We start from the raw sequence: 236,008 nt of genomic DNA, 5'->3' as shown, positions 1-236,008 counted from the left end.
CAAACGCATCGGTGTTATTGCTACAATACTGGGAGACGTGAGTGGTCTCTTCATTCCCTTCTCATCGCACTAAACCATGACGAACGTGACTCGCACAATTGGATTACGCATCTGTGTATCAGAGAGAGACGAATATTAAAAATTCCGTAGTAGCTTATTTCAGGCACACGCCAAGACCGATGAAAACGAGTATACAATACTTTAACAGACTGACAAGTATAAACTTCAAAATCTTAATTACAACTGTTCCTCAAGCAAGCAAGCAATTTAATTAAACTCAGCCTATGAGACATGTTCTCCCCTAAGAATTACGTTCGTGTGTAACAATTCATTGGAGCGATGTTGGCGAGGCGATATTGACTTGAGTCAATATACCTCGCAACAGGAATCACTCCACCGCTATGCCCCAGACCATTCCTTTCCCCCTATAGCACTCTGATGCGCGACAGGGCCACAACTATCAGCCAAATGCTGTTCATTGTGAGAGTCCTGGCTAATAGAACTCCAACATGGTATCCTATCCGATTAAAAATTCAGGCCAGCGTTAGTCGCTTTATTCCTGTTACCTTCATGTGACTTATCAGCGAAACTAAAATTGCTTAAAAAAATTAATGGGAAAATCCCAGTAGTTGACTGTATACCATCGTTTAAAAAAACATACAGAAGTTAAAGTGTCGTCAAAATTTATACAGTAGCATAACGTTTTCGATCTAATCAGATCATCCTCAGTGCCTTATGTAGTTGAAGCTAACAATGAATTTGTTCCTATGACATCCATATATGGGTTTGCATCTTTCCAAAATTAAATTATATGGTGACTCTAGGTCGATGACATTGGATAAAATTTAATACTTGAGGAGCTACATGTCTCCCTGCTCGGTTTTTAACACGTGGTTCTTGTCCGGTAAAACGACACAGACCAACTGGCTGAGGTGACAGGAATATAATTTAAGAAGACAGCTAAACATGACGAGGTATGGATGTGTTCCTTGACTAATGTAATTTTTAAAAATTATAAAATTTTATTTTGTTGTAATAATACCTAATATCTTACTAATGAACCTTTAGTTAAAATTAAATTTGTTTAAATGATAAAATTTATTGCCTTAAATCTGCGAATCTTCATTATTGAAAAAACAACAAGTGAGTTATTAAATTAGTAGAATTAATGTTTGAGGTTGAATCTATGACATCATAAGTGGTATGAAAATTGATTGATGTAGAAAATGAAAGAAATTGATGTGGTATTATCCACATAATAGTGTAAGAAATTATATAAAAAATAAGTATATATAAAAAGATTAAGTTGAAATCCAATGAAATTGAAGTTAAAAATTTTTTTATTATTTTTAAACTTGGGTAATGGTGGTTGCCTAACAACGGTAAGAGACCTGGTGTGTAAATCTCTGAGAGTTTAAAAATTATTAATTAGAAAACTCAACATAGTCATAATAGTCTCTATTATTTCATTCTTTCTCTAATACATATTAACACACATATCATTTTGTCTGGTTTTCCATTTACATACTTAATTATCTAACTTTGTCCATGCAGTTCACAACAACATAGTATCAAATTTATTCTTGCTGCTGTATATTACTCAACCACCATTTTACATTTCCTCCTTCCTATATTAATACTTTCATTCATTCTTTCTCAGCTTCACTTATATTCATTTTAACATACTTCACAATATGGTAATATCAACACTATCAAAACTACAATATAATAATAGTTAGAATATCATATTTTGTTATATTATCTCATAAAATTTTTTAATAGGCTTATTCATTTTACTAATTAACTTACTCATCTAATTAGTCTTTACATGATGATGTATTAGGCTTTTTGGAGAGTAGGATAAATGTAGACTCCAACCATATTTGTGGCATTATTTCAGTTTCGTATATGTATATAGTTTTAAATGTTTGTTAGTTCTGAGACATTGTCATGTAGATGTTTGAGCCAGTCTAAGGTATTTGGTCATTTCCTGGAGATAGTTTTAAATGTTTGTTAATTCTGAGACATTGTCATGTAGATGTTTGAGCCAGTCTAAGGTATTTGGTCATTTCCTGGAGATTTCCCATTTTTGTTTTGTTTGATGGCTTTCTCTACTTTTAACATACTAGGACAGTATTCGTATATATTACGGTATTAAGTGGTGGCCTCTTATTCAGGAAGAGCTCCTTTATGTAATTAGTCCATTCTTCCTTTTTCGTTCAAGTCGATAATTATTTTACCTTTGGAGTTTCTCATGAAGTGAGGGGTTCTTTTTCTCTGAATGTAGGTAATTTCTCTAAGTTATTTGTGTATATTATACTCGTAATGTTACGTGAGTTCTTCCATTTCAAAATATTTTTCCATCCAGGCCTCTTTTGCTCGCTTAACTTTGTATCTTATTTGTCGATATATTTCTCTATATCGAGTCTCATCTTACATTTTTTCACTTGCTTCTTTGTTAAATGAGATCTAGTATTTTATCCAATCAATTTTATCATCCAATCCTGTTTCTTTATTGGGCCTTGTTTTGGTTTCAAAACTTCGTTTGCTGGTGACCAATGCGGAATTCATTATATCTAGATTTTGGTCAATATTTTCTTGTTCAGATCTTATATCTCTAATAAGATAAATCTTGAGATTAAAAAACATCTATTACTTCCCAACTCATCTGCTATTACGGCGTTTCTTAGAAGTCGATCATTAGGTTTCTTCCGAGTTGTCGAAGCTTTTATTCTTTTTAGTTTGAATCCAACACGGTTAGTTGTCTGCACTTAAATAGGTTTTCGTTGATGTAAAGATAGTGCAAACACTACTGACCATGGAGCTGCTCGAAGGCGGAGTCGAAATTCACGTAAAGGCAGAAAGGTTGTATTGTAAACCAAATTTCGTCTACTGCGCCGTGGTCAGGAGTGTTAGCACTATATCTAATACTGTTTCTAAACCTTCTATTAATAATAATGTAGTCAATTCGATTTCTGACTATATTTCCCTCTTGATCAACTGGAAATTTCCAGGTATATAGTCGTCTTTTAGGTTGCTGAAACAAAGTATTTGCTATAATGTATTTCTCTTCTTGGCAAAGTATTAGTCTGTAATACTGTTTCTAAACCTTCTATTAATAATAATGTAGTCAATTTGATTTCTGACTATATTTCCCTCTTAATCAACTGGAGATTTCCAGGTATATAGTCGTCTTTTAGGTTGCTGAAACAAAGTATTTGCTATAATGTATTTCTCTTCTTGACAGAGTAGTAGTCTTTCCCCACTTTTGTTCTTTTCTTAAAGTCCATAATTTTCGGTTATATCTTGTGTGCTTTCGGCACCAACTTTCGAGTCGAATTCTTCCTTACTAATAGTAGCTTCATGTTTTTTGTTTGACAATAATTGCGACTCCGTCCCTTCACTCCTTCTGTCTTTCTAGAGTGGTATACAATGTAACCATTACTCAAATATATTTGACCCTGGCCATTTCTAGATAGATATTTTATAATTTTGCAGCTTCAAACACAGTTGTTACGTTCCACGTAGCTATATTGTGGACTTCCACGATACGGGATTTTGTGGTTTGACGAGCTGAGAGGCTCCGTGGTCTGGTTGTTATCTTCCTCCATTGCCGATTGTGGATTCCGAAGTCCATGATAATTAAATGCATGTAGTTTCCTTTTCTGTTATGGAAAGTTGTACTACACATATCCACAAGGATCTTTAATGTAGTGATTTCTCCTGGCCTTCTACATCCTGATGCCGTTGACCATTTCTTGGTTCCCTTGCCTTTGAGATCGATTTCGCGGTATCAGGACAACAGAGTACCCTACCACTCACCAACTCATCTGCCAGAAGCCATTGGTCAGTAAGTGGGGAAGTGAGGGGATTGCTTATACCAGCAATCATTCGGTGAAAAAGTAGTGTGGACTACCTCTAATTATCTTCAGATTTCACAGAAATGCTCGAATAGGTTTAAGTTAGGTTAGGTTCAATTTGAGTGGGCGCTTAAACAACCTTCCACTGGACGTAAGAGGTCTATTGTGGCTCATCTCTAGGTTAAAGTTGTCCCTTCAGCCCAGCCTTTGTAACGAAGTCTCCTATTCAATCCTGAGAAGTTACACAAAAGGTGTTCCCGCCGTCTCATCAGCCTGACAGAATCTTTGTTCATGTGCCCCTTGAGGCGACAGTGTCCTGTCAGGAGACCCACGATGACTCTCAGGTCATTCACATTCATATCTAGTAGATCCCTGGATCTCTTCTCCGAAGGTTCATTGTAAAAGCCTTCGAATGTTTGAGACCCATTTGTTCATACTATTAGTTACTTTCCATCCGCTCCACCAAGTCCGATATTGTTCTTTTGGCTGTGCTTCTTCAAATGCCATCGACAGGTTCTGGGCCTATGAAAAATGTCCATGTCGAATAGGTTTATTTAGTTTTCATGGTCCCCATTCTGATAGAAGTTATTGTATTTATTAAGGCTGTTTTATCGGTGCACCAAAACCTAGGGACAGTGTTTTCTCTGTTATTTACCGACGAAATTTCTCGAAATTTGGACACGTTATTCGAAATTATGTTGCCTTCAAATTGATGGTCTTACTTTTTTTTATTTTTTTGAAACTTCTGTTGAAAAATTGGATTAGACTGTTTAACGTTCTATTATAACCAAACTTTTTACGCCCATCACTTGAAAGAGTTTTTTTTTCTGTAATCGTTGGTTTTTTTTTCACCTTTCTGTGTCCAGTAATAATCGAGAAAAGCGTGTTCCAACTTTGAAGAAAATTGCTAAAATATACTGAAATCTAATAGTGAAACGTGTTACTCATCATTGTCGCATAGTTTCATCGTTATCGCCTTCGTGACGTCAAATCTCATGAACGTACGGTCAGTTAGTTCGCTTGAATTAGAATCCATTATCAGTTATTCATTCTTGTATTTTCTTCATCAACTTGCTTAGTATTTACAGTTTACAATATTCTTAGTTATTTTGAAAACATTGAAATTCTTTAGTTTACGGGTATGTTAAGTAATATATTATTAGTTTAGTGGTATAAGTTATAAGTTCTTTAGTTTACGCGTATTTTTAAGTATTACATTAGTTTACTGATATAAGTTATCAGTGGCAAGATAAGAAATGAGTCCCAGTAAACGTCCTAGGCCAAGGAAAAGGAGAGCAATTGCACTACAGTAAGTATTTATTATTTATATATTTACAACCGTTTTTAAAAGCTTTTATTTAACTTGACTTATATGTACGTTTTTTACGTAGTCAATTTTGTTCGTCATATATATAAATTTTTATTTTTTAAGTTTGTCGGTCTTTTTAATAAAACACTTTATTTTGCTTAGACGTTTCGGCCACTTGAGGTTTTCAATACACTCTTTATTTATTAAAACATTACACTTCTAACATATTATTTTCACAATACACGTTATATTTCAAAATTCACAAAATGCATGTTTATTCCTTGAGATGTGAAGAAGGAATGGTAAATTTGAGCGTACACATCATATGGTAGATATTTCAAAGCAAAATAAAGTGTTTTATTAAAACGTGCCGATTGGTCAGCCTTTCAAGCATTTATTGAAAATGAAATCAGTTCAAATTTATCTCTAAATGATTCAGATAACTGTCAAATAACAAAAAAATTATTTGAAGTTATATCTTCAGCAGCATCTGCATCCATGCCCGTTAAAAAACCTTTCATTCCTTCTGTCCCAAGGCCCTATTGGTGGGACAAAGAATGTTCTGATATAGCTGAAAGTCGCTCCCACGCACTTAAATTGTTCAGAAGACAAGGAAATATTACAAATTATCTGAATTACCAAAATATCGCAGCAAAGGCTAAACTCATTTTCAAGTTAAAACAAAAAAATAGTTGGATAACCTTTCTTAATCAACTCAATAGATCTACACCCCTTTCAAACATTTGGAATTGTGTAAAAGCTATAAGAAACAAATATCATAAACAAAAGAAACCTCCATTGCACGAAGATTTAATTGAGGATGTTCTGAATCAGCTGGCCCCTCCTTCGGTCTCTAATGTCAATGTAGACAATCAAAAAAATTTTCATTTTTGTTCTACTTCAGATACTATGTCTAAAACTTTTACTTATTCAGAGTTAATTTTGGCATTAAACCAAACCAGAAGCACGGCTCCCGGTTTGGATGGTTTCACATATAAAATTTTACACAATCTTCCAGTTTCAGCTAAACAAATAATTTTAAAAATTTTTAACAACTGGTGGGTAAAACAAGATTATGCTGAGGATTTAAAAAATATTGTTATATGTTTAATTAAAAAACCATCTAAAGATCCAAAATTACCCTCATCATATCGACCTATATCGTTAATGTCTTGTCTGACCAAGACTTTTGAACGCATGATTAAGTTTCGCCTAGAACATTTTATTGAAAGCAATTCTCTCCTACCCACTACACAGTATGGATTTCGGAGAGGCCGTAGTACGATAGATGCATTGACCCATATGGTTACAGATGCACAAATATGCTTATCTGATAACAAATACATGTTATGCCTATTTGTGGATCTAAAAGGTGCATATGATGTGGTTGATTTGAGTATTTTAAAAACAAAATTGTGTAAAATGGGTATCAGCAAACAAGTATCAAATAACTTAATAAATTTGTTTCTAAACAGAAAAATTTATATTCGTGACCACAGAAATGTACTCCACGGGCCAAGAACAGTATATAACGGTTTGCCGCAGGGATCAATATTGAGTCCACTTTTATTTAATGTATACACAGCAGAGCTGCATAATTTGATGAATGACACTATAAAAGTTATACAGTACGCGGATGATATTTGTTTCTATACTATCCATAGTTCATATGAACGATGTATTACAGATTTAGAGTATATTTTTTGCTGCATGCGTGATTGGTTACATACTATGGGTTTTAGTGTTTCACAGCAAAAGACAGCGGTTATGTGTCTTACTAGGCATAGACTTAAAACACCCGATTTGTATACCATAGGTGATTTTACTATACCCGTAGTGAAAGAATATAAATATCTTGGCATCCATATAGATAATAAACTCCTATGGACCAGCCACATAAAACACGTAAAGCAAAAATGTGAGAAAGGGCTCAATCTTCTGCGTGTAGTTTCTAAATACAAATGGGGTGCAGATGTTAAAATATCTCTTACTTTTTACAAGTCATACATCCGCTCAATAATAGATTATGGATGTACTATTTATGCCTCAACTAGCAAATCAAACTTATTAATCTTAGACAGAATTCAATATAAGGCAATTAAAATAAGTCTAGGAATTATGATGTCGTCACCGAATTGTGCAGTTCTCGCTGAAGCACAAGAACCGCCTTTGTGCCTTCGAAGAGAGTACTTAGCTAATAAAGTATAGGACGTTTAGTACATTTATGGCCAAAAAAATATCAAATATAGTGGTCCAGAATCTTACAAACAAATATTGGAGAATTAAAACGTCTCCCCCTCTTGCTGGTGCTTTTATTGACACTGAGAGACATAAAGAACTAATACATAGTCAAAAAAAATATCCTATTTACGAAATCAATTTTGCAGCCTTAATATTTAAACCAACCATTATAATTCCAAACTATCCACATAATATATTTCTATCAAAATTAATTTTCAAATCTATACTCTGTAATTTAGGAGAGAATAAAATCATCATCTATACGGATGGATCAAAAAAAAGATTTAAAACAGGCTGTGCATTTTTAGTTTCTAATATTAACCATGTTGAGCAATATCAAGTCCCTTATTATTTATCGATTTTCAGTGCAGAGGCTATAGCTATTAGCAAAGCTTTAGATTGGTGCGAGATGAATTTACCTTTATCTGTGGTAATTGTAACAGACTCTCTCTCAGTTTTGAACGCCATTAAAAGCCCTCCTTTTAATCATTATAATAAAAATATTCTTCTATCTATAAAAAATAGTCTATATAAACTGCAGGAGTATGGTGTACGAGTTACACTAGTCTGGGTTAGAGGTCATTCAGGGATAACTGGGAATGAGGCAGTTGATATCGCAGCTAAAAAAGCACTTGACTCAGAATTGAAAGTAAACATGTGCAACCCATCAGATCTTATTAATTTATATAAGGCTGATGTAAGGGTTAGATGGGAAACTCAGTACAGTAAATTTTCAACTACATCAGAGAACCTCTATTTTAAACTTCAACCGGTTTTACCGACGAACATTGCTTACATCAACTCGTGGGATTATAATAGATATAAGTCATCAATTATATCACGTTTAAAACTTAATCATGGTCGCTTTCCAGCACATTTGTTTAGGATTGGTATCTTAGATTCTCCGTGTTGTCCTCACTGTCCAGAAAAACCTTTAGCCGATATAAATCACGTTTTCTTAGAGTGTCAAAAATATACTGCACATACAGATATGCTGTACCAAGAACTGAAAAAGTTTGTAAGTCTACCAACTAACATTCCTACTTTATTAGCACAACAAGAGAAAGAAATATACAACCTTTTAATCAAGTTTGTTTTAGAAGCAAAAATAGATATTTAGCTCATATATGGTTAAATATGTGTATATGTATATATGTGTATATAAATATGTGTTTACAAACATTATGTAATTAGAATACAAACCTCTGTTTTACCCCATTTGTTAATACCTCCTGCCCGTGACCTAGTCTAGTTTGTCTTAATAAAAATGTCTTGATGGGTCCCTAGACAAGAAACGAGTGGCCATGTTTTTATCCCTATCCTATCCTTAATAATAATAATAAAAAAAAAATACAAATATTCTGTGGCAAATAGACAAGTTCTAATGCCATCCACTATCTACACACACACACACACACACAAAATTATCCACGATTTGTGTTTTATTCATCAATTGGATACTTTTCTTATGTAACTGCAACCTATAAATATATTAAAATAATGTATATTCCATTCCGAGAACTTTTTCCTCACAGTGCGTCGCCTCGAAATACTTGCCAGATAAATACATTTACTATTATGATGGTTTTGCAGGTACCAATTTTTTATAGATAAATAAAAATATTTTTTGTTTAATTTTTACTAGGTTAATATCGGTTTTCTCTAACAAATAAATAACTTCATGGGATCATTTTTAAGCTATAACTGCGAAATTGTTTATTTGTTTGTGACAACAAGTTGGAATTTTTTCGATATTTTTATGTTATTTTAAATTTATTATAAATAAACACCACGATGTTTTTTGCAGTCACGTTTCACAAATTTTTATTCAATACTATATTTAGCTAAGACATATAAATTAAAAATGTGATAATTCTTTTTAAAACATTATCTACGATAATCAATCTGAAAAGGTATTCCCGACAAAACTTATTTGAATGGAGAATAATGCATTTGTTGTCATTAAACTACCCGTCGGCCGGCGCCACTGAGTAAAGATCGAAACAAGTTAACACTGTGTAGATTTCAAATTAGGGAGTTACGTAGGTCTGACGTAAGCAGTGTAGAGAAGTAAGTGATACGCCCATTTCAAATCGCAGTGTACTTCAACTGCTAAAACAGCCTTAATAGCTAGGGATTTATGATGATGATGACAGGGGTCTCAGTTAAATAACTCAAAATATATTCATTCATCAAGTTTTATGGTTCAGAAAATAGTTGGAGCGGACCTTACACAAGCACTGTATATGTTTATTAACTAAAATTTCGATCCTTTGAAGTTGATGTGCTCGCTGTTTAATTCTTTAATGACTCAATGTAACCCGAAAATACGTAACCATTCTTTGTGACGATACCCAAAACGAATGCCTTTATTTTCATAAGTAAATGATTACTCTGAACTTTGATATCTTGAACGACAATTTTAGTGAATATATTTGTCACATCCACACTGGCAAGAAATTACAGGGAGAGGTGCTATCGATACTAATTGACGAACAAATGAAACCTTCATGTTTTTTTTTGTAGAATATTACCCTGCTCTAAAAAGAGAAAAAGATTCTAAAGGTTTTATTTAATAAAAAGAAAATGCCAATTCATATGTCTGTTTTTATTTACACCATAATTATCAATTCCAATAAATATGTATTTATTAACTGAAATTTCGATTTATTTTTGAGACTGATGTGCTGGTGGTGAATTAGTTAGGTTCGTTACTCTGTCAGAATCTGCGGAACAGCGCAAAAGTATGAAAGTAGTATATATTCCGATCGACTGGTTCGTCAAGCCAGTACTCCTACTCAATCAGATTTTTTTCTGTAAAACCACCTGAGGAAAAGTAGTTATATATACGGATCTCACGCTAAACTAAACGAAACATACCAGAAAAACAAATAACGACATTACAAATTTCTTTAGCAGAAATGTATACAACACTAGCTAGTTGAAAGTATATATGATCGCACAAATTAGAACTAGTTATATTTTTGAAAGAAACACGCTGTACTTTTGTTTTACCTAATAAATTTACTTTATTTATAGGTTCTGTATCTATTTTTAAAGTGTATTTATTTAAATTCTTGTGCAAATAATAACAAAAACCGATCTCTCTCTACTCGTATATGAAACAATAATATTCTCGAAATTATTAGTTTCTAGTGAATCATCAAATCACTAATATAATAGAGCCCAAAACACCTGCTCCAACGAAAATGCATTTCAGGAAGAAGAAAAACGAAAGAAATGATTATCTATTGTCATTTATAAACAACGAATTTCATATGAGCTTAAAAAAAGGAACAACAAAACATCAAAAACGATCCAAAAATGCTCACAAGAAGGTATTTAAAAATAACAATTCCATATTTAATCCCATATAAATATCTTATCTTGCCTTTGTTTCTTCTTCTTTAAGTTCCCTCAAAGCACGCCCTCTAGTTCTTAAGCCAAGATATTCATCTTTCCACAATTCGCTTTCTTCGAATTTTGCCTTGCATAATAAGTTGTAATAATGAGTATTTTGTCCTAAGTACTCAAGTTTTGTCTTTTGATAGTTACTTCCATGTTTGGCATTCTTTGAGTCCATGATATTCGTAGGATTTTCCTGTAACACCAAAATTTAAAGGCGGCCAAATTATTCAGATGCACTTGTTTTAGTGTCCACTCTAAGCCATAAAGTGTAGAGAACACGTAACACCGAAGCACCCTTTAGCGTAGTTCTAACCGTATATCCCGACAACAACGAAACTTTTTAAGTTTAATGAATGATGTACGTGCTATTTCAATACGTTTCTTATTTTTTGGTCTGGTCTACATTTGATGTTATCCATATTCTTAAGTATTTGTAGGTATCCACACTCTTAATTACAGTATCTTCAATAATTAATTGGAAGTTTGCATCTGCTGATTTAGTCATGATCATGCATTTAATTTACTTCAAATTCATCTTCAGCCCGTATTTATTGTTATCTGCCAGTATTACTCTATCGTCTGCATAACGTAAGTTATTCAAAATTTCTCAATTGATAGATATACCCTCTATTGAATCTGAAAGCGCTTCTTTAAATACCGCTTCACTGTAGACATTTGAAGAGTAGAGGGGTCAGTACGCAACCTTCCTACGCAACGATTCCTATCTGTATTTTGATATCTCGGGTGTTCTGGTTGTCAACCCGTACCTTGGTAGTTTGATTCCAATATAGATTTGATATAATTTTTATATCACGACTGTCAATACTTTTGCTTTTTAATATATCTACAAGCTTTTTATATTGAATCTTATCAAATGCCTTTTCAAAGTCTACAAAACATAAGTACATGTCCATGTATCTCTGGGGCAGCACATTCAAGCTGAACAAAGCATCTCTTGTGGCCATATTATTTCTAAAGCCACTAAAGCCTGTACCACTAATTTCATATTCAAGAGCTTTAACAATTCTGCTTTGGGTTGAGTTTACCGAAAGTACAAGCTGAATATAGCCGCAAATGTCAACCAAGAATTAAAATATTTCGGTTTGGCAGTGTTGAAATGTTTTTAGAATGCATCTGTTGTATGCTTCAAATATAAAGAGAGAAAGCTTTTAAAAAGTACATTTTGATTATACCATTTTATGAATTCTGCAATTTTTAATTTATATGAAACAATAACGAGTAAATATTTATCTCTTTCGAGATTAATTGCAAACATCTGTTGCAATCTGGCAACTGCTGATTTGACGATTGCCAAATGTATCCCCTAATCTATCAAAGGGTAATTGCCAAAAAAAAAATGTCTAATGATTAACTGCAATTAATCTCCCAAAGAAACAAATATTTACTCATTCTTGTTTTATATAAATCAAAAATTGTAGAATTCATCACATAATATAAACAAAATGTACTTTTCTAAAGCTTTATCTTTTTATATTTTGAAACATACAGTATCTACATTATAAAAACATGCCAACACTGCCAAACCGAAATTTTTTTGTTCCATGCTTGACAGTTGTGGCTATAATCAGCTTGTACTTTCGGTAAACTCAACCCTGCTTTGTATTATTTTCAAAAATGTTTAAAATGTGTGACTTATAAGCTATTGTTCTGTAATCAGGTTGTTTAACTTTTTGGGAATTACTGCAAAGTTCGATTGCAGCCATTGTCTAGGGATTGTGGCAGTTTGATATATTAGATTAAAGAATTCAACCATTACACCAATGACATTTTCATAAATGAGTTTTAGTAATTCGATGGACACATCATCTGGTCCTGTAACTTCGCCCTCTTTTGATGACATAGATGACTTTTTCTCGTAATATTGGTGGTCCGGCATCCTCTGGTTTCTAACGACAGTTCTCTTTCATCATTAAATATTTGTTGGATGTAATTGGTCCAGTTATACAATATCTACTTTGCATCAGTAATATTATCCCCTTTATCATTTTTAAGGATATTAGTTCTGTGTTATTTCTAGAACCTGTCATTTCTTTGATTTTTGTGTGTAAATTAAAGCTATCATACTTTTTATCCAGATCTTTCATTTCATTGCATCTGTCGGAGAGCCACCTCTCTCTTGCCTCTCGAATTTTATTTCTGTTGTTACCCTGAATTTCTTTGAATTTATTCAGGTCTTTTGGTTTATTTTTTTATTCTTCCTAAGTCCAATAATTTCTATTGTCATCGGTTTTCTTTCTTTTCAAGTGGTTTGAAAGTTTCTTTTTTTCTCCAAATATCCCATTATAGGCCAGCGTTCTATTTATAGACCACTGAAATTTTTATTTTTTTTTAACCCTTAAAATTTGTTTAAATAAGAAAAATTTTTCAGATATTTTAGGACGTGGCCAACTGAATTATAATTCCAATATCATTTCAATAAAAAAATTAATAAACATTGGACAAATTTGCTGACTTCGTTTAGATTTACACATTAATAAGATTCATATCGGCCCCTTTACCGAATTATTCTTGTCTAGTAATGATGATTATAAACCATATTCATGAATAAATCTCGGAAATATAAATTGTTGAATCGTCATTACTTTTATTTTACTTTTCTATAAATAGAGCACTGATACTTAGCAATTACTATTTAAATGGGAATAAGCCACAATTAAAGGTTAAAGTATGTTTATTGACGTTTCAATTTCCACTTCGGAAATCGTTCTCAAAATACAAACATTAATAAATTAAACAAATTTTGTTTTTTTGTTATTTGGTGAAAAATTCTTCTAATTTAATTTTATCTGACTCATTTATATTGACAATTCAGACATACATTATACATTTTAAAGTGGACGACTTTAAAATGATATTGCCAATATTGTTGAGTTGCGTTCCTGGGACGACTTTACTTATTCCATATTCCATAGTAACTTTTTATTTAAAAAACATAAATGATGTATCCTCTATATGTTACTGACTTACTAAAACTGGTATTTTCCTTTTAATAACTTCCTCTTTTAATATGGGTAACCAGATCCTACTACCTTCTATCGAGGAATTTGCGACACAATTGGTCTCATTTAGCATAATTAGAGCCGCTTCTTTGATTTTTCTACCATCCGTTTCTTTTAGGACTATATTTGAATCATTCCATTGAACCCTATACTGATACTTAGCGTTATCAAACTGTGCAGCATTTCAGTACATATTCAGTTGAATGTAAATATGTGCACAAGTCGTAATTCTTTTTTTAATTTTACATTTGTTTATTGAGATTTGCATAAAAAATTTATATTGTATCATATTTTAACGAATATTATTTTGGATAATAAATATTAAAATATTAGTAGCAGTAAATGAAATTATTGCGAAATATTATGGACATAACTGCCTTATTATTTTATTTGGTATTTTATTCTCCTGTATCCGTTCGGCATGTCATATCCAGCGCAAACGTCCCATATTTATAAATTTTATGATGGTAAAGAAAATTATCAGCATATAATTTACACTTCCAATTAAAAAAAATGAAGTCGAACTCAAGAGTTAGAGCACATTCAGTTATAATATAAAAAAATTAAGTAATATACTAATTAACAACCAATTAGGGAAAAATCAAAATACGGAATAGCGCAACTAAGAACAAACTCTTCTCGAATCAGCCGATGGATAAAACGAAAACGTACCCGACTGCTCTAGTCAGTAGGAGTTTATGTTCAAAAGCATATCGGCCATCGGAGGATGGAACTCATTAGACGAGTAATGCGCAGCGTGAAAGACGGTTTTCGTAGGTGTTGGAAGATGAGAAGTTTTTCACGCATAACCATCAAATTACTTCTGACTACTTGCCTAAGAAATCCGTAAAATCGTTATTTGTTACCTACTGGGCCCATGCCGTCAAAAGGATAGTGATATAATATTAATTTATGTTATATGTAAAATTTAAATTAATAAATTGATACTAAAGTGTGAAAAGTCATTATTTATTATTTTAGAAACAAAAAGAATGCCAATGGTTACAAACTAACATATATTGAAGAATTTCCAAACCTGATTTATTACCTCATTAACAAAAAAAAGTAAATACAAAAAAATATTCTGTTCTAAATATATAAAAACAAATGAAAAAAAGAAGCCACTGTAGAAATACTGGTCTTTTTCACAATTACTTAATTATAAACACTTGCAATATACATACATAATTTTAACAATTAAATAATAAATATTGGTAAAGATTTTTGAGACAATATAATTTATACAAAGCACATGATCACTCTGATATTCTTGTAATATTATTTCCAAATCCACATTATTATATAATTTTCTTCAAAATGTTAAAGCCGACTTTCTTCAATTTTCAGTATATCAAATAGTTTGTGTTTTTTTTTATCAAATTACTAAACCAATCTGTGTGTGATCCAGCAACACTGGCAAGTAGCTTGGTTTTTCTTCTTTAAAATCCCTACAGCTCCGAGTAGGCTATGATTCTCAGTCTTGGCAATCTTCGACAATGGCACTCCGTCACTGTCCACGCCAGGTGTTCGAAAAACGTGCAAAAATGACACACTTTGACAAAATCGATGTGAAATTAGGGACAGTATTTATACAAATCAAAGAATGTAAGCTTTCGCGGCCGGTCTTTTGTAGTGGCACATTGGTTTCTGAGTGTGGTCTGGAATTATCTGTCTTGACGTTTCGTCTATAACCGCACTAGACATTATCAAATGGGTGTGAATTTAGTTTGTTGCTGTGCCAAACAATCCGGATAATTCTACATTTTCAGTCGGTGTAAAGGGTTATTCTAACTTAAGTTTATAAAATCTTTTATAAAAGGTATATAATTTAAAATCTCTTTCGGGCTACATTAATTATGGACTAAATTATATACCTTCTATAAAGGATTTTAAATAAACTTTTGTGATTGATGGTATAGAGCCAACTACAGGAATTTCATTTTCCTTGTGGATTATCCTAAACTGTTTTTATTTTTATGTTTTGTACGTTTTACTAACATACATAAATCAATCGGAGCGCAAACAAAAATTGGTAATAACAAATATTTATTAATTTAATGATATAGTTGAATCTTTTGATGAAATAAACTTTCAAGTTTGTAAAAATATAAATTTGGAAATAATATTACAAAAAAGCACATCATATTATATTCCTTTAGGATAAATTAGTATATTGCCATCATTTACTTTTTACACGTGTTTATTACATAACGGGCCCACATTGTTTTAAATGAAAATTTCTACAAATTTGTCTCTACATTTAATAATCATCTAGATCAAATTCTTCGGCGTTATCCATTTCGTCTAGTTGCAAACTTTGGAAGTCTACTTTGTACCGGAGCAAACCTGAAAAAATTTTTCATTAAAAAAAAATAAATGACCATAGATTTTTTATTATAACAAATGTTACATCATCAGTTATAAGATATCGTTGGCCTACTGCCAACCAAAATCTCTACTGTGCAAATTGACAGTTTCAAGAAAAACGTATTTCAGTATAAGTTTCAAAACAGTACCAAAAATTAGAAATTTTAGATTTGAGACTTATGTAGTAGCTCAAGGAGTCGCTAAAATGTTGTCTTACAGGTGGTAATACAACATAACATTTGGATTTTTCTTTACTTTACAAAAAGTAACGCACTTGTGGTTTTGGATTTGAAGTACTCAATGGACATTATATTTAAGACACTGCGAACTCAGATAGCATTTCAGTAAAATGGGCGAAGTGGCAGTTTCTGGGAAAATATCGGAGAAATGGCTGAAAATATTGTGTGAAAGCCATTTTGGAGTTCAGTTCTCCCCAGCTAAGTATAGAGCCCATCTGGTTTTCAGGACTTGACTACACAAGAGGCCAACATCCAGTTAATCTGCTTTCCAGCTCAAAGATTGTGAGTACTTTTTTCCTTATATACATTTGTCAGCCGATTCAAGTGGTGGCACTTTCAAGTTAAGAAAGTTACTAGAGAATATGAACTATAGCTAGTTAGATCACTAGCTATAGTGCATATTATATCGGGCTTTTTTTAAGGAATAACTAAACATACATGACTATAAAAAAATTCTAATGTTTTTCTAAGAAATATAATCATAACAAATTAATCAAGGAATATCATTAAAAACAAAGCTACTGAATATTTTTTGCGCTAACAAGACTAGGAAGACAGAAGCAATAAATATTTTAATGTGGTATGACTTTTTTCATGCAGTTTGCAATTTGTGTGCACATAATATAAAAAAAAACCACTTTATTTTGACAACATATACAAAATATTATATCTACTTTTTCTACACTCAACTACCTTTAATTTCGTAGAGACAGGACAAGATAGACCTTAATAATCATCGAGGTCTACATCATCCAGAGGTTCATCAGCTTGTAGAGATTGAAAATCCACTTTGTATCGTAGTATTCCTGAATACATCCAAGCAGCAAGAACAAGAGGCGAACAAATGTTAGTGTATTAGAATTAACGTTAAAGACTAACGGAAATTGTTTTAACTGTTGGTTACAAATAAAATGAACTGGATCATTTTTGGTTGAGGGGATGAATATTATTAACTCGTGCAATTTCAGTACTAGGCTTGATTATGTTCTGAAGATATTTTCTTGTGGCATTTTAATATTATTGACTATCTCTAAGTTTAAAATACATTTATTTTGACGTTTTTGATTTCCACTTCAAAAATTGTTTAATATGTTCAAAAATATCGAAGTTTCCAAGATACATGTGTCGAAATTGATCGACTTTAATTCACATTATAGAATGATTTTTGACTAGTTTCGTACTAAATTAATGTAATAATAAAAAATAACATCTCGTAAAACTGGATCAACATAAAAAAGTTGCCTGAAAAAAAAAAATGAATGTCAGGTTTCCCTGTATATAATGTATTAAAATTTTATATTGGAAGTATTCTTGAAATGAGCCTAATTTAAATGTGAAATAGTATGTAGAGTGTCCCAGAAGAAGATCAAGATGAGCTTAAAGAAAAACATAACCACTTCAACATAAAAATTTTTGTAAAGGAACAAACAGGCCGAATAAAGTCTTGTAGCCTGAACAAAATATTCAAGGACAATATATTATCTCCGGCCCTAAGACACTTCTGCACCACTAGAAAACGAATACCCAACAACTATATGCAGAGAATAACCAGCAAACTCTTTCAAACGAATATAAAGGTGAACCTTCTCCAAAAATACTTTTCCGGACGATCAGTCTATTAAGTTAGGTCTTTAAAATGTTCTTGAAGATAGTATATACAAGAATTTATAACAGATGTGAAATAGACATTGGTCCTACTCAGTTTGGATTCGGGCAAGGCTTCGACACACGTGAAACACTCTTCAGTTTGACTGTATTGCTTCAAAAATGTAGAAACCAGTGCAAAGATGTTTGCCTATGCTTCATTGATTACCAGACAGCGCTCGACTGTGTAAAACATACTTAAATCAAACAGCATTGGTGAAAGTGGGGGATGAAATTACACGCAGAACTTTCCAATAGAGAAAGGTGTAAGACAGGGTTGCATTTTGTCCATCTACTATTCAATATTGACTCTGAAGAATTTTTTGAAAGAGCCTTGAGAGATACTGAGGATGGCATAAGATTAATGAGCAGGTTGTTAATAATCTTCGTTATGCCCATGACGCAGTCATAATAGCCGACAGCCAGGAAACACTACAATATCTTATAAATAGATTAAATACAGAATGAGAAAAATTTGGTTTAAAAATTAACATAGATAAAACGAAAGTAATGGTGTTAAGCAGAATACCGAATATACATTTGTGTATAAATGTGAAAGGTAATAATATTCAAGACTCCAACTTCAGATATCACAGATATGAAGCAAAATTGAACAGTTTTGTAAAATGCTACATTTACTCAGTGCTGTGGCATGGGGTGAAGACTTGTGACAACAAAAGCTAACGTTATGAATCGCATTGAGACCTTTCGAGTATTCAGAAGATTCCTTAAAATTACCTGGATGGATCATATAACCAACACCGCCAATAGGAAGAGAAAGGAAACTTCTGCAAATAGTAGAGCGAGAAGCAGCCTACTTTGGTCACATATTAAGGAATTTCAATTTTAAAATTGTTTATGGGAAAAAGACTGAAGGAAAAAGAGGCACCAGAAGAAAAAAATACTCGTGGCTAAAGAATATTAGGGTATGGACCATCCTCGATGCCCATGCACTTTTCAGAGTCACACAAAATCGAAACGAGTATGCCATAATTGTCGTTAACATTCAGTGAATTAATAATGAAATTTTGGAATTAACTAACTTAATCCTGAACTTCAAAATCTACCCCATGCTGAAGTGTGTTTTTACCAGCGGTGTGGAATCCACCTCAACTCTAGGGTCATCATCATCATTGGCTCCACAACCCATGGTGGGTCTTGGCCTGCTCAAGGATAAGTCTCCATTCTCTCCTATTCTTCGCCTTGGCTTTCCAGTTTCGTACTCCCAACATTCTCAAGTCTTCCTCCACCTGATCCTTAAATCGTGCTCTGGGTCTGCCTCTCTTTCTCACTCCATCTTTTGGTTATAACTGTAGGGTTATATCCTATATATTGAAAATAAACTCAAGAATCCAATTTTCTGGTTCTGATATTATTAAGTTTTCTCTTAAAGTATCTTTCATTAAAGCATCTTATTGTAAATGCTTATAACGAAGAGAAATCTACAGAAAGTCAGTTGAATCCCAATGAACAAGCAATTAACCATTCAGTGTGTAAGAGTCAATATATTACAATTTTATTCTATTATAACATGCTATATAGACATAGATAACTGTTTTTGGCAAATATTCGTGAATTAATTTTAATTTTGTAACCATCAATAACCTTTTAACTAAAATGATCCAGCACATATTAAAAACCAAAACCAAAAATAGGCTTATTTCACTCACCTCCAATTCCACCAAACCCTCGAACAAATTGGGAGCCCTCTTGAGATTTGTCTGTAATAATTTCTAAAGTGGCACCGAAGTTCTTGTAATTATTCGCCAACCATTCCAGAAGAGGCTGACACTCTACCAATTCCAATTCTACACCAGTCTAAATAAATTATAAATGATTTTAATATTTGTAAAATATGTGTATGTGTTAATATGTGTAAAAATAAACTGAAGACATTTTTTAAGAATCTAGAACTTACACACATCACTTGTATATATATACAGGGTGACTGATTAGTGTGATAAAGTCCAGTAGATCCGCTATAATCACAGATAGCAATAAAAGTTAAGAAAATATTGTAGGCAACTTTGAGGTTCACATTACAAAATTAGTTAGAATATTAGAGTGTTTGATAACATAGTGGCAGACCAATCTTCTGTTTTTTTTTTTAATGGAACACATTGTATTTTATTTTATATTCGAAATCTTCTTCACTTCCCCATCACAACAACATAAAGTTTCATACAGAGTATTTACAAAGTTACAACCAATTTTCTGAGAAAATCTTAACAAGTTCAACTCCCTGTATAATTAAAATGAAACACAACAACAATGATCTATTGCTGCCATATTTTTTATTGATTGTCAAAATTTTCAAAAATAATTAATATTGCTAATTTTCTTTATATCGAATACAGGGTGAGTCAAAATGCAAGTGCATCATTTTCTCAGTAATTTTAAATAGATGTATTTTATGTCACTATTGAAAAGTACCATTACCATACTTTATTAAAAGTAGTTTTTAATTTTTCCATAAATGTTTTGTGTCCATTGTGTATGTTTTTTTTTTTGTAAAATTTATTAACATATTATTTTTCTTTCTTCTTCTTCTTCCTCTTTATAGGCAATTCTGCTTGTTCATTGGCGGATTAATACCTCTATGGAAGATTGTCAATCCATCTTTTGCGTGGTCGTCCGATATTTCTTCTGCCGATTGGTGACATCTCTTGCTATTTTGACGACACGGGTCTCCTCCATTCTGCTTATGTGGATATTTCATTCTTTTTTTTTTCTATTTTGTGTTCATTCATTTATACACTGTACATTACATTTTCTTCTGTCTTCACTTCTCTTTCGATCTCTCAGCATATTTCCTGTAATTCTTCTCAGTACTCTCATCTCTGCAGTTTCCAGTAGCCTTTGCGTTGTGGTTGTGTCAGGTCTTGTATCTGAGGCATATGTCATTATTGGTCTTACACTGGCTTTATAAATTCTTGACTTCATCTCAGTGTTAATGTGTCTGTTTTGCCATATAGTGTTATAAGGCATCCTGCCAGTCTATTTGCTTTTTGTACTTGATCTCTCACTTCTTTGTCCAGGTCTCCATAGCTAGACCGTGTTATTCCCAGGTATTTTATTTCCATTACTTCTTCAATACTGATGCCATCAATTTCTATTTTGCATCTGGTTGGTTCTTTGCTGACTACTAATGTTTTAGTTTTCTGAGATGAGATTGTCATATTAAATTCTTTTGCTCTTATGTTAAATCTGTGGACCAGTCTTTGTAGACTATCTTCATCCTGGGCTAGCAATATTGCATCGTCTGCGTAACAGAGTATTTTGATTTCTTTGTTTCTCATTATATATCCTCTTTCTTTGCTGATGCTTTTGATGATTTCATCCATGATCAAATTGAAGAGCATGGGGCCCAATGAATCCCCTTGTCTTATTCCGCTGCCTATTTCTATAGGTTCTGTAAGTTGTCCATCTATTCTGACTTCCATTTTGTTATTTTGGTAGATGTTTTCGATAGTTTTTATAATATTTAGGGGAACTTCTCTATTATACAGAAGATGGATTACATCTTTGAGTCTTACTCTGTCAAACGCTTTTTTTAAGTCAATCAGACACAGAAATGCTGGTCTATTATACTCTAGTGATTTCTCAGTAATTTGTTTTATAATGAATATTGCATCTGTAAACGATATTTCACTACAAAAACCCTGTTGTTCATCTGCTAAACTTATCCGCTGATTTATTAGCACTCATAAAATTTTAGTTGTAAATTTTAGCGTAGTATTTAACAAGTTTGTACCTCTGTAGTTTTCTGGCTGTTTTTATCTCCTTTTTTGAATAGTAGAATTAGTTCGCTCGTTCTCCATTCTTCCGGTATTTTATTGTGTTTTATAACTTTTTTAATTAATGTTGTTACTTGTTCTGTCACTGCTGCTCCACAATATTTCAGTAATTCGTTTGGTATCCCGTCTTTACCTGCTGCTTTTCTGTTCTTCAGGTTTTCAAGTATTTTCCGAACTTCCTGTACATTTGTATATTAAGTTCTTCATTTGTGGTAATTTCTGGCGTTTCCGGTTCTAGTGTCGTTTGTTCTTCCTCTGCATATAGCTTTTTTAGGTATTCAATCCACGTATCCTTTTCTATGTGTTTTGGTTTTATTAGTTCCTTTACTTCCATTCTTTGACCGCTTATGAAGCGCTATATTTCCTTTTGCAGACTGTAAAAATCATGTTCCATGTCTTTCGAAAAGCGTTGCCAGTGACCTTCTTACAGGTGCATGTGTTTCGTTTCTAATTGTCCTGTAATTATGGTATGCCTCTTGTGTTTTGGTTGACATTTATTTCAGGTAAGCTTATTTTCTTTTCTTTACATTTTTCCTTCACTTCTATACAAAACCATGGATTTCTTCGCCTTGGGAACAATTTATTTTTATTTATATTTCTTTCACAAAGAACTTCCTTGGCCGAGGCTAAGATATTAGACTTAATTTTTGCCCAGCTTTCTTCGACTCCATCACTTTCTGTGATATGTGTTTCTGCTTTTTTCGGTTATTCTTTTTTGGAATAGGTATCTTGTGGAGTCATCCTGTAAGCTTTCGACTTTTATCTTTGTGGTATATTCTGGTGTTTTGTTATCACATATATGTATTTTCATTCAGATTTTGCATAATACTAATTTATGATCGCTTTGTATTTCTGCTGATGTTAGTGCTCTTACATCCAAGATTTGAGAGGGCTATAACTCTCTATTCCTTCCGGGACTGTGGAATGACCTCGACGTGGTGGAAGGCCGAGTAATTGGTCTTGGTCTCTATTAATGTGAGGGGAGCACGACCAATGAAACCAAGAACAGTCCAAATTAGCGTCCGGCGTCGGTGCACCGGGTGGTCGCCGGACTCCGCCGCCGGACGCTGAAAGGCGCAGCAATCATTCCCAATTGCTGCGCCTTCTCCCCCCACCCAAAATCCTTCATCTGATTGTATCAATCCCTGACAAAAATTTGAAGGCCCTCAGGCCCTCACTGCCACCCTCCATGTCTACGGCATAAATCACAGTCACCAAATGGTCAACGACCAAAATATCCAAAATACATCAGACCTGAACTCCGAGTACAATCAGATAGCATCACCCACTCCTTATCCATCCATTATCCTTTCTCCCCACAGTGTAGGGTAAGCAGCTACACTGAGGAACACCAGGCGGTATACGAGCGTTGCTGCCACTGCTACCGGAGAAAACCGAGGCAAATCAAGAGGAGCGCACCTCGATAAAAAACCCGCAATCCCGGCTCGTGAGCCACCGTGACCAAGGGATGAATGGCTGCGCGGAAAGCAGTCGCAAACGGTGCCCCCGGGATACCTGGCACCCTCCCGGGGCGATAAATGCCTTAGCTGGATAAGGGAGCACTGTCCAGCTGGACCTTTATTCTTCCCGACACGTGGGAACATACATGGATACGAAACGAGAAAAACACAAGGAGAACGATGACGACCGGCACGAGGACACGGAGTGGAAACAGTTTGATGAACAGAGAGAATCGGAGATTTTGGGAAGAAGAGACTCCATAGGTGAATCACCTGCGAGGACTGATAGCTTGGGAGAGAACGGGATAATCGGAAAAAAGGCAGGGACCGAAGAGCAAAAGAGCAAGAATATGGACGACTTAAGAGAAGCTAAGGCCGTAGAAGAGAGGAGAGAAAGTGAAGAACTAAGCGCGATAAGAAAGGCGGTGGAAGAGGTCCTAAAGAAATCGAAGGCACTCCTCAACATGGCAAAGGAGCACGTAAAAACCAAGGTTGAAATTAAGACTGCGATAACGGCCCTACACAACATGTCTAAGTCGTTACAGACCAAAATGGAAAAATACCAAGAAAAACCTGAGATCCTCATAATGGAAACAATAGAGAAAAGGGACATGAGTGTCCAAGTGGAAATAGAGGACATAGAAAAGGACATGGAAAGGAGGAAAAAAAGAATGGAGGGGGAGATTGCCGCTTGTTTAGAGAGAGGTATGAGCGAGGAAGAATACGAGAAATATGTAAATGAAGAATGGCAGGAGGATGGCTTTAAAAGGACAAAAACAGCAGAGAGAAGGGAAATTGTCCCAACAGGAAACAAAGATGTGATAATTGCGTTGGATAAAAGAGAGAAAAACGAATTAGTAGACAACTACATCGCGGAGTGGACACAAAGCCACACGGGATTGGATCAACTAGTAAAAGAACAAGGTAAGGATCATACAAACTATGTCCTAAATTGGTTTACCTCTGAAATGAGGGGAGGAAGGAGCCGAAAAACCATAAATGCCGCTTACACGATCCCGATCGAACAGGGAGGATTAAACAGCTTGACAAGCGCCATGGATTTAGTAGAGGCCATAAAGGAGGTAGGGAACAAGGGAAAGAGCGAGCAACATCTCTATTGCGTAGTAGGAGAGAACATGCCCTGGGTAGAACTAAGAAAGGCGCTGGAATATAGCCTGCAGAATATTGAAGCGGAGATTACACTGGTGGTTCCAAATTGCAGGACAGAAAGAGGAAACATCACCATCAAAGGGGGCGAGAAGTTGTACGCGGATATGGTAAAAGAGGTCAGACAGAAAGTGGATGTAAAACACAGCGGGGTAGACATCAAAAAGATGAGAAAGACAGCACAAGGAGACCTACGTCTGGAGCTGATAGGACCCAGGGAAAAAATCACGGAGCTGTCGACTCAGATCGCGTCAAAAACAGGCCTGGATGTTAACTCGAAAGTTCAGGAAAAGCTGGTGCTAATACACGACGTTGACCAAACACTGGAAGATGGGGAAGTCATAAGGGCATTGGGAAACACTGTGGGACCAAGAGAGGGAGGAGCATCAATTGAAATCTGCAATAGGAAAGAGGGACGGTTTGGGGGAGATACGGTAGTAGTCAAAGCTAGTAGAACAGCAGCTGATGCACTGATACGGCAGAGAAAGGTACTGATAGGACTGGTGAATTGTAAGGTCATGGCACCCAGATACCGACCAATACGCTGCTACTCGTGTCTGCACTTCGGGCATACCAGAGACAAATGTAAAGAAAGGGCTGCAAGGGACAAATGTCTGAACTGTTGGGAGGAAGGGCACAGCGCCAGGGAATGCAACAATGCGCCACATTGTGGAATCTGCAGCGAGGACCACAGGACAGACTCGGAATACTGTCCTGAGTTCAGGAAGCTCGTAGCCGAAAGAGACTCTAGGGGAAGAGGCGCAAGTGCGCCGGCAGGAGGAAGATTAGGCCTTTAAATTCGACTCTACGGGGGATGAATTTAAAGGGTTGATAATAGTGCAGGTGAATTTGGGGAGATGTAGGGCGGCACATGATTTGCTCAGGATCAGGGGACAGGAATTAAAAGCGGACCTGCTGATAGTGTCCGAGCCAAATAAAAAGATTACAGCCCAAGGAGGCTGGATCACGGACAAAAGGCAAGATGTAGCAGTCTACATTAGAAATAGAGAGCTGGGGGTGAAAACCTGCCAGAGGAAAGCCGGATTTCTGATCCTGGATCTTGGGAACGTCACAATAGTGGCGACATATATCTCCCCTAATATCCCACTAGGAGATTATAAGAATCTGGTAGAGGAAATAGCAGAAACCATAGTAGGAAAAAAAGACTAATCGTTGCTGGGGATCTGAATGCAAAGTCTATTTCATGGGGGGCGCCAAGGAATGACGAGAGGGGAGAAATGTGGAATGAGATTATCCAGACTCTAAATTTGGTGGTACTCAACAACGGTAAGGCGACCTTCGTCAGAGGAGAAAGTCAGACACATATTGACGTCACAATGGCAACGACGCCGATAAGTAGAAAGGTGGCAGAGTGGGACGTTCTGGATGGAGAAATATTCACTCATCACAAATACATTTTGCTTAAAATTAGAGGAAACGTAACAAAACCAAGGGAGGGAGGCAGGTCGAAATATCTTGACAAAAGAAGAGTTAAAGAGGAAATCCAAGGAATGGAAGGTGAGGCCCGAAACTTCGAAGAGGGATACGAGAAAATAAAAGATATAGCAGAAAGGTGCAGTCCGCGGGGAAGGAGAGCAAACAGTCGTCCCTATTGGTGGACGGAGAGGATTGAAGAAATAAGAAGAGGCTACATCGAGCTAAGAAGAAAAGTCACGAGGGACAGAGGGAGGCATCGAGTGATGGAAGAGGAGGTAGAAAGATTAAAAGCCATGAAGAAAGAGCTGGTGCGAGAAATAAATGGCGAAAAAAGGAGATGTTGGAAAGAACTTTGCGAAAATCTTGAAAATGATATCTGGGGAGACGCCTACCGAATAGTTGTCAAGAGTTTTAAAGGGACAGGAGGCTTCTTTAAGATCGAGGAAAGTCGAAGGAAAGAACTGGCTGAGGCTCTTTTCCCACAGAGGGAAGAAGTAAGATTTATACCACTCCAATTAGAGACACCGGTGACTGAATTCACAAGGGAAGAGGTGACGGAAGCTGGCAAAACGCTCAAAGCAGGAAAAGCGCCTGGACCGGATAGAGTGGTACCCGAGATAATAAAAACCATCATTGAGGATAAAGTGCAATGGGTACAGGATATTATGAACAACCTGCTAAGAAGACAAGAGTTCCCAGGAGACCTGAAAACGGCAAATCTCATACTTATCCCTAAACCAGGAAAGGAATTAGAGGAGCCCGGGGCGTACAGACCTATATGCCTGTTAAATACCTTAGGCAAAGTCTTTGAGATTCTTGTGAAGACAAGGCTAGAGAGGGAAATAATGGAGAGGGGTGGCATATCCGACCGGCAGTATGGGTTCAGGAAAGGGAAATCTGCGGTAGAGGCTATAAGCAGGATCAAGAGGGAGATATCCATATGTAGGAGCAGATGGATGGTGGCTTTCTTCCTTGATATAAGAAATGCTTTTAATAGCGCTAGCTGGGAAATTATCGTCAGACTACTGGGCGACTTAAGGATATCTTCCTATTTGCAGAATTTGGTTAGGAACTACTTCACAGATAGATGCATCAACATTGCGAGAGGTAACTCTATGAGAACCACGACAGGAGTGCCGCAAGGCTCCGTACTGGGGCCATTGCTTTGGAATGTTCTTTACAACGAGATTTTGGAGACCGACCTGGGCACCGGCGTACAGGCAATAGCATATGCGGATGATCTGGTGGTGCTGGTGGAACACGATGAAAACTGGTCAATCATGCAGAGAGGGAATCGAGCCCTCAACAAAGTGAAGACGTGGATGGGAAGCAGAGATCTCATGTTAGCGGCCGAGAAAACTGAAGCTATGATTCTCAAGGGTCCGAGGGCCAGAGACCATATAGTTTTTGTCCTGGAGGGAGAAAGGATCGTACCTGCCAAAAAAGTGAAGTACTTGGGAGTAGTCCTAGATACGAGGCGAACTTTTGGCGAGCACGTGAAATATGTCGTTAGCAAGGCAGAGGTGAGGACTGCGGCGCTGACAAGGATTATGCCCAATGTGGGGGGTCCGGGGACCGCCAAAAGGAGAATTCTAATGGAAGTGGTCCACTCTACTATACTTTACGCGGCACCGGTATGGCAGCAAGTGCTTAACATCAAGAAATATAGACGAATGCTAGAGAACGCCCAAAGGAAAGCACTACTAAGGGTAGCACGTGCATACAGAACAACATCAACGGTGGCCATACAAGTGATCGCGGGTGTGTTACCCATCCACTTGATGGTGAAAGAAAGGGCAGAAACCTACGGGAAGGATGAGCAGGAGAAAATAATAGCCAGGAATAGGAGCATAACGGAATGGCAGGAAGAATGGACAAATGAGCATAGAGCGGCCTGGACGAGGGTATTAATTCCAAATATCGCAGACTGGATGAAGTGCGGGGACAGAGACACCAATTACTTTTTCACCCAGTTCCTAACAGGGCACGGCTCCTTCAGGGCCTATCTAGAAAGGATAGGGAAGGTTGCGGATGGAAATTGCACAGACTGTGGAGTGGCTGACACGGCCGAGCACTGTGTATTCGAGTGCAGAAGATTTGATGAGGACAGAAACGAATTGTACAGAAAGCTAGGTAGGGTAAGTACAAATACCATAATGCAGGTAGCAATGAGAGGAGAGACTGAGTACAAGGCAATATTGGAGGCAGTAACTCAAATTGTCAGAAAGAAGGAGATATTGGAGAGGAATCTACAGCAAAGGTAGGTAAGAGAGTGAGAGAGAGGGCGAAAGAGAGAGAGAGAGAGAGGGGATGGGCTATTCATGCGATGCACCGGTCTGAAGAGGACCTACCGCATGAGTAGCCTGTATAAAAGGGGGTGGACTTTAGTTGGCAGGCAGGGAGCTATGGGTGTATCTGTGAGCACGACTCCTCTGGGGGGACTGCGTGCGGATGGATCCTTCCACCCTGAATCCAACTCACGCCAGGTCATCCTTAACGGGGACACGGCCTGGTACGGTCTTTAGAAGATTTACCACCAAAAAAAAAAATAACTCTCTATTCAACAGAATATAGTCTACCATAGATCTTTATCCTCTACTGTTTTCAAAAGTGTATTTGTATTTTTCTTTGTGAGGGAAAAATGTATTATTAATATGTATCTCGTTTATGCTGCAGAGGTCCGTCAGAAGGTCTCCGTTTTCATTTCTGATATTTTCGTTATATTACTGTTTTATTTCTGGAACTATATCATTGCCAACACGGGCGTTAAAATCTCTGTTGTTTTCTGGTGCATAGATTGCTATCACATTCAGAGGTTTGACATCCAGTTTAATTTTTATACTTACTATTCTTTCAGAGGTATATTTACATTCTTGTACTTGGTGTAAACAATTTCTGTGTACTAACTTTAATATTTTAACTTTATTTTTCTTTCTTTAAAAATACAATACAGGGTGTTACATTAAAAAAAAAACAAGTTTGGTCTGCCACTATGTTTTCTGATGTCTCACGAATGTGATTATGAAAAAAATCTCAGAAATATTTTTCCCAACTCAGACTGAGGTTTTCACCTTGTCTAGTGTTTGATTGCACAGGGTAAGTAAATATTTTTAAGCTAATAACAAAATCATCAATCAGAGCTGCTAGGCTCTGTTAGTACTTTAAACTGATAAACCCGACTTAAGTTTCTATTTTTATATATACTATATTATCTCATCTGTTGTCTCAAAATCACTTTAACTTTTAGGGTTTATCAAACGTTGTGCTAAAGACTTTCTAAATATTCCATCCATAAAAATTTTGTATTGTTCACTTGTGAGACCCCACCTAGATTACTGTTCATGTGTTTGGTCTCCTCACTATAACACCCATATTCAAGCTATTGAGAGAGTTCAACACAAATGCTTAAAATTTGTTGCATTTAAACAAAATCAGAGGATTGAAGAAATTAACTAATCCGACGCATGCACAAAGATCTCACTATATTTTATAGTATACTGCACTCTATTATTTTTGGTACTCAACTATCGGAAAAAATTAATCTCCATGTTCCCAGTAGACAAACAAGGCTAAAATCTTATGTTAGACCCCATTGCACAAACTACAGATTTCCTTCACATCTAGAACACCAAGGTTTGCAAATCAATATTCCCAAAGGTTGGATTGTTATAGTATTCCAAAAGAATTTAAAGCTCAGCTTAAGACCTGTGTGTGATAGCTTGATGTCCTTGTGTTTTGTACATTATTTGTTAATGTTTGTTATTTACTGTTCCTATTTTTATTTTTTGTATGATTAAAATTTTTAAATTTAATTTAAGTAGGTTACGTTAAAAATCTTCTGTAATTTATCAATAACGCTTAAATTGTATTTTAGTTGGGCGATTGCCACTTGAAAAATAAAATAACATAAAATTATTTGTATAAATTAAATGACGGCGCATATACAGACCCGTTGGACCGGACTTATAAAGATATTTAAAATTTATATTTATTTTAATTTACCTCTTTATCTGTAAAATGTGATTTATCTTTTTCCTGTTCAGGAGTTAAATGCAGTATAGTTTCCGAACCCGTAGTATGGTTTTTCAATACATATCGTTGAATATCTAAATTCTCCCAACAGATTAGTGTTTCTACAGCACCTAATTCCAAGCCCCTAAGGGTATCTTCAACTCCAAAACAGTATTTCCCCGTATCTTGGCTAATTTCATCGAAATATCTGCCTATCAGTTTCTTTTCTTGGATAAACTTTACATTTTGAAGCGATTCAGCTGCTAATTCGATGGCCTGATTAAATCCATTCTCACCACCATACGAGACATCTACTAGTTTGATTACTTTAGCTTGTAACCTCTAAAAATCAGTAAATAATTAGTAATTAATTAAACCAGAGACAGAAAGTAAAAACTTACTGGATCAAACATATCAGATTGACTAAGTTCAGTCTTAAAATCGGCACTACCAGCCAAGATGAGTCCAGCTATGTTAGGTTTGTCATTTGTTATAAATAATTGCGTAGCTACTTCTGCTACTTTTCGAACATAGTTATGACGTTTTTCCATTCTCAGACGGGCAAAACGAAGTGCAGATTGACCTCCTCTACCGTGTTTCTTGGGTAAATCGACAGTAAATTTGTGAAGTACCTAAAAAGTAACAATAATTAGTAAGTTCATAAAAATATCTTAATTTCTTTAACCTAAATTACAAAGAAACTTAAAATTATTCACAGCCTAGTATTCTTTAAGACCATAACAATTTATTACATAAACATTAAGGTGTACAATCGCTAAATTGTTGTTTTTATTTAATTCTCAAATGAAGATTTACAATCTGTTCTGTTTGGACAACAACCAAATTTGGTAATTCAATCAAAGAGAAATTAACATGAGCGAAAATTACTTTCCTATTTTTTTTTAATTTACATGTATTTAAGTAACTCGAACCACTTCCAAGAGAAAAATCCACTACACTATATATCTAGACATTTTATCCGTAAAATCATTAATTTTACCCAAAAACACTTGAACTAATAAGATCGAAATCCATGAACCCAATAAGTACTTGATTTTATTACTGCTATTAAGTCTGTGTCTATCAATAGAATTCAGTCATATTCAGCTATGTATACACACTAATTGTTCTTTATGACAGTGAGAAGTACAGAGACCAGAATTATCCAGCAGCTCCTTTCCACATACATAATACACACATGCACATAATTTGTATGTGACTACTTTTATTGCTGTTATTGAAGTTATACTTCTATACGCGCGCTCCACGTTGGAAATTTGTATTGGGAGTGAAATCATTACATATGTAAGATAATGAGTAAAAGAGTGACAGAAGATATATTTTCTCTCTCTTCCTCTCTCGAATATAAAAATATTCCTTTTGTATATATAATTTAATACATTATATAAAGATATATATACATATAATATTATATATATAATAAAATATTTATTAATATTATTATTTATGTGATATGTTTTGTATTATTTATTAAATGTTCATAATTATATTAGTCTTTTGTATTTCAAAATAATAATCTCAATTAATCACTGTATGATCCAGAACTATCAATTTTGAAATTCGTTTGTGTCATGTCCTCGGTAGTATAGTAGTCAGTATCCCCGTCTGTCACGCGGGAGACCGAGGTTCGATTCCCAGTCGGGGAGGACTTTTTTATTAATATTATTACATGGTAAATTAAACATATATGCATAAGTAGAAAGTTATGTATATTATTGTCATTTTTAAATACTTATGAATATTGCATTTTAATTTGTATTGTATTATTATATTAATAACAAAATAAACAATGAATTTTACTGCAGTATGTGTAAAAAAATTTTTGCATTCAACTCTTTTCATATATAATATGAAAATAAAAATATACATTTTCATCAAAATATTGATTCAATCCTTCATTTACTATACTCCTATTACAGGTCAAAAGTTGTTTATTAATTGTTAGTAAATTGTTATTAATTCTCTTTCTGCTATGTCTTACCTATAGCATTACATATGTAATGATTGTGCAGATTGACTTCCAAATAAATTTGTAACGGCGAATGCGTGTATAGAAGTGTAACTTCCACCGGCAGTCCAACTGGACTGCCACACCCGTTTTTATTTCTAATAATTTTGGAGATGTGCTAATTGCTCGTAATCATATTTTCCGAACTATGAGAGAGTTATTGAAGAGGTGCTTTATGTCATCCTGTAATAAAAGCACCCTAATTTTGACATATATGCATGCGCAGTTTTGTGTCCTTTATTTTTGTCCTTTAATAAAATACATTTTTCTGGCCTGTATTTATACAGGCCAGAGAACTTTTATATTTTGATGTCAAAGAGGGAGACAGACATCTAACTTTACTTATATTTATGTAGATATTTAATCAAATTTGTTGTATGTTCTGTTTTATTTAATGACTATTGTTTTTAGTATTATTATTATTCTCAATTAGTAAATCTTCATTATTGTTTTACGTTAACCAATAATATTCTTAAGTAACAACTCTATTTCTTCATTTGCGCCAGCTAAACTAGCCATATCTAATGGTTCTTCAACATTATAAGAGGAGTATTATCGATTATCGAATTCTTTAAATAAGAATATGTATTTAATTAAATTAAATGTTTTACTCTTTTTAATGATCTTTATTAGACTGATTTATTATCTGATCTATATTATACAAAAATATTTATTTTCATTTGTCAAAATAAAAGATTTCTTCAACATGTTCAACAGCAATAACTCTCTTTTAGACATGAAGTATTTTGTACTTTATTAAAGGATCCTGCAATAAAGGCGGCTGTCATCTTATGGTTTCAATAACTCTTTATTCAATTTTTTTTTAATTTTTTCTATGAACCACTTTAATATTTCCCACTTAAATACATTTGAATGGGAGCTAGCTGAACAAAATCTAACATCAGCCTGTGTGAATAAATGTACACAACATAGTCAGAATCACTACTATTCCATTTCGAAGGTTTAACTTCAGGAAGGCCAGATGGGCTCAATTCTTTGATGACTTAAATAGCAAAGTGAATAAAAGCTACCCATCCATGAAGACCTACAGGAGAAATCACTGAGGTAGTTAAGAAGATATTTTGGAGTCATATACCAGAGGCTGCAATACAGCACAGGCATTACATGGGAAACAAATATTTATGAAATAATACAAAATATCTCTATGAAAACAATTCCTTTAGTGAAAGGATTATCGAATGTGGGACCACACTGTTTCAGATACTGAGCAAACAAGACAGAAATAATGGGAAGAGAGAATTGACCTGATTTACACAGCAGCAAAATAGCCTGGAATATCATAAACAGATTTAAGAGATCCTACAAAATAGCATGGTATAAGTAATATACCTGCAAAGTGGGTAGTCTATCAAATGTTTTTAAATGACAAAACTAAAAATAAAACACAAAAACTAATAAAAACTCCTCAATGCGAATCTAACTTTTTTGCACTGTTTAACATCAATGAAGGAATGCTTGAACAATGGCCAGTCAACAGGAATTGATGACCTATTTACTGAACAGATTAAATATTTTGATCTTAGAACCAAAAAGTAGCCACTGTGTTTATTTAATAATTGCAGTATATCTTATGGCGTAAAGCAAAAGTAGTTAGTATCTATACATAAATCAGGCAAAGATCATGAAACATCAAACAGCTACTGACCAATCTCATTGTTGTGCCACTTAACGGAAATATATTGAGCTCCAGTGTTTGTAGAGGAAGGTTGTGAAATTAATCAGATAACTGACGCTGTACTGATATGCTGATGACCTGCTATGACGATACAATCGCAGGGTTTCCATAACATCAAACGAAAGTTTGAAGTTGTCTAGACAATATGTCCAAACGCTCCAAGAAAAACTAACTTGAAGTGATAAAGGAAGAAAAAGACTTTCAACACACAGACAAACATAAATACCTCGGAACTTACTGACTAAGCACCAGTATAATAAGACAGAAAGTTGCCACCATAAATGCCTTCATAAGAAAACTGACCGCAAGTAGTAGGAGTGCATGTCCTGACAGTCTTGAGAATAACTCAAATTTTCAAATTCAAATTCATTTATTGATGTAATTTTGCCAGTAGCCTAACAAAAATTTTGCCGTCAAAATAGAAGCAGAACAATAGTTCTATTAAGAAATCTTAAATTCTAATTACTTAAAAACACACATTAGATTGAGTTAAAATAGTTTAAAATTGAAATTTCAGATATTCCTCACTACTATATAATACATTTTTTGTTAAAATTTCCTTAATTTTACTTTTAAACGGAGTTATGGGAAGATCATTTAAGTTATCAGGCAATTTGTTATAAAATTTAATTGCCCAATACCCTGATTCAGTTTGTTTGACACCTCTTGAGCCTCCAGTAGGCTGGACCAAGATCACACCTGTGTCTAGTGTTATGATCATGCAACTCTTCATGGGAAAGTGCCCCCCACTCCTCTTAACAAACATAAAGTTCTCATAGATATAAAACCCAAGGTCTGCAAGAACTCGTAAGCTCTTAGTATAGAACATAATAAGCTGTTAGTAAGATCTTGTGTGAAACACCTGATGCGATAGGTTTTTACTCAGACAGTAAATATGTGGACCCCATTGAAGCTTGGGGTCCAGGTGTACTCCAAGGAACTTCACACTTGTCACATCTGCATTTTCAGAATCAGTGTCCCTAGAGCAAAAACAGCCCAGTTGGTTTTTGCTTCATTAAGTAGAAGCCTGTTAACACAGAACCATTCTTTAGTATCCCACAGTGCAGACCTGGAACCTCTAAGAGAGCCCTCAAGTGTGTCAGCTGTGAAGGAGACTAGACAGGTAATGTGTTTTTCAATAGGAGGATCTGCCGGACCATTCTGGAAAGCCACCTATTAGACACTCTAGAACCCAAACACTTAACACTAAAACCTAGACAAACACTAATACTAATAGACTTGACTGGAAGACCTTAAATTATATCAGAACTGGCGTAGTTGCCATAAATATGAACACAATGAAATTGAAATTTTCATTATTCTTATTATGTGTAATAGTAATATTTATTAGAAATGCCTCACAATATTCAGGTAGATCACTCCATTATTACAGACAAACTATGTTCTACTGATGTATAGTTTTATCTTGAATGTACATATTATAATTTGGTGAGCTACTACAAGATTTTAGAATGGTAGTAAGCAAAATATGCTTCAGAAGCTACAAATTAAGCGATGTTAAAATATTAGCTATTGTATACACATATTGGAAAATCAGGAGGAATCCAAATAAAACATACTAAAATTAAGCAAATAATTTAAAAACATAAAAAACTTATTACGCTTGTGTACTTCATAATCTAGATAATAATCTACTTCTTTTTACTGGGAATAAGCCAATTTCGTAGAATAAACAAAGCATAAAACAAACTTTTCACTCACCTCCCTTGTGTTTCCTTGTAGCGTACCAAATAATGCACCATTACCATCCATAACTATAAAACCAAATTTATTATCATCAGCCAATAATGCCGTCAGAGCTTCTGTATGGAACTTATTGTCACATAAATACAATGAGGTATTAATTGGTTTGAATGGTTCAAAATCTATGTTAACTTTCTTTTCCTTTCCTTCATCAGTTACAATAGTTCCACAGTAAATGACTAATCCATTAGGAGGGACTGAAAAAAAAATCAATTAAAAAACTTTATTTTACAATGTTCAATACAACAGTGATACAAAATTCAATAAAAAATATGTAATGTATTAGTTTGTCAGTATGCAACTTTAAAATATTGGTGCTTTTACTCATAGTCAAACTAAGATATGATCTACCAACACAATAATTCAACTGGGTAAGGAATTATCAATCTATAAGCAATAAAAAATAATTTTGTCAACAGTATTATCTGTTCCTAAAAATAGGTATCACACTAATCCTAACACTAAACTACTTATTAACTGCATTTAATTATGCAGATACACAATAAATTAAAGATTCTTAAAGGCTTGTTTAAAATTACACAATTAGGTATAACTGTAACATGTTATAGATTCAGGGCCATTCAAGAATAAAAGGTAATGAAATTGTTGACAATGTTGCTAAATTAGCATGTATACTTGGAGAAAAAGTAAACAAAAGGTGGTTCCAGTGACTGATATTGATATCAGTATCTAGTATCAGATATCCAGTAGAAAAATAACTGGCAAATACATTATAGTGAATGTTACACAGGCTCAAACTTATATCATTGCGTGCCTAAGATACCTCCAGGAAGATGGTTTTACATACAGTCCAATTGACACTTTATAAAGACCATTAACCAATTAAGATTGGTCTACCCAAAACTGCACTTGTGGTAAAATTGGCAATCTAAAACATTACATTATAATGGGACCAAAAGAGGGCAATATAAACAAGTTTTATAACTTTCAGAAAATGTGAAACTGTATTATTGCATATATAGTCTTTAATAAGTGCTTCGTATGTTTAAATTTAAATAAATCAAAGTATGTGCATGAGATATCATCAAAGTTTTTTATTCATTTGAAAGGTCTCTCTATTGTATTATGTATGGACCATAAGATAGTTCAAAAGTCCACTGTGGCTTTGTTGGTTGGTAATCATTTGAAACATCCAATTTTCCATTACACTGATGCATAAATCAGCCTGAAGTTGACTGATGATGTGGGTTATGTTGGCTGTAGGGGTTTGTGGCTTATTTATTGGCATACATGCTTTCAACAGGACAACATTGTAAATTCTGCAAGAACAATTTGACTGAATTGTCATCTCATGTGGAGGTAATGTAAAATGGTCACTGAGATTGTGTGATTTGACCCCTTTACTCTTTCTTGTAGTAGGGTATTCTAAGTCACAGATCTATGCCTATAAACTGCAAACCACAGTGGCCCTCAATGCCAACATAATCCCAGCCAGATTCATAAACCAGAGTTATGAAAAATTGAACATTTTGGATGAGCCCTACCCAGCAAAGACTCAGCAGATATTAATTTGAATGATATCATGTTCCATGGCATCGAGAGGTGTACAATCACAAATTAGTCCATTAATTTGTAATCTTCCATTAATCTTAATTTCCTGAATTTGTATAGTTTCACAGTGTATAATTGTGAAATATATAAATTAATAGCTTAATTACAATTTGTTCAACTTCCTGCAAACTATTGCTTAATATTTTATTGAGGAAATGCCTGAAGTCATTGCAAAAGTCAAAGGTTTTGTTTTATGCAGACGACAATACACTATTTTGATGAATTGTAGCATTTTAGTGAGATTATAAATATAGCTCCGGGACTAGTTTGGGAAGCAGTTTATTATAAATTTTTACCTCAACAACAACTAGAGTGTAATTATTCAGTAGCTGTCAAAAAACTATTTTACTCCATGACTTCAACATTTTATTTATCATCAGCGATTGAGAAGAATCGAACAAAGAGAATTTAGAAACAATTCGAACTTATAACTACATTAGAATTTGTCCAAGGGGCATTTCAAATGAATAAAAAAAATATCAATATCTCACTAGTTCAATCCAGACAGACATCAGGTATTTTTCAATTTCCAATTTAACTGACCCACTGCCATGCTTTAGAGTGCATTTAAAGCCTTCGGTCCAAGCTATGTAAGTAGTCATTAATATTAAAACCTGAGACAGAAGGTTACATGAATGGAAGATCTACAGTAAGCCAGTTGGCTATTGTCAGTAAAAAATCTTGAATAAATCTTCTCATTTTCAATTAAATGTCTGATGTCAAGAATTTACAAACTTTTTCCAAACATTTTCAGTACCATCTCATAGTTCATCACAGTTTTTGATATATTTTTTACTTTGAAGTCCCATAGATTTTCAATGGGTTTCAAGTAAGGGTTTTTAAAAATCGGGCATATTTTAAATCGAAATTACATAAAAAAGAACGCTTTGCACCGAATAAAAATCATTGCACAATCATTAGTAAGTGAAGCAGAATTCATTGATATAAATTTCAGCTCCGTAGACATGGTTCCTTCCGGCTTATTACACTGGTACCGAAACGGTAGGTAATTAAAATGGAAAATAACCTTTGTATGTATCTACGGAAACAATAAAATAAATCTATAATTCATATAATCCACTATAAGACACTTCACATAAGAGATGGCCTTTCTAACTGTATTCATGAAGATTCATTATGTATTTCTTTAATGATAGTCAAAGAATTCATTTAATTAAACAAAATTAGAAACTGTTCAAAAAAATCTGCCAGCATCAAAAACATATGGAAATAAGAGTACTTAAAAAGAAACTAGTACTCACCAACAAGAATAATCATATATATGTACTGTTAAACACACACTAAATATGTAGTATTGTGACAAATGATAAACAAGTAAAATAAAAATTCTATAAAAATTTTCCTTGAGGAGTCAGAATAAGATGTAAGCTGTAAATTAAACCTTGGTTTTTTCCATAAGTTATAAATCATGTTGTCTTGTGTGTCATTTACAAACTGAAAAGAGATCATATTTATGCGATCATAATGGGTTGAAATACTTATTGTTTACATTAAATTTATGAATTATAATAAAAAAAAAGAATGCCCAACATTAAGATTGATTGTGGTGGTTATTAAATTTGTTAATAAACGTAACACTTACCCTTAGTATATAGTTTTAAACGGTGCTGGACTGATGTGATAGCACCAAGAACTGAAAGTCTATTTACTCGAGACTTAATATTAGAGGCTGTACCAAATTCATCGGCTAACATTTTGCTTACTCTAGATATTTGATCTTTTGGAGGAATTATAAGTGAGATCATACTTGTTCCATTCCTAAAATAATAAAAACATTTTAAATTGTAATTACAATATGGTTATTTTTCCTACATACCCTCTTGCTAGTTCCAAACTTTTTATAAGTTTCTTTATTTTCCATATTTCAACATTTCTATCGGCAGATGTTTCTTCTCCAGACATTTTGATAAATTAATAGACTAATTTACTGTATATAAAATCCAAAAACGTGTTCTTAAAGCAAAATGGCGTGGTGTCAGCCTCTTAGCTGATCAACAAGAGGATCCAGGAAAGTCACTTTTCACTAGTTATTAACTGAAACCAACTGGTTTTAACTGGATATACACGGCCTTAACTGTAAATTCAGGTGAAGAACAATATTCTGTTTAGGTGATTTGGCATATCCAATTGATAAATTCAGATATCTGTCATAAAAAACAAAAATTTGAAAATTGGTATTTTATTTTGTCCACCAAATTTTGATAAAATTTAATTTCAAATTCACCCTAAATTGTTTTTGGGTTGGCAATATTTTCTTAATTAATCAAAAAAATATCCTTAGTGGTATGTTCTACTCAAACCCAACTACACCACATGAACATTTCGAGAACGGTGAGTCGGTGAGAACGATGTAACTAATTTGTGTATCAGACAGAAATAAAATATGATTTAGTACACCCGTATAGACATAAAAAGAACAAAAGTACTGCCGACCTAACAGGATTCTTCAAAAATATGAGTGTCATTTCTTTAATGACCACCAGAGGGCACTATAAATATGACATATTAAAAGTTCAATATTCAAAACATGATTTCCTATAAATATATTTCTCCTTTAAAAGTTCAATTTAATCCGAAGAAGGCAGATTATAATATTTACTTCCTTTTTAAGCAATTTTTTAATGTATTTAAAAACAAATATACACATAAAAATTTCTAAATAAATCAAGAGTATAGATTACTGTTATGAATGACGGTTTTGACAGTCAACAGTCATCTGTGATTAAAATCATCGGATTAAAATACATAAACGTCAGTCAAATGACAGTGTAAAAGTTTTTATTTTGAATTTAATTTTAATTTTCAAAAATTATATTATACATTCCGCTTTCCCATCATAAATGAAACATATAATACTTTACAGAAAGTTTTGGAAATATGTAAGTTTAGTTTTCGTAGGAGCAAGGTAATTTAATATTTTATGACTAGATATGTTAATCATATTTATGTGTAATGCCCCAACTGAGACATAATTATCTTAATTATGACTATTATGAAGGGTACAGAAACTTTTGATGATTCCTTTCTTGTATGTTTTTCATCTTTGTTGTTGTGTTTTCTGTTAGAATATGTATTAACTACTAATTTGCAATTATTTGCTTTTGCTCAATGAAATCTAAGTTTATTGTAACTGTATACCTACATGTTATGCATTATAATTTTTATGATTGTATCGTCTTTAGTTGATTTAGTGAGTAATCCATTGTTTCATACTGCATTGTATATTTCAGAGAATATTCCTATAATGAGTCTTAATAACTTCAAACAAGTTGTGACCTTCTTAGAGAATATTTCTTTATAAAATGATATATTTCCTTGGAATTTATGCATAAAATGCATCTGTAGAATGTAAAAACATATTCACATCTACAATGACTGTTATCATTGATCAAGTTTATTTATTTTTAGCTCAGGATGGGCATACTATCAAGTAAGACAAACCAAAGATATTCTGGAGAATACTGTTGACACCTCAGTTTTGTATTTGAAAAATATACACAAAGAAGATGATATCCAAAGCACAGAATTTATTGATTTTAAGCAGAATAAGTTGGATACATTTAAATCCACCATTAGATCTACCATAGATTCTTTGAAATTTTCATATGCCAAAAGGTGTGCTACATTATATATATATTTTTGACCATACTGTGGTAAATATTGATTTATAGTATCAGCAATTGGTCTGATTATACTATAAATCAATATATATATATATATATATATATATATATATATATATATATATATATATATATATATATATATATATATATATAAAGTGATTATTCCAACCAAAAAATAATTTATAAATCTGTAAGAAATATCAGGTATAGTGGTCTATAATAAAAATCTTTGTTTTTTCTAAGACTCAATATTTTGCCATTTATTTTATAGCTTCATCAGGAGTAAAAGAAATTAAAATATTTCACAAATAAAACTAACATTGAAATCTGTAAACTTTTGAATCTCAAGATTAAACTGTCCTAAGCAGGTTCCCCACAGCATTACGATAAAAAAACGGGTGTGGCAGTCCAGTGGGACTGCCGGTAGAAGTTATACTTCTATACATGCGTTCGCCGTTACAAATTTATATGGGAGTCAATCTGCACAATCATTACATATGTGTAATGCTATAGTTTAGAGAGAGAGGAAAGAGAAACATAATTAGGTATATAGGTATATGGTGCATCGTTTGCTGTATATAAACAACATTTGACTTGTAATAGAAGGATTTCGTCAAAATATAATATTTTGATGAAAATAATATTTTGATGAAAATGTATATTTTTATTTTCATATATGTATGAAAGGAGTTGAATGCAAAAAAATTTTTTTATACATACTCTGCAGTAAAATTCATTGTTTATTTTGTTATTAATATAAAAATACAATACAATACACTGCTACATAATTCAATATAATAATACAATACAGATTAAAATGCAATAGTCATAAGTATTTAAAAATGAAAATATACATAACTTACTTACGCATATGTTTAATATACGCATATAACTTCAAAAACTGAGCAATGAATCGCTGTTATAAAATTTTTATTCTAAACTCCATTAAAAATTTGTAAAATCGTTATTTTTATATAGATAAACAAAAGTATTATTTTTAATCCTACCCTATTATCGAATTTTTCGTTTCCAACAATAATTTTTTCAAAACAATTTTTTTTGGAGCGGGTTAGAGTATTTTTTATATACACCTGTTTGTAAAAATTTGTTCAAAATACATTTTATTGTTTTAAACACAGTAATTAATATTTTAAAATATTTTTTAACAAAAAAAAAACAACAAATTGCCTCACCGTGACATGTTAGCACATTGCCGTGACCAGAATTCGAACCTTCTTTACCACGGCCACAACGTGGGATCCGAACAACTAGTCCACTAGACGATCACAGCTAATTAGGCGATGTGTATTACGATTATATTTCGAATATTTTAAAACTCTAACCTAAGATTCCATTAAAACAAATTTAGGTCAGTTGTTTACAAAAGAAACAATGTACTTAATATTAATTTAATATACCATTTTATATAAATAAGTACGCTAATAATTAAAAATAGAGTAATCGATCAGTGGAAATAATAACAAATAATGTTTCCGATTCTAAAAATGCTAAGATATTAAATAAATAATATTCATCGGTATTTAAAAATGACAATAGGTATACATTACGCATATGTTTAATTTACCATGATAACAATATTAATAAAAAAAATATTGTTTGGTGATACAACTGTCAATTTATCTGACAGTGATAAATACAATATTTAATTGTTGTTTGTTGTGTATATAAGTACACATTTGAATTTCTTGAGATATTTACAAGTTTTAATTTATAATTTAACATGCCTAACGAGGCTTGTTACTCCCGTGCAAATTTCCAAAGTCAAACGCGCGTCTAGAAGTATAACTTCAAAAACCAACAACTCGGATTATGTTGTAAATTTTCATTTTATTTTAAAATTTAGCATTTTTGCGTATATTACATATATTTAATAAATTTAACGATGGGTTTTTAAATATTTAAAAAATAAAAAAGGGAATTCATATTGGGATTCGAACTCACATACACCAGCGCAGCATATGAACCAAACACGTGAAATATTTGCCAATTAGACATGACACAAACGTATTTCAAAATTGACAGTTCTCGGTCATACAGTGATTTATTGAGATTATTATTTTGAAATACTAAAGTCTAAAATAATTATGAACATTTAATAAATAATACAAAACATATCACATAAATAATAATATTAATAAATATATCTTCTGTCTCTCTCTTACTCATTATCTCACATATATAATGATTTCACCGATTCACTCCCGTACAAATTTCCAACGTGGAGCGCGCGTATAGCAGTATAACTTCAAAAATTAAAATTACTTCAAATTTATTATGTATGTATGTTTTTATTTATACATTTGAAGTAATTTTAATATTTATTTATCGTAATGCTGTGGGGAACGTGCTTAGGACAGTTTAATCTTGACATTCAAAAGTTTACATATTTCAATGTTAGTTTTATTTGTGAAATCTTTTAATTTCTTTTACTCTTGATGAAGCTATAAAATAAATGGCGAAATATTCAGTCTTAGAAAAAACACAAAGATTTTTTTTATAGACCACTATACCTGACATTTCTTACAGATTTATGTATATATATATATATATATATATATATATATATATATATATATATATATATATATATATATATATCAAGTTCAAATGATATCGTTTTTGAGATGTTTATGTTTGAGTGAGATATAGATTAACTTAGGAAACAATATTGATTGAGATGCATCTCATGAAAAATTGTGAATACATATGTGAAAAGAGTGTATTTGTGGTGCTTTTTTTATTCAAAATTTTAAAAGTATTAATTCTAGAAGGAAGCTTAAAAAATGTTCTGTTATTAAATTTTACATAAGAGAGTATAGTCCGACAGTTTTCAATTAAAGGTGACTAATCTACAAATTGAACTAAGAGTTAACAGCAACCATGTTAAATATCAGGAGTAAATTCTTACCGGGGTCATTTTTATTGTGTATGATTCGCCCATGTAAATAAGTGAAAAAGTAAGATAGTCCCATAAAAGTTGCCCCCGTAACAATATAAATTGGTGCGATTCACAAGCGTATAGTTAGACAAGTTCATTGAATAGTTTGAAACATCGGTAAACTTATCAACATTTCGCTGGTCTATCTATATTTAGGTTCTTAGAAAGAATGGGAATGAGAGAAATATAATATTTTAGTTTATTCGTTCCACATTATATATTATGTGCATAGGCGTACTGTGTTCTATTTCTTGGGAATATATTTATTAAATAGACTTTATTATTAACTTTAAAATAGTTTTGAGGTAAGTAAAGTAAATTTGAGGTAAGTTTATTCTTTTTTATAGTATTAACCCATTAAGGGGCGATACAATAAACAAAGAGAAATTTGACAATTAATTTATTAGATTGGATTAAAAACACATAAATTAAGACTAATTTACAACCAAAAAGATTTTTTTTCTCATTTTTAAGGAAAAACAGTACAATTTTTAATAAAGAAACATATTGTATCTTAAATGTACATTAAATTTGAAGGTGAAAATTTTCAAAACATTCGGGGTGTAGATGCACTCTACACCTTTTACATAAATAAATAGTATTATTTTTGCACATCTGACATTCTTGCACTAGTGTCTCTTTTTGTAATGTAGCCAATATTGTCGAATCTGGTTTCATCTAGCAAAGCAAATTCAGATTGACGTCCATGTACTAAGTTTAACACTGATGTAGCGGTTTCTTCACTATTATAAATTATAAATATAAATCTATGTCGGCACATGCTTTCTCTTATAATGTGCACTTCTTTATCGTCATCCTTCGATCAATACATATTAACTTGAAGCAGAGTGTAAACCATACATATGCCAATAATTTTTTTTAAATCCATTTCATTCATTTCAAAATCGTGACGGTTATTCTGCGATGCATAAATATTTGTAAAATATAGAATGCTCTCAATTACTTGTTTATCAAAAAAGAGTGAAAAACTTCAATATAACTTGCCTCCATGGTTGGCTTTTATATTGTCTAACTAAATATCAATCAGACTTATGTTGAATTACTACTGAGTGTGAAGGGGTATCTGTTGTTGATAATAATAACTTGAGACAAATTTGTATTTGCTATTTTTGCCTAGTTTTTTCTTTGGACGTTTTATCTGTGGTTCAGAGAAATATCAAAATCAGAATCGTCAATCATTTGTATTTCATACGTACCTGCAATATCCGATTTTATTGATTCTTCACAAATAATATTATCATCAATGTCTTCTATATCGGAAACTTCATCCGATTCCGGCGGCAAATAAACCACATTCAGTGAGTCAGCATTTTCACAATCTGAGTCTTCTTCTAACAAAACTATTAACTCTTTAGTAGTTAGTGCCATCTGCATTTTATATTTCGAGAATTTACTGAAATAAACAAATGTACTACTATATACACGCTTTCACATGATAATAGTTTAGCTTACTTCATTTTAATTTATATGGAATATAAAACAAATAAACACAAGAAAAGTTTCAAATTATTATATTTCAAGTTAAAAAAAAAACAAATATAATGTTTACAGCACACAGCAATTCTATAAATAGAGAATAAAGTCTAATGACGAGATCCTATGTTAAGATTTCAGATTAGATAGTCATGAAAAAATAAGTATTTTCCAAAGTTTTCTGTTTTTTGAAGTTCTGTATTAAGTACTCTAAAATAACAATAAAATTTATTTTTTTAGACAACTATAAGATACCTGTTAAAAGACACATGATAATTTAACAATTATATCGGTCTTAGATTTAATTTTTACGTAATTACTTATGTGTTTAAATAAATAATTAAATTTTTTTTTCGTACGCCTCTGCAAAATTGATAAGTGGAATAGGATTTCTTTGCTAAGTTATCGTTATAAGTGCGATGTTGCCAATTAATCACCTTCAATTAAAAATTGTTTTAGTATAGTAAGGTACTTAGAAATGCAAGTAAAATTTTCTTGTGATACAACATTTTTTCCACATGTTATATTTCAATAAATAACAAAATTTTTAGACTAAATTAGTCTTAAAGTTATTTTTTAATTTAAAATCATAAATTTTTTTATATGTAGGAGAACACTAAATCTTTCAAACAATACGGGCTTTGTAATTGATTTATTTTTTAAAATTTATGTTAATATTTTATAAATCAATTTAAAAAATTTACATTTACATGTAATTTAATAATTTATATATTTTACACTTAAAATTTCTTTGGGAGCTATTTGTTCTTTCTGTGGTTGTCTGGGTTTGACTCCACATTGAATAATTGTGTTTCTGATAAAAAACAATGTTTTGACAAGGTCGCGCTTTCCATTGCCAAGTCAGGTAGTAACGCTTGCTGGCGCTTAAACTAAACTGGCTCTCCCGCTCAATGTGGTTACTTAAATAGTCAATCTTGGGATACTTCTCTCAACCAGTCCTTGACAGCGCTTCTGGTGATTATCCCTGTACATGTGTAGGTAGGTTAGGTCCTACTCATAGGTAATTGGTAATAGCAAATCTGTTTATGCAAGAAATAGAACAGCAATCAATAGGAACAGCAAAACACAAACCCAAACTTTGGCTTATGTAATTGTATGACACTTTATCATCTGTACACATGAAGAAGAAAAACTAAAGGTATTGTTAATACACATGAATAATATCCATCATAAAATTCAGTTTAATATGGATGTTTGGGAAAGTATTTAGTATTTATTTACATATTTTACATTTAATATTTTCATTACTGTACTATAATATGATCTTATTTAATGGTATATTCTAACTACTTATTTACTTTAAAAGATATCATTTTCTTCTATTCAGTAAAATCTCATTGTCAAACTGGCTAGCACATGTAGTCTGTTTTTAAGTTCAAAGAAACTGGCTTCTCTTTTGTTATTTGGAAATTATATTGCAAGCAAAGAAAACGCTGTAAAGTATCATATTTCTGCGATCATTTAGTTAGATTATCGCCATTCAAAAGCGCATTACAATAGCGCTGATTTATGGGGGTGCACTCATCTCATGGACCACCTAAGAACGGTCAGAGGGTTTTCTGACCATCTCGAGACACTACTTTAAGTCGAGACAGCGTACTGAAAACATCCAAGTTTATCGGGCACGTCCTTTTTTTGTGCCTTGGCGTCGCGACGCGCAGATGCTATTATTCTACTGCTTGCTGCCATTAAAACACCATATTTCAAAGGTAAGTGTTTTCTTTGTACAGATAACAGCAGTGAGTTAAGCCAGCTAATTTTCGTAATATTTAAATTAATTGCTAATTTATTCACAATCAAAGTATTGCATTTTTTCTTCGTTATTATTTCTAAATCATTTAACCAGCTACCTCTAGTTTTACACAAAACAATGGAACTGCAAATAAACAAACAACTAACATTTTTAGATGTGTTAATAATAAAGAAAGGATATAAAGTATATATAGCTTAGCACATAGCTAAGCACAGCAAGCAAGCTTTGAGTTAATTTGTAAACTGTATTTAGTTTCAATTAATTGTTTATACAACATAATCTTATAATGTCCATTGTCGTAAGCTTCTTTACATATTTAATATCATTGACTGCTACATGTATTTTTGAGGTAACACACTTATAATAACCTTTCTATGGATGTTTGATTTTTCATATTGTTCTTTTTAGATGAACTGATGATGCTTTCTGCTTAGAAAGCGAAACGTCTTCAATAAATAGATGAAGTAGCCACCTTCTTTGTCTTTTTTCTCTCCACCTTTTGACCGAAAAATCCACCATTCTTCGAGTGATCCTTAATTTATATTGGATTGACGGTCGTACTCAAATAACAATCTGTCATTGCTACAGCCTACTATTGTACAGCAGCTACCTATTTTAGATGTGGCCGCCGAAGCTCAGTGGCTGTGACACTTATCAAGTCCGAAGGTCCGGATTCGATCTGCGGCACTGACACCAACAATTTTTAATTTGACTGAGTCGTATTATAAGTAGTATACAAAGTATTATAAGTAGTATACAAATAATGGCATATGCTGATAATATCGTGATCATTGGAAGAATCCGAAATAAAGCAGTTGAAGCTTTCACACGTACCTATTAAAAACGCCGAAAAATATTGAACTTTTGATTAACACCCAGAAAACTAAATATATGTCGGCTATATCAAGAATGCAACAGAATATCTTTAATATAACGATAATAATAACAAGGTGCAACACCAAACTATAGAAACGGTGGAAGAGTTCTGCTACTTAGGGTCACTGTTTGACTGCAAAAATAACACATCCAAAGAAATAGGAAAACGAATATGCGTGGCTAACCCCTGTTATTTTGGCCTAGGCCCTCAACTAAGAGCGAGAAATATATCAAGAGCAAAAAAATGTGAACTTTATAAAACAATAATACGCCCAGTGCTCACTTACGGATCGGAAACATGGGCAAGGATGACCCGAGATGAATAGTTACTACGAATCTTTGAAAGAAAAATATTGAAGACCATATATGACGGATTTAACGAACATGATCTGTGGAGAAGGCGATATAATTTCGAACTCTGTAGACTTTTTGGGGATGCAGATATAAGATGGGTGGGTCACGTTGTGCGGATGGATGAAAGTGATCCTTCTAAAATAACCATGCTAAATATAGTAGGAAGAAGAAGAACACTGGAGTAAGGGGATTGAGAAGATATATACTCGACAGGGAAGGATGGGAGAATGTTTTGAGACGGGCCAGGGCTCACGAAGAGCTGTAGCGCCAACTGATGATGATTACAATAATCCAAGGCTGCAGTACGACTGGTGTAGAACAGATAACTTCCAGAGAAAAAACCATAGTTATGTGAGCAAATTCATTAATTTGACAAACTTTATTTTGGAGAAAATGCTGTTAAAAGTTAATATTTTTATTTATTGTTCAAAACATATTGTATTTTATTTATTAATTTATTTTTGCAATCAAGCATAAGGCTGTGATTTATACCAAAGTATACAATTATATTAAGAAAAATCGTATGTAATTGTATTAAAATAGGATTGCATATAAGAAATAAAGTACATAATTTTTTTTTCGTTAATACATTAATTATTTGTCACCTTTATATGCCCTCCAAATATTAAAACAATGTTACGTATGGTCTTTTTGGAATCAACTAGAGGTCCCATACATGGAATGAAATGGCCTTTTCGTTATTTAGGGCTAATCAGTAATGTAAATAATGTCATCGGATGCGATAGTCTGTGGACTAGTACGCATTTCGATGCGCATCGCCCCGTCTCGAATTTTCCCATTGGCTCTTGACCTGGAAATCCCTATTTATCGCTCGAACAGCGCATATAAATATTGGCGATTTTCAGGTCAAGCCAGGTCAGTCACTCACGGGCTCTCCGAGAGCTTAGTGCTCTCGGGGCTCTGCTTCCTGCATTTATTTTCCATACTCTGTGGCTGAGAATTGTTTCAACTTAACTTGGTGTTTTTATTTCGGAGAAGAAATTGTCATGTAAGAAATATCTTGCCTTTTTCAAGGCAAGACACCGAAGATAAATATTTACAAGTCCATATCCAGTAAATGGACTTGGGTAGAGGAGCTCTCGACTGCGATATTCGAAGCCCTCTACAGAGCACCCGGGGATATCAGAAGGTGGTTAGACCCTTATTTGTTCCCCCGAGGTGACAATAAACGGCAGCAATTGTAGACATGAATAAAAGCTGTAAACACTTAGTGTGTATAATGTGAATTGTGAAATAAATAAGTGGCAGAATAATATATAAATCGTTCACTAACTGATTGTTTTTGAGTAAAGGGAAATTAAGACTAAACCGAATTTACATCATGCACTTTGGGTGTACACTGTATCTTCGGGAAAAGGGAAAGCTAAATTTCGAAAACGTGTGTTCGATTTCGATCAATGGTGATTCTAAACATCTTACCGAGAAGTAAATGCGCTACAACAATAGGATCAGGATCAAGATTCCAATGGTTGCAAGAAAGTTCCTTCAATAATGAATGGAATCCGCATCAGTACCTATTGGAGATGATCCAGAGATATTTTAATTTCAGTCAGCAGACCAATCATGGAAATGACTAAAGAAACTTGTAGAAATACCGATGAGAAATTCAATGATCCTGCTGCAAGTGAAACCAAAAGTTGCACAGGAAAAACTTGTTACCATTCAGAAGATATTTCTGTAGCTCATTGTATAATCCAAGACCTCAGTATGATCAAATAAATCTCGTTTTGAATTAGGTAACAGAAAATTAGGTCTGTTGAATGAGTTGAAAAATCAGCACATTAGAGTTAGTATGTTATTAGACCTAAACCCTGACATCCAAAGTAAAAGTTATTCTCCAACACCAAATTGTATTATAGGGTTCACGTATAGTTCAGTAAAAATATACACTATTTCGAGCGTCTGGTTTGGTAGGGAGTGTTATATACAAAAATGTTCTACGTCAAATTTAAAACAAGAAAGGTCAGATGCATAATTGTTATAAAATTAACGATTCCGGAGTTACGGAGGGTGTAAAAGTGGAGGTTTTCCATATTTTTTATATTTTTTGGACAAATTATAATATTACTGAGGAAACTAATTTTTTTAACAGGATTGTGTTTTGTAAATGTAATTTACTATTTCAGTGGCCGGTGGTATGTTAGCGATAAGCCCTTGAAGGAACGTCAACCTCACCACCTTCTCAAGGGGCGCTACTTTTTAAGGGAAAAGAGGCTTCCACAGGGTTAGGCTTTATAAATCTGTGGTACGGAGAAACCTACTCTGAACTTTCTATGGACAATGTCGCATGAATATTTTTCCAATAGTAAATTCAAACAAAATAATTTTAAATACCTACTCAAAATATTTCTTGCAAAATAATGATGATTATAATGTAATGAGTTGCAAGTATGTAAACTCATTTATCAGTTCAAGTAAACTTATTCATCCGTTTCAGTCCTCTTCAAATACAACATCCTCCTCTTGTACATTTTCGTCTATGATGGTTGTGTCCCTATTATCATAACGTAGGCCTGAGCAATTGCTGCATATGCTTGAGCAGTTTAGACCACTCTTTCTTTACCCACAGTTACGGATGCATTCGTCTTTGCAAGTACACATTATGGGGAAGTAATTCCTCGGGAGCTGCAGCACGTACTGTCGTAATTGATGTTAGGTGTTCATTAATCTTATTTCAACACCACGGGCGGATTCTTCTTCTCATTCAGTCACTACTGTGCCTGGTGGTAGGTTCTGAACGAATTCTGGTTGGAAGCTGCCGAAGTGGGGGTAGTGCATCTAACTTGAGTAAAGAGTGTATAGGCTGCTTTGAAATAAAAAACAATCTAGATCTTTCATGTTCCTGGTACCAAACATCGCAAGAAGAAAATGCTTTCCGGCATCAGCTACTCTACTGTGGTCAGCTTTGGTGTCGTTGAAGACTAGAAGTTTTCTACGAAGAGAGTCATTAACTTGCACTTTCCTATAATGTGCAATTTTCCCCTTCTTATGTAGCTGATAGCTGATACTGTGTCACATCTTGTAAAGGCGTATATTGCAAGGATATCCCTCATATTCCCAATGCCTCGCTGACAGTCAACAATAATGTAGACTTTTTCCTTCTGATTGTATTTCTTTGGTACCACCATTTTCAATTTCTTCTCTGATGGTGGGTGATCAGTCAACAAAACTAGTAGGTCCGTGTCATCACCCATAACACAAGATTCAACGTCTTTCTTAGCTTCATCAATAGCTTTTAAAACTATTAAGTCAGCGTTACCCGATATCATCTTTGCAAGATGTCTGACTGTAAGAAATGAAATTACACCCATTTTGTTGTTAGCGTTACCTAAAAATTCACTTTTGTTTATATTTGCATGCGTAGGTGTTCTTCATCTTTTGTATTTCCTTGCTGGTATCCATCAAATACAACAGTTGCTGTTCCGTAATGAGGAATTACGTAGTCTCTGTATTGCTCGTAAATCTCCTTAAAGGTAACTGGGAGTCACCAGACAACACGATAAAGGAGGTGACCTCCATTAATGATATATCACATTTTCCCTGAATAGAGTAGTTGATAATTTTTTGTGTCTGGAACCAAAACAATTGCTTCTTTTTCTCATCAAGCCAGGTTCGTCGAAAAGAGGATACGCACGTAGTTAATAATGAAATATTTCTTTAAGCTTCTCATCACTTATTACTCTGCACACCATCCAATGTAAGAGAGTGTTTACGCATACGTTGGTGGTGTTAATTGTCATCGACCTGATTATAGTGGCTAGGAACTGAACAGCTAACTTTCTTTTGAATTGCATCTCATTAAATGTTTTGTTTTCAATGTCTTTCAAAGCCAGGGTTCCGAATTTCAAACGCTTTATCACAGTTCACGTTTTCATCTTCTATAACTCCTGTTGATAAGGAAGAGAGTTCAGGTGTTTTAATACTTTGTACTTATTTAATTTTTTACGGTTTGTAAATTTTAACATTCATATTTCGAGTTTACTTTTTCAATTGTCAATACTAGATAATTTGATTATTAATTTCTCGTAATCTTACGTATCATGGTCTACATGTACATCCTCCGTACCTTTGGAACCGTTCCTTTTAGAAGGATTATGCAGAGGATCTTTTTTGTTTCAAATTCAATGTATGTTCAACATTTTTGTATAGAACATTGTTCACGCTAAACCGCATAGTTTTAATATAGAACAGTTGGAGGAAAACTTTTAATTTGGATGTCCGGGTTAGGCCATTTTTTGGATGAAGTGTACCATACTAAGTAGGTAAAATATTGCATTTAAAAGGTGGCGATTGATAGTTGATTTACATGGTGATCAAGATATTCTCTACTGAAAGAATAAGTTACGAGAACATATAACGCACGTTATTAAAAATTTTTCATGAAATGCATCTCGATATTATTTTTCCTCAGTCATTCCGGATACTTTTCAGTAAAAATGTATTTATTATCACAAAGTGCAAACCCTCTACTATCTTTATAGACACCAACTGGAGTAGTAAGGAGAGAATAATTTAATAACTTTATTTTTATATAGATTGGTGCAATTAGCTAACATTGGAGAAAAAGAATACAGAATAAAAGCTGTAAAACAACTAGTAAAAATAAAAAAATTAGACGACTGGCATTTTTCTCAATTAGCTAATATGATAGATGCAAAAACGGCTATTGGATTGGCTAGAATAGGAGATGCCGACAAAAGATTATTTATGGAACCACCATTGAGATACCACAATTATGATAGAAACATGTTAATAAATGCTATGAGAGATTTTTTGATTGGCCTTTATGAAAAGTCACAGCATCCTTGCCTTGGATATTTTTTATCAGAAGTATTTGTTTATGAGCATGTAAGTATACATAGTCAATAAATATTTTTTAAACGGTGATGTTTGACCATAGGATTAAAAAATTAGTAGCATGATGCAGTCGTATTTATTGGTTAGAATAGAATTTAAGGAAATAGGGCAGCAGAAACATACTTTAAATAGTTGATCGATCTATATGTGGCTTAACATAGAAAAAAAAAATCGGTTGCCTGTAAAGTCGGTTTTACGGGCGAAGATTTTACGTGACAACGTCTTTTTCTCGGTAGAATATTTATTGATATGACTGAATCGACTGAATTACGATTGATTGCAGAGTGATTTAAACTAATAATTTACTTAACACTATCAACATTTGTCAATAGTATGACATAACCTATAAACTCAGTTTCTCAACTTTTGTGTCAATCTAACAATTAATCAATCAATCATAGTTTACGATAATGAAATATTAGTGTACAATTATTTACCTTTATTGTTGTAGTTGTTGTAAATGACGAATCTAAGCACTCCACATTTTCACCACAGACACAGCTGACGATACTTTAACCACACGTGTGAACTTGTATTATGACGCTTTCTCGGTTTTCCAACGCCAAGAACGCTCGAGAAAGACAGAGACACAAGCACGCACTGATTCAACGCGCCTAATTCTCTAGTGCTGCGCGCGCAGCGGACCGATCATGTTTGAGTGGGAGAGAGTGTCATCGAATGCCATAGTCTGTGGACTAGTACGCATTTCGATGCGCATCGCCCCGCCTCGAATTTTCCCATTGACCTGGAAATCCCTATTTATCGCTCGAACAGCGCATATAAATATTGGCGATTTTCGGGTCAGCCAAGTCAGTCCCTCACGGGCTTTCCGAGAGCTTAGTGCTCTCGGGGCCCTGCTTCCTGCATTTATTTTCCATACTCTGTGGCTGAGAATTGTTTCAACTTAACTCGGTGTTTTATTTCGACGAAGAAATTGTCATGTAAGAAATATCTTGCCTTTTTCAAGGCAAGACACCGAAATATTTACAAGTCCATAACCCGAAAATGGACTTAAAGTAGAGGAGCTCTCGACGTTAACTCCGAAGCCCTATACAGAGCACCCGGGGACAACAGAAGGTGGTTAGACCCTTAATTGTTCCCCCGAGGTGACATGGCGCCCGACAACGTGGTTAAAATCCGAACCCACGACTCAGCTCGAATTCACAGAAGGCAACACAACATTGACTTCAACCAGGGGCGGCTGGTCCTATGAGGCAGGTGAGGCAGTGCCTCACCAGTATCAATCGACTATTTACGTTCTTTAACTACAATTTAACTTTTTGGAATTTTCTAAATAACTTTATTTTCATTATGATAAAAAATTAAAATATGTACACCCCTGATGTCTTATCTTTGTATATTTCTTCATAATCTACGGGCCGGACAAGGGACAAGCTTAAACCACAAAATATTAAATAAACAACGGCTGCATTTTCCGCGCCAGCTTCTAATATAGGTATCATCTGTGCATCTCATTCTCTCTTTAAAAATTATAGCCGCCGAGGCAAGCCTCACGGCATTGCTCTGTCTGACATATTAGACATCACATTATCTAGCGAAATTCAACATGATTTATTTATTTTCTGCCCACGATTTCACCGAACAAGAGAGGCATGCCGCTCTGGTTTTTTTAATGAGCAGCGTTGCCGTTTGGGTACAAAGGTACCCAATTCGCTACATTTTTTCCCTCGGGGTATAAAAGTACATTTTAAATAAAACATAGATTTTTATTTGAAAATTGTAACAACATTGTTATGTTGTAGTAGAGTATTTTCCTTTAGTAGATGGTACTATACATATTGTTCTATTGTTTTCCGATTTAACAAAAAATATTTTTTTTTCTATGCATTTACCAGATTGGCAACATTGGTACATTTTGGAATATTTCTGCAAAATTGTTGTAGTAAGAGTAAGTAGTAGTTAAATTACTTCCTGTTGACCTCTTTGTGCGGCAGGATCACGTTTGACGTATCTCGTGTTGTTTTTCATTAAAAAAACAGTAAGATTACATGTTATATAATAAGTGCAATTCTAATTAAGTTTTTTTAATAATTTTGGTGGGTTTGTTTTTGTCTGCAGGATTTTCGATTTTAGTGAAAAATGGATTTAGCACCGAGCACTTCGTCACAACTTTCCCAGGTAAATGTAAATATTCGTAATACTTGTGATCTCGTAAATTTTTTAGTCAATCAGCAGAATTTTTCAAGTCATTCATATGAAGATAAATTATATATAGTTAAAGTCGTAAAACGACCTATTCCAGATTTAAGTAAACATCTTGTTTCTATCGGTGGCGTCGGAAAACCAAATCGGGGATTTCAAAATGCATGGTACGAAAAGTTTGACTGGCTTACGGGTAGTATAACATTAAATAAATTGTTTTGTTGGCCATGCATTTTATTTGCCACAGCTAATACTAGCGACAAAGTTTGGTTCAAAAGTGGTTATACTGATTTGAAAAATTTGTCTCGGAGTCTATTGTTACACAATAAAAGTTCTCAACATATTACATCGAATTGCAAGCTTACTCTTATGAGAAAACAAAAGCAAAATATCGCCACAGCACTAGACAATTCGCGTAAAATAGATATTGAAAATTTCAATGCTAGGGTTAAAGAAAATCGGCAAATTTTAAAAAGCCTTATAGATATTACGTTACACCTCTGTATGCAAGAGTTACCGTTTAGGGGGCATGATGAATCTAATGAATCTTTAAATCGCGGGAATTTCAAAGAGCTAGTTGTTCTTGTTAGTAAATTTGACACTAATTTAAAAACATTTTTAGAACATGATAATGACTCTAGATCAGTTTTTTCTGGGACATCTAAAACCATACAAAATGAATTAATCGATTCAATTGCTTTTGTTATAAATAAAAAAATTGAGGAAGAAATTTCAAAATCATTATTCTTTTCCTGGCAGGTGGATGAGACTACTGATATAAGCTGCCATTCACAACTATCCGTTATTTTTCGATACGTAATAAACGATAAACCAGTCGAACGATTCATGGGATTTTACGATGTAAGTTCCGGGCGTTCTGCTCAAGATTTATTTGAATTTTTATCTACCAAATTTCGAAAGTTCAACTTGCATAGTAAATTAGTGGCTCAGACATACGATGGAGCTTCTGTAATGTCGGGAGAAGTGAATGGTCTACAGGCAAAAATTAAATCTATAGCGCCTCAAGCCATGTTCATTCATTGCTATGCACATGTATTTAATTTAGTTTTAAGTAACGCATGCAGTTCAATTCAACAAGTTAAAGTTTTTTTCTCAACCTTATCCGGTTTTTCTTCATATTTTTCTAAATCTACAAAGCGTACCCAAGTGTTAGAACACATTGGAGGAAATCGTATACCTTCTAATGTAGCAACTCGCTGGAATTTTACTTCACGCGCAGTTCTCACAGTTAATAATAATAAGGATAAATTACTTGAGACCTTTGATTTTATTATTAATAGTCGCGATTTTGATGACAAAACAATAAGAGAAGCAGTAGGTTTAAAAGCTTTTTTAGAAGATCCTCAGAACATATTTTTTTTAGAAATATTTTCGTTGATTTTTCATCAAACTGATACTGTTTTTTCCATTCTACAAAATAGAAATACAGACATTGTTAAGGCCAGAAATTTACTTCAAAATACCCTAAGTAAAATACGTGAATTTAGGAGTAACAGTACTTATTTTGATACAATTTATGAAAAACTGGATACCGCTGCGTTACACTCGAAACGTCGTCGTAAGGGAGTTGAAATGACTGATAAAACTCAACAATTAAGGCAAATTTTTTTTGAAATTCTTGACATTATAGCAACCCAAATAGAGGTTAGGTTTTGCGACGTTGAAAAATTACATTTCTTTGATCTGTTGAATATATCAAAATTTCCCATTTTTGCTAAAGAATTTCCTCATGATCTATTAAAAAACTTGACAACGCAGTATAATATTTTTGATATAAATCAACTAAAAAGTGAGTTATCCGCTATGTACGGGAATGATATAATAGAAAATTGCGCAAGCCCTTATGAAATGTTAACTTTTTTTCACGATTATGATTTAAAACTTTGTATGCCAGAAGTTTTTAAATTATTATGCATTTGTGTTGTTTTGCCAGTGACAAGTGCTTCTGCAGAAAGAAGTTTCTCCGCGCTAAAAAGGATTAAAAATTACATCAGAAATACAACTGGACAGACACGATTGAGTAATATGGCAAAAATCTCAATTGAAAAATCATTTATAAAATCACAGGATGAGAACGTTTTTATAGACGATGTAATAGATCATTTTGCAGAACAGAAGTCTCGCAGAATTCCTTTAATTTATAAAAAACTTTAAATTTTAGAACTCAGTTTTCCTTTTAGAATTTATATTTTTTGAAGTTTTTCTAAAATAATTATAATTTTTAAAAATCGTGAAATAAAAAACCAAAAAACAAAATTTAACCCTTTGTTTAAGTTTATTTAACGTAAACGGCCTCACGTTATGATGTCACAAAATCGACCTTCCGACTAACATCTTACGACGAGAACGATCAATGGAGATATGCTAGACCGAAGCTTCAACTGAAGGGATATGTGAGAGCGTGAAGAAGATGGCACTAGATTAGCAGTCGCCATTTATAACACTTACTAACAAATCTCCCAGATAAAAAATACCTACTAACCCCCAAAAAAATATAAAAATCCCAAAAAAATTAATAAAAAATATAAAGATTAAAAAAAAATATAAAATAATAAAAAATTCACAAAAAAATTATAAAAATAAAAAAAGGCCACGGGAGAGGGCACCTAGATCCTCGTGCAGGCTCGAGGATTAGAGCTCCCTCGTTTTTCGTTCGCTTTTATCTCACGATACGAGATTTCATGATAAACCGGAGTAAGTCGCTTAACGACACCTTGGGTATCATTTAAGTTACATTTATGAGCACCCTATTACACATGGTGCTCATAAATACAGCTCAATCGCGGACTTTTTCAAAAAGCAGTCAGCCCTTATGTTGCACCTTCAGTGCACATAAGGGAGGGTGGAGGAGGGCTTAGGAGAGCTTTGAGGTGAGGATGACTTTTGTTGATCCGCGCGCGTATCGTCAGAAGTCCTTCTCACGCCAAGTCATTGTTTGCTGGCGCGAGCAATGCCTCCTTAGCCGGGTATGACTGGAGCAAAGAGAAGCTAACCATAATAATAATAATTTTCCTTAAGTGTAGTGTGCCTCACCATCTTGTACTATCACGAGCCGCCCCTGACTTCAACATAGGTTGAAGTCAAGAGAAGAATGGGGAGAACCACGTAGTGTTAGAAAGCAATACTCTAACACTCCGACATCGAGGCCTTCTGCAGACCTGACGCCTTCGACGTGCAGACACCGTTGACGAGCCAGGCTTATTCGAAGTTAGAAGCCCCAGATGCCGATGGAAGTCCAGGAGTAGACCCAGTCATCGCCCCCCTACCGAAAGTGGTTGGACGACCACGTAGGCTTCGGCACACTGGTACTCTACGAAACCCCGTTGGATATGGCAGATGGGATACGGACGACCGAGAAGAAGACGAGCCCGTTGGAGGAGTTGGCACACCGACCGAGGATGGACCTGTAGGAGCTTGAGATGCCGTCATCACCACCGATCTCCCCCTGTAAGTAGTGCAGTGTTGTGTGAATTTCTTTTTGAACATTTTACTTGTATTTTATGCATATTTTCTTGTGTATTTCATTTGTATTTTTTAATCAATAAATATTTTTTCCCAGCCGCAGAGTCTCCAGAGGAGGGGGGATGTCATCGAATGCCATAGTCTGTGGACTAGTACGCATTTCGATGCGCATCGCCCCGCCTCGAATTTTCCCATTGACCTGGAAATCCCTATTTATCGCTCGAACAGCGCATATAAATATTGGCGATTTTCAGGTCAGCCAAGTCAGTCCCTCACGGGCTTTCCGAGAGCTTAGTGCTCTCGGGGCCCTGCTTCCTGCATTTATTTTCCATACTCTGTGGCTGAGAATTGTTTCAACTTAACTCGGTGTTTTATTTCGACGAAGAAATTGTCATGTAAGAAATATCTTGCCTTTTTCAAGGCAAGACACCGAAATATTTACAAGTCCATAACCCGAAAATGGACTTAAAGTAGAGGAGCTCTCGACGTTAACTCCGAAGCCCTATACAGAGCACCCGGGGACAACAGAAGGTGGTTAGACCCTTAATTGTTCCCCCGAGGTGACAAGAGACGCAAGGCATTCGCCGGTCCGGCGGGCCTCTCTCTCGTTCGGTGACTCATCATAACAGACGTGAGCGGGCGTTACACTTTTTCATGAGTGACTCCGAGCCACAACCTAATTTAAGACGTTGTCACGTCAACAAATTTGTTTTCAACAAAAAAACGCTTATTTTTTAGTCGTCTTCTGTTCACTCAACATATTCATTTCAACCATATTCCAAACCTGAAATTCTTTTGCGAAGGCCAATAAATCTAAGTGCTTAAAGTAATTATTTACATAAGGGATTTCCTCAGAAGTTGACAAAATATTAAGTACAAACCAGCAATTTTTTTATATATGTTTCTATATTTCAAATAGGTGGAATTAGATATTCATTGAGTCGTCTTCTTTATAAAATTCATTCTGTCCAAAAAATAAAATAAGAAGTTCAATTATACATTTAGTACAATCACACCTTACATTCTCCTAAAATAGATCCAAAACTCAGTTTTGTAATAAATTTTTTTTGTAATAAAAGTTTTGTTATAGAATTCTAAATAGATATACTGGTTCTTTAAAAATTCATGTGCATGTGATAGCATAATGTACTCAATCAATAGTAATAGGGGTGTTCTTACGAGGATATATTGATATTAAACGAGCCTTTGATAGATGGCGCTACTTGATACCGGATTTGTTTCGGTGTTGACATTTGCCATTCATGACATGACGTCTGTCAAAATTTTAAGTTTTAAAAACAATTAGTTTGGTTTTTACCACGGTTCGTAGACTTACTACAGTTGCCTCTTCCAACTGGGGTGGGGATGCTTGAGTTACGTCACCAGAGTACACAAGAATACAAAATCCATTTTTTCGCGATTGAAACTGAATGTAGAGGGCAGGTCGATTGCAGTGTTGATTGGTTGAAGGGGAAGAATTACGTCACGAGAGTACAGTTTCGGGCTTAATGTTCATTGGTTAGGCGGAAGAGGCAACCGTAGTAAGTCTACGAACCGTGGGTTTTTACAGCCGTCAAAAGCAAGCAAATTTTGTGTTTTCGGAGAAATGGAAAAAGTCGAGTATCGTTCGGTGATTAAGTTCCTCCACAAAAAGGATAAAAATCATGTGCAAATCAAAGCCGACCTGGACGAAGTTTATGGTGAGGTTGCACCTTCGTTAGCAACAGTAAAATTTTGAAAAGCTGAATTTGTCCGTAGTCGTACGAGTGTTTTTAATGATGAGCGTCCCGTGAGGCCAAATGAAGTCACCACGCCGGAAATGATCAACAAAGTCCATGACATGATTATGGCAGATCGTCGAATTAAGCTCCGCGAGTTAATAGAGGTCCTAAACATTTCCTACGAACGCGTACACAACATCATTTGGACATGAAAAAGCTATCCGCGCGATGAGTGCCGCGTTTGCTGACAATCGATCAAATGCAAAAATGTGTGACCACTTCGGAGACGCTTTTGGCGATGATACGGCGCGATACAAAGGATTTTTTTCACAGATTTATCACCGTTGATGAAACCTGGGTGCATTATTACACACCGGAAACCAAAGAACAGTCGAAACAGTGGCGCAAACGCGACGAAGGGCCGCTTAAGAAGGCAAAGAGTGCACATTCGGCCGGAAAAGTGATGGCGACTGTTTTCTGGGACGAGAAGGGCATCATTCACATCGACTACTTGGAAAAAGGAAAAACAATCAATGGTGAGTACTACGCAGCATTATTGGATCGATTCGATGCCGAATTGCGTCGAAAACGCCCGTGTTGGAACGCAAAAATGTGCTCTTTCACCAAGACAATTCACCGGTTCACCGATCGGCCGTCGCCATGGCAAAATTACACGAATCGGGCTATGAATTGGTTGAACACCCACCGTATTCCCCAGATCTTGCCGCCAGCGATTTTTTCCGGTTTCCAAACCTAAAAAGATGGCTCGGAGGAAGCCGTTTCGCAACAAATGATGAAGTCGTCGCTGAAACTTCGGCCTATTTTGAAGAGCTCGAGCAAAAGTACTATTCGGATTAGTATTAGACTATTAGTGGTTTTATTTAACATGTATTAAATTCAAAAGAACCAATTTTTGCGATTTGGTAGAATTTTAGGTGTAGGTATGTTTTGTGAATCAGGTTAAAATATTTTAAAGTTAACTTTTGAAGTGAATACGTCTTATTGATCGGAATGGTGTTTTGCAAGTGCCCGAAATAATATTTAACGAGACGCGAAATATCGAGACGCGTGCAGCAACCTTGCGGTATACAGTAATATATATAATCTATATAAATAAAAATAAATCACCGAAATGTTTGATTCGCATAACTTCAAAACCACTGCACCAAATTGGATTCTTTCTTTTATGTGTTCATTATGGTCAGGAAGTTTTTATGGAAAAAAAATTAAAACATGGCGAATTTTAATAATTAGTAAAATTAAAGCTGGAATCGAACTCCAATCATCCAAAAGTAAAAAAAGTAAATAGACGCGAAGATAGCCTCTTTTTTAGTGATGTCAATCCAACTTAACTGTATGTGAAAATAAAATTATCGCTTTTACTATTCTCCTTACTGTTTCATCATATTTTCTCACCTTTTAAATCTTCCTTGGACTTCTATAAAGATTTCAAAATTAGAATCAGTAAAATCGCTCCAGTCGTTTTAGAGTTGTTATAAAAAAAGTTATAAAAAAATAAAATGAAGTTTGTTACACGTCATTTAATAAGTGAATATCTTCTATATATTATGTATGTAAAATTTTCGTGTCATAGTGTTATATTATCATACTCCTCCGAAACGGCTTGATCGAATTTTATGAAATTTTATTTGTATATTCGGTATTACATTCGGTATATTGCGAAGTCCTGACCCCAATTAAATTTTGATTATTTCCCTGGAGTATATTTGCGATATTTAAACCTTAGGCATATTTTAGTAATTAGGTATATTTTGTTTGTTACCCCCTTTAGTTGCAAACGAAAAGGTCTTTTGTATTTATAATAGTAATTTAAATTCATAAATGGTTTTTTAAAGTATTAGCCCAGGGAACTGCGCTTTTTTTCGTGACACTGATCCGGCCAGGCAAACGACAGTTGTTTATATATATTATGTAGATATATTTTCTCTCTCTCTTTCTCTATTGAGAATAAAAATATTGCTTTTGTATATATATTTATTATATATATATATATATATATATATATATATATATATATATATATATATATATCATATAATATAATTTTTTATATTAATATTATTATTAAATGTTCATAATTATTTTAGGTTTTGTATTTCAAAACAATAATTACAATAAATCACTGTATGACCAAGAACTGTCAATTTCGAAATACGTTAGTGTCATGTCTAATTGGCAAATTTCTTACGTGTTTGGTTTATACGCTGGTATATGTGAGTTCGAATCCCAATATGAATTTCCTTTTTTATTTTTGAAATATTTAAAAACCCTACGTTAATCTTATTAAATATATGTAATTTTCCACAAATTGCTAAATTTTAAAACAAAATGAAAATTTACAACATAATCCGAGTTGTTGGTTTTTTATTTTTATCTTTCACAAACATTTTTTGAAGTTATACTTCTATACGCGCGTTCATAGATTTGTGTGTATTTTTGTAAATATATTTAATATTTATTAATATTATTATTTTTTTGTTAATATTATCATGGTAAATTAAATATATGCGTAAGTAAGTTATGTATATTGTCATTTTTAAATACTTATGAATATTGCATTTTAATTTGTATTGTATTATTATATTGAATTATGTTGCAGTGTATTGTATTGTATTTTTATATTAATAACAAAATAAACAATGAATTTTACTGCAGAGTATGTGTAAAAAAATTTTTTTGCATTTAGCTCCTTTTATACATATATGAAAATAAAAATATATACTTTCATTAAAATATTGATTCAATCCTTCATTTACTATACTCCTATTACAGGTCAAATGTTTATATACAGCAAACGATGCACCATATACCTGTATACCTAATTATTTTTCTCTTTTTGCTCTCTCTTACCTATAGCATTACATATGTAATGATTGCAGATTGACTTCCATATAAATTTGTAACGACGAACGCGTGTATAGAAGTATAACTTCTACCGGCAGTCCCACTGGACTGCCACACCCGTTTTTTTTTGCGTTTTTACCCCCTTGCGAGGGTGGTTTTATTGGGAAACCCGGGGGTAAAAGTGGTAAACTTTGTTGCATCTTTCTTGGGGTCCCAAAGGCAATATGCTCCGCAAAATTCAGCTTGTTCGTATGATTTTTAGAGGCTCAATGGCATTTTGGTCTCTGACGACTGGAGTAATAATTTTCTGACTTATATTGTTGAAAAAAAATTTAATTTGGGATAAACAAATTAAATAACTTTTAAACTATTTGACCTATCCTTTTAAAATTTTGATCATATTTTAAGCACCATAAGACCCAATATTCCATGCGATATGAAGGTTATAAGTTTATTTTTAAAAAAGTTATTAACATTTATAAAAAACCGAAATTTTTAACTTATTTTTTAACTTTCTAAGCAACTAAGAAGGATAGAAACATTTAAAAAACGCTATTTTAAAGGTTTTTATATGACTTATAAGTCTATTACTCTCAAATTTTGGTTTACTTCACTTTTTGGTAATAGACGAAAATAGCGAAAATTTACCGTGTTTTGACATTAATTAGTTAATAACTAGTAAGTCCAAAAAATCGACTGCAGGAAACATAAGTTTATTGTTACAGAGGTCCATACAGGCTACTTTTTTTTTGCTTATTTCCCTGGCCTATATGTATTGCATTATTATGTACCTACGTATTTTAAAGAAATTTTGACAGATTTTTTTTGTACATGCTAACAGTGCATGGAGCACATGGAGCATAAGGTATGTTATTTATTTACCTACATGTAAGGTATAAGTGTTCAATTTTTTTTAATAATTACTCTATTTTCAATTTTACTTACGTGTTTATATTTTAGTAGTTATTGTTTTACCATATAGTATAATAAAGCATATTCAGTGAACTGATACGATTTAAGGATAAAGTAAATAAGCAACGATTCAACTGACCAACGAAAAAACAATAATGCTTCGCGCGGGTAGCGGCAATTGATTTGTAAGTTACTTAAATACTCTTGCGAAAAAAAAAAAACAATGGTAGTCCTTTAAAATCGGTAACGTTTGTACAACAACGCGTGTGTGATATTTCTTTAAAAATTATAAAAGATGTGGAATCCAATATTTCCAATGATAATTATTATATTCCAAATGGGAAAATAAAATTAGTAGAATTATTAGATAATTTCGACAGCGGCGGCTCGTGGCCTAAAAAAGTGGTGAAGATGAGGAAAGCTTGCCGGAGCCAAAAGGAGTTTTGGTACCTACTTCGCGCCCAAATCTCATTAAAAATTCGTTAAAAAAAATGAATAGAGTTTAGAGCCCTAATAACTTGAAAACAGTTTTTTAGGGCACTTATATAGGGCACTTATATACAATTCGTTCTGTTTGCCTGAGGTATTTTAGTTCTGAACCTTGACATTTCATTGAGGGTTTTTTGGCGTTTAAAACACCACGCCTGCTAAAACGGGTTGGTGAGTTTCGATTCAGCCGCCCACTCTGAGTCAGATGCTGATTGCAGCCCACCACTCTGAATCAGACGCAGATGTTTAAAATACTGGTTGGTCGACCATGTAAAAGAACATCCCTTTTATCTTCATTTTTCCAATGCTGAAACGGAGTCTCTAATATATTATTACACACCAAGTCATTAATTTAGCCACCATTTAATATAGTCTTCTGCAGGTCATCATGCAAGGTAGAGTCGATGGCAAAAAGGGAATAAGTAGAAAGAGGAAATCATGGCTGCGAAATATTCGAGACTGGACAAACATGACTGTAGACGAATTATTCCACATTGCAAAAGACAGAGAAACTTTTAGAAATGTGGAAAAAGAAGAAGAAGAAGTCATTAAAATTATTTTTGTCCAAACGAAATCCACGAGAACACTTTATATCCTAAATCCGAAACAAACCACAGAGAAATGTATTAATAAAGTGCACTAAACAAATAAAATTATTACTGTGACTAAACTAAACTAATACATACTATACTATGCACTATACTATATAAAAAATATCTATATAATAGACTAAATTTCAAAATGTTGTCGCTGAGGGAAATTTCCGAAAAATAGGAGTACCAAATACACATCCAACAGTGGGTGAAGACGGATAATATATTTTTAGACGGAACTGCAGTCACCAGTTTTCTCAGCTATCACTAAGGATAGGCTGACGTCACGTTGCCATGGCAACCGTGAACGTTTATGCAGATGGATTTCGCATTTCAAAAATGATATTCACCTATTCCTGAATCCTACACGGCTAGTGACACAGGTCAGGACTTGACCGTCAAGTACGTACCGCTAATAAAGCTAGTTGTCTTTTTTAATTTTTAGATTAATTAAAAGAGAATAAATAATTGATTTCAGAATTTAGATATAATAATGTTGCTTTCATTTTTTATTTATTTGTCACAATTTAATTATATTTTTTTGGTGATTTAGAGGAGGAAGCGTCTCAAAGAGATCAATTCGAAAGAGATTATTTCTCTATTATTGCAAAAACACGATCTCTATTATCAAAGTATAACTCCATTGAAGTTATGCATAATACCAATTTAGAAAACGATGCTCAATCCCAAGCAAGTTCGTCTAGTCAACTTAAACACATTTATTTTACTTCCTTTGATAATATGCACAAAAGATTTCTTTAGGTCGAAGTGCGGTGAGGCTGCATGGCCTTAACAACCTCACATAATCTAATCCTTTGACAATTCTTTAAAATTTGGTGAATAATTGGTGACAGCACTTCTCAGTAATTCTCTCATATGCTGGTTAGTTAATACTGAACGTTGTTTGGATTTCAAGAATTTTAAAGTGGAATAAAACGATTTACATAAGTACGTTGTCTCTAATATGGAAATAATTCGACAATCATCCTTCAGCAGCAAGCAGACAAAATTCAGTAATCGTCGTCGGCTTATATTTTTATTGTAGAGCTTGATCTTGCTTCTAACTCCGTTGAAGTTATGCATAATACCAGTTTAGAAAACGATGCTCAATCCCTAGTAAGTTCGTCTAATCAACTTAACGTTCATTGTAATATTAAATTGCCTACTATTCAACTTTCAAAATTTTAAGCGGAAACTATGAAAAATTGTTAGAGTTCCTAGATTCATTTCAGTCAATAATCTTTGATAATTCAAATATAAATCCTAGTAGTTTGCCAGTATCTTCGGACAATTTTTCAGTCTCGTGGCAAATGCTATGTGAATGATTTGCAAACAAATATTTAACATTATACAATCCCACCAAATGGATGTTTCTCTCCCAAAAATCACAAAGTCAATTGCATCAAACATCAGACAATTAATAGATAAACTGCAAAGTAATTTACGATCATCAAACCAACCAGTTGATACTTGGGATACACTACTTATATTTATTATAATAGAAAAACTTGATTCCTACACCACGCGGGAGTTGGAATGTAAGAAATGTCAAGACGCAACGTTAGAGGACCTTATTAATTTTCTAAAATGTAAGGTTGACGTTTTGGAAAAAATGGATGCTAGCCTTGGAAGGAATAATAACGAACGATCCAGTTTCGAAAAAGAATTCCTCGCGAACTTTAGTAACCCCCCAAAGTTTTTGGGTTTTATGCAAATCTACCAATCATAAAATAACTCTGTGCCTTAATTCCAATCATTTAAGTGATTCTGATCGGACCGAAAAGGTTAAAAGACTAAAATTATGTTTCAGTTGCTTACATTCAGGTCATATTAATGTAAATTGTAAGGACGGAAAATGTTCTAAATGCGGTAAAAAGCACCATTCTCTCTTACATATCAATACGAACAATTCTGATAATTTACCCAGATATTCAAATCCAGTGCAGTCATCTTTAAATATTCAATCTGACTCCACTATACACAACGCTCAAACACTATCTAATTATGTCGCAGAACACAAGTCTGTTCTCGTGACAGTTCTCGTCAATATTTTTGACAGCGCAGGAAATGCGTACAAATGTCGTGCCCTCCTGGATAGTGCTTCGCAATCAAATGATTAGATCATTTGATTCGATCCAGTTTCGAAAAAGAATTCCTCGCGAACTTTAGTAACCCCCCAAAGTTTTTGGGTTTTATGCAAATCTACCAATCATAAAATAACTCTGTGCCTTAATTCCAATCATTTAAGTGATTCTGATCGGACCGAAAAGGTTAAAAGACTAAAATTATGTTTCAGTTGCTTACATTCAGGTCATATTAATGTAAATTGTAAGGACGGAAAATATTCTTAATGCGGTAAAAAGCACCATTCTCTCTTGCATATCAATACGAACAATTCTGATAATTTACCCAGATATTCAAATCCAGTGCAGTCATCTTTAAATATTCAATCTGACTCCACTATACACAACACTCAAACACTATCTAATTATGTCGCAGAACACAAGTTTGTTCTCGTGACAGTTCTCGTCAATATTTTTGACAACGCAGGAAATGCGTACAAATGTCGTGCCCTCCTGGATAGTGCTTCGCAATCAAATGATCTAACTTTTTTGATAAATTGGGAATAGCAAAAAACTACTTTAATGTACCAGTGTCTGATTTTGGTCAAATATCATTGAATTTAAAACACAATTGTAATTTAACAATTGGTTCTTGCTACTCCTCCTTCAAAACTTCTCTTAATTGTCTAATTACTAACTCTATATGTGATCAGCTCCCTGGCTGTAATGTTGATGTATCTTCTTAACGAATTCCTTCTAATATTCAGTTATCAGACCTCAACTTTCATATTAACTCACCAGTAGATCTGTTAATTGGAGCAGGCCTATTTTATAACTTGCTCCATGTGAGACAGATAAAATTGAACCGCGTTGGTTCCGTCTTGCAGAAAACGAGACTAGGATGGGTTGTATCTGGTCCAATTACTCAAACTACGGACAATCTGTAATGTTTTCCGTTTATCTGAAATAAACGATCTATCTCGCTTCTGGGAAATAGAGGAAATTTTACTTCTCCCCGCGTTCGAAGGAAGAAATTTTTTGCGAGGAACATTTTCAGTCATTTCATAAGAGAGATAAAAATGGCAGGTTTATTGTAACAATTCCCTTTAAGGACTCTCTTGATCGACTAGGTGAGTCAAAATCAATTACTAAAAGTAAATATATGACTCTTGAGCGTAAGTTTAACAAGAATCCCATGTTAAAGGAAGAATATTCTGGTTTTATGAACGATTACTTATCTAAGGGTTACATGTCTCCATGTAATGAGCAGTCTGCGTTTAATTTCTTTTTTCTTTATCACGGAGTCGAAAAGGAGGATAGCCTAACTACTAAACTTCAAGTTGTATTCAATGGTTCCTCACCCACCACAGCTGGAGTTTCTTTTAATGACTTACAAATGGTAGGTCCAGTAGTTCAAAACGATTTAGTTACTATAATTCTGAGATTTCGACAAAATTCTTATGTGGCATCTGCTGATATTGCACAGATATATCTTCAACTTTTAATCGATCCTTCTCAAAGAAACCTTTAGCAAATAGTTTGGTAATCAGATCTTTCCCAACCTTTGCAAACCTTTTGTCTGAAAACTGTGACCTACTGTACTGCTTCGGCAAGTTTTTTAGCTACTCGATGTTTAATACAACTTTCTGAGGAATACTTAAATGATTATCCTGAAGCATCTAAAATTATAGCCAATGATTTCTATGTGCATGACCTGCTAACTGGTTCCAATTCCATTTCCGAACTTATTAATGCGTTTGGCAAAGTTAAAATCGAATTTCTCTGCGCCAAATCTAAGTTAGCACCTTTGAAAAGGTTGACAATGCCTCGTCTTGAGCTATGTTCTGCCCTGATTTTGAGCCGGCTATTGAATAAGGATCTTGAATCTTTATCCATTAATATTCATAATATTTTTCTTTGGTCGGACTCGACCGTAGCTCTCTAATGGATTCAAACGTCACCTCATTTATTACAAACATTCATAGCTAACAGGGTGTCAGGGATTCAATCTCTCAGCAATTTTTGTAAGCATGTAAGCACGAACAAAAATCTCGCAGATCTTATTTCTAGGGGAGTCAATCCCTCTAATCTTATATCCTGTAATTTTTGGTGGAATGGCTCTGAATTCCTTTTGAAATCCATTGAAGAATTGCCATTTACACACTTAGAATTTAAAACTAAACTTGGAATTAAGCAGCCAAAAATAATTTCAATGGTGTTTATGGAAAGTTTTAAATTTCTCTTTGATATATTCTACAATCGAGCATTTAAAGCGTTCGTTTGACTACTGTTCGATATTCATTCATAACTCATCTGCTTTACTAAAGGACCACCAGATAAAATCTGGAACTCTATCTGTGGAAGAGCTTGACTTAGCTTTAAGTGCTTTAAACAAATTCTTGCAACGTGAATCATTTTATTCTGAATATAGTAACTTGTTAAATGTCAAATATATCCTATCTAACAGTAAACTATTATCTTTGAAAAGAAGTTTTTATTTAAAATAATTCCTTTATAAAAGAAATATTAATATAAAAACAATATCGGCTACATCATAGAACGTTTTCTGAATAATTATTCCATAATCAGTGCTATCTGGAGTTAAGTATGGACCAGGTAAGGTATGGGCCGCTCTGTGAATAGAGGTAAAACAACAATGTTCACTTTGAACGGTCTAGCTATCTTTATCTATCATTCGCGCGTGATCTACCAAACTAATATAGGTGGGAAGTAATGGAACGCTGGACGTGGGAGGTGTATTTATTATGCTAGGTGCTAAAGAAAGGTAGATATACCACCGATCGAATGCTCCGCCTTTCACTATTTTGTACGCTGTACGCTGTACAGCGTACAGCGTTTTCTTTCTTTTTTTTTATATTTCCTCTCCAACTGCTGGGATTACCCGGAATCTTTTTATGTATGTAATTGGCGTTTATGCGCATGTGTAAAATGTATCAGATTCCCATGTTAATTATGATTTTCTTTCGCTTTTTCTTTGTTCTCAACGATTTTTAAAATATCTGTACAATTAACTGAACTACATACCGCTTTGTGATTGAACGGTGAGTCCTGATGCGTCTACGAAAGTTATCCAATCAAACGAATTTGCTATAGAGTTAATTAGGAATATGACTTGTTAATTGCATTTCTTGCATTGTATTTCTTCAAACTTATATTTTTCAGAACAATTCCCACATCGTGGATAACGATTCCTCTGCCTTAGAATTAAGCAAATTCATTCAGTCAGAAAGCGATATCTTACCGAAATGTTTAGAATCTTTAGTCCATCATTGTTGCATCGAAAAATATGCTAAACACATTATAGAGAGCAACGGCTTGCCACTGATGATGGAAATTTATCACAGATACCGAAACAATCCTGATATAATTATGAAGTTGTGTAGGATTATTTCTTACTTGTCTTTTGACAAAAGTGTATTAGATCCGCTCCACAGATCAGGTAAGTTATGTTTCTCAACTTAATATTTAATTTTAATGTTAAACTAGAGACCTATAAACAGAGAGTACAGGATAGATTCCGAAAAAGTTACGAACTAATGTTTATGTACTAAGTATAAAAATCCTAATAGAGAAGGTAGTGGATTACAATAAACTTCTATTTCTTATATTCATCGATTTTTATAAAGCCTTTGACAGAGTTGAGCTATGCAAAATACTACACGCGTTGAAGTGCAGGCTAAATTATAAGTATACAAAATTATTATACAATATATACCAACAAATAATAACTACCGTCAAATGGCATACTAACCGTAATCGTAAAAAATTAGAATGGGGGGTTAGACAAAGAGACCTAATGTCACCTTAACTTTGTAATACGGTACTAGAATATGATTTTACGACTGTTAATTGGCAGACAAAGGGAACCAAATTATATGGAGAATATTTAAACGACTTACGTTTCGCCGATGATGCAGTCGTAATAGATATAGGAATGGTAAGAGAGATACAGAACCTCGTTAGGAGTTCAGAAAATGTAGGTTTAAATATAAACATCTCGAAAACCAAAATAATAACAAACTTGGTAGGATATCAGTATTGGTGGACAAGAAATATAATTCGTAGTTAGAGACATGCCAGAGTTAACTTTGCATTAAAAAGACAAATTAGGATAATCGTTAGCAGTTCTTTCCTATTACAGTAATAAATGTGGGTTTATTATAGTTGCGGTACAAGGTATAGTGCGGCAGCTGATTGTTCTGGTTGTTAAATATTTCATTCATTTTCATTTTTTCATTTCATTTAATATCAGATGTCGCTATTTGCGTCTATAAGAAAGCCATGTTAGAGTTGCTTCCTAAGACAGAAAAGATTTATTTTCACGTTCAGAGCGACTGAAAGCCGTTCTGGGGAGGCCTATTAGGCCGAAATACGTATAAGTGGATGCACAGGCGGTCTGTACGTGAAATCAAATCTTAACTGTCTTTTCCTTTTTATTCCGATATACTCTGTACGAGTACTAGAAACCAATTCGCTAAAAATTTTGCTTGCCATTAAGTTGAAGAGATATGTTGTGGAATGCAATTTTTAGATTCCCCATGTCTCTAATAACATCTTTATCAACGTCTGTTTAGCCTTGCAATTCTTAGATGTCACAGATTAAAGCAAAATTCTGAATTTGGTTTCGAAAATTAATTTACGGATTTTAATATATATGTGTGTATATATATACTTATACATATATATATATATATATATATATATATATATATATATATATATATATATATATATATATATATATATATATCATTATCATCACTCTCAGCATGATTATGGTACAGTCTCTCTTACTTCTTCATTTCTGCCCACGATTGTCTAAAATTTGCTTTTCTATTCCATGTTGTACCGGCTTATTTTCCTATGTCATAGTCTCACCCTAAATTTGGACGTCTTCTTGGTCTCTTGGCGCCTCTTAGATACTCCAGTGCAATTCTAGTGGACTTCTTCTTCTTATAGTGCCATGCACCTATAGTGCGTTGGCGAATTATCTTAAGGCCAGATGTCTGTCTTTTGCGGCATGCAAAAGATCGCCAGTGTTATTTATGCTTGTCCAGTTCTTTATGTTCCGTAGCCACGACATTTGTTTGCGACCTACTCCTCTCTTGCCTTCAATCTTTCTTATGGATGATTAGTTGAGACCATACATAGCATTAGTCTAGTCTAGTCCACATCTAGTGGTCTACCTATTGCCAGTTCTTCTCGCTAAATGTCACTGCCATTTTAAAGATTTAATTCTGTGGATTACATCAGTGACCTTGGTTTTCTGTTTGATCCATTCTATTCTTTTTCGATCTCTCTCTGTTATACCTAGCATGCATCGCTCAATTGATCTAAGTGACTTTAAGTTTCTGTATTATCTCTTTCTTTAGTGTCCAAGTTTTGCAGCCGTATGTTATGATTGGTAGTATACACTAATAGAATGCTTTTTTGGCATCTTTGATTTGAATATAACTGCATTTCTGCCAAAAGATGCCCAAGCCAGTTTCATTCTTCTGTTGATATCGAAAGCCTTCTCGAAATCTAAGAAGGTTAATGCTAGTGGTATTTCATATTCTTTAGCTCTACTCATTAGTTCTCGAAGCGTATGGATATGATCCATGGTACTGAATTCACTTCTGAAGCCAGCTTACTCCCTTGCTATGCAGCATCTAATACATTTGTTAATATGTTGTTGATGATCTTTGTGAATATCTTGTATATGATTGGTAGTAGACTTATAGGTCTGTAGTTTTTGATATCCTCTTTGCTACTTTTCTTATGAATGAGAATTATGTTTGCTGTATTTCAGTGGTCTGGTACACATCTTGATCTTAGGCAGTTCGTAAATATGCCTGCTAAGATTTTCCAGGTTTTTTTGCCAGCGTATTTAAGCAGTTCCAGTATTATGCCATCTATTCCAGCTGCTTTAAAACTTTTCATTTTTGTAATTGTCGATTCTACTTCTTCCCGAAAGACTTCTGGTACATCTTCTTGGTTACTGATTGCTTCTTCAAGTGTTTTCGGGCTTTGTATAGTTCACTACAGAATTTAGTCACTAGTTATATTATTTCATTTCTGTCTGTAATTCTGGTGTTTTCGTTTGTTAGAGCAACGATTTGCTTCTTCCCAATGATTAATGCTTTTCTTGTTTTCTTATAGTTTTTCCTGTTTTCGATTGCATTTTCTACCAGACTTTCATTGTATTGTCTTATGTCTACCTTAATATTTTTCCTTATTGTCTTACAAAGTCCTGTGTATTGTATTCTTTGTATATTGCTACTTACTTTTAGTTCTTTTCTTTGTTTTAGCATTATTTTGGTTTTATTAGAAGTTCACTATGTTCATTTTGTTGTTGCGGACCTCCGGTTTCTTTGGCAATATCAAGGATGATTTCTATTAATTGAGAGCTGTCGATTTGGTCATATAATCTTTCATAAATTGTGATTGAGTAGTGATGTGAGTTTTCTTTTAGATTGTTAATATTTATACCGGTTACTCTTGGTTTTGTGATTTAAATTTTATTTTTTTATGTTTCTTTTTCCAGTTCTATAAGTCTGAATTGATTTGATAACGATCAGTAGTTATATCTCGCTATATAAATCGTTGTTGATTTATTTGGGTAGCGGTTTAGACTCCGAAGATTCTTAGCACCCTCTGCCATCCTGGCTTTATCCCGAAAGCTACTACCCATCTTAGGATTATTTGGGACTACGGAGAATGATTACCATGATTTGAATGCGTCATTCATGTTAGGGGTTTTAAGGCGTACCTTACCACGCTGCCTCAGTGCGGGTTGGTAAAGGTTCGCTGGTGTGTTCCGATTATATTTTGCAATTGTACAAAAGAATGTGGAACAACGTGCAGCTGTCGAAAGTTGTACTTTTCTGTAATGCAGCCTGTGGAACTTGCTCTGGTGATAATTGTCAAAACTGTCTTCCAAGTAAAGATCAAGAAGAGGAACTCCAAAATGTTAGTTTTTCTAATGAAAATGAAATTTTTACTATATAAAATATTGTTAAATATTTATTACATCGAAATACATCTTTTGTGTTTTACCTATATATACACTTTATAGTTTTTAATTGTAACACACAAAATATACATTTTTTAAATTTTATTTAATATTTAAAAATTTTTTCTACAATTTTTTTTTAAAAAGGGTGACTCTTAGGTGTTGATTTTAAATGATTGCAATCATAACATTGTTTAATTTGTAAATAGCAAAATAAATTTAATCTACCATAAATAGAGCATTTAAAAGTTTAAAGCATCGAAATTTTTTTTTATAAAATTCATCAAATTGATGTAAATTCACTATAAAATGCATTATTAGATAATTTTCTTCGCAAATTTTGTCTTAAAAGATAGTTTTTAAGGGTCGAATGCATGGTATATATAATACCATGCATACCCATATGATAAACAAATATTTATTTAACATTCTTAAACATTATTAACATTTAAATTACGCATATATCTGCAGTTTTTAATTGTTGGTAAAAAAGGGTAGTCTTCACCCCTTAAAAACAAAAAGCACACATTTTAATCATATAACTTTTGAAGAGGACGTTAAGTTATACTTACTTGCAAAATTTTATCAGAATCGGTGCGGTTGTTTAAAACTCTGAGGTTTTACAATATTTTACCGTGAAAAAATGGACTATAGGGTTCTTTGATATCGACAACATGAACGTTCAGCTACTCAGTTAATAATTTACCAAATCATTCAGGCGAAGTTCAAATGAAAGTGTATTGTTTTTTAAGGTTGGATCGGAATTTTATCCTCATGGATGCACCACTCCGACGTTAGAATAGCTATCCCCACAGCACGAGCTCTTGCCAATTTGGATCCAGATAATGACGCAACGTTTGCTCGTCGCTTATATTTGTTACATCCGGTTACTCGGAAGACCAAAGAACACGAAGTGGACGTCATTTTCGTGCATGGACTATTGGGAGGAGTTTTTTATACGTGGCGTCAAAGACTTAACAAGTCTTTTACTGCTAACATTATAAAAAATGAACGCCAATTGGAAAATGATAGTGAAAAAGGTAAGTTGTAATAATTTAAATATATACTTAAATCGTATTTATTTTGTAAAGCCACATTGTTATCGCGTTTGATACCTCGTGTTCCAGATTTGTTTGTTGCTGACGTTGGATTAAATATACGAGCCCTAACAACTAAATGTTCGGGCAAACGAAAATTTATTGAAAACGATCATCTTTACAACTTTGCTTATTAAACCAAAGATCGAGATCAACAATACATTAAACTCTATCATTAATAACAAAATATTGAAATGGTTTGGTCTCTATAAACTTCGAATTGCAGCTTTGGCGGTAAAATAAACGAAAATGTTTCATAACATGGTGAAAATTAAATGTTCGGACAATTCAAGAAATTACTCCTTTTATATGAGGTTACATCGCCACGCGTTATATACAGGGTCAAAACTATCCCATAATTCACTTAATTTTTTAATTAATTAATGCAGCAGAAGGCACAATAATTAATGAAGCAATTAAAGTATCAAGAAATTTTAAAAAATAGTCTTGTACCAAGTGCTCAAGATCTCTACCCGGATTTGAAATTTATATTCCAGCAGGACGGTGCTGCATGCCATACAGCTAAAACAAGTAAAGAAATTTGCGTAATGATCCCGAGAGAACCGTCGCCGATTTGAAGAGTAAATTAGGTGAATTATGGGATAGTTTCGACCCTGACTTGTGTAAATCCTTAGTACGAACAATGCCAGACAAGATTGTCGCTGTTGTAAAGTCGCGTGATGATCTAACCCCATATTAAAATAGTAATTTCTTGAATTGTCCAAACATTCAGTTGTCACGATGTTATGCAACATTTTCATTTATTTTGCCACCAACGCTGCAAATCGAGTTTATAGAGACCGAGTAATTTCAATATTTTGGTGTTAATCATAGAGTATTGTATTATTGATCCCGTTCTTTGGTTCAATAAGAAAGATCGTGAAGATGAACGTCTTCAATAAATTTTCGTTTGTCCCAACATTTAATTGTAAGGCCTCGTATTGCATTTTTAGATGTTCTGTTAGAACGAAAATCGAATAGAAAACTTGGATACAGAGTATATCGAAAACTAACGCTGGTTAGAAAAGTATTTATTGCTTATTTATGTAGACAAATATTTTGTTTTTATCATTCTTAACATTTTAAAATAATAATCGCTAAGTAACCCTCTAAATAAATTATAAAATTTTACAAAGACGTTTCACTTAAAATAATTAACGCGACAAGTGCTTTTAATTTATTATTGCGATAAGGCCTGTCTCTAGAGATATTGGACCTTTCTCACGTGTTATTTTTCAACTGAAAATCCCTACCCTTAACGCTAAAGTGAAGGTAGGCCTGTTTACATAAATACAGATTTACCCCCTATAAAAATGACCGCCTAACCCCCACAACTCGTCTGAGAGTATCTTGCTATACGCTGACGACACGGCCCGACCCTCGTCAGGTCCACCTAAGGCCTACGATAGAGGATGCTTTGTGTTCGATAGAGCACAAGCACAACTCGACCAAATAGTCGATTGGTGCAACACATGGAGAGTAACTTATAAATTCATCAAACACTCAACTCACCTTATTCAGAAACCCCAATGCTTCCGTCTAGAGCTGGAACTACGAAACCACATAATGCTCAACGGAGAAAGACTCGATTTCAGACCGTCAGTGTCCTACCTGGGTGTCGAATTTGCAAAGACAATCAATTGAAACGCTGACCTTATAAACACCCTAGACAGTGTAAGAAACAGAGCTAAGCTCCTAACAGCACCAAGTGGTAAATTCGAAAACACTAGTCAAGTTACTCTCCTACACACATATAAAACTTTCTTAAGATCAGCTATCGAGTACAGAGAAAATTTACACTCTAATAAATAAAAGACAACTCACTTAAGCCATGGCCACCAATACAAAAATCCTGAGGAGAATCATGGGTAAAAACCATGACTATCCGTCAGCGATAATCCATCAAATAGCAAACGTAGACTCAATTCATGATAGGATACTTGTCTTAACCTAAGTAAGAGATACGTTATATCCACAATAAATCGCTGAAACAACAGAGCAAAGGAGGTTCTCAAAAAAACTTGCCATCAACAAGGACAAGTACTCACCAGAATTACGAAAACAAAAGCTTCTTTGCCGCCTGCTAAGCTTCTAAACATAGCAGGCAACGAACTTCTTGTTGAGTATTGGAACATTTTAGAAACAATCCCAATAAAATATTGCAGGCAATAGCCTTCATTAGCCAAAAGCGTTAAGCAAAAAGTAACTCAACCTTCTCTAATAAACATACAAATCAAACAAATCATAAACTAATTGCAAAAAAATCACCTACCTGAGCAAGAACTGCTAGCAAACTATTAACCAAAAACCACATCTTTCAGCCCTAAACTACAATACTCTTAATCCCCTATCCAGACCCCTCGCAACAAAAAAAGGGCGGCAGCATACCAGAGTTGGTTATCAAAATATGTACCTGGAATGTAAAGACAATGTATCAGGCTAGAAAACTTCATAATACCATTCAAGAAATGACCAGACTTGGAGTAGACATAATGCGCATAAGCGAAATGAGGTGGCCAAATAGTGGTGCTTGTATTGTTGATAACCGTATGATATACTACTCGGGAAATGATGAACGGTCAACATGTGTATGGGGTTGGAGTAATCGTATCTCCTCAATTACGTCAATATGTTACAGATTCTTTTATAAAAGCTAAGTAACATGGAGCAAACATATGATCCAGATGAATCACTCCAGAATATATGTGAAACCTTTAACAAGATCAGAGAAGAACATCTAATAGAAAATAAAGAGAAGAAGAAAAGTTGAATGAATAACAATATACTGCAACTCATGGAAGAAAGAAGAAAATCAAAGAATAACAAAAGATTTACAAAAATATTCAGAGACAAATAAGGACTGAAATACGAAAGGCCAAAGAAAATTGGTTAAAAACACAGTGTGAAGAGATAGAGTTGTTAGAACGAAAACACGATACATTGAATATGCATAAAAAGGTAAAACAAGCAGCTGGTCTTCAAAAATCCAACACAAACTGCAAGATCAACAGGGGATCACATCATCAAAGATAAAAATCAGGAAATATGCATTTGAACCAAATACATACAAGAACTCTTTGATGATAATAGGTCCGAACAACCTCCGTACTATATATGTAATGACCACTTACCAATCACATCAGATGAAGTCGAAAAAGCAGTATTACAACTGAAAGATGGCAAAGCTCCTGGACCTGCCAATACATATGCTGAACTCATAAAGCTATTTAACACCGACGGTACTTAACGACTAACAAATATATTCAATGACATACATTTAAGCGGAGTAGTACCAAGATCATGGCTGAAGTCAACGTTTATTGCTCTACCAAAGAAAACAGAATCCGTATCGTGCAATGATTTTCGGACAATCAGCCTAACGAGCCAGCCACATTTTAAAGTTATTTCTAAAAATCATACATCAAAGGATATAGACTATGCGAAGAAAAAATCAGTCGTACACAGTTTGGTTTTCGGAACGCAGTGGGTACGAGAGAAGCTCTCTTTAGCATACAAGTGCTATTTCAACAATCACACAAGACAACCATTGAATTTTATTCAAAGGACACATGTGCTTAATAGTGCTAATACATGCGTTTATACATACTATACTCCATTCGCGTAGCTCGGGCATATTTTGACAGATTCATTGTCGGAAACCTACAACACAATAATTCCTACTTCTCAGTATTAATAGCTCAAGTATACTATAATTGTAGACTTCTTTCTTTAAAAAAAGAAGACCCATCAAATTTTGGGTAGTATATATTTAAAAAATATATTTTAGTTATTATAATTTAACATAACTATTTATTATATGGTGCAGATAAATAAATATTGATTGTCGGTAATTCGCAAAGTTCTATTTTATTTACTATTTAGTTTGTTTACTATTAATATTGGCTATGAGTACGTGTGCTTGGTTGTATAGTAATTTCCAGCCACTTTTAGTCTGTCAAAAAGTAACTAACTTCGCAAAAAAATAATTACTAAATTCACTAGACAGTTCGGACTGGGAATAGCGAACCGAGTATACTACACCTATGGGAGGGATGTGAGATATTTAGAGAGGCTATTGAAATTCAAAACACCCTATTAATTTTAATGGTCAAGAAAAGCATCTGCATCTAAGCAGTATGTGACAATCTACACCACGAAATAAAAAAATTCTTCTCAGACCAATAGTAATCGACAAACCCCTAGAGGTTAGTTCACGACGGCTACACGTAGCGCATGTCTGCCTGATAATGACTGTTGCAGTTGCAGACGAAACGTCAAAAAAACAATTTGAAAACACGGTCTATAAACTTCTATAACAACATACCTTTACAAAATACCGGCTGTGAAAGTCTATTCTCCTGTATTTATTTTATTTTTTTAGAACAGATAAATCCAGCTGGTGATAATTCTGTAACAAATAAATTATTTTTGCCATTTGATCTATTTAAGGATCTGAAAAATCTTATGACGGAAAATTCTAGAGATAAACACTGTGCAATGGTTTGTGACGATCTTCCAATAAACACTAATGATTGCGCAATGGGACCGTATTCAGTTTATTATGATGAATGTGATAATAAAGAAGGCAATGGCTGTAAACAATATACGCACTGTTGGCCGAGAGATTGGTTGCCTGAAGATATTGGCAATTTGAGAATTATAGGTAGGTACATTTCATGTTTTATTTTAGTTGGTAAGTGTGATCTGGTGGCAACAGTGTATGGGATTTTAGTGTAAAAATCCAATAGAGTATTATAGTTATAGTGTCTGTCGGTAAAAAGTTTATGATAGTCTCTCCAAACTTTGAGTATCGCTTCATTAGACCGAGGCTGACACGGTTTCCCGCTTGATCTTAATTTGGCCTAATAGTTTGTATAAGTTTTATTAAGTTTTAGAAAATTACTTTTACTTTTTTTTAATATTGTTAAAATTTTATGTATTCAGCGTTTTGTGTTTAATAAATTTCTTATATCTTATACTATTTTTTCCAATGTACTATAATAATCTCTCAGCTCGTACTATTCATTTTGCGTCGCACAAATAATTTTTCCTCCGAAAGCTAATAGATAATAGGTAAAAATATGTGAGTTCCAAGTATAACCTTGTACATCCGTACCCCAACGATTTTAAATGATTATTGACTGACTGGCTGGCTGCTGGGCCGATATCGCTCTCTGTTAAATATGATGTGGGAGAGGCAACCTATTTGCGTAGAAATAGTTTAGAATCCAGCAGTCCACTCGAGCATTTGATTTTTATAATATAATTTTTTGAAACCCTTTTGTTGGCCAACTGTCTGGGGCGGAGTTGACAAAGAATATATTTAATTTATATACTTCGTTTTATTTTGGCTTGATCTGTATATAATTTCCTTATTCTGTCCGTAACAGACATATTTTAGTTGCTACCACCCGTAAAGAAACGATGCCGACTGTTAGACCGAAGTCTGTTTCTTGCGTACTAAGTAGTGAACACGATACTATAGTTTATTTGTAGTGTACCGTTTTGTGCATCGTAAAACTTTTTATTTTGCATTTTTCATATTCATTCATAATATCAAAATAAATTTGCATAGGATATTTTTGGTGTGACCAAATAAAAGCAAACATTTTAAATCATGTAATGTACAACTTTTTCATAATGCACAAACGATGCGGAATTATCTAATATTGGCAAAATTAAAGAACAATTTAAATGTAAAATTCAAAATTGTTGACGTTTATTTGCAGTCACATACAAAGACGGGTACAAATTAAACCATGGTTTTTGGTACAGTAAATGTAAGAAGATGTATCCTACAAGCATCGGTACACTTTTTGTAGGACTGCGAGTAATATGTTCATAATAAAAACCTGGAAATTACACTATCTAGCTATGGAGACCTCGACAAAGAAGTGAGAGATCAAGTATAAAAAGCAAATTGACTGGCAGGTTGCCTTAATAACACTATATGGCGAAACAGGCACATTAACACAGATGAGTCAAGAATTTATAAAGCCAGTGTAAGAGCAATAATCACATATGCCTCAGAAACAAGACCGGACACAGTCACAACGCAAAGGCTACTGGAAACGGCAGAAATGAGAGTACGGAGAAAAATTAGGGAGGCTAAAGAAACCTACTTCTCTGAAAAATGTAAAGAAATAGAAGAACTGCAAAACAAATATGACAACTTTAATCTACATAAAAAAGTCAAAGAACTAGCCGGAGTAGGAAGTAGAAGAACCTCGAATATATTGCTCGACAAAAATGGTAAGATTATATTGGAGACAGAACAAAAACTACGACGATGGAAAGAGTATATCGAGGAATTATTTCATGACCAGAGAGAAGCTAGTACATCTGTAGATAGCCAAACGGGAGATGTAGGCCCAGAGATAACCAAATCAGAGGTTAGTCAGGCATTAAACTCAATGAAAACCAATAAATCTGCTGGTCCAGATGAATTATCAAGCGAGCTATTAAAGTTGGTGAATGAGAAAAACCTAGACATAATAGTAGAACTGTTCAACGCTATCTATACTAAGGGAATCATCCCTAGAGAAATGTTGACAACAGAAAGTGAATGCCAAAGAGTGCAGTGACTATCGAACCATAAGCTTAATGTCACATACCTTGAAAATTCTGTTGAAAATTATCCACGCCAGAATTCACTCTAACCTGGACCTGGATATTAGTGACACACAATATGGGTTCCGCAATGGTATGGGTACCAGAGAGGCACTATTCTCCTTCAACGTGCTGACGCAGAGATGTTTGGATGTTAACCGTCCTCTTTACGTCTGTTTTATAGACTACAATAAAGTGTTTGATAAAGTAAAACATGACCGGCTCATGGAAATCCTAAAAAAATAAAAACCTAGATGAAAGAGATTTAAGGCTAATAACAAACCTTTATTACAATCAGCGAGCAATAGTACGAATTGAAAAAGAGACATCTGAAGAAATGGAAATAAAGAGAGGAGTCAAGCAAGGCTGCATACTATCACCTCTATTATTTAACGCTTATTCTGAAGAGGTAATTCGAGAAACTCTGGAAGATGAAACAGTCGGCATAAGAGTAAATGGAGTCTTAGTTAACAACATCAGATATGCAGATGATACAGTAATAATAGCCGATAGTTTACAAGACCTGGAAAGACTCATAAGTAAAATAGTAAGGTGTAGTAGGGAGTACGGACTTTTGCTCAATATCAAAAAGACGAAGTTTATGAAAATTTGTAAAAACAACCATAATACTAACGAAATCTTGACAGTAGAAGGCCAGCAGATCGAAAGAGTAAAAAAGTACACTTACCTAGGAACACTTATAACAGAAAATAATGACTACACTGCAGAAATCAAAGTCAGAATCGAAAAAGCACGTTCTAATTTTATAAAAATGAAAAAGGTCCTATGTGGCAAAGATTTAACATTAGCTCTTAAAGTACGTTTTAACAAAATGTTACGTATACAGTGTACTATACTATGGAGTGGAATCATGGACATTAAATCTAGACACAATGAGACGACTTAACGCCTTTGAAATGTGGACCTATAGAAGAATTATGAGGGTTTCCTGGGTAGATAGAGTTACGAATAATGAAGTACTGAGAAGAATAGGTAAAGAGAAGGAAGTTGAACTTACAATTAAAGAAAGAAAGCTACAGTATCTCGGACATGTGATGCGGGGCGAGAAGTATGGCATCCTGCGACTCATAATGCAAGGAAAGATAGATGGCAGAAGAAGCATCGGAAGAAGACGAATTTAAATAAAAATAAAAATAGCAAAAATTAAAATAGCTATGATGATTGCCAACCTCCGTAGCGGAGATGGTACCTGAAGAAGAAGAAAAATTACAGGAAATACGCTGAGAGATCAAAAGAGAAGTGAAGACGTTAGAAGAAAATGTAACGTACAGTTACAGTGGAGGAGACCCGTGTCGTCAAAATAGCAAGAGATAAGTTACCAATCGGCAGAAGAAGTATCGCACGACCGCGCAAAAGATGGAGTGACAACCTTCCATAGAGGTATTAATCCGCCAATGAACAAGCTATTTATAAACACGTATAGAACCAGTTATTTAAATTTTAATGGACCAAGTTGGTTTTTTGGACTAATGGACTAAGTGTTTGAACACAGTTAGATGAAAAATACCTGAAAATGCTTTATAATTTCCACAAAGCAATTCTCTTTGTTATACAAAATTCACTTAAAAACAAGTTTTTTGTATGTAACGATTCATAAATATATTAAAACGAATAAAATGAAAAGATGATGGAAAGAATACATGCAAAAATTATTCGAAGATACAGTAAGAAGACCAACTGAAATAGACAATGTCTATTTCAGTCCAGTCGGCCCAGGAATAACAAATGAAGAAGTAACTATCGGCATTAAGCGATTTATATATGGGAAATCACTACGACCTGATGAAGTGGATGGTCAAATTTTACATATTAGAGGTGCAATAAATCACAGTTTTTACTAATCTCTTCAACAACATATATGAGACTGGTAATTTACCAAAAGACTGGCTACTATCAATATTCATTCCACTTCCCAAAAAAGCCAACGTTAGAAAATTTGAAGAACGTGTATTAATTAGTTTGATGAGCTATGTACTTAAAGTACTCCTTAATATTATTACTCTCCCATATACATCAAATTAATCATATTAAAAGAATACATAAGTAGTTCAATTTAGATTCAGAGTAGGTCTTGAAACGAAAGAAGCACTTTTTAGTTTGCAAATTCTAATATAGATAACCAGGAATGTCAGCTGCGATATGTTTGCATGTTTTATTGATTTTAAGAAGGCATTTGACAAAGTATCACGTGGGAAATTCTTACATATCCGAAAAACACCATAACTCGATGGAAAGGATATAAGATTAATTTCAAACTTATATCTCCAACAAAAAAGCAACAGTACGATACTAAAATGAACTGTTAGAGGTCTTCTCAGTCGAAAAAGGTGTTCGACAGGGTTACATACTGCCACCGGCACTATTTAACATATACTCTGAAAATATCTTTAGAGAAACCTTGGACAAATCAGAAGATGGTATTATAGTAAATGGCCAACTTATAAACAATATTAGATATGCAGACAATACCGTATTGCTGGCAGATTATGCGCAAAAGAATAAGATGGATCAATGTGGTCGCCAACATCACAAGGAGATAGGCACCTTTAGAAGAACTGTGGCATTGACGACACACTAATTTAGTAAATATACATGATTAAACATGTACTCCAAAGAAATAAGCAAATATTAAGCGTCTTCAGAAAAACTCGTCAAATACCTGGCATTGCGATGTCTTGAGAAGAACTCCTTTCCCTGGACTAATTTGGTAAAATACCCACGAACTTTTATTGTAACAACCTTTTAAACGCTTGAACTCTTCAATTAAAGTGCTACTTTATAGCTATGGGTAGTTGGAATGGTGTTAAAGATAACGAAATTCAATTTTTAGGTGTTAATTACGATACAAGCCTTTCCATGTGGACTCCTATTTGTCCTTCCTCCAAAGCTAAATTTACTCTAGATGAACGTAGTTTTGATTTAACTCAGAAACTTTTAGAAACAGGTGTTGGTAAAAAACCTATAGTATGGGTTACTCATTCGATGGGTGGTCTTATTGTTAAAAATATGTTATGGAAAAGTAAGTATATTCAAATGATAAAATTATTGTTTCGTTATTTTATTTTTAGTTTTTATTTAACAAACTGTTTAAAATTTTCCCTAAATGACAAATATTACCTCAGAGAATAAACCTTGACAGAAAATTCTGTCCTCCTGGTTGGGTGTTGGGCAATGGGCCAGTAACCCGTTACCGTAAAAAGTACAAAACCACGAAACCTTTAAATAAGCCTCAGATAGATCGCTCTTACCGACGATGACTTAAGGTAAGCGCGCGTTTGACCGAATCGGCCGGCAATAGAACGCACGGCTGCAGCTCAGAATTAAATGCAATAACGCGCATTTATCGGCAAAATCACGTGAGCTCATTCCATGGATTTACATATTTCATGGACGATTAATCTAAAAATTATTATTGTTAGTTTGTTGTGCAAAAAAGAGGAACAACAAAATAAATACCAATAATAATTTAATTACCGGAGATACCAACAATAAACTGTTTGACTAGTCTTTAAAAGCTTCCACACACCTTAAAAACAAAATCTTTTTTGAAAACTGATTTAAGTTCCACGAAAACTAATAATTTGGTCAAACAACTCTTTACCATAATACATTTTTACCTTTTTCTTAATACTGGTTTTTAGGTTTTGAAAGCAAAATTCCTGCAATAAGAAATATTTGTTTGAATACAAAAGCTGTGATTTTTTATAGCACGCCACATAATGGATCCACTTTAGCAAATTTAAGTCAAGCTACTGCGCTGTTACTGTGGCCATCGGTGGAGGTACAAGAATTGAGGGAAAGTAAGTTTTTGCAAATATATATGTTAACATACAACTCATTAGTCCGGCAGCTGGGTACCTTTCTGTATGCATGGAAGGGTGGATAGTTGAAAACTATTCTATCTTATTTAAAATTTTTCAGTGAATACGAATGTGTATGTCGTCCGTCTCAAAAATTGGTACCAATTTTTATAACCAATTTTTTTATAAACAAATTTTCAAATTAGAATATATTAATTTACAAACAGTCCCGTCGTAAAGTACGGCTAAGAATACGTAAAAAATACTATATACGTTATATATAAAAAGTTTATATTTTAAGTTATAAAAAATTTTACGTCGAGAAATAGAAGATTTATCCCAACTTTTATGCCGAATATCTTGTTACATGATGTATATTTCTCTAGAAGCTGCACATAAATAGAAAGTTTGAACCTATTTTGACAATTCACTATTGAAAAAAAAAAATGGAAGAAACTTTATTTTTCATCGAGTTAACAAGCAATAAACAAATAGCTTTCGCCATTGCAGAATCAAAAGCACACAGCGCGGCGGGCTAGTTCGTTGTCGACATTACGCTTGCTAAATAGTAGCTATTTTAAAATTTCAATAACCGTTCGAAGTAGGTATTTGAAAATTTATTTTTAAACAAGTTGTTTATAAAAATTGGTAAAACTTTTTTTAGATGGGGGACATACATATTCGTATTCAGCGAAAAATTTTACATAGAATAGTTTTCAACTATCCACCCTTCCATGCATACATAAAGGTACCCACATTATTGCTGCCGGTTTACATTAAAATAATTAGCTAATTTCACTAGCTTGACAACCGGATAATCGTAAATTATCAGAGGTTGAAATATATATATATATATATATATATATATATATATATATATATATAAGAATAAGAAAAAAGAAGTACTTGTGACTCGTTTGGAACAAATATATAACTGTTTTGGATGGGTTGGAGTCAATAATAGGGCTATTGGTTAACTATTTTTTTTTTTTATTCTCGAGCTTTCAATTGTGTTTACAATTATTATCAAGAGCTAAAAAAGACAAAATACTTACAAGGTTGAACTAAAAAGAAAAAACAATTTTTGTTAACTTACCAAATAAAAATTAGTTTGGTAAGTAAAAATCACTGCTTACATCTTCAAAATATTTAATACAAAAATGTTTTTATCTAATAAATGTTTCTCTGAAAAATTTTTTTATAATTTTGAAAACATTTTTTTAATATAAGAATAATTGAATTTATAAATAAGTTCAAATAGCAACCAATTACAAATAGCCTCAATGTCATAAATGCCAACATAAAATTTTTATTTTTGACAATTATATTGCCAAAAATAAAAATTTCGTTTAAACATTCTTTTTTGTTTAGTAACAAAAAAAAGAAGATTTATTCACCGTTGACAGATGTCTGAAAGAATGTGACAGATATATGGAGAATTAAATATGACATTTTACAAGTTTTATATATAAATCATAAAGAAAGAATATAATTATAAATTTTGCTTAAATTTTGAATTTCAGATCTTTTGTTTAAACTCTTATCATTTTTGCTAATACAAACCATTTCCAAAAAAGTCCTTTTAAATTTATTACTTTCACTACATAAAATTTTAATGTTATCAAAATCCATAATATGGTCTTTATCGATTACATGTTCTGCCAAAGCACAAGATGGTTTTTTAATTCTGCAATCACTTTTGTGAGAAATAATGCGATTTGAAAGATTTCTTCCGGTCTCACCAACATATTCAGCCTCACACTGAGTACAATTAATGCTGTATACTAAATTCGTTTTTTCAAATTTGTCTATAGGATATTTAGTTTTAGAATATAAAGATGAAATAGTTTTGATGTTCTTTGTTGCTATTTTTATATTGTCAATAACCTTTAGTGTTTGTATTAATTTAGGTGTTAATGATGGTATAAAAGGTAGTGAATGATAATAGATGTTCTGATTGTTAGATACAATGTTTTGAGATTGAGCAAAAAATGGTGTTAAATTATTTATATTAATATAAATTATATTAAATAAATTAAATTAAATTATTTATATTAATATAAATAATTTTAACACCATTTTTTGCTCAATCTCAAAACATTGTATCTAACAATCAGAACATCTATTATCATTCACTACCTTTTATACCATCATTAACACCTAAATTAATACAAACACTAAAGGTTATTGACAATATAAAAATAGCAACAAAGAACATCAAAACTATTTCATCTTTATATTCTAAAACTAAATATCCTATAGACAAATTTGAAAAAACGAATTTAGTATACAGCATTAATTGTACTCAGTGTGAGGCTGAATATGTTGGTGAGACCGGAAGAAATCTTTCAAATCGCATTATTTCTCACAAAAGTGATTGCAGAATTAAAAAAACCATCTTGTGCTTTGGCAGAACATGTAATCGATAAAGACCATATTATGGATTTTGATAACATTAAAATTTTATGTAGTGAAAGTAATAAATTTAAAAGGACTTTTTTGGAAATGGTTTGTATTAGCAAAAATGATAAGAGTTTAAACAAAAGATCTGAAATTCAAAATTTAAGCAAAATTTATAATTATATTCTTTCTTTATGATTTATATATAAAACTTGTAAAATGTCATATTTAATTCTCCATATATCTGTCACATTCTTTCAGACATCTGTCAACGGTGAATAAATCTTCTTTTTTTTGTTACTAAACAAAAAAGAATGTTTAAACGAAATTTTTATTTTTGGCAATATAATTGTCAAAAATAAAAATTTTATGTTGGCATTTATGACATTGAGGCTATTTGTAATTGGTTGCTATTTGAACTTATTTATAAATTCAATTATTCTTATATTAAAAAAATGTTTTCAAAATTATAAAAAAATTTTTCAGAGAAACATTTATTAGATAAGAACATTTTTGTATTAAATATTTTGAAGATGTAAGCAGTGATTTTTACTTACCAAACTAATTTTTATTTGGTAAGTTAACAAAAATTGTTTTTTCTTTTTAGTTCAACCTTGTAAGTATTTTGTCTTTTTTAGCTCTTGATAATAATTGTAAACACAATTGAAAGCTCGAGAATAAAAAAATAGTTAACCAATAGCCCTATTATTGACTCCAACCCATCCAAAACAGTTATATATTTATATATATATATATATATATATATATATATATATATATATATATATATATATATATATATATATATATATATATATATATATATATATATATATATATATATATATATATATATATATATATATATATATATATATATATATATATATATATATATATATATATGTTAGTACAATGAAACCTAAAGCTAAGATTAATACTATTACAAAAATTAACATTAACCTCACCAGTCTTCCGGGTTAAACCGCGTCGATTATTACTGCGCCGAGTTTTCGATATCCTCTCTAATGTCTTATTCAGGGCTTCTGAAGTCTCAGTCTCCCGATCCTCCAGACACTACTACACTGATCACTAATCAGTGCACTACTTCTACCGGGAACAGAGGACGGTTCATTTATACCGTCGATGGTGACGTGTTTGAGTAGATGCTGGAATGGAGGATGGCGCGCGAACATTTCTGACGGCGGGATTTTGATTGGAGGGTGGAGCAGACGATATTTTCTTTGAGAGGTATCCATGTCGAAGGTAACCGGATGCCGTCATCTCTTTTATTGAGACAATTTTGCCTTTTTTCAATTTCTATGGCTTCTCTGATAATTCTTGGTTTATAGAAGCGGATACGGGCTATGGAGCTTCTGGAGTTTTCAAAATCAATTTTATGATCTGTATAAAGATGGTGTTGGGACCTAGAGCTGAATTGCAAACAGAAATGGAATGCTCATACATTTTTTGGAGGGGAATAATATTTTGGATTCTACGATTTGTTTTTCCTACATAAGATCGGGAGCAGGCTGCACAAGTAATTTCATAAACTGCGTGTTTTTTATTTGGAATGTTGTGTTTGGTTGATCGGAAGAGAGATGAAAGTTTTTGTTGGGGGGTAAATATTGTCTTTATTTTCCTTTATTTAAGAATTTTATCAATTTTGTACCGCCTTAGAATTAAATAAGGTATCAAAGTTCAATAATTAAAAATTAACAGACGAACAAAAAAGAAGAAAGAAAGAAGAAAGAAAACTCAAAAAAATTCCGTATGAAAAATTTTTTAATCAATTTAATGCTTTCTTCTTTTTCCTCCTCTATATAAGCTATTCTGCTTGTTCATTGGTGGATTAATACCTCTATGGAAGGTTGTCACTTCATCTTTTGCGTGGTCGTCCGATACTTCTTCTGCCGATTGGTGACTTATCTCTTGTCATTTTGACGACACGGGTCTCCTCCATTCTGCTTATGTGCTTATTCCATTCTTTTTTTCTATTTTGTGTCCATTCATTTATACAGTGTACGTTATATTTTCTTCTAATGTCTTCACTTCTCTTTCGATCTCTCAACGTAGTTCCTGTAATTCTTTTCAGTACTCTCATCTCTGCAGTTTCCAGTAGCCTTTGCATTGTGGCTGTGTCGGGTCTTGTTTCTGAGGCATATGTCATTATTGCTCTTACACTTGCTTTATAAATTCTTGACTTCATCTCAGTGTTAATGTGTCTCTTTCGCCATATAGTATTATTAAGGCATCCTGTCAGTTTATTTGCTTTTTGTACTTGATCTCTCACTTCTTTGTCCAAGTCTCCATAGCTTCTTCTTCTTCTTCTTCGTGTGCCATATCAGAATTATCCGACGTTGGCGATCACCATTGCGAAGGCTTCTCGATCTTCTGCAATATGGAATAATTGTCCTGCATTTGTTATCTGTGTTCATTCACGAATGTTTTTTAACCAAGAAACTTGGTTTCTCCCTACACCTCTACCGCCCTCTATTTTACCTTTAAGGATCAGTTGTAATATTTTATATCGACTTCCCCTTACTATATGTCCCAGATAAGACATTTTTCGATGTTTAACGGTCTTTAGCAGTTCTCTATCTTTGTTGACGCTCCTTAGTACTTCTTCATTAGTTTTCCTTGCTTTTCCAAGGTATCTTCAGCATTCGTCTATGAACCCACATTTCCAATGCTTCAATTTTGTTCATGATCGATACTTTTAGCGTCCACACTTCTGCACTATACAAACGTACGGACCAAACATAACAATTAACCATTCTTTGTCTTAGTTCTAAACTGAGATGATTATTGCAAAGAAATGACTTCATTTTCATAAAAGTAGTTTTAGTCATTGCTATTCTACGTTTTATTTCTATGTCTGGATATACTTGGTCCGTTATCACAGTTCCCAAATATGTCATTTTGTCGACTCTCTCAACTTGGACTTCGTTTAATTGAAGCTTTGCATCGGGATGTGGGTCACGACTAAACACTAAAAATTTGGTTTTGTTTGAGTTTATTTTTATGCCCATTTCCTCTCCTACCTCGTGAATACGATCAAGCAGAATTTGGATACCTTCAATATTATCTGAAAGAATTACTGTATCGTCTGCATATCTAATCGCATTAAGTAGTTCCCCGTGGATTTTTATTCCATATGGTTGTCTCTCAAGTACCTTTTTAAATAACTGGTCCGAGTAAACATTAAACAACGTTGGCGACAAAATGCAACCTTGTCTGACTCCTCGTTGTATGGAGATTTCATCGGTGTAGTTATCTCCAACTTTTACGATAGCAGTTTGATTCCAGTACAAATTCTTAATGACACGAATATCCTTGTCATATATTCCGATATTTTTCAGTATCTGCATTAATTTTACATGCTGTATTTTATCGAATGCCTTTTCGAAGTTCACGAAACATGCAAATACATCTTTTCTTTGGTCACGGCATTTTTGTAATAGGATGTTAAGCGCAAAACTCCACAGTGTAATTCCCAGGTATTTTATTTCCATTACTTGTTCAATACTGATGCCATCAGTTTCTATTTTACATCTGGTTGGGTCTTTGCTGACTACTTAGTTTGTTTTAGTTTTCTGAGATGAGATTGTCATATTAAATTCTTTTGCTCTTATGTTAAATATATGGACCAATCTTTGCAGACTATCTTCATCTTGGGCTATCAATATTGCGTCGTCTGCGTAACAGATTATTTTTATTTCTTTCCCATTCTGTATCCTCTTCCTTTGTTAACGCTTTTGATGATTTCATCCATGATCAAATTGAAGAGCATTTGGCTCAGTGAATTCCATTGTCTTATTTCGCTCCCTATTTCTATAGGTTCTGTAAGTTGTCCGTCTATTCTGACTTCCATTTTGTTGTTTGGTAGATGTTTTCGATAGATTTTATAATATTTAGGGGAACTTCTATATTATAGAGAACATGGATTACATCTTTGAGACTCTGTCAAACGCTTTCTTTAGGTCAATCAGCACAGAAATGCTGGTCTATTATACTCTAGTGATTTCTCAGTAATTTGCTTTATAACGAATATTGCATCTGTACATGATCCTCCACTACGAAAACCCTGTTGTTCATCTGCTTAACTTATCCTCTGATTTATTAGCACATGTAAAATTGTACTGTAAGTTTTAGCGTAGTATTTAACAAGTTTATACCTCTGTCGTTTTCTGACTATTTTTATGTCCTTTTTTGAATAGTAGAATTAGTTCGCTCGTTCTCCATTCTTCCGATATTTTATTGTGTTTTATAATTTTATTAATTAATGTTGTTAATTCTTCTGCCATTGCTACTCCACAGTATTTTAGTAATTAGTGGTGAGTCCGTCGGAATCATCGGTATACGCGGGATCAAGAACTCCAATCCTTTGCATTTTTCTTAATGGATCGTTGCCTCGATGACATTATTTATCAACTTTTTCAGTCAGTCTCGTTCCATTGCACAGTCGAGGTTGATTCATGTTACGCAGCATAATGACTACTGATCCTACTTTTCATTACAAATTGTAAAGTGGGAGTCCAAGAAATTACAATCAATTCAAAAACTCTGTGGGATAGTTGACATTGGATTGTGTTCGATGTGCTCGAACTCGTTCAGTTCTAAGCGTATGAACTTCATTTTTTGTCATTTTAGAACGCAATTCTGACATGCTAATACTACTATCATTTTCTGTATCTCGTTAGTTTTTTTAAGACTTTTACGGTCTAGGTCAGTTCGTCATCTCCTTGGCATTGTTAGTGTGGACACTTGATTGATTGATAAAAATGGCAAACTAATAGGATTCACCAACTTTTTATTACATTTTTGACCTTATATTTTGGAAAGCCGTCTTTCCAAAAATAATTAAAATCCACTTCTAAGAGATCTAATTATCTCTCCTACTAGTAATTGATCACAGAACGTTTTCCTTCTTTATTACCTTATTCTATTACTTTATGTTTCTTATGTTATTCTTTGTGACATAGTTATTTTAATCTTAAGCTAATATAAATAGCATTTTCCATATTAATATTATCTGCAATAAATTATACGTATGTTCCACTTATTTTATTTTTACTTTAAAAGAGATTACAAATTATACTTTTTTGTTAACATTTTGATCTTCACTTGAGTAACAAGGGAGCTCTACCGGCTTCACCACGTCTCCAATGATTATTATTATCAAATGGATCGTAACAACACACAAATGCTGATTCCATGCATAGCTCGCTGAAATTGATACAAAAAATTTAGTAAATTGCAGGATAAATGTAAAAATAAAAAATTTAGTAAATATAAAAAGGGTAAATATAAATTAAATAAAGTGTTAAAATAAATTATATAAGAACTCATTTCGTCTCAATTAAATTGAAAGCTTTACTTGATTTTCCCGATATCACCTATACGTGAGCAGCTTTTCTGTACTCCAACGTTCAGACATGAAGAGTGAAAAGGGGGTAACCTCTCAAGACTCAAACATTAGAATCCAAAAAAACAGACACAGTTGAACATGTCGAATTATTTGGATATGCTAAAGTACAAAATTTGCTGGCATTTTTCGTATTGTGTTGTAGTTAGAATTTGCTTATAACTTGTTATTATTATAGATTACCGCTTTTTATATGTGATACTAATGACTATAACGTATACAACACGAGTTTTAAACAACGGGCTTTAACATTGTTATTTAATTTTAATAAAAATTAAGTGACTCTGTGAACGAAAGCAGATCATAATGGGTGCGTTCAAACGACCTCAGCGGCTGGACAGCTGACTAAGCGGTAGCGTTTAGACACCTCCAGCGCAAGTCGCTGGAAGTCAGCTGTTGTTAAATTTGATAAGCGTACTTTTATTTCCGCTGGATGAACTCAGCGGTTGCTTGGGCTTACGTGGTACGGAATAATGAGTTTTAATTTTTTGATTAAAAATTTCGATAGATCTAAAAAATGGATTTTCAAAGGAATAATGGAAGTTTATTATTATTATTAATTAGAACAGTTTTGTATCGAACGAAAATATTTATGTATAGAAATATTTATGTAAATATTGAGGTTAGATTTGTTAAAATGTCAAACGTTTGAAATGTTGAGACAAATCCGATCAGACGGTTTTTGTCTGCTGGATGTAAGCCGCTGGTTATAGCCACTTAGAGCTTTGTGCTCAAAGTCAGCTGCTGAGGTCCTCTGAACGCACCCAATATTTTTTTATTTCTTATATTTCATATTTATTAAAAATTAGGTTAGGTTAGAAACAAGACTTGACACAGCAACACAACACAAAGGAAACGATGCAGAGAATACTAAGAAATACGTCTAGGGACCGAAAGAGCAGTCATCGGAAGACAATGTAATATACATGGTATAAACGTGTCAATGCTAGACAAAAAAAAATAGAATGGAATAATCACATAAGTAGACTGGAGACGACCAGAGTGGTTAAAATAATATATATATATATATATATATCTATATATATATATATATATATATATATATATATATATATATATATATATATATATATAAAGTAGTTAGGTATTATTGACTGACACGTTATGTAAAATAAAGTTTTATTTTGGGGTTGCAGTCATTAATAGGGCAGGAAAGTGAAACTCTTTGTTCTTGATCAAGCTTTCGCAAAATTTATTTGCTTCTTCAGGATATGCTAAAATATGGTATCAGTAAATACAATGAAATTGAAATTAAATAGCATTGTTTAAATCTAGTATAAAAACTTACAACATGAGGTTAATCTATTAAATTTTAATAATAATAATAATAATAATAATAAATAATAACAACAACAACAAGAAGAACCACAAATGAGCCAAACAACAACAAGAGCTCCACCCGCTGAAGGTGCTGCGCTGGAACATCAGCCGGCGCTCACTCAAGCGGGACGACCGAGGCAGCGCATGAAATGGACTGTGTCCATAAACGAAAATATTTTGCGCTTTTATTATAAGGTGACAAACCTCGGTCAAGAAACGATCGGCTATCGACAACAACTGTATGCCGAATTTTGCAGGGAATACCCAGAAATTCAAGTATCTGAACAAAGAGTAGCAGACCAATACCGGGTAATTTTAAGAAACAATCTTATCCCAGAGACTAGACGCGACATTATCAGAAGCGAAATTGAACAGGAGATCCATAACCAAGAGCAAGTTGCAGACCAAGTCCCTAATGAAGTCCCCAACGAGCAGATTCCTGAGCTTCTCGTACAAGAAACTCAACCTAATAATACACAGCAGGACAATAACGAGTTGCACGATAGTCTGGTAAACGAGATGGCACGCGCTGTACAAGAGTTTAGTGAAACAAACCCACTTAGCAGACAACCGCTACCAAAAATAAACTCTTCTAAGAAACTAGGAGCGCTGTTACAAATTGTGAATACTGAAGTCCTACCCAATTATATCACAGAAGCCCACACATTAGAATATTTGCATATGCTGATTTACTGTGCAGCAACAGCAATTGCTAATGTTATGGGCATTAAGATCAGAACACGACGGGGTACCAACATCGGAAGGACTGGTAACAGAATAGCACCCTGGGAAAAACGACTGCTGGGGAAGATTGAATTACTGCGTAGGGACATTGGACAAATAACAGAATACATAAGAGGAGTAAGAAGTAGAAAAATCATCAAAAGAGCTGAAGAAATATTGTTTAACACTCTAAGACACTCACGACATGATCCAGAAAACAACACACCTCAACAATGCCTGGACACATTAAAACAAAAACTATCTGTTTACTCAGGCCGCCTGAGGAGGCACAAGGTTAGTAACCACCGGACATGCGACAACATACTTTTTGAGCAAGCAGAGAAGGCTTTCTATAGGAAACTTAATTCCACTGTAGAAAATGCAAATAATAAATCCTACTCAAGCCAAGAAGAAATTCATGAGTTTTGGGGAAACCAACTTTCGACGCCAGCTACTCATAATAACAATGCTGGATGGATTGAACAAACGACGAACAACTGTCAACACTACAGTAATATTCCTTATGAACCTTTCACCACTGAAGAAGTCTCGAACATTATCAAAGAGCTTCATAACTGGAAATCTCCTGGACCAGACGGAGTTCAAAACTTCTGGCTAAAGAAGTTTTGGAGTGTTCATGAGCTTTTAACAGTATTTATTAATAATATTATTTCTAATTCACAGGAAATACCATCATTTCTTACTCAGGGAACCACTTATCTAATACCGAAGGATCAAAGTAATACCCAAGATCCAGCAAAGTACCGCCCAATTACTTGTCTTCCAACTTTGTACAAATTGGTCACATCCTGTGTGGCCCGGCGTATCTACCAACATTGTGCTCTGAACAATATCATAGAGCCTCAACAGAAAGGATGCGCTAAGGGCTCCATGGGCTGCAAAGAACAACTTATTATCGACTCAGTCATTTCTAACCAGGCATACACCAAAAAAAGAAACCTTTTTACTGCCTTCATTGACTACAAGAAGGCTTTTGATTCAGTGCCGCATGAATGGCTTATAGATATATTGAAAATATATAAAGTCGATGATAATCTCGTGACCTTTTTGAAGAATATAATGGCAGAGTGGAAGACTAAAATTCACCTTCAACTACCGGGTGAAATTAATATCGAAACTGAAAATATCCCTATTAATCGGGGGCTTTTCCAGGGGGACTCGTTGAGTCCACTTTGGTTCTGCCTAGCAATGAACCCACTATCTCAGCTGCTGAACTCTACTGACTCAGGTTTTAGCATCAAAAATAACAACACTGTTGTAGCGAAGCTTAATCATCTGCTGTATATGGATGATTTAAAATTAATGGCTTCCACTCGAAACCACCTAGATGAGATGCTAAAAACTGTAGAAAATTTCTCAAATGATATCAGTATGAATTTTGGACTAGACAAGTGCCGTATACTAAATATAGTCAGAGGAAAGATTCAGCCCGGAGGTTTCGATATGCAAGATGGCCAAAACATCGAGGCAATGGGTGAAAATGATATGTACAAATATCTCGGAGTAAAACAAGCGCGGAAAATTGACCATAAACAAATGAAAACTGAACTAACTTCGGAGTTCGTACGAAGAGTAAGACAACTAAATCGGTCATATCTTAATAGTAAAAATTTGTTTAAGGCATTAAATACGTACGCCTGTTCCGCGCTGAGCTACTCATTTGGTATTATAAAGTGGTCAAAAACAGATATAGAGGGTCTTCAGCGGAAAGTAAGAACACTTCTCACAAAGGCGCAAAAACATCACCCACGCAGTGCAGTAGAGAGAACAACATTACCGCGGTATCAAGGGGGAAGAGGACTTATGGATATAGGTGAGCAATTGGATAAACAAATTGCTAATTTAAGAACTTATTTTCAGGTACAGGCTGAGACATCTACTTTACATCGAGCAATTTGCGCAGTAGATGATACGACGCCGCTTAAACTGAGGGAACAAGAAATGTGCATAAACCACCTGACTAAACAAGACAAAATGCGCACCTGGATGAGTAAACCTCTGCATGGGCGACATCTCAATGAGATCAGCCAAGAATATGTCGACAATACAGCGTCGAACTATTGGTTGACATCAGGAAAGATGTTTCCCGAGACTGAGGGTTTCCTACTTGCCATTCAGGATCAGGTTATTCCAACTAAAAATTACCTGAAATATATTGTTAAAGATCCTCAAGTCCAAAATGACAAATGCCGATATGGATGCCAAGCCCAAGAAACCATCCAACATCTTACCGGTGGCTGCCAGGCATTTGTCGGTACTGATTATAAAGAACGCCATGACTCAGTAGGAAAGATTATCCACCAAGAACTAGCTGACAAACTGGGACTTCTCCAAACCGACCATCTTCCTTATTATCAATACGTCCCTGATAGAATGCTTGAAAATGACAACTACAAGCTATACTGGGACCGCACTGTGCTTACAGACCAACCAGTGGCCCATAATAGACCCGATCTCATACTAGTTAATAAAATTACTAGGCAAACAACACTTATTGATGTGGCGATACCCAACACCAATAATTTACGTGTTAAATACAACGAAAAGATCGCCAAGTACAGAGATCTAGAAATACAAATCAGGAGACAATGGAGAATGGAAAGTACCCAGACGATACCCATTATTCTTTCTACCACTGGAGTCATCCCGAAGAGCCTCCTAGAAAACATAAAAAAGCTGGGTCTAAACGAACATCTATATAAGATTATGCAGAAAGCTGTGTTACTTTCGACGTCCAGATGCGTACGAAAATTTTTGGGAGATACACCGACATACCAAGTCACCTAGGACTCGATAACATGGAAAGAGTCCCACCAGAGCTCAATCCTTTTGATACCGTAGGTATCTGGGATGAGTGAATTTTCCCCTTAGAGGGAGTGTGAGCCGTATGGCTAAATCTGGATAAATAATAATAATACATAATAACAATCAAGGGCTAGTTATCAACAACAAAAAATATAATAAACAGAAACGAGTGTCTTTCTGACATAAATCAAACATCAACATAATCAATGTCATAATGAATTTGTACAAAATTAAATAAAATTAAAATATTGTACTTACATAACTAGATAATTTTAATAATTTAAGTTTTAATGTTTTGTAAATTTGAAAATTTAATGGATTAACCTCATGTTGTAAGTTTTTATACTAGTTTTATACAATGCTATTTAATTTCAATTTCATTGTATTTACTGATACCATATTTTAGCATATCCTGAAGAAGCAAATAAATTTTGCGAAAGCTTGATAAAAAACAAAGAGTTTCACTTTCCTGCCCTATTAATGACTGCAACCCCAAAATAGAACTTATATATATATATATATATATATATATATATATATATATATATATATATATATATATATATATATATATATATATTGTGACGATTAGGGTTTATAGAAAATAATTTATAAGTTATATACTACATAATATTAGATATTTGGTTGTTTTAAATAAGTTATATACTAGAGAATTTAATAAAAATATATTTATGTGAGGGCATTTTTAATAAATTAGCATATAATAATTGTAAAAAGTTGTATTTTAATATTGTAAATATATATAAGTGAGCCATGTGCTTAGGCAACCAAAAATACTCTCGGAGATTGACAGATATTTATACTCTGAAGTGACGTTTAAGAATATTTACGAATATAAAGTGGGTTATAATAATATATTGTTTGAAATGTGTATTTTATTAAATTAGAATGTTAAGTTACTAATTTAATTATATATTCTGATCTGAAAAGCCTAAATGTAAACAAAATTATTAATAGAAAAGAATGGAATTCTCTGGATCTCCGGAGATGGCCATGTTTGCGAAATGGTTTGTTCCAGAAAATTCATACAAGTATGAAATAGAACAAATTGGAACATGATCTCTTACGAGATGGTTCTAGAAAATCCAAAAACATATAAATACCCGTGATTTGGATTCAAGATGGCAGTTTTTGGCAGTTTTTAGAAGTTTTTAGTTAGAAGTCAAGCAGTTTATTATGAAAGTTAGTAGAAGATAGACACAATTAATTAGTGAAGTCAATTGTTCACAGTTTTAGTAAATCAGTCAAGCAGTTTTATAAGAAATATGAAAGTTAGTTGGAGATAGTCCAATTGTTTAATATAGTGAGTTAAATGAAGATTAAAAATTATGCATATAATTTAATGCACATTTATAATTATACACAAATAATTATTGAAGATTAAAAAAAGTATATTGGAAGAAATTAAATTATATTATGGTTGGAGATTAGTATAAATCAACTTATAATAATTGGATATTGGTATATTGAAAAGAAGAATAAATATAAATGGTGTTTGCTGGTTTGGTTGGTGGTATATAAATGCTGGTGAAGAAAAATATATCTTAAATTGGTAGAAGCTGATAATTAAAAAAAGAAATTTCACAAAAACAAGGATAACCGAAGTACAAAGACTTTCAGTGGTGATTAGAATATATATAGTGGAAAACAGTTCATTTAGGCATTCAGTGAAAGAAAGGTACAAAATTTTGTTAATATAATTTAGTTAGTGTCATAACAATTTCAATTTTGAAGATAGTTTTGTTTAAATTTTAGATTGTCTATAGAATTTAATTAGTTTTATAAGAGTATCAATTTAAAGATAGTTTATTTTAAATTTACATTGGCTAGGTTAGATATATATGTGTGTTTCATAATAGTTATAATAAAGATAATTTAAAAAAGTACTTACAAGCTAATTCTTTGAGAACCGCGATAAAAACCCTATATTATTAAAAATACTCATTGCTCATCATTCAAAACAAAAAACACATCATAACAATTTGGCGCCCAACGTGGGGCTCTCTATTTAAAAGAATTAGTTTGGGAAGATAAGTGCTCTCATATAATTAAATTAATTATCAGTAGAAAGGAAAAATAATAGATTTTATTATTAATTATATTTGAACAAGTAAAGTCTCAAAATGTCTCAAGGAAAGAAAGGTACAAGAAGCAAAAAGAATGAAGAAGATGTGGAAGTAGAAACACAACCTATACAAGAGGAGAGTTTAGTTCAAGTTCCACAAGATACTGCAGAAATGAATCCAGAAAGAGAGGAAAATGTCAATATGGCAGCTTTGATGTCATTAATGATGCAGATGAACAAGACAATAGAAGAGAATTCAAAAGAAATCAAAGAAGACATAAAAAAATTGGAAGAGAATTCAAAAGAAGTCAAAGAAGACATAAAAAAATTGGAAGAGAATTCAAAAGAAGTCAAAGAAGACATGAAAAAAATAGAACAAAAAATGGAACAGAATTCACAAGAAGTCAAAGAAGACATGAAAAAAATGGAACAGAAATTGGAAGAGAATTATAGAAAATTAGAAAAGAAAATAGAAGATAATAATAATAAAATTGTAAAACAAATGGAAAAACAAATGGATAAAAAACTTGAAGCTGCAGAGAAAAAAGTAGCAAATGAAATAAAAAGTATACGGAATGACTACAAGAAAAGGATAGACAATGAGAGGACAGAAGTAAAGAGGATTATTCAAGATAATAAAATAGATATAGAACAGAAAATAGAGTTACAGAAATGTAACTTAGAAGTAAAAATTAACGAAGACAGGAGAAACACAGAAGAAAAATTAGACGATATACAACAAAATATCCAAATAAATAGTAATCAAATAAGAAATGTGGAACAGAGAATAGATGATATTTCACAAATGAGAGACATAGGGAGACCTTACTTAAATTTAACAAATGAGACTGGGATTAAATTCTCTGGTAATATAAAAAATTTGCATCCTAGAGTATACATAAATAGTTTAAAACATAAATTAAGATTTGTGAATAATATTAATGATATTAAAGATTATATTAGAATGACATTAAATGACAATGCAGCAACTTGGTTTGCTAGTATTGAAAATGATTTAGATAACTTTCAAACATTTGAAAATAAATTTTTAAATTATTATTGGGGTGAATTAGAGCAAGCAAAGTTTAGAGAAATTCTATATTTTGGAAAGTATAATCAAAATTTAAAATCAAATATGGTAGATTATGCATTAAAATTGATAACAGTTGCAAAATATTTAGAACCACCACTTAGAGAGGATGAAACAGTCTTAAATGTATCTAGACATTTTGATGCTGATGTTGTGCAAACCGTAACTGTACAAAATATTCAAACAATAGATAGTTTTATTAATTTTATTCAAAGAATACAAAGAGGCAATATGACAAGTAATAATAACAACAGAAAAAACAATAATAACTTTCAATATAATAAAAATGATAATCAACAATATAGACAATCATATAATAGATATGGTAATAATTTACAAAATTTTAATAATAATAACAGTAATTATAATAGACAACATTTTAATAACAGTACTAATAATAATAGACAAGATTTTAATAATAGAAGAAATACAGAGCGACCTAACTATAACAGACAGGTAAATTGTGTTCGAAGGAATAGAAGCTGCGAAGACAGGGAACGAAGTAGTACAAGGCAGGAAAATGTGAGTAGAAGTCATAGTAGGGAAAGACATAGTACATCAGATCCAAGTGGTCAGATACAATCTGACAATTCTAATAATCAAAATTTTGTGCAGTAAACTTTCTGAATTACAAGTTAGGCCATTGCTATTATGAAAAACCTTCTGAATTTATTTCTTTAGATGAAGATAAAATTATTGAATCTATTAATTTAATTTATATAAATGCTTTGGCCAAAAATAAAATGATTAAAATTATGATAGATACTGGTTCAGAAAGTACTTTAGTCTCGGAGAATTTTATTTTTAATACATTAAAACTATCAGATATAATAAAGATTCCAAAAATTAAAATTGTTGGTGCAAATAATAAGAAGTTGGGTGAAATTGATAAACTAGCCAATTTTAAAATTAATATTCTTAATAAAGAAATTAATATGCAAGGATTTATTGTCAAGGATTTATGTGTTGATATATTAATGGGAAATGATGAATTGGAAAAGAAGAAAGTAAAGATAGATTTTGAAGAAAAAATGGTAACTTTGGAAGGGCAAATAATTAAATTTATGCAGAAAGATGAGGTAGAAGAAGGAATAAGAGTTGATAGGATATTATTAAAAGAAAATAATGATGTTTATGAAGAAGAAATGTATTTTGATGATAGGGAAATGTCCCAAAAGAATGTAAAGAATAATTATTGTAGTGAATATTTAAGGAATGGAAATTTTAAGCAGATGGATGCCTACGAGGCGGAGTGCGTAAAATTGGAAGCAAGGAATAATGAGTACATAATGAAGAATAATTTTATTTGTAAAGAAGAAGATATGATGAAAGTTTTAAATTGCCCTGAAGAATATAAATCAATAGTCATTTCCATATTGCAGCAACACAAGGGACTTGTCAATAAAGAAAATAGAATTGCACAAAATTATATCCATAGTATAAAAGTTAAAGAAGAAAAAGATTTTAAAACAAAATCATACCCAATACCATATAAATACAGAGAAGAAGTAAACAAAACAATTAATAATATGTTAGAAGATGGGATCATTGAGAAGGCAGACACACGTTTTATTAACCCCATAGTAGTAGTACGAAAAAGATCAGGTGAAATCAGGTTATGTTTGGATGCAAGGAATATTAACAAGATTACTGAAAAGCAATTTGAAGCACCAATGAGTATAGATGGAATATTAGGAAGAATTACAGGAATGTCATTTTTCACTAAAATCGATTTACAGCATAGTTTCTGGTTAATACCTCTAGAAAGAAAAAGTAGACAGTATACAGGATTTCAGATAGATGGAGTAGTATATCAATTCAAAGTAGTACCATTTGGACTTCAATCATCTTGCAGTGCTCTATGTAGATGTCTTCATGATATTTTGGATCAATATGAACATTTTGTAATTCACTACATTGATGATATATTAATTTTTTCTAAAACGGCTGAAGATCATGAGAAACACCTAAAAATTATAATAAATAGATTAGACAAAGTTGGACTAAAAATAAATCAAGAAAAATGTACATTTTTTCAAAAAGAAGTCATATATCTAGGTTATAAACTTAACACTAAGGGAATCGAAATGGATCCAGAACGGACACAAGTCATTCAGGAATATAAAACACCACACAATTTAAGAACTTTAAGAGGATTTATTGGAATAATTAATTATTATAAAAGGATGATACCAGATCTAAGTATAAAAGAAATTCCATTACTTGAACTACTGAGAAAAGGTGTAAAATGGAGATGGGATCAGAGAAGAGAACTAGCATTCCAAGAAATTAAAAACATTTTTCTGTCAAATTTGAAAATATACTATCCTGACTATACACAGCCATTCATATTAAGAACAGATGCATCAATAGAGAGATTATCAGGGGTATTATTACAAATACATGATGGGGTCGAATACCCAATACAATTCATTTCAAGAATAACAAAGCCACATGAAAAGGGTTACTCAGTTTCAGAATTAGAACTAGCAAGTATAATACACTGTGTCACAAAATTAAGATTTTATTTATTGGGTAATGAATTTACTATAGAAACAGATCACCAAGCTTTAACGTCTATATTAAATAACAAATATGGAAACAGTAGAATACATCGGTGGAGTCTAATACTTAGTGAATACTGCTTTGAAATCAAATACATTTCTGGAAAATCCAATATAGTGGCAGATGCTTTATCAAGGTTAGAAAATACACCACAAAAAGGGCAGCGAACAATAAAAATTGGATTAAATCAATTAGTAGAAAGTACTGGATTATATTCTAAAGAAGAAATTATAAGAGATCAGATCAATTTGAGTGAAAAACAAAAAGTCCTTAGGAAAGATGGGGTATATTATAAAATAATAAATGGCATAGAAGTATATGTAATAACTAGAACTTTAGCAAAGAAAATATTGAAAAATTTACATAACAATTATATGCATATTGGTTCAAGAAAGCTATGGATGCTATTTAGGGACAATTATTTTGCAAAGAATGACATAAGTATAGCAAAAGAAATTACTACCCAATGCCCAATATGTCAACTAAACAAAGAAAAGAATTTCAAAAACCAGAACACATATAAATCTAATGTTGTATATGAAAAACTAAATACAGTTTCCATGGATTTTATTTCAAATTTAGTTCTCAGTCCAACAGGAAAAAAGCATATACTAGTGATAGTTGATTTATATACAAAATTTATTAAACTATATCCCTGCTCTAGAACAAATGTTAAAACATTAAAATTATATATTAATCAATTTTTCGAAGAAATAGGACCATTTAGAAATTGCATAATAGATAATGCTACATATTTTAACAACCAAAAATTTCGGACATTTTGTGAGAAAAAGGGAATCAACATTCATTTTACAAGTATCAGACATCCTCAGGCAAATCCTGCAGAAAGATATATTAAAGAAGTTATAAAATATTTAAGGATACTGTGCCAAAACCAACATGAAACTTGGCAGCAACATATACCACAAGTAGAATATTTTTTAAATAATACACATAATTTGAATACAGAGGAAGTACCAGAATATTTAATGTTTGGCCATATAGGAAACAGAAAGTGGATTAGTGAATATAATCAGGATATGTTAGAACAAGTAATGCAGAAAGTGAATAACCGAATTAGGAGGAAAGCTGAAAAATATATCAGAAGACAAAATCGAAATATAAAAAAACCAATCACATTTCAAAAAGGAGACCAAGTGTTAATTCGTTCACTTAGAAAAAGTAATGTTAAAGAAAACCGTTGTAAGAAATTACAACCAATGTTTGAAGGTCCATATACAATTGAAAATCAGAATGGACTAAATAGTTATGTGTTAATAGATGCAGAGAACAGACTAAGAGGCATATTTCATATCAACGACATTTTTCAATATCATGAAGAGATTGAATAATATTTTCTATACCTTTAAAACAAATATAATAACACTAATAACTTAATGATATATCCATTTTATTCAATAGACTTGATTTGTTAAATGGTAGATGGTAGATTTCATTATTTTGAATCAATTTGACATCATACTTGTTGAATTTTGTATATATGGAAATTAATTTGTACCCTAAAAATCATAATTTGGGGTTAGACACAAAATTGATACTATAATTGCTATAAATATGTCTTTCTAATATAATAAAGTAAAAAAACTTACCAATTTATATTGATGAAAGTTAATTTGAATGGAAATAATTCCTAGATTTTGTCTATAAATAAACAGAACACAATATCCATTATATTTTTAATTAAGGTTATATTTTATTCTCTCCATTTGACATGACAGTTTGACCATAGAATAGCCGAACTGTGCTCCGTTGTTCTCTGTTTTGACATAGACAGCGAACAGGGATGTATTTAACACACTTTAAATAATAAAAAAAAATTGAATTATTAATTTATTAAATTTAATAAGGTATGAGAAAATTAATATTTAAAAAAATAATAAGTAAATTATTTATTTTAAATATTATTTTTGGGGTATTGTGACGATTAGGGTTTATAGAAAATAATTTATAAGTTATATACTACATAATATTAGATATTTGGTTGTTTTAAATAAGTTATATACTAGAGAATTTAATAAAAATATATTTATGTGAGGGCATTTTTAATAAATTAGCATATAATAATTGTAAAAAGTTGTATTTTAATATTGTAAATATATATAAGTGAGCCATGTGCTTAGGCAACCAAAAATACTCTCGGAGATTGACAGATATTTATACTCTGAAGTGACGTTTAAGAATATTTACGAATATAAAGTGGGTTATAATAATATATTGTTTGAAATGTGTATTTTATTAAATTAGAATGTTAAGTTACTAATTTAATTATATATTCTGATCTGAAAAGCCTAAATGTAAACAAAATTATTAATAGAAAAGAATGGAATTCTCTGGATCTCCGGAGATGGCCATGTTTGCGAAATGGTTTGTTCCAGAAAATTCATACAAGTATGAAATAGAACAAATTGGAACATGATCTCTTACGAGATGGTTCTAGAAAATCCAAAAACATATAAATACCCGTGATTTGGATTCAAGATGGCAGTTTTTGGCAGTTTTTAGAAGTTTTTAGTTAGAAGTCAAGCAGTTTATTATGAAAGTTAGTAGAAGATAGACACAATTAATTAGTGAAGTCAATTGTTCACAGTTTTAGTAAATCAGTCAAGCAGTTTTATAAGAAATATGAAAGTTAGTTGGAGATAGTCCAATTGTTTAATATAGTGAGTTAAATGAAGATTAAAAATTATGCATATAATTTAATGCACATTTATAATTATACACAAATAATTATTGAAGATTAAAAAAAGTATATTGGAAGAAATTAAATTATATTATGGTTGGAGATTAGTATAAATCAACTTATAATAATTGGATATTGGTATATTGAAAAGAAGAATAAATATAAATGGTGTTTGCTGGTTTGGTTGGTGGTATATAAATGCTGGTGAAGAAAAATATATCTTAAATTGGTAGAAGCTGATAATTAAAAAAAGAAATTTCACAAAAACAAGGATAACCGAAGTACAAAGACTTTCAGTGGTGATTAGAATATATATAGTGGAAAACAGTTCATTTAGGCATTCAGTGAAAGAAAGGTACAAAATTTTGTTAATATAATTTAGTTAGTGTCATAACAATTTCAATTTTGAAGATAGTTTTGTTTAAATTTTAGATTGTCTATAGAATTTAATTAGTTTTATAAGAGTATCAATTTAAAGATAGTTTATTTTAAATTTACATTGGCTAGGTTAGATATATATGTGTGTTTCATAATAGTTATAATAAAGATAATTTAAAAAAGTACTTACAAGCTAATTCTTTGAGAACCGCGATAAAAACCCTATATTATTAAAAATACTCATTGCTCATCATTCAAAACAAAAAACACATCATAACAATATATATATATATATATATATATATATATATATATATATATATATATATAATATTTCATTATTATATACTCACTGCTCATTTTTCTCTCCAGGGCAATAAGCTATCCACACGCAAGTACAGCTCCGCGTTAAGTTATTGTCATTGGAATGGTCTTGGAAATACGAAATACGAAAACTTTCAGTGGGCTCCATCATTAGGAGTACTGATAGTAAAAAACACACCGTCACTATTATTTTATAAACCATATTTACATGTATATTCAGGAATCAATAAAAACATTGTAACGGTTTCTATTTATACCTTAGCACTGTTGATAATTGCCTATTGTTGTTGATTTTATCAAGAAGAATTTTATAGTTTTTTTTTGTTACGTGATTTTATGTTAATTAATATACTTAAGTTTTCAGTCATTTATTAGTTTCACTATAAATTTTTTCCTATGATTTACTCAACACTAGAAAAGGTCCCCTATAGGAATAGACGATGATTATAACTAATTATACAACTAGTTGTAAAATTAGAACACTTGAATATGGTGACAGACCCGTCTGACCCTTCAAGCTAACACAATATTTTCTTGTTATCACCGTTTTAAATAGTCTTCTACAAAGTGGAACGCAACGTTCAAAATTACTAATTAGGGGAAGCTTATAAATACCTTCAAAATTTAAAAGACCAAGTATCCTGAAAAAGAGGCCGATTAAAGCAAATTTATAGAAGTAGAATCACTTTGAAAAAACCCATTTTTAAGCTCTGCTAGAAATTCAAGAAAATAACCAGTTTCTGGATCTGCATTCATGGTGATATTAACATAATATCTTGCAGAGCAGAGGACGACAGAAATACATTTACAATTGAAAAAATTAGCCAAGGAGGTTAGACTAGAAATAAATATATTAAAATCGCAAACACTAATGTAGAAAGGAAGTAGAGGACGATGTTGAAGCCAAAAAAGACTTGGCATATCTAGGAATGAAGCTAAATACAAAAATAACGGAATTAGCAGACATCCAACAAATAATAATCAAAGACAACATCGCCTATTCCCTGTTGTATGCAGGAGAATCCGAGACAGCCAATTTCATATTGCCCCCATGATCTCGGCGAATTTTACGTCGTGATTACGCCTGTACAAAATTCAAATAACCCAGTGTTATCGGCATATACTGGGCGCTCGGATAAGTACTTAGTCTACAAAAGAAACCAAAATTCTTTTTTGATGAGAATTATTTAAATATAGGAAATTTCTTTAAATAATTCCGGCCCACTGAAAAGAGGGTACGATGTGTAAGTCGAAATGTAAAACAAGATGATTTTATATTTGCGTTTTATTCCCAACTTATTATTATTTGATAACTCGTACCTGCTGGGAATGAGGGAATGAGATCCAGCAGATTTTTGCATCTAAAACACAATGTTTCACAATATCATATCAAATATTTCTGGTACGCTAGCTCAAAATAGTTAAAGTAATTATTAAGACATAAATTATATGTCGTGACCAAGTTACGGCGGAAGTACAATTTCCAACTTAAAAACGCAACAAAAATGGTAGGATATCTAAACAAGAACAAACAATATATCAAAACAAGAAGAATATTAAAGTTCAGACCACCGTTATCAACGAAAAATTAGGCAAAGAAATAAATGAAAGGAACTCTATAGGATATACCAGGAACCAGATATTGTAAAACACATAAAGATAGGACGTCTGAGGTGGGTAGGCCATGTAATGCGGATGGAGCAAACCGACCCAGCTAGAAAAACGCTCCTTGATAGACCTATTGGTCAAAGAAGAAGAGGAAGACCCAGAAGAAGATTCCTAGATAACATCGATGAAGACATGAGAAATATGGAAATACGTGCTTGGCGGAGGAAGGCGATGGATAGGGACGACTGGAGAAAAATTCTTGGGGAGGCTAGGACCCACACAGGGTTGTAAAGCCAAAATGATGATGAATAAATGAAAGAATCAAATACACACGTAAGGTCGAAGATATCATATAAAGAGGTGGAGGTATATCTAACGATAGTCAACACGTAGAAAAATAAAACGTAGAATAGGAAAGAAGAAGAAGTAGAGGTTGCGCCGGTTGGGACTGGGAAAATTTTACCGACCGTGGGAAAAAACGGCATCCTTTCTTTCATCTTCTTCTTTTCGGCAGGTTATCTGTTTTTTTTTTGTGTCACATTGTTTTTTCACTAATTAAACGTCCACTGCTTGGCATGGGAACCCTTTATTTTATACACTGCTACATATAAGCTTGCGTTCCTTAGCTCGACACAGATCTTTCGTCCAGTACTCTACATAGGTCTACGACTATTTTCTCCAGTGCTGTACATAGTTCTACGATTATTTCCTCCAGTGCTCTATATAGGCTACGATTTTTCGAGTAGATTTTGGTATTTAAACTTAACTTACGCCGACCCTGTTCGAAAGTCCATGGAAACGATACGTCAGTCGTGTAGCCGACACGTGCTGATTTCAGTTACCATGGAACAGTTACCATGGAACATGGAGCAGAGTTTTATTTTCTGATGGGGGTCAAATGTGCTTGTATAACAATGACAAAAGACGACGCGTCTATCGGAGGCCCGGAAAACGATTTGCTCAGTACTGCAGTGTTGAAACAGTGAGCTATGGAGGTGGTTCGTGTATGTTTTGGTGTGGTATATCTTTAGAAGGAAAAACAGAGCTTGTGTTCGTGTCCGATGGTGGTCACGGAGGGGGTTTGATAGCGGATAGTTACATTACGGATATTCTCCAAGACCATGTTGTTCCTGTATATTAATTAATTTTTAGATTCCTTAGATTATTTTAGACATTTTATGAATACAATGTACTATACCTATCTTTTACTATTTCGGAAATATTAAGTAAAATGCAAAATTTACATTTAGAAAAGAAAATTATCTATTTGCCGAAAGTCGCTACAACATATTCAAAAACTTCTAAATAATACAAATCTAAACAATAATGTCAATGTAGGAGATGTTCAAAATGCTCCCCACGAACATCTTGGCAACACCCTAACCGTGAATAGAAATTTCTTTTAACGTTACTTAACATCTCAGATGTGATCGATCTAATCGCAAGCGTTATTCGTCTTCGTAAGTCAGTTAAGTCAGTGAGTTTAGTTTTGTATACAATACTTTTCACATATCCCCATAAGAAAAAGTTTAATGGTGTCAAATCAAGGGATTCTGGTGGCCATTTCATCGATTATCGCCTCCCTATCCACCGATTTGGAAATATTTGGTTGAGGTACTGTCGGAGATGGATTTGGTAGTGGGGTGATGCTCCATCTTGTTGAAACCATATCATGTTCGCTGAAACTTGTGGGTTTCCTGGATCGGGATACAAGTTGGCCAACATTGTCACTACATTATTTTGGAGCAATACTAAATAATTGCCGCCATTACAATTGCCATCTATAAAAAAGGGACGTATGATCTGATCTTCAATGATTACTGCACACACGTTAACCTTCTCAGGGTATTGAGTATTGCCTTCTCTCATCCAGTGAGGATTTTCCCTAGACCAATAGCGCAATTTTGCCGATTAGCATGACCGTGGAGAATAAAGTTGCACTCATCAGAAAACAAAACACGTTTGGATCACATTGCTGTCTAACATTGCTATTATTTGTTCACAAAAATAGGTTCTCCTGTTAAAATCATCTTCAATGAGCTCCTGAGTGTGTATAATTTTATAGGGATGCATTTTGTTTTCTTGTAATATTCGAATAACCGATGAATAGCTAATATCGAGTACTGGGGCTGCTTTTCGAACCGATGTATGTGGGTGTTCCTCAAACTCAAGCATAACAGCCAATTTGGTATTCTTACTTATTGCATTGGCAGCTTCTTTTTTTACCTTCCTAACATGGCTCAGCTCGTGGAATTGCATCTCTATTTTACTAATTGTCTCTTGAGATATGTGCGGCAAATCAGGAAATGCTTCGTGAAATAAACGAGCTACTTCCATTTGCGTCCGTGTCTTATCTTCATAGTCAATCATCTGTATTATTGTAATTTTGTGCATTTCTGTAAATGAACCATTTTTCTGGCTTGCGGTTAATGAAATTCAAACGACTATAGCACTGACAACTACTTCTGTTACGGAACAATAAAACTTTGGCGTTTTAAACCAAAGTACCCAAACAATTTTTTGTTTCACGACCACCTATTTAAATTAGAGTTATTCGTTTTTTGTTGGTTTTATTGAGAATTATAATACATGATAATTTATCGGGAGTCACTAAAATTAAGAAATTTTAGATTTGCATATAAGCTTAATTAATTTGTATTGATAATTGTGGATGTATGATTTGATGGATGTTTGAGATTTTTATTGTAATCATTGTATATGGTATATTTATGTTTATTCAAAATTTTTACTTTTAATATTTGATTGGTTTTTTTAATATAACATTTACTTTGTAAGTCATAATTGTACTGTAATTTTATTTTCCTATTGCCTATCTTTTTTTGCTCAAAGGCAACTAGCAAAAAATACTTTGAAGCCACGTTTTGTTTTTAATAAGTAAAAGAGCCCTGAGGTATCATATTAATTTGTTAAAAAAATAAATATTATAAACATACAGTTTGAGCAACTCACAACAATATATATAGTATATATATATATATATATATATATATATATATATATATATATATGTATATATGTATATATATATATATATATATATATATTAAATTAAATGGCCAATTATATGGCCTAGGAGGACAAATTCGTTAAACTTCCCGTGCTCGAATCGGTATCAATAAAGTGTTATGATCATTTCGGCCTATCCCAGCCTCATCAGACACTTAGGCTGATACAAGTGTCTGATGAGGCTGGGATAGGCCGAAATGATCATAACACTTTATTGATACCGATTCGAGCACGGGAAGTTTAACGAATTTGTCCTCCTAGGCCATATAATTGGCCATTTAATTTAATAAAGCGATAGCGGCTTTCGCTAAAAGATTTTATCTTTTACATATTTATATATATATATATATATATATATATATATATATATATATAAAGTAGTCCAAAATATATATATATATATATATATATATATATATATATATATAGTATATATATTTATGTATATGTATATATATATGTATATATATATATATATATATATATATGTATATATATATACAGTATACTCCCTCTGTAACGAACACGGTTATTACGAGGTTTCGCTTATAACGAGATACTTTAGATGTCCCGTGAAATTTCTATTGAACTATAACCGTCTATAATGAGGCAAATTTGGTTATAACGAGAGAGAATAAGATCCAAAAACGTGTTTTTTACGTTTTTGGTCGGGTCGTGGCTATAAATAAATACCTTTTCAAACAGCCCCTCAATAAACTTAACTGCAGCCCGCAATAAACTTCTTTACAATGAATAAATACAACTGTTTCACATCTTTAGAAAATATGATAGAATGATACTGGACCATTTAAAGCAGTTAAAAATGACAGAGTTCTTAAAATTGCAGAAGCAATAGTTTATGTTATCCTTGAAAATACGCTTTATACATTATGTAGTTGGAAAAAAATATAAGTACAGATTTTTTGTTTTAACGTATATCATTGATAATAAAAGTAAACAACTCTTTTATGTTTTAATATATTTCATTGACAATAAAAGTAAATAACTTTTTTTCAAAAACGCCATTCAAACAATATTTATTAGCATCTTATATTGCTCCGAATGGCTTCACTATAGGAAGTTAATAGTTTAGAAAACTAAAGATTCATATGTATGCACAGTATTATTATTGTCTGATATAACGAGATCGGCTTATAACGAGGTAATTAGTTTGTCATTTCAGTTCTCGTTATAGAGGGAGTCTACTGTATATATATATATATATATATATATATATATATATATATATATATATATGTATATTTTATAAAAAGTGAGATGCCACAAGGAAACAAACACGCCTGAATGTTCTATTTCAAGTGAAAATTATAAGAATCCTATTCAATAGATCTAGGTTGAGCGAGCTACTGTTGCGTCTCATGAATTTTTTTATGAATTAATATTGTCGCTCCTATTTAATTAAGTCTTTTCCTCTTTTTTTCAACTTTTTTCGCATAATTTACTTTTTATGTACTATGTAGAAATCGTAATAAAAATGGTAGAATAGAATTAAATGTTACGGTTGATTTTCTTTATCACTGGTTTTACTTATAATAGCGTCTATTGTACTGTTATTTAATATAATAAAAATAATTTTAATTATTGTTGTTAAATTTTATATCTAATTTTCAATTTCTCATTTTATTACAAAATACTATGGATATTTCCTCAAAAAATGAGATCTGTCCGCACACTTCATTTTGAAGAAGAAGTTTATTGATTCAAAAATAGGGAAAACCCTAATACATACAAAATTAATCAATTTATAACATTCATATATGATAAAAATAACATTATTATTAATCAAATTGGCGATTTTTTGAAAAAAATGAAATTGTATGCTATACGTTGGACATTTTTTTCTAATTAAAAAGTTGCAGTGTTGCCAAAACTTTTAGGCGGGTGTTGCTACTAGACTGCCGATATACGAGTCATTCGAATCAGAGCCATATTCGGCACTGTGTAGATGTAGTTCACTTAATTTTACTAATAAGCGGATACGTATGAATACAGAATAATGCATTATAAATACTTGTTTCTTTAATAGACATAGGTATGTAATTATTAGAGGTCTGATAAAAATGGTTAAATTTTACTATTGTTTAACATTATATGTTTATTAATGCTTTATATAAGATTGAACTAAAAGATGAAAAAAATAAATGCAGCTTTTAGTTTATTTTCATGGAAATAATAACAGTAATTACTTACATAAAAATGTTTCCTTGTATATTACATGTATTCCTCTTAAAAAGGATGTTATATTATTTGAAATTTTTCGCACTATTGCCTAATGTTCTCTTTTTGCCGAACTATCGCTTTGTGTCCGTCGATTTTCACACTATGTATCATATAATTTACTCACTGCATAATCACATCATCCTTTCCTTGTCTATCATCGCTATTACTGTCATCGCTATTACTTTTATCGCTATTGATGTCATCGCTATTACTGTCATCGCTATCACTCTCATCGCTATCACTCAACCGTCACATTTATTACCACAAGATCAATATCGTTCATCAACCCGTCAATTACCCAAAATTTTTGCTCTTCTTTAATAGCAAGTTTACAATAGTTTTTCCAGTTGCCCACTGGTACTACACCAAATGTATTTCTTATTAATTGTTTCATTGCGGCGGTCTTAAACTTTGTGTTTTGTTGGGCAATATACCTTTTAACTTGAATACATACCTTTTCAATTGGATTCACTTCACAATGGAATAGAGGTTGTCTCAGAATGGCAACTTTTTTCTCTTTGCACATCTCGTCGATTTTGTAGTTTATGTATTCTTCTTTGAATGTGTTTCCGACTTCCATAAGCTCTGATTTTAAATAATCTTCTTCAAAAAAGAAATTTTTCTCCAGCAACCATGTTTCAATTTGTTCTTTATTAAACGCATGTGTTGAAATCACTTCTTCTCTCGTTGAACGGTACGAGGCGTTGTCCATCACCACAACAGTTTTCTCTGAGAGATTAGAAAGCAGCTTTTCCTTAAACCATTGTTCAAATATAGATATAAATATCCATCTCATCATGATAGTCCGCTGAGTTTTTTTTAGCTAAAAACCAAAAATCGGCACATTCCACAAAGCTCAATTCACTACTATAACAAATGGCAGGCCTTGTTGTGTCGGCTGTTTTATGCCTGTTGACAACCCCTTAACAAACGCATCTCTAGCTGAAGTCACTGAGAGGTCCTTTCATTCTTTGGAAACACTATGTCCGAGATTCACCCAAGTTTCATCCAAATAGTCGACGGCGCCTTCATTTCAGAAAATCGGACCGTTCCATCATGGCCGACTTTGTTTCTCGTTTGCAAAAAACAAAGTTCATTTCATCTAGTAATCTCCACATTGTTGTGCGTTACATGTTTGCTAAATCTTTGTCTTTTTTAAGCAGTGCAAATACTTTGTTCAATGTCGGCGGTAAATGTTTAAAGAAAAACTATGCACGATGACGCGGAACCTCATATGAACTACTGCGTTGTAAGTGAACTTTCTGCTGTTCACTCTATTTTTGGTACGTTTTCTTTTTTTACGTGTTTTAGTCCTCCTTCCGCAGCTCCTTTGCATATTTTAGAAGTAGTACTGGAACCTACTCCCGTCATAGCATTTACTTTATCGATTAAACTTCTAATATTTTCACCACTCTTTAAATTTAGATGATAATTAAATACATTTAAAATAATTTGTTTTACACGGATATTCAATATATTCCCTTGGCTTAATTTTTGAATTTCCATTTTCAATGAATATTAAACTGTGAAGTCAGAATAACTACTAAACAACCACAAAGCCCTGTTATCATTATAGGTACGAGGTACTTAGATAAGTTTGTAATGACCATGATTCTAATGGCGTGTTGTATTCTCGCAGAAAAACAATTAACCTGTCGTTTATATAATCGAAATAATATAAAATAAAATTATCTTTTGTAAATAATATTTATTTAATTAAAACCATTTTCCTAACTTTTCATCTTTTATTTCCGATGGGCACTTTTGGTCAATTACGTTAGAAAATAGTCATTTTAGTGCATTTCTGTGGAAAAGAAAATACAAATGTAACCCTGAATCTTGCTTGTATCGTCCATACGAAATACCTAGCCATTTCTACGTAACGTTCCATTCTTATTACATCCACCTTATTGCCACAGTTATTCCATCTCCTACATTAGGAGAAAATTTTGATGGAACTCCCCCTGATATAACAAGATATATATGTTTTCAAAGAAATGTCGCCCCATATCATTATACCTGCACCAACAAACTGTAGTCTACGGGAGAAGTAACATTAAGCATAGCGTTCTCCAGGTCTTCTCCACACTCTTTGGTGACAATCAGGTGAACATCTCATAAAATTAGACTCGTCTGTAAAGAAAACGTTACTGCAATCTTCCATATCCCAATTTTCATGAACACGAGTTAATTCCAAGCGTTGTCTTCGATGGGCTGCATCCAATAAATGGTTTTTGGACTTTTTCATAAATTATTTGAACGTTTTCAGCTTATTCAGCTGACTCCGTCTTATCTTCCTATGGCCTTACATCAACACTGTCTAGACAGTCGTCTACCGATAGTCCTAAATAGTGAGTATGTGCACATGTTTCATTTTGTTCAGGTAATGTAAAATTTAACTTTCGTAAAATTTTGCTTATCGCTATTGCTTTACGGAACTTTCTGTGTTAATTTATAAAGTGTACAAAAGTGTGATACGGGGTTGGTTGTAACAAAACCTTAAGGCTTATTATAACATGCTGCCCCTAACTTGCCCTGAATCTTTCGAAATTTATGATCTTTGATATAAAAGCGTATTATCTAATTTTTTTCTTCCAAAATAATAATATAATAGAAAATCAGAACGGGAAACTCAAGAAAAATGTTCTTGAGTTCTAATAAAAGTAGCTTATCACAATTCCGTGAAGACGTACAGCTGATTTTGCTCTTTTTTTAACGATCACAAAACTTGGAAAAATAATTTTTGGCCTATAAAATGTTTCTTATACATGTTAGAGAAAATTAGTTCAAATAAAAGTTGTAGATCTTAAAAAGCTCTTTTAACGCGAGCAAATTAAAATAAATAAACATAATTGACTGACATAATTGCAAACAACATTTATTTTTGCAGTAATTTAGTCTAAAGAAATATTCTATTAAACATATATGATATACATTTCACGTAACAGGGTTTTAGACCAGAGTTCTAAAGATTTTCACATGACCTTCGTTAATACAGGTATCTAACAACTGCTGTTGATAAATTTGATGATAACAATAATGTAATAATGAAAATATGCAACAGATTAAATGTCATTTTGTTCTTATAAACAATATATAAACAATGCAAGATCGATATTTATTATTAAATACTAAATGTGAAGACCGGTAAATTGTGTATATGGAAAAGTGACACTATTTTACTGAAAAAGCATAGAAAATTCTTTAAAATGGGGCTTTGTAAAGTTGTTTTTGTTAATTTGTTGTTTAAATATTGCAAAAATAGCTTCAGGGGTTTATTTTTTGAAGATTATTAATAACTTTTCTAAAAATGCACAAAAATCTTTGAGAGACTTTTCGCTTGAGAATATGGGCAACATCACAAATATTCAGCTTTAAAAATTTCAAGAAGTTTCACTTAGAGCAAGAAGAGTTATTGCAAAATTGAAATTGTTATCCTAAAAAGCTTTTTATTTCTGAAGCTATTTTCTTGTGGCATGTTAAACTAATTACTATTTAAATGGGAATAAGCTACAATTAAAGGTGAAAGTACGTTTATTGACGTTTCAATTTCCACTTCGGAAATCGTTCTCAAAATACAAACATTCGTAAATCAATTTACCAATTGTTTTTTATTCTTATAGTGTAGGTGCAAAACAGAATTATTGTAGGTCCATCTTTGGAAGCCTTACTTGCAGTGATCATTTCTTCTCTTAGGGTATAAGTTATGTTAGATAATGCTTTCGTCGAAATAAAAATAATCCCGACTCATCTGCATTAAAATATCGCGGTGAGTATCGCTTCAATAAATTGAGCAGTTTTTCCTTTCAATCAGATACCACTAAGTAATTTTCCGCAGCTGTTTCGTCATATATAAATTTGAAGCAACATTTTGTCGCTTTAAAAATTTCTCAAGCCCAGAAGAACTAGGAGCCTTCATATCAATGCTTAGTTCACTTAAAATTTCTACTGCTTTTCTTTATTATAATATAATTTTACCAGAAATTACCAGATTAATTATAATAATTTTACCAAAAACAATATTATTTTTTAACCCCAATTTACGAAGCAAATCGAAAATAATTTGATTTAATATAGCACCCGAGAAGAAATTACCGAAACATAAGTGAAATAATATATAAATAATTTATAAATAAAATGAAGATAATCGAAACATTCTAAAAGGAGAAAAAGAAATAATAAGGACATAGACGGAGTATTTCGTATTATGTATATAAAAATGCCATGGCCGGTCTGGCAAGACCAACCTGTCACTTCTGGAACAGCTTCATATAAACGACAGGCTAATAAAAAAAGTAAACCAAGAATACCTAAATTACTTTAGCCATAAGAACGGGAACTATGGAACTATTGAAACCTGTGAACCCGTCACTTCTGGAACAGCTTCATATAAACGACAGGCTAATAAAAAAAGTAAACCAAGAATACCTAAATTACTTTAGCCATAAGAACGGGAACTATGGAACTATTGAAAGTAGAAGGAAAGGTAGAAACTGTTTTTGAGAACAGCTTGATAAATAGGTTAACAGATAGCTTCCTCTACAAACTCTTCCAAAATGTAAATTTTTATACACAAGGGTATTTACGCTAGACAATACAAAACATATGTAGGTATCTTAAAAACTCACATGTGCGTCATCAGCAGATGACTGAGGCGATCTTGGCGCTGATAGGCGTGATTAGCATACAACGTGTTAAGTTCCGTAAATTGACAAAAGCCTATCTATCTGAAAGACCATATTATTCAGTGGAAGAGTTTCTTAGCGAATAACTAAGAAATTGCAGTACGTTTATTTGGGTATATATATATATATATATATATATATATATATATATATATATATATATATATATATATATTGATTTATAGTATTATATATATATATATATATATATATATATATATATATATATATATATTGATTTATAGTATCATATATATATATATATATATATATATATATATATATATATATATATATATATATATATATGTAGGTCTAATTAAGTTCTTTTATTATTTGAAGAGGTTAACGTTATAGTAAAATGCAGAGTGTGATCTCGTCTATATATCTCTTGTCCCCTTCGCCCCTGAATCGCGTCTCCCTTATATTGACTTAAGCATATTGTTTAAGTGGTTTCTTGCAGTGGCGTAACTAATGAATAAAACTATGCTAAATACTTATACTAAGAAATATTCCTACATATATATATATATATATATATATATATATATATATATATTTGGGTATCACATGCAGCAACTTAAACTTATTCGTAAACTAGTTCGTCAGGTTTTATTATGCAATTTGCAATTTAGTTAAATTTTGCAATGATTGTATATTTTATTATCTTTTATTTTGCAATATTGACGATTTATGTAATTTTTTTTAATTGTTATTGTTATTTTTTTGACTTTTTGTAAGTTTTGTCCATAAAATTATAGTCCATAAGTACAATTTTCAGTGACAATAAAACATATTTCTATTCTATAATAAGCTACTTAAATATTTATGTAATATAGTTTTAAATTTCCTTGAATCAAGAAATTCCAATATTCAAGAAAAATTAATTTTCTTGAATTATGCTTATTTTTACAATTACTTTTTCTCAAAATCCTAACAAATATTTTCCACTGATTAATTGGTATACACTTTGTATAATTGAATCGGTGAGTTGAAAAAAGTACACATTCCAAAATAGCTATTTTTTTAACAAAAAAAAACTGTTTATCTGTAAAACTAAATATGTTACAGAAAATGTTTCAATTATGTCAAATGAATTTGTGAAAGTAATTTTAAGTTTTTATTTTAAAAATGCAAGTGATCCGTTTTTCGTGCCGTTGAGTGTATATTGTTTATAAGTAAAAAATGACGTTTAATATTTTGCAATATTTTGTTTATTACATATCACCAAATTTATCAAAAGCAGTTGTTAGACACCTGTATCAAAGAGTGTTACGGAAAAGGCTTTTTATTTGCTTATTACTCTAGTCTAGTTGCCAGTTTTTAATATAATAAGTAATTGGATTAAATTATATAAATAAACTGTTAAAGATAACACTTAATCTGAGTTGCCGACTTATAAACATTTTTAGATTCACCACAACTGAAGAAGATTCATGAGAAATTCCTAGAAATTGTAAAAGCAGTACCCATGAAAATAGTAACCTTCGTGGAGACCAAAGCAACAGTTGTAACTGCCATGAAATTCAATTTTTTGTTAGTAAAACCGGATTCAGGTCATCCAGGTATAGGAGAATATTTCGAGATTCCTCAAGATCATCTTGGTATTTGCAAACCTTTAACAAAGTAAGTTTCTAGTGAGTTAAAATATTATTAAAGTATTACAAATACTGACTTGTTAAAGTTTAAGTATACTGTTAATTATACTATGTTATGCTCTACTACTTCTTCTGATGGTGGCATCCCATTGTGTAAGCCATGTATGGAGGTTCCGTAACTATGAGATTCTTCGTTTTCCTCTCGCTCTCTTTCCTATTTTATTTACCCTACACGTATTTTATCCTACACGATTGTAGCTGAAGTAGGGCATATCCTTCTCCTCTCCTCTCATTAGATGACTAAAATATTTTAACTTTCTTTCTGGATAGTAAATATCAGCTCATGTGGTTTCTGTATTTAGCTCAAGAAATGTCCAACAGCCGTCTATACGTCTATATTTCAAAATCTTTGTGCTTATCCTTCGTGACCCACTAATTTTTTTTCGTATCCAGGTGTGTGTGTACAAGAAAATTTATTTAAATATTTATTATAGTTTTATGTATTTTAATAAAGAATCATTAGCTCAAACAAAAAAAAAACTCAAATACTTTTTGAATGAGAAGTATGGAGTTGTTTTTGGTTAACGAAAAACTTCACGTTTCGAGGAAAATATATTAATTTTATCCTCAGGTCCGGTTCGACTTCCAAACGGTTCCTATATTTATTTTTGAGAAAAACCAGTGTTGAAAACCCTGCCTCACACTTATAGGTCGCAACAAAAGGAATTAGAAACTTTAACGCTTTTTCTGCTAAAACTGGGTACTTCTGGCGGTAAGACAGCCAAAAATCTATCAGCGGTATTTTGTCAAATCTGTCTTTGAGTGCCGTATCACACAACAGTTTAATTACTGACTCAATATCTAAATTCGGAAGTCCTTTCTCGGATTCTACGTCCATTGTAAATGGATTCCTTATCCATGATGTGTGGCTGTGGATGAAGGGAAAATATTCCTTCAAATTTGTCCCCAGTCCTAGCACTCCTAGCAAATGTTCCTTGAAAGCCGCTGAAATCTCATTCGGCAATGAATTCACGTTATACTCTTTTTGTATTTCTGTTAGCTTTGTAATTTCTTGCTTCCGCGCGACGTATCCACAAATTAAGTTTTTTTATTGCAGCTTCCACCTTCTCTTGTACTTTAAATACAGTTAAATTGCTACCCTGTAATGTCATATTTAATTTGTTCAAAAAGTCAAAAATATCACAAAGATGGGCTACCTTGATTAAACAATTGACATCTCCAGCCGTTGGTGGATGTTGTTCTAAGAATATTGAAATTTCTTCCTTCGATTCAATAAGTCTTTTTAAAACATTCCCTTTTGATAGCCAACGCACCACGCATTGTAAAAGAAGATGTTCCCATTTATTTGAACAAAGCAGAAAATACTCTTGAGTTCAGTGGGCGAGATTTTGTGAAGTTTATAAATTTTACACACTCTTGCAAAGATTCGGTTAAAAGCAGTGGCATTTTTTTGACAGCTAAAGCCTCTCTGTGGATGCTACAATGCACACAAACACATTCTGGTGCTAGGCTTTGATCCTCGGAAAATGTCCAGTACGAGCACCTGCCATTGCCCAGTCGAGTGCTCCATCGCTCCTTAGTCCCACACATTTATTTCATTTAATTCCATTGTCATTAATGTAGCTATTAATCAGATAAAACATTTCTTTAGCCGTTGTTCTTGTTGACAGAGATTTACAAAAAAAAATCTTCGAGAATAGTATTTTCAAAATCGTATCTTACAAAACACATTAGATTAGCATTGTCTGATATGTCTGTACTTTCATCAACTTGCAAGGAAAAATAGTTACACTCCTTTAAGTTAGTTTCTTCGGCAAAACTATTAATTTCTCGGCAATTGTGTGAGGATAACTGGTTTCAGCAGTTAATTTTGATATTTAATAAGAAGCCAGCACGAGGTTTTCAGATTATACGTTCTGAGAAAAATTCAAAGACAGAGTCTTTTTGCTTTATTTATAAAAGAATCCATTGGCTTACTTCTGTACTCCTGGTCCTTCAATTCCAAATGCCGCTTCAATTTTAAAGGTTTCATGGACTCATTTGAAAGTGCAGCATAACAAATAACACATAATGGTTTGTCATCAGTACCCTTTATAAAACGGAACTGCAAGTAATCTTCAGAATATTGTCGGGTCCAGGACTCCTTCTTCTTTTTTGTAACAGTTGTAGACTGCGCATCGAGCGGCCATTTGTAATTACCACTCGTACTTGCCTTTGGATGGGCAATACTCGACTGTCTATTATTATTGTCGCTCTTAGAACTTGTACTCGACTCCAGATCACTCGACGGTCTGTTTGTGCAAGTTTTGGAACTTGTACTTTGTTTTATAACAAATTTATCCATCGTCAAATTCAACGTAATCAACGTTGAAACAATGTCTCCTATTAATACAAGCCGAATAAGATCAAAAATGATATATGATTAAATTAACAATGTCAAAAAGTTATAAACCTAAGAAACAAAGCAAGATAAGATACACAGAACAAACTTTATAAAATAGTTGCTGTATTAACGCTGGTATGCAGATACGAGATCTGGACAACCACAAAAAGACAAAACAGTACAACATATACAGGGTGTCCCCAAAAATAGTGCGTTCCTTAAAGGTATAGGTGGAAGGCACCATTTAGAGCAAAAAAGTCTTATAACATTTTTTTCTAAATTCAACCGTTTGACCAAAAACGAAAAAACATTTTGGTATGCAAAAATAAATCTGTCAACTACGTGCAGTACGAAAATCTAAACGTAGACAGTCACAACTTTAGTAAACAGATATTTTGGAACAATCGTGTTTAGTGTCACCGCGAAAATGTTTTCGATTCGTGAGTACCATGATATGTGTAACAGTAATTTAGCTGTCCAAATTCATGTCGGGAAGTTATGTATATTGGAATGTCGAAAAACGTTGTTCATACAACATTTAGGGAACAACTGCTATATCCATACCACTATCAAAGAGTACAAGACTTACACCAAGGTGATCTTCCTCTAAGATTAACATTTTGTAGGTAATTTCAAGATAAACTCGTCAGAGAACCTGAATTTCCATATAAAGTGTTAAGGCTGATTTATAAACTTTACGTTGGCGTTGGCGCTGGCGTTCGCCGTTGACCTTGGCGCTGGCTTTATTATACTGCATTTATAAACTTTCGGTTGACGTTGGCGTTAAAGATCATTTCTAACCTTACATTTTTGATTTGGTATTATTAATTTTTGCTTAAAAATTAACACAATGGAAAATGAAAATGCTCAGACTTTGTTAGGTGCAGTGGCACTTATATACGATACTTTGTATTCGAGCAGCACTAAGCCTTCGAAATAAAAGACAACGTTAACACAAAAGGAGGCCCATTAGCAGAACAGAAAGACAAGAGATAATTTTAATTATTATACAAATATAAAAAACTGGGATACATAGCAGTTTTTTAAATATACCAGGCTGCAGGTTCCAGTATTTGAAAAATTACAACAAATGGTAAAACCAAAAATAAATGTAAACTATCGCTCTGATGGAATTTCTAATATATAGGGAATATAAATTAAATTATCTAAACTATTTCACTTTATAAATACAAACATAAACAAATAATTTAGTTTGATTTGTTTGACAAACCTTGTCACTTTTTCGGTATTGCTATTGGCTGCGATGACAAAGATACAGTTTTTTTTATGTTATGCCGGCGAAAGGCAAAAGATAAAGTTTTCATGAGTGACACTAATTTAAGACGTTGTCACGTCAACAAGACAAATGTATTACGTAACAGCTAGACAAATCGTAGTTTTTGTACCGAAAATCGTCCAACCTGAACGATCTTTACAGCTATCACGATACTTTATTAATATTATTTGTATACTACTTCTTGGTAACATTCAGAAATATAAAGCACGTACTACATTGTTTGTTTCATTAGCAATATGTTGATGTTGGTGTCACTTTCTTAATGACCTAAATAAAATTGAATTCAGACTAATCTTTTTCTCCAAACTTGTGTGCCGTACGATGCATTTGTGAGAAAGCAAGCTATAGTGGTCTTATGTACAATGGCTTTGACCTTTTCAAACTTTCTGCGCCATTCCGCTCTATCTCTTGCTTGGATTTTTCATTTGTTAACACCGATCTTCTCAGCATCCTGTATTACGCTATCTATCCACATTAGCTTTGGTATGCCCCGTTTTTGTTCTCAACGGCTGCATTGTTAAAATCCTTCTTATCGATTCCCCTACCTAGAAGTCCTATCCACTATATCTTTGTATAGTCACAGATAAATGGTTTAATTTTTTTCTTTTTTCTTTTCCAGACACTCATTTCTATACCAGAAAGTTGTACACACCTTGAAGGAAGTGATGAAAGAAACTGATCAGAAGCATTCAAATCCAAATACCGATAATGTATATATTAAAGAAAATAAAGATTATGGTATATGCGACATGTCTTAATAAACTATAAAGAATTTAACTGGTGATTTTTTAACAATGTTTTAAATGTAAGATTCATCATACCATTCATTCAAAATGCTTGGTTCGATTTATATACACTAGTTGTTTGCAGCAAAGATAAGAATGGAGAAGGAAGACCTGAACATCATTGGAGTATACGGCCCAGAAAATAACAAGCCTCAAACAACAAGGGAAGCGTTTTATGACCAATTACAACAAGTAGTAGATCAAGTCAGAGGGAAGATGATACTATTGGGGGATTTTAACGCTCGAATAGGCAATCAAGTAATACCCGGAATTAAGCAAAAACATAACGAAGATGACAAAAACGAAAATGGAGAACTGATGATAAACTAAGAATAAACAACACATTTTTTGACCACAAAGACCAACACAAATATACATTTAATATCACCCGTGGACAAAGATATATGATAGATTACGTTGTAACCAACCGAGATATACATCCATCGAAAGTAATCGACGTAAGATGCCTCAATTCAGCAAATGTAGTTAGCGATCATAGCCTACTATTATGTAAAATAAGAATCATCCTGAAATACTTCCCTTCCCCCTCCCCCCCAAGAGAGCGGCGACAATACAAACAAAAATCAAAGTCGAAGCACTAAATACGGAATCCACGGAATACCTATACACGAAAAGAATATCAGAGAAGATCGCTGGGAATGAAATATTAGAACACGATAACATCGAGGAAAGCTGGGAATAACTCAAAAATAACACAATTAATGCAGCAACAGAATTACTTGGAGAGGGGAAAGTAACGAACACTAACATATTAAAAAATAAAACACCATGATTTAGAGAAGAAGTGAAGACAAAATGTGAAGAAAATAAGAAAGCCTTTTTACAATACAGAACACAACAAACACAACCACATAAAACAACTATACATACAACCGCATACAACCACTATAAACGAATCAGAAATGAAACGAATACTTTAGTTAGACAAATAGAAAGGGAACACTGGCAGAACTTCCCAAAACAGATGGAACACGACTTCTACGGAACACAAAAATAAATATGGAGAATGATCAGAGGACAAAGAAAAGAGATGAACGAACTAATAAAAACGAAATACATTCAGAAGGAAACATGGGCAGACTACTTTCGATCCCTATTTGTTAAAGGTGACGATAATGAACCACCAACACCAGAGGTGACGACCAACGAAGAAATAAATATTGAGGAGGAAGAGGTAAAGGAAGCATTAAGGAAATTAAAAAATAGAAAATCACCAGGAAAGGACAGAATACCGAACGAACTCCTAAAGTACGGAGGACCAGATCTGACCAAACAACTATTAAAACTAATCCAAAAAATAATAGAAGAAAACAGAATTCCTCAAGAATGGAGATCAAGCATTCTAATACCTCTCTTCAAAAAGGGAGACAAATCGGAGCCGGAAAATTACAGAACACAACACTAAAATTAATAACCAAACTGATAACAAATAAACTGAATGAAATTATAACACTAGCAGAAGAACAAAAGGTTTTAAGTCGGGAAGATCATGCACTGACGCTATATTTATAATGAGGCAAGTGCAAGAGAAATCATTAGAATACAACAAACCGGCATATCTATGTTTCGTGGATCTTAAGAAGGCATTTGACCGGATCAAATTAAAAGACGTTATCCACTTACTGCACGCATGAGAGATACCTCTAGGAATAATCAAAACGATAGAAAATATCTACCAAAACAACACAATAAAACTGAGTCCTCTATTGTTCAACCTGATTATGGATGAAATAATAAAAAAAAAAGTAAACTATAAAATAACTAAAAAAGGATACCAAATGGGAGAAAACAACTTAAAATAATCTGCCATGCAGACGACGCAATACTACTCTCTCAAAGTGAAGATGATTTACAACGTATGCTGTACCAATTTAATAAAACCGCCAGAAAATTTAACATGTTAATTTCCCCAAAAAAGACAAAATGCCCCAAATCCCCAAAAGTTACAACAGCGAATTTACTAAGATGTAAATTGGAGCTGGAAGGTCAGATAATACAGCAAGTGATGGAGTTTAAATATCTAGGCATCACATTATCTAGCTACGGAAAGCTCGAAACGAAGTGGAAGATCAAGTGAATAGAGCAAACAGAGCCGCAGGCTGCCTGAATGAAACACTATGGAGAAATAAAAATATCGGAAAAGAAACGAAAGGCAGAATTCACAAAACAGTCATCAGACCAATAATAACATAAATACGCTGCAGAAACAAGACCTGATGCAGAGAGGACAAAAAGGATGTTAGAAACAGCAGAGATGAAAATACTTAGAAAAATTGATGGTAAGACATTATGGGGCAGAGCTAGAGGCACAGATATACGACGTAGATGTAAGGTGGAGAACATAAAGAGCTGGGTAATTAATAGAAGAGTAGAATGGAACGATCATATAAGCCGAATGACAACAAATACAGTAGTAAAGACGGCAAGAGACGGTTTCCCAATAGTAAGACGATCAGTAGGAAGACCACGAAAACGATGAAACGACAACTTACTGGAGCCACATTGAAAAACAGACAGAGTAATGTCTATATAAAAAGAAGAAGCAGAAGTTATATGCAATTTTCATTTACTTGTAGAATGGCTTATTAAAATATATTTACAGACTAATCTTAAACCTAAAAGTGCAATAAGTTTGTAGGTATAAAAAATTATTCCTAGAAATTTTTAGTAAAGGGTCGTCGGTATTCACGACCGATGATGATAATGTAGAATTTTACTTATTCTGTGGATGTTTTGCCGTAACTGATCTGGTATACGCTACATTACCGTCTAATTGATATTTCTGATAACTACAATAATTTTTTTACTTACAAAAAGCACTGTTGTAATATGTGGGACCTAAAAATAATGCCTGATTTGCTGTATGCACTACATCTCATCATTGTACTGGTATTGTTAAATGTTCCAAACTTTTTCAATTCGAAAAATTGAAAATTAAAGCTACTGATAAATGAATTCAAACTTTTTAAAGAATTATTGTGGAAAAAATCTGATATCCTATTGGGCAATGGTCAAATAAGCATTTGGATGTTGATTTAAGAGGCAATAAATCACTTCGAAATTAGCAAGACTTTAAGAAATGACTACAACAATACTTAGTTCATCTACAGAAAAAATGTCAAAAAAGATGTCAACAATATATGCATTCATCTAATTTGAATTCTTTAATGTTATTAGAAAAATACTAGAAATGCAAAAAAGAACTGAGATCTTTTTTGTGCTTGTGTGGAAAGCTTGTTTTTTTCCAGTTACTGTGGAATTCAACTAAGAACTGTCCTTGTTTCTGAGGGTATGTAATTCTAACACCTCAGAAACTGCTGAAGAAACCTACCAAGTAAAATCAACCCCTTTGCTTGCTATACGTACTCCTATTATCCTATCCATGTATCCTGTCAGAGCACAAGAATGTTCGTTAGATAGGGCTGCCTAATAATTTCAAGAGATTGCTATGTCAGAGTTTGAAAACAATTATCTGGAGATAGTGAGGAATACCCTAGTGGAATGACAACATTGCAAATCAAAGAACAGAAGTCCCACGAAAATTAAATTTTACCAAAATATGGCTATCATGATTTATGGTTCTAGAGAAAACTGGCGTATGGCAAAAAAAGTGGTGAATCAGGACAAAATCAAATGAGCAATAAATCCATGTAAGCCATATAAATTACCGGGTTCGGACCGGACTTACCCAACACTCCTATAGAAAGTAAATTACCTTCTGTGCAAAAAATTATGTATGATACTACAGACTAGCTTAGGACTGAGGTATATACCAAAAGTATGGATGGCTTGTAACGCCAAACCGGATTTAGAAATTATATGCTCTCATTGAAAACATCCTGGAGCTAATATTAAATCAGATCACATACCCGTGTCGGCACAATGTGACTTTATTTAAAAGAAGTCCGACATACAAGCATTAAGAAATAAGACGCCCTAATTGTGAAAATCTGAAAAACAGCATAAAAACCTAAAGAAGTACTGCATAAATTAATGAGACTATATTACATCAATATCTACTACCAAAAGCAACTAAGATGAAAGTATGGGTGACAGAAATTCACCCAGGTACTAAAAATTACAACAGACTTAACAAATAAAGAAACATATAAAAGAATCCAAAGAAAAATAGTTAGCAAAAACTGTGAAGAATAAAAAGGTTGGAGGAAAAATTTAGATAGTTAAATCTACATAAAAATAGTTAAACTTCAGCAGATCTCTATAGACCTAAGAAAGTTGGATGCCTAAAAGAAAATCAAAAGAAGCCAATAATAAGTACCTATAGAAAATTTATGCGGGGAGAATATATATATATATATATATATATATATATATATATATATATATATATATATATATATAGTAAACTCTTAAATATTGGGGAAATCTGCAAGAAAGACTCTAATGAGTATCAATTGTTTCGCCAAACGTTTTGGCCAAAGAGAATTAATTTGGCTTCTTCAGGGCTGAAAGAGAATAAATTATAATTAGCTACCATATATTATCTATTAAAACATTATTGATCTTACCGTAACTTAGAATTGTAGAGTTAGAATATTAAAAAACTTTGCTGTCTAACTCTACAATTCTAAGTTACGGTAAGATCAATAATGTTTTAATAGATAATATATGGTAGCTAATTATAATTTATTCTCTTTCAGCCTTGAAAAAGCCAAATTAATTCTCTTTGGCGAAAACGTTCAGCGAAACAATTGATACTCATTAGAGTCTTTCTTGCAGATTTCCCCAATATTTAAGAGTTTACTATTTAACGTATATATATATATATATATATATATATATATATATATATATATATATATATATATATATATATATATATATATATATATATATATATATATATATATATATATATATATATATATATATATATTCAGGGATTCTACAGTATTCACTGCCTTCCCTCGCTCAACCGTTTCCACCTCTCTCTGTTGTCCCATTCTCCATCGTTTAGGCCTCTCTTACTCATGGCGTCGTCTACTTCGTTCCTCCAGGATTTTCGGGGTCGTCCTCTTCTCCTACTTCCTATGAGGCTCCATTCGGTTATTCTCTTTATTCTCGGGGAGAAAGTACGTATAAAAAATCTTATGAATAAACGCCAGAACTCCACAGACCCTTCATTTATAGTTACAAAGAACTAAGGACTACAAAGTAGGGGAAACAGGGTAACAGTGAGACATGGGCAACAGTAAGACACTTAAAATATCTTCCCTCCTTTTCGCCACGTGTAGATATTATTACTTGCGCGTGCTTGTTGTATTCAAGGCTACTGATTTCTAATATGTTCGACGGCCGTGCAGTTTCAGTTTAGCATTTATCGTGGTTGAATGTGTTTGGTGGGCACTAAGTAAAATAATACAGGAACTTTGAGAATTTTTTATAAAAGCATGTTAATTATTAGGATTTTTTTAGTATTACTATGACATTGTGTGTAGATTAGTAAACATGATGCCATAGTTTACCAATGCAAACTAAGTTTTATAAATAATTTTTTTTAGTTTTATGGATAATGGGTAACAGTGAGACGGGGTACATTGAGACATGTCTCACTGTTACCCAGATGTTATAAAAAATTACATTTTGTATTTTTTTCTAAAATTTCTAGTATACCTAAAAGAAACTTTTCAAAATGCACAGAAATCCACCGATAAAGACGAATCATGGAACATTCTCGGAAGAAACCATGAGAAGAGCAGTTGAAGCTGTACTAACTGGTCGCAGCATTAGATATAGTTATATATATTAGATATAATGTTTCTAAGCTCAGTGAATAAATTACACAATAAAACATATTTATATTAAAGGTAGAAATCGTTTCTAAACCGTTTAAAAGTTAGAAATTCGAGTTTCGAATTTTAGGATAAATATTAATAATTTATTCACAAAAATGAGTTAAAATTTTGGGAGAACATTTTTGACAGTCTAAGATTTGGCGAGAGCGCTAGTTTAATTTTTTAAAATGTGAGCAACATTAACTAGATGTCGCCATTCTCGTTAGTGTATTACTAATTGCATAGTTGCTAGGAACTGACATTCTCTAATTGAAAACCTTGGCGTGAAAAGGATGTATGCCACATACAATTACTTTAGTGAAAATTAATGTTTGAAAATCATTTTAAATCCGCAAAATCCAATTTTAAGTGCAATTTATTTGATTTCAGGTACAAAAGATAAAACTGGTCATTGAGTATCTTACCAATAAAAAGAAATTGAAAAAAAGCATCAATTTTGTTTTTTAAGATTTAATTGTTGAGAAAATGGCTTGTATCCTTTTACATAAAAAAAATCTGAACTTAGTTTTCACTTGACAGGTATTCTTCACCTATATCTTCTATTGCCATTGTTTGTTGCTTAGCCTCTTGAATAACTAAATTTTTTGCACCAATTTCCAAATAAAATTGGTGGTGAACTTCGGGTATGTATGGTAGCAAAAGCGATAAGTTTTGAAGTTTTTGAGGGTTTAGTTTTATTGGTTCTGCATACTTTTGCTGAAGACAGTCTGCCAAACATTGATTTCTGATACCCCTTTTTCCAACATTTACATTCTTAAAAATTTCATTTAGGAAGTGTTTTATTTTCATTATATTTGGGAGTTCATTGTCAAATCTAAAAACACAAATTTTGGAGAAGAAAACATTTTCTTTTTTATCTGTTAACTTTTTTTTGGTTATAGTTTCTTCCAAAACTTTAAATGAAAGGAAGTTTTCTCTTTTCATTATTGTTACTTCAAAAGGATTGGTTCTTTTACATTTCCTTCCTGCATCAAACCAATCTGCTGGTTTATATACTACCTTCATTTTCTTTTTATATTTCTCGATCATAGCAAAGTCTCGGTCGGACGGTAGACGAGTATGCCCAACTGCTAAGAATCTATGCTCTACAGAATCAAAAATACCCTCCATTACCAATTGCTTCCACAAGCTAACCAAAACCCAGTTTTTGTTTTGGCCTCCACAATTATCGGTATAAACGATGAGGTTTTTAGGAAGGCGTTCACGCTCTTTAAAATGTTTAACGAGAATACTAGCAATTTCATCGCTGCCTCTTTTACCAGTATTTTCAGACCACATATACATATAGCCCTTTTCATTTACGCAATCATGTATACGAAGATTATACACCCACGCCTTCCCAAGGTAAAAAGCTGGACCAGTTGTTAATGAGGGCACAGGTAGTGCTTGCTAAAGGTCAAATGACAATATGTATGTATCTTTTGAAGCAGCCAATTTTATTTCATCCTTTAAAGTGTTTTTCATTGCTTCAGTTCGCCTTAAATGTAACTCCTTTTCTATATTTAACTGCTTCACAGAATCTTCATCTTCTATAGAGTTTTTAACCTTCACATCAATTTCATCGCATATTTTGCAGGTGTCACTCCTAAATAGTTTAAATCCAATATTAAATTCTAAACAAAATATCCTTCTGTATTTATCTTGACTTACGGGTATTATATTTTTTTCGGCACACCATGTCTTATAATAGTCGTAATATAAAGAAGATATATTGAGATCATGGTCAATGTATACTTTGTTCGGATTTTTATTTCTGCTATAGTGGCTTTTGTACTTAGGTATGCTATTAATGTGGTCCCGAGCTACTGGCAAGCTTCCTCGGATATTTTATTATGACGGTTCAAGTATTTTCCTCGTTGATCTGATTTAGGTCTACTGTAATCGCTTTTGAGAAGTAAGGCCATGGATGAAAATAAATTCTTTTTTGTATATTTTCACATCGAATCCATTTACCTTTACAAAATAGTTGAAAGTGGAATTCCGAGAAGAAATATTTTTCTTGGTTTTTTTTGGATATGACCTTTTTTTGGAGCTGCTTAATGTTATGGTATAAATAAGCATTCTGTTTGTTTTAGTCTCCAATATTCCAAAATTCGTCAAAAATTTTGTTTTCCGTGCCTTGCAGCAATATCCTACAGTTTTTCTTGCATCCGCAAGGTGGGCCCAAAACTCTAGCTGCAACATCTTTTCCCGTTTTACTTGTATATGATAAACCAAGATTCCGACGTGCTTTTCTTAATGCATATGTATCCATATTTTTCTGTCGCCACCTACTCTTGACTTTTTTCTCAGGGGTTGGAAAATCAGCGCGGCAATTTTTATTGGGTTCCTGTAAATAATAACAAACGGTTAAGAGGATCTTTAAAAATGTCACATGTCAGAAGTGAAAATTTTCATTTATCAACCAAATTTAATTTTTTAACAGACCGCAAATAATTCCCATACCCCAAAAGACAACAACCGATTTAATAAAATTTCGGGAAAATGGTACATGTCACAAAATAAGTAACATGACTTGCAAAATTTTATCGCCTAAATTTTTAGAAAAAGGGGCATGCCACATAACTCAACAAACTTACCTGTTTTTCCTCAGAGGATGATGAACTGTTTCCATTATCACTCTCAGTACTTATAGTCCTTGTCCACTATCATCTGAGTTAAACTCACACTGATTTTTATCGCTTAAATCACTAGAAAACTCATAAAAATCGCGAGAACACCCAGCACGTGTTTCACTCATGATGGTGGCTTGTAACGTTGTTATGAAAGTATTTACCGTCTGTCCGTCTAGCGGTACTGTGAAAAGGTTATTTTGCCGCACCATTGCCATCTATTGGAAAATAGTGAAACTAGGTTGTATGTGGCTTGTACCGTTTATTTTGAACGATTTGCACTGAAAATAAGTACAAATTTTTTAGATTTTGTGGCTTGCATCCTTTTCACGCCAAGGTCTTCAATTGTAATGTAATTAAAAACATTCTATAAGTGTAAAAAGTTTCAAAAATTATTTATAAACAAATACTGTATTAACGTTGTATTTTAAATTAATTAGATTCTAACTTTACTTTACAGAATATTTACGTCATAAATTTTAGTAGTGACATCTATACATATATGACTAAACTAGAATAGAACTAAATTAATTTATTTTTAAGTTTATACATTACTAGATGCCACACAAATACAGCACGTGTCATTAGTTTCCTTAATTAATTCAGCAACCAACAAAATTCAGCAACTATTGACAGATCCTTGAGATACATGGAGTAGTATCTATCTATATAAAAGGCTAAGACGACAACTCACACTGTTTGTCCAGTACGATAACTCCTATCGCCGCCTAGGAAAGAAATTTGAACTACCAACTGACATTTCAATCATATTTTGTTCTTGAAACGATACGGTTTATTTATTTCTAATTATTATACAAATTGATGATTCAAATATTAGAATAATTCGTTAGATCAAATGTGAGCACAAGTAGGACCATATTCAATAGCAATGGATGATTTGGCGATACTGTCAAACATGAAAAAATATCGAGAAAAACTTTTCCAGAAATGATAACAAATATATCAATATGAAAGGCGTCTATAGTTTTGGAAAATGACAGAATTAGAATATTTAGGAGCAACCATAACGAACACGGAAAAGGAAGAAAGAGAGATAGACAAAAAGTCAATGAAGGGGACCAAGCGGTAAGGTTAAGTACTTATCACAATAAAAAAAAAACATAGAAATTAGACTAGTTTGAACACATTACAAGAACTAATGCATCTGCAAATACAATTTGATGTACAATCACGGATGTTCTTCAACTGTTCATTTTCTCTACATGAGTCACTCATATCTGAGTCCTCTTCTGGCCCATATCTTTATTTCGCTTGTCTATTCTATTTCACAAATTGGGAGAAAATTCTATCAATAACTTAATTTCACTTTCCAAGATTTTCGGTTAGACAACAGATTATCAACCTGTGCCATATATCCACTGGAAACTACGATGACTCCTGAGATTGGGGAGCGAAATAGTCACAGCAGAAATATCACCATATGATGGGCTAGTTGTTGTTCAGCTGTCTGCTGATTTGCTGATTGAATTATGTAAATGGGCATGTGTATTTTATGGTTGTACGCCGTATGGTTGTACGGACATACCCCCGTGAGTACGTGTCATGGTCAATCAACAAATCAACAATTAACGACATAGTTAGTCATAGGACAATCCCTATTAACTATTGAGAATCGCCGTGTCGGGGATGAAAATATATCCACTCAGTCTACCGTACACATCACAATAAATTAATTGAAATACCAAGTGGAGCATTAAGAAAATTCAAAGTATATTGTAATAGGAGTTAGGAAGGGAATGTGTGCTGTCTTCTAATTTGTACTCAGAACATCACTGCTAAACAGTGGATAAAGAAAATTAACGGAATCGTCCTGAATAACATCCATTAGGCCGAACACACCATAATCTTAGTTGAGAGCGCCGAACAAAAGAATTTGGTGAACTTATTCTGTCTTTCACAAATTCTTTATTTCAGTTTTCTGTTGTTTTATGATCCCTTTATATTTGTTTTTGTTCGACTCATTTTGAATGTCTTTATTTTTACTAATTTGTGCATTTCTTTTCTTATTATTTTTTTATATTTACTGTACGAATCGAATCTGCGATTTTCACAGCTTTGAATGTTTCAAGTTTCATGCTAATTTTATTTTTTCGTCTTTTTGTTATAGTAATTTTATCGATTCCTCCTTCAAATTCTCTATTTTCACTTTAGATTCCGACTTTGTTTTTTCAGCTTAGTTTTTTAAATGAACCTACTTATTTTCTCTAATATAAATTATGCCTTTGATGTAATATCAAAGAATGATGACGCATGAATATGCTTTGGCAAACTAAAATCTGCGAAGGATTTCCAGTAACATCGAATGATTAATCGAATTAATCGATGTTCTGTTTGCCAACACAACTTGTCAAAATAAACATAACCTCAAACATTAAAATAAATTATTATTAATTTAAGTTTATTAATTATTAAAACACATTTAGAGGTTTTATTAAATTTATAATGGTAAGTATACTACACTCTCATTTTATAAAATATTTAATAATTAAAAATTTTAGGACATTAGTGCATTTTCAAATGATGATTTTGATACTAAAGAATGGATTAATGATATCCTTAAACAAGGGGATAATGCAAAAGAGGTCAGACAAAATTCTTTATATTTAAAATAAATATTTTAATTAAAAGCACATATAACCTTTTAGAGCAATTATACAATGTCCTTAGTAATGAAACTCCAACTGTATGTCCAGCAAGTGAACAGTGCTTTAGAAGACACTAGTCAGCAAGTTTTAGCATCTTTGCCGAAGATTATGAGGGATGCGAAAAGTTTACAACAAGAAGCTTTATTATTAAAACAAAAAATGGCGACAGTTAGGGCAGAAGTTGAAAAGATTGAGCATGATACTGGTCAGTCGATCCATACAATAGAAAAACTAGATTCTATGCAGAATAAATTAACACTGGCTAAGCAAGGATTGCATGAAAGTGACAATTGGACGATTTTGGGTAAGTAGCTATTATCTTACTATTTAAACCAACTAAAAATCCAAGGTCTCTATGTCTATTTTTTTATTTTGTTTCTCAATAATTATTTTACCTTTTATTATGTAAGAGCATGTATTACATATATATTCAATAATTTTGTAAGAATTCAAATTATGTTTCACTGCTTTTTATAAAAAAAACCTTTGCCATAAGATTTTTTGTAACAATATAAATAGTAATGGTGATGAGCAATATCAGGATGAAGATGTATGGAATGAATTCAAACTAAATGAAGAAGAAGACTTCTGAAGAAGAAATGTTTTAAATTACCACTTTTTATTAACTTCTATATTGCTTTGTGCTTTTTTTTTTCGTTTTTATTAAATTATCTATTTCTTTTATTTCTTTGGGTAAAAATTATATGTAATTACATAATAATATCAACAATATTCATAGTGTGTTGTTGTGCTCTGAGATATCCACAGCTCCTATTTCTATCACCAAACTGTAGTCAATGAAGTAGAATAATTATCAGAGTTTGTGAAGCAAATTCTGTTAGGCAGACTTTTTATAAACAATTTGGTTTCCATGGATCTAAGGATAGTTTGCTAAAATGTTTTGTAAAATTGAAAGTAATGATTTTATGCGCCATTATAAAAATATAAAAATAAAATTTGCAAAGTAAATGTTTAAAGGGATCGTACAGTAAATATTGTAGAAGTATTGTAAAGAGTATACAGTGTAATATGATGACATAACCCATATTTAACTATGGAATGTAATAGTGTATAACAGTGGTAAGGATCTAAATGATAATTATCTACTGTAGCACCTAACATAATTGAGTTTTTACAGGCTGTTTTTATTGCATTAACATAATTTTGGAAGGTATCAGTTTTGTTATTTATCTATCTAAGTATATATGGACCGACCTCAGGATCATATCAAATTTATACTATAAACAAGCGAACAAAAGTATGTGTTAACAAACAGCTGTCAGAAGAAATTGAAATTAGATGTGGAGTAAGACAGGGATGCATATTGTCGCCAATTCTTTTCAATGCCTATTCCGAAGAGGTCCTGAAAAAAGCTCTTGAGGGTGAAACAGCTGGAATAAAGGTAAATGGAGTTCCCATTAACAACATTAGATATGCGGACGCCACTGTGATCTTAGCCGAAAACATTGAAGATCTTCAGAGACTGGTGACCAGAATAGCAGAGTATGAAAAAGAGTATGGTCTAACAATGAATGTCAAGAAGACGAAATTTATGAGAATATCGAAAACTCAAAGAAATAACGAGAATCTTCTAATAAACGAAACCAACGTCGAACAAGTGGACAAATATGCATACCTGGGAACAATGATTAACTCCACAAATGATTACAATCAGGAGATAAAAATAAGAATAGAAAAGGCTAGAGCAAATTTCAACAAAATGAGAAGAGTTCTATGTACCAGGGATTTAAAACTGGAACTAAGAGTTAGGTAGGCGAGGTGCTATGTTTTTTCGACTTTATTTTATGGAATGGAATCTTGGACCTTGAATGCGACATCAATGAAAAAACTGGAATCATTTGAGCTGTGGGTGTACAGAAGAATTCTGAAAATATCATGGACAGAACACGTCACAAACAAAGAGGTTCTGGGAAGGATGAACAAAGAAATGGAAATTTTAAATTCAATAAAAACAAGAAAATTAGAATATCTCGGACATATTACACGTGGAGAGAAATACACCTTGCTCCAACTGATTATGCAGGGAAAGATCCAAGGAAAGAGAAGCATAGGGAGGCGTAGAATGTCATGGCTGCACAACCTGAGAGAGTGGTACGGATGTACATCAAATGAACTTTTCAGAGCAGCCGTCTCAAAAGTCCGAATAGCTATGATGATTGCCGACCTCCGCCGCGGAGATGGCACTTGAAGAAGAGAAGAAGTATATATCTTTACATTATCTTCATAAAGTAGAAATCAAGGGTTGTACATACTTTTCAATATCATTTACAAAAACTCTAAACACAAGAGGACCATAATGGAATCCTTGTGTAACACCAAGCTTATATGAAAATTCCTTTGATATTACACCATTCCGTCTAATAGACTGATAGTGATCTTGTAGAGAGCTTAGATATATACAATATATTAAATTACAGATAGAAATAAAATATACATGAATACAGTAAATAAGTAGGTACAAATTTATTTATACAAAGTATCATTTTACATTTTAATATTTCAGTGCTTCAAATTCAAATAGTACCTAAATCTATTGATACTGTCTCATGAGGTAGCTGATTAGCATACATAAAAAGTGAATTCTGGCACAATAAATGGGAAGGAATAAGAAAATAAATTAGCTGAAGCAATTCATTGCAAGCTTAAAAATAAATATCAAATCAAAGTCAACTAGTTTTGTAAAAACAGAATCTAGATTCAAGAAATTCATCATACCAGAATAAAAATATTGTCTATGTAGATTCAAATAGCATTAATCAGAAATTTCTTTGAAATTTCTTTAACTTTTAAATACATGCTTGAGTAAAGGGAAACCAGCTCCCAGTTGAATTTTCAAGCAGTTCACGCAATTTTCTAGTTGGTAGCAGACAAGAGAAAAGTACAGAATTGATGGGAATGCAATCCTACGAAAATCTCTGGTATGCCTCTCAATAAAACCAAGCTGTTCCGTAGCCATAAAATCTATATGCAGATTTCTCTGAAAAACCACATCTGGATCTGTAACATTATTGACCCTCTTAATCAAAACATCCTGTAAATTGTAATTAAAAACCAGAGGCTTAAGGGATCAATAAAACTGGATCACCTAATATTTTTCATAATTAATAATTAATTTGTTAATAACACACAAGTTCACAAAGCTGTCTAATGATTTCTGCAACCCAATATAATCAGAACAGTTTTAAATAACATAAAATAATTTTATGTCATTTGCATATGCTAGACTTCACAAACAGTCAAGAGGACTTGATAGCATCATCAAAAAAAAACTGCAAAGAGTCAAGGTTCTAAATGGGAACCTTGGGGCACTCCAGAGCTTGAAAAGCATTCAGTTGAAGTAAAGCCCTTCAGTTTGACACATAAATATTGGTATTGCATATAACTTTTTAATCAGTAAAGTAGTTCACCAAGCACAAAGAAAAATTCCAGTTTATGCAATAAACAGCAATGATTTACCCTGTTAAAAAGACTTATGACAAGTCAGTATAAATGGAATCCACCTGAGAACTGTTTTCCAATGCATTTATAATGTAATCAGTGTAAACTAGTAGATTAGTAGAAATTGAACAACCAGACAGAACCATACTGACGGTATGTAGCTGATTTTTCAGATTATATGCAAAAAAATTGTAATTAGAAATTAATGATTTATGTACAGATTTGTGTATGGGCTTAATAAAGGCTCTCTTAAACTGTGATGGAAAGAGACCCTTGGTCAGAGTTTTATTAAAAATAAGCCACAGAGGTAAACAGAATGCACAATTCCTTAAAAACAAGTTAGGTATCCTATCTGGGGACCTAACTTAGGTCCAGATTATATATCTGGACCAGGACCTTTATTGGTATTAAGACACTGTAAGCATGTCAGAATGTCACAAATTCCTGAACCAGAACATCTTCTGCAACCTCTACACTATAATATAAACAGTTACTGAATGCTACATCCAACATTTTATTATAAATATTCAGAATTCTGTTTAACTGATAGCAATTATAAAGAGAAAAGTATGTACTCAACAATAAAGTCTGCTGATGGTCATCCCCCAACAGTGACAAAATCATTGATCTCGTTGGTCCAGGAAATGTCAGATAGATTATAATCACTAACACAGTATATAATATTGTCACGAAACATGTTACAGATATATTCTAAAGCGACATTTTTTCTGTATAATTACAAATAGTTGTTCACAATAAATCCCAACATCAGGAATGTTAATTTGTGATGAGAGAAAGCAGTTTTTCACAGCAATATACTACTATGTGTTTTGCCAGTAGCAATAGAGTCTCTATCTTTTATTTCATTTTTATTTTAAAAATAAAAATATTCCATTGTCTCTAGTGAAACATGGAAAAATGCTTCATTGTTACATATATTTGGGCTGCCCGATTAACATCAAACTTGAGCCTGAACAGGATATATACATATATATATATATATATATATATATATATATATATATATATATATATATATATATATATATATATATATATATTTATTTATTTATTTAACATTAACATGTCTCGACAGATTATGGTCATTTACAGTTTACAACATTATAAATATTTTATATACAAGCATTTTATATGAACAATTTTTTTTGTGTGGAGAAGTTGAACAATAAAAATTTGGTTTGCTGATATTCTTACAAAGTATGCAAGTAGAAGTTGCTGCCTTCTTAGATGGAGTGGTGGCTTTGAAGATTCAACACAAATACTTTCAGCGGGGCTTGATTTGAAAGCAACAAGACATAGTCGTAGGGATGTATTTTGAATCGTGTTTAGAGACTTTAGTAAGAAGCTACTAGATGCCATATAAATAATACTGCCATAGTCTAGCTTAGAGCGAATTAACGCTCTATATATTTTAAGGAAAGATTCTTCATCAGCTCCCCAAGAGTAGCCAGCAAGAGATTTAAGTAAATTGATTCTTTGGGCACAGTTTCCTTTAAGTTTCTAAATATGCTCTCTCCAGATCAGCTTTTTATCAAAGGTTATACCAAGAAGTGTCAAATAGTTAACTGTTTGTAAACAAAGCACGTTTAGACTTATAGAAGGTAGATTAGGTCTATGTTTTTTGGTAAAGTGAATTACTTTGGATTTAGAAGCTGAACACACAAATCCAGCATGTGTAAACCAGATGTCTATTTTGTTTATTGCATTGTGTAGCAAAGAGCCGGTGGTAGCTATGACTCTCCCTTGGCAGAATAATATAATATCATCAGCATATATCGAGTACCTGAATGGTGGTTCTATATATGAAAAAAAATATATAAAAATATAAAAAAAAATAATATAAAAGTCATTCATGCTAAGTAAAAATAAGGTAGTGCTTAAGACTGAGCCCTGAGGCAAACCGTTATCCAAAACATGTTGTTTTGCAGCTAAGACTAAAACTTGTAAGATGATCAATATTACTAAAAACGAGTTACCTGCGATATACGTGAGAACACAAAACGTACTATATCCCACCGTTAATTATAAGTAAAATAGAATGAAGAAATTCTAACAATCGTACTTGTCTCTAAAATATATAACCCTTCCCCATGCTTTTCTCAACAAATCTTGTTAATTGTGGAAATTTTGTTTTTAGTAAATGATCTAGAAGAAGTTTTTGATTCAAAGAATGTTGAAAATATCTCAAATAAGATTTTGGGAATGCAAAATTCACTTAAACTTCTCGTCAACGTGGCTGATTATGAAAATAGGAAACTTCAGCTGGAAGGATTAAAAAATAGACTTGAAGCCATAGCAAGTCCCTCTATAGTACAAGCATTTAATACACATAACACGGGTAAGTTTATTTAAACTTTTCATTATATAATTAATGCTTAATTAAGTTTTATAATACAGTACTACTCATTTTTTGTTTGGACTAATAGATTTACAAAATGTAGAATAAGTAAAGATATACTAATAATTTCCTAGAATTTGAAAATACCTCTATCTTCCAGAAGCACACTTTCTGTAGTTCTTTTATATAGAATGTTAAAGTGGATGGCGCTGAATATTGTACTTATAACGTTTGGTGAATTGTGCTCTTGCACCATATATATTTGGCTTTTATAGTATATATATATATATATATATATATATATATATATATATATATCATGCAACCTCTTCTGTCCACTGCTGGACATAGGTCTCTCCCATTTTTCGCCACTCTTCACGGTTCTGTGCGTCTTGTTGCCATTTCTTGGAAATTCGTTTAATGTCGTCCATCCAGCGTGCTGGTGGTCGTCCTCTGCTGCGTTTGTCTTTTCTTGAGCGCCATTCAATTAGTTTTCTGGTCCATCTTGAGTCTCTCGCTATGTGACCTGCCCAATTCCATTTCAGCTCCATAGTGCTGTTGTTTTTGTGAGAGTGGGAGTTTCTGCTCCGTATGTCATAATACGAAGAACGCATTGGTCAAATGTCTTCCGTTTCATAGTTATCGGGATGTTGCTCTTAAAAATGTCTCTTAGTGAAACATACGCCGCCCAAGCAAGTGTTATTCGTCGTTGAAATTCACAGGTCTGATTATCCTTGCTTATTCTGATTTCATGACCGAGATATATGTACTTTTCTGTCAATTCTACCACTTGATTTTGGATGGGTAGGTGTTCGCTGGGAACCAAATTTGTCATAAATTTGGTTTTACTGATGTTTATTTTTAGACCTATTGTTGAAGACACGTTTTCTAATTCTTGTAGCATTTGTTGTGCTTCACGCAGATCTTCGGTAATAAGTACTATATCGTCGGCAAAGCTCAGACGATTGAACATGTTCCCGTTTATTTTTATTCCTCTATTTTCCCACTTTAGCATTTTAAAGGCGTGTTTGAGGACCGTTGTAAATAATTTAGGTGAGAGAGTGTCGCTCTGTCTCACACCTCGCTTTATATGAATTTCTCTGGTGGTATCAAGTAGTTTTACACGCATTGTGGCATTTTGGTACAATGTTTGTACTAACTTTGTAAGCCGGTAGCTTACAAAGCTGTCTAATTCCACGGCATCGAAGGCTTTGTGAAAGTCTACGAAGATAAGTACCAGTGATCTGTTATATTCTATCGATTTTTCTATTCGGGTTTTTACTGTTTGTAGGTGATCGTTTGTTCCGAATTTTGTGCAGAAGCTGGCTTGTTCTCGGGGCTGGTAGAAATCCAATTTTTTTTCTAGTCTTGTCGTAATTATTCGGGTAAACATTTTATAGATGTGGTTCAATAAGCTGATTGGTCTATAGTTTTCTAGGTGCGCCTGGTCTCCTTTCTTGTTTAGTAAAATTGTTGCTGCATTGTTCCATGTTTCCTATATGCAACAATGTGTTAGACAAAAGTTACACAGAATTTTTATTTGGTTAAGAAGGGCACGTCCGCCCATCTTTATAGGTTCTATTATGACTCCTTCTCCTGGTGCTTTGTTGTTTTTTATCTATTTCATTGCGTCTTGGATTTCGCTTAGTGTGATCTCTGGCATGAGCTCTGAACCCTGGTTGATGATTTTGCGTGATGCGGCGGCTTCCAAGTTCGTTTGGTCTTCTCTTTGTCTTGTGTAGAGTCCTTGATAGAAGTCTTCAACTATGTGTAGTAGTTCTTCCCTATTTGATATGGGGACTCCTTCTTTGTTCTTTAGTTTGTTTATTTCACATTTTCCATTGTTTAGCCGTCTTCTCAGGACTTTCAGACTTTTATTTTCTTCTATAGTTCGGTGGACCTTTTCATTCTTAAATTTTCTTAAATCTTTCCGTATAGCTTTTGATACTTCTTTATTTATTTTTCATAGTTTTTCTTCGTCACTTCTTTCGTTTCCTTTGATTTCTCTTCTAGTTTACATTAGTTGCTTTGTTTCAATGGTTATTTTTCATCTGGGCGTCTTTTAGAGCATTTTACTTGAGCCTCTCTAATAGTTTCTACGATATTTTCGTTTAGGGTATTTACATTATTTATGCATTCATTTTGTTGTAGGATTTTATTGATATTGTCTTGGTATTCATATCGGGTTGGCTTTCTTCCTAATCATTTTGGATATTTCTGTTATTAAGTCTAATTTTAGTTTGGCTCTTACCATTCTACGATCGCTGCCTGTGGTAAAGCTATTAAGGAGTGTGACATCGTTGAATATATGTTTTTTGTCACTGATTATGTAGTCTTATATCGTTTCTGATCTTGCCATCTGGACTTTTCCACATCCATCTTTTGTGGTCTTTATTAGAGAAGAAACTATTCATCTGGTATAGATTTTGTTGTAATAGAAATTCTAGTAATGTTTGTCCACGCTCGTATCTGCCTTTGGATCCAAATTTACCTAGTGCTGTTTCCTGTTCATCCTGCTTTAGACCGCTTCAATCTGCTCATCAGGATGGTCCGTTGTTGGAGCATATACTTGAATAATCTTTATTTTATACCTTCGGTTTAGCTTTACGATTAAATAGGCTACTCTTGTGGATATGCTTCTTGTAATTACTATGTTATCTGCAAGTCTTTTGTGTATAAAGAAACCGACTCCCCCGATTGATTCGGTTTCACTAACTATACTGTAAAATATATGCCCTGATTTTAGTGTTGTCAGGTTTTCTCCATGTCGTCTTACTCCAATGATGTCCCACTTTACTTTTGACATCTCGATTTCCATTGGTACAGACTAATAAATCAGTGTGAAGCTTTCGATTTCTCGCTATACTCACCTGGGGTACATCCGTTTTTGTTTTAAAATCTGACATTTTGTTGGGAGGTATTTTAATTCAGCCGCTCATTGTGAGTACCGACGCTGTTCGAAGCCTCCTGCTCTGGGTCAGACGCTTCTAGGTTTGTGATCTTATACTATCCCTAAAATCAGGGGTTGCCAACTCCGCCATCTTCCCCGTACGCAAAATATTCTTCGATGCCTTGGATGCCTTTCTGGACTTCATCCGTGACCCTGGACAAGGGACCCTTAACAGGTGCTAGCTTCCCTGGTCAATAAGCTCCTGGAATCTGCGGAAGGCAGATATTGATTCACTTTCCCTGATAGGACTATCCAATAGAATTCAAGAGAATCCAAAGGAGTTCCTACCCGCTACCCGTAGTATATATATTTGTGTGTGTGTGTGTGTTTGTGTGTGTATGTGATTAGTTATTAATAATGTTATGTTATATTAGTAATTAATAATGTTAAATAACGATTAATTATTTCTAGAACAAGCCCAGATGTACATTCAAATATTTGTCTCAATGGATCGACTTCCCCAACTGTTGAAATACTATCAAAAATGCCAAAAAGACGTACTTCTAAAAAAATGGCGCAACCAATTAGAAATCGAGCAAGACGAGTCCACAATTCAGTGGATTCACAACTTTTATAATAATTTACTGTCCAATTGGCACACCCAGTATAGATGGTTTAACCAAGTTTTCACTGGAGTTTCGGCGTTACAAAATTTAATAGATATTTATACTGATGTATTGACTTCCTTGGATCCCAGCTTGAACGAGTGTATAGATGCTACTCTAAAACAAGTACCAGATAAGTTAAATTTTATAGGGGAAATTAAACAAACAACCACTCAGTTTAGGGATAGTTTGATGAGTATAGTGGATCAAACAGTCCAAGGTAAATAAATTATCCAAAATATTTTTGTTTGCTAATAAATAGTTTGATGTTTTTTTTAAATATTAAACGGGAAATCCGATTACAAAAATAAAAGTGGCAATAGTTTTATACGCAAGTTTGATTGTGTAAACAGTTTTTTTATCTTAAGGCTTATAATTTTTTTTTAACTTTCCACTGATTTATTTATCTACAGGTTTTAATAGGTTGACTGTCATAAATAAATATATCACAGAAAGTGGTAGAGTTGAAGAAAGCTGGGTAAAAATTAAGTCTAATATCTTAGCCTCGGCCATTGAAGTTCTTGATGAAAGAAATATAAATAAAAATAAATCGTTTTCAAGGTAAAGAACTCCATAGTTTTGTAGAGAAGTAAAGGAAAAATGTAAAGAAAAGAAAAAAGCTTACCTGAAATACATGTCAACCAAAACACAAGAGGCATACCATAATTACAAGACAATTAGAAACGAAACACATGCACTTGTAAGAAAAATAAAAAGTGATCAATGGGAACGCTTTTCGAAAGAAATGGAACATGATTTTTACGGTCTGCGAAAGGAATTATGGCGCTTTATAAGAGGTCAAAGAACGAAGGTAAAGGAACTTATAGAACCAAAACACATACAAAAGGATACGTGGATTAACTACCTAAAAAAGCTATATGCAGAGGAAGAACAAACGACGCTAGAACTGGAAACACCAGAAATTACCACAAATGAAGAACTTAATATAAATGTACAGGAAGTTCGGAAAATACTTGAAAACCTTAAGAACAGGAAAGCAGCAGGTAAAGACGGGATACCAAACGAGTTACTGAAATATTGTGGAGCAGAAGTGACGGAACCATTAACAACATTAATTAATAAAATTATAAAACACAATAAAATACCGGAAGAATGGAGAACGAGCGAACTAATTCTACTATTCAAAAAGGAGATAAAAACAGCCAGAAAACTACAGAGGTGTTAAACTTGTTAAATACTACGCTAAAACTTACAACTAATATTTTACAAGTTCTAATAAATCAGAGGATAAGTTTAGCAGATGAACAACAGGGTTTTCGTAGTGGAAGATCGTATACAGATGCAATATTCGTTATAAAGGAAATAATAGACCAGCATTTCTGTGTCTGATTCATCTAAAGAAAGCGTTTGACAGGGTAAGACTCAAAGATGTAATCTATCTTCTGTATAATAGAGAAGTTCCCATAAATATTATAAAACCTATCGATAACATCTACCAAAACAACAAAATGGAAGTCAGAATAGATGGACAACTTACAGAACCTATAGAAATAGGCAGCGGAATAAGACAAGGGGATTCATTGAGCCCCATGCTCTTTAATTTGATCATGGATGAAATCATCAAAATCGTTAACAAAGGAAGAGGATACAGAATGGGAAACAAAGAAATCAAAATAATTTGTTACGCATACGACGCAATATTGATAGCCCAAGATGAAGATAGTCTGCAAAGACTGGTCCACAGATTTAACACAAGAGCAAAAGAATTTAATATAATCTAATCTCAGAAAACTAAAACAATAGTAGTCAGCAAGGAACCAACCAGATGTAACAGAAATTGATGGCATCAGTATTGAACGTGTAATGGAAATAAAATATCTGGGAGTTACACTGTCTAGCTATGGAGACCTAGACAAAGAAGTGGGAAATCAAGTACAAAAAGCAAATAGACTGACAGGATGCCTTAATAACACTATATGGCGAAACAGACACATTAACACTGAGATGAAGTCAAGAATTTATAAAGCCAGTGTAAGACCAACAATGACATACGCCTCAGAAACAAGACCCGACACAGCCACAACGCAAAGGCTACTGGAAACGGCAGAGATGAGAGTACTGAGAAGAATTACAGGAACTAAGCTAAGAGATCGAAAAAGGAGTGAAGAAAATGTAACGTACAGTGTATAAATGAATGGACACAAAATAGAAAAAAAGAATGGAATAACCACATAAGCAGAATGGAGGAGACCCGTGTCGTCAACATAGCAACAGATTAGTCACCAATCGGCAGAAGTATCGTACGACCGCGCAGAAGATGGAGTGACAACCTTCCATAGAGGTACTAATTTGCCAATGAACAAGCAGAATTGCTTATAAAGAGGAAGAAGAATAAGAAGAAGACTGCCATAAAAAATCTTTAAAAAAGTTCATGGTGCCAAGTTGAAATGTCGTACGCGACATATTTATTCCCATGGTGACAAGCGGTCTTTCTGTTCATGATGAGACTTGTCATATATTATTGTGTCGAGTGGTTACATTGACTAATATTTCATCAGTAGAGATTTTGTTGTTAGTAAAACAACGTGCTCATATTATTATTAGGGATGCACCTCTCTGATTCGTATAAATTTGGATAATAGTAAAAACAATTTCTTGAAATAAAATGAGAAGTCGTGGTCAAGTGATGGTTGGTATGGTTTTGAAAAGCAATAAACGTCCAGGTAATATATAACTATTATTTTCATATTTGTAAATAAATTGCATAGGATTACTGATTGAAATATGTATACAATAAGAAAGATAATGTTCTGAAAAATACACTTTTACATGTGAAAATTTTTGGGAGTTTCACGGTTATAAAACCTGTTTTATATTAAATATAAAATTTTGTTTTTTTTTTCAGATTATGAACCTAATGATTTCAGTTTCTTTGATTCTGACCTAGACCCTCTATTCTTACCGCCCAGCGATGAAGAAATTCCATATAGCTACGATGGCTCAGAAGCGGAAACAGAAAAAAATTTGAAAAATAAACGTAAAAATCTAAATACTCTTGTTGCAAAAAGAGAAATTGGTAATAAGCCATGATGTTCTAAGTTACTTTCAATCCAAGATAAAATTCCCAAAGAAATACACTCTTCGGGTGAAAATTCAAAAAATATTGTTTAGCTACGGCCTTTGGAATCGGACAGTTTTATTTCCTCGGAACAATTAGATAACTTATTTCAAATTGCAGTCGATGAACAAAGGCAACAAAATATATCGTCTGCACAAAATGAAGATTACCAAAGCCAGGAGAATTCTGCTAATTGATACGAACAACACTCATAAAACCTATTGGCAATCACAAGACTTTCAAGTAATTACGCTACAGCTCTTATAAAAATTTGTCCCCCTATAATTGTTTTCGAATTTTCGTGGATGATGAAGTTATAGATGAAATGGTTAATCAAACTAACTTGTATGCCCCCAGATTTTGTGCGATATTGATGATATCATTAACGAATCTAGACTACAGCGATGGGTTCCAACCAACAGAAAAGATTTAGTACAGTTTGTTGGCCTTGTGGGTTATATGGGAGTTGTGAGGCTGCTTTCTATAGACAAATACTAGAGCACTGACAATTTCTACAAAAATTGTATGGTCCCGAAAATTATGCCTAAAAACCGATTTCAGCTCCTTCCAAGAATGTGACACTTCAAAGTAAAACCATTGCTAGATAAACTTTTTAAAAACTTTCAAGCAGTTTATACATCTTCTTCTTCTTCTTTTTATGTAGACATGACTCTGTCTGTTTTTCAATGTGCCTCCAGTAAGTTGTCGTTCCATCGTTTTCGTGGTCTTCCTACTGATCGTCTTCCTATTGGGGAACCGTCTCTTGCCGTCTTTACTACTCTATTTGTTGTCATTTGGCTTATATGATCGTTCCATTCTACTCTTCTATTTCTTACCCAGTTCTTGATGTATACATCAGGGCGTATATTCTGTATTGATGAATCTGTTATTTCTTTCCAAAAAAAAAACGTATAAGTATGGGGTTAAGCTTTTAAGCTTAACTCCATAACTTTTGAAGCTTAAGTGACAATGGCTATACATGGAATATAAGGATTTATGCAGGTAAGGAGAAAAATGGAGGTAACGCTTCTGTACTAACAAATGTAGTGGTTAACCTATCAGAACGTCTTTTGAATATAGGACGTATGATAGTATCTAATAGTAGCTAGTACAAGCCTAAAATTAGCTAACATTTTACTTGACAAGGAAACGCACTATATTGGGACGCTAAGAGCAAATCGTCGTTAAATCCCAAAAAAGTATATCAATATAGTAGTTCAATAAAAAATTGAAAAAAGGAGAAACGTTCAGGTTGGAAAACGAGAGAGGCATCTGCGTTTTGAAGTGGAAAGATAAAAGAGATATCTTGTTACTCTCTACTAAACACACTACCGAAATTGGAGTAATTAAACGACGAAGTGGTATTGTTCATAAACCTCGGGCTGTAATGGAATACAATGAGGCAAAGTCCTCAATTGACCTGTCAGATCAGATGGCTATAGTTACAATTCACCCATAAGATAATCACTGAAATGGACAGAAAGCTCGCTGTGGAATTTCTTCTTGGTACATCACTCATAAATTCTCACTTTATTTTCTACCCACTAGTCTACTAGTAGATAAAAATATGAAAATAACTGAATTTAGTGAGCATGTAATAAAGTCGCTGCTGAATTATGAAGAGAACATTGAGCCACAGAATGATTCCGAAGGGGAACAACAACAAATACGAACGACAAGGAGATTGATGCAATTTCATACTTTGGTGAAAAAGGAAGGACCTTTTGATAAAATGAAAAAATACTGTAAAGGTTGCTATGGACAGAACATTTGGGGAAACATAAAAAATCGGGTCAAAAAAGTAGTAACTACTGTGGCACTTGTGAAGGTCAATCACACCTTTGTTTAGATTGTTTCAACAAACATTCCAAATAACTGATAATTTTTAATTTCTTTTATGTTTTTATTTAACTTTTGTATGTTATTTAGTTTGGAATGAATATTATATGTTTTACTCAAAATAAAGAATTCCATGTAAAAGTTTCGATATCATTTCAGTCTCCTCTATTTTGCCAAAATGAAAACTGTTATGTATATGCGACGACTGTATGCCACAGCGGTGGAATACTGCAATAACTCCGCTTCTTTACACAACCTCTGGCAAAACAATAACTATATCACAGACCGTATAAAATCGGTCGCATACGATCGCCGTGGCATGGCGTACTTAATGAACTGGCGGTCGTATACGACCGCCTGGCAATCAATCTGTTAATAATGCATTATTTGGGAGCAGGTTCTTTTCAATGTCAAGTAGTGAAGGAAGAATAGGAGAACATCTTTACTTTATGGAGTTTGTTTATTCTGATTTGTAAAACCACGTTCCCTCTGGCAGTTTGATATTTTTTTATTTCGAATTTACGAAATGAAAAAACTTAATATGTAGAATTATTTATATGTTTATGTGTAGATATGTTTACTAAAAAATAAATATTCTTTATACTTCGGTCAAAGTTGTGTGTCAAATTATACTAATCGATTATAATATGTGGTTGGCTGTAGGCCATAGTTTAAAAAAAAATACAATAAGCAAAAAACTTCTGTAATTGGTATAATTTATAGAGATCATTAAAGGCAAGAGGAAAAGTTCCGATTGTATTAATCCTCACTCTTCCTTTAATCTTGACTTTGATCCAATTCATCGACAATTATTCTCTTATCTATCTGATCTTTTTTCACATTTCCCTTGATTGAGACCATTATTAATTTTTTTATTTTATACTTTGTCCTTCCTTTCCACCACGAGATTTATTATAGATTCAATTTTAGAACAAGTCATTCGTTTAAACTCCACCCAATATTAATTGCCACAAAAGATTCATTAACATCAGATGTCACTATCTTAACATTTATTCTCTGTATAGATGGGTGTACACTCCTTCAACATCCCTGTGTAATAAACCTTAAAAAATCAAAATAAACCTTCCAATAATTTTCCATTATCAACGTTAGTAACCCTCCTTATAATTATCAACATTCCTTTTTTACCCTCAATTTTTACAATTAAACTCTTAAAATATTTTAATTTAATTAATTCACATTTCTTGGCTGCTTTCAAAGAAAAATATAAATCTCCTATTAAGTAAAGATTTTATTTACAAATCCAACATTCCATACCATATTATACATTTTGATTATAATCAGTTAATCTTTAAATAATAAGTCTTATTTTAAGGCATTTATTGGATCACTTATGTTGCCCCTCAGATCCTCACTTATATATATATATATATATATATATATATATATATATATATATATATATATATATTCAGGGATTCTGCAGTATTCACTGTCTTCCCTCTCTCAACCGTTTCCATCTCTCTCTGTTGTTCCATTCTCCATCGTTTAGGCCTCTCTTACTCATGGCGTCGTCTACTTCGTTCCTCCAGGATTTTCGGGGTCGTCCTCTTTTGCTCCTTCCTAAGGGGCTCCATTCGGTTATTCTCTTTATCCATGTGCTGTCGCTAGTTCTTCTTACATGTCCATACCACTTAAGTCTTTTTTGTTCTATATATGTTAGTATGTCTGTTCCTATTGATGTTCTTTGCTTTATTTCGTCATTACTTCTTCTATCCATTCTTGTTACTCTGCATCATCTTCGCACACATTCCATCTCTGTTGCTACTATCTTACTGCTGTTTTTCTTTTTTATGATCCAATTTTCAGCCCCATATGTCATAATTCTTCGCACTAATGTTTTATAAATCTGTGTTTTTGTCTTCATATTTAGGTTTCTATCCCACCATACTGAGTTAACTTATCGGATTGCTGTTCTTGTTTGTCCTAATCTTTGTGTAATTTCTTCCTCAGTTCTAGCATTGCATTCCCAAACCACAAAATAATAAACAATCAGAATGCCCACTCTGCTTGAAAAAATAACTACGCGCAGACGGAATCAGTGCTGTTCAGTGACATTTTATCTGGTGTGCATAGAAAAATTTACCCGGTTTAATTTATTTACGGCAACTATAGACATAATATGCACTATTTAATTCGTACTTTTCGTTGAAGAATAGATTAAATTATTTCAAATGTACTAAATTATTAATCTCTAAAAAATTAAATTACAGTTCTGTCGTAGCTTGCCACAAATTTCTCAATTCGATTCTATGTTTCCGTTTAAAATATGGCGATCGCGTGCTGACAAACTTCAAAAGCGGCATCTGAGAGTGTGCATTCTGATTGTAATTTATTCTGTGCCCAAACCACAGACTCTCCGTATCCCGGTCTTGTTTTCTACCAATTCCCCTGCGTCTACCAATTCCTCCGATATTTAATTATGATTTGAATATATGCAATATTTTGGTACGGGTCTTTTTTTTTTCATCACCAATTCACAACATGGAAAAAAAAGTATCTTCATTGTTACTTTTTATTTTTACAGTAAAACCAAGTCCAGAAGATCTACTTGTACTACAAAAAGCAATATTTTCTCACATGGTACCATATATGAATAAGTACGCGGCATACGAACAAGCGAACTTAATGAAAAACCTCTCATCATTAAACTGTATGAAAGAAGAACTTCCTGATACCATCCAATCGCTAGGTTTAAGCATTCCATCGGTGATTGATTTATGTAGAGAAGCTAAAAAGCGATGTCGAGAAATTACTGAAAATTGTGGCTATTGTGGATTGCTCATTGCTTTAAGAGCTTTTTTATTGGGATATGCTGATTTTTTCAGGGTGGCACTTAGGCGAATCGATAGAAGTAAAAGGTAAGTTTTTCTAAGAATTTAAAAATGGCATTTTACACGTTTATGGCATTAATTCCGTACGCCCTAACTAATCAGTCAGGCTACTTTAATCTCCGTTACCAGGTCAGATTGTTATGGCCACTTCGTTCTTACTTTTAACACGCCACATATCCTGGTCATGAACAGCTCCGTAAGTCTTTAGTAAAGTCTCTCGGTCTCGTCTATGTAGTTGATCTTCATTGATTCTTTTAACAATTCAAGAACTTGTCTAATATAGTACAATTGGCCTTACTACTACTTTGTAGAATTTGATTTTAGTTATTCCTTACTTATTTTATTTAGTGCGAAGAAACGCCTATTTATAGCTGCTATTCTTGCCTTTTCTTCTTCGGCTGAATTGTTGTCATATACCTGGGTACCCAAGTATTTGAAACTGCAGCAATATTTAAAGACATCTCCGTCCAGAGTGATATTTTTGTCTAGCTCTTGTACCTGTCTTCTATTACTGCACTTTTAAAGATATTTAGTTTTAACGTTAATCGTCAGCACTTTGTTCTCAGCATCTTTGTTAATGGCAGTGTCATCTTCAAAGCTGCTATATACAGTACCTACGTAATTGTCATAAATAAGGTATTGGAATAGTCTGTTAAAATATGTGTCATCTGGGTTACCCAAAACTTATCTCATCACTTTTCTCGGTGCAAGGTTGAAAAGTGTGGCATTGTGTTTATTCTGACAAACCTAATTAGTTTATTTGGTACACCGAGTTTTTCAACATTGATTTAGAGGAGATTTCGTCGGTCGTGGATCTATTCTATCTGAAATCACATTGATCATCTCTTAAGGTAGCTTTAGTAATACGGTTTAGTATTCCGTTCAATATCTTTTCGAAAATTTTATGTCTAACATCTAGCAGTGAAATATCCTTCTAGTTGAAAAAATTCAAATCTTCGTTTTTTCTTATAAATATTGCAGTTTTCGATTTTTCTGACATTTCTTCTTTAATCCAGATGTCTATTTTTAAATTATGCATTTTCTCTGACACAATATAGTTTACCTCCTGCTTTTTATACATCGTTTTAAGTCACTTCTAGCAAATTGTGGTTTTTCATACTTTTAATCACTCATCGAAACTATGTGGTTGGATCTCTTCTGTATCAATGTCGTTTGCTTGATCCTGCTCACCTATAGTTTCCATTTTCCATCATTTGCTTTGCATTCATTAAAGAATTTTTCAAAATATTGTACCGATCTTTGCACTCACTCTACTGTTCTAATTCTATTATAAGAGACCGTTTAGTGTCTGCCAATTCCAATTCTTCTAAAATATATATTTAATTATCTCTACATTTTGTCTGGATTTGGATTTTGTCAAAGTGTCGCCGTTATGAATTGACGGCGTTACGAATTGTCCGTTACCATTTGTGTGGTTACGAACTGTCGTCTTATGAGATGTTTTGTCACGCTTGATTTATATTTCCATTGTTCTGGTACTGGGTGTTCATTTAGGCACTGATTGATGACAGATTTCATGTTGAGCTCTCAAAAAGTTTATACGTTCTGATATTGAGAATTTCAGCACAAATTCTCTCAGTTCTAGCAGATTTGACATTCTTTTAAGTCATACTAGATTTCGTTACCGTTTTGACGTCTACCCTAACTTCGTCTCCTTGTATCAGTCTGTGATATTATTCTTAAGTTTTTTCTTTATCAGTATTGATACTCCCTTTCTTTTTAAGGTGCCTTCTCCATTACTGAAGGTTGTCTATAACTACAGCAAATTGCTCTCTATCTTGAGCTGTTCTTAGTATCGAATATGTGTCCATGCCTCTCCAGTCTCTTACATGCTTCAACCAGGAGCATTTTCTTCTTCCTTCCACTTTCCCTTCCATTATAAGTCGTAGGAAGTTGTATTTTTCTCCTCTGTAAATATGTCCTAGATAACTCGTCTTTCTGTTTTTTACAATATTTAGGAGTTCTCTCTCAGTACCCATTCTTCTTAGCACCTCGTTGTTGGTCACGTGCTCTGTCCAAGAGATCTTCAGCATCCTTCGAAAAACCCACATCTCAAAGGGCATACTCCCCTAGCGGCTCTTTTATCTTTAACGGCTCCAGTAAATATGTCCATTTTGATTTGTTCTAGATCAAGCGCAATAATATCAATCTTTTGTTTTATTCCCTATATATTCCTTGTACCAATATTCATTAACCTTAGCTTTCTTCATTTCCTGAAAAATACTTGTAAAGCTTCTAGGCTTTGTTTAGGCTTTTTGATGTATTAAAAATTTTGACAAGTATTATAGATCCAGTCCAACGCCTCAACCTCAACCTGGAGGACCCGGTAATTTGTAATTTGTCTTCCTCTAGACTTTGAAGATCCAACCACTCTAGCTACAAAGCAGCAGCATCTTCGCTGCTATCATCCGGGCCAGATGAACCCTGGTTATTTTAGCGAGGTGTTACTCCTCGATCGTTCCTCCTTTCTCAACTCTTGTGTATTGAGACCTCAGGCTTTTGACTGATACATCGGAGTCTACTTCTGTGAATATCTTCCAAATATATCCTATACTACCTTCTTTAAAATGTTTTCTGGTTAAAAAAACTTACATAGAAGTAAGAACTTCTATGTAAGTGTATAATGGTATATTTTTTTATTAAAAAATAATTTAAAAATTTATCCAAAAGGATTACATATCTTCAAAACGTTTTCGGTCCAGTCGAACCATCATCCGTGAAAAAACCTGAAAGTATATTTCCACTTAATAATGACAAAAAACATAAGGTAACATTTTGACTGTTAAATTACAAAACACGTGGAAAATATTTACATTAAAAGTAGTTGAAACTAGCTACGTCAACAGATGTAGAAACCCTTATCTTACATAAAAATTATGGTGAATTTTAATATTTTAATGACACTAGATCGATGTTATAAGATTTAACATGAAGGGAACATACATCTTTCCTGTTCGAAAGGGGAACAACTTTGTCCAACTAATGGAAACAGCCGACTGATTAGGTCGGAGAGGAAGTAAACATTTTGTTAAAATTGACAGGTCCTCAAGACAGCGGAGAGTGGAATTTTGGTGACCGTCCAAACAAAAATTGTTTAAAGCAATATATTGTTGTAATTAAAATTAAGCTCACGTACAAATGAGAGCTGCATATATTAATTTTTTATATATTTTTCTTGGGGTATATTCAAATATATTAGAACACAACAACTTCAATTAGGTTTTTCCTTACATCAATAACAAAAACCCTCATTTACTAAACCTATCCATACAGACACTGACATTTCTTTCATTCCACACATAAATTCAACCATCACTTAGAAGATACTGCAATTTTATCGACATATTTAGATACACCTAGCGATTTGGACCTATTGGTGCTTTTGAGTCACTTATATTTGTGCCTAATCAATTATTATTTTGTGTTTCAATATTCAAAATTAATAATTTCACATTTAATTTCACTCTCATTAAAATTAAATTTCAAACTGCATACCATCATAGTTGTAGCCAGCCACATAGGCAACAAACCTCACGAGAAACCTCATTTAATGAATTTTATTAATTTAATCTCCTTCTTTATTCATTAGCATACAAAAATAACTACAGTAGACTCCCTCTATAACGAGAACTGAAATGGCAGACTAATTACCTCGATATAAGCCGATCTCGTTATATCAGACAACAATAATACTGTGCATACATATGAATATGAAAAAAATGCGTTTTTGAAAAAAAAATTGTTTACTTTTATTGTCAATGAAATACATTAAAACAAAAAAGAGTTGTTTCTTTTTATTTTCAATGATATACGTTAAAACAAAAAATCTGTACTTACATTTTTTTCCAACTACATAATGTATAAAGCGTATTTTCAAAGTTAACAAACTATTGCTTCTGCAATTGGAAGAACTTTGTCATTTTTGACTGCTTTAAATTGTCCAGTATTATTCTATTATCATATTTTCTAAAGATATTAAACAGTTGTAAAAGAAGTTTATTGCGAACGGCAGTTATGTTTATTGCGGGGCCGTTTAAAAAGATATTTATTGTGGTCTTTGCCATACTCTCTCACGGCCATCTGGCCGTGAGAGAGTATGGCAAAGACCGCAAATAGCCACGGCCGGGCCAAAAACGTAAAAAAACACGTTTTTCGATCTTATTTTTTCTCGTTATAACCAAATTTGCCTCGCACCCTATAGAGGGTTATAGTTCAATAAAAATTTCACGGGACATCTAATGTACCTCGGTTTAAGCGAAACCTCGTAATAACCGTGTTCGTTATAGAGGGAGTATACTGTATCAATTCTCTATATCTCTATTATCAATAGGTAATAGTTTACCTTACCATCCATGTTATCACATTACACACTCTTACCCAAGTTGGTAACGTCATTGCTCAAATGCGGAATCAGACATTGACTCTATTGTAATTTAACAGTCAAAATTTTACCTTATGTTTTTTGTCATTTTAAAGTGGAAATATACTTTCAGGTTTTTTCACTGATGATGGTCCGATTTGAACGAAAACATTTTGAAGGTTTGTAACCCTTTTGGATAAATTTTTAAAACATTTTTTAATAAAAAATATACTATTGTGCAGAAGAAGTTCTTACTTCTATGTAAGTTTTTTTTAACTATGGTATACAACCAGCCACTGGAATTTTCCCCTTTTACTTTGTTTTCTGGTTAATTTTCCTTAATTTAATTTTATTTGTCTTTTTGCGTTCATTATTTAATTTGATCAAGCAGCTTTTTTTATTTCCGAAGTTTCTTACACTTCTTACATTTATTTGGGTATTCAAATTATTTGCGATGAATCTTTTTATCTTATCTTTTATTTCTTTTTTATTTTCAGTATTCAGAGTTAATACTTGTATTATTGTTATTTTTTCTTGTCTTTTTTACTATTCCAGGTTTTGATTTCTGTTAGATGGAATTAAATATTTTATATTCTTGATTTTGTAGATCAGAGGAGGATTGGACTGTTTTCCAACTATGTCTTTCACTACTACAAAACACGGGCGAAATAATTTTAAAATTACAGCAGTTCGAGAAGGACTTGACGAGCCAAGTTCTCGAACTCAACCAGAAAGAAGTGCTTCAGTACAAAATCCTTCTTCTGAGACATTCAGATCTTAAAGAATTTGATTCTCTAGTCAAGTGTGTCACAGAGGGCACACAACTTTCCCTATTGGATTCTGTTACTTCGGAATTTGTCAAATTGTGCACAGATATTCACCACACCACTTATCAAGTCGTGTTCGCTCCTATATCTGTTCAGCTAGATACAGTGCAGTCTTCACAAACCTGGAGTCAGTATGATGGTGCAGCTGTGAGTGATTTGCCTGATTACAGCTTTGCCCCACAAGAATATATTACCCAGGTAAGTGATGGTAATTTCTGAATTAATATTACGATGGAAACGCACATGTGTGTTGTGTTTGCTATTTTTTTTTAAGTTTTTTTTTAATCTAATTTATCGATTATTTATTTTAAAATTATTGATTTTATATTTAAAACGAAGTTGTGAAACAAGACGAAATAAAAATATTTACCTAGATTCAAAACACGTTGTGGTCTTAAATAAACTGCGTTTTTGAATGGTTGATATTGATCAAATATAGATGTTTACTAGAGACAAGACTAATATCTTGTTACGGACTATAAATAAAAGTATTTAAAATTTAACTATTTGGATAATAAATTTATAATAATTACAATAATCCTATTTATTGCTTACCTTCATGTAAGAGTAACATAAGACTTGAGAGTAACATAACTTTAACATAAGACTTACCATGACTTTTCTCCAGAGATACACCAATAAAAATTTGTATATGAATATTTTGAATATACAAATTATTCCTAATACCGATCCTTTTTTCCCTATCCAAACATAAAGTACGTATTGAAAGTGTTAATATGTACTTTTCTTGTTTAGATCGGTCAGTATCTGATGATTCTTCCACAACACTTGGAACCTTTCTTGTTTAAGGAGAATCCATCGTTGTCGTGCGCTTTGAAATCTGTGGACCAAGAGTACAACAACGCTCCAGAGGCAGAAGGTACCTTGGCGCATGTATTTCTTACGATCATCGCAAATGGAACGTGCCAATATTTTTTTGACAAGATATTATCAATTTGTGAATTAAGTCCCGCCGCTAGTCGACAATTGGCACATGATATAAGTAAGTATAATAAAGAAAAACTAAAATGCAATTCGTTTCAGGTCGAATTTTTTAAATCAAATGTTAGGTGAATGATATTGCCAAAAAACTAGGCGTTTCTAACTACCAGAACCTTTGTTCAAACATATATATATATATATATATATATATATATATATATATATATATATATATATATATATATATATATATATATATGTTAGTGAAACATTTTAAACATTTTAAAGTTTCAAGAGATAGGTACTATAGAAGAACTATAGAGATCACTATAATACAGGGAAGATATTTGTGAAACATTTCAGATTTTCAAGAGATATGTATGATAATTTAGAATAATTTAGTCTTACAATCCAGAAGTTGGAAGCCCTAATTAATTACGGATTTATAACCTCATTGATCTTTAATAACAAATGGGGAATAATCGTAAAAATCGATATCAATCGATTTTAAATCGATTGAAACTTTGACGCATGGCTACTTATTGAAATTCGAACATTGTACAGCAATTCTTTTATACAAAGTCCGATGATTTCGGAGATTGTACAGTAAAGGGGTACAATGCTAGAAGTGGACAAGATTTTCTGTACTACAATGATAGGATTGTCCTATATATATATATATATATATATATATATATATATATATATATATATATATATATATATATATATATTTATATAGTAAACTCTTAAATATTGGGGAAATCTGCAAGAAAGACTATAATGTGTATCAATTGTTTCGCCGAACGTTTTCGCCAAAGAGAATTAATTTGGCTTCTTCAGGGCTGAAAGAGAATAAATTATAATTAGCTACCATATATTATCTATTAAAACATTATTGATCTTACCGTAACTTAGAATTGTAGAGTTAGAATATTAAAAAACTTTGCTAGTAACATAGTGGTGTTTTTTGTTACTATGTGCAAAAAAAGTTTTTTTAAGGTTTGAAATGTATGGTAGCTTTGAACTTGACACGTAAAGGCTTACCCAAGGTTAATCGAAAAACCCAATGTAACTACATTTAAAAGGAGGTAATTCTTTGAATTGCCGACAATATTTAAGAGTTTACTATTTAACTAATCTGCAAAGATTATATATTTATATATATATATATATATATATATATATATATATATTTATATATAAAATCATCTAGCCTCTAATGTCCACTGCTGAACATAGGCATCTAGCATGCTTTTCCACTTAGTCAGATTTTGCGCCATCTGAATCCAATTTGTAGTCACTCTATTTATGTCATCTGTCCATCTTGTTGGGGGTCGACCTATATATATATATATATATATATATATATATATATATATATAAATTATTAAAAAGTCCATGGAAGTCACTCATGGAGGCGAAAGCAATCAAATATCTCATCGCAAATCTCATCCTTTATAGTACAATTAGCTTTCTTTGACTAACTATCAATGTCCTTTAAGGTTCTTAGTGATATAATGTATAATATTTTAAACCAAAAAAATATACCAAATGTTTTATTCATATTGTTTTGTAGGTTATCTTCAAAATATTTTAGAAGAACTTGGCTTATCATTATCGGAGAATCTTCAACAGTTGACGATACTTTTAAAACTACCTACAGAGCAGTATCAATCACAAAGCACTGGATGCTCAGCGAGATTGGTTGCAGCTGTACGACAAATGAGAAATATTAAATCTTCTAATTAGTTGATAACGGAAAAATATAATTTATTTATGTATATATACTATAATTCAAACAAACAGCATTAGGAGTAGGAATGTTTAACATCTATTTTTTACTCATGTGTTAGAAGTTTTCTTTTCGGTTAATATGAGCATACTTTCTGCGGCGGTTGAGAGTGACACAAAGTTTTCTTTTGAGTTTTCGGTTGGTGCGTGCGTTCCAGATCATTAGGGTATGTCAAAAGGTACGTTGATTTATTCCAATAAAATTACCATATTATACAAACTCCTCATCTCTTACAATAATTTTTTAGTTATTTATTTATGAATATTTTTTTCTTTAGTTATTCGTTTTTGTTGCATATCTCCAATTTTTCATGCATATCTGAAGAATAATTTTTAACTTATTTTCGTATTTCTTACAATTCTTAGCATAGGCCGGAACGGTATTAAGTTTATCTACTGTCACAGGATTCCAGCATCCTGATAAGCCGCAGTCCCCCCCGCGCCCGTCCGAATAAACTCTTCGTAAGCGAGATTTTCTCAGAAAAAAAGCCACTTATTACACTTATGATTTAGAGTAAAATTATGTACAGTACATGTAAAACCAAAATATTATTAGCGATTAGATGCGCCACCAGATCAGATGAGAAGTGCGCCAAAGATGCATTAAATTTTGTATAATAAATTATATATAAACGATTGGAGAAGCTAATGTTTTTAAGTTGAACTATAGTATCTAAAGAAATCAGATAATTTTGTAAAGAAGTCTTTTCCTTGAAGACTGTTGATGAATAAAATTTCCATTTTCGGAGTTGTTACCTCAATTTTTGTTGGTTTTAGAGCGGTCGAATACTTCGATATGACCCTGTAAACCTCTAAGCACCGCTGTCACGCGATAGACTTATTTTTAAATCGATACGATACGATAAAAGTATGAGCTTAATAGGTATCTACATTAAAATAAATGTAAAATAAAATTTACCAGCTTTTTATGTAAAGTTTGTTTAGCAGTAAATGGTTGACTTCAATTAGTATCGACTATAAACATCCTGGGTTAACCGATAATAGTATTAAGGCCCGGTTTCAGGTAACAATGGTTTACCTGAGGTACAAGGTCTTAACAATGGGCGAACTCAGATAAATTTAATAATATTTACGACTGCACTAATTGAAGTCAACCATTTTCTGCTAAACAAACTTTATTTTTTTTTTGGTTCACCAATTAGCACTGATTACGGCATTTGTGGCATTTCTATGTTATCTCCTATATTTCGTGGAAATAAATAAATAAAACGATTTCCGAGGTGAAAACGTCAAATATAATGTATTTGTCGTTAAAATTGTGGTTTATTCCTATTGAATATAGTAAATTCTCTTACTACGTTTACACAGGTCCCTGTTCCCCAATATAATATATTAATTACATAAAGTATTTTATTGCCTAACAGTTATAGATTTTTTTCCTTTATATATATGATGATAGTTACATTTTTATTGATAAGTCAGAAAATGTTCCATCGAAACGAACAGGTTCTGAGTGAACTAGGCGCTAGAGGGTCTAGACTGCAGTTATCATGATGGAAGGAATAACACTCCACAAGTTACTACTTTCATCGTTTCATTTTTTTTTCACCAGTTAGAATCTCATTATATAAAGGAGCGTTCTACTTTGGTTCCCTTGCGATGGCACATAAAAAATAATAAATATTTTTTTTACTTATGCCTTATGTGTTATACCTACTGAGCATGCAAATAAAGAATCGGATTCCTTCCTGGTTTAAAAATGGATATTGTGATTTTCGTGATTTTTTTCCATTTTATTATCAGTTTGCTTGTTTCCACTCTGCTTATTCCAGGGTGACTTCTTACTATATCTTAAGATTGTATATTACCCCCTTGTGATAGATTTCATGCCATATTTTATGGTTCATGGTAAACTTAAAAATTATTATTGTAATCATATTTGCTAGACTCAATATTCCTGATGCAGTTGGTTTGTGCACACGTATTATCATTTTTGTTAAATATAATAAAGTTATTAAGAAAATATTATTTTTTGATTTTTGCCTGTGATCTCATTTAAAATATATTATTCAATGAATTTGTTTCTGCGCAAATTTGTTAACAGTTTTTAGCAACTTTTTTCACCCTGGAGAGGTCTGGACAAGTTGAAATGAGACCATAACAAGTTGGCTAACATAAGATATTTGTTTAATAGAATTATGAAAGAGGGATTATTCCAGCTGAACGCAGAAGTGGAGATTCAGTTGGGATCAACCTGGGATACATCGATCTTTGGACGCGAGAGTTCTATCACCGAAACGATCATTCTAAGAGATTGATACTTGATAGCCCAACAGATATAAAATTTGAAGGAGATAACTCTACAATATGGTTCCAAAAAATCCAGACAACTTACCATACTGCCGGCTTATTAATTTCTGCAGTAAACGAATTATTCTGGAAGTTATTTCTTGTAGACGCTTAATTAACTCTACTTTTAGGAGTCCTGATTATTTTTTATGAATATACCTCAAAAGTAAGATCATCATCATCAGTAGCTCGACAACCCTTTCTAGGTCCTGGCTTGTTCTAGGATTTTCCTCCATTCTGTTCTGTTCCTTGCTTTGTTTTTCCAGTTGGTAATCTTAAGTGTTTTCAGATCTTGTTCCATGTATCTAAGTTTGGGTCTCCCCTTTGAGCTTCACCTACTGGTGTTTGCCTCATTATATGTTTTGGTGTTTCAGTCTCCAACATCCGTTCAACATGGCCCATCCAGCGCAGACGTCCGATCTTTATGGATGTTATGACCTCGGGTTTATTGTATACTGTGTATAGTTCAAAATTATATCTTTTGTATCGTATGTCATTTTCTTTCACCCCCTTATATATGTGTCTAAGGATTTTTCGTTCAAACGTACCTAATAGCTTCTCATCGCTTTTCGACAGTGTCCATGTCTCTGATCCATATACAAGGACCGATTTTATCAGGGTCTTGTATATTTTGCATTTGGTTTTTCTTGTGAGGTTGTTAGATCTTAGATGTTTAATTAGTCCATTATATGTTTTATTAGCGATATGTATTCTTCTCTTAACTTTTTCACTGATATTGTTATCTGCGGTAACTAGTGAACATAGATATGTTTTCACGCTTTCGATGTTATAGTCTCCTATTGTCAGATTCTGTAGGTTTCTTTGGCCTGTCGATTTGCTGGCCTTCGTGTATTTGGTTTTTATTTCGTTAATGTTTAGGCCACTGTTTTGTGCCGCTTTTTCTATCGCATTAAATACTTCTATCATCTCTCTTTCGCTTCTAGTTATGATATCAACATCATCTGCAAATGACAATATTTGTACACGTTTTGTTATTATTGTTCCTCTGGTGTTGACTTTTGACTCTCTAATTAATTTCTCTAATGTGATGTTGAATAGAATACAGAATAGGGCATCTCCCTGTCGTAGGCCCGTTCTCACATGGATTGCATCTGTTAGTGCGTTTTGAATTCGAATTTTGCTTTGTAGTTTAAGTGTTTCTTTTACTATATCAATGAGTCGAGTTGGAATATTAAACTCTTTATCAGTGCATGGATCAGAAATTTTCGATGGATGCTATCATAGTCACTCTCAAAATCAATTAAAAGATAATGTGTGTCTATATTTAATTCACTAGTCTTTTCCAAGATTTGCCTCAAGACGAAGATCTGATCTATTGTGGACTTCTGCCTGCAGAAACCACATTGATATCTCTAAACTATTTGTTTCGCATATGGTCTCAATCGGTCATATACAATATTTGACAGTATTTTATATGCCACAGTTAATAGCATTATTGCCCTATAGTTTTTACAATGAAGTTTTACAATAGTGGATCTTCGTTTTTTTCAAACTTTTCTTTGAAGAATTCTGTCCATCTTTGTAGTGTTTCACTTTGTTGAGTTACTACATCTCCTTCTTCGTCTCTGCACATCATTGTTCTTGGTTTAAATTCTTTCTACTTTTGTTAAGTTTTTGGTAGAATTTTTTCTGAAAGTTTATTTAGTTCTTCCATTTCTTGGAGTCCTTTTTCTATATGTTATCTTTTCTTTCTGCGATGTATTTCCTTCTCTTCTGGAAAATAAAATATGCGCGAGTAAACCGACAACGTGTACAATGTCTCAGCGCGTTGTTAATAGTCTATGTTTAAGACTAGTCACTAGAGTATCAAATTAGATTATGGCAAAAAAACTAGATTCTATTTAAACAGGAACTCTTAATTCCCTACCAACCGATCGCGATGCCTCGAAAACCGAAGCGGCACTTACAGCAGCATACATACGTACCGATAGAAAATATTCAGTAAGCGTCCACAAGCTTGCAGCAGCTCGAAGGCCGAAATAATAGACATGTTTAAACTACTTAATTTCCGACTTCCCCATTACTTTTATGAGCTTAAGTAAGTACATCCGTCGCATGAGACATCGACTACAAACAGGTCACACCCGATCAATCCACAGTCACATCATGCAGAAAAAATCACTTATGTCCCAGCTGTGGAAAGGTATTATTCTGGAATTTCAGTGATACACAAATCGGAGCCAGGCGAATCATCAACACCAAACTTTCAAAATAAACAAAAAACGTTACACTTTCAGTATAAACCTACATTCTAAAAGTTCTTTGCTAATAGATTATTAACATACTTATGTAAAAGTTTCTTCTTTGTAAATTTTATCAAGTCACAAGTCTTAATAATTTATTCACCAAAATGACAGTTACAATTTTGGTGAGAGCGTATTTGTCAGTTTAAGGTTTGGCGAGAGCGCTGGTTTATTTTTTTAAAATTTGAGTAACAACTACAATTACCATTACCGTTAATGTATTACTAATTGCATATCTGATAGGGACTGACATGTATATTATAATGTTATGAAATTCTCTGAGTTTAAACAAAACATTGTTTGTAAACAAATACTATATTTTCCTTGTATTTTATATTATCATTTTACTTTCCAGAATATTTACGTCATAAATTTAATAATTTAGTGGTGATATCTATACAACGTAAGAACTAAATTAAAAGTTTATGACTTTACTCCCTAGATGTCACACAAACGAAACAAATATAAATGGTTGCCTAATTATTAGTAATCATTGCATCAAATTTCAACAACAACTGACGGCTCCTTGAGATAATCATTGGAATTATTAAGTAAATATAGCTAAAATATAAGTGAATAAGCTAAATATAGCTGAAATGAAACCATACTAAATGAAATAAAATAGTATTTATTGTTTTTACATCTAATAGTTTAATTTTGCTTTTTTAGCATATTAGGTGTTTCGCAATTATTTGGTCAACTTTGTAATAATAGCATTCGCCAAAATTTCTACTGTCAAAACGCTCTCGCCAAAATTTCGACTGTCAAAAACACTCTCGCCAAAATTTTAACTGTCATTTTTATAAATTAATATTTATAAATATAAGTTTTTTGACCGAAATTAGTTACTCTCATTATTTCGGATTATTCATATTTTTTAAGTAAAGAAGTCTACGATCGTAGACTTTATCTCATTAATATTTTAACTTCTCGTGTTCCAAATCCAAACTGTGTTTTATCTTGACATTTTTTAAACTTGTTCCTTATTCTATTGTCGATCCTACATAGGAATATCTTCAAAATGTGGCTAATAAGGGTTATTAGTCTGTAGTGCTACAATGTTTCGAGCGTTGTTTTTTGGCTTAGTTACAAATTCGGACTTTAACCAATCTTCTGAGATTTCACCAGTTGATTAAACATGATTAAAAAGCTTGACCAATATGTTTTCTTCGTTCATCTTAAATCACTGCTGGAATATTGTCAGAGCGAACAACTTTTTTGTTCTTTCGAGTCAATTAGTACACGAGTGGTTTTCTTATGATACAGGTCGGCTATTTCTCTAGGTTTTTAAACTACTTCCATGCATTTATCCCCAACCATTCTTCTTCGGTCACTTTTATATTTTGTTCTAATAATTTCTAAATTTCTATTATTTTTCAGTTGTCTTCTTTGCTTCATCAATACCAGGATTTCGTCAGTCATCCATTGTATTTCGTTGTGTCTTTGACTAGTTTTAGTATATTTATCCATTATTTTTTAAATATTATCTAAACGTCTTGCAGATTTCTGTACCATTGTTTTCAATTATTTTGCTTTGTTGATTATTCAGGTCTTTTTCTATTTGATTCTTGTCTTCTGAGATATATTTTGTTTTGGGATTTTTTGTAATCAACATAAAATTTCGCAACTTTAGGTTAGGTTCAATATTAATGGGCGACCCAGTTTAATATAAGGACCACCCTTCCTCCACTCGACCTGAGAGGTATATTGTGGCTAATTACTAGCCCAGCATTTTTAACCAAGTCTATTATGGCTTTAGGTGACACTTCTATGAAGTCGTTGATAATGCTCAAATGTATCGAGTCTTATCCTTCCCAACCCTGGGCAGTTTCCAGCCTGACAGAATCTGCAATTCGCACTTTCTGTCAGTCCGACTTTGTTCATGTGCCCCTTAAGGCGTCAGTGTCCTGTCAGGAGACTTACGATAATTCGCAGGCCATTCCTATCCATATCGAGTAGATCTTTGGATCTCTTCTTCATAGGTTCATGTATAAAAGCACTCGAATGTTTAAGATCTCTTTTTTCGTACCAGTGCTGTGTCAGCGATACTTTCTGGATCAGAGGGTTTCTTCTACCTCTCCCCTGATAAGTAGGTCCTGAAATTTCTCGATACTTCCATTTAATGTACTTCTTCTAAATGTGCCCATCTTCTAGAGATGTTGGCGACCACATTGGCCCATCTTATTCTATTCACAGCAACTCGAAATAGATCTTTTGACGTTAGACCAGTCCACTTCCTAAGATTGGCCAGCCAGGATGTACGTCTACGTCCAGGACCTTTCTTACCCTCAATCTTGCCTTGCAGAATCAACTGTAGAAGTTTATTATATTAGGAACAGTGGGGTCCTTTTGTGACGTCATGCAGATACCTGTTCCTCGGATCTAGAGAATACTGGCCGGTTTGCCGTTAGGCTGGCTTCGGCGTTGTTCACCTGGGATGTAATTCAGACAGGTAACGTAACAATATTAAGATGTTTAATTTTGGATAGTCACTACCAGAGCCGTCAATCAGTAGTCTCATAGTTGACTTATTTCAATTTGTTTTATTTTTATTATTGCTTCTATTACCAAAGATCGGAAATGTATGCATTTATGTTTGACTTTTTATTTTCTAATTTCATATTTTTGTGTACGATTTATTAGATAATAAAAATTGTCTTTTGAAGTACTTTTAATCTTAGAAGATATATTTCAGTCAGTCACACTATCTTTGTCTGTTGACATAATGTGCGTGTGTCCCTCCTAGTCAACTGTGATTAATCGTATGAATCTATTTTTAGTTAGTTTTTCCTTGCTCTAGACTCTGGTTCTAAAACTATGTTCATAGCACCATCTTACTTTATTTTTAAAATAATTTATTGGTGTTTCGATTTCAGACTTGAAACATCAATAAAACATTTCCATGTTAGTAATTGTGATTAATTCCCAATTTGCTCCCCAGGTTATTTTCGGTCAAAATAGTAGTATTTGGATTAAATAAAAACACTAAATATATCAAAAAATTTAATAAATAAAAAATTACATTAAAATTTAATACATGAAACATAAACACAATATGTTGCCAACAATTTTATACATGAAATAAAAACTTACAGCAACATACAGCATATATGTGATATAAGTTCCTTAAACCAAAAAATATATGTTAACAGATCGTTAAAAATAAAGTCTAATAAATCAAATGTACTGCTCATCATGTTAGGTATTTGCTATTGTTTTTTGAATATCAAATAAAAATTGTACTTGTTTGCTCTAGATGCATGTGTTTTTTAATACTTCCAATAATGTTCGGAAGTATATTTTTTCTTTTCTTCTAAAAATCTTATTTTTCTTCCTTATCATAAAGTATGTTGGCACATTAGTCATGGCTAAAGTTTACTTTCAAATAAAGCTGACATTCTGAAATTTGACATTCTTTATTATTATTAAAAACTTATGAGTTTTATTGTGCGTGGAAGGAAATAAAAGAGATCCTTATAAAGAAAGTTGCACATATATTATGGAATGGAATATATAGTTATGGAAAATTCAGGAAAAATTTTAGAACGTGAAAATGACATTGTTCTCAATGTGCCATACCCAGACACAGTGCTCTACAGTTTAATGCGAAGTTTGAACCACTACGTACCAAAGAGGATACACCCACCTTGGCTGCTCGGAGATCTGTTGCCTTTGTAAAAATTCTCCAGCGTCATGTAGTTTTTAAAAGTGGGTTTGAGTGCTAGGTAAGTCTTCTATACGAAAATATCCGCAATTTAAATAACAAATGTTTTTTAAAGATTTAGAGAAAACATTTTTCTTTATGAAAATCTAAGATACGGCTGGCTACAACCAATTCTAAACAGATCCCGACTAGGCTATCAGCAAATTATTGCCGAAACGGGGACAAAATATTCTCAGAATGTTTTTAATAGCGAGTTTTTGGGGTCTTACACATTTTTTTTTTATTTTTAGAACAATTTAGACATAAGTTAACTTTGGAATATTTTTTAATGTAAATATTATATAACGAAAATAATTACATTAATAAAATATTCAGCGAATGTGACTTTTGCAATATCAAATAATGTTTTAAAATAGAGAGGTAAATACCTGGAACAAGTATTACTATAAATTCTCAGTAAAATACTTGTTTAATACCAAACGTAGAACTAACGAATAAAAAAAATATTGAGCACGAAGAAAAAAAAAAAAAATAAAAAATCAATAACATAAATTTATTATGAAGAAATTACATAACTTTTAGTTAATTTTAAACTTCGATTGCACAAAGTAGATCATAAAAACTCCTGCAACTTGCGGCGCCAGACAAGGATATATAATATGCATGTTTCTGCTTCGTTTTCCCATGCACCTTTCACAAATAATTCAAACAAATTATTATAATAGAAATACCTGATTATATGATCACTACATTTTATATCTATATGTAGTTTAATACAGTTAGAGGAAAAACAAATATTACATTTTTTGACAAAAATAATGTGATTATTTGAATATAGTTTAAAACTGTTCTAAAACTTTAAAATAACATTTTTTGGACATATATGATTAATATCACAGATACAGGGAATACAAAAACTGATTAAGGTTTTACGAATCTTTCCAAAACATATAAACATCTCAAAGCAAGAATGGAAACACTAACATGAGGCGAACACACATACAAGGATATAAGCAGAAATATTCCAAGCTACAATCTGCAGTTTTCTATCATTAACCTCCGGTAGACAACGTCATAAGTACATAAAAACCGCTTAGTCCTTTGCCCCTATCTTCTCATTTCTATAAGCGTTTTCAAGCGATGAGTCAACAGCTTACTCTTCAACAATCTATTATTCTTTTTAACTTAATCATTTTTTTACTAGCTGTTTCGTCATCTGTCCTACTTGAGAATGAACGATCCTGGTTTTATTTTAAATAGTTGTTTGATCACACTGTTTTTCAAATCAATCGTTTTGATTTTCTTCTTCGATAACACTTTTGTCACTTGCTTCTATCCAATCTTCTTCTTTCCTTGTCATTTGGACGTTGGCGATCATTCTAGCTCACATAAGTTTGTTTACAGCGGTTCTAAACAGTTCCTAAGGATGGTTAAGGCTTCTATTCTTTCAGATTTTTCTGTTAAGGTATTCGTCGTCTACCCGGTCCTCTGACCCAGCATGATACCTTATAGAATGTGGTATTTATCGTTTTTCATCACGTAACCAAAATATGAGAGTTTTTATGTTTTACTGTACAGATCAGCTTTTGGTCTTTGTAAAACATTTTCGTTGATATCTCGATGCGTCCACGAGATATGTATCATCCTTCGGTAACACAATATTTCGAATGCTGTTATTTTCTTACTCCATATAGGAGAGTTAAGAATACATAATAGTTAAGTACTCGACATCTAACCATTATATCAACGTCCACATTGCCAAGAACAGTTTTCATTCTATAAAACATACTTCTGGTTTTCTAGATAGATATGTGCAGTTTTGGACTATTTCTTGTGTTTTACCATTTATAAACAAATAATAGTTTACATTAGGGTTTTTGCTGATTGCCATTTAACGTCATGTCATGTCAGTTAACCTTTGAAGGTCTTCTGCACTATCAACAAGAACAGTACCGCCAGTGTATTGGAAATTGATCATAAATATCCTATTTACCAAAAGTCCGTCTGCAATATTTGCCATCGCCTCTCTAAATAGACATTCAGAGTAAATATTGAACAATAAGTGTGAAAACTCAATCCTCTCGAACTCACTTTGGATATTAATGTTTCCTAGTAATTATTGTCAACTTTAACGATGCCCTTTTGTTGGGAATATAAGTCTCCTATGATCCTCAATCTTAGTTTTTTTGATTTCACCTTGTTTTTCTGACATCATCGATAAGTTTACTGTGGTTTACTTTGTCGAAGGCTGTTTCGTAATCTAGAAAGCGGACAAATAATTATTTACGTCTCTAGCTCTTTGAATTAACACTTTGATACTGAATAGTACTATATAAAAATCTAGGAAATCCAATATCCCCCAATACATTTGTATATAGATTATCGCTAAGCGTTCAACAGGGTCAAATGGCAACACTTATGGCAGATACTAAAAGAAGTAGACGTACCACAACACTTAATTTCGCTTATAACTGAACTATACGAACACACCACTGGAACAGTTATTGTACTTGGCGCACTCTCAAACAAATTCCATCAAGGTGTCAGACAAGGATGTATACTGTCTCCACAATTATTTATATATGGGGAGCATATTATGAGAAGAGCGCTTGAAGGATGGGAAAAGGGCATCTCAATAAATGGCTGAAAAATAAACAACTTAAGTTTTGCAGATAAAACAGCCCTTCTTGTAAATAGTCAAGAAGTGTTAATTGATCTCATACGACTGGTTGAAAACGAATGTCAAATATTTGGTCTGCAGTTAAACATATCAAAGACAAAGATAATGATAGTGGATCGTGACATAACAATTATCCACGCATAACCACGGTTTAAGGTTGTGAGCTCATACTTATACCTGGGATCATTGATCACAAACAAAGGGTCACTACAGGAAGAAATATAACGTAGATGTGATCTAGCAAAGTCGTCGTAGGAAAGATGGCCAAAATATGGAAGGACTCTCAAATTTTACGAACCTAAAAATGAGTTGATAAACTGCTTAATATTGCCAATACTGACATACATATGTGAATCTTGGACCCTACGACAAGCGGAAAGAAGAAAGATCAACGCCACTTAAATGTTCTATTTGAGAAGAATGTTACGAATTTCGTGGACCAACCAAATAGAACAAATAATTCAATTTTAAACGAGCTAAAGGTCAGTAAAGTTCATATCCAACAATTAAAATACTTTATACATGTTATGGAGCAGACACAGAAAACATGTAAAGACTTATTATCCATGGAAAGGTAGAAGGCCAAAGATCATGAGCAAGAACAAGATGGACCGACTAAATTACAGGAATATGAAAAAGCCTTTTGCTCGAGTTAAAAGAAATGACCAGAGACAGATCCTTGGAGATGAACAATACACGACATTACGATGACCACTACACTCCCTCCAGGGAGTCAGAACTGAAGAGAGAGAGAGAGAGAGAGAGAGAGAGAGAGAGAGAGAGAGAGAGAGAGAGAGAGAGAGACTGAATAGTGCTTCCCTAGTTCAAAGTACACTTTTAAATAATATATAGAAAGGTCTTCAAACATATGATTCATCACACTTATGGTTCTGTAGTTTTCGCACCTTTTGAACAGGTAAAATGGTGTCAAAAGGGTTTTCTATAGGTTCGATATACTCATGTTCTAGCAGTTTGAGGATTTCTCTATGTATTTTATTAGGACCCGAGTTTTATTTTTTATCTTTGGATGGCTCTAGCTACTTCTGTTTTTGAGATGAGCGATCTCCTCCTTTACTTTAACCCCTTCCTGCGATATTACGCTGCTGCAATATAATTCCTGTAAATGTTCTTGTATATATCTATCCAGTGGTATCGTTTTTGGAAGCATAGCTTTCTTATCGCGGGCTACGGACGGAGTGGAGGATCGCACAGAGATGTGAAAAAAATAAAACCGACTGTAACGACAGATCGCGCGACCACACACTACGTGAAGTAGTCAACTATTATTAAATTAAAATAATGAATCGAGTCGATTCGAATCGTATCTCCATGCTTAGACGGTATGAAAGCTGTGCTTGCCCTCCTCGGTAACTCCCGGAGTGACCCATCTCATTTTATAGACTTCTTTTTTGTTATACAGACAACTCTGTGAAATTTTTATGAAATACACGCTAGGTTATTATACATTTTATGCATGCCTGAGTTGTTTCATGCGCTTGTGTCAAAGTGGTAAACTGTAGAACGTCAATATTGAAATTTCTGACTGGATCATGGACAGGCTTTACAACAGAGAACAGGAAAGCGTTCTATATATCTTTATATATAAAATCTCGTGGCACGATGTTCGTTTATGCTAATTTTCGAAAACACTGAACCGATTCCAAGGAAATTTTGTAAAAGTTTATTGTTTGGTCCAACTTAAAATATATGATTTTTTTATCTCGACAAATCACATCCATACTAGAAACTCCTCCTCCTAATAGGAAAATAATAGAAAGAGAAAATGAAATAGCTATACACTATCTGAAAAGCAAAGAGATTAATTCAGAAGTTTTTTGTTTTTCAAAAGATATTACTTTAGTTTTACCGACATTAGATAAGAAAAAATAAGCATTTTTGAAAGGAAATAAATGTAGGAACAGAAAAAACAGACATTACGATGTTATACAATTCGATTAAGGATGGAGCTGATACTTTTGACTAACCTTGTCATTCGAAAACAGTTGTCAATCGAAAACGAGAAAAATGGTCAGAACTCCGTATCGTATGTTAGAAGATGCTGTAGGAATTAATTTTTTATGTACCATCAATTCCAAAGGTTGCATAATCATAATAATACATCAACTTGTTTAAAAATATTAACTGATGCTTTGATAACCCCTCGTACTTTTTTATCCAAAACCCTGGCAAGTAAAGAGCCACAGCATCCATGTGATAGATATATGTGTGCAGAACATCAATTTATCATTTGAATATAAATCTTTATCTTAATATATCTTGCAGTCTTTGTTCAGAATTTATTATGTTTTGGTTTCGATTTTGCCATTTATTTTTTATTCATAATTTTATTATGTTACTTCTTGAAGAAATGTTATAATAAACTACTTAAAAAGTAATACTACAAGTCAATTTTCTTCATGTAAAAGTATTTATAGTCTAACTAAATACGTTTACATTTGTCGTATCAAGTTAAAAAATAAGAAAAAAAAAATGTAATTTTTAAATATTATTCGCCTTTAACTGTATTAACAAAATTGTTGATATATCTTACGAATAAACACTCAAAATGAATAAATGTATAAATATAAACTGTATAATATAAGTTTGTAATAGGAAAGCATGATGTACATGCCTCAATACAAATATATGACAAAGTCTGTGCCTAGTCTACATTTTTTATAATAATAATAATAAGGTATACATAAATAATATACTTAGTTGGTATCATTCTAATGGGTACTAACTTGACCCAAAACGCGATAGTAGATTTTTTATTATCGTTTTCGAATTTTTTTATTTAAAAAATGCTACTGATGCAGCATACTGGATATGTTTCTACAAAATGTACATATCACGTAAGACACTGGGTTATATAATAAACATTTAATACGATTTTATATATAGTTATAGTCATTTCTCTCCTTACTATAACTCCATGTCGTTATTAATCCCCCAAAAGTTTAAAAAACAAAGGTAAAACTGTCGATGAAATAAGAGATATAAAACCATGAATAGAAAAAAGATCATAAAATAGAACACCAGCAGCATACTCTGTTTATAAAGGAATTTGTATTACGTTGTTATTGTAAATAAGTATATTGTTTTTTTTAATCTAATCAATAAACTTTAATACTGTTCAGTCCTTCGTTTTGAATGGTTTTTCATCAACAGAAATTTATCCGAACTTGTGGAATTATGAAGTAATTTCCACCTTCTTTATCAACTGTAAAAAATAGTAAGTGATTTAAATGTGAATATACAGCACTTGAAGAGGATCCACTTGAAGGACAACCAAAAACAACATCTAGCGAAAAGAATGTATCACGAATATACATAGTATGGTTTTTTCTACTTTCCATGGCCTTTCCAAGTCAGACGACTTTCAAGGACTCACATTTTCACTTCGAGCTTGCTATTCCTTGCTCAGTTTACATCCAAACAACACGAAGTCCCGAGTAAACATTATAATATTCGTTTCATGTTGCCGGCTACAATTCATGACGTTTATATTTTTTCGTTGATTCTAAGAATTTTAATCATCAATATTCTTTTCTAGACAGTTATAGTTTTTATTAATTCTATTTGATCATTTTCTCAAGGTTTCTTGATATGTATTTTTATAATTGTCTTGAATGTAACATGATGATTATGTCACACTAAACAACTAATGCAAACTCATCTAGCAATTAAGAACACAGACGTCCCTTTGTTTTCAATACCAGTCCATTTTTGTTCTAACCAAAAGTATATGGTTCTTGAATCGATTAAATACTGATTTCGGTACTATGATTTAACCAGAAAACACTTGCATTGAGCTCCTAACTTTAGAACTATCGATCTATTAGCTTTAGAACTAATGAAATGAGTTCACAAGGTTTACTATTTAATTTTGGTTCTTAATATGTGTAACTAGATGCGGAACTGACAAATACTACAAAAAAGGCGACCAGAATAGTATAGAAGGCTTTGTCGGACAACTGGTACAGCGCTCTCTGTGAGGTGGGAACGTAATCAGTAAATTCAAGTTTTGTATTAAACTTGAAAAAAAAAAAATGATCTGGATACTTGTCAAATGATGCAAAAGTCCATTGAAAATGAATTTATGAGTAAAATACCCTGTGTGCAAACTGGTGATCTTGGAATGCCGAAAACTTGTGTTTCAAAAATTCTAATTAAGAATTTGAGAATGACACGCATAATTCATTTCAAAATTACTCAATCTCGCGACAAAGGTGGGAAAATTCCGTCAAAAGTCGATCTGGAAAATATGGAAATTGTCGTTAATGAAAATGTACTTAAAAAGATCATTACAGCGAGTCATTGTTTTAGCGTGATGATCCGGAAACAAAACAACAGTCTTCACAATGCAAACTTCCGTCCAAGCCTACATGCTGGTTTTTCCGATTATGTACCATGATTACGCTTCAAGGGATCAGACAATCAATAAAGAATTTCAAGTTCAAGTTCCATCAAAAGGATTGAGTGGCGCAATGAGAAAAAATAGTCCCCTTTTGAACGATCGGCGACTTGTTTCTTCATCAAGTGCGCTAGCACATTCCTCGAGACTTATGCTCTAGTTTTTGGCAAATACAAGGTTGTACAACACATCCAGTCTTAGTGCAGCTCCAACATGGCACGCAGTAACTTTTTAAAAGCATAGCTTTCTTATCGCATGCTACAGACGGAGAGGTGGATCGCGCAAAGATATGATAAAATAAAAACGACTGAAACGCAATGCTGTTTCTGCTGTAACGGCAGATCTCGCAGCCACACACTATGTAGAGTAGTAAACGCAGTCCAATGCGTGTTTCTTACTAAAATAAAATTAATTAAAAACAATCGCTGCGTAGACGATAAGAAAACTATCTCCGGAGTGCCACATCCCGTTTTTTATGTTTCCAAAACTGAAATGCCGTTTAAACGGCAACGTTTGGAAGACAGAAAGACGATTCAAGCGAATGTGACTCCAGTACTTAATGCTATTACAAGTACTGAATTTTAGAACAGCTTCAGTGACTCAAAGCACATATGGGAGCGTGTTGCCAAGTCCAATGGGAATTACTTCGAATGGTGCAATCAACTGGTTAAAGATGAAAAATTGCAATGAACGAAGGTAGGATACCTTTGGGACAGATCTAGTATGCGTATTACTCTGTATATAAAGTATATATTGCCATCGTAATACCAACGGAACTGTGTACCATGAAAGCTGAGTTTTACAGAAAAAACTCATCATTCTTGGTTCTAGAAACCTGTGTGATTCTTGACCTGTTCCAAGATCAGCTTCAATTCATTTCTATGCTTCTCCTTGGTTTTCTTAGACCCCCCTTTACTTGGTTATTAAATATTGCTTTGATCTGATTCAACTTTTGGTTAGAGTTTTGTAGACCATCTCGTTTATTCTTTGTACTTGATCTAGCCATCAAGCCTGTTAATTTTGATGGATCGGTTTATATCCTGTTTAAATGTCTGATGTGTATGTGAGTATAATTGTATTAATATATCAAGGTCACATTTGCCTAGGATCGAAAAAAGAAAAATAAAATGGAACAAAATTGCAAATGGAACTATCAGGAGAAAAATTAGACCTCTGAAACTGAAATATCAAAGTGGATATTATAAATTTAAAATACTGGGAAAAAGTAAAAACCTAGTACGATCAAGTAAGGTAAATTATTATAAATTTTGTCTATAAAACACAAAAAAGTATATTAGTACAAAAAAATTACTCACACTTTTCCTATGATATATTTATACACGTGAAATATTTCTCACTAATAAGAAAACGATATATAAACCCAAAACTACCTCATTTTGAGTGAGTTTTATGGACACATCTGCATTAAATACCCATAATGAATAATGCACACGTAATACAAATACTGAGAGTGGAGCAAATAGATTCTGTTATATGCAGGGTGATTGAGATTTTTTTTTAAATAAAATAGCTACCAGAAGTGAATAATGGATTTTGTCGATATTTAAAACTAGTTTTCTAAAAAATACTTTCGACATCACGATGTGTGACTCTATGGAATAGTTTTATTAACTATTTCTATGTATATTACATATTGATTGGGTAAAATATGAGCGTCAGTAATTACATCTTCTAATTGAATTTGATAATGAAACTGAAATCATTACGTTTTGGTTGATTTTGGATTATACCTTAACAATATTATCTAGAGATATAGTCTCCATTAAATAAGTGATATTTATGCTTTTGTTCAATACTTTTTTGTTTGTTATCGACAACAAAAAGTTGACGTCTACTCAGTGCCATCACGGTATTTCCCTTGTACAATAAAATCTAAAAACGCGTGTCGGTCTATAATCTAAAGGTCGCTGCGATTGGTGCATTCAATTCAATTTAGTTATATTCGAAAATTATGAAAAATAATGAAAATTAAAGACATCACAAGAAAAATATCTCCTAACTTTTTCCAGACAGCAATTTAAAGGTACGATAGAAAAACATTTTCCAAAACTCATCTAATATTTTTTCCCCGTCTCATGTTCAAATTCAGTTTTTTAAACTACAAACAGTTTTAACTCATATTTTACCTAAAATGCATTATCCACTCCTGGCTGACTTCTTTCACCCTAATAATCTACTTGTGGTTCATTTTTTCGAAATATATGTCACACCTTATATGACACTTTAACTAACTTAAAAAATTATGCATACAAGTGCTGGTTAATTACATCTTTATTTTTTTTAAATATAAATGTTGAAATATCTGTACATATTGTTTATTTTCCCGCAAATTTTATACAAAAGGACGTACCCAGGCACTTATAAGCTACATAATGCATGTAAAATAATAAATTCAACTACAAAAATATCTATTTATCTATCTGAAAGTATAATCCACGTATAAAACAATTATTTTTCGATTTTAATCAATTATTTAGCAATCATACGGTCGTATTTCTTTTTAAAATTCTTTATTGTTGTTTAATTACACGTGATAACAATAAGGAGGTAGAAAGCATTTCAAATAGCCTCTTCTACTCAAATGTCAACATAGCCTTCACATGGTGAAGATGAGTGAAGTTGGAATTAACTGTTAGATCACAAACGAGAATATGCCGTCCAAGTTGGGCCGGTATAACCCTAACATCACAAGCCTGGAGGAAATGCCTTGCTGCTACAACCGGAATAAACAGAGGCTGGTCCAGCAGCTAGAGCCAGCAGTCCTGGAACCGGACTCGGGTGCAACACGTCAATAACCTTTACACCTCAAATTTATCTTTTGTGAATGCTAAAAACAATGTAGAAACCGGACGGCCTAATGGACGACGACTAAAGCTGCGCAATAAGGATACGAAACTAACCCTGAAATTAGGAACTTGGAATATCCAAGGACAATTTTGCAGGCAGGCAAAATGTAAAGTATTTCCCAGAAACTGTAGAAGTACAAGCATAGCTGCTCTTCAGGAGATCGGATTCAAAGGGCATGGACGCATAAAAAAGAAAAACTATAGTCTGTATTATAGTGGAGAAGAATGAAATAATATGGAAAATGCATTTAAAAGACAAATTCCACAATAATATAAACCATGAATATCTGTGCCCAACAAGAAGCAGCAGAAGTACTAGTAACCGATCAATTCTATGACGAACTCTACGATTGAATGTGAAAAAGTACAAAAGAGAGATGCGGCCATACTTCTGGGAAAGGCAAATGCCAAAATTGGAAAAAGAAACCAATGTATGTAGAAGTCTTTGGTAATCATAGTTTACATGATATTACCAGCAACAATGGTACAAGATTAGCACAGTTGGCAATGGCAAATAAACTCAGAGTAGTAGGTAGGTGTTTTCCTCGCAAAAATATTCATAAGGGACAAGGACAGTTAATATGGTATGGACACGTACAGAGGATGGACGACAACAGATGGCCAAAAAGAGCTATGGAATACAATCCAAGTAATAGAAGGAAACGAGGAAGACCAGCCAAGTCTTGGATACAAGGTGTTATGGAAACCATGAAAGATAGAGCAATTGATGAAGACACCTGGAGAGATAGAAAAAGATGGCGATCGAAATGCGGGAAGCGGCAGAAGCTGTAGGATCCCCGCTTATATATATATACATGGAATATATCTGGTACTAATGAATTTAATCAAATTGACCATATGTTAATATCTAAACGGTGGGCCATCTCAGTGATAGACGTGAGATCTTATAAGAGGCGCAAATTGCGATTGGATTATTTCTTGGTCTCCACATGACACTTGGTCAGACCTGGAACTAATTGATACAGACGTTAAACGAAATTGAACTCGATGACAAAGACATAAGAATGATTCAACAACTATATTGGAATCAAAATCCGGAACTTAGGATCGCCAACGACCTATACACAAAAGAAATTGAGATAAGGAAAGGCGTAAGACAGAGTTGTGTTCCCTCCCCACTACTGTTCAACATTTATGTAGACATTTCAGCTTGCACAACAGAATGACAATGTCATCAAAATTAATGGTTTTTCTATCAATAGCCTAAGATATGCTGACAATACGACCGTAATCTCGAACAATATAGAGGAACTGCACAATTGAGTGAATATCATAAATTGAGTGGGAGAGGAGTACGGGCTTAACATCAACATAGCAAAAACTAAATATATGATCATCACCAGACAAACCCATAAAGAAGCTCAGTTGAATTAAATAATAGAGGTATTGAACGGATTGAAGGTTTTAATATCTTGGAGCTACATTAAACAGCAAGTGGGATTGTGACCTGAAAGTGAAGATAAGAGTAGCAATTGCTAGAAGCTAGTCACCTAAAGTGAGATCTCGGAATCGCTTTCGAAATTATTTTGAATTAAAAGCTTCCTTTCACTGTTAAAGTACATATATCCTCATTACTACTTCCATGTGCCAGAACATGTTGTTTATAATTAAAAACATTTGTTTAAACTTTTTTACATGGATTTTAAAATTGATACCGGTTGTAATGTGGTTATTAATTTATTTGATAGAATGTTGAAATTACCTATAAATAGTGCTCTTGTATGTTTCGCTCTGTAATAAAAAAAGTAAACATTGGCCAAAAAGACACTGTCGAACCACAAAACTTTCCTTCTATTAAAAAATAGTATAATTAGATCAACAGGAAAAATTAGTAATTCATCAAAATTAGTCAATTTTTGACTGGATCGTTTTTGTAGTTGAGTGTATTATAACTATTAGACTCTGTCTTTCTGAGTTAAAGCATATTGCGTAAAAACAAAAAATATTTTGACAGCAGTATAAAAGTTATTTCAATTATATCAGTGTTAAAGTTAAAATGTGACCCACATATCGATAGATAATGAACCGTACTGATTAAAGCACTATAAATAGGACTGCAATATTAAAGTCAGTGCAGAAGACTGTCCAGCCGGACCGGTGATATGTTCCTAATACTACACTACCATTGCCAATACTCTAATTTACATATAGTGCGTAAAAGAGGAATCAATCTGGATCAAACTTTTTTTAATACCTAAATTTCATCATGTAATCTTCGTAACTGGACAATGTTGATGTAACCCCAGCTGTGGTATTTTGGTTTATTTTATCACTATTGATGTTAATTTACCAATTTATTCTATGAACACAAAATTCCAAAATAATAAATATATAACTCAACTGTGTAGAAGACTATAACAGAGTTGTCTCTCAAATATCCGAGTGAAAGGTTGATATATCCGAGTAAAGGGTTGAAATAATGTTTACAAACTTAAATATAGGTCTTTCTAAAGAGTAATCTGTCAGCAAACCAAAAGATAAATCTGAAATGGTTTTCAATATTCTTTATCAAATTTAATTTTTAAACTTACTATTCGAGTCACATATCTTGTCAACTATAGGCAGTCTACTTAAAAAATATAAAACTACTTGATTGTCTCCAATTTAACTTTTATATCGAAAACATTTCATTAAATTTAATACCACAGCTGGACATAACAACAAATAGAAATATAGCAATCAATGATCTAAAAAATATACCTACTTTTCTACGAGACAATAATTTTATATTATCTTGGCATTTTCTATGTAATAGTCTTGTAAAACAATACTGATTTTTTAAATACACGACTGGACAAGAGGCAAAATATTTTTCTTCTTTTAATTTCTTAAGTAAGATTTTGACTAAAATGCATATTTAAAAATTGACAAATAATTTTTAAAGTCAATAGTTACTATTTAATAGTAGTATACACTTAGTGTATTTTATACTAAATAATTAACTTTCTCATGTTTTTTTTATTATTTTTTTTTAAATAATCTTCGTAGATTTGAAAAATATTGCTTTTAGTTATATTAAATATTAGCTCTGCAGCCCTAATGTAAATATACAAAGTTCACTTGTTCTTTACACAATTAGTTCTTTTGAATTTAATGATGAAAATAACTTTTGCCTAATGTCACTTTCCAGTAAAAACCGTTTTAAAAACGTACGGGTTAAAATAAATACAGCATAAAGAATGTTTTTCAATATAATACATTTGAACCTAACCTAAAAAAATCTTACCTAAATATATACTTTGGCTATAAATTATTACAATAAATAAAAGCAACGTATGCCGCCGGTTTATATTGGGTTGCTCATGTAGATATCTGCTAGAAGCGAACTACTTTTGTATATTTAGAAGCGCACAGGATAGAAAGGGGGAGAGATACATTCACCAACGATTTTGATTAACTAATAGGGTTAGTAAAAAATATTTGGTTAGTAAGGCATTTTATAAGGTTGGTAACATTTAAATACAATACTGGGAATCGCCAATCTATGAAAAACTGTTAAAATATTGTAAATTTGACAACACTAAGAGCACATTGGGCAGAAACCGTCGACAGGATAACATGATGTCCACCACATCCGTACAAGAGATAAAAAGTAAGATAGAGGAAAAAACATGGACAAATTGTTGGTAAATTCACAGCTAATATGTTCAGTTAAGTTTCAGTAATTTTTCGGGTGTCGTTAAGTGTTTAATCAACGTGATCTTTCCTTCCACCTTCTCCTTGTGTTGATTATCAAAATGTATCCAATATTTTGAATATTTTCTGTCTTACGGTATCATTTCTTTTTTATCTCTCGCTACATGGTATTTAAGAGATTTTAAGATTCTCATATTTCAGTTTAGAAAGTTTTTGGCAAATTTTCACTTCCATTTGTTTCTAAATATGAGAGAATTAACTGACGATATTTAAGAAATTTTGATATTAAATCAAATTTCTTTATAAGCCCTACTCGCAAAAATATTTAAAAAAAATGTTAACATACGTATCAAGTTATAGATTGGACAAGCTATTTTACATTTTGCCCAATTGTCTAGTACCTAGTGGCCTGAGCCCGCCACTCACGTTCCAACGTCACAGTACGATGTTGCCGTCAAATCGGCGCGATTTGACGGCAGACAAACAAGTCAGTCTGTAGCAGTACGACAGAGTTGGTTGGGTCGTGTGTATTGTGTCAACGACAAAATCGTAGGACTGCAAAAAAATCATTTGCTGGCAAATTTCGAAAATGGCTTATAGCTAGAAGTTTTTAAGAAATTTCTTTGATATTTATAAAGAACAAGAGTGTCTTTGGAAATTAAAATCGACATTATATCATGATAAAACCGCTAGAAAAAAAGCTGTGAAGATTTTGGTTGCTAAATTTCAAGAAGTGAAAGCGGATACTAACGCAGAGCTGGTAAAAAAGAAAATTAATAATTTTTGAAAATGTTACAAAAGGGAATTAAAATTATCTGGATATAATCGCAATTCTTCTAATAAATGTACGTCATAGTGTGTCTGTCTTTTCAACAACCAATCTTTGCACCACCACCTACGTTTCTTGTATTGTTTTCGTTTATACAAAGAGCAAAAGCCGCTAAAAGTATATCGTTTCTGATTTGAAAGTAAAACTCATACTGCAAAATCGAACTGCGCTGTTAGAATGTGAACGGCAGGCTTTACACCTCTAAAGTAGTGCTAGATTATCGTTTGAAACAGAAACAGGATTCCGGATTGGACGAAGTTAACTGTATTTTGTTCTGAAGCTATTTTCTTGTGGCATTTTAAATTAATTACTATTTAACTGGGAATAAGCCACAATTAAAGGTTAAAATACGTTTATTGACGTTTCAATTTCCACTTCGGAAATCGTTCTCAAAATACAAACATTAGTATTTTAATATAATATACTAATGTTTGTATTTTGAGAACGATTTCCGAAGTGGAAATTGAAACGTCAATAAACGTATTTTAACCTTTAATTGTGGCTTATTCCCAGTTAAATAGTAATTAACTGTATTTTGTTTTTTATTATGCCATATTTATTTACAGCACTAAACCATCTTTTCATGCATATTTTCTATACAAAATAATAAGTGCCAAAATAGTGTATTTTTGTTTTAAATAATTTATTTTGGCAATCCTTGGTGATTACTGTTAATGATTATTTAATGAATTTTCGTGTGATGAAAATACTATTTAGAATACTGATTTGTGAAGAAATCGATTCAAATTTGATTTTATTATCTTTGAGAAGTTCCGAGAGAGTAAAATGAATAAATAAGTACTTACGTTACTTAAGATCTTACTGTTTAAGTACATATATTATAAAACTTTGCAAAATTAATAAATATATTAGCATAAAGGTATATACATTATATAAAAGTATATACAATGAATCAAGTAATCCAGAATGACAATATATGTATTTCCCTAATTCCCAACGACTCCAAATATATAGTAAGCAAGGCACCTATGGTTTTAAATAACTGGAACTCAGTTTGTTCTGGATCATACAAAATTATAAATAATAAAACTGTTTTTCTGGAATGATACATTTTCAAAACTACAATGAATAATAAAATTATTAAAAATTTGGTAAAACTGAACTTTTTGTTTAAAGTGTTTGTAATAAAACTTAAAATAAAATTATATCTACATACTTATTTATATTATATTAGGTTGTGACTCTTCATGAAATAGAATTAAACAACACAATATTATGTATATAATAAATAGAAAAATATGTTACTCAGACGTTGTTTGATGTCAGTGTTATACTCGACTGCAAAATTTACCACTACATATTTTCGTTACAAATGGTATGCAATGCCCTGTATATTGCCCAGATGATACCAACACGAAATATTTAGGCGGTAGATGTGTCCTTTTTTAGAATCACTTTGCGGAGTACACTGGCATTACAGCCACTAGACATATTTTATTATATACGCGTAGAAATAATATTTAAAGATTTCTATTATTGTTAACTTAAAAGAAATACACAATAATATGTTTCATTTAATTTGTATAAATGCATTATAAAGCGTTTTTATGAAGAACATTTGTTCGGAACACACTATAACTGTAATCGAATGAAGGTGATATTTTGGCATAAATTGGTAACACTTATTTGACAGTTGCGGTGTTGACACTTTTTTACATTTTACATAAAATAAAAATATATGTATTCCATTTTACATCTTTATACACCGCATACAAGCGGCTCAAATTGTTTTTAACAAGATTATTTTTTAACTTAAACTATGTTTTGTTTCTATTTATTTACATTAAATATTAATTTGTTTTGTTGTATAATCCACTTTTGCAATAATTATGTGATCTATTTGATTTAAAATGGATTCAGGATTTTTTTATACTTTGGCAACTATGTCAACTTCGATCTCTGTCAATGATAATGACGTGCAACGGTAAGTAAATTAGATGGACTGTATATATGTAATTTATGTGATTTTTTTATTATTATAGGATACATAGGATTATTATATAATAAGATAATAGAGGAACGCATATTGGCTGTTAAAGGTATCAAGAACGAGTTGTTATTAGAGTTTTAATCATTTGAGGAATATACAATGAAACAGAAAATAAAAAAAATAAAGGAATCTTATATGGCAAAAATTGATAGGAAGGTTAATAGGAAATACATTATAAGCTATGAAGTACCAGAAACTTGTTGGAAGTCTGTATTGATCATTGATCATGGCAGAAATGAGTCTACTTATTATCTATAATCAATGTTACATGCTACAATTTTAAAGTGTTTTCACGGCTGATCTTTTGATAAATGAATACTCTTTCAATAAAGTCAAGACTTTACGGATTTATTTCCCTATTCTGCTTTGGTTAATGAATTTTCGCGAAATCAGTATACAGGAAATTAAAACGTCGTGTTACTGTTGGCAAGAAGAATTTTTATGTTAGATATTTCAATTAATACACAGGAAATTGTCAATGGGCAGTTTTCTACAGGAAATTGTCAATGGGCAGTTTTCTACAAGACCGTTTTTCTTTAATAATATTTATATTGTTAAATATTGCCAGAAAATTTACTTATTGTAATTATATTACAGTGTATATTGGGATGTTAAATAATAAAAAAAGATGTTTAACTCGGTATTATACAATCAAATATTTATTTCTAAAATATTTGTGAGACGCACAAAAAAGATTTTAGATTTTAAGGATTTATTGAGCCTGTGCAGCTATGATATAATTTTAATTGAAACGTCGCTTACATCTAATTCAGTTCGTCAGAAAAAATGAACTTGGTGCTTTAAACGTCGCCAAAAACCGCTGTTTATCCCAGCTGTGAATAAAAAAGAACTTTCCAGGCACAAAATTCATAAGAAATGAACAACTGATGTTTTCAAAAAGGTCTTCTTCATTTTTTGTAGACTTGACTCTCTCCGTTTTTCAATGTGCCCTTAGTAAGTTTTCTATACTGCTCTACTTGTTGTCATTCGGCATATATGAGCATCGATTTTTCTAATTTTGTAAATTCTGCCTTTCATTTCTTTCCCGATATTTTTATTTCTCCATATTGTTTTATTCATGTCTGCATACCAGATTATTTGTAATCCTTTTTTCGTTCTTACTTTTTAAAATATTTCATCCATAATCAGGTTGGACAATAGAGGGCTCAGGGAATCCCCTGTCTTGTCCAACTGCCATCTTCAATTGGGTCAGCTCGTTCTTCTTTCTTCTTCTTAAAGTGCCTATCCGTTCCGGATGTTGGCGATCATCACGGCTATCTTTACTTTATTTATTGCAGCGCGGAACAGTTCAGTGGTAGTCGTGTTATACCACTTTCGTAAATTTTGAAGCCAGGAAATGCGTCTTCTTCCCGGTCCTCTCTTACCATTTACTTTCCCTTGGAGAATCAGCTGGAGAATGCCGTAACGTTCTTGATTTCTCATTACATGTCCTAGATATTCCAACTTTTTAGTTTTGACGGTCATGAGAATTTCACATTCTTTCCCCATTCTACGCAGGACCTCCACATTAGTAACTCTGTCAACCCAGGATATACGTAAGATGCGCCTATAACACCACATTTCGAAAGCTTCGAGCCGATTCATAGATGCAACAGTCAGTGTCCATGCTTCCATTCCGTAGAGCAGAACTGTGAATATGTAGCAGTTCAATAGACGGCATTTTGTTTTTAATGATATGTCTCGACTGTTGAAAATGGTTCTCATTCTAACGAATGCTGCTTTTGCTTTTATTATTCGCTGTTTAATTTCTGTTGAGTGGTCCCGTTCGCTATTTAAATTGGTGCCTAGATATGTATATTGCTCAACTCTTTCGATATTCTGTTGGTTGATTGTAAGTTGAGCGTTTAGTATTGGTTTTTTACTAATTGTCATAAATTTGGTTTTCTTTATGTTAAGAGCTCGTTCTTCTACTTTATTTTATTGTGTTATTCTGGAAGATATTTTGATTGATCCTAGAGGTATCTCTCTTGCGTACAATAAGTGGATAACCTTCTTTAATTTGACCCGGTCAAATGCCTTTTTAAGGTCCACCAAAAATAAATATGCCGGGTTCTTTTATTCTAGTGATTTCTCTTACACTTGATTCATTATAAATATAGCGCCAAAAAGTAAATAACACAATGAATGTCATATGTATCGGCTAACTGGCTCAACAGGCTAGCGCACTCACTTCGACGTGAGCAGCTTAAAATAGATTTATAGTTCGAGCTATACGCCGGCTAAAGAAATTTTTCAAATGGAGCAGTTCCAAAATTGAATCTGCTTTGAATTGGAATCGTGGATGAATCCAGTTGGGCAATAAATGAGAAGTTAAGTCTGAGATAGGATCTCACGACTCTATGATATTACTAATAGTGACACTACTATTTGTAAGTTTTATGGCGTAATAAAATATAAACAAGAATATAAATATATTTCCTTAAAGTAAAAAGTTAAACACAAAAAGTTCTATATTACCATATAAGTTTAATATATGAGTCATCCACTGTGTATATTTACAGCTATGAATGGGCGATGTGTCCTGAATTTTCTTTTAAATATTTAATTTTTTCAGTTTTTACAAATAAATAATTTCATGTAATCCCCACAGTGCTTTCCAAATCACATTTCTAAATAACGCATATACTGAATGTTTCACTTATACTACCTAACTAGCATCAAATTAATCACGATAAGTTTTGGAAACTGAATACTATAATATAATATAAAGCTATCAAAGATCTTGAGGTGAAATCTAAATATATCAACAAGGTGTGTGTATATAATACACCGCATTCGTTCAAGTACGTATCAGATAAAGGTATCGACCATTCCACGTAGATAGTGACAATTATTTATTGTAAGTTACAAAATTTTATTAGAATATATATTATTCGATGTCTAATGAAAACTTTTAACTGAAATAAACAATATTTGTTTTCAATTGCAAATTGTCAATATTATAACGTGCCACATCCAGTAGAAATACATTATTTTTGTGTTTCCGTAATTATTACATGTGGTCTATTAATAATTACGGAAATAGTCTTTATACTTGGCACATCTAATTTTTTGGAAACAAACCAACAACGTAAATTACAATAAAAAATAATAAATATGTCCAAGAAACACACTGTCACAGTGGAATGGTCGATAATGGAAACAAGACAGCGAAATTGATTGATCCCTCTAACGCAGCTGCGCAATTTCGTAATTTACAAAAATTATTTTGGTATTCACCATATCACTACTTCAATTTTATATTTCGTATTCAGCTGAAGAGACACTTCCTTCTAAATCGACCTGATGGCAAAACAGCTCAACGCAAAAAATATGTACAGCGGGGGAATGTCAACTATATCAATAAAAATGTATGACTAACTTTTTTTCCAACAAAATTGGGCGTCAAATGCAACTTTGAATGTGTAGTACGTCTAGAAACTATTTTCAATTTTACTTTGATTGTAAGTTTTGTGCCTTATGTCAGTAAAAATTCGTTCAAGGTATCAGAAAATCATCAATAAATTGTGTAGTATAACGACGTCTATTGAACACACGAAAATAATGTTCGAGAAGTGCTGGAATTTATAAAATGCACGGAACAAGTTCTGGTTTATTAGTTGTGAGTTTTACACGATCCGACATCTGTCGGACAAAAATTCTCTCCATCGCATTCGTGGACGTCCTAAGGGTCTTCTTCCCGTGGGGGCTTCCTCCCATATTAATTGGGAGGCGGTTATTAGGGAGTCTATGGACATGGCCAGCCCATCTAAGACGTTGGGATTTAATCTCTTGGACTATATCAATCGCTCTATACATCTGCTTGACCTCAGCATTTGTTCTCATTCGGTATTGGTTGCTATTAATGTCGTGATAAGGCCCAAAGATTCTTCTGAGGATTTTCCTCTCAAAACATCTGTTTTCTTTCAGTTTCTTTGGTGAGGATCCACGTCTCACGCCCATACATGAGCACCGGTCTAATCACCGTTTTATATATTCTAATCTTTGATGTTCGTGTTAGGCTTTTAGATTTAATAGTATTGTGGAGGCTGTACATACATCTGTTTGCTGCCTGAATTCTTCCTTTAATCTCTTCCGCGATATCGTTATCTGCAGTGATTGTTGCTCCGAGATATTTAAAACTCTCCACTCTTTCAAAGTTATATGGGTCTATTGTCACATTTTGCCCTATTCTATCTCGTCCCTTTTATCTGTTGATGCACATGTATTTGGTTTTCTCTTCGTTTACCCTTAAACCAGTTTTCTTTGCGCCTCTACCTCCAATTTATTAAAAGTCTCCTTCACATACAGTGTTTCCCACAATGTCAATGTCATCTGCGTATGCTAGTAGTAATTTTGGTCCACTTACTGTCAGTAATTCTGTTTTAAGGTGTGCTGCTCTTACTACTTTCTCCAGGATGATATTAAAGAGGAGAGGTGACAGCGTATCTCCTTGTTTCAGGTCATTGCTTATTTCGAAAGATTCTGAGAGTTTGTTACCTATCCGTACTCTGGATCTACAGCTATTCACACATAACTTAACAAGCTGGATAAGTTTTTTTGGAACTGACAGTTCTGCCATTGCATTCCACATCTGATCCCTTTTAATGCTGTCGTACGCTTGCCGGAAATATATGAAGAGATTATGAAAGAAGATTATTCCCCATGAAATTTTCTACAAACGGTGTCAGCTTACTTAATAAGATGTTTGATAAGATTTTATATGCCGTATTAAGTAGGGAGATGCCTCTATAATTAGAGCACTTGGTTTTGTCTCCCTTTTTATGGATGGGATTATTTTCAATTTTTATGTGAAATTTATTATTTTAGTAAACAAAGAACGTATATTCAATTAAAAAATTAAATATAAGAGGTTTTAAAATAAGTTTTTTAGGTTAGTAAACTGACTTTACTGAGCTACGCCAAATGTAGACAACTTGCAGTTCTTTGTTGCAGTATTATGAGCATACATCTTTTGAACTACAACAATATAGTTCTGAAATTGTTATGACATATAACTATGAGCACAGGATCTATGGAAACTATGGTTTATCATTTTTGTATTGGGTTTACAAAACTCAATGGAAAGAAAAATATCAAATTCGGAGGATTCGTTAATCCGAAAACTTTTGTGACAATTTCTTTACTTCGAGGGAACTTGCCGCTCACCTGGTGGGCAATAATTTACGGATACTAAGCAGAAATAGATTCTGCACATAGTAAAAGCTTCCTACTAATATCGTGATCTGGGACAGAAATTAAATTTTCTTGTAGGAGCGAGGTTTCTGCATTGTACTAAACTATAAATTACAGATGATACAATACGCAGTATACAGTAATGATAGGGTGGTAAATAGTCCATCTCTAGTATCCTTATGTACGGTGATTAAAAAAACATGCCCGATTTAATATAACTTATAACTAAGAATAATAGAAGAGGGGTGAACGGCTATTGGAGTTTTGATGGCAGTAGCTTGTGTCATTAAATGCTAAGAAGCCTAATCGACATACGATGATCCTCACAGACAAGGTATGACAACCTTAATAGAAAAATCATCGTCCCTCCAGATTGAGTGGTTGAGCATAGAGCTAATAATTCTACCCTGTAAACATCTAACCTAGAACAATAAAGATCAAGAAAAAGACACATCTTCCTATGACAAAAGTTCGAAAGCTTTTCCAAATGTGAATAAGGATCAGTGGCTTATGCATTGGTAAGTAATTTTTATTAATATTTTTTAATTTCTATACTTTCTAGACGTACTTTACTTACAACTCATTCAAATTTATAATAATTTTATTTATCAAAAATTAAATTTTTTAATAAAATTAAATATAAAATATAATATAACAAAAAAATTAAAAATTGCGAACGAAAGCACCATTCTGTTATACCAAGAATTTATATGAAACTGGATCATAGTTAAAACTAAAGATATAATATATGGAAGAAGAAATGAATTGAGATATTGTTGAATACATATTTTCATATTATGTACAATCACTGGTTAGGTCAATAAAATTTCTAAGAGAGAGCATTTTGTTTATCACTAAGTTCATACAAAAAAACATTTATTAGTTACATCATACATCACCGAATGATACAACATGCATCACTGAGTGGTACATAATCCTGCTGACTGTGCCAATTTGTGTTATGCTGTTTTCCCACGAAGCCTTCTAACTATACAACTAAATACAGTACAAAATTACTTTGGTCTTTACAAAATACTAATAAGTGGAAATTTTTATTAAGCGACAAACGAGACTTGTTCTCATTTGACTTGATCGCTGCTGCTCTCGGAATGATCTGAGTTATTGTTGATTTTGCTATCGTCGTTTCTCTCTCTCTTCACGATGGTGATATCTGGGCAATTTGCTAGTGATGATGATGTTCCTAGTTTAGTAAATGTCGCACTCATATGTATATAAAAGCATTTAGTGGAATAAAATTCTTTTTAAAATTCTTATAGCTTTTTCTTTACTTTAGCATCAATTAATACTCAGGAAGCCACTTAATATTTCGGACAAAGTAAAAACTGACTGCGCAGAATGTATAAAATTTCTTTCATTGAAAATTATGGAGAACGCTCTCTATCAAATTTAATACATTTGAATGAATTTTTCCAAACAGTCATTGAAAGACACGAAAATTTTTAGGTGTGAATTAAAAATAATTCATTTCGTACGAAATTATATACTTAACCCACTCAGATAACAATAGGCTACCTGGAATATAAGAACAATGTATCAACCTGGAAAACTACATAGAATCATCAAAGAGAAAGAGAGGCTAAATATAGATACAGTTTGTGGTAGTGATGTACAATGGTCAGGAAATGGGAATATATCAATAAATAGTCACAATATGTATTACACTAGAGGATACAAAACTGATCATCTATACGGAGTAGCGTTCAACATAAGCAATACAATTAGAAAATCAGTGCTAGGTGTGGTTCAAATTTCAGAAAGAATAATAATGCTAAAAATTCAAGCCCGGATCTGCAATATTAATATGAATACAGTCTATGCTCCCACAGCTGATTGTTTAGAGTCTAGAGACATTACATACATTTTAGGAAACTTTAATGAAATAATTTTAGCAGGTATAGTTGAAAATATAGTAAAAGATAGTTCGGATTGGGAACTAGAAACGAGATAGGAGAAAGGCTCATAGGATTCTCTCTCTAAAAATAAAAATTCTCTAGCATCAGTTAAAACTTATCCTGGAGCAGATGTTAACTATGACTAAAGATGTGAAATCCAGGAGATGCAAGAATTAAATCCTTTAGAAAGACAGAAGGTCACGATAGCTGAAATCAAATATACTATCAAAAACCCTAATGATAATAAGACAGCTGGATTAGACGAAATACCTGTAGAACTGTTAAAATTAGTGTAAGAGGATAACTTGGAAGTATTGGCAGATTTGTTCAACACGGTGTACGATACGGGAATAATACAGCAAGAGTGGCTAAAATTAGCGTTTATAACCATCCCTAAAAAACAAGCAGCAAAAGAGAGCACTGACTATCGAACACTGAATGAGTCATACTTTAAAAGTACTGCTTAAAGTAATACATAAGAGAATCTATGAAAAGAGGAGGAGTTTAGTGAGACGCAGTTCGGGTTCCGAAATGGAATGGGTAATCGAGAAGAATTATTTGCCATTAACATACTAATTCAGTGATGTCGTGATGTAAAAGTTGACCTACACCTGTGCTACGTTGACTATGAAAAAGCTTTCGACATAGTAGGACATTGAAAATGACAGTAAAATCATAAAGATAATCCAAACATTATATTGGGATCAAAGTGTCAGTTCAAATTGATGGGCAACAGTCAGAAGAAATGAAAATCTTTAGGGTAGTTAGACAGGGAGGCGTTTTATTGCCACTTTTGTTTAACTTATATTTTGAAGATTTTTTTAAAAACATGCTCAATAATATCAAAGCGGGAGTTAGTTAATGGAAAATTAATTAACAACTTAAGATATACAGATGACATTGTGATCATTGCAACGAGCATTGAAGACCTACAACATCTAATCGAAAGCTTAAGTATGAATAGTACTGAGATGGAAATTACTATAAACACTAAAAAAACTAAATATATGCTAATTACAAATAAACACCAAATATTGTCAATAAATGGTAACGTGATAGAACAAGTAGAAAAAATATCACTACTTGGGAACTTTGATCACTGAAACCAATGATCATACTGCAGAAATAAACAGGCGAATAGAGATTGCCAGATCAGCATTTATACGAGTGAACCACTCCATTCGATGTTATATATTTTCAATATTATTATATGGAGCTGAGATTTGAACATTAAAAAAATTAAAAAGAATCCAGGCTTTCGAACTCTGGTTATACCGCAGAGTATTAAAAATATTATGGACTGATAGAATTACAAATAAAGAAGTACTGGAGAGAGTTGGTAAAGAAACAGAACTAATCCCCACTATACAAACAAGCAAACTGGAATACCTAGGCCACGTGATGAGGGTACCAAAAAAGAAAGATCTGTTGAAGACTAAGACGAAATCAAGTTCAAATCATGATCATAATCATGATGACCCACCAATTACATATTTTGAGTTATTAAAAAACCGCTAGTCTGAAAAAGGTAATATAGTATAAACGTATAGAGAACACAAGAAATCGAAGACAAAGTCAAAATACTTGGTCTATAAAATATTATTAAAAAATAAGAGAGAAGCATTCAACAAAAAGTGTGTGGAACTGTAGACACTCTTAGGGGAAACAAGATGCGTAGAAGCATGGAAATTTATAGGCAACATTAGAAAAGATAACAAAACATCCAACTTATAATTATTAAATAGAGATAATGGGAAATATATTAGAAAGAACTGCTGAAAGACAGCAGAAACGAATATCAGAAGACAGAAGAAATACATGGCGAACCAATAGAACTAACAATGATTTCAGTAGAAACAACCATAAAAACATGGAAAAAATACCAGACGAATGAAAAACAGGATATATAACTCCAATACAAAAAAGGAGATAAAACCATATACAGTAACACCAACGTTCAGAAAGCTGTACGGAAAAGTAATACAATAATTAATTGAAAATGAATATAGGTATAGAAAAACAGAAAAATAAAGTGGTTTCAGAGCAGGAAATTCATGTGTAGATCATTTATTTACGTTGAATCAAATATTACAGAAGAAGAAAGTAAATACGAAAAGAAGTCTCCATTTACTTTTCATAGATTTAACCAAAGTCTATGATAATGTACCGATAACCAAAGTAAGACACATAGCAATTGATTAATTAAAGTTATCAAGGAGATATATGAGAATACAACAATTAATATAAAAACTGAAAATAAGATAACTAAAGGATTATACAGAATTAAGGGTCTCAAATAGGGATGCTCTGTCTCACCTACCTTGTTTCAAACATATATTGAATATAGATTGATATTATACCATTGGACAACACAGAGCTATATACATAACAATTCACTGATGGCCAGAAAATACTGGCATAGGAAAAAGATTACTTGGAATATATATGGCAAGGAAATTACGAGAAGAATACCAAAAGACAGGACTAACAACAAAACTGAATAAAATAAAATACGACAGAATGAGGCGATGTGAAAACTATAGTTATTTTGGTGCAAAAATTAGTAAAGAAGGAACCGGAGAAAAGTAAAAGAATGAACCAAGGAAGAAGCGCTCCAAGCAAATTAAATACAATATGGTAGCACAAGAATATCAGCAAAGGAAGAACAATAAATACATCTACAATACTATCGTCAAAATTATAGCACTCTATGATGCAGAGACATGAAGAAGAGGAAGGCTATGTAAAAAATGAATGGACCACCTTAAAGCTTTGAACATCAGGCACTGGAGAAGAAAAGTTTTCGAAAGGGTAGAATGGAAGAATATTGTTAAGACGGCAAAACTCACAAAGAGTTGTAGCGCCAAGAGAAGAAGAAAGCATGTATCGGCACCAGTAGCATGTGTGTCTAATATTTATTAGTTTGTATGGCTAAGTTTTTGGTCTTGCAGTGTTTTTTTAAATGTTTTTTAAGTTTGCGGTCGATGCGAACGATCAAGTGCAGATGATCAGCGTCATATATTAGATATACTTCCTCTATTGTATAAGTCATTCTCACAATCTTCTCCAGTGCTAAGTTGAAAAGGAGTATTTGTACTCTACAGACTACTTTCTTTTTCGGGAGCCGTCTGTTATAAACCGGTCGTATTTCACCCAAATGGCTTAGTATACTGCTTTCATTTACTAATGATACCCATTCCAGAATTCCCAAAACCCTGTAGCAGCTTGTACAAGTCTAGTAGATGGGTACCATATGTTTTCGGATTCACTTGGTAGTCTCTAAAAAGTGTTTGCCGCAGTCATGCAGAGTACATTACTCGGTGTTGCTTTTACAAGTCTTATTATTTTGTCGGAGATGTAGCGTCATATAGTTTACACCTTAAAACACTGTCTCATCCGCTAATATAAAATCCACAAAGAAGTGAATAATATCGATATTTAATTCGTTAGTTTTGTCTAACATTTAAATAGCCAAGATCTGGTCTATCATAGATATATACTGTCTAAATTCACTGGTATTCACCAAGAAGTTTTTTCTCGTATACAGTTATGCAACTATTGTGTTCAAGAAGGTTACACCTGTGTAATTTTTACACTCCTGTAGATCTTCTTTTTTTGTATAGTGAGCAGATAATTCCAGTACACCATTCTTCTGACATTTGTTCTTCAATCCAGACAATTATTTTGTAGATTTGATCTATAAGGATATTGCCTCCACGTATAAAGAGTTCTATAGGAATGCTGTTGATTCCTGATGACCTGTTGTTCTTAAAACGTTTGATTGCATACTGTACTTCCATCATTAAAGGAGGTTCTGTGGTACCTTGTTTCTCGCCCTTTCCCTTTTAGGAGATGTATTAACTCATCATCATCTATCATATTTATCGAATAGTATGATCAGCACATTTTCAATTTAACTCTTTCACAAGTTACCCCTTTTAAGTTTTTGAAACTGCATTGAAAAATTCTAGAAAATCAATCCAGAAACGTTTTACTCGACTACACATACTCGCCAGACCATTGTTCACTCAAGAAAAGTGGAACAAGCATGTAGATTTTCGAAGAAACTGGCAAACTACACCTGCCCTAAAACTGCAATTTAAGTCCCTTATTCTTCTGAGAGCAATAGAAGAACTCTAAAAATTGATATTTTATCAGGAAAGAAAAAGAAAGGTTGTGTCCCATATATCTATTATGATTTAGATGTTACCAGTTACAAGCTTAATAAAATATTTATTCATTAAATGTTAAATCAATAGTTTTATTCCACTAATAAAATAAGTTCAAAAGAACGGTGTTATTAGATATGTTCACTTCTTTTCTTAATATTTCTTAATACATTTATATGATAAACCCACTATATACTGAGGATAATGCAAGACAAGTACTCTCGGAGAATGTAACAATTTAAAAAGGACGAACCATGTATTTCTTCTTTGATTAACTGACAATAATTACTTCACCTCGTAGAAGTCTGGTTTGCAGACTCTATACGAGTTAGCATACATTTACATAGAGTTCATGATACCTAGCAAATTATGCCGCACAATTACATCGCATTAAACATTAATTTTAACAATGGATATTCTTCCAACTCACATGCTTGTATGAAAACTTCATCAGAAAGTAGAATTTTTTTAACATAATTTTCCATTTTTTGTTCGTTTTTAAAGGTTTTATGGTTTGTTCTTATTACAGTGTTATACCTATTTGCAGGCGTGGGCTATCTTCATGACAATTACGTTAAATTGGTCCCTGTTCTTTGCTGCATGGAATAACTGTTCTACTCCTGGTCCGGTCCAATGTCGTACGTTTCGTAGCCACGAGAGTTTTTTACGGCCTATCCATGTTTTAACCTGTTTTACCTTGGATAATCAGGCGAAGGATATAATTTTTATTGCCTCTATTATAGGAACGAAGTAGCTAATGTTTGTGGTTTTAACAATATTCAGGAGTTCTCGATCTGTGCTGAACTGTCTGAGGACTTCCTCATTACAGCTACACAATAACTGGATTTATTTGTAACATTTCATTGCTTTTGTTGATGGTGTCTGGTAATGATATTTTATTTTCCGGGCTTATAGGTAATGGTCTGGAATTATTCATGATATTTCGTCTGCGACTTAAAAAAGAAAGATATTTTCAACCATTGTAACGATGTGATCGCCACCAGCTTACCTCTGCTCTATACGCACGCACTCGGGAGATGGACGACCAGCCGCCGCAAGAGAGAACCGAGTTCTATCTATCAGAAAGTTGATCTGGGAACCACTCCACTGGCCCTAGGGTATTGACCGAAGGTCAACCGCTTCTGCTAGTGTTGATCTAGTGCCAGTTCCAAAATCCAGTCTTAGAGGGCTGATCTAATACCGACCCGTTCCGTGACTAAGTGTTGATTAGTCACTTCCCGCTCCTTGCCGGATCAAGTGTTGATCAATTTGTCCACCTCTAACCCAGATTATTCCTTCTGTTTACCGCTCGCGCGCGCGAGTGTGTGTACTAACACATCGTAATTTCGTTTCGATTTTTATGACATTAAAAGCATTTATTTTTCGCAGGTATAAACAGTGGGTCCTAGCGCCGTCTTCAACGTTGCCAGGATTGACATTTTATTTTTTGTTGCAAATATTACCTAGGATTTAATTTCGTTTTGTTATTTATTTATTTCGAATATATTTTTATTTAAATTAAACCTGTGTTCAAATGAATCCGCGGTCTAACAGAGCTACCCGTCACACTATTGCCACATAGCCTTTGTTAACGCCTAATTCTGAAATAATTCCAGGCCACAAACAATAAGTCCGTAAAACAATGTATCATTACATGACCGGATACAGATGACTCCAGTTTTTTATTGTTGTAGTGACCTTTAACATGACTGATAACAAAGTTCTTTTGAAAAAGATAAAGAACCAAAAAATACTTGTACTACAATACTTACCACCAGTTGCACTGCCCGATACTAAATTCTTAAACAAATGCGAATTATTGGAAGGGGCATCCGGCAAAATCGAATCAGCATCGTCGTCTGAGTCTTCATACGACTCCCCCGCATTAGACTGTCGACTCGAATTCGCATCGGCCGTATCCATCTGCGACATGGATATTAAATAATTGGAAAGAGTCTGTGGAGTCACGTTCAATTGTTCTGCTGCACGGAACAAAGTAACTTCTTTACGTTTCAGCTTCAATATGATGTCCGTGAATCCCTGCTCTGTCCAAAAGTCACGTACCCTAAAAAAACAGTTTACTTATATTTCGACATCCAATAATGCTCCAGACGTCAGAGTCGAAAACGCAACTGAACCTATAAAAATCATAAGAACAATCTGAATTTTGCTGAGAATGTCAATTTTGGGACCAAAAAAAAAGATGCAACAAAGTTTACCACTTGTACCTCCGGGCTTCCCTCTAAAACACCCCCTCAAAGGGAAAAAACGGTGTGTGTATGTTTAGATTAATGACCTTGGTTAAGACCAATATTGACCAGCTCAAAATTTTATTAAAATTATTATTTCCTTAGATATAATTTCCCAGCTTTAGCTGAAATGCATTATATTTTAATAAATACTAATGATAACTAATACTAAATGTTAAAACTAAATACTAATACTAAATATTAATAATGAAAATACCTTTTTCTGTATAGCTGCATAGTTTTATGTTTTAAATTATTAATAAGGATGTTTCAATTTAAGGAAGTCAAGGATGGTGCCTAGGAAATTTATCTCTAACATACAGGAGTTTAACATTGGGTAATTTTAATTAAAAAAAAAAAAGGAATATTGAAGAAATATACAGCGAGGACAGACAGATTCCCCAGTATTCAAGTAATAGAGACGAAGGACCAGAAACATTCCTATCAGAGTTGCAATATACAATTAGACTTCGGATTCAAGAAAGACAACTAAATTAAGGAAGCTATGTTCTCCCTTATAATATCACAAAAATGTTTGGACCAATAAAGGTTTCAACATAGGCTTAGATAAAAATGATAAGAGAATTATAGAAAACCTACTGGAAACAAAAAGTCTGTATAAGAATAAAACAGTTTCTTTAACTGAAGATGCTGCAATACAAAGAGGAATGCGACAAGGTTGCGTCCTTTCCCTTATTTTAGTTAACATTTTTTCTGAAGTGATGTCGCCAATAGCTCAATTCCGGCATTAAGATTGCTCAAATTGCAACCATAATTGCAGCTAATGGTATTGCCCGAAATTGAGTATTGGCTGTTGTGCAAGCTCCAATGGCAGAGCGCCATGGTTCACAAACGGACTTAGAACAATTTTATAATTTAATTATTGGATATTTTCAGGGATTTTTAACTTAAAATAATTTTGTATAATTAATTCTATTTTTATAAATTATTTCTCTTTCAGATTTTCTCTAAGTCTCTAGAATTTTTGCGATATTAATCTATATTCATTTTTCGCCAAGCGACTTTTTATCTAAATAGTTTTTGATAAATTATTTCTTTTTCAGGTGTCTAAGTCCCCAAGCAGAATTAGAATAATTTTCCGATATTTTATTTCTTTAAGGATTTTAAAATATTCTTGTGTATAAAATAACTTAGTATATTTTTACATCTTTCATAGGTCTCGTCGACTTTGTGTTAACATTTCATATAATGTGATTGGTGTTTATTTCCGAAGTACCCACGATAAACAATAACTATTTTTCGAAGAAATCGTCTGAGTGGAAATGTCAACTTTTCTGAAATCTCAGTGACTTTATTTTTCTATTTTTGTGTTATTAGTCTTAGGTGTAATAACTAATCACTTCTCTTGCAGTAATCTTAGTTCTAAGACTAATCAACACATTCTTCTTACAGATTCTTAGCATTAGTTAACTTTTATTAGCATTAGTTTTCTCTTTCTATCCATTTTTTCGTCTCCCCCTCTTTTTTTACTCGTGGGTGTCCATTCCAGTTGTTTTGGGAGTCTATTGTTTTCCTCGAGTAAATAATATTACTATTATTATTCTATACTGGTTTTAGACTTCTCTAACGTCATCCGAATCTCTACTCCGATCGGTCATTGCATAAGTTCTCCTCCTTTCTCTCAAATGTTTACCAAGTTCTTTATTGCAGCTCATCCTGGTTCTTCCTGGTCTTTCTTTCACTCCTGGTTTCCATTTAAGACGTTTTAATTGTACTTCTACATGCGCTGTATGTATGCCACACCAACTATTTGTTTTTGATAAACCTATTACATATTTCTAAGGTTCCTTATAATTTTCCAACTTTCAGCACTTTCACTTCCACCAGTGGCGGCTTTTGGGGGTAGGCAGGATAGGCCGGGCCTACCCAATAATTTTAAGAGCTTTAAAATTGAAAAACATATATTTAAAAATTATGTTAATGCATGTAAATAACTTTTAAATGGACTAAATCACTCAATACATTAGCGTCCGTTAAAACAACTAAGTTATTATATTACCACAGAAAGCATCGAATCGTATTCAGGCATTTTAAATATCATTAATAGGCCCGATCGGAACTGGCCGACCCAGCTCACATAAGATACCCGTACAAAAAGCGTTTGAAGTTAAGCAGCTTGCCGGACAACGATTTATATTGTCGTGTTTATGCTTGCTGTTTAGGCTCCAGACGATCGGGCCTACGATGACCATCGTTGTCACTTGTAACGTAATTATCGAATTGTAATATAAATTTTCTTTTAAATTATGATAAAATAATATGTAACATAATCTATAATTGTAACATATTTTTAAACAAACAACACAATTGCAAACAAGTGCACGGTTGCCCAAATAAATTTTAAAAAATTCGTAAAATTCGAAGAAAAAAAAATCACATTTGCGTGATTTCTATATCGCCTGATTGTATGCAACTTATATATGTGAGATTATTTTATAACTGATACATAAAAATGAGTTTTTATGACGCTTTACCAGGTTGCAGTAATAGTAATGTTGATAGTGAGTGTTTGGACATTGTTGTTTCACTATTGGAATCGCCATTATCTAGAAGAACTGAAAGTGATAGAAAAAAAAAATTATTATGAATGAAAGGCCTACTCCAACATTGCGAATTGACCAAAAAGATGGGAAAAAGGTGCGTACTTTTAATTGCTCTTGGTATGATATCTACAAATGGTTGTCTGGAAATATTACGAAAAACAGACTATATTGTTGGCCGTGTTTGTTATTTTCTAATAAGAAATATGTATAGAATTGTGAAGGATACTTTGATTTAAAAAATATGTCTGCCTCCTTAAAAAAACATTCCAGTTGCAAGGAACATTTAAGTAATTTGCTGTCCGTTAAGGATGTACAGAAGAGGGCGTTTTCTGTTCGCGATTTGCTAGATGAAAAATAAAAAATCGCAAAAATTAGATACAACGCAGAAGTTAAAATGAACAGAGAAATCATTAAAAAATTAGTTGGGGGGGGGGGGTCATGACCCCGTGACCATAGCTATGTAATTTGCTGGCTTGGCCTACCCAAAATTTTACCACACCAGCCGCCACTGACTTCCACCCATGTAAGTATTTATTCTTGAGCAGTTTCTTTCCCATGCTTCGTTCTTTCTTAGACTGATAATCATTTATATTCAGTTGTTTTCTACATTCTAGGCATTTATATATTTTTGATGATGTGCTTTTAGTTTTTCTTCTGAGAAAATAATATTACCGCTTCTAAATATTAATACTAAATACTGTTACTGATTTCATTTAATAATTACTTACCTATAGGGATGTTTTAAACAACCATATGAATCTCTATACCGCCCATACAGCGTTCCATACGATACACCTAACAGTTCAGCTGCAACTTTCATCTCGAGATTTTTCGTTTTGATGGCGTCCATTACTCGCTTCGTAAACGGTTCTTCCCAGAACTGTTGTCGCCTACCCGTGTTCAAGTAGTCGTTCATTTTGATAACGTCAGGCCATTCTTTTTCTAAAGCGGGGGTAAGGAATGATGGGTTTCCAGATGTCGTAACATTGGAATTTGTGGCGTTGGAAGTTTTCACCTGGAGATTTACATTTAATTTTTCTTTTGATTCGTTCGCGGATGTGTTACTTTGTTCATCCACTCCGATGTCATCATAGTCGTGTGACTAAAACAAATGATTTATTTATGTGTAAAAATACAATTTCCCGACGTTCTTGGTAGCAGATGTAGTTTTTAATGTATACATATATTTTCGGCAATTATTATATTTTGACTTATAATATTAAAAATAATACATTGGATCTAATTTATAAAATACATTTTCATTCATAATGAATACATTATGCAACTCATAGAGCTAACATTAATACTATTACAAGAATTAATATTTAACTCAACAGTCTTCCGGGTTGAACCGCGTCGATTATCATTACGCCGAGCTTTCGACATCCTGGTTGATGACTTCTTCAGGGCTTCCAAAGTCTTAGTCTACCGAGTCTCCAAGCCAAAAACGAGCCCTCATCCAAAATGGTTAAAGCGAAAATCACACGAATAAGACACAGACTCAATCTCAACCCAAAGACTCAGACCCGCGTCACACGAAAGCTATTCTTCCTTACATGAAGGGTGTCACTGACAAAATCGACAAAATTCTTAAATCAAGAGGAATGAAGACAATATTTACCCCCCAACAAATACTTTCATCTCTTGTCCGATCAATTTGTGCAGACTGTCCCGGATCTTATATAGGCCAAACAAATCGTAGAATCCAAAATAGACTTTATGAACATTCCATTTCTGTTCGCAATTCCGATTCAATTTCAGTTCTAGGTAAACACCATCTTTCAAAAATAATTCCAAAAGAATTTCAAAATTCTTTTGGATAATTTACGGCTTCGTCTTCATTAACAATACTGTCGATTGATTTAAAATATACCAGATCATCTGGTAACAACTGTTGAATCTGGAAGTTAATTTCAAATTTGATTGCTCACTAAGCTAATTGTAGAGTGACGGGGCAAAGTGATCTAAGTGCCAAAAAATCAAAAAATCACTTTTTCCACTCAAAGTGTTTGATATGCCATCGCCAATAGCCCCACTGTGATTTAAGTCCCTATTCTACTGTTACCTAATTTAAAAATTGACTGCATGATCAAGCTAGCGGTATGTCCTTCGGACGTGTCCGGCCAAACTGTTCTAAGTGCCATGCTTCTTTATTAGTATTGTTCCATGTCAGTAGTTGCTTATAAACGTTCGGGAACGTGTCGTTTTAAGGTTAAAATTCCTATTTTGCATGAAATAATAAATGAACAAGCATTTTGTCGTGATGAACCAGTTAAAAACAGAAAACGTAAGAGAAAAATACGGAGTGAGGCACGAGTTAGTGGAAATTCGTACACTACCGATAAATTTAAAAAACTAGTTCCGGCAAGACGTAAACCTAAAAACGAGGTTAGTATTAATTTTTATTTTCGAGTATGTGTGCAATAATGACGTTAGCAACAAAAACCAATATTTGCAATGTAACCTTATATTTTGCTTTTTTTGTTTTCAGGTTGAATGCAAATGTAAGAACAGCTATTGTAAGGAACTGACTGGAATAGAGAAGATGCAACTCCATGAGTCCTACTATTCACTGGATTTAAATGCACAGGGTAGTTATCTTATGGGACTGATTCAGATACTTCCGGTAACACGACGTCGTCATGGTACTTACGATGATGATTCAGAGAGCCGACGCCAATGCACTATGAGTTACACTGTTCCTGATGGTAAGGGAGGTTTACAAAAAGTTTGTAAACAGACATTCATGAAGATTTTTGCTGTTACTCCCCAAAGGATTACAACCATTGTCAAGAAGAAAAAAAGTGGGGATTACATGTACACAGACAAGCGAGGTGGTGCAAAAATGTTTAAATTCACTGTCCATGATCGTCGTTTAGTGAAACAACATATTAATAGCTTCCCTAGAGATGTCAGTCATTACAACCGACTTAAGTCGGACAAAGAGTATTTGAGCTCTGATCTGAATGTGCATAGACTTTTCAGGGCATTTCAAGAAAAGAATCCTTGTACTCATATTTCGCACAAGTTTTACCGAAGTGTTTTTTTGAAGGATTTTCCGAACCTATCCTTCCGTCGACCACGAGTGGATACTTGCAAAACATGCGATCAACTGAGCATATCAACCAAAAGTTCTGACCCAGCAACCAAGAAAACAGGGACAACAAAACTTGAGTTACATCACCGCCAAGTAGAAGCTGTTTTCGCATCTATAAAAAGCGACTTTATACGAAGTACCTTGCCAGTAAGTGACATGTGCACCATAACAATGGATTTGCAGAAAGTTTTTTCGTTACCCAAACTAACTCACAGTAGTATGTACTATTCCCGCCAAATATCTGGTTACAACTTTGGTATTCACGTGGCTGATACAGATGATGGATTGATGTGTATTTGGCATGAGGGGCAATCAGGAAGAGGAGGCAACCAAATGGCATCTTGCCTTTTACAAACACTAAACTGTGGACTACTGAATACATACAAAAAAAATCTGTGCGTTTGGAGTGATAACTGTGCAGGTCAGTTGAAAAACGAATGCTTTTGTTCTTGTACATTTTTCTTGTCTGCCATGAAGTTTTTGAAACGATTGATCATAAGTTTCTTGTATCAGGTCATTCGTTCTCAGCTTCAGATCGGGATTTTGCTTTAATCGAAAAAAGAGCAAGACAATGCAAGCTAATTAATATGCAGGATGTTATGAAGGCGATAGTCACAGCGAGACCTTCACGTCCTTACAAAGTTCTGAACATGGGTGACGAGAAAACGTTTTTTGATTTTGATGCAGCCTCTTCTGCGTTTCTGAATACAGCCAAACTTGGAATTTCTACAGCTGTTTGGATTCGAGTTTCAAAGAACAACCCTGGGACCGTCATGTACAAGAAAAGTTACAGTGATTTAGAACCGTGGGAAAGTTGTATAGTCCTAAAACCTGGCATTACTGCCACTACCATCAAAAATGCTACACTGTCTTCTCTTCCAAATTCCTTACCTTTAAAAGAATCTAAAAAGAAAGATATTACTGCAATGTTGCAATTTCTCGATGATGACAATAAACAATATTTTTTAAACATTTTGACAGTTTAAGCACTTTATCATTTTCATTTTTTGTAATATGTGTTATATTTGAAGCATGTTTAATATTTAAAATGACTTAATTTAACAGTTTTTATTTTTAAATAAACGATTTACGACAATAAATTTGATTCAAAAACGGCTTTTTGTGTTTTCCCAATAAAATATTTTTTGGCACTTAGATCACTTTGCCCCGTCACTCTACAATTATGATTCAAGAATTATTCAGTATAGCCGGAAAGACACTTATAATTAATTCATGTTTGGTCTTAACAAAACAGCAGAAATTATCTAGAAGTTTGATGCATTGTGCATTTGGATGCAGTTTTATTTTACCGTTTCCAATATTTCCAGCTCTCCGCAATGCTTAGAACAACTGTAAGTTACCTACATTTGTAGTAAATTATTATAATTTTTTTTATAAAATATACTTTTTAGAGATAATAGAACTTACTTTCTTCATATATACTATAAAATATAAATTAGAAAATTTTATGCATTTAATATACCTACTCAATAAGATTTTAACATTTTTTAACATTCTTAGTAGATTTTAAAATTTAAGTTTATTAAGAATTGTTTCATTAAGTTTATAATTATTAAAATGTATTAAATTAATGCACAAATTTAAAGTTTAACTTTATTGCAGAGAAAATGTTGAAAAATAGTTTTTTTATTGAAAATAAACAATGTTGAACATTTTAAAATTATTTTTAATTCTAAACATATTTTGTTATATTAATTTTCAATGTCAAAAATAAAAATATTTTACTCTCGAGTAAAAATCAAATTTTTTAAAACACTTCATATACAACTAATAAGAGTTGATATCTGAAAGTATAAATTGTATAGATCAGTACATATAACTGTTTGAATGGGAAAATTAAACTGCTTGTAGAACTGCTTGCTTTTTACTTACTATTTTCCTTACAATTTTATCATATTTTCTCGAGTTTAAGCGAAACGAAAAAATTAGATAGACGAAAGTTGTTCAACGTCACTTTATGTTTAAATGAACTACCACTGTAACAGTAGATCCTATAAAAATTTTTGTATAAGATTATAAAATAACTATTTGTATGGGAAAATAAAACCGTAGCATCTACTATTTTCCTTATAATTTCATCATATTTTCTCACTTATTAGACCTTTCCAGAACTTTAAATAAATATTTCAAAACCAAAATTAGCCAAATCAATTCAGTCGTTCTCGATTTATTATAAAAAAGTTATAAAAATATAAAATGACGTTTGGTAAACGTCATTTTATGATATTTTATAACTACATGGATCAAATTAAAACTGTAGAGGTGAAGTCGTATAAAACATTTTGAATTTACAATTAAAAAAGTAAGGGTCATTCATCTAATAAAAAATATCCTATCTCCTAAGTTGGACCAACAAATACACTTTCACAAAATGTTATTGAAATCGGCTCAGTGGTTTTTGAATATTAGCTTGGACAAACATCGTGACACGAGGTTTTTATATATAAAGATATAAATTACCCTAATTAGAAATTTTCAGATATTTTAAACCAATTACGAAAAAAAAAAACGGTTAGAGGATTAAGAGTATAATGTTAAGAGTACATTTTTACGGTAATTTAAAATATCGTAGTTTTTTCCGATTTTTAAAAGGTATTTTAGTTCGTCCTAATTTTGTTCAAAAGTTTAAATTATTTTTATAAAAAACACTACAACAATTATATTAAAAAAAATCATTTACCTCTTTCTTAACTTTAACTGGAGGGTCATCTGTTTCGGTATTGTCTGCTCCTTCATTTGCTGATTGATCTTCGTCCCATATGTTTAAGTCATGTTCACTGCTAGACATCGCATCATTCGAATAGGCATCTTCTTGATTTATACCTCCAGATACTGAAGCAATTTTTGGAGTGGTGAATGTTTGGTCGTAGTCATCAATGGGCGGTCGTCCTCTTTTTCTTTTTGTCGAAGGGGTAGGGCTAGTAGATTAATTAGAGTTAATTAAAGAATTAATTAGCTATTAAAATAAAACTGCTTATCTGTGGCATCTCAATTTTCAATGATTTGTCTGAATAATAAAAGATAAACAGAGAAAATAATTTGTATAATATTAATTACATTAAGTGAATTCGTTTTCAGATAATGTCTTATTGCATTCACTTTTAAGTTTGAATTTTATTTTTAATGTAGTAATTGATTTTATATGTCAAACCTGAATGTGGTAGCAATCTATACACCAGAGAACAACAGAGATACCACCACAAGGGAAAAACTTCTACGAACACCTTCAGACTGTAATAAACGAGACCCCAAATGATGAATATATTATGGGTGATTTTAACGCCCGTGTTGGCAATGATATAGTTCCAGGAATAAAACAACGATATAATGAAAATACCAGAAATGAAAACGGAGACGTATTAATAATACATTTTCCCCTCACAAAGAAAAATACAAATACACTTTTGAAAAAAGTAGAGGACAAAGATCTATGATAGGCTATATTCTGTCGAATAGAGAGTTACACACCTCTCAAATCTTGGATGTAAGAGCACTAACATCAGCAGAAATAGGAAGCGATTATACATTGGTATTGTGCAAAATCCGAATGAAAACACATATCAGATACACATATATCACAGAAAGTGATGGAGCCGAAGAAAGCTGGGCAAAAAGTAAGTCTAATATCTTAGCCACGGCCAAGAAAGTTATTGGTGAAAGAAATATAAATAAAACTAAATGGTTTCCAAGGCGAAGAACTCCATGGTTTTGTACAGAAGTGAAGCAAAACTGTAAAGAAAAGAAAAAAGCTTACCTGAAATACATGTCAACCAATACACAAGAGGCATAACATAATTTCAAGACAAATAGAAACAATACACTTGCACTTGTAAGAAAAATAAAAAATTATCACTGGGAACGCTTTTCAAAAGAAATGGAACATGATTTTTACGGTCTGCAAAAGGAAATAAGGCGCTTCATAAGACGTCATAGAACGGAGGTAAAGGAACTAATAGTTTGACAGAGTACTCAAAGATGTAATCCACCTTCTGTATAATAGAAAAGTTCCCCTATATATTGTTACGAACATGTTTTCGGCATGGCCCATGTAACGGTTGCATCTCGAAAAAGGCATCAAGAACATTCGCGATGTATCGAGTGCGAGAGAAAACAACACGTCACGTAGGCGAATGGTGGGACTACCCCAGAAGATTCGAGAACAATAATTTTTGGTATATATATGTAACGATGTTATGTGTGAGTGGAGTTGATAAGAGAGTACCGAATTGTAAACTTATAAATAAATATATTTATATAAATTCGAACCGCTCGTTTTATTAAATCTCGCTACAATATTATAAAAACTATGAAAAACATTTACCAAAACAACAAAATGGAAGTCAGAACAGATGGACAACTTACACAATCTATAGAAATAGGCAGCGGAATAAGACAAGGGGATTAATTGAGCCCCAGGCTCTTCAATTTAATCATGGATGAAATTATCAAAAGCGTTAACAAAGGAAGAGGATACAGAATGGGAAACAAAGAAATCAAAATACTCTGTTACGCAGACGACGCAATATTGATAGCCCAAGATGAAGATAGTCTGCAAAAACTGGTCCACAGATTTAACACAAGAGCAAGAGAATTTAATATGACAATCTCATCTCAGAAAACTAAAACAATGGTAGTCAGCAAAGAACAAACCAGATGTAAAATAGAAATTGATAGCATCAGTATTGAACAAGCAATAAGAATAAAATACCTAGGAATTACACTGTTTAGCTATGGAGACCTGGACAAAGAAGTGAGAGATCAAGTACAAAAAGCAAATAGACTGGCAGGATGCTTTAATAACACTATATGGCGAAACAGACACATTAACAATGAGATCAAGTCAAGAATTTATAACGCCAGTTTTAGACCAATAATGACATGCCTCAGAAAAAAGAACCAAAACAGCCACAACGCAAAGGCTACTGGCAACGGCAGAGATGAGAGTACTGAGAAGAATTAAAAGAAATATGCTCAGAGATCGAAAGAGAAGTGAAGACATTAGAAGAAAATGTAATGTTAAGTGTATAAATGAATGGACTCAAAATAAAATAAAAAGAATGCAATAACCACATAAGCAGCATGGAGGGGACCCGTATCGTCAAAATATCAAGAGATAAGTCACCAATCGGCAAAAGAAGTATCGGACAACCACACAAAAGATGAAGTGATAACCTTCCATAGAGGTATGCCAACAACAAGCAGAATTTCTTATAAAGAGGAAGAAGAAGATTTTATATGTCTTCAGGTATATTATAGCAGGTGTTTCGATTTGTATAGTATTTTTTTTGTTCTCTAGTCCTCTCAGGAAAGCAGGAAGCTTTTGACACCAGATACTACTGATGCACATGATAACCCTGAATCAACACAATTGGGAGACAAGGACTAATCTGCAAAATAAACCGTGCCATCCCGTGTCAAAAGATAACTAGACTCATTGATAGCATACTCACCGACAGACCTTTCCAAGTCACAACGGGCAACTCAAAAAGTGCCCAAATGAAGCTCAGCAATGGACTGCCACAGGGATCTGTTTTGGCACCCTTACTGTTTAATTTATACATCGCGAACCTACCTAGGACAAATTCGCAGAAATTTGGCTACGCTGACGACTGGGCCATTGCAGCCCATAATAATAGACATAATAACATGGCAGTTACAGAAACAATACTAACAGATGACCTTGCCATTATGGGAGAATACTTTCGCAAATGGAGGCTACGGCCTAATGCGACGAAAATCGAAGTGTGCTGTTTCCATCTAAATAATGCCCAAGCCAACAAAAAACAGTCCGTTCACTTTGAAGACAGACTACTAACTCATAACTCAACACCAAAATATCTTGGAGTGACTCTTGACAGAACTTTAAGTTTTAAAGAACACCTACAAGGAACGGCAGCAAAACTGAAAACGCGAAATAATATAATCTAAAAGTTATGTGGTACCACATGGGGGTCCTCAGCCTCCGTACTCAGATCATCTGCTATCGGACTTGTATACTCGACAGCTGAATATGCTTCCCCAGTATGGCTCAATAGCAAACACACGAAGATTATTGACACCCAATTAAACCAGACAATGCAAATGATTTCAGGTACAATTAGACCAACACCCAACTATTGGCTTCCCATCCTGAGTCACATTCCACCGCCGAAACTACGAAGAAGTCACTCCCTTCTCAGAGAATATCGAAAAATCCAGTCTAAACATCAACTACCCATCCACCATGATAAGCTTGATATCGAAATGAACAGACTGCGCTCCAGATATCCTGTCATGTTAAGGGCCACCTCCTTACATCAGGAACATTTCGACCTCACCAACGCTTGGAGAAGACAAGGGGAGCGCGACTCACCACAGGAAGCACAGCAAATAGCCTGTATCGAACAGAAACCGCCAGGCTTTGAACTGACCCGGAGTACATGGACAACGCTAAACAGAATAAGAACAAGAAGCGGTAGATGTGCTGACAGCTTACATAAATGGGGAAAAGCCCTTACTCCGGAGTGTGACTGGTGCGCAACGACAGACCGTCCGTCACATTATTGAAGAATACCCCCGAAGGCGGTTCCCTGGAGTTTTTGACGAGTTCCTGAATGCGACCGAAAATGTTTTAGACTATATTAATGCATTAGATGTTCGTTTGTAATACTCCATGTAATGATTTATATTGCTTTTTAAATATGTGTTCTTATTGTATTTGGTAGTATTTGGCAGAAGAGGACCGGGACGCCGTCGTATCTCGTGGTTGAAAAATCTCCGACAATGGTTTGGGATGACCTCAGCGGAGCTGTTTCGCAGAGCAGTCAACAAAACCATGATAGCCTTGATGATCGCCAATATCCGGACCGGATAAGGCACTGAAGAAGAAGAAGTTCTTATTGTACGCCATACGATAAATAAATAAATAACACAATTGGGCTTACCCACAAGAATATCTACATTCATACTACCCAGTAGTACACAAGTATACACTTGAAATTCAAAAATTATTTTTGAAGAGCGACTTAAAAGTATCTTTGATAGGAATAAGGTATGTACGAATGTATCCAACTGGGTGTATTTTTTCTATCGAGGTACAAAGTGTATTTCAAGAAGGGATCGTCTCAAAAAGGCGTTAAAGATATTCTTGGATATTAATTATTACAGAGGCGTAGACAGAAAAAACAAAGATGGCGTCCAAAACAATTTTAGAATGATTTTTCAGTATATTAATACACACATCAAAAATGTCTAAGGAACACCATTATTATTATTCCACTTTTTTCAATAAAAACTGTCAAACTTTTTTGTTAATACATACCATTCGATTTGAAACATTGTTCTCTACAAATCAAGGTATGCTATGTAAATTAATCTTTCAATTGCACTGTTTTATTACGGCAAAACTTATAACGCCTCAAATTCGTCCTATTAACGCTTCAAATTGTAAAGAAATAATGCTTCAAATTTTAAAGATATTCTTTAGATAATTTAAAATTTTACTAAAACAAGATTATTAAACGCAAAGATAGTCATATAGCGTCGATATTTAACACATGTTCAAAGGGTAAGTGCTGTGAATATGATTCAGGCTGTTCTTTCACAAGCTGGTGTTGCAGGTCATTTTGACGTGCCTAGGAGCGTGATTTCGCGATTGTGACGTCGATATGAACAATTGGTAATGTCGCTGAAGACATGGGGGTTGTCAACATGAAACTACTCCTCGACATGATTATGTTGAGTATGTGGTAAGATTAGCCAATCGAAATGTGCAAATAACTGCACGTGAACTCTATGGTGCCTTAGAAAATACCAAATTTTGAGGAATAGATTACATGAAACTGACCTGCACGCCAGACATCCATCAAGAGTTCCCATGTTACGTCATTCAAATTGTGGACTCAGATTAACCCTTAAGCTACTGGCGTTACATATATGTAACGCAGAAACCGCTAAAATCATCAGCCTGAAATTCGGAAAGTGATTCTAATGTTAACTAGATGGCGATGCATGACTTTGAAGAGACACTTGTTTATTAGTTTTCAGCGTTTGGTTCAAGGATTTGACATAACCTGTTTATTTAGTTGAGTGTTTATTATGTGCGACGGTGTTTATTATTTTCGGTAAAAATGGATCTCAAGTTTGAGTTTGAAGTATATTTTTACTATTTTTTTGTTATTATATTTTGTTTAAAGTGTTTTCAATTGAGCATAAACTAATGTCTTTTCTTATTGATAATATAAATTTTTCGAAATTTTATCCTGGTTTTGTAAATTATGCCTTTTATTTTGGTGTTACATATATGTAACGCTAGGAACATACGGGAGCGAAAATACGAACTTTTAGAATTGTAACGTATTTTTTGTTCCAGAAAAGAGTTTTCTCCTCAAGAAGCGCTGGAGATGATTGATGCCGATGACTCTTTAGACGTTGATGCTATATATACTGAACCCCCAGAATTTAATGTGCTTACAGACGAGGAGTCTGGTGATGAGGAAGATTATGATTTGAATAGGTTGTCCGGAAGAATTCTTAGGGCACCTGTTGAACTTGTTTTATGAAATAGTGAAAGAGATTCCGAAATATATAATGATACTGACGAGGCTGGGCCTTCCAGATCATCAGCAAAAGTTAAAAAACAAGTGAAAGAAAAGATGAAGTTTTCCTGGACGAATGGTGATTTGATAAGTCAAAACGCAGCTTTTACTTCCGCAATTATATTAGATCGCCAAAATAGAATCATTTTCGTTAGTTGGCTTGACAACAATATTGTTACAGTTGCTTCAACCTGCTATGGAGTCGCTCCCATAAATAATGTGAAACGGTTTTCTCAGGCTGAGAAACAAATTGTCCAGGTGCCACGTCCACATTTGATTGGAAAATACACAATTAGAATTTCGAAGGTATCTAGTAATATCGTATCTTACGAAATATGGTACCAAAACAAAAGGTGCAGGCAGGCCATCTTCGCCCAAAGTAGCCAGAATAAGACATGACAAGATTGATCATCTGACCTATATTCTCGATAAAAAGAGGTGATGTTGTGCACGTGAGGGCTGCAGTTCGCATGTACGTATCATGTGTTGCAAGTGCAATGTGGGATTATGCATCGAGTGCAATATAGACTTTCATCTAAAATATTTTGATTATGTTTTTTCATCGAGTTTTGTATTATTTGTTTGTTATTTTTAAATTTATATTTGCTCCTATATCTTCATAGCGTTACATATATGTAACGGCAATTTTCTAAGAAATCAAAAATAATTAATAAAAAAAGTGTATGAATTTTGTTTTAAAACCTTCTCCCATATACATCGAAATCAAAAAAATAAATCTTTTTAAACAAATTAAAATTCAGGAACTTAAGGGTTAAGGTGGGCACAAGAATATGTGCAGTGGGGCTTACAAGAATGAAGTTCTGTATTATTCACAGATGAAGCTAGGTTTTGTCTCTGTCCTGATTAAAGAAGAGTGAAAGTTTGGAGGGAACCTGTTCGACAAGAGAGACTCAAGCATATACAGGTTGTGCGTCCATATAGTGGTCTACAAGTTAAGATGTGAGCTGAAATAATTTTTCTATTGAACTGTTCCGGTTTTTGTAAAAGGCACTTTGAATCTATCTCAATATATTGATCACATCTTAGAACTAGTTTTGTACAAATGCAAGAACAAGACGAGACTTAGACAGTCTTGGTCTTGCGCCAATACACCTGGTCTTGGTCTTGGTAGTGCGCTCCTGGTATTGGTCTTGCAGCAAGAGTCTTGCAAGTCTCGCAGTTACCCATTAGCCTATTGCTATTTATTAAACATTACTTTAGATCTTAGAATAAAGTAACAGAGTAGCTACATTTTAAGCTTGAATTACCATAGCTATAATAAAGCATAAAGCTCAACCAAATTAATAAATGTCTGACACCAGGTGGGGTTTGAACCCGCGATCTAAGCGATCCGTGCCTATGCTCTAACTAACTGAGGAACTGAGCTATCTACCATGTCCCACGGGAGTCAATCTGTTTCTTAATAAACGATTGCATTTAATAAGCTTACATGTGCTAAAACATTATAACAAATGATATAAACTTAACTGTATTTTCAGATTAGATGAAAAACAATTGTAGACACGAAACTCGAATAAAAGCTTAATTGGGAACGGAGTTTAGTGATGTCGAAAACGTAACTACTCGTTACTTTATACATTCGTTACTATCCAATACCCTAAGTACCGAATACCAAACAGAATTATAATATAATATTATCGTTACTTCGTTACTTTAAATATTTCGGTATTTTGTTTACACGGTAGCCGGCATTATCTGTTATAAATTTGTCTCGTTACATTTGAATATTAATCGCGCTCTTTCAGCAACTTTTGTTTAACCGAATGATCTCATCGCACACTCAGCAGAAATGATATTTATTCGGCCGATAAGATTTGTGGTATAGATTCCTCCTAACTAAATTATTAATAAGGAAAAAAATTAAATTATTATGTGGGTGTCTTTCCACGTCCCATTTATTTTTTATCAGCTAAGGTGACATATTTTTAAAAAGTTTCGATATGATATAGGACGGCGCAGGTTGTCATACCTCAAAAAAGAGTGTAAAATGGAATAGGAAACGATCGCGTCTGAGATGCAAGAAGCAACATTAAGTTTCAAAAACTCACCATATTTATATATATATATATATATATATATATATATATATATATATATATATATATATATATATATATATATATATATATATAACTATGGTTGTGTTGTGTTTTTATTATAAAAAAAATATACCTGTTGGGCATGACAGTCTGTACTTGGGGTATTGCTGTTTGTACACCATTGGAATTGGTCTCATTATTATTTGGTTGTTCTTCATCTCGCCACGAAACTTCCGCTAAACCTTTTATCCTAAGTTCTTCTGCAGTTTTCAATAACGTAGCGAGATGACACTAAAAAAAATTAAAAATAAATTGCATTAAGGAAGTAACTATTAAGGAGAAAAAACAATTTAATGTATATTAATGGCTCAAATAGTTGACTAACAATTAATAATTACTGGGTTTTAGCGTTAGTTTCAAAAAAACTCACAAACACCAAAATAACCAGACCCAACATACTTAAGTACATTTTGTAAAACCACAGAATAATAAGGAACAATATTTAAAAACAATCCTCGGAATGTTTATCGTAATTTTTCTCTCAGGTTTTTATAGTTAAATCTAAGGATACCGCATCTCAAATAATGTACCCATGTGTGTATGCAACATTTGATAACATCTCTTTCACACGGGAGGCAATTAAACAAAATTTACGGAAACTATGCAATAATTCATCGCCTAGATTGGATAAACCTCCTTTTTCTTTAAACACTGTGCTGAATCTGTAGTCACCCTCTAATCCTCATAATTAATGCCTTTTTAATCAAGGTTCTCTCCCCTCATTCTGTAAATTGGCTTCGGTTACTCTTATTTTAAAGAAAGGACATAAACTTGATTGCAATAATTTTCGTCCAATCAGTCTGGTTGCTTTTGTCGGTAAGGTAATGCAATCCATACTTTGGAAGCTATGTATGAGTTTCTCCTTCAAGAAAATGTCATCTCTCACCATCTGCTCATCTTTATCAAGGGTCGTTCAACGATCACAAACTTATTTCATTGTGTAAACGATTGGTCGTCATCTTTAAACAATTGGCATCCTGGTGACATAGTTCACTTAGACTTTTCAAAATCTTTAGAAGCGTCAATTACTGGCGAAATTGGATCAATATAGTATCCGCGGAAATTAAACCTTTGGATTCAAAATTTTCTATCCGACAGATACTTCCGGGTTCTTGTTGAAGTCTATTCACTAGATAAACCAGTCGAGCCGAGTCTATCAGAGCCGCTACTCTTTTGTGTCTATATCAGTGATCTTCTGCTCATTATATCCAGTAAGGTTTTATTTACGCTGATGATGTTTAATGATATACATGAGCAGATTCCTGAATTTGCCATACAAGAAACACAACCTGATAATACACATCAGGGCAACAACGAGTTGCGCGATAGCCTGGTAAGCAAAATGGCACGTACCATACAAGAGTGTTATGGAACAAACCCACTTGGCAGACCACCGCTACCAAAAATAAACTCTTCTAAGAAACTAGGTACGCTGATACAAATTGTGAATATTTAAGTCCTACCCAATTATATCGTAGAAGCCCATCATTGGAATATTTGCATACGCAGATGTTCTTTGCAGAAACAGGAATTGCTAATGGTATGGGCATTAAAATCAGAACACGACCAGGTACTAATGTCAGAATGATAGAGAATAGAGTTGCACCCTGGGAAAACGGCTTCTAAGAAAAATCAAATCACTGCGTAGGGATATTGACCAAGTCACAGAATATATTCGATGAATAACAAGTAGAAAAGTAATCAGAAGAGCTGAAGAAATATGCTAAACACTGCAAGACACTCACAATATGATCCAAAAAACAACACAAAGTTCAAAGTTAGTAACAACCGGAAATGCGACAATGCACTTTTTGAGCATACTGAAAAGGCATTCTATCAGAAACTCAATTCCACTGTAGAAAGCGTTAATAAGTCTCACCCAGACTAAGAAGACATTCATGAGTTTTGCGGAAATTGACTATCCATACCAGTTTCCTTAACACCAATACTGGATGGATTGAAGATACAACGAACAACTGTCAACACTATAATACTACTCCCTATAAACCCTACGCTAGTGAAGTCTCAAATATTATCAAAGAGCTGCATAATTGGAAATCCTCTGGACCAGACTAATATCATAACCGTTCATAACTTCTGGCTAAAGAAGTTCTTGGAGTGTTCATGAGTGCTTATCGACACTAATTGGTCACGGAGCACTAATCCTGTGTAATCCAGCGTATCTACCAACACCGTGCTCTAAATCATAGAGTCTCAACAGAAACGATGCGCTAAGGGTTCCATGGGCTGCAAAAAACAACTCATTACTGAGTCATCGATGATAACCAATCACATACCAAAAAAAAGAAACCTCTTTACTGCTTTCATCAACTAAAGAATAAATTTCATTAAGAATAACTTTCATTAAGAATATATAATGTTGATGGTAATATAGTAATTGCATTACACACGGATGGAACAGAAAAACTGTAAAAAAAAAGAAGAATAGCAAAGGGAAACAAAGCTTACTTTTCACTCGCCCGTGTGTTCCTCTACAAAAACACACACTGGAGATCGAAAATCAGGGTGTACAAACACTACTTCTAGCCATTGTAAAACATCTTTCTCAGCTACATGTTCTCAGGCATTATTATGCATTGTCCTACAGAAATCAATAACTTCCAACCCTTCTAAATCTATGTCTGCATCTTGGCCATCAAACAAATTCTTCCAACCATTTTTTAATGTTTGCTCTTTCATCGCCTCCCATGCTGCAGCAAAATTAAAAATTGTTGATTTTAAATTGTAAGGCCTTAGTTTTGCAAGGTACTTCTTGTATCTTCTGCATTATCTCCATCGTGAAATACAACCATTACTTTGTCTAAAAACTTTCTGCGATATATTGGTTTGATTGCCAAAATTATTCCTTGATCCATGAGTTGAATAAGCGACGTATTTTTTAGCAAAAACATACAGCTAAAGTTGCCATCTTCTGATCGTAGAATATTTTCAGAGAGATGAGCATTAGCGTTGTCTAGAAGCAATAAATATTTCACCTCTTCTGGTGGTATTTCCAATTTCTTCTCTTGAAATTTTCTCACTGAAGTTACAAATTCTTTGAAAAACCAATTTTTCAAAATATCTGAGGTGAAGTGAGGTGAGGTCCTTCTTAGAGCTACAATATAAAACGGGCAGATTATGCATTATATCTTTTAAAACTCTAGGTTTACGAGATTTGCCAACCATTACAGGAGTCAATCTATGCGATATATCGGCGTTAGCACAAAGCAGTGCCGAGATCATGTCCTTGCTGATTTTTATTCCAGAATTGGATTTTTCATATTTGGAGGCTTGTGTGCTTTCAGGCAAAGTACGCCATAACAAACCAGTTTCGTCAGCATTGTAAATCTAAGATTCTAATAGCATTTAGTTACTTATATGTTCTAATTTTTGCCTAAAAGGTTCTATTTCTTCTTTTGGTGCACTGGAAGCTTCGCTGTAAATTCTTTTATTCATGATTCCATGTCTTTTGCGAAAGCACTAGAGCCATCCATGACTTGCTCTGAATGGTATGTCCATATGATTTGCTAATTTAATTGCAACAGATTTCAATTCGACTGCTCGGACCGGAACCCCACTAGAACGTTGGCTGTACCAATTTAAGATTGCTTCTTCCAGTGAAGTTTCACGAGGCAATTTCATTCGTTTTCTGAGATTTCTGTTCTCTCCTACATAACACATTAATGTAAATTTATTTATTTTGCTTTTGTTTTTTTTATGTTCGAAACAGTTTGCTTTTTTATGCCATATTGATTACAGAGAGCAATATTATAAGCCAAATTATAAGACCAATCCTAACATATGCAGCGGAGACAAGGACTGATACAAGAAAGACGAAACAACAAATGAACAATATCGAAATGAAAGTATTAAGATCAATAGCGGGCATATCATTAAGAGACAGACAAACCAGTAGAAGTATACGTGAACAATGCAAAATTCAAAATATTAACAGGTGGATAAAAACAAGAAAAAAAACTGGAACGAACATGTAAACCGAATGGGACCAGATAGATTAACGAACATCTGTAAAAACAACAAGCTGTATAGCAGAAGACCCGTTGGAAGGCCGCCAAAAAGGTGGAAAGATAATGTACAGTCAACAACGACTGAAACAGAATAAGAGGCAGACAAACAGGAGTAATACTAGTCGCACGAAGAAGAAGAAGATTGATTACATATATGAGACAGACGTTCCAGACTCTAACTTTGTATAATCTCTAGTTTCTGATTAATCTTTAGATTGATTCTTTTCCGTTTGTCCATATTTAAAGGGTGGGATTACGAAAATTTTAACTTATTTACTGGTGTACACTAAATGTGTTCATTCACAATGAATAAACAAGTCAAACTGCTGTAGAGTTGCGTGAATCCCCGGTCAGCGTGGTAAACACGCGTTATTATATCAGGGAATCCCCTAATATATGTGATGTTTTCATTCTCACTTTCTGTCTCTTGCCTACAAATGTGTGAATTTATATCTCATGTGTGTAAATGCATTATATTATGTGTGTTTATATACAGTGTTTTTCAACTATGGATTAAATAACATCTATAAAGGTCTAAAGGATAACCTTTTTTGGTCTAATAACTTTTATCCTATCTTATGTAAATATAAAGTTATTCAATAAAATAACCTCACTGTAAGTGCAAATTTTGAATTACTTGGTGGAAAAAACGTTGCCACCAATGTTATTACACTTTCAAACAAAAATGATTGCACCTATATCATTTACGACATACTCAAGATACATTGACAGCAGAAAATTCTACATGCACCAAAGGTACAAGTTCATCAATGTGTGTAAGAAAAAACAACCTACCCAAAGAAAAAAAATCTGAGAAGGGAGAGGACAAAGGAATCCAAGTGTTTGGAAAATAAATGTTTTGAAGAAACTGTGGAACTCTGGGCAAGAATTTGCTAGTAAAACTGAAAAATTAACGAAAATGAGCGAGTTGGGACCTGGATGTAACGATAAATGTAAATCAAAATTATCTGAAAGTGATAAGACTCAATTTATTTAATAATTTTTGGAAAATGGCTGATCATGACAAGCAGAGCTAATATTTATGTAGATATGTTTTCAGACAAGAGAGAAAGGTTTCAAAGTTAAAAGAGTCCAGAGGAAACTGGAAATATGAATATAATTTGCAGTTAGCAGAACACCAACGCTAAGTTTGTAAAAAAACATTTTTGGACATTTTTGATGTAACAGATATGTGGTTAACTACACTATTCAAAATAATTAATATCTGGAGATAGGCGTAGTCTCCAGAAAAGAAAAAATAAGATGTATTTTGATGATTCTTTAACATTTCCCAAATTGTATTTACTACATAATGAAGAATGTTAGAGAATCACACATGCGATAAGCCAGCCACCAAAAGTCAGTACAGACACATATTCAATACTGAGTTTAATACCAGCTTTTTGCACCGAAAAAAAAAAAAGTATCTCACTTGTAATGTACTAAAGCAGAGAAAGACCAAATAGAAAAGGAATATGCTTTATATTAAATATGAAATACCAGAATGGATAAAAATAAGAAGTCTGAGTTATAAAATCAGATTTTTTTTTAATAAAACTCCAACAGGAATCTTATGATTATTGCTATCTGATCATTCAGTCTGATCAATAAGCAAGTTAGTTCTATATACAAATATTTTAAAAGCACAGATAATAAAATGGTTTGGAAACACATTGAGAAAAGATGAGAAAACTGTTTTAAAAGTAGTAATGAACTGAATACTACAAAGAAAAGTATCAAGAGTCAAAATAAAGATATGATAGAGGAATAGGTGGAAAAAGACATATGAAAGAAAATCTAAAATGGGCTGATTCCTCACATCAAAAAATAAAACAAAGGATACCAAGCCAGTAAAATCCAGAAAACTAGATTCAACTCCTCACTATCGATATTTGTTGACTGATTTATTTCAGTTTCAGTCTTTTACTGTCCGGTCTATGACGGTGGTCTGTCAGCTCATGCCTACGAGGTAAATTCTATAAATTCAAGGCTTATTTTTTTCAAAAAACTTACTTTGGAATGAGAGACCACCATGGATTCGTTTATGTAAGTTTTATCATATACAGGAACTTTAATTAATTTATCTTATTTTCCCTCTAGTTTCGGATATCTAGTTTTGGTTCTGTATGAAATACATCTGATAATAAAGTGATGAAGAGGATATCCCGGAAGCAACAACAACAATTGAAGAACAAACAATTAATGAAGAACAATCTGACAGGAGATTACATTATTATGTGAAGGATGGAACTAAATGGAAGAAATTTGCATCCCCTACAAATATTCGCACACGAGGGGAGAATATAGATTCTCACTTACCAGGAACTATCTAAAAAGCAAAAAAAGGAATGAGTCGCATTGAATCGTGGGATCTTCTAATGGAAAATATTATTGAACTTTTAGTAGAATACACCAATATTTATATTAGAGAAATATCTTGAAGATACAAAAATTAAAAAGAAGTTAAACTTATTTCTGTTCTGGAAATGAGAGCTTTTATTGGTTTGTTTTTTGTTTATTTTTGTTAAAAGTAATATGTTTTGATTATTAACAAACCAGAGACGAAAGACTCAAAATCGATAAACTAGTTGATAAAAGAGAGATTTTTGAAACATTTGTAAAAAACAGTCAATCTTGTTATACTGTTGCTGATTATGTAACTCTCAATGATAGGCTTTTTGCTTTTCATGGAAGGTGTAGGTTCTGCATGTGCATTCTAAACAAACCTAAAAAATATGGTATCAAAGTATTTACCACTGTCAACTAAAAAACATTTTACACTAATAATATGGAAATATATGCTGGTCAACAACCTGCTGGACCATATAAAGTAGATAATTCATGTGCAGCAGTTACTACAAGGATGTGTGAACCTATCTATGGAACAGGAAGAAATATTACGATGGATTGCTGGTTTGCTACTTGCAACCTTGTTATCCTACTGAAAAGAGAACACAGGCTAACAGTTGTGGGTACAATTCACTCATTGCTCCCAATTATGACCAATGTGAAAGACCGCCCTGTAAGTTCCCCTGTTTTTGGTTTTGGATTTGGACATATGATTGTCAGAGATGATTTTATTCTATAATGATACCAAATGTGACTTAGATATTGTATATAAAATGGCGTCATCTTACGATGTGTCTAGAAATACTAAACAGTGGCCACATGTAATTTTTTATGGGGTCCTAAATATCGCCACTATAAATGCTTTTGTAATTACCAAACATAATAATCCCATTACAGAATATACTAAACAACGAAGACAATTTATTAAGAAATTAGGAGGAGACTATTAAAAAGTTAATTGGAATCCAGGGATACAATGTCAGGATTAAATTCTAACATTCCACAGGCTGCTATGAAATACTTAGGAATGCCGACACAAAACCGACCTAATCTACTACCATGTAAAAGAGGGCAAGATATTTTTGCACATTTTGCAAATGTTGGTTATGCATGGATCATAAATATAGCCTGCTGTGAGGAGTGTATTCAGCAAAAAAACCTAAGAAACTGTCCATGTGATTATTTTTTGTGTATTTTCTGTGTCATAGATATTTGCTGAACTCTTTGTTTTTTAATATAGTTTCATTATTGTTTTGATCAATTTTTGTAAAATAGAAGAACAATTTGATTTTTTAAGTGTGGTAAGCTGTCAAAATTATTATGTCAAATATAGCCCTTATTTTTGATCTACTTTAATTTAATACAAGGCAGGCATAAACAAACAAAATATTTCCATCAGATAGAAGAAAATACCCTATAAGTACAAATAAAAATATTGTGTTTAAAAAATTCTAATTAAAAGAAAATAAAAAATATAGCCTTATTTGTGGTCCCAATAGACCACTGTCATGCTACCTTGTTATTATTTAGATGTCGTCAAGAGGAGTGTTAAAAGACAAAAAGAAGTGATATATTCAGCAATATATCCACAAATCCAAATTAAAACCAGGGAAAACATTAACTTAAAAATAATTAAAACTGAAGTCTGTTATGCATTCATTGATCACTGTTTGGAGGTCATCCACAGGAAAATTGTCCACAGCTTCTATCAGCACCTGTTTCAATGACTACAGATTATGGTGACGACTTTTGCAGACCATGTGCTCTAAAACTGACCAGATGGGGTGGATTAAGATATGTGCTGGCTGACAGCCAACGGTCACTAGTACACTACAAGTTAGGTACATGATTTTAAGCCACTGTTGAGTAGTTTTAGCCTTATGATCAGGTACAGACTCATGTTGGATTATCCTTGGTCTATTTTGGAACATAGTGTAGTTTAGGGCTCCACTACATGTGTTAAAATGTTCCACTCATAATTTCTCTCCACTGTGTTAACACTCTTTTCACAAAAATGTAAAGAAAGGATGTCATCATAGGAAACTTTCCACAAAACCATCGCTGAAGTAGGATAACCTCATTCAATCCTTGGCACATGTTCACAGGCTTCCTTGAATGACTGTGCATCATTCTTTACCATAAAATGGCAACAGGTGTCTTGATTTGTTTTTCTATTTTGTTTTAATGCAATGGTAAGGTGTTTGTTGTTTGAAAACCACTAGTATTGTTTGATAATGTGACTCATGGTTCTCAGTGCAATATCCATTGTCTGAGTCATGATTTTTTGTTTTCAGATGGGATTTAAGTTAATTTTTAACCTAACAGCATCAATAACCAGTCGCATACAAGCCTCATGAGACAGGCTGTATCTTTTATGGTCACTTACGTCTTTTGTATTTAAAAACCACTTAACAGTATGGATACACAAAAACAAGCTTAATATTAACAGTTTTAGTAAATTTTTGGCTGTATTCAGGCTGTCAGCTGTACAATCACAGGACTAGATATATTCAGATTTAAACTATACAACTCTCACTACATCTAAGGGAAAAACTCTTTTTGATACCTAAGATATCAATAAAATAGAGCTCTGGAGGTATAAATTCATGTTTTTGATATTTTGATACATAGTGACCTGGTACGTTGGATTATCTCCCATAAATTTTCATTCACATCTGGACATTGTAAGCAGTACAGCTTTTTGCATGACCTTATATATTTTCGCTAAGTCTTTACTTATTTACTAAATAATTACTCTGATATACCCATTTATTATGTTTTATATGTAGATTTCTATTTTATTCGTGATTCTATGTTAAAATCCATACAATGTTTTCAGGGAACTCCATAAGATGCATATTAACTTCTTGGACTTCCAAAATAGTCTAAAGACAAGAATTATTGCATGATGTTAATGCTGGAGAAGTGACTTCTTCACTCTACACTCACACTCAGTGACATTTTGTCAATTTAAAGTACTTTATGTAAGAAATTTGGAAATATTTTCTTATAAAGAAGAGGTATATTAAATAGTAACTGAAATTAGAACATAAAATTAAAACAAGAAATCGAAAACAATATTTTTAGCATTTTCCAAGTTGTAATTATTAATTGTTACTTTCTACTCATCATTATGGTTCTTATAGACACCCTGCAAATCTGGTGTTGTTTTTGTTAATTTGTTTGTTCTTTCTGTTGCAATTTTCATATTAGCAAATATTTCATAGATGAATCCTAGAGATCTACTAAAATGTTTATTTTGTTGTCTAGATTAACAGCTCTAGTAAAGTCTCTAAGAACTGACACCCTTTTCCTATTATTTCCAATATGAAATTTCATAGTATTCTAGTAGATTTTTCCTTATTTTAGAACAATAGACTGAACACAATTTTTGTTAAAATAAATAAGGTATAAAAATGTCCTTTTAAAAGTTTGTTAATTATATTTTATTTAAAATTCATATAAATTTACTTGCCAGAACTGAAAATCATAAAATAAATTCATATTTTGTTGAAGAAAGATGACTATGGAGGAGTAGTCATGTTTCTATTTTGGTCTTTTATACAGACACCTGCTTTAGAATCAAAATATGGAAGATGTATACTTACATGTTCAACATTTATTTCTCCTTTATACATAAATTCTACTAAACATTTAATATCTATGTATTTTACATCTTTCATGATAAGGATTGGGTCCTTTTCTTCATACTGGGATAAGATTGTTTCAAAATATGTACTACAGGCTGATAAAACAATTTTGTGGGCTTTTATTGTTCTCCCTTCACATGCTAAAGTAACATCACAGAATGCTTCACGTTCCAAAAGTTGAGAAAACATTGTTTGTAGATTCGAATGATGGTATCTCCATCGCAAACAATATTGTTGAGGTAACATTTTCACGATTTTCTTGGTTATGTTTTGCAAACAAACAATTGTTACGTTATTTATTAGTGTTTACAACATGAATTTTAAAGGTATTTTTAAAAAACACATTGAAAATTACTCGAAAACGAAAAAAAAAATCAATAATACTTGCAGTCTTTTCAGATTCTTTTTAATAATTTCATAGTTCGCATTTTAAAAAACGACAACATTTCACTAACCACCGTACACACCTATAAATCGTAACTTTCATAGTAATTCATAACAATATCACTTCAACGCTCAGATGACCTTTTCTCAAAAATTGTAGACGCGTATGTAAATGTTCAGTCATTTGGAAAATTCCAATAAAAAATGTGTCCCTATGTCTTTTATGAGTCAGTGAACCAATAGAAACCACGTAAGATCCCTATAAACCATGTATAGTCCGTATATTAGCCGGGCCAAGCCTTTGGGCCGAATCAATAATGTTCGTCTTAAAAAAATGCACTTAAAAAATATTCAATATTTTCCCACATTTCCTCCACTTTTATTAAAAGTGGCTGACACAGGCTTTCAAGAAACAACTATCTTTTTAGGCTAAGCTAACGGCATCGGATAGGCAATGAATAGACAATATAACGCAAACTCAAAACCGGGTCAAAATTTTTACTAGTTACACCGACTGTACCGATGATAATTAGGCCTTTCTTCATATTTATTTTTATAAACTTGTGAGATTTTTTGATCCTAGGAAAAGAAACAGAAAATCAAGTTCAATGATCGCGTCGCATTTCAAAGTCAAACAAAACTTTGGAATTCATTATGAGATAAATACATTATGACGAATCAAAGCTCTCATCGTTATTCAAATTAGTCATCAGCAGTTCTTTGATATTATTTTAATTTTTATTTGGCATTTTGTCATTTAAAATAACAATTAAAACCGAATTCGAACATGCAACATATTCTGTTTGTCTCTCTCTCTTTGATTTTCGAAAAAAACATTCAGAGGGAGATAGAAAATACTGTTGTAATGACAAAAATCCGTACAAACTGTAAACTACCTTATTGAAAATCTTAAAGTATAACATTTTCCTACCTAATAATAGATGGCGCAATTGAAATTTTTATAGACTTTTTTAGTATTATTTTTCCAAGAAATTAAATTGAATTTTGTGAAGTTAGCTACAATTCTCATATTATACAATTCCACACCATAGACCATAGCCGTAGTTCTAGTTACAGACAAGTAGCATAAAAAATATCGAGGAACATAATTTACATTTGCTCTAATTGTTACTCTTGATAAAGACGGAAAGAATTTTATATCCAAAAAATCTAATATCCACTACCTACTCCTGTTTTTTTTTTATATAATTATATGAAAACTATGTAGTTTTGAAAGCATATAATTATACTTTATACTCAACTTTAATCACTACTATTCACTACCACTAGTTGTTATGAAAACGCTTTAAATTATGAATGTCTTCGTCTATTCTCATCTTACTAATAGACTAGCGGACCAACTCGACATCGAGTTTTGATGTAAGTTTTGCTGATATTTAAGAGGGGCGGAGTCTAACGATGACGATAACTATGCCATCGTATGGCACCATATGCAGAGCGAATAATAGGACAATACCAGGCTGGTTTCAGGGGTGGTAAATCAACAATTCATCAGATTTCAACCCTGAGACAAATTCTAGAGAAAACACTGGAATACGGTGTAGACACGCACCACATATTTATAGACTACAAGGCAGCCTACGACTCTGTAAATAGAAGAGAATTGTTTAGAGCAATGATACACCTAGGAGTACCAAATCAGTTGGTAAGTTTATCCAAACTAACCCTTGAAAAAGTTGAATGCAAAGTACGAATCCAGGGGGAACTCTCTGAACCTTTTAAAACAAATAACGGGCTACGTCAGAGAGACCCACTCTCCTGTATACTATTCAATCTAGCTCTGGAAAAAGTAATACGTACGTCACAAATTACAACTACCGGTTCAATATATAACAAATCTGTGCAAATCTTAGTATATGATGAAGATATCAATATTGTTGGGAGAACGGAAAACGCAGCACGAGAGGCGTACGTAGCATTAAAGCAAGCGACTACAAAAATGGGTTTAATAATAAACACCAATAAAACAAAATACATGAAAATAGGTACTCAACCACAAACACTACGGCCACTTGTTATAGAAAATGACGTCATCGAAGCAGTTAACGAATTTGTATACCTGGGAACGCTCGCCAATACTGAAAATGACACTACCGCAGAGATAAACCGCAGAATTTGCACGGCTAATAGATGCTATTTTGGGCTTAATCTCCTTTTTAAATCTACAGTTATATCAAGAAATACAAAAGTAAAACTCTACAAAACAATAATACGCCCAGTCCTAACATATGGTTCAGAAACCTGGACTTTAGCAAAAAGCAATGAAAACATGTTAGGATGTTTCGAAAGAAAAATACTAAGGCGCATCTATGGAGCGGTAAATGAAAATGGTGTCTGGAGAAGACGATACAACTTCGAACTCTATAGGATATACCAGGAACCAGATATCGTAAAACACATAAAGATAGGACGTCTGAGGTGGGTAGGCCATGTAATGCAGATGGAGCAAACCGACCCAGCTAGAAAAACGCTCCTTGATAGACCTATTGGTCAAAGAAGAAGAGGAAGACCCAGAACAGATAGATAACATCAATGAAGACATGAGAAATATGGAAATACGTGCTTGGCGGAGGAAGGCGATAGATAGAGACGACTGGAGAAAAATTCTTGGGGATCCATCGTTTCCGTCGCCTGGTGTAAATGTTCCAAAAATCCTAAAAATAAACTGTATCGACGCGAATTTTTTTAAATTGAAAATCGATACAGTAGTTTTTTTAGCATTTTCAGGAAGATTTACATTAGGAAACGGAAACAATATGATTGTTAGACTCCGCCCTTCTTAAATAAAAAACGGAAGTAAAACCGGAAGTAACTTTTTTTTTGCATATTTTAGATTGTAAAATGCCACGTTTAAGAAAAAGAAGTCGGTTTGAGAACTCTAACTAACTAACTAAATTTATATTTCATCATCAGTTGGCGCTACAGCCCTTCGTGAGCCTTGGCATGCTTCAAAACATTCTTCCATCCTTCCCTATCGAGTGTCTGTCTTCTCCAGCCCCTCACTCCAATCTCCCTCAGATCTTCCTGTAAATCGTCCAGATATCTGAGTTTAGGTCGCCCCCTTCTTCTTCTTCCGACCGGTCTGTTTAGCATAGTTATTTTAGTGGGATCACTCTCATCCATCCGCATAACGTGGCCCACCCACCTTAGGCGGTTTATTTTGACGGCCTTCACAATATCTGCATCCCCAAAAAGTCTATAGAGTTCAAAGTTATATCGCCTTCTCCACAGACCCTGTTCATTTACTCCACTATATATGGTCCTCAATACTTTTCTTTCAAATTTATATTTAAATATTATTTAAATTTAAAAAATACAGAAAACAGTATGATGCTCCGCGCTAGTCTACACTACCGCCTACTGTTCCACTTTTTTGAGAATACGCCACAATTTTACTTTATAATAAGTTTATTATTTATTTATTTATTTATTTAAAATAAACCTAATTTAAAGTAAAATTGTAACTTATTCCCAACAAAATTAATAATATATTTCTAACTAATAAATTAAAAACAAAGTAATGCTTACCTCATTATTTAATTCTTCAAGTATTAAACTCAAAACGTAGTCTAAATCTCTAAATATCAATCACAACACCTCACACACGCTGCGCTTGTTGGAAACAGAATACTTTCTAACTAAACATAAAAATAAAAAAATACCAACTCATCAGATAGTGTAAAACAGACCCCATAAAATAAAATCGGAGACAGGAGGATCCCGAATTTTGAGTGGTCATTATCGTTATTCCTTAAGTGGAAACACTTGTTGGAGCATTCCAGCATTCGAGAATTGACGCGTTGTTGCATTGTGTATAATATTGAATTCCTATACTTTACTATAGGAAAAATTCATTTTATGACCGCCATTTTTAAACCGGTTCGAGTTTTTTAAATTTTAAACCTTAGAGGGAATCTACTCAACAATCTGTTTAATTATTCGAAAAAATTATTCTCCTATCTATCACCGTTTAGGAGGAGTATTGCGCACAAGAAAAGGGCTTAGCCTTTTAGTATATAAGATTCTTGTACCATTTCATCCAGTTAGCCATTTCTCTTTCTCTCCAGTTTTTCTTGAATCATGAGTCTCTCTCTCTCTCTCTCTCTCTCTCTCTTTCTAAGAACAATAATATTCTCATAATATCACAATACATACCCAATATACTCTGGGGAGTATATACTCTGCATAATATAAGGTCCATTCGCTTAACTCGGGCCACACCACAGTCACCTAAAATAACTTTAGGTGGCTGTGCTCGGGCATATTTTGTCAGATTCATAGCTGGAAACCTACAACACAAAAGTTCCCAGCTTGCAGTTATTAACAGCTTAAATAAACTTTTATTATAGACTTCTTTCATTGAAAAAAGAAGAATTATTATAAATAGTTGTAGTATTATAAACATTGATTGTCAGTAATTCATAAAGTTCCATTTTATTTACTATTTAGTTTGTTTACTATTATTGGCTATGAGTACGTGTGTTTGGTTGTATAGTAATTTCCAGCCATTTCTAGTCTGTCAAAAAGTAACTAACTTCGCAAAAAAATAATTACTAAATCCACTAGACAGTTCGGACTGGGAATAGCGAACCGACTATATCTATAGATAAATAATATAATATTAGAAATTATGGACTATATCCTTGTAAATAGGACGCTAGATGGACCACTTTGTTGCTAATCTCCCCAATTCTTCCGGCACTCGAAATTCGAAGCATTTTTTTAATATATATATATATATATATATATATATATATATATATATATATATATATATATATATATATATATAAGTACCAATAAATTATAATTGCATCGGGAGAAGCATAGGCTAGAATTTAGTATGCAAGAGGAAATAGGAATTTGGTTAGGACGTGAGATCACGATTCGTTTTTAAAGCTGATCCTAGGGAGAAGTTAGCTAGCGAGTTGACAAGAGAGTGTCCGAGTCAATTTTAGAATTGAAAGAAATTGGAAGGTGGTCGGTTTATTAAAATGCGAGAATAATATTACACAGCTACAAAGTTTTGAAGCGGAACAATATAAATAATTAAATTTATAATGTCATTTGTTTTTATAAGTAATTTAAAGTGGTATAGGTCATTCAGTGAAGCGAATTATTTTTTGACCGAGCAGTTTTCAATTGTCAAAGCGATATCTATGTGAAATAAAAATTTTAAATATATTTTATCATTATATTTTATTGCATCGAACATTTAGGTATTTGCTGCCCATCTAATCCGATTTGCCTTAATATATCGTACTATTTTCTTCTCCATAGGGTGCTTGGAGTTCCTGGTTATGTCTTTGTCTCCACTCTCCTGTTATCTGGTCTCGCCAGAGACCATATCATATCAAATAAGAAAGAACGATCTGACGAAAACTTAGTTTATAGTTGCAAGACTGGCTTTAATAAAAACATAGCGGAACTAAGAAGTTAGTATTGGTTTGTTATGTTTAGATATCAAATGTTGTTTAATTTTAGAAAAGATTAATAATTACTGTTTGACTTAGAACTGTTTTAATAACACAAGAAAATATTTCCAGGAGGCGGCTTTTCACTAACTATCTTGGTATTGATACATGAAAAGTAAGAATTGATGAAATACGTTTTCAATAAGAGGTGAAATTCATTTTATATTAAAGCAAAATATTTTTTACTTGTTTTCGTCTTGTTTTTATAAAGGTATTATTAAATTTCCTTTGGATTGCTTTTAAGTTACGTCTATGATTATTTGCACAAGATTAGTTTTATGATTTTATGCATCACGTCAAAACATAAAACATCAATTCCATTCCAACATTCCTATTTTTAAAATAGGGTTATGTTCTAACATAACCTAAGATATAAACAAATAAAAACAAAGTTTTAGTCTGGTTTTAGATTTATATTTACACATTATGTCCGACGATGAAGAAGTTCAGTACGTGAAAAAGATCAAAACAATTCATTATGGGTCTTTGGAAGATTCTGAGAAAGCTAGACTTGAAGCACAAAGCGAAGATAGTAATGAGGAAAAATCGGCTCCAGCAGCCGCTTCACCTGTACAGGAGCCTTCCGGTAAGTGTTAAGTAATTTTCAAATAATAGTGAACCTAAAAGTTGCATGTTGTGTAATATTTAATATATTTTTTAAAGAGTATATGGAACTGGAAGATGCTATGTCCAGAGATAAACAAGCTTTAATTGAAGAATTTGAAAGAAGAAGGAAGGCTAGATCAATTAATGTGTCTACAGATGATGCTGAAGTTAAAAGAAACTTAAGACAATTGGGTGAAGCAATTTGTTTATTTGGAGAAGGTCCAGCTGATAGACGCTCACGACTTAGAGATATACTGAGCAGGTAGAAAAATTAACAATTTTCTATATGTATATATATATATATATATATATATATATATATATATATATATATATATATATATATATATATATATATATAATCACTTAAAGGGAGTATTTGCTTATTGCTATTTAACATATAACAAAGTTATACAATGGACACAACTTTTATTACATCAAAAATCCTGTCTCAATGACATTCACAAGAGTTTTAACACTTTTAAGTGGAGTTAAGATAGTATCTCAATTAGAGGCACCCTTTTTTGATGTTTATAAAATTTCTAGTGTTATGAAATCTCAAACAGATACATACTTTAACACAAATATTGGTTCATTTATATAAGAATTTCATTATTACTGAGCAACATGGTTTTTACACTGATAGAAGCACTGTGTCAAATAGCTGGTCTATCAGAATTACCTGTTGAATTATTTGTAAAATGAATAAATGGATTGCATTTACATAGATTTCTTAAAACCATTTGAAAGGGTAAAACACTCCTCACTCTTAGCAAAACCAAGTGCTATAGAATTTGATAATAATTGGTTTTCTTGGTCTGTTAAGACTATTATCATCAATTTTCATGTATTCCTTCCTGTTTGGACTCATAAATGATATTAAAAAGTTTATACAAAACTCTTTATTTCTACTTTATAAATGTAATGTAATGATATGTAGACAAATAAATAACAAAACTCATAGCTTGTTATTGCAATACAATCTACATAGCTTCATTAAGTGGTATTATATATGTTACACTGTCTTAACCTTACCTAACTTCAATAAATACGTTATGATAACTTTTTTACATTGAGTTTATCTACTGGACTTTGTATATGAGTACAACTGTATATTTTTAAAAGAAGTTGAACAACTTAAAGAACTGAGTTCATATTCATGGATCCTCAGTAGTACTTCAGGGAACACATTTCATGAATCATGGCTTTAAATATTTTGTGTGCTGTAGTTAAGAATTATAATTTATCTCTTTATTTGTTACTATTTCATCTTATAGTTAAATATGGATTGTGTATGTTTACACTGTATAATCTGCTGCCCTTTAATTTAAATGGCAAAATGTTACATATTTTATTTTTGTAATAACTACTTAAATAGCATTCTCAATTTTGTAACAAAATGTTGGTACTGAATCATCTGAATATGCAATGTTCTGAGAGCTGTAAAAACCAACTCTTTCTACTCATATATAATTTTTAATGGAAAGTTGATTGTAAAAAACTTCTTGAACTTATTAACTTTATATATTTTATAAGTAGCAGCCATAGCTCAGCAGCTATGTTACTGGCTTAACAATTTAGAGAGCCCAGGTTAGATTCCTGGCACTGACATAAATTTTTTTTTCAATTTCTAGTCTAACTGATGCTTTGGTGGACATGTAATCTCGTAGGTCTCAGCTAATGTATGTGGTTTTTAAGACATGTTAGGGGTGCTTGTATGGCCTTAAAACCCTAATACTAGACCTAAGCCAGAAGGTTACATGAATTATTATGTATCACATATTTCTTTTCACAATAATACATATTGTTTGTAAAAAACAATTTTTTGAATGCCTTTAGTTTGTAATGAGAATTTGAATCTGAACTCAATTTATGTCTTATGGCCAAGTTAGAAAAATAGTCATACAGTTATGATAGATCAAAGCTTGTATTATTTCATTTTTGACATGACAACGTCTTAAATTAGGTTGTGGCTCGGAGTCACTCATGAAAAAGTGTAACGCCCGCTCACGTCGGTTACGATGAGTCACCGAACGAGAGAGAGGCCCGCCGGACCGGCGAATGCCTTGTGTCTCTCTCCCACTCAAACATGATCGGTCCGCTGGTGCGATGCTATTTCTCCTATCATCGTCCTATCCTCAACAAAATCACTCAAATAGAAATTAGTTAAGTTTAAGTTTACATGTACAATGTTTTAGTAAACAAAATATATTTCTATAGTTAAAATTTGTGCAATTCTTATTTTCATTCAATTCCTTGTTCCTATTGTGCAATTTAATAATATTCATATCAATAAATATTCTACCGAGAAAAAGACGTTGTCACGTAAAATCTTCGCCCGTAAAACCGACTTTACAGGCAACCGATTTTTTTCATACTTTTTAAGATTTTGCTTTATCTTAGTTGCATTTCAATTGTTTATTTTTATTGTCAATTATAATATTGTAAATGAAATGTTCCATTAAATAAATGGATAAATAAACTTTACAGAATAGGAGAGGATGCAGTAATAAGAAGAGAGGCAGAAGAAGAAAGAAAACAGCATGAAAAAGATCAAGAAACAACTTGGTACCATGAAGGTCCAGATTCACTAAGAGTTGCCAGATTATGGATAGCTCATTATTCCCTACCAAGGGCTAAAGAACGGCTTGAAGAAGCAAGAAGAATGGGTGAGTTGCCAGCTGCAACAAAAACAGCCAGAACACAAGAGTTGCAGAAAAAGATTCATGCCATGTCTATCTATTGCAGTCAAGTTGGAGATGTCAGACCCATATCCTATTGTCAATTTAGTCCTGATTCAAAATTACTGGCAACAGCTTCATGGTAAGTAGCTTCTTTCTTGGATAAAATTATTAGATCTACTACCAGTGCTAGCCCATGATATGTCAAAATGCATTGCCTATAACTGTGAGAATTTTATAGTTCCATCTAGTAGAAGCTTCTTTTTGATATTTTTTATTTATAATTTCTTTTAAAATGTCTTATTGATTGGTAGAGTTTAGAAAAGTGGTATACTAAAACAACTTATGTCTTCTGTAGTGGATTTTCTACCAGATCGGTTTTTTGTTTGCTGCCAGTTTAAAAAATTAGAAATAATGGATCTAAAATAATGTCATATCAATTTGATGGTCAGGAAATCGGTGATTAAAAATTCTTGTGGTTTTTTGGTAGTTAAGACCAGCTTCTCCAATAATAATAATAATTGCTCTACATTTGTCAACTAAATTCCGAACATTTTTTTTTAATAAAAAAATAATAAAGTAAAATAGTACAGGTAAAAATGATCCATATTGTTTTTTTAAGGCTTATTATCGTTGGTGGAGAGGAAACAAAAAACAGGTTAATT

General features: G+C 32.9%; 5 protein-coding genes and 1 long non-coding RNA gene across 11 annotated transcripts in view; 3 read left to right on the top strand and 3 right to left on the bottom strand.

The window, feature by feature from the left end:
* Nucleotides 1-14,793: 14,793 nt before the first annotated feature.
* Nucleotides 14,794-39,261, bottom strand: eRF1 (eukaryotic release factor 1). The gene is made up of 7 exons (XM_072520133.1): nt 38,859-39,261; nt 38,625-38,800; nt 35,408-35,646; nt 30,362-30,592; nt 29,952-30,302; nt 19,759-19,906; nt 14,794-16,184 (listed from the first exon to the last, which is right to left on the bottom strand). Exons 1-7 carry the CDS (start codon nt 38,942-38,944, stop codon nt 16,099-16,101), a joined length of 1,317 nt encoding a protein of 438 aa, XP_072376234.1. The 5' UTR covers nt 38,945-39,261; the 3' UTR covers nt 14,794-16,098.
* A 497-nt stretch (nt 39,262-39,758) lies between these two features.
* Nucleotides 39,759-125,333, top strand: LOC140432305 (protein SERAC1). 5 transcript variants are annotated; one of them, XM_072520127.1, is made up of 11 exons: nt 39,760-39,947; nt 40,451-40,657; nt 52,682-52,994; nt 64,077-64,100; nt 70,476-70,752; nt 75,060-75,347; nt 79,786-80,067; nt 84,865-85,053; nt 85,676-85,834; nt 120,670-120,883; nt 125,176-125,333. In XM_072520127.1, exons 1-11 carry the CDS (start codon nt 39,883-39,885, stop codon nt 125,312-125,314), a joined length of 2,157 nt encoding a protein of 718 aa, XP_072376228.1. In that variant the 5' UTR covers nt 39,760-39,882; the 3' UTR covers nt 125,315-125,333. The 5 variants fall into 5 exon arrangements, with proteins under 5 accessions (XP_072376231.1, XP_072376232.1, XP_072376228.1 ...); XM_072520132.1 differs by having other exon boundaries at nt 39,775-39,921; XM_072520130.1 differs by lacking the exon at nt 84,865-85,053 and having other exon boundaries at nt 39,759-39,947.
* On the bottom strand, nt 93,287-108,021 carry LOC140440447 (uncharacterized). The gene is made up of 2 exons (XR_011950849.1): nt 107,726-108,021; nt 93,287-93,463 (listed from the first exon to the last, which is right to left on the bottom strand). It is a non-coding gene; the product is annotated as an uncharacterized lncRNA (long non-coding RNA).
* A 10,787-nt stretch (nt 125,334-136,120) lies between the features above and the next one.
* Nucleotides 136,121-163,530, top strand: Cog7 (conserved oligomeric Golgi complex subunit 7). Its single transcript, XM_072520125.1, has 9 exons — nt 136,121-136,256; nt 136,310-136,393; nt 136,457-136,760; nt 142,074-142,274; nt 145,636-146,049; nt 153,296-153,629; nt 158,591-159,008; nt 159,567-159,813; nt 161,332-163,530. Exons 1-9 carry the CDS (start codon nt 136,254-136,256, stop codon nt 161,502-161,504), a joined length of 2,178 nt encoding a protein of 725 aa, XP_072376226.1. The 5' UTR covers nt 136,121-136,253; the 3' UTR covers nt 161,505-163,530.
* Nucleotides 163,531-184,719: 21,189 nt separating this feature from the next.
* LOC140432301 (uncharacterized) lies at nt 184,720-227,292 on the bottom strand. Of its 2 annotated transcripts, none has more exons than XM_072520123.1 (6): nt 226,136-227,292; nt 216,224-216,381; nt 208,135-208,372; nt 203,065-203,438; nt 199,296-199,588; nt 184,720-192,642 (listed from the first exon to the last, which is right to left on the bottom strand). In XM_072520123.1, exons 1-6 carry the CDS (start codon nt 226,421-226,423, stop codon nt 192,521-192,523), a joined length of 1,473 nt encoding a protein of 490 aa, XP_072376224.1. In that variant the 5' UTR covers nt 226,424-227,292; the 3' UTR covers nt 184,720-192,520. The 2 variants fall into 2 exon arrangements, with proteins under 2 accessions (XP_072376224.1, XP_072376225.1); XM_072520124.1 differs by having other exon boundaries at nt 184,720-192,624; nt 226,136-227,290.
* Nucleotides 227,293-232,382: 5,090 nt separating this feature from the next.
* U4-U6-60K (U4-U6 small nuclear riboprotein factor 60K) overlaps nt 232,383-236,008 on the top strand; it is a 10,210-nt gene continuing 6,584 nt past the window's right edge. The window contains exons 1-3 of the mRNA XM_072530876.1: nt 232,383-232,642; nt 232,720-232,924; nt 235,153-235,485. Coding sequence (XP_072386977.1) covers nt 232,483-232,642; nt 232,720-232,924; nt 235,153-235,485 — 698 coding nt within the window. The 5' untranslated portion in view covers nt 232,383-232,482. The remainder of the gene's footprint in view (nt 232,643-232,719; nt 232,925-235,152; nt 235,486-236,008) is intronic.

Source organism: Diabrotica undecimpunctata, chromosome 1 (genome assembly GCF_040954645.1).
Source record: "Diabrotica undecimpunctata isolate CICGRU chromosome 1, icDiaUnde3, whole genome shotgun sequence".
Classification (NCBI taxonomy): Eukaryota; Metazoa; Arthropoda; class Insecta; order Coleoptera; family Chrysomelidae; genus Diabrotica; species Diabrotica undecimpunctata.
Note: the sequence above shows the minus strand (reverse complement) of the source record. Positions and strands in the feature narration are given on the sequence as shown.

Excerpts from the sequence above, each read along its gene's own strand:
- Cog7 (XM_072520125.1), top strand. Across the intron at positions 136,761-142,073 it reads TGACAATTGGACGATTTTGG|TAAATGATCTAGAAGAAGTT; the intron begins GTAAGTAGCTAT and ends TTTTGTTTTTAG. Across the intron at positions 146,050-153,295 it reads AGTGGATCAAACAGTCCAAG|TAAAACCAAGTCCAGAAGAT; the intron begins GTAAATAAATTA and ends TTATTTTTACAG.
- LOC140432305 (XM_072520127.1), top strand. The coding sequence starts at position 39,883 with ATGAAACATATAATACTTTACAGAAAGTTTTGGAAATATGTAAGTTTA. Across the intron at positions 75,348-79,785 it reads GGAAAATGATAGTGAAAAAG|AACAGATAAATCCAGCTGGT; the intron begins GTAAGTTGTAAT and ends TTATTTTTTTAG. Across the intron at positions 80,068-84,864 it reads TGGCAATTTGAGAATTATAG|GTGTTAATTACGATACAAGC; the intron begins GTAGGTACATTT and ends TTCAATTTTTAG.
- LOC140432301 (XM_072520123.1), bottom strand. The coding sequence starts at position 226,423 with ATGTTACCTCAACAATATTGTTTGCGATGGAGATACCATCATTCGAAT. Across the intron at positions 199,589-203,064 it reads TGTTTAAAACATCCCTATAG|GGTACGTGACTTTTGGACAG; the intron begins GTAAGTAATTAT and ends CTGTTTTTTTAG. Across the intron at positions 192,643-199,295 it reads ATCGGGCAGTGCAACTGGTG|GAACATCATCATCACTAGCA; the intron begins GTAAGTATTGTA and ends TTACTAAACTAG.
- eRF1 (XM_072520133.1), bottom strand. The coding sequence starts at position 38,944 with ATGTCTGGAGAAGAAACATCTGCCGATAGAAATGTTGAAATATGGAAA. Across the intron at positions 30,593-35,407 it reads TACAAGGAAACACAAGGGAG|GTACTTCACAAATTTACTGT; the intron begins GTGAGTGAAAAG and ends GTTACTTTTTAG. Across the intron at positions 19,907-29,951 it reads CACATTTTACAGATAAAGAG|ACTGGTGTAGAATTGGAATT; the intron begins GTAAATTAAAAT and ends TAATTTATTTAG.